Raw genomic sequence first — 288,358 nt, forward strand, 5'->3', positions numbered from 1 at the left:
AACTTTTTTCGCTCCTACGAACGAAAATAGGTGATTCCTATAGGTTTTGAGCTCCTGAGTTCGAATAACTAACCCGTTTTTCTCCAGAATGGACCAGTTTTCAGGGAGAAAGGGGGTTTCAATATCCGCCCAATATTCTCCACCCATAATAATTTGCATAATAATTTGCCCCTGAGACCAGTTGCTTTTTTGGCGGCCATTTTGTGATGGTGTACTGATCTTTGGCTCGACTTTCCCAATGACACGAGTAGCAGAAGTGCTTTGTGTAACCTCCTTGTAAACAGGTGAGGATGGCAATAACCTTAAGGTCAGAGCATACAGAGCAGTGGAACTGTTCGTACTTTATATCTGCAATAGGTTTCGCATGTTCTCGTATGTTTCTTTCATATGCACAGCATGAGCAATAGGGATGGCTGGCTCATAGACATTGTGTAGTAACACTGCCTTGAGACTTATCCTAGAGGAATCTACGAATAGCCTCCAATGTTCAGTGTTACAGTTCAACTTCAGTTAACCCATAAGGGATGGAATGTCACTGCAATACACCAAATTACCATCCTTTGTAATATTAAGAGCTAGGGTCACCTCTCTTTTCCTATACACCGATATATTCACATCTTGGTTTAGTAGATTCCATTATTAAAAGTCGTGATACAAGCAACAAGGCATTAGACTTGGAAAGGTTGAAGAATCTGATCAAATCATTCAGCTATTCCTGACTTATCACATGTGGTTAATTAGTGTCAGGCAATGGAGCGTAATTGGGATCTGATTGTGTACTAGAAGATTGTGCAACATCCTCACAAGCAGCAGGTTCTTCATCGGATGAAACACTGCACAGGGTGTATGAGTCTGGTGGTACGAGTAGAGGCAGACAAACATCGTGTTTCACAGGTCCCTTCGCGGAATCCAAGTTAGGATACTGTATTTACCTTTCAACCATCCTGTGAGAGTACGCGGCATGTTCGTTTAACACAAACGTCAATATTTCACGCAGAAATATTTTCGACCCAGGGTATACACAGACACAACGTAACACCACATTCTAACACGAAGATCAACTCGAAACGGAAATATTTGTTTCACGCGACAACGTGGTATATGTCTTGGCGCCTTTTTTAACAATCTGTCTGTCCTCTAGACAAAAGGAAGCAGACGAATGATCGCATGTTGATTACGAAACCTTTCTCCGTCAATAACGCCTACGTTTTAGTGTATACATGTGGAACGACAATAAATCTTTGCAACCCAAGGGAAGGGGTACGTTTCCGGGGGGTCATGAGCAAGATAAAAAAATGTTCCTAGGATATAGCCTAGTAACAATTCTTGGATTAAGATAAAAATTCAGAATTATGCACTACAAACACGGAAAACACATATTAAATACCTAAAATAGGATTTTTCTGTCAATTATGGAAACAGCAGTCCGCCAAAAAAAAAAAAAAAAAAAAAAAAAAACATTACGTGCTGGAACGTTCTAGATGAGATATTCGTAATCAGCGTCTCGAAATCTATCCGGTACATCCTTTCAACCTCGTCGGAAGATTTTCATGCCGACCAGTGTACTTAGATAGGAACAAGATTTACAATTATGTTAATGCTAAGATCCATTTTCTACATATCATGAAGAGTAACTCATTATACATGTGTGAACACTGCACAAAGCATTGTGATGAAAGTAAAGCAATTTAATGTGTACACAGGTCAGTAATAGCAATGTAAGAACCACATGGGGGTTATATGTCAATAAGATTGTTCTGTTATACAATAACATTTTACATATAATAACACTGTGACAGGGATAGAACAAAGGATTAACATATGAACAACGTCACAGTAATATTTCCGTAAGTGTCGCGTGAAAAAAAAACACAGAGGTAGCATAGTGAATGTAACTCATTATATATGAAAATTAATAACTACAATATTTGTGGGCGGTCATTGGTTAGAAATAATTGATTTTCAGAGGTAATAAGATCAACTCAAAATCCTTATTAAACTATTTCATCCGCATTTCAAGATCCACCTTTATATGAAAACTTCTGTAATAGGACCGTTGAATGAAGATTTGAGAACTTTAACTTGCTGACATAAATCAAATATATATACACATTTACACGATATCATCACCGACATTATAGACATCTGAATTCATGTAACGGGGAAAGAAAAATACCACAGTAAAATAATAGTGCTTACAACTATTTAGTTTCCTGAACAATTGACTAGGGAAGAGTATCTATAATATATCCTCTAGACTTAATTCTCACAAGCCCTGTTCTCGCTGCTCGCCTTAAACTAATATCATGCATTATGTTTGACCCGGCTTCTGGACGACTATGTTGAAACGTAAAATCATGGATAACCGCTATACGGATGTAAAATCTGGCAAGCTACTCTTCGATTTCATTGTTCATAAAGGAACACCTTAATAAAACAAAAATTAGGGTTCCTGGGTAAAAATTGAGACAAATAGGGCAAATAAGCCAAGTCCAGTGCTGATATCAACTGTAACGTTTAGAAAGAATCAGGAAAGAGTTCCACAATTAATTTACTAATGACGGGAAACCTAAACCGCGATGCAAACTCTGGACCAGATCGTTTAAATCTGGTGACTATACTACATGTTGAATGAATTTTGCTCATCTTGGGGTAATGGTTTGGCCAGAACAGAGTGTCAAATATTAATCTATTTTTCATGTTTTGATAATTATATCTCTTGTATAAATTCGCCTCAAACTCTTTCTACGAGGCGAAATCAGTCACTAGTCTTCACGCAACAACACCTATCTTTAATCGTTGACTCTTTAACAGTTATGCTAATCTTCCTCTATGGGGCTACTTTCTTCGTTTACAATCCGGAAATGGAGCCGGCAACGGATGTTATATAGGCAAATACCTTTTGTGCCTGGAAAAACGTGTTTCTCCATATTTAGGATGCTCTTGATATTTCTCTCCATGCGATACGTACGAAACTGAAATGTAAATTCCAGTTAACTTCAGGACTGTGGTTATGAGTGTCTTTGAGCTTTGAACATGTCATGTAATTGGAATGCTGAACCTACTTTCTGGAGTGTACAATATATTTTTCTTCCTATGAAACTAATTCTTTTCTCTCGTTTTTTCTTTTTCTTTTTTATTTTTTTGCAAATTACAGTCTCTGCCGACAAACATATAATCTTACCAAACTTACTCAATTCGTCCTTCTCAGTTACATCTGTCTGTGTACCCTATGCAGGACAGTTGACTCCTCCACTAAATATTTTTTTTTCATGTCGGTAATAATTTTGCTGAACATCAGTTTTAATCAAAACCCTTTTCTTACGCACCATTCTTATACCATATACCGTTTGTGATTTGTGATTACTCATATTATTTGATATTTTCATGAAATAATCCAACTCTGCCAGTTATTTACACAAAATGGCGGTAATGGACTTTTGGTAGAAATAATTGCATTCAGCAGCTTTTCAATTTATGGATTTTTACTATATAGTTTGCCGATTACAAGTGACTGAAATTTGACGAGCAAAGAAATCTATTGACGTTAGTGGATAGTATAGATAAATATTATTTAATATTTATTATCATTACCATTTTCCAATATTTTCAAAATTTCTATTTCCCACTCTTTCTGTCTCTCTGTGCAGTTGAGCCTTAATACTTAAATGTGGCACTTAGGTGAACGGATCTTGTACTATTTTCGGTCTTTTGTATTTTAATACCATGTAGGAAGACTTCGGAACTTGCATGTTAGACATTGGGTTGTAATGTTTCTTAAGTAACTTCAATGAGTACCAGTTGATAAAATGAGAGCCATCTTTTATATAATATTACCATAAATTCCGGAAATTTTGTTCTTGTCATACAATTAGACTTGAGGACCCATTTTATCTTTACTTTCACTGGGACACTAATGGAACTTTCGGTAGCACACACATGCCTCACCAGTCCGACTTAGGTGAGAATCTCTTTATCTAATTAGAGGATTAGAGTGAAGCATCGGAAACTATTGTTTGGTTGCAAGACAGTGTGTCTTATAAAAATCGTTATAATCGTTTCTATTCACTATGTTAAATGCATCTTGGCCACCTCTACCCTTAATATCCACCAGTTTTAACACAATATACAGTTATATTAGTAAACGTGAATTTGGTTTTAGCAAAGAAGCCAGCATGTTTTGGAAGGAATTGGGATCAAATTTAATTAACGAATCAGGATATTCTAGAAGCGGCTATTTACTAACACAAAGGATAAACCTAGCCATGTAAAGAAACAACGCAATAGAATATTAAACTCCTTCCCATCTTCACCCAAGCTGGATGGAAGTTTTTTCTAAAATAAATATAAGTAAAGACTTTTCGAAAACAACAAAATACTGATCTTTACAGAGCATATTTTGATAATACTGAATATTCTATGACCAACCTTTGTGGATTGATCGCAAATAGGACGACTTGTTCTGATTTTGGATTGCTAAGAGACGACTTATTTTTCTCTCTCTTTTGTTACGCTCCTCTAAACTCTGATTTCGTATCAACCAGCGCCCGAAAAGGGTCATCATAAACCATGCAAGTAGTCCCCGTCTCCCCCGACCGATGAAAAGATATCGGGGAAGAGAAGAGTGCCTAGTGAATAAAACAAATAATCTAAGTAATGTTACAACACATTGTCAAGCTACGAGCGATCACAGCTAAGAATTAAACGTAAGACTAAAATTGAGAGTACCATTTATTGTGACTAAACAAACAATATACAATAAACAAACTACAAGCAGATTATAGATTTAACAACCGGAGCGCTCAAACATTAAACAACTTTACTTTTAATCTTTTACTTTCTTAAACCTTTAATTAGGTGGCCTTCTCGATTTATAGAAATTATTATTTCTCAATCTTACTTACAGTTTTCGCTAGCGGCAGTTAATGATTAATTATATATTTCGCGAAACAACACGGTACTGCACAAGGCCGTTGAGGATTAAGTTAGCCGCAGTTTCCTCTTCTTGTCTCTTCTCTTCTCAAAAACCTAGTTTTCATATCCAATCCAGTAGTTAGTTTGCCATCCGAAAGCTATGCTGCTCACAACAGAGTTAACGTTTTCTTCTGCATTAAAGCGTTGCTCAAGCTGAAATTCACTAACAACTGAGTAGTCTTAAAATTGACTCCCTAGCGTTTCTTTCTTTGTTCGGCCGTCACAACACGTTCAATCACAAACGAGTAAATTCAACAGCAAGGCCCATTTTGTAATTGTAAAACCGTTTAGGAAATACACTCCGAAAACTTTTGTCGACAGGCTGGGTGCGAGCCCTTGTAGAAGAGCCAATGCCTTTTAGGTGTAAACGCACGTAAATGTACGAAACACACTGTCACTTGGCCGAGTCACTTCCCTCGACTGACTTGATTTTTTCTTCAGCCTCTTGAGATTCTGCTCGAAAGGAAAAACTCCGGTTTTGACTTGCAACGGAGTGACTGATGTAATAACTAAATTTATTGATGAGACTTGCTGGAATGCTCTGCAAAGCGATTCTTCTTTCTTTTTTTGCCATATAAGGATTGCTGAGTGATTTAATCGAAGTCAGTTATACACACACATCCAAACATATATTTATATGCTTGCGAAGAGAAAGTTTTTGGAAAATTTCCATACGAGATCTGTTCATTAATTTGGAAGTTTACACTGCATTGACTGCCTTTCTTCTTTTGATTAACACAATTCATGAGCCCCCAAAAATCCGTAATGATCCAGTGTGTTATACAAGTTAAATTACAATAATTAGTGATTTATATTTCAAAATAAAAATGAAAGAATTGTTAAGAATTAATAACTAATACTGTTATCAAATTTCGTATGTTAAATAAAAGATATCAATATTTAAATAATAATAATAATAATAATAATAATAATAATAATAATAATAATAATAATAATAATAATAATAATAATAATAATAAAAGTGTTTTTGATGTTTTCATAACTTTTCTTTTCTCACTCATGACCTCAAAACTAGTGATTCAATTGTTTCTAGACTTTTAGTCCAGATGGAAGTTAGCTGAATTGGCATTATCGAACTAACATATTGATAGATTGGTCTGGCTTTAGAAACATTAGGATTGTAGATATTTTCCTTAATTATGGAATATTTACTGTTCAGAAGGCAAATGAATAAATGGGAACTAATAAGCAATGGGTAACGTTTTCCGTCCATATTTGATTCGCCAAGGTAAGATGCATCTGTGTCTCACAGTGTTTCGGTTTTTGAACTTCCAATTCTGGTGATAAAATTTGTAAATTGGTGATACGTATTCAGTTGAAGGTGAGATGAGTGATAATATTTCTTACCTCTCATGAACAACATTTATGGATGCCTGCTGGTGTTAGAGGAATGAAAGACTTCTGTAAGTATTAGAGAAAAGTGTCAGATTCATCTTTATCACTATGTAGGAATTTACAGCTATGAATTAACGGATATGGATTATGTTCCCTTTTACCTGTTACTCCAAAACATATTGTCTTAAATAGTGTTTGCAGGTATGTACACAGTGACATTATTCACAGTGACTCGGATATAATTATTACAGCTTATTGAAATTGTCTATGAAGTCCAAGAGATGGTAGAATGTTCTAGTAGACTGAATAAGCGAAATGCAATATGTGGGAGTTGGTGATTTTGAGAGTTAGAATTGACTTAATAATATGTTTGCCAGAGGGTAGAATAATAGAAGTCGTGAGAAGAAGATGTAATGAAATAAGAAATCTTCTGTAGTGAAGATTATAAGTCGTTAATTTGTTGCGTAGTATGTTTGTGAAATTGCGTTTCTTCAAATGATGGAATGGACTATGAGGGCTGTGGAACTAAATGTGTTAAAGAAGGCATAATTACCGGCTGATCACTACCCACAGGATGAAGAATGTTCCCTGTAGATAGGTCATTGGGTTTATTAGAATCAACTACTATATCTGTAGTTGTGTTTGACATATTTCAAGTATTTTGGGTAGTTGTAGATAAGTCACTGTAATGCAACTTATGAGTTATAATAAAGCCACGTAATTGGTAGTTTTGATGAATTGAACGGCTATAAATATTTATTTCAACAATGATAAAATCATTCGACAACATTTTAAAATATATTGAAAAAGGAACAAAATAGCTTTATGTATGTCGAATATAGATGGTTCCTAGAGACATAGAGAGGTTGAAAAGGAGAGTGTGATGTAAGGTTTTGCATATATTTTAGTCCCGGATGGGGAAGAAATATGGATAGATATGTGAAAAAATAATGGCCAATCTTTAATTCCTCATCAAGCTGCTAAGGCACTGTTATGACTTAATATATTATAGTTAGAAACTGTCCTGAAGCGTATAACCGTGAAATGATTTCAACAAGTAGAAACTTTACGTATGGTTTCCATGTAGATAAGTTGTATGTACGAATTGTGATCCTCTGGTAAGAAACATACATTAAAGCACAATACATTATTATAATACGCATAGTGATATTCAATTATGTTTAATTTTTAAAGTTAGCGATGAAAATAGAAAGTAAAAGTACACTTTATTTCTAGATTAAGTTGTCAAAAAATTAACGTTGACGGATTGTTTGCAACCAGTTGAATCTGTTGAAAGATTTGTAGCAGAAATGAATATAATTACGTATAACCCGGGCCGCATCAAATTGTTATACCTACCTGGAGCTGCTTCATATTCATCCCACCCGTGAGTAATGACTTAAAATCGTAGGCCTTCAACCAACTAGTGACATGATTAAGGAACATATTAATAACACTCTGTTTTATACAGTTTCCACACAACTTGTGTAATAAATTATTTCTACGTAGCTAAATATACCGCAGAAAGTTTTAATCATAGATGGAAATAAAAACTAATACATTTTGTCAAAATCAGTTACTTTGAAACTGCTTATATTTTGAAGTGAAATGCGCATTCTTCAAATAGCAGCTTTTCTGTACATATATGATAGACAGGATTTTAAATTTGCTCTCTTACCTTACCAAATGTTTTAGCAAAATAAGTTTCGTTGGAAGCTAATGACGAATACAGGGTTTAATATTAATTGGTATATCAATTTCTTGTGTTTGGCAAGCTAGTTGAGGTGCTACTAACAACATATGATGCGTATAGAAAGGCCATCAAGGCAGTGCCCACTTATTCCTTCAATTACCTAGATATATGCCATACATACCATTCAATGCTATTATTAACCTATTATACCTATTATATACCTGCAATATACCTTTTATTTACATACCATTCAATGCTGTCTCTATTTAAACTGAGAACAATGGTCACTTTGTTATAGCAGAACCTTGGTGTTGAATTAAAAGTATGAAGTGATAGTCATGCTGGCTGTCTCAAAACTGATTTTTGTTAACACCATTTGTGATATCTATAACTACTGACACACACACGGGAGAGACACATCAATTTTATGTGCACGTACAAGGCAATTCATATTATATATCATCTTAGCTATATCTGATTAAATCTTTCAAATCTCTAAATCAAGGTTTAACATAGAAACACGTACACATACGTATATTAGGATATAAAACAAAGCATTGATTACTACTTACTACCAAAACTAGCATATTTAATTACTCTACTGAAAGCTTTGTTTCCACAGTGAAGAAACGAGCACTCAGCGTAGATCTAGCGACTATCGCGAATGACTTTGTCAAACCTTTTCTCAATTTGCCTTCCGTTAAAAACAGGTTTAAAATTCAAACACGCTGTTATTGCTTGCAATCCATATGCATACTTCCATCATGTATCATATTATCTGTGTACTCCGAAGTGCGCTACATGCATAAAAAACTACAATAGAGGGTACTTATAAGTGATTTGCATATGAAATTACTCCACAAGTTTCCGCATAAAGTAACAGGACTTCCGGAATATACTCATACTTAAGAATTGCACCTGTATAAATTCTTCTAAACCAAGAGCAAAGAAGCAACAAATAAATTTTTAGATCGATTATAAGCACATGCTTTGTTCTTAAGGGGATTTATGCAAATAAGATCATATCATCTGTGTCACATGGTTTCAAATGCAATTATTTTCGACTCTTTCTTAAAACAATGTGAGGGATATCAATTTCCTTATCAATATTTTAACCGCATTTAAGAGAACGAATGACACGAATTAAATTATTGACCAGTACCCTTCTGCAGAATCTCAATAAGTACAAGAAATTTTATTTCAAAAAGAAAAGTATTTAATATTCTAAATTAACATCTTCAAAATCAAACTAACAAGTAAAACTTCCCAAGTGTGACACTATGATCTTGATAAAATTTAGCAGGTGGATACTACACATAAAATAAACGAACACTTGTTTTTTTTTTTTTATTGTCTGCGGAAAAATGGTTTTAGGCAGCGAAAGCTCCCACCCAAAAGTTTGAAAATTGACGCCCAAAGGGCAATAACAAGTGAACCGAACTAAATGAAATTGTGCACAATATTGTGGACATAAAATGAAAGAATACGCGTTTCGTATTTTTCTGGAAAAAACGGTGGGTAGTGCAGAGACACATCCAAACCTTTGATTACAAAATATCAAAAGTTCTAGTAAAAGTACGTCAGATGTGTGTAAAGGACATGAGGAATTACAACGAAACTTTGTGTGTGGACAATACGCAAAAAATAAAGGAACATGGGTTTTACATTTTCTGCGGAAATATCGTTTTATGGGGGAAAAGTCCCCACCCGAAATTTTGAAAGTTGACGTCCGAAGCGCGAGAAGAAATGGACTGAAGAGAATGAAATTGCACACAGATATTGTAGACATGAAATGAGGGAATACGGATTTCGTATTTTCATGGAAAAAACGGTTGGGTGGGACACGGACCCTCCCAAACCTTTGATCATGAAATATCAAAAGTGCTAACAGTATGCCAGAAGTATATAAAGGATATGAAGAAGTGAAAGAAAACTTTGTGTAGAGATAACAAGAAAAAATAAACGAATACCGGTTGTTTTATTTTCGGCGTATAAACGGTTCCAGGGGGCAAAAGCACCTGTCTAAAATTTTGGAATTTGACACTTGAGAGGGAAAGAGTGGACCGAAGTGAAGGAAATTGAGCACAGATGTCGTGGACGTAAAATGAGGGAATACAGGTTTCGTATTTTCGTGAAAAGAAAAATAAACTTGAATGGACCAAGGCGTTGAGTGGCGGAAGGAGTTAACCGAAGCAAATGAAATTGTATGTAGATATTGGATATTTAAAATACGGCCTTTCGTGTTTCACAAGTATCTCCAACTATTTTTTTTTCAAATTTGGCAGGTCAACAACAGCACAAACAGTATTTTACAGTATTTCAGGAGGGACCTTTAATACTTACAATGCTTTCCGCATGTGTCGATTTATTTCCTGTTTGCTGTTGATGTGCGAAATTTGAAGCAAAACGGATAGGGACACTTGAGAAACATGAAAAGACCTTTAGTTTACATAGGGTCTATACAATATTTACTACACAATTTCATTTGCTTCGGTTCAGTCCTTCTTGTGCTATTACGGTAATATTTACTTTTTCTTTCAGATGGGGCCTAGGCCCCAACACCGTTTTTCCACACAAATTAAAACATGTTTCATTTATAGTTTTGCAAACTGTCCCTATACGAAGTTTCATTGTAATTCTCCATATTCTTTAGAAACTTCTGACATATGCTTATTTGCACTTTTGATATTTCGTAATCAACGGTTTAGAAGGTCTGTGCCTCACTCAACCGCTTTTTTTTTTCAGGAAAATACGAAAATCAATTATCTCATTTTACGTCTACAATATCTGTGCATAATTTCATTCTATTTCGTGCATCTTTCCTGCCTTTAGGGACTCAAATTTCAAAATTTTGGGTGGATGCTTTTTCCCCCTAAAAGCGTTTTTCCGAAGATATAAGAGAAAAGTATTCGTTTATTTTCTGCGTATTTTCCCTACACAATGTGTCGTTCTAGTTCTTCATATCCTTTAGGTACTTCTGACATAATGTTATTAGCACATTTGATATTTCATGATCAAAGGTTTGGAGGGATCCGTGCCCCACCCAACCGTTTTTTCCAGGAAAATACGAAACCCGTATTATCTCATTTTATGTCTACAATATGTGTGTACAATTTCGATGACTTCGGTTCACTTGTTTTTGCCTTTCTTGCGTCAACTTTCTAAATTTTGGGCGGGACTTTTGCCCCCTAAAACCGTTTTTCCGCATAAAATGAAAAAACACGTATTCGGTTATTTCATGTTTAGTATCAACCTGCCAAATTTTATCAAATTCGGAGTGTTACACTTCGGAAGTGTTACTTGTAAGTACACATTAAAGTTCTACATTGCAAGACTTCCAAGTGAAAGGAAACTCGTATCAAAGACGCCCTTCGTTTTATTTCATCTTTAGTAATTTATTTATTTATTTTGTTTAGAAACCAGTGTGAAATAATTTGGAGTTTCAAATTCGAGATAAGAAGACTGTCCCGTTCTTCAGAACATATGTGAAAGAGAGAATGCATGCACCACTTAACAATCTCGCGGAATATATCAGCATGCAATATGAAACCGTGGTTCACATTTATAGCATCTATCCAAGATGATAACTTTGAAATTGAATTCATTTATTTTAATTTGTAAGACAAAAAATCAAAATTAGAAGAAAGTTAACTTCAAACAGTGTTATACATTATTTAAGTGAATTATTTAATATATTTTAAGAGAGAAAGCCTAAATTATTTTGAAGTAAATTAATGGCATATAATGCAAGGAACTATTCTATAATACTTAATGTACTTGAAACAGAGAGTTGTACAGCTTTATGTATTACATTTTCTTTTAACACAGCATTCATATATTCTTGAGTAACTGTATTTAAGTAAATATTATTCTACTGATATGATTCCATGCAAAATGTTTGTAATAACACGGAAAGAAAAGAATGATTGAAGACAGAATGAAGGTATGAACATCTTTTATTTTTGTAAACAATGTTAAACTTTACATTCTTTGAAGACGGTATTATAAAATGAGATTTCTGACAATCATTTTCATCTTAAAGGTAAAATTACATATTTATTTTATTATTATACTATTGCGCTCCAACTAAGCGTAATTTAAAGTTTTAACCTTAAGAACATAGTGTTGTATTATTTAGTGTGCACTAGTAGAAAATGCAGTGTTAGGTGTTATACCTTGAATTTTATTTAATATTTATAAGAATAAGTGTTAATGCTTAGATCATAGCATTGATAATGATAAAAAGGATGGAGAAATTATAGAACATTAGGTCATAGTAAATTCACTTTTTATGAAAAACTTTCATTTATAAAACAATGCTATTTCCGCAAATCATTGATTCCAAGCGCCGAATGTACCGGATAATACTAAAGTTATTCCTTAAACTAACGTGAGAAAGCTGGACATACTAACCGCCTGTAATTTTTACGCGTCTTACTAGTTATTTTATATACATTTAATAAATTATTGGTTTCTAAACGGGGAAGAGTGTCTCTCCTCCTAGATTCATCCTCATCCAAAAAACTGTTGTGTTCCGTGTTCCAACTTCTGTTTCAATAAATTGATAGTTTCAAAGAAAAAGACAACGATGGTATTATCTTAGTACCTAGTCTTTAAAATATTTCTTGCTACACCTTCTCGTGTCTTTCAGTAAATGTTATAATAAATCATTCTTTAATAATAGTTTTCGGTAAGTAATTGTTAGATACGTCTAATACATCGATCTTTCCTTTCGTTAGGTATTTCGTGGGTCATACAATTAAAATTGACAACTATCCTTAAGCAAGTTAAACAAAAAAATCCAAATATATGTACGCACAATAATTAATATATCATGATATGTTTTTCTAATATCTTTCCTATTAACTGTTACACTCCAGTAAAATATAAAAGCGTACATCTAATCGTTATATCTATAATTGGTGCATTTGTTTTAAAAACTGAATACGCACTCACTGTATTTAACTAAAATTACATAGATGATGAAGTAGAGTATTGAAGTAGTAGATGATGTTGAAACAAAATATGCAATGCTTTTGTTCACCAAATATATAGTCAAATTTAAGAAAGACAAAACACAGAAACAAAAAATATTTACGTACATCTCTTTTTTATGTGTACAGTCGGTTTCTAATGACTGAGAAAACACATTGCGATGTCTAACATGTATAAAGATTTCTTATGTATATTCCTTTTATTGTAGACTCAGGAAGAAGGAAATAAATGAGTTACTGTAATATGTGATTTACCTAATTTCTATTAATTACATACGCGAATGACAGACGCCTTAGTGACAAAAGCTTGGATTTCATTTTATTTTTCTATCAGGTTTTCATAGAATGTTTATAACCATTAATTTCAAAACATTTTTGTTTCATCCACAACGCAAATATAGTTACTGTTCAGTTTATTTGAATTATTTCTAAAGAATGATATGTTCTATATACCGACGATGACACTGACATAAATGAACAAGATCAAAATATTTGAAAATAAATACGCCATGTATGCCATTAGTACCCTAATTTAATATTACCACTATTTAACTGAATTCTGAATTTTAATTAATTTCCCGTAACGATACTGATACGTGGTTAGTTAGGAGAACTAAGTTTTTATGTGCAAATTTCAATTTCAGTGAAACATTTATTACGTTCTAATCAGTATTTTGATAATAATCTTCTAGGTACCGGCATATTGTGGAAATCAACCCTTTCCCTACCAAAATTCATTTTCCTCATTTCCAAATGTTAGTGAACATAATAGGACCGATATAGTGGGTAAGTATAATCCAGAAATAAATACTAACCAATTAGATTGACGATATTGAAGTAAAATAATTCTAAGGACTGCATTATAAATTGTAGAGAAGACCTACAACACAAAATAGTTTATTAACTATACAAGAACTTAAGAGAGAACTGTGCTTTTGAAGTTAAAAGCAATGTTAACTATTTATCAAATTCAGAAATATTTCATTGATTTATTTAATAAAATTAATATATATATATATATATATATATATATATATATATATATATATATATATATATATATGTGTGTGTGTGTGTGTGTGTTATTTACGGGAAAACACATATCCAAGTTCCATATGTTTATATTTCATGTTTCCATGTGTTTGAAAACATATTTCTCTCATCTTAATTTTTCCAAATTAAATTTGTGCAAATACTTGTAATTTATTGTGTTTAAAGATTCATGTACTAAGTCTTGTATCCTTATCCTCTCCAGTTCATAGGTGCACATATGTTCACCCCCTGGATTTTATTTTTCTGCTTCTATTCTTAATCTTACATCGTAATAGAAACTGCTTTGTAACGTTTGAGTTGCTCCATCTGTGTTTATTACTAATGTTGTTCATTAGATGCCATCAGCAATCATCATATTTCAAACAATAGTTACAAACAAATGTGGATCTCTTAGTGCCAGGTCTCTAGAAGTTATATTTTACTCTTGAATTTCATCGTATGTTAATAGTAAAACTTTCCATCCACATCACATTTTTAAGTTCATTGTTCAGTGTCTCAATATATTACTTAGTTTTATGAAAAGAGTATAATAGTACTACAAGACTGTAATTTCGAGAAACATGTTCTCAAACAATGTATAATTACACACATTATTTGGACAGTTTACAAGATGACTAGAACAGAAGTCATGATGCCAAATTTCCTATTTCCAAAGTATGTATAGTTTATCTTCTTACATAGGTATTCAATTGAATGGATCAGTTATTATTCACTTGAAGGAACGTGGTCAGTTTCCTATAGTGTCACAAAACGAAATTGTTCATTAAAGTTTCAATTAAATGATACAAATATTTAGAATCAGCAAGAAATTCTATATGAACAACTTCTTAACTCCTAGAGGTAGAATTCAAAATTATACGAAAATGATGATAGTATGAGTGATCTCATTCGTAATTTGCAAGTAGGTATATTACATGAATATACAGTCTACATATTGCTTATTAATTGTACCTTTTACTTTCAGCAAACACATGTACATAATGCTCGAGTAATTACATTTTTGTATGTAAGTGATAGCCAGTCTTTGGCAGAAGAAACTTTTAAAAAATAATAATCCCCTCGATCACATACTGTTAAGTTAATGAGGCACCTATAATAGATATATAATGATTTACCCATTCGTACACCAGCTGAAATAGTATAATTAATACTCGAGGATGCAATTATAATATCATTGCTTCTATTGTAAGTTAGTCTTATGCGTGTATTCTATGCTTTAAAATGAAATAGAAACTGTAGCTGTAGTGCTGTTCATTATATATAGTAAGAAAACGTGTTCAATATAAGTTTGTTTATGTAATTATTTTCCTTGGTGAAAACTGAATTCGGATTTCATTTAACGAGGGCAAGATCTGAAAAAGGACTTTACCAATACATGCGCTTTTTGTTCTTGCTTTCCCTCGTAAGTCACAATCCGTTGATTACAAAGGAAATAAAATGCATTACTATTAATTTCAAGGGTGGCAATTTATCGCTTAAACTGTTAATTTCTTATTAAGATGTTCAATAATGAATACAACATCCTTTAAGAAACTTATAATTTAGAGCTCAAAGGTAATAGTAAAAGTTATTTTAACTCCTATTTTAAACTAAAGCTGTGGACGGAAATATGCACCACTTTGTTTGCTGATCTCCTGCTAGCTATGCGACAACTTCACCATCTTGCCGCTATTGAACTTCTATTCATTTTTTAAAAATTACATGTATCTAGAAGCCTGCTTTAAATCTTACTGAATACCATCTAGAGTGTTCCGCAAAATGCACAAACAAACATTTAATGAATAAGGGTTATACGATGGATGCATTATTGCTGACCCGGCGAAAGTCTCTAATTTATGGCAGGTATTTAGGATTCATGCGGTGTAATGTTGTGAGAGTGGTTATCAGCGTGATCAACACAATTTCCGTTCATAATTTCCGACCGTTTGTTTAATTACTAGTTGTACTGACGCTAGTTGTAAAGAAAAAACAGTTATCAATCTATGTCTTCTTGGTGGCAGCAGGTCAAGATGCACGGTGCTCTTTGAATTCCACGAAAAGAACAGCATTAGTTTCCTGGGCTTTTATTAGTGCTTAAACACAAACTGCAGACGGTCTTCTCGCATATAATATGTTTAATATGTTACTAATAATATGATACTAATTATGTTACTGAATGTAGCAACAATAAACTGTCACGTTAAGTAGTCAGAATTTTAATAAAATGACAAGTGTCATATATTTGTGGTATTTATTAAAACCGTCACCATAAATGTAAACGATATAGGTACAAACAATATTTACAAAATCATGATGTGAAATATAAGTAGTACACTGGTAGGGGTCTATCAAGGAGAAATCCCTGATACTCTCGTGTGTTTATAATGTCTTGTAGTCCTCCCTTCACGACATTTATGTCATGCAAAAGTTCATCAGCGCAAAGCTCATACTCACAAACACAGGCCTTCCATCACCGCTGTCAGTCCTGGGTGGTTCCTCTGGACGCAGAATAAATGTACCATACCACACTGTTAGCAGGTGTAGGTCGAATGATAATAATTTTTAAAAATGCCTGGTTTTATAGTATCACTAAAAACTGTTTTAGTTTTAACAAGGCACTGTTTATTCTGGAAAATATGTTTTTTTCAATTTAAAATAGACACCTTGAAGATTTTAACTAATATGTTTTGGACACCATCACCTTGAATAAGCTTGATATTATCACTTTGAAGGTTTTTATGTTTTGATGCCACTGAAAAATCCGTTTGCGTAGGACGTGTTGTTTTTCGTGGTTGTATCGTATTGTTAATCTTGATAGAATTTTCACAAGGAGAAATCACGATGTATATTAGTGTTTAATAATTTTAAACTTTTCATCGTTTGATGATTTTGGGAATATAATAATCCCCCTTTTAATAAAGTACAATGGTCAACTGTTCATGAGAACCAGTGACATGGAATCCCTTAAAATTTTTCATCGTTTGACTTTTATAACCATGAGGCTGGTGCACAAAAGAAAGAAACAAAAACACTAGAGGAAGGAGGCACTAGTGAACACACACACGAGAAAAAAAAATCACTAAAACTGCTGGATCCGTGTAGATGTCGAGCGTGATCCCAATAGTGTATCCGGGAAGGCTGGAACTCGGGAAATCCTGATCGTGGTGGTGCAGCACGTCGAGAGTCAAGGGCTATCTCCTGGAAGTCTGCTATCTGGAAGGCTTGATCCTTGAGCCAGAATGGACAGCATCTTGTGGTCTGGAAGTCGAGAGGTCCATCATCCAGAAAAGGAAACTGCGACTTGGTAGGCATCATCCATGGAAACGGGTAGCAAGATGATGGGTAGCCCAGGTGCGTTTGTGAAAACAGGCCGGATGCGGAAAAGAAATTACATGACAGGAGGCACTGAATTACTTGTTAAAGACCATTGTGAAAACCTATTTTTTTTTAAAGGACTAAAAGAAAGAAAAGAGGGAGAAGAGATAATTGCAAAAGTAACGTACAAGGAACAAAGGGATAACGTAAAAATATGTATAATGGCGAACTGTAATGAAGAAGGCACCTGATCAATCTTTAGGGAGATACGGAGATTCCGGGGTGTGTGACGTTATTGGTATGAAAAAGAGGAAGATAGATTGGGTTCGGAGCAGCGGGAGGTGTGTAAGATACGGTGTAAGTGTGGCTGGTAGGCGTTGGGTGGGTAAAGGAGCGACGAAATTCATGAGTTAAAAAAAACTTGATGTAAAAGAAGCCACCAATGATAAAGAAGAGAAAGATGAGGGGGATTGCAATGTATAAAGATATGGGAATAAAGTCGCCAGCTGCAACACCGGGTATAACCAGAAAGAAGAGGATGCTAAAAGAAAAGAGAGAAAAAAAATTGTAAGAGACGAGCCCCTTATTTTATTTTTATTTATTTATTTATTTATTGTTTTTTTTTTTATGATCATGTTTACTATTACTGTGTGTGCTGTGTACGGAAGTATGGTCGTGGATAGCGAAAGATTCCGTTATAGTAGAAGAAGTATAGAAATGAAGAGTGAATTTGCCATTAAGTAGGACAGAAGGAAAATATATATATATATATATTAGGGAGACGTAGTTTATTCCTGGCCAAGGTACCGTAAGTTGACCTGGAAGACAAATGATTCGGGAGAAACTGCATGAGGTTGCCAGTCGTGAGCAAAAGGAGCTTGTATACGGGTGTTAAGAAAAAAAAATGGAGACGCGAGTAGCAATGGCAATTAATGTGTGCCGTCCGCGAATGTGTGGTGGTGGGTTTGTGTTTTATTAACATCATAATGAGAGGATTTGTCAAGATATCTAGAACGAGGAATGCAAATGGCGGAGGACAGGGTACGAGGTAAGTACCAAAAAGTTGTTTGATTTAGTTTTCAGATTGTCTTTTTTTTCTTTCTTTTTTTTTTTTTTTTTTTTTAGGAAGAGATGCGGAAGGAGAGTTAACGTGAGTTAAGGGGAATTAGTTCGGGTGGCTGAGTTGTGGTAGGTGTTAAAGGTAACTGGTGTGTACGACGATGTAAAATATAGATGAAGAGGGTATTCATCATAGAGAGGGAAAACAGGATGAGAGAGAAGGAGATAGAGATGGTGGGATAGTCGTCCGTGGGAAGCCAGGAAAGCCAAGTTGGCGGTTTATAGGAAGAATTAGTAGCTGTGATTGGTGTTATGCGGTGGCTAAAATTAAGGGGAAGATTTTGAAGGGAGTTATAAGGGAGAATCCTATCAGCGGGTAAGAGGAGTAAATCGGAATCAATGATATGGATATGATGAAGGACTAAATGGACAGGAATGATTGTGGTCGGAAGACAGAAATGAGAGCGGGGTATGAGTTCGATAATTCCTGAATGGAGGCTTGTGTCACAGGGTAAAGTAACACGGAGATTTAAAGAATTATTAATGTATAATGGCGTGGCAGTGCCATTAAGGAAAAGATAATGAAGGTTGTTGGGTGGTCGGGTTAAAATAAATTGATGATCGTCTACTTGGGTGATGGTAAACTGTTGTGTGAGGGTGCAGCTGTAAGAACAGGCGTTTTTTAGTAAGCCCGATATATGTTGATATTTCAAAGTGTGTAAACAAGAAGCTATTGTATGATTATAAATAGTAGGGATTTTGCACAAGAAATGTTTAGATGAGAAGGAACAAGATGTAAGATCAGCCGGAGAAAAAGGGATAGCTTGCTTATCCATGAAGACAACAAAATTGGAAGGAAGCTGTAAATAGCAATTTTGTTGAGCTGACGCAACCGGATAGGGAACTAATTTAAATAAACGTGGTAGCGTATGGAGGGGAATAGCAGGGAGTTTTACGTGTAAAATGATATGATCGGGAAAGAAATAGCAAGTGGTAAGGGGTAGGGTGTAAATGATCGGTGCTGTCAAAACGGGATTGACGCGTAAATTTTTTGAAACCAATTTGAGATTAAAATCATGTAAGTCAAAATGTAACTGATGAACTGGTATGATTTGAGGAGATAACCGGTTTTCTTTACATTGGTCAAAAATGTCGTTAAAATTAATTAAGTAAAGTAACTGACGAAGCATAAGGAGGATCGCGTTGTCAAATTTTAAATACATTTTAGAGAAAGTAACAAAAGAGGAGTGATCCGTGCGCATGGCTTCAAGTAGGCGTGTCTCATCGGCAATGAGAGCAGAAACCGTTGTTTGCACATCTTTGAAGGAAGAAGAAGTTTGTTCAGCAAGTGTTGCAACCTGATGAGAAATATCAGAAAATTTAGAACTGAGAACAGATTCATGGTTTTCAAGCTCTTCTACGTGTGTCTTTAGTTGTTCGGAATTAATTTTAGTTGAATGTATTTGGTCTTCAGTAGCAACTCCTGTGAGAAAGTTTAATGCTGATCCGATGAAGTTAAAAAGACCTCTTTGGGGTCTCGGAGTCCTTGAAGAAGGGGTTTCGTTAGAAAGAAATTTAACCAAGTATGTAGAAGTTTGAATGTCATTAGACAGAGAATTTATTGAGGATAGAAAATCTTGAAAATGGGTACACAACCGGGAAGTATTAGTTTTGCATTCTATGGTTGAATTGATGGACTGAAAGGTAGGTGTTGAAATGTTATAGATTAAAGGAAAGGTTTGGGAATAGGGGATCGCTTGGGGAAGGGGAATATAGTCAATGCCATTAACAAACTGTACGCCTTGTGGCATGAACGTGCCTGAAGCTGATACGAATAGGATGGAGAGAATAAACCTGAAAGAAGAGAGAGAAAAAAAGTCACATAATTGTGATATATTGACTGTAATGTATGGGTGTGGGATGAGAGAAAGCATTTCGTCCTAGCGACCTTAGTGATATCAAGTGGGGTCGGACCAGCCGTTCCCGAAAAAGGACGCAAGAAGGAAATGAGATGGAAAGTCTTTCCTTACGCGTCTAGGAAAGAAAAATGACGTGAATAATGAATGATGCCGGTATATTGCTTATGGGGAGAAGGAAAAGCGTAGAGTTTGTTATGAGCGTAACTAGGAGTCGTTGCACGGGAGAAATAGTACATGTACAGCGGGTTGCCTAAAAACAGGAGACGAAGCATATGCAATAATAATGAACTACCGGAAGAAAAAAAATGCCGCACGGGAGAAATATTGCCTGTAATGTGTGTTGCCTACCTGTATCTGTAATTATGGCATAACGAGAGACAAAGTCGGAAGTTTTGCCAGTGTGGTACTACAGAAAGGGATCATGTTTCACTAGGAACGTTAAATTAGATAATCAAAACATAACGTGAAATGTAATTGGTAGTTGGGTTTTGAAGTAATGTGTGGTCGGATCCTATTTAGAGGTACTGAGGAAGCGCTTGTACTTATACTCAAATTCGGGGTCTGGGTTTGTAGGTGGGATGTATAGTTTCAAACGGGTCTTAGCAATGACCGTTGGCTTCCCATCAATATCTAGAAGATACTCATCAGCCGAGACATTCGAAATCACTTTGTAGGGTCCCTTATAAAGACGGGATAATGGCTTACAAGTGTTAGGTTTTGTTGAGGTATCTAAGACCATAACTAAACTGTCAGGGAAGAACTGTGTTGGATTATTGGCCTTCTCAATGCGCTTCTTCAGATCAGTGAAAACTTGGTGTTTTCGAAATTCAACGAGGTCCCTCATTTCTTTGAGTGCAAGTAGGCGATCATTAGTATTCAAAGTTTCTTGTTGAACATGTAGCAAATTGTCTAATGGTAAGGTGGGATGAACGCCATAGAGGAGAAAATGAGGAGAGAGACCAATGGAAGTTAAGGGTGATTTATTCAGAGCCGCAGTGGCATGCGCAAGGAAGCGAGGCCAAAATTTCTGGTTGTCTTGGCACAGAAATTTGAGACTCGTTTGCAAGGAGCCTAATCTTTGTTCGACTGTGCCTAGAGAACGATGTTGATAGGGTAGGCCGTACTTAACTGTTATGTTAAGAGATTTGAGGAAGTTTAACGATACGGTAGACCGGTGTGAACTCTGAAGATCTAAGTAGATAGTGCGAGGAGTATTATATGGAAGAATGATATGGTTTGTGATGAAATTGATGAAGTTGTCGCTGTTTGGAGTTGTTATGGGATGAGTAATGGTGAATCCAGTACAGTGGTCCATAGCTGCATAAAAGTATTGGAAACCTTCGGGATCGCTAGGTATTAGCTTGCCTGCTAGGTCCAAAGAAAAGGTTTCAAATAGGCCTGACTGAGGAAAACGCTGAATTGTGGGGTTATTAGGCATGTAATTGCGTTTAAAGATGGCGCAGCCTTTACATGATTTAAGTTTCTGAGCTAGCCAGGATTTTAGGCGCGGAAAGAAATACTTGTATCGCAACATCCAATACATCTTGGTAAAACCTATGTGAGTCATTGAGTCATGATACTCATCGAATAAAGCTGGTTTAAGACTATCGGGTACGCAGAGCAGTAATCGAGAGTTAGGTACTCGGTACAGTTTTTTGTAAAGTATGCCTTTCTGAATAACGTATTGTTTGTTGAGACGTTGGAATGAAGGATCTGTCTCGTCTCGTTTGTTAAGAGTCTCGATAATTTTGGAGAAGAATTTATCTTCACCCTGTAGGCGAGATAGATCCAAGTTGTTATCGATAGTTAGAAGTACAGAATCAGGCACAACTTCATTGTCCATGTCTATCGTGTCTTGCGTAAGAGGAGCAGGATGCCTACTAAGATAATCAGCTATGGGGTTCTGATGGCTTTTTGCATGTTTGATTGTAAAGTCAAAAGTATTAATGTAGTTTAACCATCTCAAAATTTTTGGGGATGGAACAATTGTTTTCCGAACGGCAAGAAGGGAAATATTGTCAGTAACTAGGGTGAAATGGTGGCCTAACAAATATTTTTCTAATTTCCGAAGAGAAAAGTACACTGCATATAATTCTTGATGGAAGATGGGAAGGGGGGAAACGGTTTTGGGATGTCTGGAAGAGACATAGCAAACAGGTTGCACAACGTTAGTAGTGAGATCTTTCTGTAATAACACCGCCCCGACGCCTACTGATGCGGCGTCTGTCATGAGAATGTGGTGTGTATTGCAGGTGGAATATAGAGCAAGTACGGGGGGTGAGGTTAGAAGTTTCTGCATTGTTTCAAATGCTTGAACGCGCTCAGGAGTCCAGATGAGCTTTTTAGGATTGTTTGACAGAGCCTGATAAAGGGGTGCAAGAATGATGGAAAAATTTTTGAAAAAACGTCGGAAAAAATTTGCACTGGCTAACCAGCTTTTGAGGCTTTTGAGAGTGGCCGGTCTGGGTGCCTGAGCTAAAGCCGAAATCTTATCAGGGTCAGGTTGTAGAGTGTGATTGTCAATAATATGGCCTAAACATTTAATTCTTTTTGATCCGAGAACTGATTTTTTAATGTTAAAGAGCAGAGAATGTTTGGCGGCTTGCTGAAAGAAGGCACGAAGTACAATCATCATCTGATCGAATGAATCTGCGTGGACATACATGTCGTCAACGAATGATGTAATATTGTTGGGGAAGATGTCCCTATAAATGGTTTGAAGAGCTTGTTGAAGTAAAATGGAGGCATTTTTGAAACCCTGAGGAACAGATGTCAACTGAAGGTGATTGAAAGGGAGAGAAAGACCCTTAATGGAGAACGCAGTGGCCGGTCTGTCCTTGGGATCTAAGTCTAATTGATAGAAACTGGAGTGTAAATCAAAGGAGTTGAACCAAACTGAGTCAGAAAGAGACTCGAGAACGTCCTGTATATCTTCTAAAGGAGAAGCTATTGTTCTGGAACGGGAGTTAAGGCCCCTGAGATCAAAAACGGCCCTTAGCTCAGTTATGGAATTTGGTTTTAAAACAAATAATATGTTATTTCTATACTGAGAATCTGATTGTTCAAACACTCCTTGATTAATGAGGCGCAGGACGAGCTCTCTTGCTCGCGGTCTAAGTCTGTGTGGAATGACGAATTGGGGGGACTGAAAGGGAACGTCTGATTCTAAGTCTAACGTGGCCGAAAAGGTGGGTATTTTTGTAAAATCATTGTCGTGCCATTGAAAAAGAAAAGCATATTCAGAAAGTAGCGCCTTCATTTGAGCAGTTTGATGTTCGTTCATGTCAGGGGAAAAGTGAAATTTGTTAATGTCAATGAGATGACCGATTTCTTTAAGGCGTTGTGCTTTGTGTCGTGAAGCGTCCTCGTCCGTGGGAAAATGAACCTGTCTGATGGTGTAAGCGTTAGTGTTTTGTTCCGGTGGTGAAAATATAGAACCAATAACAATGGGAGTATTGGCCTTTATAATCTGGGGACGAGACGAGACGTTTGCAAGTGGCAAAACAAGGTTATCTATGGAAACAACAGCATGCGTCATATAACAGTTACTTAAGTTTCGTAAGATAGGAGTATGTAGCCGGAAGGATGTATTTGGAAAGTGACCGTTAACCTTGAGAGGAACTGCTTTAGCTGAACGGGGTGGTATGACAAGTCTCCTACGTGCTTGAAAAACAATGTGAGGAGTGGGATGTTTTTTGAAAAAGTGAAATGTGTTTGTATTAACGCTGTGTATTGCATTATCGGCTGGAGGCATGCGACCTAGATGACGTAATGATAGGATGCCTTTGTCAAAATCAAGGGTTGCTTGATGGTCTTGAAGAAATTTACTGGAAAGGATAGCAGGAAAGTTTTTGAAAGGAACCAAACGAAAAAGTACAGAGTATTGATGACCATTAAAATTTAAGTTGAGAATGGTAGCACGGGAGAGATGTACCGGAGATGATGAAAGACCATTTAGAACCGTGTGAAGCTTAAAAGTACGAACCGAAGGGTCGAGTTGGTCGGCTGGAAAGAGACTGACTTCAGCACCAGAGTCAAGGCAAAAGAAAACATCCTTGGTCATGCAACGGGCTTTTACGTAAGGTAATTTGCCTTTGAAGTGCAACGGTAATTGGAGGTAATCTGAGGAAGAGGGAGGGGAAGAAGGGGATGAGGGAGAATTAAGCGCGAGGAGACTGGTGCGCTCTCGCGCTAATTTTTGGCGTTTTTTGGTTTATTGGTACGAGAGTTTGTGGAGACAGGGGAAGGGGAGGGGAGTGAGGGTAGGTGGGTAGGGGTAGGATATTGAAAAAAGGGATGATAGAATGGATATGGGGGAATGGGTATGGTTGGCTGTTGTGTAGTATAGACGTTTTGGGGTTGGGAAGAATGCTTATTAAAACGCTTATTGTTCTTTTACGAGAGTCGTTATTGTGATCATTTCGTGGAGTGTTACGAGTTGGGGGAGACTGAGGGACAGTTTGACAATGAGAGGAGGCGGTACATTGACAACAATGATATGGGTGTGTGGAGCAATGAGTACACGAGTTAGAAGAAGAAGAGGTCGGATTGGTGGAATGAGAATGTTGGAGACAGGAGGACGGCGGATGGGGTGAGAGGGACCGTGGAAAGGGAAGGGATTTATGGTTAGGAGAGAGGGTGTTGTGATTGTGAGGACTAGGAGAACGAGAACGGGTAGGAGCGAAATGAACAGAGGTAGGTTGAGAATTTGAAAGGGTGTTGAGATGAAGCTGTAACTGTGAAACTTGATGAGTTAGTTCTTGAATGGCGCTAGAAGTTGGGACATCTAAAGTTTGGCGTGAAAAGGAAGAGTCCGTTTCTCGCTTTTGGGCCATGAGCTGAGTGCGTTCTAAGGTTGTAACCTCATCAATAAATGTGGGATAGTCAGATATGGTGCGAGTGCCAAACCAACGTATGTTCTCGGGTGTCATACTCGACACGCATTCTAAAAGAAACTCCTGAAAATCTAATTGCGTGTATGCCTGATCTGCCAGAAATTTCTTTGCGAAAACGTAATGAGAAAGTGGTTCATTAGGGAGTTGAACTCGAGCCCTATACTGATGAATGCGAGATCGTGGAACCTGTTCGTCGCCAAATTGTTTTAGGAATTTTTGTTGGACGGTTGACCAGGGAAGGGTAGAGAGATTTTGGGTGGAGAACCAATGTTGAGCGGGTCCAGAAAGGGACTTTTCGAAAATCTTTATGCATTTTGAGTCATCCCAGTTATTGACCAGTGCGATCTTCAAAAAATTTTGTAAAAATAAATCCGCGCGTTGTTCCTTGGACGCACTGTATATATCGGGAATGATGGAAGAGATACCTGCCATATTGTTTGAATTTTGAGCTTGAGGTGTGTTTAAGGGAATGAAAGAAGCCTGACTGCGAGTCGTGGGCATGACAAGAGAATGTGAGAAATGAAATGACCACAATGGAGTTAACAAAGCAAAAAAGTGCCTTATATGTGTGAAAAGAGGAACACAGACACTAAGAACCACACGAGAGAGATTCCTCTGGGGGAGCCATAATATGTTTAATATGTTACTAATAATATGATACTAATTATGTTACTGAATGTAGCAACAATAAACTGTCACGTTAAGTAGTCAGAATTTTAATAAAATGACAAGTGTCATATATTTGTGGTATTTATTAAAACCGTCACCATAAATGTAAACGATATAGGTACAAACAATATTTACAAAATCATGATGTGAAATATAAGTAGTACACTGGTAGGGGTCTATCAAGGAGAAATCCCTGATACTCTCGTGTGTTTATAATGTCTTGTAGTCCTCCCTTCACGACATTTATGTCATGCAAAAGTTCATCAGCGCAAAGCTCATACTCACAAACACAGGCCTTCCATCACCGCTGTCAGTCCTGGGTGGTTCCTCTGGACGCAGAATAAATGTACCATACCACACTGTTAGCAGGTGTAGGTCGAATGATAATAATTTTTAAAAATGCCTGGTTTTATAGTATCACTAAAAACTGTTTTAGTTTTAACAAGGCACTGTTTATTCTGGAAAATATGTTTTTTTCAATTTAAAATAGACACCTTGAAGATTTTAACTAATATGTTTTGGACACCATCACCTTGAATAAGCTTGATATTATCACTTTGAAGGTTTTTATGTTTTGATGCCACTGAAAAATCCGTTTGCGTAGGACGTGTTGTTTTTCGTGGTTGTATCGTATTGTTAATCTTGATAGAATTTTCACAAGGAGAAATCACGATGTATATTAGTGTTTAATAATTTTAAACTTTTCATCGTTTGATGATTTTGGGAATATAATACATAGACGACTATTTTCTTCGCACATTGTTTTCGTAAGTTTCATCAATCGCAATTCAATAGAATTGGGTCAGTTGCGATAGGGTTTAGTAAAGTTTCGAAGATTGATATTTGACGAAATAAAAGCTTTCAGGTTAAATAAATTGGCACAAGGACGTCCAGCTTCTTTTTGATTTAAGATCTCATCTAATGGGTCATCAAAGTATGGTGATGCATTTCTAGGATTTATTCGATGTCACGACTGATTGCATGCTGATCTGCATTTATTTTTCCAGAACAACATTCAAATTTTCTGTGATTTGTCCCTTTTTACGGAGAAAAATCGTAATATTTTTATAACAAGGTGACTGAATTCTCTTTGGTAATATATTTGTAATAATATACCTTGTGTAAGAAGAACAAATGTTTTTCATAGGTTTTCGAAACATTTAGGTCTTTATAGAAAAAGGTATATAATCGCGCAGTTTTGCTGAATGTTCAGCAATCTGATTATACGAATTGTAACACTTCTTTACATCTTCTAGTTTGAACAGTCAGTTATCAAGCGTTTTGAAGCTTTTACTAGTATGACATAGTGGGGCGCGATGGCTCGGTGGTAGAGCGTTCACCTCCGGTTCTTGGGGTCCCAGCTCGAGTCATGCGGAATTTCCGGTGGACACACACTATGCTCGTGGGTTTTCTTGGGGTTCTCACGTTTTCTCCCACTTTCTTCATTCCACCACTTCATCCATTTCTCATCACCGTCTCCTTTAGCCTAACCGGCATAACTATGGGACGTAAAACTTTAAGATTTCATTTCAGTTTGACTTACTCTAAAATTTGAGAACAAACACAATATATTGAGCAAATAGCAAAATACATTTTAGTCACCTGATAGTAACACAACAGCAATCAGCCTTGCCACTTTACACGTAAAAAAATAAAAGCAGAATGTGTATGTGTGATGAATGTACTGCTGCGCGAAAGATTCTTTAATTAACTATCACATGCAGGGAATATTCAGAAAGCAGGTTTAGTCATGTTAATAAAAGGTGATTTTTTAAATTCAAGGTTGATACTCTTTTCCGTAGAGCAACAGACTTCGTTTTGTTATTTGTGGCTATACGGAGCCATTTTGACATTTACAGCAATATGGCTATCATACGATATTCCATGTAACGCGTACTAAAACTAGTGAAGAAAATTGTCCCTGTAGACTGCCGTATTTTGAATTTACTCGTGATGGGCAAGCTTAGAAGCTTCCATGTCTTCACTGAACATTGCACAACAATACTGAACTGATTGACGAGATATGACGTTGTCTTTATTGGGGCTCTGTAAGCGTTGGTGAGTAGCTGAGTACGACACCTATCGACCCATTCATAATACAAGACAGCATGTACTTCTATTTGGAATTGTGATTTACTACACGTTTTTCTGGTACCTGGTTTGCCCTCAACTAAATTTGGAACTTATGTCAAGATTTTCTACATTTTCTGCGTTTTTCACATTAGTCGTGTATCTCTCTCCCTCTGTCGCGACTTCAGGAAAAATTTTATTTTTTTGTGGTAATGTGTTTAAGGTTTTATCTTGCAATGTCGTTTACCTGAAATAATGAATATGAATGTTATTGAAATGCCCCTTCAAAATTCACATGAATGTACTTTGGGGTATTTGAATATGAACTTTTAACATTTATAATTGAAATTTTAAATTAAATTTTGCACGTACAGTAATACATGGAACGCTAAATATATAAATCTTTCCAATCTAAAATAATGATTCTCTCAGCTCCACGTAATCCCCAATGAGATTGAACCATTTTTCTTAAGGTTGCACCTATTTCCTCTAAACCTTTATAATTCAGAGCTATGACTATTTAGCACTCTTTTCACATTCTGTTTTATAACATTCTCCTTGCAGTGTAGACTTTAACACTGGATAAAGATGGAAATCATTCGGAACTAAACCCAAGGGGTATAGAAAGTGGTAAATCCCTTAAGCCGCAATTCTTCAATTTTGTGTAATGTTTGCGCTGCTTAGTACTGGTGAGATTATCGTCAAGAAGAGAAACAGCAGTAAACAGGAAACCAGGTCACTGATGTCGAATTACACTTTGCAGTTTATACAAAGTTTTACAATACTGGTCAGCATTATTCCTAATTCAGCGATCTCGTAAGACGAATGCTGATAGCATTAGAGAAAATGGCAAGAAGCACCTTTCCATTTTATCAATCCATTTTGAACTTCTTCCACATAAGAGATTGTTTATGATTTCATGCCATAGTAATTCACTTGTATTCTGGAGTGTAATAACGGCGAAAGACCTTATCCTCTGCCACAATGCACATAAGGAATGCATTGCGTTATTGCTGGTATCTCGTTACGTCTTCAAGGCTGCAATTCGTTATCATCTTCCGACTATATCGCTACTCAGTTGACGAAGGTCTTGGGCTCATTTTACGATATTAAATTTTATACTGAATAATGTGACAATCTCTTCCAACAGAAAAGTTCAACTTTTGTGCATCTTTGTGTACCTTTACTCTATCGTATTCTTGACCAAAGTCATCTACTTTGGCAATGTTCTCAGTAGTGTCATTCGAAAATCCTCTGGTTCAAACTTGGTCAAAAAAGTATACCCTGCCTTCATGCAAACACTTGCGTCAAAGGATTGCCATTTACACAGTCACTATGGAATCACCTTAAACAGAAAGAAGTTCCTTAATGTTAGGAAGTAAGCCATTTGACTTTTCATATAAAATGACAGCACACACTTCTTCTTTACACAAGCTTACCAACGTGTGCATGCTCCTTCAAAGCGTCTGAAATTATGACGGTAGACTGCACTTTCCAAACAAGCATTTTCTTTCCGCACTTGTGCGCAGGCCCCTTCATGGGTGATAACGAATCGATTATTGTTTCTTGCAGACGAATGGTGGCGCTTGTCAACCTCATGTTTCTTTCTAATTGCATTCCTTTGTAGAAACTTTACAACAGATTGAAACTTATTTTGAACGTCCCTTGTATAACTACGATTGAGTCGTTCAGTTCTAAAATGGCTCTTTTTAATTTATATCAAATACAAAAAAAGCAAAAAAAAAAAAAAAAAACAAAACTGTAGGATCGATTCATTTGCAAAACTTGAAATATTTGGGGATGTTCAAATTTTCCACGTAAACACACTGAAGTTATTCCCAGTTATACAAAACATACAGATCTTATTTTTTTGCAATTTTTCTGCGATTTACTGTAAATGGACAAGAGTCATTTTGAAACTGGGCGACTAATTGTTTATATACATCGTAACAGTAAGGTAATATTTTTATATTTGATTACACGTATACACAGGCACACAAACAAAAAAATATTGTAAAAATTGTAAATATGGTAAAACATTGTTGCGAGTTAAGGTTGGAAAGTTACATATTGATTCTTATAGTCTCCAAATAACCAGTATAGTATTTCAGTAATCGTAAATCGTTAATATTTTGTTATAATACTATCATGTTTGACTATTGAACTATATGTTTTAAAAAGCAGTAACCGCCCCTTAATGTATCATACTTTCCCATAGGAGAAGATAAAGACCTTTTGGGTAAGTACCAGATGTTTCCTTCTATTGAAAGTGAATTCCCAGCACGAGAACGGATTGTTTCACTGCTTCCCATATATTCAAATGGTAAAAATATTCTTTTATTTTTATTATAATGAATATAAATATAGAAGATTTATTTATAACGAAGAATTTTCATATTACCGTGGTCAACATCCCTATCATATTCACATTAATGCTAGATGAATATGGCTCCATATATGTATTAAGATCGGCTGAAATCTATCGTATACGCCTCGTATGATTGGGAATATAATTCAAATCATTTATTGTATATTTTCAATTTGTGAGCATAGATAGGTAATCTATTTACTTTGACTTGTGTTTCTGTGTATACATTATTAGGTATTCCACAGATTTATGGAACTGAATAATTTCATTTCTCTCTCTATCTGAATAGAACGTGAAATATGTTATTATATTAGGTGCTAATACAAAGGTCACGTAAGGGAATATCTTTCATCAATTTCGTAACTTGTTTCATGTTCTCTCAGACGTGAGCATATGACGAGTCGTGTAAATATAGAATATTAAATATAATACCTCAAGTTCAATCAATACCTGCTACAAAATGCTTGTGCTTATTTATGTTCAAACATGGAACAAAGAATAAAGTGTCATTAGCATTTTAAGTCCAAAGGAAACTTGAGGTGTCCAAGTCATATCATTGTAGCATTATGTCGATTTTGGTCCACTAAGCGCAGTAACAACATCACACATGGTTTAAAAACAATGAATTGGTCGCTTAATTAGGTAGTGGTGAAACAAACCTGACTGATGCCAATTTGAAAAATATATTAAATTTTAGCATGCCGTCATAATATAGATTCCGTGATTTGATGCTGAGTTCATATTTAATGGCATACATTTGCGTACTGTTTAAATAAACGGTGGAAGTAAGATCAAGCTTACCAGTGTCCAACTATTGCGTATGTTTATCCTTAAATTGAACTGTGTCCGTAAGAGGAATTTTTAAATTTATGTTTATAAATAATAGCCCTCGTGAAAGTAATTACAACGCTAGTTCTACTTGTTTTACTATTGGATAAAAAAGCTTACTTTGCTTATTATATATTATGCTTTAGCAACAGCAATTGATTATAGTATTACAAAGGTAAATGAAGGATATTTACGATAGTTTTCATCTGTATCAACTCTGGTGACCTTATTGTAATATATACATGTATAACTTTCAGTGTCTAATTATGTCAGGGAAGGAGAAGATAATACACACGAAAACGGTACGTACATTTACATAACATGAATGAAACTTGAATGAGAGAATTTATGTGTGAATTTAGCTTAATGTACATGAATATAGCAAGTTATCACCAAAACTTGTTATATTTTAGCAAATAGTTATTTCTATTGGAAGAAAAATCGGAAAAATGTCATCTAGTATGGCAATTCAGAACTACGAATTAGTTGTGAAAAGAAATGTTTGATTATTTGTGTACTAGATTCTGATGTCATCTTAAAGTAGGTCGTTCTAAGTAACATTCTTTTGAGAGATAACCATGACCCAAAAAATGCAATTAAATTTGCTTTTAAAAAGCTGTGCAGTATGTTTATTCACATGCAAAATTGTGATGTGCAAATGAAATAAATTATTTATATCCGAATTTCAATGCATGTTTGCGGAAAGATTTATAGAACAGTAATATTCTTTCCACTGTCTCTTTGTCGACAAACATAACTGCAGAAACTGAACAAGATAATAAGTCATAGTTTCTTAATACGATTCGGTGTTAAAATATTACATTTCGTCTCCGTACTTGAATCTGATTTTAAAAAGTAGTGTAACTATATCATTTCTGGCATCAATATTAATTACAAGAAACCAAAAATATTGGTTGAAACATAGTTAGAAATTGTAATTTGACAGGAAGTGTAGAGACTCAGAAAACTCAAGAATATATACTTTCTGCTCTTTTTAGTACTCTGAGATCATAAGTGGTTGATGTTCACAACATTTTGTTTGAATAGCGACCCTCATCGGGCAAAGTGTCAAAAAGGAAAGTAATAGAAAGTTTATAGAAAAAAGTTCAATTTAGAATCTGTTGTAATCGGCTTTGCCTGAAATGTGATTTCTCTTTCTCAACTTTGATCGCTACAGAGAAATAATGGTAGTATTAGGACGAAAATGGTGTTATGACACTGATTCAAGAACTCTAGAACGGATGAATTTCCTGTTCTTATACATCTGCTAGAATCGACAATTGTAAAATGTACTACATATATCAGTTCTAATACAGCCATTAGAGTAAAGAAACGGTTAAAAATAATAGAAGGTCTTTCGGTTGACATGGAGTTTGTTTTGCGAGATACAAATCTCTTGCTTTCTAATTTTAATGTTGATTTCTCGTATTTGTTTAATCCATATTCAAATTTAATTAACTTTGGATTCAGTTAGCCTCTAATCGTTAACCTTCTATCTCTTTTAAGGAAGACCTAAGAAAAGCATTTCATTTACTGGTTCAGATTTGAGAAAGATCAGTAAGTATTTTGTAATTTATGTTAAATGAATCACACATATTCTATTTTAAGTCAAAACTTTTTAAATACAATAATGCTAGAAGTTGCAATACTACAAATTCAAAGTCGTCCATAAAATTTAAATAATTTTGAGAAATTACGAAAGATACTTGCATGTTCGAAGCACAATGCGGTATGTATAAATTTAATGAAGCCTTTAGCCCCTATAAACTTCAATACTTTTCAGTTGTAATTAGAAACAACGATCAACCGAGGAATGGGTGAAAATATATACTTCTGAAAAAAGACAAGGTGAGCTTTTCTTAATATGCAATATTAAGGTTTATTGTTGGTATCATTCTATAATAGAATGCAATTTTTCCTCTTTGCTCAAACCAGCTAAGACACATGCCTCATTAATATAGTAATTATTAATGCCACGAGTTTAATATTGCCAATGTTATAGATTCTGCTTTCTTGGAATATACATGAAGAATGTAATCATTGTTTCGTTACTAATTATGAAGTATATGAAACCCGAAACTTCAATGCTGTATTCACAAAACTTATTCGTAGACTTCTGTTCTTATCTATTTGAATTAAATTTTAGTTTCCGCATATTATATTTAATAATATAACACTGCGAAGTGTGTTACCTAACCGAGCGCAAATACTAAAACACTAATCCCAATAAGAGGCACCTCAGCAAAAATACGTACTTTTCAATAGATCCTATACTGAATAGTTTAGCATTTGTTTAAAGAATTAGAATGTTCAAATGATCATGAAGAACGTTTGTTTTTTTTATTGTAAATCAACGACAGAACAATACAAGTTGGATCTGAGAAACGTTTCACAACATCAAATTTTATTAAATTCAGAAAGTTTGTGAAAAGGAAACAGCTTTATGTCTAGCAAGAAAACTTTAATATCCATTATCGAAGTTAAGAGAAAGTCAAACATCATTTACAGCTAACAATTAGCAGACCATTTCTTAGATTAACTTTAAGCATAAGTTCTGACATTTTTCTAAAAAAAAATCAATAAATGACATCTCCTGAGTTCATTCCCGAATTACAAAGTAAATAGATTTCTCGTATACCAACAAAAACTACATGCATATTTCTTATGCCAAATTAATAAGCTCGTCACGTTTTATAATAATTACTTTGTTAAATGTTTAAGAGAAAGTTCTTTGAAATGAAATTCTCTAGCTGGACGCTTTTTACCACAGCTTTTTAAATATCATTGTATCTTTTTAAGATATATATAGTTTTCCAAGTGTCTTGTCATGAAGAAACCTCTACTGTACCCAGTTGATTTTTTTCGGTTAGCTATTAAAACTCTCCACTAAAGACGGGGTTTGTTCTTTCCAAAAAGTTTAACAATGTACAGGAATATTAAGTCTTATACAAGAACTACGTCAGTATATATGTATATATATAAACCGGAAGTTAATGTAGTTGTTGAATCTTTAGTTTCATTATTAATTGTCGTAATTACAAAATTGTAACAAATGTGTGCTTCCTCAACATTGGTGCAGTATAACAACAATATATGTTATCTCAAACTTTGTTTCTAGTAATACTAATATTAAAAGTTAAGTACTTTTTCCACTTCCAATATCAACTCATGTAGCACCAATATAAGAACAAGAGAAGACACATGATAATTTGATATTCAAAATTCCCAAAAAGACGTTTGATGTATCGACTATGCGCTGTATTAATAAACTTTACTCTTATCTACACTTCTTTTAATTCTCAGTTTACTTTACAAACAAGAATTTGATATACAAAAGTGTGTAATACTGTAATGTGCAATAATTGAGATATTTCCTATCAATGTATCAATAATCAAGTGTTCGTATTAATTTTTAGGATGTGTACGAAACATATGTGAATGTTTAATGTTTCAAGATAATTTCAACTTTTATAATAATACACTTACTTTTCAGATCCAAACGAAGTTTACAAAATTGCTGTTAAAGATGGTATATTTTTGAATTATACTTTTAAAATTAGAAGTTTTCGTTAAATAAAGACTTAAAGAAATCAAATAGAAATATCAATATTAATATTACACTTATGCTGTTCCTTAATAAATAAAAATGAAAAAAATAAGTCAGGATTAACAAGTATGTTTGACGTAAATGCTCGGAACAAAAGATAATTCTAAAGGGATTTTAGAAATTTTTGATTGGAACTTCTGTGATTTCTGTTATGTTTTACTAATTTGTCTACTAGGTTATCTACGTCTCTCATAGTCTTGGCACTCAAAGGAACTCTAAACTAAAAATCAGCCATATAGCAAGGGTTATTATAGGTTTAAATTTGTATGTATTTTCAAGAAAAATGAAGAGTTCATTAAAATAAATATCCGTGGAAAGTTTGTAGATCGTTAGAAGGCCGTTTCTGTATTCATGAGCACAAACTGTGATTAGAGAATTCTGATTTCAACACAATCTTTTCCATTCCTTCAAATCATAAAAATTGTTATAATAATGTATTCTTATATATTTTAATTATTTTATTCCTCTTCGCTAATACTTGCTTAAATATTTTCTTTACATGTTCTACTCAAGTTAACGGAGGCAATTTGCCACTAAAAATAATTAAGCATAGTTGAAATTATGATTCTCTGTGGCACTTTTGTCACATAATTAGAGGCTAATGTGAAGTTTTCATATTGGACAACATTCATTATTTCCACGATAGACAAGAAATGATATATTTTGCATAATGCCATACAATATTACAAAATAAATATTCTATCACTTTTAGGGAGACAACGAGCTTATAATGCTTTTAAGCCATCCAGTAAGTATATGGTTAACTTATTTCTTATATTTTCCTCTTACCTGTTATTGTGGTATATGACAATTTAAGTATGTAATATGAACTTTACAATTTCATAATTTCGGGCAATGTGCGCATAATATAAAGCATGACCCTGTTAATTAAGTAACATTGCGGTGGGGAGGGGAAACAAAAGATCATTCTGTCACGTTTTCCATGTGTAATGATAACCTTTTCTCCATGTACAAAAAAGGATTGGTAAGATACATTTTTCATATTAATAGTTGCTTTAGGGCGAGTAATTTTATGAGAAAAGTGCAAAAGCAAATTGTTTCAATATATGAAGATAATGCTTTAGTATTATAAAAATTCCACTATAACACTAAAATAACATGAAATAAATTGTATATGTGGTATTGATATAGCAGCATAGTACAAAACATCACCAATAAAATATTGCTTGGTCGGCTTGTGACTTTAATGATAGTGAACAAACCCATTTGGAGCCAGCGTCCTATTTTTAGAACACTTGATATTTTATTTTTTATAACAAAGACGAGGAAAGTTTTCGAGTTCTGCTAATTACAGGGAGCAATTGGAGACCTGCCCTAATTTACTGTAATTTTTTTATATATTTTTCCTTCCCCTCTGTAAAAGATGGACTCTTAAATTTACCTGTGTGAGTTACTTTATTTGGGTATGGTTCTGGGAACGTTATTTCTTTGTTTTTAATGCAAACAATGCATTTGGTTATATGTGTCAGGTAGCAATAGGTATGCGGCAATCAGACTGTAGGAAAGTTATTTTAGTTCTGTTATAACTTTCAGTGCTAGAGATGTTGACACATTAGTGTCATATAAATAGGACGCTGGTCCAAATCAATATATTACCAATAAAAGCGAATATATAGATAGAGCAACGCCCTTTATTTTTTCGCGTTCTTACGCTTATCATTCATTGTTCAACACCTGAAAACTTCAATTTTTTTGCTTTTCTCAATTGAATGCAATCTGTATCTAAGCTTTAGTATAGCTACAGTAGAGAAATAAGCGGTAGGAAAAGAAAATTGCTCTATAATAATGTTCAAATTTGAAGAAAAATGGACGCATCATACACAAAGCTTCCCCAATTTCGTGTACAAACTGACAGAAACTTGACCGAACTGAAAGAGAAATGTTGTAAACAAATCACAGAGATATTCTATTGTATTTTCAACAGACACACATTGCAATACAGCTATAATGAGGGAGACAGTTCTTTATAGTGTGGAGATAAAGAACGATCATCATTTTCTGTTGTGCGGTTATAAAACTTGTTATAAAAAATTGATCTCTGTTAGGGAAACGATATGAAGATAAAAGGAGAGTGCTCGTGGCAATATACATAACGATAGAGAAAATTTTTCTTTAGATTGCAGAGTGGTTCTCAATATACCACACATCGTAGATGATCCGAAAAATCTTGTGCTATATTTTGAGTATTTCTTCGCAAGTAGAGATCTGCTAATTCAACTTCGTGAGTTGGGATTCAGAGCAACCGTTACTCTGCAAACCGTTACTTGTGTGTCTCAGTATCCACTGACTGATTCAAAAGAGTTGAGTAAATATGCACGGAGTTCACATGAATACAGATTCGACTAGGAGGTAAGTTCATAATGCCAAGTGGCATGTTGTAATTGGCACAAATTTTGAAAATACATCGTGTTTCGCGAACGAAGAGATGGAACCGACTACATCATGAACATATTAGAATTGAGCTTCCTTACATTATAACAACCAGATGAGAGGTATCGACCACCTCAATTTGCTACATATTGATATAACAGACAATGCGTGAAATTTACACGAATTATTAACATGAAGATTAACTCGTGATTTTCGTGTGTGAAGAAACCAACTCTGTCCAATATGCATCTTGTGAAATTGAGGAACAACATTTCTGTCAAATTATATCAAACTTGGTGATCACTTGTTCAAATGTATTCAATGATGTACGCCGCGCTGGAAGGGGTTACTTCATTATCGAAAAGAAGACGTAAATATACCATGATAATGAATGCACTACAAAACCATGATCATACTTTGAAAATTGTAATGTCACATTATGTTTAAAAGCGTTTCGTGGAATACCACGAAGGTAAAGAAAAATAAACTTCAATCAAAGTCGAACACGTGTAACAAACTAGCACAGGTAGATCGAAATTACAAAATAGCAATTACCTGTGCTTTAAACGTAATTGTTGGATGTTCTAAATACTGGTACTTGTATGTTCTGTTTTGTTGTGTGCCATATATCGTATTTTGTATAATTTTCGTAAATAAACGTTAATTGAAAACACACACACACACACACACACACACACACACACATATATATATATATATATATATATATATATATATATATATATATATATATATATATATATATATATATATATATATATATATATATAATCAGGAAGACTTCGTGCTTCGATAGACCGGCCGTGATCACTCAATGCCTTGAAGCACTTAGTGGTAACAATTTGAATTGCTTCATTAAAACAATAGAATGCAATTAGTTAAAAATATGTCGTCTCTAGTATATCAGAAAGGGCCAGCGTCCTATTTATAGGACAGGGGTAAGTCACATCTGATGCGCAGGAAAAATTAACATGTTATATTTTCGTGATACTTACGCAATAATAAACTAAATTAACTTCATAAAATGAAATAAATCAGAAAAATAATAATTTGGTCCCAAATGGGTAATGACGATGAATATTTTTTTTTTACAATATCAAAATGAAACCCATGAGAGTTATGTTAGAAATCGAACCTAATAATCGGTATATACTTCTCAATGCGTTTTTAATTGGAATCTTATTAATTTTATTACCTTTGCTAGCAAATTGTCACTCATTTCTAATCTTTAACAGAATTCGGAAAGGATTTGCTGATTGAACACGTGAATCAAGGAAACATAAACTGAACATAATTCTTTAGTAAATAAAGTTATATAAAATTAGGTACTTTTCCTAGCCAAGAAGTTATGTTTCATACAAAACCAAAGTTTCATGAAGATTGAGAGAAATCTAGCAGAGTGACGGAAGGCACAAAGTTATGCCAGAAAACTTACGTCTTAATTATCACGATACTATTCATTCGGTACTAGCATTGAAGGCAGAATGGAGACGGTGAACTTTATGTGTATTAACACATTATTGGAGTCAAAGTATCGTACGCGTGCTTAGGTGTATCGAAACATATAATAACATTTTTATATTGCAATGCTTCTGTATATAACCCCGACGCGTTACTGGGGTTCATATCAAACGTTGCTGTCGTTGTTTACTATTTTGACTCTTCACTTAGGTAACTTATGCCTCCACATCGAATGAAACATCATCTAATTTGAGTCATCTTTAGATACAAAATGATATGAACCAGAATCGAACCTGGGGAAACGTGATGTTAATAGAATGGCTTGCTTTGTTCTAATATACCAATACAGTTGTATATTCTACAATAGGATTACTTTGGAAACGGTCGTATATTAGGTGTTTGAAGTAAGTAATAGAGAGGTCTTCGTTCACTTTCAGCAACTTATGTATCATACTTCCTACATACGGCTATATTGAGTTGTGTAATTATTTTATGACCGTATACAACAGTATACAGCATTTACAGTGTAACCTCAAAATAACGGATACCAATGAGACATGAAATTTTGTCTGTTATTGAGAGGCGTCCGTTACAGAAAGGTCACAGGAATTTAATTTCTCAGAACCGTAAATGTACGCAGTAATATAAGTAAATACATTAATAATGGGCGTAAATACGTAAAATTCAGTATGAAAATACACTATTTGGTATGTATTTGAATTACTGAAAGAGATGAAGGAGAAACTAATTTCTATTAAATAATACTATTGTTGGGGGATGTGTTAATATATTCGTATACTGCAGACGATAATGCGTATATGATAATTTTCTTAAGTACATTTCATCACCCTGCAAAAAATACATTAATTCACATACTGCATATCAACTGATTAAGAATAATGTGACAAAGATGTTTGGATATTTTCCTACATTGGACGGTAAATTGGGAGAAAAAGCTTTTAAAATTTATTTCAAATTCTTAAACCCTTCTGAAAAGATGCGTTAGGATCCAAGTAACCTGCTAAACACTTTTGTTTAGCTATTAATGCATGCTTTGCTTTCTACAAGGATAATAAAACTCATTAGCAAATATTTTTTGAGAATTCTCAGTACAGTTGCGAAAACAAACATGACTGTATGTAACTGTGTGTGTATGTTGGTATACTGGCGCGGTATCTTCGTTGCGGAATGTATGAAAAGGCAAGTTATTGTGAGTGAATATGTTTATTGACCCAGCCCCAACAACAAAAATATCCTCTTAGAGAAAGTGAAAATGGACCCGAGAAACTAAAACCCAGACTTGCTCCAGTATTATAAGTAAAATTAAAAATATTGCTTTTCAAAAAAAAAAAAAAAAAAAAAAAAAAAAAAAAAAAAAAGAGAGAGAGAGAAAACATTGCTTATTTTACAATAACAAACAATGTTTTGTTATCTATTCAATTGTCGGGACAGATGCAAGGCCCAGAGAAAAAAGGACTAAATTTGTTAGAGACAGCAAGACCTTGTGCGCAGAATTCTTGGCTACATGACTAAACCTGTATGAGTGTTATTGCTTATTGAAGGTTTCCTGGGATTCCCACCAGAAAGCAGTTTATTGCGGGCATAAGAAATGTAGAATTTCAAGTTTAGCTTGAAGCTGTTCTGTTTGGTGGTTCACCAGGTCTACACTCATTATAGATACTCTCACGAGGAAAACATTTGTCTGTCTATTGTAATATATCGCAAGAACCGAGAATAATTTGTGTCAGTTTTGAAGTGTATATTGAAACGGTTGTGTCGGGAAGGATTGTAAGCGTCCATATCTAAGAGTGTCCGTAAAAGGGAGGGCTTTTAAAGTAAGGGAACATATATTTTCAAGCGGGCAAACATATGTCTGTATTATAGAGGTGTCCCTTATTAAGTCATGCCTGTTAAGGGATATTTCGCTAAATCAGGAGAAAAGTTATACTTTATTTGGATATAATAAAGTCAGTTATATTAAGCAAAAAGTTTCCCATATCAATATGTTATATTATCAAGTGTTTGGACCAATATTTAATGCAAAATTTGTTATTTGTAGCACATATTGTAATTGTTCTACACAGCAGTTATATATTCTGTTTGAATGTGGTAGAATTACCTTCCTATTGATATGCTGCATGTGATAGTCGTTTCTTCGGATGGGGAAATATTTTAGAGAAACACGCTATAAGTTACCTTCTATCAAACTTACTGTAAATAAATGAACTGTTATGGCCTATTAGCCTTAATATATGTACAACTAATGCAATGGATAGATAATATTTAGGTATAAAACCAAATCCTATTCCTAATCCTTATACGTAGCTTTATACCTCATGTCCACAAAATTCGTAGTCATGCACAATTATTTTGAACCTCCGCTAATGTCTCTGTACCTTCCTTTACTATTAACTTAGAACATAATACTTTGTAATCACACCGCTACATTAAAGTAATATTTAAAACTGAAATATGTAACATTTTTACATATTAATTAGACAAACCTTGTAAGACTTTCTGTCCAAACAATACACTAATGTTGTAACAAAAAATTGTCATAATAAAGTACTTCAAGAAAGCGTTCTTACAATATCTAACGCTAATCTGTATTTTTCTTTAATCTAGCTTATTCCTCTTTTGTTCTATCGCAAATTTGCTTCTCATTCCAAATTCTCCGTCACTTTATCTTCGGTCTTTAGATATAATTCTTTTATTGCAACTTTCTGAAATCTATAGTATTTGTACTTTTTCTCCTGTGTCTGGAACTTCCCCAGCAGCAGTCTCGGTTCTATATTATTCCATATATTCTCGCAGCAAATTTTAAAACTTGTTACGTTATACAACAGTTTTTTAATGTTCCGTTCAGTATTTCAAAATCAGCTAATTTAACAGAAGATTGATTATAAATTGAATCAGTATGTTAACTCTACGTGATCCTAAGTGATTCACTTTTAAAATTATAATTACAAATTGGTGAGTAACAAGAAAGTTGCATATCTTGGAATTTCTCCATCAGATTAAGGTCTTACATTAGCTTAACATGCATTGTCATTTTAGTCGTTCCGAATTCAGATTCTTTCTGCAGGATATAAAAATTAAGTTTAAAACACACAAGGCAAAGAAGCATACTAGTATGTTATAACGTATACTTCACATTGTTAATATTGCTAATGTCTATTTTAACATCTGAAACAGGATCAAAGAGGAAAACTTTATTTGCTGCTTTTGACTTAAGAGGAACAAGTAAGTACATTATATTAATTTCAAGGTATCAATCTTATTTCTTCTTTATGTAATATAATACAATTCTTTTCGGTGTTTATTTGTATTTTTCTTCTAGTCATTCGGTATCTTAGTCCTTGGTCGTCTTCTAAATAAAAGATCTGGAGATGTGAATTTCTGACAGCCTTTTAAATAGAGAAAACTATAATCCATTGTGTTCAGTGTTGAGGATTGAAAATAAGATTTTTCCTTTTACTACACTTTATACGCATGTTTCAATCAGGACAAAATGAGTGGAAAAAATCAATTATGAGATATAAGAGGATACAAGACACTGATGGTAATAAAATGATCACTCCTTTGTGGAGAAGAAATGAAATGACATATTTCAGTTTCACTTCTCGAGATTGTGCCTGCTAGGCTAAGGGAGACGATGATTAAGCCAAGTGAATGATGAGGAACAATCGGTGAAATGAGAGTGGGACATTCCGTGGAGTACTCCGAAAAAAACATGGACGTGATCTTGTCCGCCACAAGAGTACTTGGCCAAGGGTCGAACCAGGGACCCTACACACAAGTGTTAAGCCACCATGTTCCCCAGTCTCTTTTGTTCAAATAATGATGTGTAGAGTGGAGACGTTTTATGTTCATTTTCTTTCATGTTAGTACTTTATGGGAAGCACAGATTTGTAAACATTGTATTGGTAACTTGCTTAAGTTTCAATCTTGTTGTCTGCTAGCAATCTTTACTGTAGTGTGCTAGTAATTTTTATATAAAAAATGCAAATATTGGTTGTCAAGATCCAGAATATAAAACATATTCTACAACAGAATTTGTTCTGCTTCTTTGTTTCTTCCTAATAAGTAATAGTAACAGAAACATAACAAAAACTAGAACTTAATGCAATATATTTATAAAATGGATTGCTTAATACTTGATTTCATTTCTTTATATTTGAGTTACTATTAGTATAATATTGTGAAATAATATTACTAGACCTCAGTAAAATCAGAAATACATACGTTTTCTCAGATTTTGTATCATACGTTTTAAAATATAAGACATCACTTGTGTATAGTTCAAATATATTATTTGAAATAAATTACGTTTAATAGTAGATTTTATTCTTAGTTTCTAAATGAATCGTGATCTGAAAGTTAAACTCACAGTTGCTTTAACTAGTATATTTATAATTTTGAGAAAACATTTAAATGTGCACTTTGGTCTTGTATTTTGAAAAGCGAAATGAGTACATTCACACAAATATACATACATACATACATACATACATACATACATACATACATACATACATACATACATATAATGTTTGTTTGTTTGTGTGTGTGTGTGTGTGTGTGTGTGTGTGTGTTGTGTGATCCTGAGTGCGGGATTTTTGTTTCTGATATATCGTGGACACATTTCATGTCTTTATCTTTCCATTTCTTATTTTTCTATGTAAAATTCCTATGTAGTTAAATGTTAACTAGTTTATCAATTTTTAATTAATTGTAATCTGGCAATAGAGTTGAGATGGATTCTGAAATAATACTGATGAATAAATAAAAAGATTATATTTGCGTAAATATGGATCAGATAATGTTTTGAGATGCAGCAGAACCACTCTTTCTTGATTTTCTAGTCCGTTAGTCTTTATGTTGCAAAATTTAATAAATGTTACAAAATAAACACACACTTACAGGTGTTAAGACTAACTCATATTGTATATTTTCTCAACTTTTATTCTCTCTTCAGATGCTACGTATTCAGCTGTTCAATTAACTTTTTACAATCAGAGAGAATTAGCGACCATTCGTTTCTGATTGCGTTGAATAGCTGACACCATCTTGCTATTTTAGAGAAAGTAAGATGAAATAAACCATAAAATATAATAAGAGGTTTTGATGCTTTAATAATGTGCAATATGATATTGTAGCAATTATAAGTTACGTTATTGCTAATTATGGTATTTGAGTACTCAAACTGTTTTTCTTTCTCATCTAGTATACGATTGTTAAATGTTTTGAAAGCAACATTTTATTTCTTAGTATAATTTCAATTCAACATGATGATAGTTTCTCTATAAATTGTGGAAAAATCATCATATTAACATTAAACATATATGATACTGAGTTGACTGCAATTGGCATGTTCCGTTCATCATTTTGTGATGCGTTGTGGTTCTATCAAAAGAAAATAATTAATATTTTACTTAGATATCTATGCTTTTCTTGTAACACATTTCGTTTCAAATATCGACCTTCAATACTCTTTTACCCATTGGCTCAGTTATCCTAGTAATAGATGCCAAGTTACAAATTTAAAATACATTAAAATCATTGTCATATTATCTTGAGATATACTGCTCTCAGTACCCGAAGATTATGTCATGTATGATATTGTAGGTAACTTTTGTGCATCAAAGTCAATGCAGATTCGGAAAGGAAGGCTATAGTGACTTGCGTTCATTCAAAGTGTGATCATTTTTTCAAATGTCTACTGCAACGTACTTAGCGACATGGGTTTATTGTCCATGGAATTGTCACAACTGTCCAAACACCTGGCAAAACGGGTAGATTAGAATTTCAGCATATGCTTCTGGATTTCGTATGAACTTCAAAAAATATTAGAATGTGGCTTTTCAATGAACGGGAACAAAGTGATTTATAAATATTTGCTGACCCCTTCTTGTGAGTTGATAAAACGTCCTTACAGTAAATTCCAAGTATTAATAAAGAACAATAGCACAAAGAAGCGCAAAAGTAATAAACAAATTTTAGGTTAGTAACTTAAACACGATAATAATATTTGTCTGCGTAAACACGTGGTACCTTTGCTTTCTTTATATGCTTGCATAAAATGAGAAAGTTATGCAATATTATGTTCCAGAGTGTAATCATCTAAAATATGTGTAAATATATAACGTTAATTATTAATGTTAATTATTCACATGTACGTTAAATAAGTGTAAAACATTAATGAATAACTTAAACATAACTTGCATAGTAAATAGAAAAGTTTGTATTTTAGGAAATAATGTAGTTCAGTATTGCTATCTGTAGTAAGTATTAATTTTATATTATTTATTGCATACAAATAGTTGTAACAATAAACACTAGTTACTTTTCAGATCCTGTGATGCTCAAAAGAATCGCCCGCAGAGACGGTATAGTTTTATTCTACAACTTATATAATATACTTAGAGAGTTTCGAGATAGTGTTTCTCATTTATTGCGAATAACTCTAAAATTGTAATTTTCAACAGAATAACTTGTGAAAGAACGTTAAAGAAACAATACTTGAAAACGTTTGGAAAACAGTCAATAGGGTGTTACTAAATAAAAATTAACGAGTAGCCTAAATGAATATTAAACAATAGGTAAGTTAACTTGCAACATATTATTTTGTTATGTATATCCCTTTTAATTATTTTATTAAAAAGGGAGTGTTTTCAGGGAAAGTAACATAGATTTTTACTTTTTCGGAGGGAAGTCTTTAGAGTTTACTTGCTGAAGTACCATCTTTGTTTTCGTCTTGAAAATTCAACACTTAAGAAAGTATAAGATAGAGCCATTAAAATGAGTGTGTAATGATAAAACCAGGACACACTATCTTGATTCTTTTTCAGACATATTATATTCTTCATTACAAGAATAAGTTAGGCAGACGAACATACAACACACATATATATACGTCATTAATTGCGTTGCGTTAATTTTAAAACTGCAGAGACGAAAATGGTTGCTCCTTGAATAAACAAATAATTACAAAATGAATAAATATACGTTTAGTTTTTGATATGAAATGAGAAAATTACATTTGCTATCCAGTAAACACATGTTTGTGGGTTTTATTACGTTTTGGAGATGTTACATCGCCAATGTCACATTTTCGAAACATTAGAACAAGAAATACAACAGATTGCAGAAAAGATAAGAGAAGGACAGGAGAGTAACAGAGTGATAAACGCAGAGGAGGTAAAACGTGCCCTAGAACGAGGAGGAAACAGAAGAGAGAGAACTGTATTGTTCAGAGTTGATGTAAAGGCAGTGTTTCGGAACATCAAGAGGGAGTACGTGCTAAAAACAATAGAAGAAGAAATGGAAAATAAGATTATAAGAAAATGGAAAAAGGAGAATGTATTGAAGGCCCTAAAGCTTATATGGGAGTGTATTTTATGCATGATTGGTGAAAAATTAGTGAGAATAAACAAGGGGCTAAGCATAGGTTCGACCCCGAGTCCGGTATAGCAAGGGTTGTAATGAACAGTTGTGAAGAGAAAGTAAAAGGAAACGGGTGACAAAAATGTTATAATGCTTTGTAGATACGTAGATGATTGTCGTGGAATATGGAAATCAACTAAGAGACAGTTGGAGAATTTTTTAAAAAATAATTGAGGACGAAGGAAAAGGCATTGGGCTAGAAATGGAGATAGAAGAAGGGGAAAAACCAACTTCATGGACATGACGATAGAGAAAATAGGAGGAAAATCCGAAACGAGATGGTACAGAATAGAATGCGATGCCGGGATATATTGCCACAAGATGAGCGACGTAGACAGGGGAAATAAAAAAAGATTTTATACAGAACACAAAACAGAAAGTAGAAATGATAGATAGCAACGAAGAAAGGAGGAAAGAAGACATGGAAATACTGTGCCAGGTATTAAAGGAAAACGGATACAGAAGAAGATTTAGAAGAAAGAAACACCGAAAGAAAAGAGGATGAAACAGAGAAAGAAGGAAAAGAATGGTTTGGTATTGAAAGTTTAGGAGAGAAAACCGAGATCCTGAAGAATCCGTTAAGAAAGAAAGGGATTAAAACTTACAGGAAAGGAGGGAAGAGTTTAATAGATTTAGTGAGAGAGAAAAGAAAGATGAAAGAAAAGGAGATAAGATCAGAAGAGGAAGGAATAGTGTACAAGAGTAATTGTAAAGAGTGCAATATGAAGTACATACTGGAAACAGGAAATAAATTAGAACAAAGGATATAACAACATAAGGACGATGCCAGACTAAAAAGAGAGAACCACGCAATATATGAAATGAAATGAAATCTGAGTTGATGTCCCACGTTTATGCCGCTTAGGCTAAAGGAGACAGTGATGATGTGTAATTAATGAAATCGTGGAATGAAGAAAGTGGGAGGAAACGGGAGAACCCGAGAAAACCCACTCACACGGTGTTTGTCCACCACAAAGTTCACTTGGTGGGAGCTGGGATCGAACCCGGGACCCCAAGCACCACATGTGAACGCTCTACCACTGACCCAGCGCGGCCCCAACAACGCAATATATAAACACATTAAAGAGAGATGAGATAGATTAGGAGGGAATAAAAGGATTAGAAACGGAGGAAAGGAGTGTGATAAGAAATCGGAAAGAAGCCTAATGGATTAAGAAATATGGGAAGGAGAAGTTGATGGATTGGTCTAGTGGACTTGCCACATATGAGTTATGGGAAAAGATGACAGACAAAATAGAAAGAAAGAATTAAAAGGATGAACACAGCAGGAGCAGGAATACTAAAAGGAGCAGGTATACTATGGATAACAGCAGATGGGCATAGTGAATAGAAAGTGTAAGTGACAAACAAGTAATTAAGAGTTTCATAATAGGTTCGCAAAAAGAGCCCATTAAACGTTTACGTTTTGTAAAGAGAAAGGGGACGTGCCTTGCATTCAGATTGTATTTAAGCTGTCAAAATCGGATATTTCTCTTATAATATGTCTGAAGAAGGCTATGTTACATAGCCGAAACTGTAACACAAATATATAATTTTAAAATATATATATATATACTGCTTTTGTCAGTTGGAGTTTTATTAGTAATCTTGAATATTCCAAAGCTGTAATGAATAATTTACAAGCAGGTTTTATTTAAGTTAGTTTTGGTTAGGTTAGGTCATATTCCTATTAAATTTTATAGATATTCTCTGAGAACAAAATCCATGTAAGTGGAAACTACAAAATCTTTTTTTAAACGTTACTTCAAACAGTGATCATTTATTCTACAGCTTTTGACACTGCCCATAAATCTGAGTGGAACGTTTTTTACAGGTAAATTCGTTACACAACTGCATTGATAGTATTCTTGTGTCTGTTTATACACATGTGGCACCTACCTCTTTTCATCTGCGTATGAGGGCTATTCGTCGTTGGATGAGCACACTCCTCGTGTGTCTCTACATCGAGCGACCATACGATTTCTTGGGCTGCACATGATCATGACATATTTTTTCTTTGTTTGATATAGTCTTCAATTAGAGCGTTTCCAAGATTATCCAGAAAAAATCCGGCTCTGTACTTTCCAATAAGAGCGTTTCCAAGATTCTTCAGAAAAATCCGCCTCTTCCTCGGATTTTGTACGCGCCAGTTTGGAAACACCTTAGTAAAGGGGATGTAAGCATTTTAAGCAGAAATGTGCAAAATGTTGCAGAATACAACCTTAGGCCACCTGTTTATCTTTCGTTTCGTGGAGTAAGTGCACACCATTTTATCTAGTGTATTCACTGTCAGTTTTGTTGCATTATAGTCAATAATAATTTGTGGTTTCTTCTTCTCAGATTCACCAATATTACTGTCATTGTGCAATCTGCTCAGCAGAACTACACATTTGTTCTTTTCTTCGGAATATATGATGCTATGGTTGTATATTTGGTGAAAGTAAACTTTGAATCATACTGAGCCCAATATTTGATATCTAGAACCGTTTGCGGAATGGACGGCTTATTTTCTCTCATTGTTTCAATCAGGATGATATTTTTATTTAGAAGCAACTCTGCTAGTTCAGAGGATGTAAAAAAAAGTTGACGCATGTGATGTTGTGACCTTTTAGAACAACAGATATATCTAACACCATTTGCACGTTTTGATTACGTTCAGGGCCACTTCTAAATTTACCTATGTAAGGTTCAATGTTATACAAATAACCTTATCTTAACCACTATTAGAAACTATTAGTTGCTGAACCACTATTAGAAACGCACCTGGATTGTATATTTTGGGTAGATTTTCAACCCCCTGTCCCACAATTCACGGATTGCCGCGAATTTATCTCTTTTACGTCTTTGGGGTCGTGCCAGGTTCGAAGCATCCTTCATATTTTGAACTTTTCAGTGGGATAATGCTGCAAAAAATAGGATAAGCTGTTGTATCGTTCCAAAAAACTTTCTGTTGACTCGTTGTGAGATTTATAAACACCTGATAAAAACAACAAACTTATACATTCTTCTAAATCCACGCTATTTGAAACTTTCCACACACTCACATATACATGTTTACCTTGTTTGTGTGTATTTATAATCAAAATGTTACTTACACATGGCGGAAAAGGAAGAGAAAAGATGAACAGTCATCATAAATAGGTGAAACTGAATATTTTGTGTCACCTGGGATTCGAAGGACAATGTTTTCTCTTGTATTACTTCCTTCGGATTACAGTGGGGTTGCACACCACCGAATGGATTTGTGTTTGGAAACTTCAACGTTGGTTTGTACATTTCCTGTAAGACTATTGCACATTTCCTGCACTGATAATTGATCCTCTGTTTCAGATGTCACTTTTCCATCGCCTGGTAAAGCAAGATTTTTGTACTTTCTTCTGCTGTTATAGCACTCATTTTGAACACCAATATAAACTGTAACTACTGCACAACGAAGAGACATCCAATGCTACGAATAGAAACTAATCCAGAAAGAAAACATTGTTGCCAGTGTACGAGATATCTCAAAAATTAACCATTTTGACAGTACAGTATATTGGAAGAAACTAAATAATTTCAGAGAGTGTAATAATAATAATAATAATAATAATAATAATAATAATAATAATAATAATAATAATAATAATAATAATAATAATAATAATAATAACCGAAATTTTTACAAAACACATATTCGGTAAAATAACTAAAAGTGACGAAGTATGATGATCCCAGCTAACGTAGTGTCCAAGATAAGTTGAAAAATCGTTTTGGGTCAAAATGGACTCGATGGACGTAAGAAGGATAAACAGTGGTGATACGGAATTTCGTTCCATTTTGTCAAAGAGGTATGGGGTTTCGTGGTGACTACATTGAAAAATAGTCCAGACATGTACTTGCATATCAATAATAATAAATGTCTCTTTCTATCATATTGTTCCTTTTATAAAAAAGATATCGGATTTCTTTTTACATGTCTTTGGTAATTGTATAATCATAGTTTGACAAGAAGGAACGTGAACATTCTCATGTTGTGAAACTATGGAGGATTTCAATACTATGGGTATTAAATATTCAAACTAAATGCTTAAGATTTACAGTTTTGATTTTTGAGTAGAGAAATTAAATGAATTTTCAATTCTATATGTTGTTAGAGAGAATATATACTAGAAGCAAATTGTCCCTGTATCTTACAACCTTTTACTCTACATATATTTTAAAACTAGAATTTGTAGTAAATTTTCACAACTACATCTTCTAATGTAAACATGGGGCCGCCGTGGATCAGTGGTAGTGCGTTCATCTCTGGTGCTAGGGGTCCCGGGTTCCATCCCAACCCCCGCCAAGTGAACTTTGTGGTTGAGAAACACCGTGTGCATGGATTTTCTCGGGGCTTTCCTGTTTTCTCCCACTTTCATCATTCCACCATTCCATTAATTACTCATCATCACCGTCTCCTTTAGTCTAAGCGGCATAAGCGTGGGACGTAAAACTCAAAGATTTCATTTCATTTTTCTGATGTAAACATAAATTTCGAAGATCTGTTCAACGTTTAATCTACATGAAGAAATCTTTTATCTATATATATCTCACAATCTTTTCTTTGACGCTTAGAGTTGAAACTAAAGTATCAAAAATGTTTGGTTAGAACAGAAATATATAAGCAGAGACGAAATAATTTGTAAAACTACTCAATTCATGACAACAACATCATCTTTAGCATATTGTACTATATTTGATTTATGGCGATCAAAAATATGAATCTAATCTTGGTAGTTTTACGTAACATAATTTATGTTTGCCATTGCTAACCTGAAACATCTAATATTATGCTAAGGTTACTTGCCGTAGGGTTGAAAGAGAGTTGTATATAGACCGAAATTATGAAAAAGCATATGTTGTAGAAATGAAAAGGTAAGTAGGAAACAACAACAACAAGAATCCGACTGACGAAGATCACGGACTTGATCTACATAAAGTCTGACATCGCCAAGAATTTTTTTAAAATAAGGTGAGCATTCTGCTTTTGACACTTAATATTTGTGAACATTATCTAATAGTTGTATACATGAAAAAAATGTGACTAGAAAAGTGGGCATGTTCTGTCGTATGTGAGTTGTACGTGAGTTGTTAATGCTAAGAAAATTGTCAGTTGCACCTTTGTTTTATTTAGATGGGTCTATCAGCTAATATAGTACGTCTGTTTTCAGCGAAACAACGTGCACATTTAAGATTTAAACCATACAGTAAGTTAAATATTAGTTAATACACATTTTTCTCACTAATATATGATATCTGTTTATAAAGTAAAGATAATTTATTAAATAGCAATATTATTCTGTTCTCGATTACTTTTATGCAGCAACCTTTACATGTTAAAGCATTACCATTCGTTGTTTATCTTATAGAAAATCGGAAGATGTAAGTGCAAAGCAAACCGACAGGTTTCAATATCGTCATAAAAGCATTCGCTGACATTTTTATAAGAACTTGTATGAGAAAAGGTGAACTTCAATAATTTATGTATTGTAATTACAAATATGAAGAGATATATTATCGAACATGTCAATGTTCGTTTTATTTAACTTACACTATAATAAGTCACACTACATTTAGTATGTTAATGTTGGTTAAAAAATTCACAGAAACAACAGGTCTTCACAAATTCAGAAGCAATAGATATATACAAATATCGTTTAATACACAATTAATAGAAATGATGATAATGCTATTTAATATTATACAATATGGGACATGGAAAGCAGCGGCTAACTGATATTTCCTCTTTCCTATCTATGTTCTGGAAATAGACTCTTTTTCCAAATTCACCATTAATATCCTGATATCATTACTTTTTTCTCGTTTCCTTCATAACGGAATGACGATAATTTGCAGTTTTGATGACAGCATTCCTCGCTAGTTTCAACTACAAAGTTTGAAAGAAAATCCAATTGATTAGGCAGTAAATGAAATGTGATGCTTCTTCTTCTTCATATTATTATTATTATTATTATTATTATTATTATTATTATTATTATTATTATTATTATTATTATTATTATTAGTATTATTATTATTCCTTACAGTTTACGTACAACAACAATTACTCATCTAGCATCGTTATCTGGTGGTCCACAATAGCATCATCTTACATGTAAGCCTCATACGAATACTTACGTCTGAAAGACATTTACATAAAGCAACTTTTGTCTTTATTATTGCCCTCTCAAATTTCTTCATAAAGCTAAACTTAATACTCTGCATGGACTGAAAGAGTACTATGTCATTACTTTCCAAATTTTTCTTATCCAGAATTTAATGAAGCTCGGTTCTGTGATACATCTTCATTTGTTTCTTTGAAATATACTGGCAGTTTCCACTTCAGTTAATAGATGTATTACTTTAGCGATAAGAACGTGACAGGACTGTAATGATAAGATAGTTATAATGAGGATCAGGCTATTGTCGTCTAAAACTTTAGACCTGTGAATGCCAGTGCAGTTGTTTACAAAATTTGAAACGAGATTATTAACACTTAAAACTTCAACAGTGAAAGATACAACACTTCAATTCAAACATAGTTATCACAAATAATATAGTACTATTTCAACCTTGTAATGATGGTAAACTACTCTAGTGGTGTAGTTTAAAGTATTTATTTGTGTAACTAAAATGTAAAGAACAGATAAGTGGTTTTCTGTACCATAATAATATCATTGAGGGCTTTAAGTGCAAATGAAAATTTAAAACATGCATAAGAAAGCGAAAAATGTTACTTTTAGATCCTAGAATAAAAGAATAGACTCACAAACTGCTGCGTAAGAGACGCCTTTATAGGTCAGAAATATGGACATTACGTAAAAGTGATGTAGAAAATTAGTAACGACTTTTGAAATATTGGTGCCAGCGAGAATGATAATGGTTACTTTGCTCAGACGAAAACGAATAAGAAGATGGTAAAAATAGTGTTGGGTAATATATTTTTATTAGTAAGTGAAATTAGTAGATGAAGAAACTGAAACATGAAGGATGTGTTAGAATTTGCGCAGAAGGGAAGGTAATTGATTATATATGTATGTATGTATGTATGTGTATGTCTGTGTATGTGTTATAAAAAGAAATTATTACTTCTAGTGGAAGATGTTAGATGAAGACCAAGGTGTTTGAAAGCTTCTTTGTTTCTTTCTCCGACCTGGCAATAATGACAAAATATTTCTAATGGTAATAAATGCGCAAGGAAAGTTAATGTGCATTGAGATAATGAACATACGAGCACCTATATTTGGAATCAAGTAGAGGGAAATCAGTTATATTTTATTTTTAAGACGTCATCAATAATCGAACAGGAAGCAATTTGTTTCCTTCTGGATTGCGTAATCAAAATATGGTAAAAAGAAATATAAGGTAGGGAAGCAACGATAAAATCTTTAATGATTAATGATATAACGATTAAATCTCAATTTTAAATGGGGCTATTGTAAACTGAGAACAAAGAGACTAAGAGAGAAGTCAGGAGTACGAAAGCTCATAAATTTTGCCGTAACATAACCGAGATATGTAACTATAAATATAGTACTAGCATTATGTTTTAATATAAAATGCTGAGTCAAGGTTCTTTAAAAAAAACTATATAATCTACGTTCAAAACGATGAATACGAAGATTATTACATTATGCGACTCATTGCAATGGTATTCTTAACGAATGTTGCATTTAATATTAATATGCACGGCTGTATCACCAATGGAGTCTATAATCACTCAATTAATGTGGGCAATGTTTTATACCAAATTTCTATTCACATTAAATTATGAATTTAACACAATCGTAGAATGAAGAAAGAATAGCATGTTAGATGAAAGTTAAAACAACTATCTCTTTACATTTGTTTAAGATTAACATTACTGATTGTGGTCCTGAAAACTAATCCCATCAGCTTAATTCTTGACGTTGTTGGCCAGACTGTTTTCCGTCTTCCAATTCGTTATTCGTCGCTTTGAAAAAAACTGAACTCGTCAGAGTTAGTTATCAAGTGATAACTAGGATAGGTAGTAGAAATTGGTTAAAAGTTGGCGTTAGTCAGACCTAAATTTGAAGTCAACTTTAGATGCTTCTAACTCCTGATAATTGTAGCGGTATGCAATTTTCAAGATCACTTTTATCTTTGATTGCTGACTCTAAGGCCTAATATACTCATATGAAACAAAAAATAATAATTTTTACAAGTTTTGAGAAAACTGTAAAGTTTTTAGACTATAATGATAATAATAATTTCATGAATTTAATAAAATGTGAGAAGTATCTGTGATACGTTGCTTTTATTCTTAATAGTTTCCAAAATGGTTTTCGTTCGAAGAAAAATGTTAGACGACGCCAAGAGAACAAGAGATAAAATGATAAACAAGAAAAGAGGTGGGTATGCTCTATGAATGTTGGAAATATTATTCAGTATCTTTCCATTATCGTTTTAGCTTTCTTACTTAGCGACAAATTACATAACACTAAATAGTAAATCATATCTACAGCGCTATAAGCAACTTAAATGTCAGGAAATTAATGTGCATGCTCTAGTAACTGATTCTTTGCCTCATCCAGACATCTGCTTAATGAAGTCAGGGTTTCGTATTTTTATATTAATTTTTCTTTCATCATATTTTGTTATTTTGTCATCTTTGTACTCATTTGTCTTCTGAATTTCAAATATATGATCTAGTTATTTAAGCATATACATTGTAGAATCTGTTTAAACCATAGTTGGAGATTTATAAATTTTCACGTTTTAGTCAATGGATCTAATTGGTAGTTGGAGGATGAAAAGGATCAAAACTAAGTCTCAAATGGTCACCATATCCTTATTTACTTACCTACCTTATTACCAAGATAATTACTTCTCAATTACTACTCTAGATGTAACTATAGCTAACATGGTAATCTGCTACTCTCTATTTTTATCATTCTTATTCACAAACTGATTCCTCCAGTTTGTTTAACAACTATTTCTTTCAAGTTCATCCACAATTAAACTGTAAGTAAATCTTCGTTTGCAAGAATTTGACATATACATGAACTAGGCATGCTCAAAGATATTATTATGAAATGTTTTAAACGATCGTACTAAGAAGCGTGAAAAAGGTAGCTTTCCTTTTGCAGTCTACAACCTGCCAACAACTATTAGTTACTCCTTTAAATCTTACAGGGGTCTAACCATTATTGCATATTATAAGTTTGTAAAAAATTTCAGTCGCGAGATTTTTGCGAAATTATTAATGGGAGTTTTTTGGTAAGGTTCCTTTTATCTGAAATGAAAGTGGGATTTCGACCACTTTGAAGGCTTTGGTGTAGGTTCATTGGAATAGTTATGCAAAATGAGAATTAGGATTGTTGTCCATTTTGCAATTAGATGATTTATCCTTAACGCAGTCCTTTGGTACTTTGGTAATTTCACGGTGTAACTGAACTGCCACAAGCAGGTACTATGTTGGATATTCCACACTTTAACAACTGACTTTCACCTTATCTACATTGAACTCTCGGTTTGCAGGCAATTGAACAAGAACCTCCACTAAGAGCAAGACAACTTTCTTGGTTGGCTTTATAGCTAATATTTATTTCTTTGTTATTTCATGGATGAAAGTTGCAGCATGCTCTAATTACAAAATTACTTTTAATTTGCAGATTTGCTCGCAAAGAGGTATAAGATGAGACACTATTCAAGATTTCGTCGACCCAAATTGTACGAATCTCAACGTGTAATTCCCGAAGAAGGTAAAACAAGTTGAATGTGAAGTATTCGAAAACTTTTAAGTCAATGATTAATAAGTCCTAATATTAAGTCAGCTAAAATGTACTAAGCTCATGGTGGTTAAAATTGAGAAATAGTTATTTTATTTGAAAATAACATTATAAAACTATGCATAAACCACTTTCTTCGATTATCTTCTGTAAATTTAGAAGCAACGACATAAACCTGCCGATATTCAACTTTTGTGGTTTACGGCCAAAATATGTGATATATAGCTTACATATTTTTTAAAAAAGTTTCTGTTATAGGCTTATTTTTGTTAAAATAGAACCTTCCATCATTCATGAAAATTGTTCATAGACTGAAACAATAGATGGCCTAACGGAGTCAGGTTTGGAATGTGTGATGGATACATCAATTATTCCAGCCAAGGATACATCAAATATTTAATCTCGTACGCTTTATTAAAATATACGTGGGGAGAGTTGCCAGAAAGGGTGTGGTATACAACACCCTTTCGATGCTATTTGTCAACAGTACATACAGAGTCTATATATCTATCTGGTGGCAGCACTTAGTGATAGAAGGTGCTCTTCGATTCCTACTAAGCTCATGGCAAAGGAGTTCTGGGTAGTAACGTGGGCTTGGAAACTAACTTTGAAGCTTCTCCACGTACGCCGTTTTTGTAAGTTATCTACTTTTATCACTCCAGGAATGACTCGAGTTTCATATTTTTCAGTAAAGATTCGCAGATAGAAATTCTGTCCAGTTAGTTGTTTGTATTACATTGTGAAGTATTGAAATTAGGAGCTTCTACTGCTAGCCTGATTTCTCGGAGAATTTAATATCGTTTTGTTTCGGACATGGAAGATGCCATGACTTCTTGCATGCAGATCTTGCTATACTATAGCCTGAATGTTATCAGTTAGTTTCTGATTGCTGTCCTGTTGCGAGTAACGTTTTAAGCATCGACATTTCCTGAACGAATTTGACTGAACCACGTTTTAATGCAATTTTATAAATATTTTATCCATACGCAACACCAAGTTTTCAGTGTCTTGTGCAGCATGAAATCATTCATCGAAATAAAATTGTATAATGTAGTGTACTTTTCGGATATTTCACTCATTTTTACGGCGCAATACCTTATGTCCGCGAACAATCTGATTACTTCCTAATTACAGTCATACTAAGTAATAACCAGAAGTTTTGTAGGTTTACCAACCATTCTAACGAAGATTAAATATTTAATCCAGTTCTTTCCATCTTTGATTTTATTTCCCGTTATACGTGAATCGGAAGGCAATTCAACATAACAGGGGGGCGCGGTGGCTCAGTGGTAGAGCGTTCACCTCCGGTGCTTGGGGTCCCTGGTTCGATCCCAGCTGGCGCCGTGTGGACTTTGTGGTGGACAAACACCGTGCTCGTGGGTTTTTCGGGGTTCTCCCGTTTCCTCCCACTTTCTTCATTCCACCATTTCACTCATCTCTCATCATCACCGGCTCCTTTAGCCTAACCGGCATACCCGTGGGACGTAAAACTTAAAGATTTCATTTCATTTCAATTCAACATAACACTGATTGGTGACGAGAGTTATGTGATGTATATGAACTCTGAGACAATACTTAGTAAAATGGGCTATGTCTTTTCTTCAAAGAAGCAGAGCAAACCCCGCAAAATTTATTCAGAAAAGACAATTACGGCCATCTTGTTATGAGATGTTATGGTAATTGTGCAAAAATCAATCGTGAAGTCCGCTGCATTTTTTCAAGAAATTAGGAAGAACCATCCAAAGCAGTCGTCCTGGCCTCATGATATAGATTTTTATATTCTTCTATACCAACGTCAAATCTCGCCATGTTCGGTGAACGGATGTTTAGCTCTAATTGTAATGGACAGATCATCCACCATGCAGCGTGGAACTGACTCATTCTGATCTTAATATTTTCACTTACATAAACGTGTTGTATGAGACATTGTACTTTGATCAGAAGAGATTCTTCTAACCAGGAGTGACTGGTTGTTTTTATTCCCAAGGCGGCCGACTTTATGTAAAAGGATATTTAAGTTGGTGAAGCGGAATGGTAGGTGTATTAATTCACATGGCCACTTTGTTGGAAAATCGAAAACTATACGCATTATATATATATATATATATATATATATATATATATATATATATATATCACTAAACGTTGCTTTCTTTCCCAATTACTCTCGTATTTCTACTTGTTCTTTATTACAATGTTATTAATATCTACGTAATTGTTTTAGGTATTCTGTACGTAAGACAAACTCCAAATCATTACACGTCACTGCGTGAAGATAAGTTAATAAATATGCCTCCTCAGGAAATAAAGAAAGGTGAGTGTCTAAAATTACTTTTTTTCATTTATTTATTAACTGGAATTCCCATTTTTCACACACTGAAAAAACAATTATTGAAAATATTTGGAAAGTATTTTTAAAGTGATACCCACTTGAAATATAGATTATTATGGAACATTATAAAACCCCGACTTGAGGACGTGCGAGACTTATAAAGGTGACCAAGAAACTTCTGTTCAATTCAATTCTGTTGTCAATGCATCTGTTCAATTCAATTCAGTTGAGTGCGAATGGAGATAAGGCGAAGATCAGTAGTTGGTGTGGGTATATAAAATATACTTTCTGAATGTGGCTGTTCAGTTACACCGTGAACCTGTGAAATTACAGAGTGAACATGAGACCTCCACATATCGTCATAAGAGCATGTATGCTGTACCAGTTTAAACTGGGATCAAACTCCGCTGCAACGGGGCGGAAGATATGTCAGGCCTTTGGTGAGGTTGTGACTACAAGGACAGTGCACCGTTGATATATAGAGAAATTTAATTCAAAATGTTCAGCCGTTGTCTTTACAATGTGTTAGTCAATGTCGATTTCTTTATTGTGTAATTTATTTCTTATCAATTTAATGAAAAAATAAAGTTGGAAATAAACCTGATTTCTAAATTGCTAATGGTCGATTGGGAACTGTTTGTGGTAGTGTGCTAAACACCTATTATACGGATTCAAAAAGCAGGATGATTAAAGCGCAGCGTTATAGCCAACCAATTTCCACGAGCACCATATCATTGGATGAACTATACCAGGCCTGCCCATGAATTGGCTCCCGGAGCCGAAGCGTGAGCGACAACGAGCGGAGATAAGAACAGGTGAGCACAGGTGTTGGTAGCTCCGCCCCTTCCACTTCATCCGATAAGTGTTGCCAACCACACATGATGGTAAAAAACCTACGGCCAAGCCTGGTCACAAATTCGCACGATGTTGAAGCATTGAGCAGACGCAAGCGTGAAATGTGCAGGTGTGCTCTCCCCCTCCCCATTTCGAAAGCAGTGACGCGAAAACACTCCAGGAAATAAAATTGGTACGTTTTTTGATCGAGGAAGACGCATGATAGAGGTTACAGTTAAATGAAAAAGAAAGAAAGAAAGAAATAAACTAATATTAAACGTGTCAGCTTACAGACGTAAAAACGACTGCAAAAATCGGAAACGAATTGTTTCAGGCCTTTTTTTTAGCTTGCTTACACAATTCGTGACATTGTATTACATTAGCATTCGGTCTGTAACTTGTCACTCGCTTCACGTTTGCTAAGTTGTGAATGCCTTTCGTTGCTAGATTGATAGCAGAACGACGGGAGGTTGAAAATAATAATAATAATAATAATAATAATAATAATAATAATAATAATAATAATAATAATAATAATAATAATAATAATAATAATAATAATAATAATAATAATAATAATAATGCGTATTATTATTATTATTATTATTATTATTATTATTATTATTATTAGTAGTAGTAGTAGTAGTAGTAGTAGTAGTAGTAGTAGTAGTAGTAGTAGTAGTATTCGGACCAAAGACGGATGAAAATGGGGATTGGAGGAAATTCATAACGAGGAATTGCATAGTTTATACCGCTCACTTAACATTGTTAGGGTCATTAAGTGTAGAAGGCTCAGGTGGCCATTCCGTGTAGCCAGAATGGAAAAAATTAGAAACGCTTTCATAATTTTAACTGAAAACCCAATTGGAAGAAGACCACTAGGAAGACCTAGACGTAGATGGGAAGACAATATTAAGATGGATCTTGCAGAAATAAGAGTACAGAGTAGAAACTGGATCCAGTTGGCTAAGGACAGAAGTTAGTGGAAATATGTTGTAAACGCCGCATTGAACCTTCGGGTTCCATAGGCCATAGAGTTAGTTAGATATTATTATCTAAAAGAAATGTTCAAATGTTGTTAAGAGACAATTACACAGAAGAACTGAGTTCCGACCAAACACTAATTTACCGGAAGGAAATTCCAGTGCAGTCCAGCCCACTTTAAGCGTTATCCGTGCAATCCACGTTTCATGTTCAAGACATTGGGAATAATTGTTCGTATCATTCAGTTGGAACGTTCCCTTCCAAGTTTACGCTGTTACAGTAGGCCTACAACATCGTGACTTTCAAAACCAGTCAGTAACTATCGAAGAAAGACAAGTGTGTAGCTTCAGTAGTTGATATGATTTAACATTCTTTTTCACTTTTAACAAGCTACCGGCAAGCAACCAGCCAGGGACAATATATTTTTCCTTATTAAAAAGACACTCCTTGTTAAAAAAAAAAAAAAAAAAACTAATGGTACCCACTAATGGTCACTCTTAAAAATGGAAAATCTCTTTGGCTCTCTTAATATTCTCTTTTAATTCTTTGCGATCAAAGTAACATTAAAAGTGGAAAAAATGAAATGAAATATTTGGGTTTTACGTCCCACGATTATACCGGTTAGGCTAAAGGAGACGGTGATGATGAGTAATGAATGAAATGATAGAATGAAGAAAGTGGGAGGATATGGGAGAACCCCGAGAAAACCCACGCACACGGTGTTTGTCCACCGCAAAGTTCACTTGGCGGGGGCTGGGATCGAACCCGGGACCCCAAGCACCAGATGTGAACGTTCTACCACTGAGCCACCGCGGCCCCACTTTAAAAGTGGAGTAAGAAATACTATTCTTCCTATTGATAGTGTAATAGTGGCTTCTAATCTCCACAACCAACCCCTTGCTAAGCCTATTCGTACACACATACATGCATAAGCTAATTTTCTGGAGATAATACTTAGATAATTACAAACAAGTGCTACAGTATTTTTTTTTCGTATCAACAGATTATCTCTTTTCCTATAAAGCGAAACAACAAACCCACACTCGGATTAAGAACTTGATAATATATATTGAAAACTGGTTTTCCATTGGGCAAACTGGCAAATTTTTATAAATGTAAGCGATGGTTTGGTTCCACCACATCCTTCTTTTACAAAAGGAAAGAAAAAAGAAGAAAAGGAACGTACATAGTTTATCATTTGATTGCTGTTACCAGTTTGTGTTGTCTATAGTTAACGGTTACCACATTGTAAAAAACACTATACACTAAATGGCAATCAGTTACCATACATACTTTTTTTTTTTATTTGGTAAGCTAGTGATTACCGCCAAGGTTGACAACACTTCCGCTCCTCTAAGGACAAAACCCGAAGATTCACGAAGCACGAACAACGGTATTTGCTCATAGAATGCTCGTGAGCGTTCACGAGGAGAGTTTCCACTATCTGCTCGCCGTGGCCAGGGCTGAACTATACAATGACTTTCAACACAGACGAAATACCGTCTGGCTGACAAGCGAGCCTTGGGATTATTCAAAGGCGTCTATATTTGTGAGCAACACGTTACTGGTAATGTGTATGTATACAAAATAGAGGAAAGTTATGATTTCTAGTGACGTAGGCAAACGTAAGATTCATAAATAGTCCTACAACTTAGCACAAGAGAGATAAAAGTAATATAGTGAAAAATTCATGATAAAGAAAATGTACTCAATTAACACCGCAATCGTTAACCGCTATTTTTCAAAAATAGAAAGGACTAAGAAACCTCTTTGAAAAGTTTAATATAGTACTTCACATGTTATTGCTGTAAATTAGAATCTGTGAAAAGGAAATTTGTTTTTCGATATTGAAAATTTATTTTAACGTAATATGGATATGCAGCATATTTAATGTTTGTACAGCTATAGAAAATAACGTCTGCTGTTTCAAAAAGCTAGCGCTGCGTTAAAAGTGTTCATGTAATCCAGACTTAGAGCAAATTCTATATTAAGCGAATATCAGCAAATCGGCAGTATAGAAAGAACTGAACACACCACCATTGTATAAACTGAAGATCTTGTCGACTTACTAAAGAACTGTTTTCTCTCGGTTGTGGCGCAAATGAAAGGGAGTAACAAGTATTTCCGGTATGTTGTGAAGTACGAGGTCCAAGGTGACAACGGCTCCCACAGCTTTCAGAACGGGAAAGAACAGCTTTCAGAACGAAAATGGTAATCATAACTCCTTCCTAGCAGTAAAGCGAATTGTAGCTTATATTCTTCGTGCAACGCTACTGCAAATGGCAAAGAATTATAGCATCATCTCTCGTAGTGTATGTCGACAATTGTAGTCGGAGCCGAGTTACATCACATGCACATACTAAATTCGATTTTACATGTGGAACCGCCAGGCCCGTATCGAGAGGGGGTCTAGGGGGGGCGCCCCCTTAAATTTTCGCTAGCCCCCCTAAACTTTTCAAGGCAGGCTTGCAATTGAACTATAATACGGTGATGAACTATACTATGGTTGGATCGGGCCCCCCTAACTCCAGCCGGGCCACCCGCACATTTTTGGGCTGACTACAGGCCTGGGAACCGCTAATAAGAAAAACAATAATAATTTAGCACTGGATCAAGTACAACATTAATCCCTAATGCCTGGAAAAGTGTTGCATGAACGGGTGTTTCGCATTTCACATATTTAAAAGCATGAGCCACATTTATGAGTAGCGGAAGAGAAAATAAGATTATCAATTTCAGTGTATTCGCTCAACCGTGGAACATGATACGGTTTCGGTGATACTGTGGGAAGTAATTCGTAAATTGTTAGCGTGTCCTGTGCTGACATTTGCAGGTCGCGTAACTACCTCCGATCATGTGCCCATATCAGTGGACAATGTGCACAGTATAGTACAAATTTTTCCAGCCTGTTACGACATATTGCAGAATGATCATATGAATATTAACAAGGATAGAGCTTTGGGGGTTTGTATCTGGGGTTATTGGTATAAAGTTCAATAAACCTAATTGTTATTTAACAGCTATGATCAGTTTATGAGACACAAATCTGGTGGAGATTTGTCCTTCCGTGAAGCATTGCAACACGGAATAGTATACTATTTGACCTGATAACATTCATAATGTTTATATCTCAATCCAGTATCATATCAGAGCTGTTCTGGGAGCAAACAATAGTGCAAGACTGTATGTATCGTTTAAGTTGAACCTTTCTTGCGTTTCTATAAAACTTATTGAATGTTTAAATACCCTTTATTATAAAGTTTACGGGTATGACCTAGGACCATCCACCGATGTGGAAACGATAATAAATCCGGAAATGGCTAATATACCTCGCATTACTTTAAATGAAGAAGAAGGAATATGGTATCTTGTATATTTGAGACATTGAATCCCTATCAACAAAATATTTCTCTCTCTTGTACTTTCCATCTATGAAATTACCATATTGAAAGTCAAAGCAGGATATTAACATCTTCCAATTTCAAGGCAAACTATGGGCGGAAGAGTACCCTTACGGACTGCTATCCCTCCCTTTCTTCCGCATACAACTCACCTAACACATACGTACATCCATTCACATACACACACACACACACACACACACACATATATATATATATATATATATATATATATATATATATATATAGATAGATAGATAGATAGATAGATAATATAGTCTCATTGGAACAGTGGTATTTCCTGTCTATCGGGTAAACTGGGAAAGAAGATTCAACATTCTTATTCACGCATTTCATTGCAAAGATTCATACCAAGTAATCTTCCTATGTTATACGTAGTTAACTCTCTGAAATTAACAAGAAGCATACTGTTCTATGATTTACTTCCAAATCATTCTCCTAATTACTCAATTTCACCAAAGTGGTGCTAATTCTTTGTAGGCGCTCACATATTCCAACAGTAAACAGTAGGAGTAGTTCTTCGAGTTTAAACAAGGAACACACATAAAATTACTATACGGCATTATTACAGGTTGCTATTTGTACTTACAAGGAACACTTTCCAAGCGTAATACTCTGATTTTGTTTAAGTTTTTTGGTAGATACTACAAAGGTAATAAATGAATACATGTTTTTTTTTTTTTTTTTTTACTTTCTGCGGAGAAACTGTTTTATACGGCAAATTTTCCCACCCAACATTTTAAAACCTGACAGCCGTAAGTTTTAAAACAAGTGAGCCTAGGTGAATGTAATTGTGCACAAACACTGTAGACGTAAAATGAGGGAATACGTGTTTCGTATTTTATTGAAAAAAAATGAGTGGGGCACCGACTCCTTCAAACCTTTGATCACGAAATATCAAAAATGCTAATAACAGTAAATCAGAAGTACCTAAAAGACATGAAGAATTGTAAAAGGAACTTTGTGTAGGGACAATACGCAAAAAAGCGATCACGTGTTTTTTAGTTTGTGCTAAAAAACTGGGTGGAGGCCAAGGCCTCCTCCGAAAAAAATAAATATTAGGGACGCCTAGGAACGAATGGACTGAAGAGAATGAACTTGTGCATATGTATTGTATACGTAAAATAAAGCAATTTTACAAAACTGTTTTTCTACCAAATTAAAACCACGTGTTCGCTTATTTCTTTTCGTATTGTTCCTACACAAAGTTTCGTTGCAATTCTCCATATCCTTTAGGATATCAGGTTATCATTTCTACCAAATACAACATCTTCCGGTTTCTTGCCAAGTGGAAGGTTTCCTGGTGATTTTGCAAGGCAGTCTTGGTTTTAGATAGCTTAATAGATGTCTCTGATTATATCTCTCTTTCGTTTAGATTCCAAGCGATTTCTCACTGATGGCACAATGTGTGGTTCTACTTGAAGAATACGGTATTTTCATTGACTACGAATTATGATTTTCATTTCTATGTTGTATTTGACTGTCGTCATCAGTTGGACATTGGATTCTCATAGTAGTCATTTAAATATAATAGAAACTCAGAGTTAATTGTGACAAAAATCATAATTGTGGATGGTACATAAAATGACCAGGTACCATAGCAGTTACAACATCGCTACGAGAAATATACTTATGTATTATTTTATGTCTTTAGATTTTTAGTCAGTAAACGTTGCACATGAATTCCTTAACCTATTAATACCATTACACTCACCAACAATGATATTTTCATTATGACGAGTCATGACAGTTTCCGTCATATTATAATCCACCATATTTATCTTGATATTGTTGATGTTAGCACTACGATTCTTTTATAGCAGAAACTGTTGCAAACGATAAGTTGAATTTACGTACTTCTGTACATAATAATGCGTGCAGGTATTGCACTTATATGTTATTACATGTAATATAGTGCCTTCAGCACAATTAATTACATAAAGCTTTACGGAACAAATTTGGAATAGGATGATGTTTACAAAATTTCAGAAATGAACAACAGATGGTAACTATCAACTGTGGACAAGCAAGCTATTGAAACTGGCAATGTACGAATCAGTTCACCGAATCATTAAAAAAACCTGTTTGTGTATAATATGAGAAACAGTTAACAGAAAATTTCTGCAGCTTATCGTACATATTCATAACATGTTACAAAAATGATTTAGTGATTTAAACAAGCAGAGAATGTAGAAAAGTGTTCTATGAGTTAGAGGTAAATTCAAAAATATGTATATTCAAGTGATTCTGTTATTAAGTTTGGTTTTTGGAATACAAGCCCTTATTTTAGGTATGTAAAAGTTAAGCAATTTTCCATATAATTTAATTTTCTTTTGATTATGATAATTATAGAAGGAAATGGTGTGTTGTTCTGTTTTCTTGTGAATAGATTTTCCTATGCGAACAAATATTAAATTGTAAAATTCTTTAGATAAGTGACAGAAACACAAAATTAGAAGACTCAAAAAAATACCTAAACTTGGTATCGCTTTGAAAAAACTGGCTTGTCAAATAAAGCTCTTTGGAATTAGCACTATATTTCAATATTTATATTTCTTTATTCAAAAAAATACATCATTCATAGAATCGACTCAATTGTTGTGTTCGCTATCATTTTGGCAGCATGACTTTACATATATACGGCTTCGAATATAGTTCATTCCGAAATATTGGTGACTTTTGTGACTAAGAGATGTAAGGTGCATTGTAGTTTAGTATTTACCTCTGTCAGGATGATTATTATTGTAATGGGAATATAATTAGATGTAGAAACCTAAAACAATATGTAGAAACAATCTGTGAGAATTGTCTGAAGCATATCAGATTGGTCAATTAGATGGAACTTGTCGAATGATATATAATTTATATTTTCTATAATATTACAGGCAGATAGAAGTAAAATTTAAAAACTAATATTAATCATGGAATTCATAATTTAGTGTGTTATGCTGACTGCATTATCATGAAAAGCATAATTTATATATATACTAAGTACTTTAGTATCACCACATATCAATAATTTCAGTGATTGTGGTAGATCATGAATTTTTAGGTTTACAAAAATGTTTACTTTTCGATTCTCTGAATTACTACGGATTGGAACTTACACGTATCCATACCCTATTTTTCTGTTTAATAAGATACATCGTTTATTATGTTGTTCATTTTATCTATTTTTATTTCATTGTACTTTTTTTTTGAAAAAATGATCATTCGTAACGGTCCTGAATACCAACGGACGAATTTGTCAAAAGCTCTTCGATACAATTTACATAAAATAATTAATGAAAAACTATGTCTTATACAAAAATATATAATTATATATGTTGTTGAACACAGTATGGTGATATTTGGGAACCCTTAAATCTAACTAATATTTCTAAAGTAGTAGCATTTTACATATTTCTTTTCAGAAAATACTTCAAAAGAAGTATTTAATGACGCAATGTTTACAGGTTGGTACAACTATCTGTTCAAGTGATTTCATACGTATTTTTTTCAATTCTTTATGATAAATGAACACTTTGGAAAATGAAACTTCAATAACCACATACAAATATTTCAAGTTTAGCAAAATATAATATTAATTTGATCTAATGGTTACTAAATTAAATTGATCTTCATTACACAATTCTACAACCAAAATAATGGCTGACAGATATTTGTTGTTCCATACAAATTTATTTGTTTATTTATGTACAAAGATAATTGCAGATACAGATGAACACCAAATTGCACTGGAATATTTAACAAGTTTAAGAGGTGATAACGTAAGATAATAATAATAATAATAATAATAATAATAATAATAATAATAATAATAATAATAATAATAATAATAATAATAAATAACAATATCAATTAATAACAAGAAAGGTTGGTAATAGGTGACTTGAATTTATCCATTAAAATGACGTCATAGTGCAGAGCTGTATGCACTTTCAGAATTAAATAAATTTCCGGGTGTGTGTGATATTTCATTATATAACTTAGGAAGCCTGTAGAACAGAAGTGTTGAGCTATTGACAGTCTAGGTTGTTTTAAATTAAAAAGATGTGTACCACGAGTTTATCTGAATGGAATTCGGAAATACAATGGGCAAAGATAGGCAGGGGGACGGCAAGACATAATATGTCCCCCTACCTTTTCAGATACAATTTTACCCCTGGATAGATTTTGAAATTGAAGATCGATGAATATATTATTATTATTATTATTATTATTATTATTATTATTATTATTTGATGGCTAAATTTTAAAGTATTCAAAACTAAAATACACATAAGCAATACATGTATTATTCAGCTTTGAGATGACTGTTCCGTCTAATCTTTAGTTGTAATGTTGTCTAGTATATTAGGAGTTGAATATCAAAGTGGTGTAACTCATGCTTTTTTTAAATGAGATTAAGTCATTTCCGTGAACTTGAAATTATAACCTGTTGGACAGCAAAGTTTCGTAACTCAGAGTTGAAAATAAGCCAAAAGATGGTAGCACAAGGAACGTCGTAAATTCGAAACCACGATGATCCTGCACGGTAAAGTGGCGTAAGTCAGAGAATGTTTGACCAGAACCACTGTACAAACGTTCTCGAGTAATCAGTAAACTAAAGAAAAAAGATGTAATTGACTTATTGCTATTTTAGCACGTATGCATCGTCACTACTTGTCTTTAGAGGACAGTGACCAGCATGGAGATGGTGATGATGAATAGTAATTATGATGCATAATGACAGTAATTATGATGCATTATGTTCTAGTAGTCCTTTCTTATTCATGTTTCTGTTTACCTTGACATTGTCACTTTGTTTTCTGTTACTTATTTTTAAGTTTAATGAACAAAATTATGTTCAAACCCGCTAATATTGTTCATCATTAACTAAATTGCCATGGGATCGAACCAGGAACCCCAATCATGAGTGTAGCGGTCTATTACTTAACAACTGTGCCCGTTCTTCAACTACTTGATACATATATATTATTCTTGTTGGTTTCTTTCAGTAGATTCGATTCTGTTCATAATCGATTCTTTTCAGATCCTAAAAAACCTCAAGGAAAGAAATCATTCAATGTCACAAGAAAGGGAGCTGATGAACCATATCAACATGATTCTCCCCAAAAACGTAAGTCTAATGTAACTTATCATGTAATTTGTTTTAAATATTTAGCACATCTACTGGATTATAGTGATGAAAAGTGCGTTTCGTGCACAAGAAGATCAAAAACTGTTATTGTTATTTTTGACTACTCTTTTGTCCTCTCATCAAAACTGAAAAGAGAACATTTATTAAAATTGGCAAGATTTTACACCTAATAGTTTCGGAGATCTAGCAAACAGGAAAAAATAAAATAGTATTAAAATCTCATTATATTCGTTATGGGATATTTCGAAATATTTTTTTCTTATTTTTAGAATAAACATTTCCAAAAAATCATTGTTCTGAAACTAATATATCTAAAGATCACATAATGAATCAGTTAGTGAGTTTACTTGTTGACCGCCATAATCCTTGGTCCTGGTCGAAAACTTGCTGACACTTAAGGTTTAAGAGTTAAATATGTTTGATCAGAATATTGTCAACAATCATCCTGAAATTGAACTGAGTAGATTACTGTATTTTAGGACATAATTTGTTGTAATTGAAAGTATAAATAGAAGGAATGTCTAGTTAAATCAGTTTTTAACGTCCCTTAGTTATGTCACTCAGTTTCATACCTTGATTTATTTATTTTTCCCTCTCTCAATCAGAAAATTTTGCTGACCATGATCCATAAATATTTGTCTTGCAAATTAGAAAAAATATTTGACTTAGCTTCAGTTTAACAGTAAACTGAAAAAAATATTATTTTCGGGATACTTCTTAATGACTAGCAGTATTTTTAAATCTGAATAGCTTTATTTCAAGTACCAGCAAACTATAGACTGTGAACAAAAATGTTATATGAAGTACGAATTATTTAGTGCGTTATATGTCAAAATTAAAACTCCAATTTTGTGTGTAGGGTTATTATTATTCTTTTGAAAACTGCTTTCAGTACAGACCTTAGGATGTCTTATTTATTCATCAAATATTCCTATAAGATTAGCTATGTAAACGTTGAGTTGTATACTTTATATAAATACAATCACCAGTAAAAACTCTGTAAAACACTGACTAAACACAAAAGTCCTATTTTGTTGAATGAAGGGAATATTTTTGTGTCTCTTATGAGATTTTCTTTTTATTAGCACAAAGAAAATGAAATTAAATATTTGTAGCAACAAAAAAGTGACCAACAAAATAAACATATAGGGAAATGAGTATCAATTAATCCGGATCAAGGTCACAATTTTTAAAGTATTGACTTTTTATATCGTCCCTAGGCTAGATATGGGTAAAGGATTATCGCTGCTGTGTATAAAATCAAACGTTCATATGAAGGCGTTGTTCTATATTAGCATATTTTCATAAGTTGCTTGCTCTTATTTATTTATTTGCAATAATAATTGATTGAAAAGATTCCAATAAATTAAGTAACATATTAAAAGAAGATGGAAGTAATGACAATAAGATATGTTACACAGAATTCACAGTAAATACTCGTAGTAACGAAATGTGTTAGCAGTTCCAACATTCGACTTCTGAAGTCGTAGATATCAACACTTGTTCGTAAAATGTGAAAGTTCACAAAAAAATGCTCATTAGTATGTAGTATTCTGGAAACAGCTTTATAATTTAGAAGATGTTTTATGCATTGAATTTAATTTCTTACGCTTCTAAGATTTAACTAATTTCTTTTCAATGAGTTGTACAAATTTCTTTTCGAAGATGTGACGTACATGTACTTCCATAATACAACAGCAATAATTCTAGTCTTGATTGAAAACAATTTCATAATTTCAAACAGTTTTGTACACTCTAATGCTGTTTCTCACTTGGTTGATATATTTAGTTGTAAACGTCCACCCTGTTCGCAGTTATGATCGCAATGTTTACTAAATACTATACATGTTATGAGACACATATGAATGCCATACATGTAAGTGAGGGACAAGTGTGAATCAAATTATTAGAATAGTTTGAAACAATATTTATGTATTTATTACATAACAATGAAAGCAAGTTAACATTAAAAATGTAGCCAATCGTGTTGAACCGCCTGTAGTTAAATCCGTGACAGTTTCTCGATTCTACGTCAGTACCACATAATGGTTATTAAAACAAAATGGCAGTTACTGCTTTTACCAGTTCATACTGGTTGGTAAGTAATCACGATTTATAAAAGCGCATTATGGACAAAAATGTAATACTCCTTAACTGAAAAGGCACGGACTACATATTTGCTACGGACTATATCTATTTGACCCCATAAAGATCCTGATTTCTTGTTGTGGTTTACAATCTGAGTGTGGTTGTGAGTTATCATGTTGCAGGAGAGTTTGGTTTAGATTCATCAATGCAGTCTATTATCTTCGTAATGTAACATTCATGAACTCGATTTGTGGAGAATAAAAAATGCATTGATATATGACCGTTAGAATTGAACACAGAGTGAACATTGTTTTATAATTTGCCATATACCAAGGAAGTCTCTATGCTTGAAACGCTTCATTTTGAAGACTGGTTCTTTTAATTGGTCGTTGTTTCAACATTCTTTTGCAAACTCGTACTATCGAACAAATGGAGCTTTTCGTTACATTTGCCGATCTCTTACAGGAAACGCATTTTGCAAGGAATTGACAGCCATTATCAGAGGAACAAGTTTATTCTTGTTTGTGCTTGAACTGAGATCAACTCTTGTAGCACAGTGAACTGGTTCCTGACGAATTCACGAGTTCATGAAAGTAACACATTGTAATGGACTAGAAACTGTTGACTTGGTTTGACATTTGTCATATACTGATGGCTGGTATCTTTCAATGCAGCAGTATATAACCTCAGAATATGTTGCTGTCATTTGAATGGACTTTGGTTAATTTTGTTTTATTTTTAAATTTTACACACACATTTCTCGAAACATGTAGTTACTCTACTGTGACTCTCTACACCGACCTCTTTCGCATAACGTAGGTAGTTCAAAACCACATAGTAAATGTTCACGTATCAAACGTATTGAGTACTCATCCTCATTTTGAATAAAACATTGAATTATCCATATGTGACACTATATCTTGGGGCAATTTGACATTGAATAACGGCCGTTTCGGCTTATAAACGCTCCTGCTATTTGGGTTGTGAAAATATTTAATGACATTTTTCTTCTCCTTATACTTATCTAAGAAAGTTTTAGATAGAAGTAAGTCTTATCGTGATTATAATAGTCTACACCAAAGTATTTTTAATATGTCCTGGTTTTTCCATATCACTTGCGTTATTACTGTCCTACTCGTATGTTTGCAACATCGTAAAGTTCTTAGTTTGCAGAACTAAGTAAAGAATGATATATTCTAAATTTTTTTCTAACACAGATGATTGAAGTGTAGAATGTACTGACCTAATACCATTAAATTACAATTTAAGTTGGATTGGAAAACTGTTAATCGTGTGATCTTAAGGAATAGATCAGATAATATCTCCTGTCACTGTTTACAATTAGGAAAATATAGTGTGTGTCGAGATGTAATGTCCACGTTGTATGTCATTGTAAGGGATACCAAAGTAGAATCACTATATTGAAATAATTTATTTCTGCAGCAAAACCAAAGATATATGCCATATATAAGGGTAGAAGAAGCAAAGGTAAGCTTATAGAATTAATAATATCTATCCACCTTAGGATAAACTAATATTCAGTATGATATTCTATTTTCTTTCTGTTAGTTAAATTTTCTTCGGACATCTTGTTCAGATTTATGTGTGATGCTCATGACAGTTCTCAATAAAGAGTTCCATTATAGGTAGATACATTTATTTTAATTACTTCACTTAGAGGTGATTGTTTATCAATTAACAGTCATAATACAAATGATTTATTTTAATTGTTTTATTTAAAGAAACAAATTATGTACTTTTCAAATTTTCTTTTCTTTCGTTACATTTATCGATTCCTTTTGCAAAGGTGTACCATGGATATTCAGTTATCTGTAATTAACCATAGAATATTGCCCGCATCTGAAAATATTTTCTAACTATCAAATGATGGGATTATCAATAATGTATTATAGATTGCCAGAATTTCCGTAGATACCATAATAATGTTCTATATAAAATATGAAATGTATATATATTCTAACTATCGAATGATGGGATTATCAACAATATATTACAGATTTCTAGCATTCTCATAAATACCATGATAATCCTTCATTTAAAATATGAAATTATATTTTCTAACTATCGAATACCTGATTATCAACAATGTATTACAGATATCCAGCGTTCTCATAGATACTATAATAATGCTTCATTTAAAATATGAAATGCATATTTTCTAACTATAGAATGATGGGATTATCAAAAATGTATTACAGATTGCTAGCATTCCCATAGATACCATGATAATCGTATGGGGTATTCTCTCATCTTTCGAAAGATAGTATTAATTTCTTCACTCATGGAAATCTTGATGCGCATCGTGATTTTAAGGCGCACTATGAGTTTCCAAAACTTGGTTCTAAATATTTTGTTATATATGTATTACAGTATTTTTCTGTAATTTAAAATTATAGCATATGTATATATATATATATGTTTAGATAGTGAGAGTAAATACGAAGTGTCCAAGTAATTGTGGATCAGCTGTAGCGGAACGAATTTCAGTGACTGGAAGTATTATATTTTAATCATTTCCTTTCAAGGTAATGAAGGAAATTTACACGCACATGAGGATCTTATGTGCTTCAGAATATTGTATTAAGAAAGTCTTCTCGTTGTAAGTTGTAAATAGTTTTAATGGATTTTAATATTGTAAGAAATATAACTTATCAAATGTACATACTAATCTATTTAAAATTAATTTTATTAGATCAGTTACCTCCTGACGCGAAATTAATTGGACCTGGCGAATATGCAAAGGTCAACACTGGTAAGTAGGTTCAACATCATAACAAAAATAATTTAGGAACGTTCCTAATCTAAACAATTTACAGTTTCAATCAGAGTGTTAACATCTTTACAATAAGATCCCGTTGTTTCTATTTCATGACAAGTTAAGAATGTTTAGATCAAAATCAGTATATGCATTTCCAAATTTGTTAAGAAAAGTTTTAGTAATTTAGATTCAACGGGTTAACTGGTCTGTATTAAACATATTTATAAGACAATAGTAATAAATTTTTCATCCAATATTGATGTAGTTTTTAAATTGATGCATAATGGTAATTTATTTATAATAACTTTTGACATTTTTATAGTATATTCTAAAATGAAAAAAAATTGAAGAAAGAATTAAGTTGTATAATTTTATACATCAGACAAAATTTTTAAACGCTAGACTTTAGATTTCACTTCAATCATGTTTTCATTTGTGGTAATGATGTTGAGTACATTGCAACGTAATACAAAAAGAAGCTAATATTATGACCTTGTAATCACATTTACAGAAAACGATATTATTTATATAATTAACGTGTTGTTCAGAACTAATGTTGTACTTATTGAATGTATATAATCACTTAAAACAAATGATTATATACAAACTTATTTGTTACTACGTAGTCCGTAAATGTTTCAACAATTGGGAACATACAACTATAGATTTCAATCCAAAAATATCTTAATGTCAAAGACTACATGGGTACGTCGCTGTTACCACATTCTTGTCGTTATGAATTATTTTCTCAGCATTTATACTATCTATTTTTTATACACATAGTAGTATGAGGATACAAGTGCTGATGGTACGTACAAGATACAAGATGATACAAGAGGTTAATGCTTTATTTTATTATTTTTCTTACATTTATATTCTTTTCCCATTCTTACCTGTAAATCTATGTTTCTACAACATTTTCGATTACTTCCTATATAATAAATTTAATGATTTCTGGTGGTATTGACAGCATTACAAATTGTCTTACTAATTTTACTTTAAATATGATTGTTGTTAATGTTCTAATTCCAACTTTATTGAGAATCTCTTATTCAAGAATAATTTTATTAGTTCCTTAATTGTATGATGAAAAATAGTAAATTAAATAAAAAGGATCAATTAAACTTGGTAAATTAAATGACGTTCTTATATATCTGCATTGCAGGTGAGAAGAAAAGTTATGGAGTAGTTCGTGATAAGACTGGAAAAACAATAAGTGAAGGTAAATACTGTACAAAAATGGACATAGTAAAGTCTATTTTCAACAAGCTTTTTTCAAAATAGCAACACATACCACACTAAAAATTAGTGGATTGCGGAATTACAGCTTGAGTTTGATATAGTTGCATGGAGTACAGATCCATGAACAAGATTAAATTTCGAAAGAAACGTAATAGAGTTTAGATAAGTAAACGTAAAGAGGCATGACGGAAGTTACTTATGTAATCTTACATCCTTTGGTAAACAATGTATAATATAAAATATAATTATTAAATTAATAATACGTTAAAAAATTCAACTTAGTATTATTGAAAACAGAGAACACAAATCTGGATTCATTTATATAAAATTAATTAGATTAATTGATATTGTCCATTCCAAATTTTACTATCAATATTTAGTTAATCAATTTAAACGTGTTAATTTAAACGTGTTTGATACAAATTCAATTAGCGAAAGAAATAAAAGTGAAAAAGTAAATATGATGCTAACGTTAATCTAATTTAGAAAGGTTTGGCAATTACATTTTATTAATTTACACTATCTCAATGCAAAATTATCATGATACGAATTTATCATAATCAAAATAATATATTTCGTTTTGACAACTGCTCTACCAGTTAATTCGATTTGTGAATATTAGTTATAGTACATAAACGTAATTAATCTCAAAGATGGTATTCCATCATTTCATTTCAAAGGAGGTAGCATGACAAAAAGTGATGATATTTTATATCTTTCAATTTAAAAGAAATGATAGAAAAAGTCAATAAAATACTTTAGTGATGAACGGATTAAAAAAATGATACTAAATATTTTATTTAAAATTATTTTCATATAAATTTAATACATGAATTATTAAAATGAATAACGTTTAGCACGATATATTTTTATTAGGAAATATTGCTGATGGATTAAAAAATTTAAAATTCAGCAGCAAGTTTAAGGGTGAGTAGATGTAATGAAACTGTATATATACAACATTAATATTTAGAAAATTTATTATTTAAATTTATAATCAAAATATAATTTCTAGTAATTAATTATTTAGTCATACGTATATGAACAATTCACATTTTGAATCTTTCTTTGATGATGACTATTTGAGGTCAGAGAAAGTTAGAAGAAAGATTTAGAAAATCGTCATGTTATAATATTTACCTTGTAACATAATTTTCTGTTTAGCTTTGATTTTTGATATTTATGTATGCATGGTAAATATTCCCTGAAGAATATTCTCTTGTAAATATTCTTTTAGTTTATATTAATACACAACATGTTTCGTGAAATCATCAAGAAAATCATGCATCTGATTTTAAGAAAAGATACAATAATTAAGTTTAAATACTGATATTTATTAATATTATTTTCAGAATTTGCGTAATTGAACAAATATTTAACAATTATACAATTGAATGTATTCCATTTTAAACTGATGCACCGTGTTTTCAAATCAATAAGCTATATGTTGATATCTGGTAGTTATTATCCTTGATTTTTACCTTAGTTAACATCAGTTATTTCTTGGATGGACTAATTTGATTTTTTCAAGAAGTACTTGATTTTGACTTATGTTCAATTACAAGACTTAAATCTTAATTACACTGAATATTATTAGACAGATAAAGGTACAAAATCTTGTCATTGTTATAAATGTAATAATACATAAGGATACATTTATTATCAGGCATTATAAGGAAAGCACACAATTCGAGTTCGAAAGAACACAGATGTTTGGATTTCAGAAGCTAAAGTGAACACAAAGTCATGAAGTTGGAAGATTATGTAAACTGTTTAAGCGAAACAGTTATGCCAATTATAGATGCATAATTTAAAATTCGCGTTGTACAAGAATGAATTATATTTTAAGTTATGAATTGTTAGGATTATAGAACTTAGTCGTAGCGAATAGTAATATCCCTAGATTACAAAAGTGGTTTTTACCGAACGTTATTGCAAAGGCTTAGTCTTACGGACTACTTTGCGTGAAAAAGAAGAAAAGGCATATTCACATTGAAAACTTATACTTCCAGAAGTAAGTACATTCAATAAAGGTCTGGGTAAACATGCATTTCGTATAAGGTATGACAGATTTCTAAACACAGTAGAATATCGACATATTCAGTCCTATCATCTTTTAACATATGTAGAAATAGCTGCAGCATTTAGCACTAGATGTCCCAAGATACATCTAAAGACCTGACATTCACAGAATATACTGACTTGATGCTGTCCATACATGGCCTTTGAGCAGCAAGCGTACTGTGCGTCTGAGTCTTGGAGGGCATAAGAGACAAATCTTCCTTCTTGACGTTGGGGTGATCCTCGAATTGGATTTCCTAAAGAACTATATTCTTCCTCTCCTGAATCTCTAAACTCACTCCAAATTTCAGACTAGTCACATTTTCTTCAGTAGAATTGAAATCTGGGTCAGCATCAGTATCGTCTAAGTCTTCATGAATTTCCATTTTTTCAAGACCCAGGAGAAGTTTCACTTGCTTTATCTTCAAAATCAAGATTCCTCCAAATACTTCAAAAATTTGATCTTTCTCAAGGTCAATTTTGTTTCCCAACAGTTGAAAAAGAAACATCACATACTAAAACACAAAGGTTGTGTATGTATATATAAAGCTTACATTCTAAAGAATATTAGTTGATGATAAGTTAATCAACAATACAAATTTTACCTACGTAAATACAAAGGCGTAGTCTGTCAGACGACGCAAAATAAAATTAAGCAAAACGGAAACAGACCTGCTCAACAATCGGTTTCCTTCGGTGTCTAGTCACATAGCGAAGGTACATGGAATATGAAAAGTTGCGAGTGAGGGTTAAGGGGGTGAGGTGAGAATTCGGCACTAGCCGCGTAGTCTGCCAGACGACGCCTTTGTAATCTAGGGTTAATAAAAGTGAGAATACAAGTTTTAATTTTACCATTTTCCAAGTTGTTGCTATCTTGTATTTTATTTTCATTTCATTTTCAAAATTTTATTTAATGATATTCCGAGATAAATATTAATTTAATAAATACGCGTTTTACACTTCTTCGTTATAGTTGTAGCACTACCTTGCACATAATACAATGTACTGGACACAATTCGTGTGTGCTTATTACTAACTTGAAGTACCTTGGTTTTCAAGAATTTTGTTAGTAACGTCTAGACTATTATCATTTAATAAATATGATCATTGTAGGGCAGATTGTTCGCTTAGATAATGTCTACATGTTTTTAATTTTCCATTGATATTTGCATTTTGTTATAAGCGAAAGTTTAACATTATCTATCTTTGAAAATGATGAGTATTTTATTATAATGTCTTTATAGCATTAGTACCTACTAAGATCACCAGTATTAACATAATGACATTTATTATCATTTTAGGCGAAGTGAAAGGTGATGATACAGGAACTACGGGCATTCTGGGTACCCACTCCAGAGGTAAGTGCATATTGTATTGTTTAAATTGTAAAATGAATAGCGTTATTCGCTAATTATCACACCAAGTAATACATTTTTGCTGTTCTTAATATAAATTAGCCCCACATGATGAATGTACTTATATTTATTCTTTTTTCTTTCTTTTACTGAGTACTCTAAATTTCGTAGTGACATGTTTTCATTAAATATTTTCGTTACATAATAATAATTATTAAATTGAATTACATGAAATTCTACTAACCTGTCTTAAATCTGCATACAATGTAACAATAAATATTATGTACTGTGTAATTCTTGAGTCCTGTAACAGAGCCCTCTTCAGGCACGTACACTTTTGGCGAAAGTTCGAAATAATATTTTTTATCAACCTATATTCTTTATATTTCTCTGCTCCGTCTACTCGCCTTTACTTATTGCAAATGTATTCTTCTGCAGGTACACCTTGTCTCAAAAAGGTTGAGCGCATTCTTTATTGCTGTTTCGAGGCAAAAATTTTCTAAGTCCAACTTCGGGTATCTTCGGGAAAAAGTAAACCAGGTTCGAACCTCGAAGCCAACCTTTGCAATCGGGAAAAATCTTGCAGATGTGTTTTTCTTCTTTTAAATATAATAAGACTTGTTACCAATTATATATAAAAAAGCAACATTGATTGAAATTCTTAATGATACAATATTTCGAAACTGTATTAATGCCAGCACATGCTTGTTTGTCATTTTGCTCTCCATACTTAATGGAATATTTAGATACGTAAACGAATCTTTCCATATGTAAAAGAATGGTGAAAGTTAAGACATAGAACATTATTCTCTCCTGAGTACTAAAATAAAAGTCAAAGTAGAACAAAAACAGCGTTTGCAGTGGATATGAATGTAATTATTATCTTAAATACTGTTATATATCGCTAGAAGTATTATTCGTGGAGCGCTTGTGTTAGCTCAGTCAGTTCGCATCAAGCCGCCGTCGAGTCAACACGGGTGCTCTGGTGCTTCCACAGTGTACTATAGCCTATAGTATCGTAGACCATATATACGTTAAGTGTATTTCATAGCTCTGATTACTATATCAAAGCAAAACTACTGAAGTAGGAGTTATACTCCGTACTCTCAATTATTGCCGTTTCGGCGTAGTGTCGGTGTATCAGTGCAAACGTGAATATGGAATATAAAAAAGATCTTCAATTTAAACTAGAATTTGACAAGAAGTTCCGTGCAGTTCGACCAGTTCCCTTGGAAATCTACCATTGGATGAACTCCACTTTCCCAGGTATTTTTGATCACATCAGTGCCATGCAGTTAAATAGTGAAAATTTTTGTATTTTTCTAAAATTCAAAACGCAACAGGAATACGATGACTTTGCAGCTCATGCCCCTAGTGAGGTACCATTCACTCATTCAAATAAGGAAGTGAGTTTTGTTCGAATTATTTCCGCAGCAGATCCGACTACCCTCCTTCGGGTGTTTGAGTATCCTATCGAGGCACCGAACAACTTATTGAGTGAGGCTCTTAGTGCATATGGTTCAGTGATTAAAATAGAAGATCAGGAATGGGCCCCTCCTTATCCCCCTGGTATTAAAACTGGAACTCGCCATGTACATATTAAACTGACATCTCATGTGCCATCCCGACTTCTAGTCCATGGTTATAAAGTAGGAGTATCATACAGTGGACAACCGATTACATGTTTCCGATGCCAAAGCTCTATGCATACCGTAGCGAACTGTGTACTGAAACGGGGGGCTCAACCCCGAGGGGCAACGAGTGTAATCCCGACCACTTCTCCGTCAATTCCTCGCATGACAGAACTCGGAAAAGTGACTCCTAAGACATCCTACAAATTAGCCCCACCTGTCATTTCTACGAAATCTGGTAACCAAGAAGATGATCTTCAGCATCGACCCTCGGTTCCGGACCCAAAGGAGTTCCCTGCACTTACAATAACGTCTCTTGAGAAAGCAAAGGACGATACCCAACTTCCCAGTAAACGAGTGCCTTTATCGCCTACATCGGAGGCCTCCGGCATACGAGTAGAGCAGCATATCACCTCACACAACATGGAGGTTGAACCACATCCCTCACCAGTTGAGGATAGTGAGATCCCGAAAGAGACACAGGAAGAGCATCTTGAACCCTTTGAAAACGAGTTTCTCCAGCATGAGACACAAGGAATTAAATTTAGCGATGTTATTTCTAAACAAAAAAGACGCAAATTATCCCGGAAGGAAGAACTGAATTCTCACTTGGAAGGCAGCCAAGTCTCTCTGTCTTGCGATCGAGACCCACGGACTCGCCCACAGCAGGTGTTTGAAACAGATACATAAGGTATTGGTCTTCAAGGTCAATGGATACCAATTCACCCCAAGTAGTGTGGTGTGTGCCTCCGTTGGTTTGTTTTTTTTCTCTACGTCACGTGTGTACAACACAAGTGCCCTCCGATTCTAATAGTGCAAGAGTGCAGAGTGGAACAGCGGTATTTATCACGTATACAAACAGGAAATCCTTGAGTGTTAGTTGTGTTTAAATCTACCATTGCCGTATGGTTATAATTTCACCTGCAGCACTTATATTCATAAACATCTATCATGGATTTTGTAAGTTATTTTTTGCTTCACTTTAAGACTCATATTAACTTTGAGTAGCATAAACTTACGTAGATATCGACATTGCACAAAAGTGTTATACTACAAAATTTTCCTCTATATGACTGTGATAAACTCTTTATCCTTTCTCACGATAAATTTAAATCGCGCAAGTAGTGACGATAAAAAAGCATATTTAAACCAATTTCTCGTATGTCATAAACCGGATGTAGTTTGTGTGCAAGAACTTATACATGATTCATTTCACAATATGATGGACTATGATGTGTTTGCTAATTTAGGACCCACCACTGGAGTAGGGATGTTTATCAGAAAAGGATTGGGGCATACCAATCTTACTCTCTCCCCTGACGGACGTATTATTCATTGTGTCATACAGGGGCACCTGGTCGTCGGACTATATGCTCCTTCTGGCTATACAGCTAAGAAGGAACGGGCTGAATTTTATGGCCAAAGTTTGCCACAATTCCTGCCTCCTAATATTTCTCGTATGGTAATCATGGCTGATTGGAATACCACTGAAACCAGTGCAGATTCAATTCCGCCCACCCCCCTTGTCCCGCATTTTTGGAATTTTTGCGGGCTTATCACTTACGGGATGTAGTCATTGTTTCCAATTCACCGAGGACCTATACCCATTGTACTTCACATTCGAAAAGTAGGATTGACAAAATATACGTCACTCCTGACTTATTTCACACTATTATTGACGTACAGACTATTATACCATCTTTCAGCGATCATGCAGCGATCAAGCTCCACATAAAAACAGATCAACCCTTGCCAGCCCTTAGCAGGCGAGGATACTGGAAGTTAAATACATCCTTACTTCACCACGACGGTTATCGGGAGGAACTGGAACAACAATATTCCTATTGGGAAAGGATGCAACAATATTTTCCAGATCTCGCCTCTTGGTGGACGACATTTCTTAAACCTAAGATCGCTCGGTTCTTCCAAGGTAAAGGACACGAAACACGACACGATCGGCAGTTGATGTTTGAATTCCTCTATGAAGCATTGAGTCAGGCATGGTGTGCGGCCCCCTCACTACAGAATAAACGCACAGTGCAACAGCTCAAACTACGACTCCAAAATCTCCAGGCTCCCACACTCATGCCTTCTTTTATTAATGAGACCACATATTATAGGCTTGCCCAGGAAACTGTCACTATTTACGACGTTGCACGTCTATTGCACCGGCGGAAACAGGCTACAATAGTAGCTTTCCGACTCCCGAATGGTGATATGACTAGTGATTCGATTCAGATCCTAAATGTTTTCCGTGAGCATTACCATAAATTAGTACAACCCCGACCTTCTGACACCAATGTTACAACTCAGTTTTTGTCGATTATTCCCAAACTGATTACGGAGGAAGAGGGTCGTGATCTCATGCGCCCCATAACTTCTCAGGAAATATGGATGGCCCTCCAGGCAACAAAAGGAAAGGGCGCGCCAGGATATGAAGGTCTGCCGTACGCGTTCTATAAACAATACTGGACTTTTCTTTCCGATACCCTAGTCAAGTTATTTAATACACATTTACAGGGAGGCCCCATCCGCGGTAACGTCGGAATCACAATCTTTATCCCGAAATCCGCCACTTCCCAGACTGTACAGGAGTACCGACCCATCACTTTACTGCCTACCGATTTGAAACTTTTTACCAAAATTCTGACGGCACGTTTAAAACCCATATTGCAAAAGTATATTAGTCCATATCAGGCAGCCACCCACCCCAAATATAACATCTATTATGTGTTACGTTCGTTACGGGATTTTATAGCGTACGTGCAAACTCGGCGCATTAAAGCGGGGGTCCTTGGCATAGATTTTTCTTCCGCATATGACTGCGTTGATCACGGGTTTCTTCTTCAAACTTTAGACGCTTGGGGATTTCCTCCTGCATTTCAACAAGTCATAAGACAACTATACCAATCGGCCCAATGTCGAGTACAGATCAACGGTCATCTTTCTGACATATTTGCTCTGCAACGCGGATTACGGCAAGGTGATAGCATCTCGACGAGCCTCTTTGTGATAGTTCTAGATACCTATCTCCGGGCTCTGGCTAACATTACCTCTCCCGGTATACCGGAATACCATCAATTACACGTCTTCGGATTTGCGGATGACGTAACCTTAATAGGAACTACGCCCAAAGATATGCTCACCGCCATCCGCATAACTGACGAATTCACCCAGTGCTCCGGCTTGGCATACAATAAACACAAGACCAAACTCCTGTCATTTCACGGATTCTCCCTACCCTCTTTACCTGATTCACGCTCTCACATTCCCACGGTTGATGTTTTAACAGTACTCGGCATAACTTTTCATAGCGATGTACGCAAACAAATGGATGCTGTCTGGCGTCCTATAGTTCTTCAGATTAAGCAGCTGCTATACTTACAACGGTTCCGAGGTCTGCATATCATACATAAGGTCCAATATCTTAACCAGTATGTTGCTGCTAAACTTTGGTACTACGCGCGTATCTTTCCCCTCCCTTCTGTTTACGCTCGCCAAATTGAATCTGTATTTATGTGGTTTCTTTGGCGGGGCTACTACTTCCGCCTCCGCCACAACACTATTTATCTTCCTCGCAGCGAAGGGGGCCTTGGACTCGTAAACATTCGTCTTAAAAGTCAAGTTCTATACATGCTAGATGCGTATCAAGACGTTGAGCCCCACATGGACTATACACGGGTGTGGATCGAATGTTTCTGGCCCGAATACTCCCAACCAAGGAATCCGCCTTTCTGCAGATTTGGCAAATTATGTCCTACCTATGTCACCAATCTTGTTCAAGCATGGACATATTCTGGTGCGCTTGCTTCCCCTACTACATATACTCACCAAACCTTATACCAGCAATTGTGGAGAGCGTCACTTGTAGATGTGAGAGTCCGGGTACAGGATATGTTTCCCAATAAACAATGGCGCCATATTTGGCAAAATCTAAGAACCAATGTCCTCCCTTTGCACACACAAGCGGTATGGACGACCATAGTTCATCAACTGCCTGCCACACAAGAACGACTTCTGCGCATTGGACGTACCACAACCTTCACCTGCAAATATTGTGGCCACTCCGACACACTATCTCATCGCTACATGTCATGTTCAGGTGCCGATATTATTTGGAACCTCCTCCTTCGTATGTTGAGCTTGATCTGCCGTACACCTGTTTCTTTATTTACAGTCGATCTCCTATTCTTTCCTGCATTTCAGTATTACCCAAAAACCAAACATAATACGGTCCTCTGGTTAGTTGGTACCACATTGTTATATGTTCATCATTCCATGCCGTGGAATGATGAATGCTTATATTTCGATTTTCTACAACGGGAACGCCGCAAATATTTTTCAGTCGATCTTGAAAGACAATCTTTCAGTGGTTTTTTGCAAGCAGCTCTGTCCCACCTGTCGGGAAAGACCGGGAGGCCATGAATTGTGCTTGTGAACATTTTCCTTGTTATGCATAACCATTATCATCGTACAGCGGAGTAAGTTTGCTCAGAATCACATCTTGGACTCTCTTCCCAGTGGTCGGTCCTAGATTACGCCTATATTGTCTCCATGTAATTTTGCTATGTAATATTAGTGACAGAGTACAATAAATATTCAGTGGTACGCCGTTGGATTTCTAATCGTAAGGTCGAGGGTTCGATTCCTATCTGAGTCAATGTTTTTCATGAAATTCTATTTTCCTTAATGCATGAAAAATTATATAAAATAATTACATTAAAATACGTCAGTTGTATATATATAACATACAATCATTGCAAAACATAGTGATTATTATGTTTAAAATATAACAGGTGTTCACAGTACGTTGGTATTCTATAATATATGTGAATGTTAAATAGAAATTAAGAAAATATCATCGCAATGAATAAATTATGTAGTGTATTTATTTGGAGCTATTTGTCATCGGAAGTTACTTCTGAATTTTCTCATTACAGCAAGTGATTTACGCTTTCTGAAAGGTAAAGAGACTATTCGGGTATAAACAGAAATTATTATACAAACTCCAATCTTCGTTACGGACACAAAACTCCCGATCCCCAAAACTATGTAAACAGGAAATTTACGAACACGAAGTCATGTCTAAGAGACGTATTTATACTCGAGAAAGAAGGCAGAATAGGATTTCTTTCCAAAGGATTTGAGTTCAATAATCTGCAAGGCTTTTGTATATGGATGTGGTCCCTTTCTCTCCGCCAATATATATAAAGTAAAAGCGATCGATATTAGTGTCGAATCCATAGTTCTCGTTGTTGCAGAAATTAATAATTACAACTCCGAAAGCGTTAAAGTCCAAATTTAACTCTCATCGTAAAGCTCCTTTGTGGTTTAGCGTATAGCGTATACGCTTTCGGTGTGGGAGACCCAGATTCGGCCCCCAGCGAGAGCTCATGTAGTTTGCGTTAATTAGTAGGTCTACGTGTCATATAGCCTCACTGCTGACGGGACGTTAAACTCAAAATCAATTCAATTGATTCAAAACCCATTATTATGGCGGGCGATAAAGGATGAAAAATAAAATGTCTCAAGTGACTGAGATTAGTCTCAAATCCATAGTTTGAGTTCGTGACACTTTACAAACGCAATGCCATTTAATGCCACGTTTTGGTATGAGCGACTATGCCTCCTGGATTTTGAATTTACAGGAGCAACATCAAAAGCATTGCTCACACAGCTCTAAATGTTTTGATGTATGTATACGTGTATATTCCAGCGAAACTCCGGAATGTCTGGAGCAACTTTTACCTAATATGGGAGACATATTACTTTCAATCTATGGAAAAAATATTGTGGAATTCAGATACCTCAAGGGATTGAAGTTGGGAAGAGTGGAATGTAAAAATAGTGTAAAATGACTGATTGTAGAGTGTTATCCATTGTTTTCTCGGTCGTTGAGATGAGTAGTGAGTAGAGATGCAAAAAAGCCGGCTTTTTTGAATCGATGGTTTTGGGAAAAAACGAGAATTTTGGAAATTTTGGCTTTTTTCATTTTCATGATTTTTCTATCCAAATAGCTTTCTTATAATATATTCTATAGTTAGATAAGAATTCCATGACCTAAATGCCATATTTAGCTCTGTAATTTACCATCAAGATGGATGGAGCACATGTTTTACGAATTAAAGCTAACATGAAGAATGTAGTATATGAGGACAATTTTACAGGCTATTTAACTTTATTTTAACTTTTGAGTTATAGACATTTTTTTTTCTTCTCTACATCATTTTAGTTTGTCATCCATGTTTCATTTCTAAGAGCTTAGTACTCTAGCTTCTAGCACAAAAGTTAAACATACGTTTTTCTATATATATCTGTCAAAGCATACGTTTTTCAATATATCCGTCAAACCGTAGTTCCACATTTCTGTTATATTGTATATGTGCAATGATTTAGCAATAATTTTCCGGATACAACCTTGAATACCAATTTATACAAATAATCAGTAGCGGATTTAAAAAAGTACTTTGGCAGGGGTTTCTCTGATTGTTTCGTTTTCTAAAAAGTCCTAATTTTATTTGGGAGGTGCTTGAAGTTTATGAGCACAGGAATAACTAATATTTCGTTTCGTTTATATGTTTAGCAATAATCTTCCGGATACAACCTAGAGAATCAATGGCGAATTTAGAAAAGTATTTTGGGAGGGGTTTTCTTACTACTAATGTTTAGTTTTTCTAAACATTCGTAATTTTTATTTGACGGGAGCTTAAAGTTTATGAGTAAAGGCATAACTAATAGATATTTCGTTCGTTTTAGACATTCCGCAACTTTGGGGAACAGGCTTCAATCTGAAAGACCGACCCCCTAACCTTCGCAAAACCGTCACTACTGGTAATTAGTAATAATAACGATTTAAAAACAATAAGAAACGAAGTCGGCCAACTTCTACACTCCTAGTCGGCCAGTACACGCACTATTTCTACATTCACAGATGGAATGAAGGAAAGCTTTGTCAGAATGGTCGAATGCTGGGTTGAATCTCGGACTTCCCGATAGAAGCGCAAAAGCCAACCACTCAGTCATGTTTGTTGTGCAGTTGTATTTAGCTTAACTTAAATGTATTCCGTAGTCCTTTTTTTGGGGGGGGATTTCCGTAATGATACGTTGAATCCCTCTTGTTAAAAATTCAGAAAACTTGAGGACTGGTTAAACCGTGACTTTGGTCTAGGGCGCCCATGTTTCCAAGGGGGGGCAAGTATAAGCGACGTTTCAAAAACAGTTTCAAATTTTGCTCTAACTAATGTAAAAATTCTATTGGATTTTCGATATTCTGAAGTACATTTTCCTCTAGGGGGCGAGCGCCACCCTTGCCCCCCTGATGGGCGTCCTTGATGGTGGTTATAAAAAACTTAACTGTAGAATTTTAAGAATGTTCACATGTGCAACCTGTAATTGTATCATATAAATCTAAGTATTTCTCATGTTTTATTTTAATTTTATTTTGTTTCAAAAAGAGGGTATGGAACATTTTAAAGTAAAAATACTACATACAATTTTGTTAGTTATTTGTATATTTTTTTAAAAGAAGTTTTTACTTTTAGTGTTGGCTCGTTTACACCAGCTTTTTTTTAATAACAGGTTTAAACCAAAAAAAAAAAAAAAATAATAAATAAATAAATAAATAAATAAAAAGAACAAAAATGCGAATCGTGTGAACTTCATGGTGACGTTTCCACATGTCAAACCATTTGCATTAGTCTTATTTCCTTTTCACCTGTTAATCAAAGTGTCCCATGATCAATTCTCGGTTGAACCACAACCCTTCTTTTATGTGTAAACCAAGTAGCGGTTCGGATGTCACTATAAGTGAAAGTCTCCTTGATAACCTAGGTATTACGTAAGGATGTTAAGCCTAAACATACGAAACGAAACCAAATTATATATTTCTGCATGCCTGTTGTTTTATAAAGAAGCCAAGGTTGCTTAAGTATATTGATTGAAATTGGTAAAATTTATCGATTGCCTACGTAGCTTCCAACATTAGCTTGGATTGGACTTTCAATGATATTTACATACTAAATTTGTAATTTAATACGTCAATTTAGCGTACTGATTATAATACGTTGACGTTTAAATTTTACATGGAAAGCAATAACAGGATTTTCCCGTTATTGTTTTACATTTAAAATAATGACGGGATTTTACCGATGGCTAGGGCGGGAGTTTCTCAATTTAAGAAATTTACTGACCGGACTTCTTGCTTATGGGACCTCTTCCAGCGTAACCCTGTTGTTGCATAATAACATCAAGGCGAAACAAACTTTTTCTGTGAATATGTAATATAAATACATAAAGCAGAATATCTAAATCAAAGAACCTGGTTTAAACCCCAAAAAAGCCTGGTTTAAACTTCCCCCAAAAAACAGGTTTTTGGCATTTTTAGAAACAACCATGGTTCTTGCCAACTCTGCTTACTTTTGTATATAGGAGGTTAATTTTTTATATTATTATATACATTGGTTAATCCTTTGGAATTCATAATGTAAAAATGTTGGAGTAAAATTGTTTAAAATATATTTTCGAAATTCATGGTTTATTTTCGAGGTTGTATATTATTATCGGCATCAACAACTAATTAAATGACTTTTTGTGTTATGGAGAAGCGAAACAAAGTCTGCTTTATCAATTTAAAGCAGAATTTTGAAAAAAGCCCAAAATTTCCCAAGCAAAAAAGCGAAGCAGAAAAAACCGTTTTTTTTAAAAAAAAGCCGTTTTTTCCCCAGCCCTTGCATCTCTAGTAGTGAGGCACTCAATGGCGTTATATGCAAATTCATCCCCATCTTTACAGGATGAGGGGCTTGGAGATATTATTAATAGAATGTAAAAACTTACTTAAATATTTGTTGAAGTAATAGTTTTCTGGGGTTGCGAAAGCGTTTCTAATAACTTTGGAATGTAGTTTGTAACCACTTCAAGATGGGCTCTTTAATCATATCAATTTCTCACCTTAAGAAGAAATTACCATCTCAACTAGTATATGTATCAAGCTAGCCTTCGCAATCGAGAAAAAATTGTGTAGATGTATGTTTCGTCTTTTAAACGATATACTAAATGTAAAATCAGAGATTGAGTTGGTCGGTGGGTCAAATGGGTCAATATTTATGAGTGGGTCAGTGGATCGTAGGTCAGCAAGGCGTGATCCACTGCGAAACACCATCACTGTGACTCACACTGACCCATTGACCCACCAACCCATTCTGCTCAGTGCCTTCTAGATAGCATTTTCTGAACACTGGCTACTTTGTCTACGTTTTACTTTCAAGACCTCCATTTTTCTTCTTTTTTTCATTTGGTTGTAATGAAGAAAGAAGTGGAGGCTCTTTTGGATTTTGATATTTCCAGTTATAACAATGGCAATAGGACTTATTGCTTGGCTTTTGAGATGCAGGCTATGAGTTTTTAGAGGAGCTAACTACCGGAAAAAAATTGGTTTATTACAAATATAACCTCTTAAGTCAGTAGAGAGAATGGCGTGGATAATGGATCAAACTTAATGACAATGTATTTTAGTGGGTCGGAGTTGGTCACAATGGTTCAGAGTTGTTTATAGTTGGTGGTGGGTGAATGGGTCACGTTGGGTGTTGAGTCATTGTGGGTCACGATGTGTAGTGGGTCAGTATTTTGTGGATCAAGGTTTCATTGACCCACACCATCTCTTGTCAACATTGCACTAAAGAGGAGAGTTTCCGAAGGTGCGCGTCGGCGATTTTCTCAAATTTTGCACATAGATAGTACCCCACCAGAAAGCAATAAATCTCGAAACGGTTCACAGCACCATCTCACAGAACTCGAGATAGAGGGATTTGTTTGATTGGCTAAATTAAGACCTCAATAATTTATCCTTCTACAAGCGAGATTTTCTTCATCGTTTCCGTGGCGAAGTCAGAAGATATGCGGCAAGTAAACTTAAGGTTGAAGGTTCGCGCTCACCTTGGGATACTTGCTTTTTTCCCCTAGTGTTTTTTACACCCACCTGAATATAAACAAATCAAGCATATGGGCGATTTAACATATTTTGGGGGAGAAATTTTGTGGTTCGTTGGCGTTTCGTTGAGTCTCTGCCGCTGGTGGTATAATTTTCAAAACCGAAGTGGGGACACCACGGATCGTAGCTGCGGGATCAGCAACTTTTGGCGAAATGTCGCCAGTTGCGCATCGGTGGTCCACTGACTCTTACGACATGGGGGCTTGTATCTGAAAACCTTGAGAATAAAGAAGCATGGTATCTATGAAGCCCGTTGACACTAATAAAAGTCTGAAACGATGAAACAGATGTCAACACCGGAAAACATGTATTTTATAATTTCAATGGTACCCCGTGTCGAAGAAAAAGATTTGCCCCAAGGTTCTCCGGTGGATCTCAGGAGGGGTGCAACTCAAAATTTGAAAATTGTAAGGGGAATCAAGTAGTATGTCATTTAAAAGTATTACTAAAATTTGAAAAAAAAATGGTAAGAGTCCCGAGTCTTTATGCTAACTTGTGCAAAATAGCGAGCGTTCAAGATAGTAATAAATTCTTCATTGAAAACCCCTAGACCACCTCTACAAATGTGAAACTGTGAAACTACTCAGAAGAGCTATACACTTGTCTTACCATTGCAAAAGTATAATGCACCAAGGTAAAACAAGAAGCGACCCATTATGGGTTTATTACATCACTAATATTAAATTCTACGTTCCACAATTGTGTCTTTAAGCTAAAGGACAGGGTGATTGCGAATTATGAAATTAATGGTAGAATACAGAATTGACCCACAACCAACTATGAACCACTCTGATCCATTGTGACCAACTCCGACCCACCAACGTAATCAACTCTGACCCATGATCCACGTCCTTCTCTCCATTGACTGAAGAGGTTACACTTGAAATAAAACAAGACTGTGAAATTTTCACTTATCGGAGTTTGAATTCCTACCGTCAATCGCTCAAGGACGGCTCTGTTACAATACCGGTGGATCTGACCTTTACGATATACAATGGTAAAGTGTTTCTCATCTTCCAAATTAAGATGAATTTAAATTTATCATATATAATTATTTCTTTCTTGGCTTACATATACATTTCAGTAGTAAACAGGATGAAATTTGAAAGTATCAAATCAAGATAAAGTAGACCAACGTAAGAAGAAAAGAAAGAAAAACTAGTTTTCCATATAATTAAGCATGCCGTACTAATTTAAAATGCTCATGAAATTAAGCTTGGATTACAAATGTTATGTCTATTTTTCTCCAACTTTATGGTTTGATTGTCTTATGCTCTGAACGATCCATATATTAAACACCAGCTTCAGCAATTATTATATTAGAAAGCAGTGGGTATAAAATGCAAAGGACTGTAGTTTTCATTCCTCAATTAGTTTCTCAACTAATATCAATCGTTTTCGATAATTTTTACAAATCAACCCACTACCAATTTCCAATATATAGAACCCCCCCCCCGCTCATAAAACACATTTATAAAAATGCCAGGACACGTTCTGTTTATTTTTAGTAAAGAGTTATATACTGAATTTAAGCTCTCAAAGTTGAACGGCTTGTAAGATACTCAGTTTTTCGCAAAAATTCGGACACCTACTCCCCACTAAGGATGTGTTATAATGAAAGTGGTATACGTATGATAACTTCCCAGTTATATACCAAATGTCATTTCATTTGACTTTGCAATTTGACCGTGATAATCACGCAGACATAGTTACTTTCAGTTTTTTATACTAGGTATAATAATTCATATATTACAGGTGATTCAAAATTTTTTTCCAGCAGTTAGCTCCTCTAAAATCTCACAAGCTGTATCTCAAAATTGAACTCCTATTGCTATGCCACTCTTACAATTGCAAATATCAAAATCCAAAAATGCCTGAGCTTTTTTCATTAGAAATGGAGATTCAGAAGAAAAATGAAGATATTGAAATTAAAACGTAGACAAGCTCATCAGTGTTCAGAAGATGCTGTCTACAATGCGCAGAACAGAATGGGATGGTGGGTAGTTGGGGGTCGTTTCGTCCAAAAGATTTTCGTCCAGAGATATTTAGCCCAAACACATTTGGTCCAAAGGGCAATTTCTCCAAAGAACATTTTGTCCAAAAGACAATTGGTCCAAAGGACATTTCGTCCAAAAGACATTTGGTCCAAAGTACATTTCGTCCAAAAGCCAATTGGTCCAAAGAACAATTCGTCCAAAGGATTTTCGTCCAGAGACATTTAGTCCAAACACATTTGTTCCAGGGACATTTCGTCCAAAGGACATTTCGTCCAAAACACAATTGGTGCAAAAGTCAATTGGTCCAAAGGGCATTTCGTCCAAAACACAATTGGTCCAAAAGATATTTGGTCCAAAGGGCATTTCGTTCAAAAGACAATTGGTCCAAGGGACATTTCGTCCAGGGATGTTTAGTTCAAAACACATTTCGTCCAAAGAACATTTGGTCCGGTAACGCTTGGGGGTCAAGGGTTTGCTTCTATTAGAAGAGTAAAAGTGATGTATATAACATTATGACTCACAAGTAATACCTCCCAAGTGTAACACTCCGATTTTGAAAAAATAGGCAGGTAGATACTACACAGAAAATAAACGAATACGTGTTTTTCTGCGGAAAAGTGGTTTTAGGGGGCAAAAGCCCCTACTCAAAATTTTGAAAGTTGACGCCCGAAAGGCAAGAAGAGGTGGACCGAAGTGAACGAAATTGTGCACAGATATTGCAGACGTAAAATGAGAGAATACGTGTTTCGTATTTTCCTGGAAAAAATGGTTACGTGGGGCACAGACCCCCCCAAACCTTTGATCACGAAATATCAAAAGTACTAATAACAGTACGTACGATGTGTGTAAAGAACATGAAGAATTGCAACGAAACTTTGAGTAGGGACAATACGCAAAAAATAAATAAATACGTTTTTTTATTTTCTGCGAAAGAACGGTTTTAGGGGGCAAAAGCCCCCATCCAAAAGCCCCCATCCAAAAGTTTGAAACTTGAGTCCCGAAAGGTCACAAGAAATGAACCAAAGTTAATGAAATTGTGCAGAGATATTGTAGACATAAAATGAGGGATTACTGGTTTCGTATTTTCCTAAAAAAAAAAAAGGGTTTGGGTGGGACACAGACCCCTACAAAACTTTGATCGTGAAACATCAAAAGTGCGAATAACAGTATGTCAGAAGTTCTTAAAGGACATGAAGAATTGGAACGACATATTGTGTAGGGACAATACGCAAAAAATAAACGAATGCGAGTTTATTTTCTGAGGAAAAACGGTTTTAAGAGACAAAATCCCCCACCAAAAATTTTGAAATTTGAGGCCTAAAAGGCAAGAAGAAGTGTACAGAATTGAATGAAACTGTGTACAGATATTGTAGACGTAAATTGAGGTAATTGGGTTTCGTATTTTCCTTAAAACAAAAAACGGTTGCGTATATCACGGACCTTTTAAACTGTTGATTACGAAATGTCAAAAGTACAAATAATTATACGTCAGAGGTTCTTAAAGAGTATGGAGAATTGCAAGGAAACCTCGTATAGGGACAATTCGCAAAACAATAAACGAAACGTGTTTTAATTTGTGCGGAAAACAGTGTTGGGGCCTAGGCCTTCTCCGAAAAAAAAATAAATATTACCGTAATAGCGCAAGAAGTAGTGGACCAAAGCAAATGAAATTGTGGGTAGACATTTTAGAGATCCTATGTAAAATAAGGTCTTTCGTGTTTTTGAAGTATCCCTATCCGTTTTGCTTCAAATTTGGCACATCAACAGCAAACAGGAAATTAATCGACACATGTTTTTGTTTATGCGGAAAAACATTGTAAGGGTTAAAGGTGCCTCCTGAAATGCTATAAAATACACTATACTGTTTGTGCTTGTTGTTGATCTGCCAAATTTGAAGAAATCAGATGAAGACACTTGTGAAACACGAAAGGCCTTATTTTACGTATCCAATATCTACTACAATTTCATTCACTTTGGTCCACTTCTTCTTGGCTTTCGGGCTTCAACTTTCAAGACTTTGGGTGGGAGTTTTTGCACCCTATAACCCTTTTTTTTCAGAAAATAAAAAACCCGTGTCCATTTATTTTTTGCATATTGTCCATACACAAAGTTTCGTTGCAATTCTTCATGTAAATTTAGGCACTTCTGACATACTGTTACTAGCACTTTTGATATTTCATGAGCAAAGGTTTGGAAGGGTCCGCGCCCCACCCAACCATTCTTTCTAGAAAAACACGAAACCCGTATTCCCTCATTTTTCGTCTACAATATTTGTGCACGATTTCATTCATTTCGGTCCACTTCTTCTTGCCTTTCGGGCGACAACTTTCAAAATTTTGGGTGGGGCTTTTGCCCCCTAAAACCGTTTTTCCGCAAAAATAAAAAAACACGTATTTACTTATTTTATGTGTAGTATCTGCCTGCCAATTTTTTATCAAAATTGGAGTGTTACACTTGGGAAGTGTTACTTGTGTAGCTTCTTATTCTAAAGGAAATTTTGAAATAGAGATTTATTCCGCAATTTTCTTTTCGATAAAACAAATATATGTTGAGATATTCAGAAAACACGTAAACGCCTGAAAACTAAATGGCCACCTCTCTTTGCTTTCATTAATAATTTTACAAAAATACAGTTTTAGCTTCGCAGAAATACAGTTGTAGCTTCGTTGGTTAAGGAATTCACCTCCCAAAATGATAAACAACCCTGTGAAGAGCATACTCCCTCTTCATTTGCGGACAACATTGCCTCCGCATGGTCATGTGAATCTTGTATTTGGTTTGAGACTTTGCAATGGATATCTTAAATGTACTGTGCTGTACCGAGAAAATTAATATGAAAGCAAAAGTATATACTATATTTGCATAAGGAGTAACACTGAAATAAAAATACAAGACAAGTTAACAATTCTGGTTTGTCATACAACTCTCTAATTATGTAAAAACGTCTGCCGAAGTTACACACTATCAATAGTCTACAAATAGAAACCAGACTTGTGGTTAACCTGAAAAGATACGTATATTCTACACGAAATGTTCCAACTTTCATCTTATATTTGTCAATCACTTTTGACAATGTTGCAGCCAAGAATGTGACTGTTTAAGAGTATTATCTTTGGACACTAAGAATATATTTCACACATGTGTATTTTTCTATTCTCAGTATTTCTTCAAAGATACTTGACACATAATTTTTCACTTTTCTAACACAAGGGTTTGAATACCTAATATTTAACTTACTCAAATTTAAACTCCATTAATTTTAATTACCGGTACTTATTTTAGAACTATTTCATTCACAACATGAAAATTTTAGATGTCATGTTAGCAGTTATTACAGCAACATACTTCACACTACAACCTTTCCCTCACCCCTTTTGTTCGGCCATGTTGTTTTCAGGCGTTTACGTTTTTCTGAATATATCAGCATTATTTGTTCTATCAAAATGAAAATTGCGGAATAAATCTCTATTTCAAATTTCCTTTAGGAATAAGAATCTACTGAGTCATAATGTTATATGCATCACTTTTACTCTTCTAATAGAAACAAACCCTTGACCCCCAAGCGTTACCGGACCTAATGTTCTTTGGACGAAATGTGCTTTAAACTAAACATCCATGGACGAAATGTCTTTTGGACCAATTCTCCTTTGGACGAATTGTCCTTTGGACCAAATGTCTTTGGATTAAATGTCTCTGGACGAAATTATCTTTGGACGAAATATCTTTGGACTAAAAGGGTGGCCACCGGGTGGGCCGGTGTGAGTCACGGTGAGTGGTGTTTCGCAGTAGGTCACGTCCTTTTGACCCACGATCCACTGATCCACTCACAAATCTTGACCCATTTCACCCACTTACCAACCGACTCACTGACCCACTCCATCTTTGATTTTAACATGTCTTGTTTCATTTAAAAGACAAAACATGCATCCACATAATTTTTTCATCGATTGCGAAGGTTGGCTTAATATCATAATTGTAATGGTAATTTCTTCTTAAGGTGAGAAATTGATATGATTAAAAAGCCCATCTTGACGTGGGTACAAATTACCTTCCAAAGTTATTAAAAACGCTTTCTCACCCCGAAAACTATGAATTCGACAAATATTTAAGTAATTTTTGAGATTTTATTTTTAGCTCTCCCAGGCCATCATCCTGTGAAGATGGGGATGAATTTGGATGTAACCTCCATTGGGAGCATCACTATCCATCTCAACGACCGAGAAAATTATGGATAAAACACTAAGATCAGTCGTTTTACATTATTTTTACATGTCACACCTCCCAACTTCCATAACTTCATACTACTACAATATTTTCTTCTTAGATTGAAAATAATATGTCCCCCAAGTTTGGTAAAGGTTGTCCCAGACATTCGAGAACTACGCTCTCCTTATTAGATGTGCTGGGGGATCTTACTCTTACTGGAAGTTAAACTTAAACTTAAAGGTCATCAGAACTGCTCCCAACGAACTTGGCGACCACGAAAGATATGGGTTGTATACTAACATTGGTTATTTTAAATTATTTCTACATGTCACAAATTTCACAAACTCCTTCATTGTGTTAATGAGGGCTTAACTTACATGGCATCTGAAGTTCCAATCTTTACCTAAGAGACCCCCAAAATTATAGATTCGACACTAATGTAGGTCTTTTTTTATAATTTTGATGTCAGTCTGTTTCATTCCTCCTAGGACAGCAAACGGATACTGCTACTGCTAGGACTAAATTTGGTCTTAAATGGCATTAAAATTTCTACCAATTAATTAAGCGAACAGTGCTGCATTTAGAAGCTCGGCGTCCCTACGCACTTTTGCTCTCGGCGCCCCCAATAACTACACATTTCTCCGTCCCTTGATCCCTAACTTACAAATAAAATTTAATTCGAATATGCTTAATTAGTGAATTTATTGCAGTTAAATACCACTCACTAGATGCTACAGCTACAATTACGTAACAAAAAATAAATGGGAAACATGTTCTGAATTATTTTCAGATTTCTTACGCTATCATTAAATATATTAGAATAGTAAAAGAGGACTGCTCATGAAATAGTATATTTGCTCTCGATTTGTTTAACTTTTCATACGAAAAAAATTAAAATTTTAAACTTTGTGCTCTTCAAATATGTTGCCCTCTAGGCACGGGCCTAGTTGGACTAATAGGAAATGCGGCACTGAAAACTTACGCTTCGACTCTAATATTGGTTGATTTCGATATGTTTTTGTCGCTAGGTAACCACCCTGGGTGCTAATAGGAGCTTAATTGGAATTGAATTGAAAGTAGAACTGTTTACCTAAGCAACCACGAAGCTATGGATTCGATACTAATATCGATCCTTTTCTAGCATTTTAGATATATATCTGGACAGTACTCTTTTCCAGATTGTGAGAAATATGGTTGAAATTGCTCTAGACATATCAGAATTATGTCGAAACACACACATACATCCACTTTCATATATATAAATACAGAGTGAGCGAGCGAGAAAGTGAGAAAGAGCGACCAAAGGCATCACCAGTTCCACATTGCATCAGGTATTGAATTGAAAATCTATGTAAAGACCTTCTGCTGTGGCATGCTTCATTAGGACAATTCCAGTCTGCTCACGTGACCTTTGGGGTTCATGAATTTCTTGCGAGCGTTCCGACTTTGGATTCTCTGTTTATATCCTCTTTTTATGCCTCAGATAATTTTTCAAGAATATCAATGACATGCTGTAATACGAAAGTTCATAAGTAACCCCTATATGCCAAATAGCTGCAAATAAATACACTACATAATTTATTTATGATATTATTTTCTTAATTTGTATTTAACATTCACATATATCATAGAATACCAACGTACTGTGAACACCTGTTATATTTTAAACATAATAATCACTATGTTTTGCAATGATTATATGTTATATATATACAACTGACGTATTTTAATGTAATTATTTTATATAATTTTTCATGCATTAAGGAAAATAGAATTTCATAAAAAACATTGACTCAGATAGGAACCGAACCTTCGACCTTACGATTAGAAATCCGACGGCGTACCACTGAGCTAACACAAGCGCTCCACGAATAATACTTCTAGCGATATATAACAGTATTTAAGATAATAATTACATTCATATCCACTGCAAACGCTGTTTTTGTTCTACTTTGACTTTTATTTTAGTACTCAGGAGAGAATAATGTTCTATGTCTTAACTTTCACCATTCTTTTACATATGGAAAGATTCGTTTACGTATCTAAATATTCCATTAAGTATGGAGAGCAAAATGACAAACAAGCATGTGCTGGCATTAATACAGTTTCGAAATATTGTATCATTAAGTATTTCAATCAATGTTGCTTTTTTATATATAATTGGTAACAAGTCTTATTATATTTAAAAGAAGAAAAACACATCTGCAAGATTTTTCCCGATTGCAAAGGTTGGCTTCGAGGTTCGAACCTGGTTTACTTTTTCCCGAAGATACCCGAAGTTGGACTTAGAAAATTTTTGCCTCGAAACAGCAATAAAGAATGCGCTCAACCTTTTTGAGACAAGGTGTACCTTTCACTGTCATAAGGTGGATGAGTTCATTTCGTTTGTATTATATCTTATTATTCTAAAAATTTGTTTTTTTAATTATATTTCTTTTTCTCTCTCTGACCTTTTTAGTGCTATAATTCATATGCTTCTTGAAGTCAATTCTCAATTCTACTTTATGTTAGTTTCTTGACTTCTTTAGTTTTTCTTTATTCTGTTTGTTTACTCAATTACTCCTCTACTTTGTTGTTTTAATACATCTTTTTTTTATTTGTTACGTGTTTCGATATTTGGGCAAGGAAGTTAGTGATGACGGAGATCTTACTTCATTACTTATTTTATAGTTATTCTTTTTTAGCAATCATCCGTCTCATTTAGACTGCTCACATTCATTATCCATAAAATTTCAAATTGCACTTCAATTTATTACGTGTACTGTATTATTGTGCTATATATGTACATATATTTCTCAACTTAACTCACTTAAGATATCTGGGGTGGCGACGGTCAGGCTATGATCCAAGATTTTGCTTTAGTGACAGTGTAATGTGGAAAATTTTATACCACATGACTAAGAGCAGGACGATAGCGTGCAGTGAACTGAACAGATAGAGATAATGTAAAGTGAAGGACTTCTTTGATTTCTGAATAGCGAAAATAAAACTATTGAGTGTGTTGCGTGTGTTCCAATGAACAGTATTCAAGTAATGATAGTCTTCAAACAACGTGACAAAAACCACACCGGGAAGGAGAAACAATGGGCGGATAAGTCTCAGGTCCCCCTTCATTAATGAGAGTTGCCACTCAGAACTGTCTTGTAACTGTTGCTTAATTGACGGAGTATAATCTCCCATTGTCTATGTTAATGATCAGAATGCAGTTTGAGTTATATGGCAAGGCAGAAGGGAACGAGTTGTATACGTGAACACACTTATAAAAAACCATAACCCTTTAGATCGATTCTAATGTTGGCACGAGTTTCTTCATGCATCATTTCTATGTCATCGATTATCTCATTGTTAACCATGACGTTTGTATATATGCGGGAATGGTCCTAAAAGTATAATCAATAGTGTATCTGCTCAGCAGTGACAGCCGAAAGCTCAGTAATACTGCCGGCAGAAATGTCATATATTTATATACATTATGAGATGAATTTCACTTATGTGTCTGCAAGTGATTATGTCGTAATTTCAAGAAATCGTGCCCATCGTATGGTATAAACATTGTTTCCGGGTAATCAAAAATATTGTGGAATACTAAAGTGCTCACTTATACACACATTTAAACGTTGCGACATAGTAGCAGGAGAATCCAAGTAAAATTGAACACTTCTTATTGTCCGTCCAATCTGTAAATTCTAACAAGGTAAAATAAACGGAAATAGGACATCTTTTATGCAGAATAATATAATAGTATATTTCCTATAAGTGTTGACTACTATAACGTTATTCCACAAACCATTATAAAAGCTTTAATGATAACATTTCAACCAATAACTTATTAATATGATATTCTACACTGTTTTGAAGTATATCCATTTACTTTATATGTATATTTGAATGCTGTTCTCTCTTTCGAATATCTATCATGTTCATGTTACATCATTCCTAGTCCGTCATTTATTCGTTTCTAATAAGTGTACTATATACTATCCCCTGAATAGAATGATCAATGAATAATGTAATTAGATTTTAATAGCTATTTCACAATTGAGGGGGTTAGTCCAACAGTGGTCTAACCCCAAAAGATACAAAAATGAGATTATGATGCCATCTGTTGTCATTTGAGGTGAACTATCAGTCCACCAGGAAGATTAGACCAATTTCACCTCGTAACGTTGTTTAATAAAATACAAACTTCTTCCCTAAAACGAAATCCCGCCTTGTTTGAGTGTAAAACTGGTAAAACCAAAGTACCAAAAAAAGACAAAGGAACACCACAAGCAGACGGTTGTGGGAAGCATACAAATAGATCTAACAAAACAAGTAAACATCAAGCAAATCTTGTAATCTAACACATAAATATTTATCCTATACGTAACTCTCATTATTGTCGAGCGTGTGCAGTCCAAAAAATATTTATAGGAAAATTTAAACATCAGGAAGATGTATAAAGTTTATATAACGTGGATGAAAGAAAATCATTAGTCAGATGTAGTTAGTGAATACATTTACCGAGAAACATTCAGAACCATTGGCTCGTTTACGATTTTGTTTCTGGGGAGGGGGCATTGCTAACTTTATTCGTGGAAATATGAAAATTCTACAAGATGTGTCAATTACTTTCAGAGAGTAAATAAAATTTCAGAGAGTAGTATTAAGCCCTGACCTCATGACTGCACTTTAGGTAATGTGAAAATGTATGTATGGACAGAAAATATTACTGGAGTTGGTGTTGAGAAAATTATTTCATGTTTGCTCAAATATTGTGCTCATTAGTGTGTTTTTGTTTGCAAACAATCCACAAAAAGTTGATTAAACATATTGAACACAAGTACCTTGTACCTGGACACAGTTATTTACCATGTGATAGGCACTTTGCACTCATAGAGAAAACAAAGCATTTGCAAAATATGTGTATACGTCTGCAGACTTTGTAACACTTGTAAAAGATACAAAGACAGGTACAAGAAAGTTCGTTGTAACTGAAACGCAACAAGATAATTTGGTCAGTACTCAAACTTTAAGCCAAAAAATAACTAATCACAAAGTCACCACAGACGACCAATCTGTTGCTTTCAGTCGCATATCAGTTTTACATGTATCATGCGAACAATCGTGGGAGTCTGCCATTAAATATTGCTACTACGACATTGAACAGCCTCATTTTGTCTGTCCATTTAAAGGAAACAAGAGAATACCGAAACATTCATTTGAGCTGCATATCATTATTCTTAAGCTGAAATATAACAAACAACGTCCTTTAAATCCAAAGAAAATTAGGAATTTATTAGAGTTACTTTAATATGTTCCTCCTATATATGATTCCTGTTATAATGATTTAGTTGCCATAACCGAAAAGAGTGAGAGAGAACAAGATGTGAATGACAAGTTTCTTGACATTGTAGAATATGCCTAATAGTTATGTATCGGTAGTTGTAGACTGGATAAAAAAGAAAGGTGCAAAATAAGAAGATAATAAAAGGTAGAAAAAGGAAAACAATAAAAGTAAAGAAGCACAAAAATATAATAATATTTTGATAGCAACCTGTTGGTATATACTCCATGTTTAAAGTGTACCAGCGGTCTATCCCGCTGCAATATTTTACCTCTAATTTTTTTTACATTCTACATGCCAGCGTCACAGTGACTTATCCAACATTAGGGGGTTTTGAGCTATGTCACATATGTCCCCATATGTCACATGGCACATTCAACCACTTGTTCTTGCTTTAGGAATATTGTACAAGAAACCACATGTGCTTAACTTTAGCTTGATTTTTCTCCGTTTTTAAAAGATGTGGGTTAGATTACTGTTGCGCTGACCCCCTCAATTGTAATGAAAGTTTCTGTGAAGTTTATAGCATAAAATTCGAAAAAGGCGAAATAATATTATAGTGTTTCCTTGTGAAGTTAGTTCAGATATTTAATTAATAATTTTTAATATGGCAGTATTTTTATTTGGAACATTTATTGGACTTTCCTTGTTTTGTTTTAAAAATCCTAAACTTTCAAATTTTTAAATTAGAATTTGAAGTATACAAGTCCACCGATAAGTATATAAAAAATGTATTTCATTATGTTTTAGCCGTTGGACAAGACTTCACAATCACGGAGTTGAGTGGTAAATATTGATGTGTACATTTGTTGACTTAATATTAAAATCAGTTTATTATCAAATGTAAAAGAAAATATGCTTTTCAACCATGGTGTGCAGTTTTATCAGTAAATGCCTTATACGAATAAGTGTATGGAAATTTATGTTTAAGTTGTAAGAATATAATTTCACATTGTCACATTTTACATATGTAAGAATTAATAACTGATCAGCAGTTTTATGTATTTTACTGTGTCAGATATATACAAACAGTTCAGTGTACAGTTAAACAAGGGATGGAAGTAGTTCTACCAAAACTGATGATTACCTAAAGTACTTGTATTGGTTTCTTTATGAAATTTATTTTCTGAAGTTAGCTCTAGAAATACTTATTGTAGAGACAATGTAAGCTTGTTACGTCGAGTCCACAATATTATATACATCTTATGCAAGATGATGTAGAAATGCATTTACGTGTAGAGGTACCAAGTTGGAGATAAAGTAAATGAGAATCATTTCGAAATCACCAAGAGTACGCCAGAATTATCGCAGTTATAAATAACAATACGTAGCAGAGAAATAAATTAACATTTAACAATATTTACAGCAGATATGCTGACAAAAGATCAAATTTCTCATATGAGCAAATAAGCAGTAGATTATCAACTGAAAACGAGTAAGATAAAATTCCGAAATAAATCTCAGACCATTGCAATTAATAACAAAGAATTAAAAAATACTCTACTCGAGTACATAATTTGGTTGAAATTCATGAAAGTAGAAATTGTTTGGTAACTTAAAGATAGAAGTCGTCCTCCAAGTTTCGATAAGCACAAAACTCAAACATTCGATAGGCTTGCTAACATTTTAAGTATATCGAATAAAATGCAATAGCTTGATGGAAATATAAGTGATGGATTTAGCTAAAATCTTTCGTGAAAAGTATGCTTAGCATGCAGATATTTAATTGAAAAGGATTTCGAAAATATATTATTTTGGGATCATCAATATAAAGTTGTTTATTAATATTAGCTATTCCGTTTAATATTTTGAACGCAAGATATCATTCTTGCAAGAAATTAGATTTCCTTCCTCGTAATCGATAACGTTATTCATTCTAAAAATCACAAAATAACTCATTGTCTATAATTTGACAATTTTGCTGTGGTACAGAGTGTATTATCGATCGTAATACTTTTAACAAAGATAAATCTGGGTAGCAATATACAGTTCTTACATTAAGCAACATATTTAGACTTATCGATAATCTTGATGTTTAGAACGAGAAATCTATCAAGCTTGGAGCAATTATGTAAATTTCTTAACATTTTGCAATCTCAGCCTGTTTGGTTACCATATAATTAAGTTTGAATACAATTTACTTTTCTGTATATATTCACGTGCATAATAATTTCGCCTCTAACTTATGTCGACTTAAATGCACGTTTTATAGTTTTGATTTTGACATTATTTTCAGATGTGGAAAAACTTAAAGGCGATGATGCTCCAGACTATGTTGTTGTGGATTACGGAGGTACGTCCAGTTTGATATGGGAATATAATTAAAAGTGTATAATATTCTTCAAAATATATATCTGAATATAAGAACGAGTCTCATAATCATATATAATAGGTTTGAAACAATATACTTAGACCAAATACAGGATAGGCATTACTTGATGTAGGTGCATAATGTTTTGTAACCGCCTGAGTTCGTGTCGCTGTTCGGGCGGCTTTTTATTTGTAACCGGCTGGAGTTCGGTCGCTGTTCGGGGTTCCATTTATTTGTAACCGTCCTAGAGTTCGGGTCGCTGTTCGGGCGAACATTTATTTGTAATTGCCTGGTGTTCGGGTCGCTGTTCGGGCGAACATTTATTTGTAATCGCCCGGTGTTCGGGGCGCTGTTCGGGCGAACATTTATTTTGTAACCAACTGGGTGTCAAGTCGCTGTTCGGGCGGCCATTTATTTGTAACCACTCCGTATTCTGTTCGCTGTCCGTGGCTCGTGGTACTACCAATAAGTATACTCCTGATACTTTAACTTACCTGGACAGGACGATGAAGAACCTTTCCAAGAAAGGTTACAAACTGTTTCCAAATCGCTCGTCAGTCTCAATCATGAGATGAGTATTAGGCGCCGAGAGGTTCGGGTGTCTCGTCTCGAAAACCTCACGGACGATCAGACGGTAATCCAGACCATAACGCACACAAACATCACTCATACCAACAACGAAAACACACTGGATTAAATAACACTAGATTTATTTATTAGAACACTATTTAGAAAAAGCGAAGAGGAATGGACACAACACTGAACACTAGATAAATATAATAATTTTCGTCGCTGAAATCACGCTTTAACTTTTCAGTGCGCGATAGCCCTTTAAATATATAAAATTATGATTCGGATTTCACTGTAAATGCTTCTCTCACACCATTGACACACTTGGGGGATTAGCACTTTGGAAAAGTTGTCTGGATCGTCCCACGATGAATCCAGTTGTTACGCTGAACAGTCCTGCAGCTTAAAGGTAAATCTTCAGTAAATAAACGAAAAGAAGGTCTCCACAGTTGAATACTGATATTGGAGGGCGCGTATATAACTTTTTAAACGCACAAGGTCTGCGGATCTGGGAATTCACTAGTTGGGGCTAGCCGTAAGAAATCGTCCTTCACCGGCTAAATAGCTTGTGCCCCTTCACAAAACTTAACCAACGCAAAGTGCGTGGTGGCTGCGTACAACACCGGAGTCGAACTCCTCGAGCATCCAAGCTCAAGCTACGGGTTGCAATGGTCAACGGAAAAGTGTTGGCAGTTCATTTCAAAAATCACTCAGTTAACTCACCTGTATGCACATACAAACAGAATATAGAAAACAATTTATGTTAAATTTTAGTCAACTGTCTATAATGCACTAGACACGGTGATAACACTGGCGTGAGAAAGTACAGATAACGGACTGCAAAAACTGTGAGGCTGGTGCCACTTTGGCTACTGGGACATCTGGTCAGCCCTATTTCTCTAATCTATTGTAATGTTTCCATAGGTGATTAAAGAAAGCACTTAATTCAGTTCCCAATAACTGCAGAATACATACTGTGTATATAATGAGTCAGGAAGAAACACTGAAATGGTTAGTCACTAACTGAAATGTTCTCAGAAAAAGCAATGTTTTAAATATATATATGAGAAAACGATGAAAGACTTCTTTGTCCAATTGTGTGGGAAAGAAGCAATTCCCACCAAAGAAAGAACTTATGTGCGTTGCAGAATAAAGTATAAATCGAAAATAATAATCACTGTCTCCACGAAATATACAGGGTGTCCACAAAAATCCTTCTATAACCTGGTAGCGGTTATATATGGCGCCTGAAAGTGGAACGACCTGTCAAGTGCACACGTAGACAGGTTGAGAACCCTTGGCCGTATGACGAAGTATGAATAAAATTAGGTTTTTCACCAAAATTTTAAAATCAGTTAGTTGGCAACACTGTCATGTGGTGTGAGACTTACGTGTATAAACGATGAATGGTTTTTCACCTGAAAAAGGGCTATTTAAAATAGTTAAAGCATTTCTTCACTCACTACAACATGATGAGTTTCCTGCGTGAGCAATGTCCAGTTCAAGTGTTCCATGAAGTAATAAGATCCTCTTGAACAATTGATGCAGTTGGGTTTCCTTATCTTACGTTTCTTCACATGTTGAAACCATGCTGTCTTCCTGTGTGAGTATCCTCCATGGTTCTCCAACGATAACTTGATGAGGGGAGAAGGGGAGATTTTTTTAACACTGGTGTGAGAAACGTGGTATGGTTTAAGCACCTGTATGATAACTTTTTTTTTAAAGTTCGCAGAAAGCGTTTGTAGGGCTATTAAAATTCTTACTTTTTTTTAAACACACACATACTTCTCGTAAAATGTTTAAGTGTTCCGTTTCGATCACTTTATTTGATATAATATGAAGTAAATACGTTATAGGGCTATTTAAATGCTTTTTTTTAAACACATAAATACTTTTTGTAAAATGTTTAAGTGTTCCGTTACGATGACTTTATTTTGTGTAATATGAAGTAAATATGCACACTCAATAACTATTCAAGAAAACATCGACTTAAAGAATTATCAGATATCTCAATAAAATTAGTAAATATACTGATATCTGTATTTAAAATATTAGAATATGAATGAATATGTAAATAGCAAACATGTTAAACGTATTAAAATACTAAAATTATTATCAAAGTTTCGATGTTACTACAATATATTTGAAAAATATGAAAATCATAGAAAAAATAAAATGAATGGAAATGTAAACACATGATAAACTGACAATATGTAAACAAAATAAGATTTTCGCCTGTATGTCCCTTTTTTTGTAAACTGTGCCTCGTGTTGTTTGGCAGAAGAGAACGAAAAATCGTTTTTCAAAAATAAAAAAAATAAACTTAAGTGTCAAAGATGACGTTCATAGTGATTCCAAGAAATAAGCATGATTCTGCATATCAAAGAAGAGATTGTGATTTCGTTGACATGTATGAAGAAAATTTGGCACGCCATAAGATCAAATGCCATCTGCTCGTCGTGAAAATCGAGACTTTAATTCAATAATGCTCAATACAACAAATGGTTTTATTCTGAAACAAAGTTATTATTAGCGTAGGGCTAGAATAATGGTTGTTGTTCACTTCTAAAAACTTAAACATTGTATTGTTTCCAGAACATATGGGTATTATCTGCAAAAGAACTTATTAATAAAGCGTTGAAAACTATACAGTGTTGATCCAAGTTTTTCAAGGTCTGAATCAAGCAAGTTGACTCGCTCGTCCAAACATTCCTGAAAACAAACGGTCATTACGTCATAAATTGACCAAAACTATAGGTGGGAAAATGTGTAATACTACACGTACTTACACACAAAATATGCCATCGACACCTGCGAGGCGAAACTAGAAACGAGAAAAGGCCTGCAACCATAGGCACTTACAAAATGTTTCTGCACAAAACTGAAATATAAACATTAATATTCAGTAAACTACGCGTATGTTCCCTGGAACATAACATACGTCTTGCACCTAGAAAAGATGTGTAAACACACAAAATACAAATGCTCTAGTAGCACCGTAAAATGTCTCTACAAGACAAAATACATGAGACCTATTAAAAGAAAAACATGAGATACAAACAAGAATATAGTCAACGACATTACAACTCTCTGGTCGGTCTGAAACATCAAGATAAAATTCCCTACAAAACAGCTGTAACAAGCTTCCTTAGGCATATTCACTACAAATATTCAAAATGGTCTTATTAACGCATTAAGATTCAGTCATCGAGCATACGAAATAATCGACAAAGTAATTTTCATAAAACATTATGGCTTCATGCTGTTGGAAAGAAAATAAGTTTATTTTTCGGGATCTATATCAATATTTCTGAGACGGCTGAAACCTCATAAATAATGGGCCATGTCGATTTTTGAAGAAAATCATCCGTCATTAGCAGTATGGCTGAAACCTAAAGATTTGTATTCCAAAACCTTTGGCCATGTTGATTTCTAAAATCCTCCATACTGTTTGTTATGGCTGAAACCTAAAGGTTCGTTATCCAAAACCTTTGGCCATGTTGATTTTTTTAAAAAATCCTCCATAACAATAACAATTTTACTACTAAATTCCAAATAGTTTTGGGACATACTGTGACTACAATATAACTTTCTGATTTTTTTAATAACACCTTAATATACAAATACACATAATAAAATTACGGTTCATAAACATTAAAATATTCACTGAAAAGTTACTAGACATCAAAATATACTCAAAAAATCTAACCTAAGAATACACATAATTATGGATTACTGCAGGTAGAAAATCTAAGATTAACACTAAAAAAGAAATTTAACATTGATAATTGCAAAGTTTCATGTTCTACGCATGAGAATACGTACTAAGTTTTAATCACAAATATACAAGTACATATAATGAATAACTAAAAAATTTCTCTTCCTGGGCATCTCGATGCATTATTTAAAAAAAATCTAAAAGAAAATCAAACATTAATTGTGAGTTATACGTATGATAACATGTTTAAAAATTTGGAAAGTGGGAAGGGATTCTAAAAAGATTTTTTTAAAATGAAAAACAATAGAAATATGTTATAAGGTCAAAATATCTTCCCACTAGCTGGGGTTACGGAAATCGCGCCAAGATTTCAAATTGCTTTTAAGATGCAATTCCCCTACGTATGTGATACGTTAATTATTTACTAAAAAATCTAAATTCAAACATCTGAAATGAAAACAAGAAAAATTAATGACATTAAACTAATAGTAAGTCAGTGATAATTTGCAACAAAAATGCACAGCTGACTGAGGTATGAAGTGCTACACGGAGCAAAGACAAAAAGAGGAAAAGAATTAATCAGCTGTGTATCACCCGTTATTCGTAACCATAAACACAGGTGGTCAAAAATTCAGCGACTATCTTATCAAAATAAAGAAAGAATAACGTGTTATCTGCTCTTTGCTGAACACTTAAAAGCTAGAAGCAAAAGGAGTTTAAAAACAATGCGTAGTTCTCTTTTCATTTTTTCCCTGCATCGCCAAAACTAAAAGCAAAAAGGAAGAAAATGAATACATGTTTATCGCTTAGAAATGCGTCGCTCGCCGAGGAGAAAAATTTGTATCAACACACAAAGTCTTGGTTACTTTTTTTTTCCTATGATTACTATTTCTATTTTGATAATTACGGTTTGTTCGTCTATTCCTACAGCGGTTAACTCTATGTACAAATCTATGCTTAATGTCACACAAATTGCGGTTCCTGTCTAGTTTGTGATAACTCAGGTTACGTGGCCGTGATTTACGACTTCTTTTGTATCTGTTATTCTTTCGTATGCGCTCTCGGTTCTGATTCCCTTTAAATTTCGTATTGTTTACGCTCCGGTCTGCGTTCTTTGCCTATTGCTATAACTATAACCTCGTTTGTGCTTCTCTATTCTGTGGTTAGTGACAGCTGTTGTGCGCTTACGACCTCTGTCGTCTACAATCATATGTTCGTGAATTTCACTACTTCTACTACAAGCGGCGTCACTAGATCCTGAATAGATAAAATCGTTGCCAGATTTGTTACGAGGTTGATTTAGACTACCTGTCTCTGAATGGAGTTCAGATTCCTGCGTTTCCTTTTCATTAGGAGTGTTAGTCTCTAGCTCAGGTTCCAATTCCAATGTTTTGTTTACACTAGGAATATCAGTTACTAACTGAGGTTCAAATTCCGTTGTTTCGTATTCAGTAGGAACATCTGACTGTAACTGTGGTTCACATTCCGGTATTTTGTTTTCAACATTTTCCGTTTGCTGACTATTTTCACGAAACACGTCCCGTAAAGCGTCTATATTTTGACGTAATTCAACAAAATTTTCTTTATTCTCATCTACTTTTCCTTCTAATCTAGCTAGGTTCTCTCTATTTTCCTTTTTTAATCTGTCAATATTCTCTTTAAAAAGTAAACTTATCTTAGTAAACAAATCTGCTTCGTTGTATGCCATCTTGAACAAAATAACCTAGACTATCACAAAAACATGATTAAAATCACCTGAAAGAGTTTTTCTTTTTTAATTCCTGATACTGAGCTGAAAGAGAAATGATATATTAAAATATTGATCTTACAAGTATTCGAGCACCAACGGTCTCGATTCGGGTCGGTAGTTCGGGCGTCATTTATTTGTAACCGCCTGAGTTCGTGTCGCTGTTCGGGCGGCTTTTTATTTGTAACCGGCTGGAGTTCGGTCGCTGTTCGGGCTTCCATTTATTTGTAACCGTCCTAGAGTTCGGGTCGCTGTTCGGGCGAATATTTATTTGTAATCGCCTGGTGTTCGGGGCGCTGTTCGGGCGAACATTTATTTTGTAACCAACTGGGTGTCAAGTCGCTGTTCGGGCGGCCATTTATTTGTAACCACTCCGTATTCTGTTCGCTGTCCGTGGCTCGTGGTACTACCAATAAGTATACTCCTGATACTTTAACTTACCTGGACAGGACGATGAAGAACCTCTCCAAGAAAGGTTACAAACTGTTTCCAAATCGCTCGTCAGTCTCAATCATGAGATGAGTATTAGGCGCCGAGAAGTTCGGGTGTCTCGTCTCGAAAACCTCCCGGACGATCAGACGGTAATCCAGACCATAACGCACACAAACAGCACTCATACAAACAACGAAAACACACTGGATTAAATAACACTAGATTTATTTATTAGAACACTATTTAAAAAAAGCGAAGAGGAATGGACACAACACTGAACACTAGATAAATATAATAATTTTCGTCGCTGAAATCACGCTTTAACTTTTCAGTGCGCGATAGCCCTTTAAATATATAAAATTATGATTCGGATTTCACTGTAAATGCTTCTCTCACACCATTGACACACTTGGGGGATTAGCACTGGGGAAAAGTTGTCTGGATCGTCCCACGATGAATCCAGTTGTTACGCTGAACAGTCCTGCAGTGTAAAGGTAAATCTTCAGTAAATAAACGAAAAGAAGGTCTCCACAATTGAATACTGATATTGGAGGGCGCGTATATAACTTTTTAAACGCACAAGGTCTGCGGACCTGGGATTTCACTAGTTGGGGCTAGCCGTAAGAAATCGTCCTTCACCGGCTAAATAGCTTGTGCCCCTTCACAAAACTTAACCAACGCAAAGTGCGTGGTGGCTGCGTAGAACACCGGAGTCGAACTCTTCGAGCATCCAAGCTCAAACTACGGGTTGCAATGGTCAACGGAAAAGTGTTGGCAGTTCATTTCAAAAATCACTCAGTTAACTCACCTGTATGCACATACAAACAGAATATAGAAAACAATTTATGTTAAATTTTAGTCAACTGCCTATAATGCACTAGACACGGCGATAACACTGGCGTGAGAAAGTACAGATAACGGACTGCAAAAACTGTGAGGTTGGTGCCACTTTGGCTACTGGGACATCTGGTCAGCCCTATTTCTCTAATCTATTGTAATGTTTCCATAGGTGATTAAAGAAAGCACTTAATTCAGTTCCCAATAACTGCAGAATATATACTGTGTATATAATGAGTCAGGAAGAAACACTGAAATGGTTAGTCACTTACTGAAATGTTCTCAGCAAAAGCAATGTTTTAAATATATATATGAGAAAACGATGAAAGACTTCTTTGTCCAATTGTGTGGGAAAGAAGCAATTCCCACCAAAGAAAGAACTTATGTGCGTTGCAGAATAAAGTATAAATCGAAAATAATAATCACTGTTTCCACGAAATGTACAGGGTGTCCACAAAAAATCCTTCTATAACCTGGTAGCGGTTATAGTTTCACTGCCTAGCATATATAATTATTATGGTTTGTTCCCATCCCGTGAACAAACATTCCACTCACACAAGTGTCCCATTGTCATAATTTCAATTTTAAAGCATTTGCATTTTTATACCTTCAAAATTACAATATACGTTTTAAATTCAGTAATAATTATACACATATACTGTTATTGTTTTCTTTGTAAAACACGACCTTAGCATATATTACCTGATAACACTTTTTGTATTTGACTATTTAGATTCTTGTCCTGAGGGCCAGAAGTACTTGCCCTGTGGAACTGGTTGCGAGCCGAGTTATTGTGACCAAGCATCTTCAAGCAATAAGAAATGTGTGAATGTTTGTATCCCTGGATGTTTCTGTGAGATGGAGAATACTGTCTTTCTAAGTGTCAATAATCTTACATGTATACCTATTCCGGACTGTCCAAGAAGTAAGTTTTAATATCAGGCACTAATCTTAGGAAAACACAATTTAACACTTTAATGTATATTAGTAGTGAATGAAGTATTAACATTGGGATTGACCCACGAAAGAGTGAGAAAATTATCAGATAATTTATTTGTTAACCTACACATATTTGGCCAAAAACATCAATACAATTACTATGTTATTATTTTCCGTATTGTTAACAGGCGTTCCTGCTTCTGAGGAGCACATTCTGGTTAATTAGTGTTAGTTTCGCGCAAATTGAAATTTATGCACCCATTTATATTATAATAATACATTTTTTCATTACTTAAAACTCTGAATTCAATGTTTAACCAGGGTTGTTTGCAATATGCTAGTATATAAGAGTGGATATCGTGTTATAAACGGAGGGTTGATCCAATTTGATTATCAGTAGTTAATTACCTGTTGTTATGAATGAGATCTTACCGATGTTTATTTTTCGAATTGAATATAACTTTGTACCATCTGCTTCTATGTTTTTAACATTTCTTGGCCTATTTTAATGAAATCGTCAATTACTACTTGGCTCACACCACAACAATTCTTTGCATATCGGGCAATTTGCAAGTAAAGGAATTCGGTTAAAGCCTTAATTAACATAGCAATTATTCATTCAGCTTTATTCTATTCATTTTTTCTCCTTTTTTAATTACTCTTCTGGATTGTTTCATTTTCGGACAAAAAATATCTAAATTGAAAAACTTAAAAAACATTGCGGATCTAATGTTAGGCTATAGAACTCTCATAAACTGTCATATGAACTCCATATCAATAGTTGAATTAAACTCAAAATCAACAAATCTGTCCATTGTTATTTACATTTCTTCCGATCTGATTTAATAAGAACTACTCACGAAACTATTAGTCATGCAGATCTTGAGCCAATAAATTATATACTGCACGTAAAGTCAATTTGCACATTAATGAGTAATCATACTAAATTAAACGAATTTATAAAATTTGTTATAAGTACTGTATCTACAAAATAGTTTTAAAATGATTGTAACTCGTAGTTCAATTTTCTTACATTGTCAGAACTTTATAAAGTCTGTATTGATACGTAGTTAAAGTAAATTCAGAAAACAGATTGTAATTAATACAAACTGAAATTAGAAATCGTATATTTAACGAGTGATAAATGACAATCACTGGCGTGTAGGCTTCTTGACAGTATGGAAAAATTTTTCATTACATTGCATACTCTTACAGGGTACAAGATACACTAAACGAGTGGAGTATTAATTAAAATTTCATGCACAAACAACTCCTTACAAAAGTTTTGAATGAAAATATAAATACCTGCGTTGCAAACCTAAGAATATAAAAGAAAACATATACTTTACTCGCAAACAAAGTAGCTGTTTAGGAATTGTATGTTTGCTTTATGCAATTGAGGAAGGAACTTCTCATCATTATAACAGTGTGAAAAACGTTTATAACTTTCATAATTGGTTTAGTGACTCTGTGGTCGAGAACATACTTTCAAGGTTGAAAATAATATAATATTTTTTTCCATTATGAGACATACTAAATCACTAGGTTATATGAATATTTGTACCTAATATCAGCTTGTTTCGTGTATTATTTTGTTGCTTTCGTAATTCTGATGTAACACTAAGTCTGTACTTTAGGGAACACATTACCAACATGGGGAGATATTTTGCGAGGATCTACACTGACTTTGTATGACATTTAATTTAATTCATTTTGAGTTCCTAACAATGTGGATAATATATTTGGTGGTGGTCGGTAACGTAAGGCTACACCCTCAACGAAGATAATAGGGATTCCTTAAGTAGTTGACACTTTATGTGCACAGGGTTAGGTCCGTACTCGACGTATCATTGTCCAATCACCTGAAGTTATCGTTCTGTTATACCTGTTCTGGAGAGGACTGCAATGGACCTACAATTTTCTGGACCTTGCTATGGTAAACTTTGTTTTATGTATGTAAAAACACACTACTTGACTTGCAAAGATGAAATGAAAAGATGTCTCGGTTGAACGTCCCATGATTACGTCTGTTAGGGTAAGTGATGCAGATGATAAAAGCACCCGAATGACGATTAAATAATGGTGGAATGAAAACTTTGAAGGAAAGTGGGGAACCATGTGGAAACACAGAGACACAATCTTGTCCACGACAAAATCGTCATCTTGCTTGTATTAGGATATAAAATTCTCAAGGAGAATGGTGAGAAAACATACAGGGGTTGGACAAAAATCAAAGACATTTACAAAGGTGGGAAAATCATACCTAGTATGGTGTGGGGCCTCCTTTTGCGTCCAAAACAGCATGCATCCATCGTGGTATGGACGTATACACCTCAAGAATCGTGGTGTGTGAAATTTTGTACCATTGCTCCTCCAAAACATGCTCCAGGTCCTCAAGGCATGATGGTGGAGGGTAATGAGACCGAACACACCTTTCTAACTCCGACCACAATGACTCAATGGTGTTCAGATCTGGTTATTGTGAGACCCAGAAGAGGTGTCATGCTCCTGGTCATGCTACTCAAATCATGATTTCACTGTTTTTGCAGTGTGACAGGGTGCCAAATCACCTTGGTATATACCATCACCATCAGGGAATAATATTTGTGCCATGAGTAGAACCTGGTCCCCCAAAATAGCCTCATACGCCTTATCATTCATCATTCCATGCAGGGCTATGATGAAACCTGCAGACAACCACGATGTCACTGCCCATACTGTAACAGAACCACCCCCATGCTTTACAGTTGGGAGCAGACAGTCTGTATCATAGGCCTGCGACGATGTCCTCCATACGTAAACACGACTGGTTGTTGGAAACAAGGTGAAGTTCGATTCATCGGACCACATTACGCGTTTCCACTGCTCATGAATCTACGCCTTGTGGTCCTTGCACCACTGGATAACCTTCTTCGCATTTACTGCTGTCACCAGGTGTTTGGGGATAGCGGTAATGCCATGAATTCTCATTTTATGAAGTTCCCCGTCGCACTGATTTCAACGAAACCGGGTTCTGTAGGCCTGAATTGAGTTCAGACATAATCCTCATTGCAGCGGTCTTCTTTTTAGTTGCTTCAACCCTTTTACTGCCCTCCGGTCCCTATATGACAAGATTGTCTTTCGACCACTATTGTGCTTTGCAGACGTCGTTTGCCCATGACTTGTGTGTCCTCGTGACATTGGACAGTGCCTTTCGATATCCCCACAATATTTGCCACTGTTGCCACTGAAGCTCCAACCAGACGGGGACCAACGATCATGCCTCTTTGGAAGTCTGTCAGGTTGCTCATTTTACCGCACCACGTTTACACCACGACACTCACAAATGAACTGGTTACTGCTGACGGAAGAGGGACATCCACACGACATATTGAAGAAAGAAAAAAAACTATCGGCAACCGCAACAGGTGTTGTACAATTGAGGGCCAAACTTACGTGTCTTGTATTAAGTGTTTTAGATTTTTTGTCTAGTCCTGTATTTCTTCGCAGTGGAAATACATACAAAGAGGGAATTAGTAAGACTAGAATATAAGATTACAAGTTTATTTTAAGGACAGTACGTATGTTGGTTATGAGATCGTAGGTAACATTACATGGCATATATCTAAGCTAAAATTCATCCCAACGTACCACCTATCTACTATGCTCTGCTGCGCTAGGAATAACCGCCTCTAATGTGCAGTTAATTACTATACGTTTTTTCAATGAAATTGTGTACTAAAATTTATCTACACTGCTAAGATACACTGAAATTTCAGAATTCAATATTCACATATATTATCATGGTAGTAAGTTGGATTACTAACTATTTACATCACAACTAGGACTTCTAACGTCTTTGATATAAATTTCAAGCACAAACTTTAAACCTTATAGCATTCACTTCTTCCTTCGGAATAATTTTGTTGTGTGTTGTTTCATTATGAGATAGATGCGGTATAGATTTGTAAAGTTGTTTATGTTAACTATATCCATAAAAATGATATTCCTTTGCAGACAACGAATGTTGTGCAGCATCATCTACTACATATATTGTGTACCTTAGGATGAACATCAACATCTTGACTGCTATTAATGTAAACCTCAAATTCACTGCATACATGATATGAGATGTTGCCGCTGTGGCTCAGTGGTAAAGCGTTCACCTCTGGTGCGTGGATTCCCTGGTTAGTTCCAAGTTAAATGTTTGATAGACGAACACTATTTCTTTGGGTATTCTTGAGTTCTCCATTTTCTTTTATTTCTTAGTATCAACATTACCATCAGATTCTCCATTAGGAAAATTGCATACTTTTACATTAAACACAAAATAAAAAATAAATAATATAACTCCTTATAACTTTTACTATATTTTCATCTATTTTCTGTTATACTGATTGTTATAATCTATATCAAATATGAAATCCATTTTATGCAATGGATTTATTTAAATTTAATGTGATTTTTTCAGAACAAGGCAATAGTGGTAAGGGCAAGAATAAAGGAATTGATGACGAGGACGAAGAGGTACCTGATGTAGGATTTGCATCTGCTCAAAATTTGGGAGCAGCACGTATGTTAATTTATATCTTCCTTTTTAAATACATATATTATACTTCTTTACTGTCAATAGCTTGGTAATTCTCTTAGTGCCACCGCCTGGTGTTACAAACGTTGTAATAACACGGTAAAAATTACCACCATACAAGAGTATCTACAATATCCTTGTCTTTTTAGCATAATAGAAAAAGAGAAAGTTTTGCTAGAAGAAAGGAATAAACTTCTTCAGTATACAACTCAGATATACGAAGAGGAAATAAGTAAATATATTATAATTTGCGAGGGAAGTTGGTAGCTCTTCTTACTTCCGCAAGGATCTAAGATTTAAGTGGTGATGTTGAAGGATATTCTAGAATGGTGACAATATTCAGAAGAGGCAAGTTTCTTTTTTGGTAAATTTTATGAAATCAGACTCATTAATCATAAAGAGTAAGGATTCAGACCCATATTTACTAACGACTATGTGGCCAAACCTTCATGAGTACTTTTGTTTTCATAGAATATTATTCGACCACATGTAAAGTTGCTTCAATCTAAGAACTAATCATCAATCTCCCTGTAACAAAACAGAACTTTTGGGCATTCTGGCTTCCTGGTTCTCTTCTTTTTACCTCTCTGATTGGAACTTAAATCAAAGGAGGTATAAATGAGATAAGGTTAAAAAATCTAAAATTAAATTGAAAAGTTTTATACTTTTGTTTTGTGAAAGATGCACAGTATATGCATCGAATATATAAAATTTATTTCAAAAGTTTTGATTTCACATAAATGAAGTAAAATATATAATAGGTTTATGTTTTATCTAATTTAAATACTTGTCATCTGGCGTAACGTGAATTTGAACATAAAACTTAGAAAAGATGAAAGTTTTATGTGAATATCTTTCAGATGTGCTCTTTTCAAAGATCGTTGGAACTGTTCGTATTATTGAGTGTTTTAAAATGGACTCATCGACTTTAAAGAACATTTATGTTAATCAAAATAAAACGAAAACGATTTAGGTTAATAAAATATTTTACTGAAATATTTTAGCATGCCACGGCCAACCTTAAATTTCGTCATGTAGTAATATCGTGGATAAAGTTTGAACAATAGATATTATTTACGAATCCACGAAGTAGTTAAGTCGATTTTTCTCAGATAACAGTTAATGCCAGTCTACAAAGTCCCATCTATTAGTGTTGACTTCAGGAGATTGTTCGGAATGGATTGTCACGTTGTTTGCAATTTCCTATCAGAGCATTCACGGTCTAGCTTATTTTGGGTTTCTACTATTCTTCCAGTACTACTTGTATCTCGTCAGACTATTACTGTCATCCCTTAATATCCGTACAACTTATGCTTCAAGGAGAATCTAATATTTAAGAATTTCTGCAGTTTCTGTTCTTCTTTTAGTAAATGCGTTCTGCTTAATCCTTTTCATATACATAAATTGAACAGACATTAAGATATAGAATTAACAATTGCCCTCACTTTCCTTAATTGCTATCCGAAAAGAATATAAGCAACCGCTTGGTAGATTTGTAAATTAATTCTGAAAGTGAATCCTTATATATGATTTTGGCACTAGGTGAAATTTTAGGTTGGATGTAGGATCTGGGGAAGGTTCAAAGTATAATAAAGTATCGATCTTTTAAGTTTTATTTAGAACTATAAAGTACTTGTAAACTTAAATGATACATATGAAGTTAGAAACAATACTCTTGTTTAAATTTAGTAAGTTCCAATCAATGTTGGTTTAGAGTAAGCTTCGTACTATGTGAGAAGTAATAGAACTCTAGTATGCAATGAATTAAGCAAACGTTTATAGTCTAAAATATGCAGCATCTCTGCTTTCAAAAGAGGACAATTTGTTGGACTCGGATATGGTATACAAGTGTGAAGAACGTGGTAACCTTGTTAGATTTATAAGGAGGTATAGGTTCTAAGTTAATTGATACAACTACATCTACAAGGAAGGCCAGTGGTGAGTAAAAGTTTCTCATTAGCTGAACTTGCGGACGATTAAAGTGTATTGTCACTCAGTACTGTGAAGCAGCTGCGATGCAACTGACAGAGGAAATCAAGTAATGCATCGGAGAACTTTTCTCGGGAATCCTAGCCCAGAGCGACATAAGTTTCAATGTTCAACATGCATGGATCAAACTTCTTGTAAAAGTCATAATGTTTTAGAACGAAACTAATCGTGCCGCAAATATACAATATGTATAACTTGTGGGTGCTTTCATCGTTCGTTGTTTCTTTTATTTCAAACCAATGCTCTTGTTTGTGCGTTGTGAACGCGCAAAGAATCACGTGATGCTAAATGTATTCTCACATAATGTGAAATATGACGGCGTCTTTGCTTATCTGTGGCCTACGATTTCTCAGTTTCTAGTTATTCCAGTGCTAAAACTCACTGGTCTAATTTATACCTGTTATTGTGTTGTAATTTTAGGTAACCATGTGGATCTTGATTACAGACAATCATGCTATATTCTAAGCTAATGCCACCATCATCACAAGTAGAACAGTTATATTGCGGTTAGAGGAAAAGCATGATGAAATTGGTCGCCTCTTTTGATATTTAATACCCTCGGACCTATACATGATTTGATATCTAATTACCACAATGGAGACACATGTTTGCCAAAGAATTCTGCATGAATTCTGCCTTACGGAACTAAGTTATGTACTGCAGAATTATGTAATGTTTCAGTTGCTACTTTTCATGTTGCATCACAGCTGTTCGAAGAGCGAAAGAGAATGTGGTACCACATTGATCTCGAAAATACACTCCTAGACGCTAATATTAAATTCATAACTAATGGTAGTTCGGTATGTGCCATGTATAAAACACGCAATGCAGACAAGCTAACCTTAACTCTCACTGTTTGGAGGAAACTCTTTTTTCATTAGAGGGCCGTAGTGTTGAAATAACTTTTGATATTTTAGCAATAAAAAAAACTATGTCAACAATGTTAAATATATAGGGATAATGAGCCGTATAATGACAAGATTTTACAGTTTTTCTGTTTGTTAAATGACATCTCAAATTGTACGACATGAACATATTTTTCATTAATTTCTAAGGGAGAAAGACTACACAATTTGGACAAACTAACATCTCAAAATTATTGCATTCGCATCTTGTTTTGATGAAGAATGAGAACAATATTCCAACAAATACTTCAATACGTTTTAAAGTAAGTTGAATAATAGGAATCGTTTGAAGAGTAAGCCGGAAACGAGACCGTTAATTTGTAACGCTTTCTAAAGAACGAACAGTGTTATAATGACAACATATGTGACAACGGGTATGGAATATATTATTCCGTCCTTTAATCGTTTGCGGAAATTAGGCAAAAGTACAATCCTCAAAAATCTTGTATTGTGCACTGCGAAAGTGCTGATCATGTTCTCTAAATTAATCTTGAAAAATAGTAACTGCACAGCGAACAAATACACTGTCTAAAATGTATCCTAAATGTAAGCTCCATCTAGTAAAGTGTGTTAATTAATTTAATATTGCATTTCTCTACTATCAGCTGATGAAGAAGATGAAAAAGCAACTGAATCAACGATTGATTGTAAGTTAACCTATTATATTTTATTTACCTTTAAATATCATGCACATTATAATAATTATTTATAGTGTTTATGACTGTATTACGTCGCCAATACTATTAACAGCATTACTGAGATTGTATACCTAGTCCTGTTAGACCTGGATCCCATTCCCAACATTAGTTCTTATTGTTTCGTACCCACATCCATCTCAGGGTTCACGTCTCGTGTAACCTCGGTACTCAACGGGATACGAAACTCTAATTCAATCAATCAATGAATTCAATAAAAATATAGGTATTTTTAAACTTTTTATTTCTTGATTCAAATTTGATGTAATTTCATTAGATCTATCACCGTTCGTCTAAATGCTAATTATCAACTAGTGGAAACTAACAGCGTAATGTTATTAAATAAATTACTGCCAAATATGTAGACCCTATTGGCCGATTTATTATTCTAGGAGGAATTGTTTTGATTTTATCAAATTGTATACTTGGTTAATTTATATACCGAACTGCAATTACCAACATTCGCATTCCGAATACTATTCGTGAAAGTTGATTGAGTTGAGGCAACCGGTTTCCTTTCCTCTCTGTCGCCACGTTATACTGCAGAAAACTGTCTTTTTCTCATATTAACTAACCGTTTCGTGATCAATTGCAACACTTGTCTGCCATGAAATCTGAGGAAGTTGAATAAGGGAAAGAAGAATTAATTTAGAATCTAGATAATTTAGCGGATGAAACTCCCAAACAACTAGGAAAATGACCAGATAATGCAACTAATTTGACCCGATCCTACGAGCTCGATTCGTGTCTTTTCAGTCATAATTGTACTCGGAACTTTTAGGCTATAATATTTCATTTTTTAAGCAGCATGTCAAATTCTTCTATCCCGAATGGATACCGAAACTTTGTCCCAATCGAGTTCACTGTATACTTGACTTCTTGTTTTCTACAATATTGCTTAACATTTGATCACGTGTGACTTAGAAACTCAATGTCTTTATATTATAGTAGGTATATGAAATCTTATAACAACCCATTTTTTCTCAATATTTTCCCCCAATCATATTACCTCTGTGTATTTTTATGTTTCCGCATATGAGATGAAATCAATGGAACTTCGTGGAAAAAGAGGTTTGTTATGATAAGTAGCATAAATAAGAATGGGAAGGTAATTATCGAGAGGTGAAGTTTTAGAAAGATGGAAGGAACATGTTGAGGAATTTAATTACAGTGGGAATAAACCGTATAGCTTAGATGTTGAGGTATAAAATGAAGTAGATGAGGATTTAGTATTCTTCGGTATGAGTTTAAAAATGCTACATATATCCAAGATTAGGAATGGAAAGGCAACCAGCATCGATAATATACCATTCGAATATAAGAATACAGGATAGAAGGGTAGCCAAGAGCTGTACCGACTGTAGAATGAAATATATGGAACAGGGGAGTGACCAAAAGACTTCCTGAAGACTATCATGATATCAAAGGCTAAGAAATCGAACGCAAAGAGACTTGAGGATTTTATAACTATTCCTCATATCTCATGCAGCAATAAATTGCTTTGATTTCGAAACTGATGATTGTATGGAAGAACAAATAAGAGTTGAGGGGGCAGTTCTGGCTTGCTATAGATAAGTGCACAAGATGTAATTGAGTGATCGGTAATTGAAGTGATCGGAGAAAAATATATGAAAAGGGAAAAAGATGTATGTGGTGTTTACTGATCTAGAAAAGGTTTTCGATCAATTGGATTAGAAATTGTAGTTGAAAGTTCTAAAGAAAGTTGGACTAGAATGGAATGATCGAAAACTCATGAGAAAATTATATCTGGTATGAACCAAGAAGTAAGTGTTAGAACAGGAGAGGAAGTGACAGATAAATTGCAATTGGAAGGGGCTTCGTCATTGATGTTGTTTTTACCTACATTATTTAACATCTATCTAAAAGAGACAGTGGAAGAGAGCCTGCCAAATGAAGACGGCATTTCAGTAGACGGTAGAATGATTAGGCTTACTCTGTTTGCAGATGATATGGCGCTTGTTCCAGAACCTGAAATGAAATCAACAAGAATGTTAGAAAGCTTGAGGATGAGCTGTGAAGAATATTGGACGAAAATAAATGTTAGAAAGACAAAAGCAATGGAGACTGGAATGAAGAGGTTGGTGTCAAATATAGAATGAGTAGGGTAGAGAATGAAACAGGTTACTAGTTTTTGAAACCTGGGAGTATTATTAATGATGACATGAATTGTGAACGCGAAATAAAAGGAAGAATAGAAATGGGGAAAGAAGCCTTTAGGAAGAAGAAATTTCTATTTTGTGGGACCCTAAATAACGAGTTGAGAAAATGACCCATATAATGCTTGGTGTGGAATATTGTACTACATAGAGCAAAATATGGATAATACGCAAAAAATGATGAAAAACGACTGGCAGCTTTCGAAATGTTAGTGTGGAGAACTAACTGGGTCGAGCGGGAAACAAATGAAAGAGCCTTAAAAATGGTGGGGAAAGAACAAGTTTGAACATTATTAAAAAGAGGAAGAGAAACTCATTGAGACATTAGATAAGAAGGAATTGTATCAAGAGGGACGTGCTGGAGAGTATGGTGGCATGAAAGAGGGGGAGAGAGCGAAGGAGACTACCATTAATGGATGATTATCAATACTGAAAAATCATAAGTGAAGACGAAGAGGTTAGCGGAAAACCCGTGGATCTTGAATGTTTCTCAGCTGCAGCAAGTGGCCCTCCAATAATGGCAGAATAACTATAATTATGATGAAGAATATATGACACACAATGTTATCCTCATAATTCAAGTACTGAAAACCTGCACATCATTGTATCTTACATGTTTATACAACAAATAACGCTGTACCAATTTCCCAAGTTTTATGTTGATTGGATGAGATTGTGTACTATGTTTCGTTTTCAAATCTATGGCTCAAAATTACAAAGGGATTTGTGGAACCAAGATCCGTAAAGTATAAGTTAATATCTGATATTCTTTTGTAGCAGTTCAGTGTTTACTAACATGCAGAGCTTGCTCCGAATCGTGAGTTGTCAGCTGAACTTTTATGAGATAAAATGAAGTTGATATTTAGGGAAAACATCAAACTATAAACGAAAAATACACATTAAATACATGTTAGCAACGTAGTTAGTAAGAGGAGCAAAGACGGACAAACACGTCACACAGTTATGCAAGTTAAGTTGTAATACAACTTTATTTAAAATGTAACTATTGAATCTATTAGCTTAAGAAATGGAAGAAATATGACACAACTGTATTCGTATATTTATTATAAGAAGGCTTTTACTTATATAACTTAGTCTGCGTAATTCAGTGAATACTAGAACAAAAATTGCAACCAGCTATGATAAAAGAAGCATGACTAAAGTAAAACTTTTGGACTTATCTGTGCTTATATAATATTGTATCAATATACTTAAATAATGTATTTAGTTCCAAAAATGTATAAAGTATGAATGGTTTTTGATTAACAATAAGCAAACGACAAGCTCATTAGTTCCTGTTATTTTCTTCAGACATAAATAATATTAAAAATATTATCTTAAGTCAGCCATTGCCATACCGTTCAAGAACTATTACTATTCTTCATTGATCTGTTACCTATTAATTTAGTGCATTTTATGTAAGAGTTTTTTTAGTGAAAGAAATAAAAAGCAATCTTTAAAATAGCATTCAGGAAAATTGATCAATTGCATTCACTTTATAATAATAAAGTATTTTGTCGTTGTTTTGATTGTTTCTGTTTTATTTAGTTTTCTCTCTTCAACTGCACTATTCCTACGATTGTAACAACTCAGTGATATTAGGACGCAATTTACAACGTAAATTCTGTTTGTTCTTTTACAAAAACTGGGATAGTGTTTAGTTCTAACTAAAATATTTCATTTCTAATTTGCTTACTTTGACACATTTGCAACCAAAAACAAATTCCGCTGGAATATTATAAAAAAATAAAAGTAACTTATTTATCTTTAAAAATAACCTTTCATCATCAAATTATAATTCTTTCTTTCTTTTTTTTTGCACGTCAAGACATAGACGTAACGTCAGAAAAAAGAAGTCCAAGTAAGTTTATAATCTCTTTATTTAAGTTTTTGCATTTAAGATATTTTCAGACATTTCACTACTTTATTTTAAAAAAAACGTTGGAGCTGTGTCCAACCGATTTTTGACATTCAGCTATTAGGATTTCGTATTTGCTAAATATTAAATATCAATATAGAACTCAGGCTTTTGTAATTTTATTTACTAATAAAACTGTTCTATACAAGTTTGAAAATATTTCCTTGAATCTTAATTTAAATAATATTTTCCAATCATTCTATTAATAATAATTCATAAGAAAAGTAGAAAACTATTAGAGGTAAAGATAAAGCCCTGATATTGTTCTTCAGAACTGTAATTAGTGTTCCCGCATAGAAATGTAAAGCTCTTGTATGCTAGGAAATAGTATTGAATTTCCAATTTTGCATGAAAGCATTCATTTATTAATATTCGTAACCATTGTCATCTGTGAAAAGTAGAAACATTGTTATATTATTAGAGTATGGAATTAGGAAGAATGCTTTTCTACGGCTTTTAACGAAGCACAAAACGTTTCACTTCACCTGGATCTTTGGTGTAGAGTGTTATTTTCGCCTAAGCAGATGTTGTTCCTTTATCGACAGTGTTTCTACACAAGAACAGTGCAAAATTGTTTACAAAAGGAAATTTTATACAGGAATTCAAAAAATTTCCATCCGTTACTTTCCTCTTGTATGCAGTACTGGGACAGTCTGTATAACATCTGCAAGCTTGTTTCATTAGCTTTCAAGTGAGGTTTAATATGTAACATAATCTGGAAGTGTGCTAGAATGTTTTAACGAAAAATCGACAAGTCTAAGAGGAAAAGGTCACCCTCACTGGTATCTCCGGAACGAGGGGGAATAGGTCCTATGTTCACTTAAGCACTTATGCTTAGAATGATCTCTCCTATCACCTCCCATTTTTTTTAATTTTTTCACAGGACAACCTGTATATATATATATCTATTCAATTCGAATTCAGCACTATTAAAACACTACATACTGTAACAAAGTATTCGTTACAGTATAAAGACCTGATATATAATATCTAATTATATAAATCTAAGTAATCAATGAGAATTATATTGAAAATTGCAGTGCTCTAATACATTTCCTACTTTATTAAGAGCAATGTAATTGCTCACAGAAAATCACAATTCACTCGTCTTACTAATTGCCCATTTCTAGAGAATGACCTAAATACATTTACATACACTGTTAAAAATCTTGGAATCATCTGACGAAAGTTTATTACTGCAACATAGAGTATTAACCCTTATTACCCCGAATTATGTTTTTAATTTTTTTTTCGTGAATTGTGTTTATGTTCTTTCCTAACAACATACAAAGATAAGAATAACGCTTTTCGTTTATTACCTTGTTCATTTACTAGTTAAGTAATTAGATTTTACTAGTAAATGAACAAGGCAAATGAGCAGACATTTAGCGTTGGTTTTCTGAACGGTGTTTTCCGTTACCATATGGCATCACGGGGATAAAACGGGTTAATATGTTAATTGACAACATTTCACCTTCCGAACAGCTATGGTGTAACGTAAGTCGGGTCGAGCAGAACTTTAATAGTGTCAAGCGAAATATTACACAATTATGTCTGCAGTGTTTGACTCACCTCTGTGAGAAGTTAGACTGAAATCTTCCCCGCATTCATGTTTTCAAAACTGACCACATATATCCAGTCACGTTTAGGTCAGTTTATCGGTAGAACCTAGTAAGTAATCACCTTCATTTCTGTGTCTCTCAACCCATGCCACGAAAGTTCCAACTGTATGGATGGTCATCTTTCATTCTAGAATATTGTACCCTCTGATACAACATCTGGCCCATATGACGCAAACCATCCTATAAAATTATGGACAATGAAGTGACATGAAAGCGTCAAGTAAAGGATCCATTGAATCTCAGGTAATGAGGTCCATAGCATGACAATGCAGCGTTGAAGTCCAGAGACTCTCAAAGTCTTTTCCAGTTTACGGACAACAGAAACAAATTTGTTGCTTCAAATAAAGTCAATGGTAATTTATATGAGTTTGTAATACATTTCTACAGTAGTTAATAGATGTCGTGCTAAAGTGGATTTGTATGTGCAATCTGATCCAAACAACATATATAGCTTCCATTTATTATATAACACAACTTATTGAACTCCTGCGTTGTTTAGGAACTCTAACAAATTGTGCATTAATTGCTTTTAAATAAGAGTATTAATATTTTATATAAAATTATAACACAAGATTAGAAAATAGAAAACACAAGGCTATAAAAATTATTTCTCGTTTCGTCTCATTCTGTGGTCAACACTACATGAACATTCCTTGAACTACTGTTGTTTACTGTAGATAACGTAGATACTGTTGTTACCTGGGTTACATATCCAGCTGATACTACATACATTGGAAGTGTACAATAATACGTTTAGCTGAAATATTTGTCGTATTTCTCCAGCAGACAGTATCTATGTTTTGCGAACTCACATATGAAAAGCTGGGGGTTCCTTAAGAGATGTTTTTATATTATAATGAATAAACCATCGGATTGTTTCACGAAAAATATTCATGTTATACTAGTTAGGAACTAAGTGATACTTTCGGAGAAGTAGGTACTGTGTAAGGAGAGTTAGAGCGGAGATGTGCAGTGAGTTGCACATATGGTTATAATATAAACAAATGTACTTTCCGAATTCCAAAAGGACATACTATTGGTGGTTTGCTAATTGATTAGGTTTCCCACAATAAACTAGTTTTAATTTCATCCTATACAAGTCGTGTCTGTATCTAGTACAATGTCGTGATTTTAAACTATCATGTATATCATATGGTACAAGTTATTTTAATTCACTGGCAGAATATTCCAGGAAAATATTGAACCCTTTTACACAGCAGAGTTGTTGTAGCATGCTTTTGAAAATATCGCGCTGATGTTATCTACCTCCTCGGCTCAGCCTAATGCCAAACATAATTGAGCACATATGGTCTGTTGGTTTTGAAGACACGAATCTCCTATAGATTTCAACATTCGTCTTTTGTCATGGAATTAAGGTATATACTGCACGTACGGAATTAAGGAATAAGGGATTTTCTGAGGGAGAATGTTGGTACAACGCCATAATTATTTCTGCACTAGTTTCTGTTGTTTTCCATTGAATTAATAATTTCAATGTGCTACGAATATCCCCGTAATTTAATAGCAAGCAATTATTATTTTAACTGAGACAATTTGTATCTATACGAAGATAATTAAAGATATATGTACTTTAGAACAGGTGAAATTTTAATTATATTCCTATTTTTTATTATGTGACGATGATAAAGGCTAAGGAAATTTAGATATTTAGAGAATGAAGTAAATTTATTGTTTACCTGTAGATATATGAATCATTTTGATTTTACTCAAATAGAAAAGAAGATCGCATCACCTACCCGCAGCAAGATGGGCCAGAAGTACCAGACTAAAGGTATGTTTGAGAATGAAATATATTTACGTTTTTACTGTTTCATTAGTAAATGTAATTTATATTTACACCTTATGTGTGGATGGTTATAAAAGTTCATTCTTATCTGTTTTTGGAATAATAACTAACTAAACATTTTTCTGTAGTTCAAGGTTATGAGGGAAGGGGATGTAACTACAGATTCCTATAGGACCTTTTGCAATGAGGCTAAAAACCGATATAAAAGCTCACTTGAGATTTAATGTTTTGATATATGTCTCCAAGAATTTATTCTTTTTAAATACCAGTTATCAGCCGTGATCTTTGTCATTGTTTTAAAAATAATTGAGTTCAGAACAGAAAAGCAACGATACCACTCATTAAATTTAATTATGAATATATATAGTGTCTGTAACCGTATTACTCAAATCTGTACGGATAGTAAAATAATTGAATAAATTAATTTGAGATAAAAAAAACCTAGGGTTTAATAGGTCAAGAGTTCCTCGTCGTCTTGGAGTAATACGAGAACAGCATGTAAAATTGGTACCCTCGTTAATCCCGGGATAACTGCTACATGACACCAATACAATATAGTAGTATTAATAATTTAATAATATTGTTATAAATCCAGTTGTATCGTTACCCACATAAGTAGTTGCACTAGCTAATGCTATACTTGAATAAGATAAAATCCATTACTTTAGCTGTTATTACATACATTTGGACATGTGCAACCCATCTTATACATATCAAATCTAGCAACTGAAGACAGTGATTCTTTGCAGCAGTTCAACCGGGTTTGTTGTGAACTTGACGCACGAATACACTTCCTCACTTTAATAATTATATCCATTGGTTGTAGTAGCTTATCCTCTAAGTGCCATATTTGATTGACTTGGTAACTCGTGCGATTAATGTGTTCCGTACGTACTGCTTAAAGAAACATTGACAATACAAGAGTAAGAAAATTGTTTGTATAATCTGAAAATATAAAAGTTTAAAAAACTCCAGGAAATATGTTTTTAATATTTATTTTATTCATAGAGCTATTCTAAATACCATGGTTTTACCCTGGTTAAAACCATTTAACCATGGTTTTACCCTGTACGCAGTACAACATTCTGTTTATTAGAGAGAATAACTATTGGAATTGCAATTGAAGTGTTTGAAAATTTTTGAAACTCCTAGAATTCGATCAAGTGTCCTCTTCAAAAATCCAATTCAGAAACCATGTGCACACTCTGGTCAGTTCTTTGGGTTATAGAACCAGATATTAGTTAATAAAACCATTTTTATTTAAGTCTCGACAAGCCACCAAATTCAGGTGAAGATACAATCTTTATGCTAGTTAATTATTTTTTGAGTGTAATATTGCTTAGAATATTCTTAAAGCAACGATATTCTTGCCCTATTATGATATTTTAAACCATCAACCAAACCATCATTTCTAAGATTCAATCAGTTTTACATCAGTTATTGTCAAATAAAGAAAGTAACTTGTGTGGAAATATGTTTATGCATTGAAATATATATAAATGCATATATATAAATGAAATATATATATCAACAATTATTCGCCGTAAATGCTGTTCTACCTGACTATAAATGAAACGTTGTGTATAAGAAAAACTGCACACAAAGCATATTGTAATTAGTGTAATGAATATTCATAAAGTTTGGGTGCATTTTCTGTTAAGCATGTGTTAGTGTCTTTAAATTCTGGAAGAAGGTCATTTGCTCCTAGTAATCAAACTTGAATTCTTATAACATTCCTTTGTACACCCAGCCAAAAAAGTATACCCCCCTTAGTGCTCTAATTCCATTACTTGGGTCCAGGTCATTTGCAGTTGTGAGAACGCTTAGACAGATGCAACCCAGCTTACACGTAACTGTTCTCGGCACTGACAGCAGGAAGTAAAATTCTGAGTGTATGACGCACGAAATATTTCTCCATTCTGAGATCAATCTCTCTGGTTCAGAGCGTGTTGTCCAATGAACGTCATATGTTAATCTCAATATTGCTGTATATGTAATATATTTTATCATTATATACTGTATATTCATACAAATAAAAACACTGATCAAACATGAATCAGAAAATGCTTGAAAATAGCTGAAAATATCAAATCTAGAACAACTGCTGGAAATAATTTTGTAAATGATTGCCTCCATTGAGATACCTTCTAAAATTATCTTAATTCCAGCACCTTTTTCTTTCTGGAGAAGAGAAGATCTTGCTTGCCACACTGAGTATGCACCTAAATTAAAATTGAAACAGAAACACTTGAAGAAGTTTCAGCCTGACCGGGATTCGAACCCGGGTCCACCAAATAGAAGTTCATTTTGCGCCATTTAAACTTCCACCAAACTAATGCCTAGTTAAAGTCGTTTCATGGAAAAATATAACAAGAGACTCAAATATAAAAAAACAAACAAATAGAAACAAAATATAAATAAAAATTTAAATAAGAAAATATAAGAAACTTGTGAGAGTGTCTTAATGATTTGCTCAAGATTTCCAACTCAAAAACAAGTTATTTGGACGTTGCTCAATGAGGAAAATATCATGAAATGTTCTTGAAGTTGAGCCTACGTCATCGGCAGAGCCTTAACTTGTGTGCGGGGGCAACTGCTTCCCGCAATTCTAGGGGGCTCATTTTGATTTATACAATACGAACATAAAATTAGAAATAAAGCATCAAATAGGGTAGCTACATTACATAAACAAAACAGCAGACAAAAGGTAAATACAACAAAAATGAGTCGTGGACACATTTGAGGAATATTTATAACTATGGCTTTTAAATCTATCAATATTGTCACCTTAATAATATTGTCATGTATGGAATGAACCCAGGGCGTAACTAACGGAACCGCAGACCTTGCCGTGCGTAAGGGACCACATTCTCCGCGGACCCATAAAGATTAAAAGATACTTGGAGAAAGGGGTCCCAATAATTAGAAAATCAACTTTTTCCAGGGGGCATAAATAAACTTATTAATGCTTGCCCCCCAGAAGTAAATCTTAGTTACGGCGCTGGTCATCGGTTGCAGGAATGATCCCGATTTACATTACATTTCGTCTTTACCCTAACTTTTAACTTCCAAAGAAGAAAAGACGACGGAAATTATGTAAACGTTCATGGTATTGTATCAACAGGTGTAGAAATAGACAGTTCTTTGTTTATGTTCCATAACTATAAGTTTATTTTCTTATATTCATATTTGAAGCTTGTCGAAAATTGAACTGGTGGAACTAGCCGAGTGATCCCAGGCGTTCAGCTTGTGAACATGAGGCGCAATGCACTAGGGGTCCGAACTTCTCTGAAGAGCAAGGATGGAATTTTGATTGTCCTCTGTATCTCTATGTTCTTGTTTCTGTAGTGTTTGGAATACGTCGAAAGGTCATGACGTCCCAGTGGCGAACAATACTCAGGTTGGGGCGATTTGTTTAAAAGAATGTGAAAGCAGGAAACTCCCATTGCAGCTACTTGGGTTCAGACCCCTTTGTGGTAGTTAATATTTTTTCTGAATGGGAAGATAATGTTTATGTAATTGGTATTCTAATTATGTTATTGCATTATTATTATTATTATTATTATTATTATTATTATTATTATTATTATTATTATTATTATTATTATTATTATTATTATTATTATTATTATTACCACAATATAAAGAAAATGTAACATAGTCAAAGGTATTCATAGGAACAGAATATATATATATTTATATTACTACGTTTATGAATTTACAGAGAGAAATATCATTTTATGACAACAAGAAATGGATTAGGGATTTAGGATTTAGATTTCTGGGCTTTCGGCATCTAAGGCCATTTAGCCCGTCACGATTTGAGGGATGACGTCCCTCGGCGAGCACACAATCCGGGGAAAGGGAAGGAAAAAAGGATTGGGGAGGGAAGGAGGCGGCCTGGGACCTATAAGTTAGGTATCACCCCGGCATTTGCCTGGTGTGAATGAGGAAAACCCAGGAAAACCTCATTCAGGGTGGCTGGCCTGAAAAAGCGTGTTACACTTTTTCGACCGAGTGACCCCACCGGGAATCGAACCCGGGACCGCTCGCACCGAACAAGAAATGGAATATAAAGATTTGTTAGCTGAAAACAGTAATGCATTCAGTTTAGTCCTTCTTGTAACTAGAAAGGTGAGGTGACATCTTAAATAGGATCATTCTCGTGACTAGCGATCCCTATTGTAAGTTCGATCACTATTAGCAGTTAGTGCACACCTAGGAACAATTCCTAGGAACAATTCCTTGGAACTCATTTTTGGCCCATACTACAACAGTAAGGGCGTGTTTAGCCCTTATGTGTACACTAATTTTTGTCCATACACGTTACTTGCCAGACAGTTACGAAGGTTGATAGGGATGACGTAATTTTGTGTTGTTGGCACTTCACCTGTAAAGGAAGTTGTCTCAACTCTTAGACCCAGATAAACTGAATATTTTTCATGTTAGTATACATCAGAAGTATCAGTGTTGTATATTATAAAAATTTCCTGAATTGCAACAGTCTGAATCGAACTTTCGTCCCCAACATTATGAAACTAGCGCTTAAGCCACTACTCTAAGACATCACTGTTCAGGGTGAAAGAAAAATGGAGCTGCAGCGAATTCAGTAATTACACACTTTTACGATTCCAGTGTAATAATGCTGAAACTTTCTGATTTCAAGTACGATAAAATAGTAAAGTATTATGCAGAAGGAATAGTCCAGAGTAGTCAACTTTAAATTGACAACTCATATATCCGGAGGAGCTGCCGTATGCTCTCGCTTCGAGCCCTGATTTTTCACGCCACGGCATTGGACAGATGTTTATATTGATTTGAATCTGGTATTTCAGGGCACTGGATTATTTTTAAAATTAATTACTTTAACGAGCCTTCTTCGGAACCTTGTTTCATATTTTGACGCGTTTTTTTCACTTTTCGTTTTTTCACTAACTCTTTAAGAACAGGGACAAAAACATAGAAACATGGAGGACAGTAGAAATCACAAACACAATTCGCGCGTTTTTTCCTTGCCTGAAGTAAAACAATAAAATATTGTGAACATTCAATTTTTGATCTTCCATTTCCTATGTTGTGTCAAATCAGTTGAGGTGGGCCAAATTGATCGAGTTTTCTGATTGGGTCTGTGGGTCAACCTCATATGACCCACTGCGACTCATCATCAGCCTTGACCCACTGGGACCCGCCACCCGCCGTGACCCACCGCTCCCTATGACGCACTCTGCCCCACCGACCCTCTCTGCTCACTGCATCGTAGACAGCATCCTGTCACGCGACAGAACGACAATGAACCACAAAATTACTCCCACAAAATATGTTAAATTGCTTATATGTGTGACTTGTTTACATTAAAGTGAGACTAAGAAACACTAGCAAAAGTGCCAAATAAGTACCCCGGAGGGAGCTCGAAGAACTAACCTTAACTTTACTGAGCGTGTGATCTTCCGACTTCGCCACGGACTCGATGAAGGAGACGTCGGTTGTATAGGGATAAATCGTTGAGATATTTTTGTTTGGTCAATCAGAGCGATCTTTTAACCGTATATATGAGACGATAACTGTTTGGGTTAAGATAGAAGACATTCGCCATGTAATTTTATAACAAATCAACGCGTGTCTATTTACTTTATTTTATAGTTCTCCCATACTAACTTTCTAATAATCGACAACAGTTTTCATCTAAATTCATACAATTATCGCACTCAAGGTTTTTCGCTTCATGATGTTGAGACAGAGGTTATTATTGACCCCCGGAACTCACTTTAAAAACAATTCGACAGGAAAAAATAATATGTAATAATAATCACATCCATATGACTGGCGATAGTTAGTGTAGTTCCCTTCGAAATTCTCCGCAACGAATAGAATGAACGCGGACCAAAACGAAGTCCTCGCTGCTACGCGGTTTTAACTTCAACACCCCGACGCGAGATATCTGTTCCGACTCGACGAAACTCTGCCGGCAGTGGGACACTAGCGGCAATCGTTCGACTCGTCTCTATATTGACGATCGACGTTTACCCGCAAGTGGCCCATTACGTGTTGGCGACGTTTACGGTATTGGATACGTCCATGTTTCATCTAGCCTCGGTGGTGAAAAGGATGTTAAACTCAAAATCTACTCAACTCAACAAAAAATACAGTGCTTCGCATCATATATTCATACATGCTTACCATGCTCTTTATAATAATTGCTTAAGCTTGTTTATTATATGAAGCGCTTAGAGCACAGTACAATAATCCATAAAGTTGTGAGAAAAATAGACATAAAATGTGTAATTTAAGCTGCTGTATGTTGGTCTACGTACCTTGATTTGGGACTTTCAAATTTCATCCGTTTTCCCACTGAAAATTATAGATAATTGAGCAAGGAAATAATTAGGCAATGGTAATTTAATTTTAATTCATCATAATTTTGCCCATGATAAACACTTTACCATTTTTATATCATAAAGGTCAGATCCATCATTATTGTAACAGAGCGGTGCTTGAGGGATTGACCGTAGAAGTTCAAACTCCGGTTAGTTAGAGTTTGACAACCTGGTTTTATTACAAGTATAAACTCTTTAGTCGGTAGAAAAGAGAACGTGGATTATGTGTCAGAGTTGATAACGATGTGTTTTTGTGGATTAGTGGTTGATGGTGGGTGGTTGCCGGAGCGTGTCATGGTGGGTAGTGGGTCAGAGTGGACCAAGGTGTGTTGTATATCATGGATCAAAGTGGGTCACGATGGGTGGTGGGTCAAGGTTTCTTTGACCCATGGTATCTCTGATCAAATCTGTAAAACCAAATCAAACAAATAGCAATATTACTGCACAAAACTCTCAACATCTTACCTATTCATGACAAACTACTGCATGATCCGAATAACTCTAGTATATCCACAAACCATCATTTGTCATATTTTACCGAAATACATCATGAATTTTCTGACAACTTGATACTTTAAATGTTGTTAATGCGCAAAGTTCACTGATTTCATCACATATTCACTTATTATCTTATCGGCATCACAACCTTTAGGGTACTTCCCGTAGATATACAAAAGGTGAATTGTAGTATCCAGGCTTGGTGTAGCGTGCAAGTAAACCAATGAAAACCAACATGATAATATTTCTCTCCTTCAAACCCCTAAAGTAGAGTGTGTTGATTATTCAACGAAAAGACTTGAAATCCAATCCGAAATGTCACAAAATATAAATAAATATAAAATATGTAGCCAAATCTCGACTTTGCAATAATAATAATAATAATAATAATAATAATAATAATAATAATAATAATAATAATATTAATAATAATAATAATAATAATAAAAGGAATAACAGAATTACGAAATCAATTTCGTAAACAATACCTTCCAATTAAGATAAAATGATTGCCACGACACAGGGCCGTAACTTGTGGGGGCAGAAGAACCACTGCCTCCCCAAGGAAGCTCAACGCCGTTTGAGGGGTTATCATTTTAAGACAAAATTGTCTTACTCCATATATGATATGAAAATAAAATTATAGGTGAAGCATCAAACAGATTCACTGCATTACATACACAGAGCAGGACACTAAAGGTAAATAAAACAATAATGAGTTGTGGGCCCATTTCAGTAAAAAAAATGTCTACTATTAGGGGCACTGGAAATAATATATATTCGTATATTATTGTCAGATTTGTCAATATTGTCTCCTTAATTAATTTTCGTGCGTGTCCACAGATGTAACTAACGACCCCGCAGACTTTTTGAGCGGGTGATTTCAAGAATTTCAGAGATCTTCTGATCTTATTGGCCGATAGAGATAGGACATCAGGAGCCATGACCTACATATAGCGGCAATTGAGACCAACTGCTGTAGGCCTAGTGTTGTAAAAAAACGTTTTTTTTCTGTGAAGTTTTTTCAATAAAAAACATCGTTCTTTTTCAGTTTTTTTTTCAAAAGTATGTTTTTTTTTCTGGCAACTATTATTTATTGATTTATGTTGCAGATTATTGAAATAATCAACAGAACTTGAGTCGAAGCCCTCGTAACTTACAAATCGTTTGTTTCTTTGTACCTATACGAGCAAAATTGTGTGATTATTCCTTTCGGCAACAGGTCATTTTTGGCGTTTTCCTACATTACCAGTTAGTGACTTATTGCTCAAAAATTATTCATTCGATTGATATGGTTAAGGCCTTGTTTTTCAGAAAATGGATGTGGCTATTTTTTGGTGTACGTTGTATTGCAGTGTTGCGAACGGGTGGGAAATTACTGAGGGAAATGTAGGGGTGAATATTTACAAAAAAATCCCTAACCGAAATTCAAAAATTTTTTGTATCTAGCACCACTGCTGCTATATGGGTTCAAGTCACCTAAACAAATCTTTGGTGTGTTGACAAGGTAAAGTGAAATCCTGAAGTCGCTGGCTTCCATTCAAAGAGGGAAAAATCTGTCATACACATGAAATTTTGACACTTTTTACGCCTCAGAAGCGAAAATCAAATATGCCGGGGTACAGCTTCTCTAATTATTCTATTGAAACTTTTTATGGTGCGTTCTATAGGGCAAAAAGGAAGCTTTAAGGTAGTGGTATGTTTGTTTCAATGTAGCCAGAAAGAGGGTAATAATAGAGGGGAAAAGGGAAATTTTCCGAATTTTTCACCTAATAGAGAAATTAATTGTTTTGGCTAGAAACGCTGCCATCAGACAGACAAAATCTATCTGAAAATAAACCGGAAGGCTTCAAGAATATATCCTACAAGTATCATGGCGATATATAACAAAGTAAGCATGAAATTGTTAAAAAATCTCTTTCTACCTCAGAAATTCACCATTTTCTTACCATTTCCAGAACATGGTTTATTATAAACCTCAACTTTACTTCCCCTAATTATTCTAGTAAAACTTTTTATGGTGCGCTGTGTAAGCTAAGGATGAGGCTGTTACACACTGGTACATTTGTTCGAATGTAGCCAACAAGAAGGAAATAATAGAAATAAAAAAGGGAATTTTTTCCAAAATTTTCCCCTAAAATCTGGAATTAAAATTTTTTGTAGCTAGCAACACTACTATCAGACACACACAAACTATCTTCAAAATAAGCTTTGGTATCCCTCTAATGTATCCTAGAAATATTGTGACGATATCTAATAAAGTAAGCATGTCAATTAAAAGTATATCATTCTACATTTAAAAAAATCACAGTTATCTTTCCAATAAGAGAACAAGGTCCACTGTAAACCTCAACTGTACTTCCCCTAATTATCCTATTGAAACTTTGTATAGTGCGTTGTGTAGAGCAAAAACGATACTTCCAGATACTGGTACGTTTGTTCCGATATAGCCAACAAGAGGGAAATAATAGAGACAAAACATATATTTTTCCAAAATTTCCTGTAGCTGGCAACACTACTACCAAACAGACGCAAACTATCGTAAATTAAACATTCTTACACCACTAATATATCCTACAAGTATTATGGTGATATATAAGGAACAAAGCTTCTAATTACCAAAAATATTAAATATATTACGGTAAACAGAAAAGTAAGGGAAAACTAGAAAAATCAAGGGTTAGAACCTAAATACGAATTTTACGTGCCCCCTAATTACCCCATTGTAACGAACTGTACTTTCGTTTGTTAAGTAAGGACAAATGTTCGATTGGCGTAAGTTGACTTCCACTCGGACGTATAGGTACGGATTTATAAACAAAAATTTCTAATTTTTTGCCCAAATATAGGAGAATTTTAATTTCCCTAAATGGCAACACTGCGCGCAGGCCCGCCCAATTGATGTTAACAGTTAGGTATCCACCCGAGGTATCTACCTGGCAAGTCTTAAGGATGTCTTTGTACAACGAAGGAAGCTACAGGGAAAAAAGTAAAGGAAATTCGAAATTAGAAAATTCTCGAATTTTTGACTGGGGTGAAATTTGAGAAGGAAATTCAACACCAGAAGAAAAAGAAATTAACATGATAAACAATAGTCCAACCACATTTTGCAAGAATAATATCCCGATATCTTAATTAGTGTCCACACTTGAGCGGATTAAACAAGTGACACACCTGTGTGTGCCACTTTGGCCACTTGGGCCATCGAGTATACATTTGATTACACTTTTTTGACTACTAACTCGTGTTGTTGTTGTAGTTATAGTCTCGACTAATAATAATAACGTTGTAAACAATAACTTTATAAGGAAAATTTTCTCTTCTTTTTACATCTTAGTTCCAACACTGGTGGTGAGAAATGTAGGGTGTTTCAAAATAAATTTTGGGGTTTTAAGTCTTCGTAGTACGTATTAACTTTTACGTAAAATTATAAGCAATGCATCAAGTAAAAGAGCACCTCAAACAGTCTTTGCTACAAGTGGTCAATGTGAGATTCATTCGTCACACGGCACACATCTAGTCGATAGGCGAGAAAGGTCCATAAACTTTCCGCCATATGGCACAAAACACATTCAATTTAGGGGAGTTTCGTTTCAATTGTACCATCTCCTGAGGATTTGCTGACGGTCAGATGCAAACATTATGAGTGTTCACATTAGCTCTTAGGTGAAAAGTCGATTTATCACTGAAGACGACACGATCCAGAAAATCTTCATTGTTATCCAGGAATATTTCACTTGCGAAATTGGCACGTAAACCGTAGTCTTTAGACCTGTAGGCTTTAGGCCTGTAGCAACTGCAAACAATAAAGACGTAGTTGCAGGCGTCTCTTTAATATTCTTCACACAGACGGTTGCACTGTACAGGTTCTGTCTTTATTAAAACATAAAAAGCTTTCTGCTTCCTAGTCTCCATCTTTGCTACTTGCTCTTTCTAACGGCAGACAGAAGAAACAATGCATTTACATGCGTGCGTACAAAACTGTTTCAGTTGCTCTTTCATTTGATATAATATTTATAATTATAAGTTAATTGTAATAGATACTACAAAGTTTCAAAACCCTAATATTAATTTTGAAACACCCTGCATTACTTCAAATTGAGTCATCCTATATTCAGATCCTAGTCAATTTGTCGCCTCACGCAATGGCATAATTTGCCGCCTCCCCCTTTCTCCAGAAAGAACAAATCTTAAAAGTCATGATTTTAAGTATGCTACTCTAGCATGAACAACAAGGTGAGGGTAAGTGCAGTTGCACTCAGAAAGGCTTAAATGCTTACTAAAAATGCAATTCCGTTGTGTCTGTTCTTTTCTTTAAATGTTAATCTATTATGATAGTGAAAGATAAAGCAAACATACCTGCAGAGGAAAGATAGTAATCTTTTTTATAGAATTCACTATCGAGCTTCAATCTCAGTTTGCAATTCCAGTGCACGCAACTAGCTCTTTTATCTTTATTTCTTGATTTTTCTTCTACATCTTCTAACATTTTTTTTTAAAAAAAAAAAAACTAGTTTCTATCTTCAATGATAAGAAACTTGCTTCTGACAAAAACAAGACTACTTTCATATCAAAACTGTGATAACTTACTAAATGGAACAGATATTCACTACTATTGGAGAATTGAATTCTTGCATTTGACAACAATCAAGCAATATGTGCTCGAATTTATTCGACCATTTGCTTTAGCATTGTCCATGTGGCCTTAAACTAATGCAACCTAAACATAATTTATGAATGTTGTATTCAAATAGAAGGTCAACTTAGTAAATGTAACTACCATCATCATGAAGTCTGTTTTCAAAAAGAAATATTTCATTTAAATAATATACTTATGACAGATTTTGCCGGACCATCCAAGCTTGCCGTTCCACGCAAATGCACGTGTTGCATATATACAGTGGCTTATTTAGGGGGGCTTCCGGGCTTAAGCCCCCCCGAAATCTTACTTACTATAGTAAAGTATATGAAATATCTTGCAGAATTTTCACATTTTCAGGCAAATGCCCCCGAAGTTAGCAAAGCCTCTGCCGAAACAAAATCATAAATACGCCACTGCATATGTGGTAGAGCCGGCACTGCATATCATATATATCTAGTAGACAAATTATTTATATATGACATTTAGAAAAATACTATTAGGCAAATTAGTATTAGTTTTTACCTTTAGACAAGTTATTGGAATTTTATACTGTTCGTGACATTATTTTCGTACTTATTAAAGGCCTGCATTCACGAAAAAACAAAATTCCATTTCTACTTTTATTTCTTAGTTGATATTGATGAAAACTGCTGAAACCAGAATTGTTAATACGTATTGTATTCATGTAAATTGTAAAATATTTGTAGCGTATCAGTATCTAGCGTTTAATTTATGTTGCATTTTACGGTGATTACACCTACATAAAAATATTTCATACTTAAATAGACGTAAGATACATTACAAATGACTATTTGAAAAAAAAACGAAATTTAGAAAAAAAACGAGAGGCAATGTTTTTTTTCTAAAAAAAACATACATTTCTGAAAAAATACGAACTTTTTTTTATTTACAACACTATGTAGGCCCTGGTAGCCGAGTGTACTATGGCAACGTTGTAGTAATGAAAATAGTTTTTGGCCTGGGTTCAAACCTTGCCCAAGGATTTCTTATATTTTCACAACCGATTTTTCATTAAAATAAGCTTACAGTTTTACTATACGGATACAGTAAGTAATAAAAGTAATAATAATAATAATAATAATAATAATAATAATAATAATAATAATAATAATAATAATAATAATAATAATAATAATAATAATAGAAGGAACAGGTTAAAAGCCCCGCAGGGGTTGGTTATGCTCTGTTCTCTTGCTCAAGAATTTCTGTACATTTTACGTGACCAACTTCAAACAGCTGGCTAGGGTAGCGTGCGAATACTGATAGTCTTGGGATTGGCGTAAATGCTGCCGGCTCTTTTTCTTTGGAAATTAAAAGTTACGATGAGGAAGAATAGTAGTAATGTAAATCGGGTGCAGTTAAAAACGATGAAGTAGTCTCAACTTAAAGAATGTTTATTGACATTTTCCTTATTGACGAAGGGCTATATAACTTGCTTTTGGGTTAAACAAGGAAATCTCGAGTAAGTCATTGTTCGACTCATAAGGAACGTCTTCGCATACGAACATTAGTAGTTAGTATAGTCTTACATGCAACGACTTTTACTAGCTAAAAGTTTAGATAAAACTTTAAGTGACGCGGTAGGTAATTGGTTAGCGTGTTAAACTTCTGTTCGGCGGGCCTGGGATCGAATCCCGGCCAGTGTGAAACTTTTTCAAATATTTCAATTTCAATACATACTCAGTGCGACAAGAAAGATCTCTCCCCCAGAAAGAAAAAGATGTTGGAATGAGGAGATTTCAATGAAGGTCTCTCAATGTAGGCAATCCTTTACAAACTTATTTCCAGCAATTGTTCTAGATTTGATATTTTCAGCTACTTTCAAGCATTTTTGGATACATGTGTTTTCAGTATTTTATTTCTCTAAACATACAGAATATACAGAAATAATACACTACATACACATCAATATTGAGATTAATATATGGTGTTCTTTCAAAACACGATCCGAACCATAGATATTCATCTTAGAATGGAGGACTGTTTTGTTAGTCACCTACTTTTACAATTTTACCTGGATAAAAACGTTGCTCAGTGCTACCAACTGCTGTCGGTGTGGAGAAAAGTTACGTGTAAGTAGGGTTGCATCTGTCTAGGCGTTCTCACATCTGGAAATGTCCTGGACCCCAAGTAATGAAATTAGAGTACTTAGGGGGAGATAATTTTGTGGTTGAGTGTACTGTGCGGTACGCCCACGACCCACTGAAAGCTTCATTCAGGCCCGCAACTCATTATTTAAAACGAATTTTTTTTACATAATATCTTTAACTGAGTTGAAAGTTATACTTGGATAACTGATGTCCACCTTGAAAATATTCTTTCCATTTGAACATCTAGTGTAGAAAGTGCACCCGAATATTGGTAAATTGGACAAATCTTCCGCTAAAATTGTTAAATTGGACTAATCTTCCACTAGAATGGTTAAATTGGACAAATCTTCCACTGAAATGGTTAAATTGGACAAATCTTCCACTAAAATGGTTAAATTGGACAAATATTCCGCTAAAATGGTTAATAATTAGTTTTGGCTACTTTTCTTTAGTAAATAGGTAGTTTTTGTTGCCGATAACAGTTTTTGTATTCCTGTGATATTAGTGTACGACAAGCAATTTTATTAATTAAATATGACTGTTCAATTCTTGTAAAAATGTTGTACACTCATGTCCAAAATGATTATCTCATATTTATAACTCTTATCTTGTATGAATATAATTTGATAATGATTTTCCAGGGTACTTATAATACTGATACTATGTGCATAATCCCGAAATGTATATTTGTGGTAAATTTCATAGGATGAGGATTATAAATACGAAAATTATAATGAGTAAAATAAAATGTTGCTAAATGGATAGGAGAATTTTATTTTCGTTTTATTGTTTTAATTTACTGCTCTTTTGACATGAAATTTTCCACATACATGTCCTTGCCGATTACACACATACTAATATTATAAGAAGAACCCGGCGAATTCGTTATCAAATTATACTCCTACTACAACGTATTTATAGACATGCGACAATAATTTTGGACATGAGTGTACATATTCTCGTACGACCACCGACGGAAGTAGGTAATGTGTGGAGGCGCACTCACTGATTCAAGTTGCAAGTGTCCGGTATAACCCATAATCAGCAGTTACTTTGTTTTTAATCAAATTTAAACAATATTATAAAGATCCAAAGTGCAATAACTAATAACAGGATACTAGGTATATTTGCTGTTTATTTACTATCCTCTCAAGAGCAATAGGCCAGTGCTTTGATGATAGATAGCATATATATTATTATAGTTTGTTTTTACGTCTTCAGTTTTAAGAACACTTTTAAACTAGACTCGCCGCTTGAAGAGAGAATAATTTTAATTTACCAACTATTATCAGTCAGAAGAAAAAATCCACAACTTCCTCTTAAAAAGTGGAACTTGATATACATATCCATATTGGCAAAATTGACTTACGCAGAAAGGAATGAAAGAATGTTTATATTATTCTTATTATAATGTATTTGAATAATTTATTTTACAAGCGAGAAAGGTACTTAACTCAATTTAAATAAATATTGTTATCTAGTATTGCATCTTAATCGACGTGTGAGAACCAGAGGAACGTAAAGCAAACAATCGGATTTTCGTTTTTCTTTATACATCTATATAATTTTGAAATACCTACCTAGTGACAAATCGACGTAACTCTGTCTCTTCTCCTTGGCACTAAAAGGAAGTAACGTATGTCCCATTTACAAACTGGTCTTAGAGCCAGAGCAATGTTACATCCAATACGTTCTTCAGTCCCAAAAGAGATCATTCAATTTTTAGGAGCAAAGAGACGTATTGGCTCATACGTCTAACTGTCTTGGAAATTCTGATGAATTTACAAAAATACGTTTTAGTGAGAACGTTGCTTTTAGCTGGCGTAAATAATTTTTATTCTAAAAGCACAATTATGTTTCGTTATTTAAAAAAACTAAATAAAATATTAAATAATGATCACATAAGCAAGAAAAATTGTCGATTTGCAAGAGTTTTCAGTCTGCTCTAGTTTTTACTTCATTGTAAATTGTGCAAATTACATTTTTGTCAAGTACTAGTCCGCTGACACTTTTATTATTTACCTCCTAGTTTGGAACTTTATGATCCTTAAGTATGCTTGTAGTATTGAAGAACGGTTTGATCATGTCCTAATATCCATGGGAATAGTAAATAAATGTATGGTGTAAATAGATTTATTGTGATACTCGGTGATTTGCTACAGACTGCTACAGAATTTTTGCACCAAAGGTTCAAGACACAATTCACACAGAACAAGAATTTTCTAACTGAAATGCATTTTCATTCAAATGCAAATTCCGCCGCCCAATGTATACTGCAATAAGTTTAGCGGCCCAGACCGGTAACTGCATATTTCTGGACCATTATATATCCCGAATTCAATCATAAACTACCATCATTCTCAGACACAAAATTGCTTTTAGTTTCTTTAGTGTAACTGGACATGAATGTGGACATATGCAAAACGAATTATATCAAGCACTCAAGTACTACTTCTCTGAAACATGTTATCTACCCAGCCGCCACCTTGGATCCGCCATATTACACTCAATTCTCGGTTTCTCAAATGGAAATAAGTGCAAGTGATACATAAAATTCATGTACAATTTTCTTGGAAATTTACTGGTACCGTAGTTTGTACCGTTTGGAAGGTATTGCATGTTAAATGTTTATAGACAGTTCGCAGATAAACATTCCAGAGTAATATCTGCTACGCTAACGTTTCTAATGTCGACATATCGAAACAATTTCTAATTGGAAAAATACTGTAGGTATAAACACACTCATTACAATATTGGTGTCATATTCTTATTACTTTTCTGTGTGTTATTGTTACTACTTCCATGTTATACTATAATAAAGAGGTATTGTATTACATAAAAAATGATAAATGTAAATCCGTATACTACCAGATTTGGGTCAAGACCTACCATTTCCGTATGGACGTTTGTGTCTCTGTGTATGTACCTTCAAAGAATCTTTCGTCAATGATAAATTACGTAAAACATTACGTATGTGCATACTGCCCTGCACAACTTACTGTTTGATTCAATATTCGTGATGTGAGTGAAATTTAACGTGAAATACCTTCCAAACGGTATAAGCTCGGTAAATATCGATACACCAATGAATTTTCAACATTTTCATGAATTTGGTGTATCACTTTCTTATTTCCGTTTGAAAAACCGAAAATTGAATCTAATATGGCGGATCCAAGGTGCTGGCTTGGTAGATTGTTCCAGTTTGTTCATATTCACGTTCACTTATGTCTAAAAGCTAAACATAACTTTGTGTTCGCCCATTATAGTATTGTATGTTGGAATTCCGTATATACAAAGGATCATAAGTATGAAAATTACCGGTATGGATCGCTAAAATTAGTACAATACACATTGGGCTACGGGGAACTTTGCATTTAAGTCAATTTTACACGAATCCCAAGGGGGACACTTCGCGAATGTATCTTGTAAGGCTAAGTGTTACTTCAGTTAACTTTTATGAGGAAGGCACTTGGTAAAGTTTAGAATGCAACAAATACAATTTTCCATCACATGTAAAACGTACCATCTTACCATGTGTTGTTTTATTTGAAAATAAACTAATGTAGAATTTCTGTTAGCAATACAGTCGGTATGTTTGTCTATAGTTGGCCTAATATTCCATATTCTATTATTTTATATCAATATAATCCATTGAAAATATTACAGGAAATGACAATTTATTGTCCAGGATAATGGGTAATTTTCGTGAGTATAACAAAACCCATATGTTCTTATAATTTGTGTGTTCTTCAAATTATTATAGTCTAAAGCGTTCTCGGTACGAAACACTTAATGTTAGTAGAAATATTCATATGTATGATTATACGAATTATGTGGTAGCAAGAAACGTACTTCGTCGTATTTATTTTTTTTCAGAACTTTATTTTGTTTTCATGTCTTCTAAATAAGTTATGAAAATTGTTTGCTTTGATCCCAAGATGATAGTTTAATTGTACTCATACTGGTTGATAATTTCCCTCTTTTCCGGTTCAAAATACCAGTCAATGATGACTACCGAAATGTTTAACCCTTCAGAAGTCGAGTCCTCGTTTCGTAACTGATAGGTCGCGCACGTCTTTTCGACCGTGCTGCTAAAACTAAACTTAAAGGAAAACAATATATTGAAAATATTATTTATATTACTTTGACATTAATTTTAATGTATTTGAAGTTTGTTTGATGATTTATTTTCCTTTCATACAAGAAAAAAAACAGTAATTACAGTTTTCAATAATACGTGAAGAGTACCACCGGTATTTTCTGTCATTTGTGGTATGGAGTACAGAAATGAAATTCAGTACTTATGAACCGTTTCTAAGCCAGTACTGTATTAATTCTCGTTAGCATGTTGGACACTTGAGTGACCAATATTGTCATTAATAATGAGAATATATTTCAAAATACACGCACTTAAAATTGATTAGCTTATTTGAAAAGAAAGACAATAATATAATGATTCCTTATTACTATTTCCTCAAGAAACAAACAGCAACTAAAGGGAAATGATACGTCGCGGTGAGTCAGTAGTAGAGTATTTACTTCTGGCAAAAGGGCTTTGTGGTTTGGAAACCTGTGTGCTCCAGTTCTCTCGAGTTTTTCTTGTTTCTTCCCAATTTCTTGATTGCACCATTATTATTCATCTCATTATCACTACCTTCTTAAGTCTCGATGCATAATTGTAACATATTAAACTCAGAAAATTAATAAATAAATAATATAAAGTAATAGTAACAGTCTACTTAACATCTTGAATTTGGTTTTATTTCACTAATGGTCAGTTTCAACTTAGGAATCAAGATTTTTAGACCGTTTACTCGTTGACAGTAATGATTTCAGATGTTGGCATGGCGGATTAAAGTCTCCAGGAGCAGTGAAAGTTACCCGGAATATGTTTACTATTAGTTTGAAAGTAGATTTCCAGAACTTGTGTGGTGCTACTTTCATCCGTAGTTTATTCTAAGTCACTACCTGAGCAAATATTTTGAAATTACAATTGCACGTGAAGGTCGATATTATAAAATCTACTTGTAGAATCATAGATACACACATATATCATCATAATTAACAATTACAAAAAAAGCCGTATGGTGCGTATCTGGCCTACACTTTGTAACAACCATCTCTTTATTGTTCTGTGAAAGGAAAAAATAATATCAGTGACTATGCTGCGTGATAACCTTTCACGTTCATGTAAATAGCAAATGACATTCTTAAATTGGTAAAGCAATAAACTCGGAACACAATATTGTGAGAGCATTCAGGTGAATGAATTTTCAAGGGGACAAGAAGTTGCTTTGCTATAGACCGGCAATATAAATTAAACAATAGATCTAAATAAAAGGTAAGGTAGGAAATCTGAGGAGAGTCACCCAACAACGAGACTTGGATGCAGTCAGGATCAGCAAAACAAAAGGAGTTTCGAACAAGGTGATTTTGGTCAGATGATTATGGAATTATCGACCTGGGTACGGGAAACATCATCATTAGATTTGCATTGATAATCGATAAAAGGATACATGTCCAACGACAGTCATAGCAGTCAAATCTGGGATGTGACTATTATCCAGGTATATATGCCAATCACAGCTCATGATGAAGAAGTAGAACATGTTTATGAAGGTATTGAAATGTCCTGGAAGACATACAAGAAAGAGAAAATCTTACTCTGGTAAGGATTTGGAATGTGATGGTAGGAGAAGGCTCAGAAGGGACAACAATGTATAACTCAGAAAGAACAATGAAAGAGGAGAACGACATTGCTTTAACATCAAGAACATGCTAGTAGTAGTATGTATCTTGCTCATAAGCTCAGGATTAATACGCAATAAGGCCGAGGGGTACAAAATGAATTCCATATCCGTTTAAACAGAGTTCAAAAATTAAAGTAAGAAATACAGAAATTGCCAAATGGCAATTGCGGGCAGTGGTTTCAATTTAGTCAATCCAAAGTCTGAGTTGAACTTCTAGAAGTTAGAGGAAATAAAAATAGCAGATTATATATATATATATATATATATATATATATATATATATATATATATATATATATATATATATATATATATATATATATATATATACAGAGAGAGAGAGGGAGGCAATCATTATCATCATTATTGATATTCTGCCATTATTGGAATGCCACTCGCCGCAACTAAGAAGCTTCCATGCTCAATGGTCTTCCGTTAACTTCTTTGTCTTCGGTTACGAATTTTCTGTTTTGATATTGGCTATTAAGAGTAGGCTCCTTCTTCCTTTCCCTCTCTTTCCTGCCTCCATTCCCTCTAGCACCTCCCCCATGACACAGTTATTTTTCGTCCAATGTCGTATCCAGAATTTCTCCCTCTTCTTAATAATATCTAAAATTATGATTTTCTCTAATTCCTTTTCTATTACCTTTTCATTCGTTTTCAGCTTGACCCAGCTAATGTTCTCCGTTCTTCTCCACAGCCACGTTTCATCACTTATGGGAAATATTCATGTTTCTGACCCTTACAGTACAATACTCCACACGAAACATTTTATGAGTTTTTTTTCTCAATTCGTTATTCACGGTTCCACAAAATAGTATTTTGTTCTTCCTAAAGTCTTCTTTCGCCTATCCTTGCTTTTATTTTTCTTTCACATTTCATATCACTACTACTCAGGTATCGAAAATTAGTCTCCTGTTCTGATTTCTCCTCTTCTACTTCCGTATTTGAAACAGACCCTTTCTAATCACGACCGTCTTTGTCTTGCTAACATTTATTTTCATCGCATATTCTTCAAGGCTCTTTCTCAAGTTTTGTAACATTCTATTCATTTTCTCTAGAGATTCTGCAACAACCGCCGTATCATCTGTAATTCGTATACACCTCATCATTCTACCCTGTACTGAAATGCTGTCCTCTCTTTGTAGGCTATTTTTCATGAACTCTTCTAGATAGATGTTAAATAATGTACGCGAGGGAATGCATCCTTGTCGAATTCCTCATCCAATTACACTTTTTTGTCATTTCATTCCCTATTCTAACACTTATTTGTGTGTTCGTATATATAAGTTTCTTACGAGTCATCCAACCCAACTTTCTTTAGAACTTCCAATAACAATTCCCAACTCATGCGGTGAAAAGCCTTTCCTAGATCAATTAATACTACACCCGCATCAGGAAGTCGCGGTTGCATAGAGTGATTGCCACCGTTGACGGTGGCGTGCCGACAGAGGCTGCCGGCACCCGTCCGCGACGGCACGACGATCTACTTGTTCAAAGTTACCAACCTTTTGCCGAGGCGGCAAACGGTCCAACATAGTAAAATAAAATGCCCTTTGCCGATTCTTTGTCAACTGTTGCCGACCGTCAGAGTCGGAAAAACAGTCGTAAAGGCTTCTCTCCGACCCTCTGCAGACTCTTATGCCGGCCTCTTTTATACGGCGGTGCCGGCGCATTTACTGCACCTTTACGGCTGTTTGCCGACTGCTCGGCAAGACAACTTTTCGACGGCGGCGACGGCGCATATAATGCTTATTTCCGGCTGCTTGCTGACTGCTCGGTAAGAAAACGACTCGTCGCGTTGCTGAAAGACGCCGGCGTCTGTCGCTGGCAATCCGACCGCGGCATCCGGTTGGTATGGGCAAATTGTCCAACTGTAGTAGAATCCTAATGGGGATACATCTCTTTCCCTTTTTCTATAAACATTTCACCAATCACCCTTAATAATCAAGTTGCATCTCTTATACCCTTACCTCTCCTGAATCCAAAATGTTTCTTCTCAACTTTTTCATGTGTTCTTCCATATAACCGTATGTTCAGAATTTGAAGCAAATTTTTTGCTGCATTCGTTATGAGACTCATAATTCAATAATTCTCACATCTCTTTGGGATTGATTTCTTAGCCACCGGTAACATGATCGTCTTCAGAAATTCTTTTGGCCACTCTCGGGTTTCATGGATGTCATTGGGGACTCTGAACAATCCTTTCGTGCTCTTTTCTTCCATACTCTTAATGCATTCAATTCATTTATTATCCATCGCGGTGTCCTTTCCATTCCTAATCTGAGTAATAGTTTTTTTTCAAACTCATCCTAAAGAATACTAAATCCTTTGTCAACCTCGCCTACTTCATTTTCTACTTTGACATTTAGGCCACATGGTTTATCACTACTGTCAAATACGGTTCTCAACATACACTTTCTATCTTCGTACGACTATCGCTCGACTTCGAACGTCTATCGCTCATTACCTTCCCATTCTTATTTTCTACCGCCATCGTAACACCTTTTGTTTCCTGCGCAGTTACATAAATTTAACCTACTTGCTCATTTCGTCACATTTCGCAGCTCTTTCCAATTCTTGCACACAAACAAGATAATGAAAAAAATAAATCCAAGTACTTAAGCAAGCAAGACAATGTAAGATTTTATAAGCTCTAACAAAGGAAAATTAACAAGGATTAGTCAAGCATAATACCTTGACTACTTACTATCCCAAATCAAGTTTTAAGTCACGAATGAAAGATACCAAGGAAAGAATTGAAAATGAATGCAATTCTGGACATAGTAGAAAAGAGAAGGTACTTGAAGAGTATACATAATAACGAGGCAAAGGCGCAATATAAAAGAATAAAAAAACAGATCATTAGTTACTGCAAATTTGCAAAAAAAAAAAAAAAAAAAAAAGCAGATAAAACAACAATGTGAATAAGTAGAAAATTAAAAGAATATAGAAATAGTAGTTATGTTTTTTTAAAAGTAAATATGAACTTCAAACCAAACAGACCAAAGAAATGATGTAACCACAACCCATGACTAAAACTGGAGATAAATTAAAAACTGGAGGAATAAATGTTTAGAAAGGCTCTGTGGATGCGTCAAGAAATTAGAAGAATTACAAACATGGAGGAAGTAGAAGAAGATTCAGGTGAACGCTACATACTCAGATCTAAATGCGACAAAGGATCACAAGATTTAAGACACGGAAATCCTCCCGGTGTAAAAGAGAAAATAGCTGAAATCTTTCAAAGTGTCGAAGAGAAAGTTTACAATATATTATCGAACTTAATTAACAAGATTTATGAAAAAGAACTGGCACCTAGAGACATATATCAGCAAGTTAGTGGCAATACTACAAACAGCAGGTGCAGAGGAAAGCAAGAATCGCAGAATGATAAGCTTGTTGGAATCAGTGGTAGAAGAATCACAAGCTTATAAGCAGTTTTAATTCATAGAGAAAAACGAAGGGTGAAAGCAATACTTCTATTAAGACAATTGCTAGAATAAAATTTCCGGTGGGAAGAGCATCATATATAGTATTTATGGACCTTGAAAAAAGCTGAGTTGAGTTGATATGATTTAGAGTTGAATGTCTCTTTCAGCAGCGAGTCTATATAAGACGGAACTACTGATTAATGTGGAATTCGAACAATACGAGTTCCCATCGCGAATCAAACCCAAGTCGTACGCTAACCCCTTAGTCACGAAGGAGCTCGGACATTGAAAATTCGTTCGATAATGCATAATGGAAGAACATATTGAAAACTCAGGATGAGGCAGATATAAACTACAAGGAGCAGAGAATAGTATGTAGCCTATACAAAAAATAGAAGTCGACAATTGAGATAGAATGTGAAAGAGGAAAAGCAATAATTCAGAAGGGATTAGGTGATGATCTTTATTGTCATAATTTGTTTTATTCTCTACACTGAGTAAGCAATAAGAGAAATTAAGGACATTCACATCATAGGGATAACTGTTCATAGACAGAATATACACGAGCTTAGACTTCCGGACGATATTCTAATGTTGGATGAGAATGAGAGGAAATTCGTAAGAAGCCTAATTCATATACAACAGGAACTTCGCAATAAATCCAATAGCAATTGGATATTTTCAAGAGCAATGCTAATGTTATGGAAACTCTCACTAGAAAACAATAAACAACCTTACGACTGTTGATGGTGCTTACGTTCATTATTTACATAAACATGTTAACATTACTTTATAATAATATCATCTTTACCAGTCACTTTCATTAAATCCCGGCTCTTATGTAAACCACACAAACAGACGCCACAAGAGGAATTAAGAAACTTGCGTATCGATAAAGGCAATGGCAACAGGCAAGTAAATATGCGGATTGAAATGTCTATAGTTTCTGAGATTCATGATTACTCTTTTATTGGTAATATTTCTTTAGTGCATTCTCCAGTCTTTTTTGTCCAATATTTTACCTACTATTCCTCTCTCCCAGTTTTGTAATAGTAATGTTCCTTCCAACGTCATAACATGGCTGGTTAAAATCTACGTTTTTATACTAAATTGTAATATTGAATTGATCTCAACTATATTCAGACTAATTGTATTAGACTTACAATTAATACTTATAATTATACATTACTCTTATTACAGGTGACAATGTAGGAAGGATAACAGGAATGAAGATACGTTAATAAAAGTGTGCGTAATTTGTCGTGAAAATAACAGATTGAAATATATTCGGTTGTAAATAGATGAGCTTGTATAGTGTCATAATAAAATACATTTAAAGACATGTGTCATGCATGAAGGCAAACTAAATGTGCATTCTTATGGTCTGGTTATGTTTCGGACGGCAATTTTGTATTACTCAGAATCAAATTAGAGGCACTGTCGTACAAAGCCTGATTATCATTTCCGTTAAAAGCATACTTATTCAATATATGTAATATATCAGAACGTAATTAAGATGTAATTATTTATAAAATCTGGAACATCATCTACATATTCTGTTGCCAAAAAGGCAGTTGTGATTCCTGTGATAAATTAGCTTTACAGTGGCTTCATTGTCTGTAAAATATTGGTGGTTCTTCCATTTAAAAATGTAGCCAGCGGTCATTTAGGAAATATAATCTTTAGAAGCATGTACTATTTCGTTAAAGAAAATTCGCATTCATCAATGTCTGCTACAAGTATGACTTGACTTTGAACTATTGATCGTGTCTTTTTTGATCACAGAGATAAGTTGCTTCACATATTTTTATTGAATCATTTTCTTGAGATTATCGCCAAACGAGCACTAAAAATAATAAGGACACAAACCAAGCATTTAAAATAGTTTTACATTTCAAAAATATGTGTTGATGAAAGTTTAATGAAGTTTGCACTACGAAATAAATATACTGGTGTGGAGAAATTGTGTTTGTTTAGGTCCATGGATTTTCTTATTGCCAAAATTAACTTGTGATGGTACGATAAAACTGTCTGAAATATAAAAATTGTAATTGATTTTTACTTGCGAAGTACTTGGCACCAACAAACATAGTCATTTATCGTTTTTCGCTGATAACATGAATGCATGCACCATAAACAAACCTAACAATATCTTTCTCGACATCCTTATCACAGGTAATGTAATTAGATATTATATTGATTATGGTAAACAGAGAAATACAAAATGTTTGCAGCTATGTTCTGGAAATATCAATAACAAAAACAATGAATTAAATACAAATTAAGATGTATCTTTAAAATGTTAATTTAATAGAAACATTGGTTTGTTATACGACTACATATCATTTGTTAAGATTGAGTAGTTGTTTCCAGATCTAGGAAGGAAACATCGTTATTCAAGACGAAATGTTCTTAAAACACCAATCATTAGCATCTAAATTATTTTCCCTCAAATGTAATGACCGTTGCTGGGTTAAACAAGAACAATTTTTGGTGAATATTAATAATACCAAAGGTTAACTAAGACTGTAATCAAGTTAAGGAAATATAATTGGTGATATAGTAAAAGCATGTGTTACTTAATTATTGTGATATATACACAACACCAGAAAATAAAATTCTCCAATTTGTTTACTAAATAATTTCATAATTTCCATTATTCTCTTGGACACAAAATACCATTTATAGTTGATTCTTACCCTTTTAAATTTGCAGAATGAAATATATATATATCTACGGAAGTAATTGCTCGAGAATATATTTCTCTTTCATATTCTAGTTTAATTCCTTCATGATTCTATTATTGTTGTAAGAATGAGAGACACACAGCAGTGTACTTAGTTCTAGTGTTTATTATTTATTAATGTTTGTATACACCGAATAATTTATTATTTTTTTGGTAAGTGACTTGCAATTCGAAAATTCCCTCCTTGTTCAACTGCTTACTATTACATACATATTTAACACACGAGGTGTCAGATTTCACTTTCAGTGGAGAATCCTTAAGATTTGAATGCATTACGAGGACTTGGATTTCAGGTGAAAGCCCAATGTCTCATATGGGATTGATTTAAAAACAAAACGATAAACTCCAACCAAACAAATAATTCTTATGGGAAATAAATGCATTGCAAATTATTTAAATTAACGTAGATTGTAATATTTTGGAGTGTATTTGCGTGATGTGTTAATGTGCACTAATCTCCAAATCCCTGAAAGCTTTCTTATATGAATAGGGTTATGCATAATAATCTCATTGAATAAAAATATCAGTACTTCACGTTTATTAACACGAACATTCAAGAAATTAGCAACAAATGGAAGAGAAGCTCAAAAAACGTTAGGAGATGTCATTACATAGTTATATAATTTACTACAAAAATTCTTCCAGTGAGGTAAGTATTGTAAGTGAAACTCTGATGGCAAAGCAAGAGTATACTTCTGCAATCAAAATTTAACTGGCTGAACATCGGTGAGAAAGAAGATAACTAGGTAGTTTACAGTACCTTGTTAGGGTGAGTTCAACAAGAGGAAGATTTACTTTCATGGTTTATGTATTTCCACGAAGAAATAAATCAATGTTATCTACATAGGTCATTATGGATAAATTATCAAGTATTTAGGAAAAAATTCCCACATTTCCGGTTGCACTATCTGCTTTTCGAGTTCAGTTTCAATTCCATATTAACTTCATGTTCCTGTTAATAGTACGAATTTGTTAAGTTTGTAATCGGTAAGATTATTATTAATAAATCTTGTTCTTTATATCTCTTTATATGTATGGTAATATATATTAACCTCTCTGAAATCAATATGTACTATAATTTACAATTTCAATATCAAATACAAGTAAAATGTTTACCTATAGTAAATGCTGCGAAACTATGATATTACATCTCTCAAAATCACATAAATCACCTGTGTTGACATCCAACAAGAAACTTGTTCAGCATATTAATTCGTAGTGTATTTCTCCGTAACGTTGGAATAACATCCATTTACTTTAGCAAATTTGGCGCAAATTATTCATTACATGAAAAGCATGTGAATATTTACTTCATTGTGTTTTCACTTAACATTTGTATTTCCTAAATCCATAATATATTAATTGCATTTATATTCTCTTCTGTGCACCTATAAAATACGAACTACAACATTTTGTTAGGTTGAAACCTTTTCAAATGTTCAATAAATTAAAATATTTTACTAAATATTTGAGGAGAATTTTCTAAATCGTCTACCAACTTACAATTTTTTCATGTTTGCCAAGAACATAATTTTTTAATTATATATAGAACAAAAATATTTATATGACTTATAATATGTAGTGCTTTTATAAACTCTGGAATGTACACATAGTTCTTTATTTTATTCGAATATTATTTGTGCATAACATTTCAATAATTTATCAAAGCGTGGGAACAATATATTTCAATGTATATCACCCCGTAAAGTTAATGCCAATAGGAATAACTACAAACATATTTTATATCAAGGGTATGCAAGTAATCTGTAGAAAATGCTTAAATATATGTTTATAGAAAATATGTTCAATTGTTAAAATATTAAGTGGGAGATAATTAAAAATAGAATTTGAAAGTTAACGATAATTATAGGTCTTTATATGCAGTAATCCACAGTGAATGATGTCTTTTTAACCGAATTACTAAGGTTCGTATTTTGATTCAAACCTCGCGTTATTAGTACCTTAAAAGTTACTGTCTTCGTCAATTTTATAGTACAAAAAAGTGAAGAATTTTCGTTCAGGCATGTAATTATATGAACTCAATGATATTCACCAAATAATGTTCTATCTTTGGAAAGATGTATTTCATTTTACGATAACAATATTGTAGACTATTTATAGGTAGTGTATTATATATAGGAAGTGTTAGATTATTTATAGGAAGTGTTTATTATAGAAAAAAAACTGAAAAAAGTAATGAGTAACTTCATTGAATTTACAAAATATATTTGCAACAATAACTATCAAAATAAACAGATTTAACATGTAGGATCGTTTCAAAGGTAGAATAAACGGCTGGACATTTTTATTTATTGATTTTCTTTTCATTTATGACATATAGCTAAATTTAATAGCAATTTGAAAATATTGAAAACTAGGCCAACAAATATTTCGGATACATTTGCACTTTCATGTTTAATTTTTGAACAATTTTATATTTTTATTTTATTACTTAAATCTAATAGCTGTACGTATTTGCATTGTTCTTAATCTTCCCGATTTTAGGCTTGCTCATAATCATATTATGCATAGAGTTATGTCTAACTAAACAATAACTGATGATGAACTAGTAGTTCGTTTTGCATATAGAATTCATACAGTGAGTAGGTCTTTTAACTTATATGTCACAGTCCCTTCCCAGCACAAATACAAATTATTCTAATATAACACTTACTATACACTATGTTATGACCATGTTCAAGTAAAGCTGTTGAAAAGTTTGTAAAACTGAAAATAGTCTATGCCTTAGTGTATAATATTTAGAGTAATCCAAATATTGATCTATACAATAAATTTCTCATACCACTGATATTGTTATTCATCAACCGCTAGCATATGTAATTTTTGGAATATGACTTGTTCTTAATTGTGTAATGTCTTTTAAAAAATTTCACAGTTTTATACTGAAATATTTCAGAATAACACTGGAACGCCTGGAACAATTTCAACCAAACTTTGTACGCTGATGAGCTAAGATATGAAAATTAAATCTAGGTAGATAAGATACTTCTTGTACCAAACTGGGTTTGGGGTAAAAAGTGGTGACATGTAAAACTAATCGAAAATCACTGATATACTATAGAATCCAAAGTTTTCTTAGATGAATAGGGACAACTCATGCCGTGTAGGTCCATGGTCGAGCTTCAACGTAAAAAATATCATGCATTTAGCAAAGGACGGATTATTCAGACAAACACATGACCGAATACTCAAACACTTCATATTACGTCAGAAACAGAATGTGCAACAAGTACTCCTAACGGATTATTATGACGAACACATGGAAGAGGTTAGTATGTTTTTGTTTTCATTGTGTTTGTTTATATCGTGTTTACCATACTTATTTCTAGTTTAAATATATTAAAAGATGTTCTTTATATTTCTTCTCTATAAAAGCTTTCGGCGCCTAGACTATTCTCTGTCACAACAAGAGCAAGAAAATGTTTAACATAAACTATACATAATGAAAAGTTGAATAATGATGACACGTGAAAGTATCCGATAAAAACAAACATCAACAAATTTATATAATTCTAAAATATTTTATAAGTAACTATTACTGCTTACTACACAAAGGCGAATTGGAAAAGAGGATTTTTTATTAACTATGGAGCGTCTGGAATGGAAAAAGAAATTTTTGAGTTTAACGTCCCACGCTTACGCCGATTAGGATAAAGGAGACGATGATGATAGATGAATGAAATGGTGGAACGAAGAAAGTGGGAGGGAACGGGAACCCAGAGAAAACCCACGCATAAGGTGTTTGTCCACCACAATGTTCACTTGCCGGGACCATGTGGTGGCAGACAGAATCTCCACAAAGCCCTGTAGCAGGATATTCAGAGTGGCGTTAGAGTCCCAATGCTCCGTGGTAAGCAGATGGTTGGTTAGGTGACCGCAGACTTCGTAGCAGGCTAAGCGGTTGATGTTAGAATACGAGACAGACCCCGTAGCAGGCTAAGCTGCTTGAAAGGATAGCCAAGTATCCTGTAGCAGATTGTAGAATCCTGCGCTAAAGTGCCTCATAATGTTCCTCATAACAAACAGTAGGAAGGACACCAGAGAACTGGTGCAGGTCCGCTGTCGGCCATCAAAATTATAGAGGTCCCTAGTTGGAGGTGGCGCTTCTGCTTCGTTGTAGTCGTCTGCTTCGAGGAAGGAGCTAGAAGTCCGTCGTCTGCAGGTCGTAGTGGATCCACATGGTGTGTAGTATCCTCTCGCAAAACCATGTAGCGATGTTTATGAACATAGGCGTGAAGAATTGCTAGTATACAACTCCACGTGGGTCATAACAATATATATATATACAGGTGTTTCAAACACCGTTTGAGAGCTTATTCCTGACATCAAGATAAGATAAAAGGTACACACCAATCTGAGTGCACAAATTTTTTCTTTCGGATTTATAAGCTGCCGAAAAAAATCAACTTTACAAGTCGGTAGCTTCAAAACTATTTAACCTTCCGTAGTCGGGACAAGAGTTTACTTAGGAACCAGTGTGATCCCCATGCAAATATCAAAGTTTCACAATCTTGCGGTACTTCCGCAACAATTTTTATAGAGATTGTAAGAGAGCACTTGAAATTGGTAGGTGCCATTATTTTGGAGATATGGACCATTAAAGATCATGCTTTCATGTTTTCAGCAGGCTATAACTCCATAAGGAAGCAGTTTGTGCATCTAGGTTGATCTATGCTTTCTGTCTTATCTTGGTGTCAGTAATCACCTCTCAAACGTATATATTTATGTAGGTTGTTAATGAACCATACCAACAAACTGAAGCAGGTGATTCCTTACATCAAAATAAGGAAAAAAGTTTATATGGACCTGTGGTCTAAAGTACATAGTTTCTGAGCTGGGTCTGTCCAAAACCGTGAGGAAATGAACTTTGTGGGCGAATATGTCCAAAACTAATAGCAATTGAACTGAGGCGGCACGTTATTGTTTTAGACTTGCAATCTGCTCTATGCAAAAATGCATGAATGTAAATCTTTCAATGGTTGTGCAAGGGAGACCCCCCACGGGAAGAGAGGAATCCCAAATATCCCGTTAGAACAGATGGATCCGATTGATAACAGATAGAATATCGTACCACCCAGTAACAGAAAGTCGTTGAAAGACCATCAATATTTTGAACAAAATGAGGACGGCGAAGAATTTTTGATCTGTTTTACGTGGAAGCATAACTACAGTTGAAGCTGAATTTATCAGATAAAAGGAAATTAAGCAAAATAACATCTCCACGTTCATGACCCACAGCACAATCTATATGCTTGAAGAGACACACATTAATAATACATAATGCTTTTGGAAGAATTGATCCAATGAGAGTTTGCGAGAAAATAGAAAAAAATAAAGAAATAAAACGAAAATAAGAACAATATATACAATAGTCTTCATACGACAAACTCATTTGGTCGTAGATCTAATGTAGAACCCCTTGCCATATGACGCGCACTAACACTGAGTTACCATATATCACTTTTTTCCTTCCCACATAGCGAAGAAAAGCTGATGACACATAAAAGCAACAATGCTAGTTCTGTAACAAAAAGAGAAAAAGTCGTCTTAAGGGGGTAGATAAGTGGAGAAAAGTTAGTAACTTATCCTTTCACATGCGTTTGCAACAAAATAATATTCCACAGTGTCGCCTCCTAGGCTAAAGGAGGTGGATAATTAAAGAAATCTAAAAAGAGTTGATTGAGTGAAAATATGCCAGACAATGGCAGAAACACGAGGAAATCCATAGACATTTCTGGAATGACCCTGCTTATTACGATGACCAACATGGAGAGTTTGTTGGCCATGAGAGTCATGTGTAGGTAAAACAGGAATTATAACACGTGGTTTTGGCAGGCAGTAACAATGGTGAGTGTCGATGACGGATCAGGTGCGCAGAGTCATTTCTGAGGACAATCCACATTGAAAGTAATCCTCCTTCCTTCATCCCATTTCCTCTTTGGTGTATGAACGTACGATATTATCTCAGGGGCAACGAAAACAAATTGCATAATAATTGAAAATCCTTTTCTCTTTTAATATATATTTTCGGTCTATCAGCCAGGTTAAGATATTGACAAGCGACGTTTGCGTAACATTACAACCCCTGAAGGTAAATGCGATGTCAGCACTCGAATTATTATGTATATCTCCTTAAGTAAACAGATCATGACTGTGTGTCATGAACCTGCACATGTAATGATTGTGATAAATTTATTTTCAGCCACTAAATTCAGTCCGAACTGTAGTTATGCAACCATGTAGAAAAGCAACAATCCTTCGCCATATTGATTTTGTTTAAAATATTGATGGTCTTTCAACGACTTTCTTTTACTTGGTGGTAAATTGTTCTATTTGTCATGAATCGGGCCTATCTGTTCTAACGAATATGCAGTACTTCCCCACTTCCTATAGGGATCTCTTTTCTGCTGCAACTGAACGATTTAGAATCATGCATATTTGGATAGAGCATATTATAAGCCTAAGACAATAACATGCTCCTTCACCTCAATAGATAATACGTTTGGAGATATTCGCCCACAAAGTTTCTTTTCCCACGACCTCGGACTGTCCTAACTCAGAAACTATGCATTTGTGACCAGAGGTCCATATATGTAGGTATGTATATATGTAAAGTGAAATATTTGACGATTAAGTTAAATTCAAATAATAATGATAATCAACATGGACGGCAGTGCATGGCAGCCAAGTTCCACGAATAAAATGAAAACTGGCCTGCACTGCCGTAAGCATATTATACACGAACAAGAGTTTTGGGTAAAATCGCCGATTTCGAGGGTTTGAAAACGATTCTATTAAGGGTAGAAACATGAAATTTAGAATGTAAGGAGATATCCCACAGATGTACTCATATGACAAATCTCATATTTCTACCTTCAACCGTATCTTAGTACTGGACCCCCAAAATAAGCAGTTTTCAGGCTCACTGACTCACTGACTCACTCATCATTAGGTCCTTCTCAATGAGATAGAGACGTGAATTTTTGCATAAAGGTACCCTATAACGACTTGAGTATGGAAAAAAAGTCTGAAATCTGAGGAATGTGCTATGGGAATTTTTTATGAACAAAAAACTGTCCTTAGCCAGGATAAAAATCGTTCCACTCACTCACTAATCAAATTGACTAGGTACTTCCCAATGAGACAGAGAAGTGAAAATTTTCATAAAATTACCCTATAACGATCTGAGTATGGAAAAACTCCGAAATCTGAGGAATGTACTATGCGATTTTTTTTATGGGCAAAGTGTCCTTAGCCAAGCAAGAAATCGATTCACTCACTCACTCAACAAATTGACTAGGTACTTCGCAATGAGATAAAAACGTGAAACTTTTCATAAAATTACCCTATAACGACCTGAGTATGGAGAAAGTCCGAAATCTGAGGAATTTGCTATGGGAAATTTTTTATGGGCAAAAAAGTGTCCTTAGCCACAAAAAATCCTTTCAGTCTCTCACTCATCTAATTGATTAGGTACTTCTCAAGGAGACAGAGACGTGAAACTCTGCACAAAATACCTTATAATGACTTGAGTATGGAAAAATTCCGAAATTTGAGAAATGTTCTATGGGAAAGTTTTTATTGGCAAAAAACTGTCCTTAGCCAAGCAAGAAATCATTTCACTCACTCACTCATCAAAATGACTAGGTACTTCCCAATGGGATAGAGACGTGAATTTTTGCATAAAGGTACCCTATTACGACTTGAGTATAGAAAAGTCCGAAATATGAGGAATGTACCGTGGGAATTTTTATGGGCAAAAAATGTCCTTAGCTAGGAAAAAAAAATTCTTTCACTCATCAAATTGATTAGGTACTTCCCAATGAGACAGAAACGTGAAACTCTGAACAATGGTACCTTATAATGATTTGAGTATGAAAAAAGTCCGAAATTTAAGGACAATGTACAATGGGAAAGTTTTTATATGCAAAAAACTGTCCTTAGCCAAAGACGAAGTCGTTTCACTCACTCACTCATCAAATTAATTAGGTACTTTGCAATGAGGTAGAAACGTGAATTTTTGCATAAAGGTACCCTATAATGACTTGAGTATGGAGAAAGTCCTAAATCTAAGGAATGTGCTATGGGATTTTTATGGGTAAAAAACTGTCCTTAGCTAACTAAGATATCGTTTTTACTCACTCACTCATCAAGTTAATTAGGCACTTCCCAATGGGATAAGGACGTGAAACTCTGCATAAGGGTACCTTATAATGGCTTAAGTGTGAAAAAATTCAGAAATGTGAGGAATGTGCTATGGGAAATTTTTCATGGATATAAACTGTTGCTAGCAAAGTAGAAATCGGTTTATTCATTCACTCATCAATTGATTTGCTAGTTTCCAATGAGATAGAGACGTGAAACTCTGCATAAAGACTCCTTATAATGACTTGAGTGTGAAAAAAGTCTTAAATATGAGGAATGTGCAAAGGGAAATTTTTATGGGTGGAAAACTATTTTTATCCAAGCAGATATCGGTTCATTCATTCACTCGTCACATTGATTAAATACTTGTTTATGAAATATTGACGTAAAAGTCTGTATATTGGTACCTTATAATGAGTATGGAAAAGGTCTGAAGTTTAAGTAATATACTAAAGGAAATTTTTTGGGTGAAAACTGTCCTTTGCCAGGCAGAAATTGGTTCACTCACTGACTGACTCACTCATAGCATTAATTAGGTACTTCCCAATGAGATTGAAGGATGAATCTGTGCATAAAGGTAGCTTATAATGATTTGAGTAGGAAAATGTTCGAAATTTAAGGAAGTGCTATGAAAAAAATTTATGAGTGAAAACTGTCCTTAGTCAAGCAGAAATCGTTTCACTCACTCGCTCATCACATTGATTTTGTACTCCCAATGAGATAAGTCGTGAAACTCTGCATAAAGGTATCTTATAAAGACCTTAGTATGGAAAATGTTCGAACTCTGACGAATGTGTTATGGGAAATTTTTATAGACGAAAAATTGTCCGTAGCCATTAAGTACTTCCCAATGAGATGAAGATGTGAATGTCTACACGAAGCTAACTTATAATGGCTTGAATATGAAAAATATCCGAAATTTAAGGAATGTACTATGGGGATTTTTATGGGCGAAAAACTATCCATAGCCATTAGGTACTTCCTAATGAGATAAAGATGCGAAACTCCATAAAGGTACCCTATAACGGCTTGAAAATGAAATTTGAGGAATATGCTATGGAAAATTTTTCATTAGCAAAAAAAAACTGCCGTTACAATCAAAAATCGGGAACGATTCCGTTATTGAACACATCATGTGCATAGTGATAATGTTGTCAATCGTCCGAGTTATCGAGTTGGTGCTCTCCTCGCTGGTCTGTTGGCTACCACGTGCGCCTTTGATGTATGTGGTTCTGGGTTCGATTCCCGGTGGAAGAGCCTTTGGAATCTTAACTCTTCTCGATGTTTCTGTGTTCATGTCCCTGTCGTTCTAGGTTAATAGAAAAACGAGATAAGGTCACTGAGAAAAATCCGTTATCTGGACAGCGGTATAGTGTACAAGTATACGGGATCCTTATGTTTACTACAAAAATCAATACTTAACATACGTTGTTCATATGCTACATACGTACTGCCCTCTTTCCCGCTTAGATGTTACACAATGTCGTTGCAGGATATCTGACGTCTAACAGTCTTCAGTACATTATGTACGTCAGCTATAAGTTACATACGGCCATCTGTATGTGAGATCTTGACCGCCTACATATTGTCTTTTCGTTCGTGCGGAAAGTACTTTTATTCGGAACACCTATACGGAAAGTATGTTTAAAATATAGACCTACTTTTTCAGTTATACGTTTAGTGTACGTTAAGTCCAAAACTACAGGATTTACGAATGTAACCAACGCCACATACACTTCTTCTCAGTGTGCGAGTAAAATAAGTGAAAGCTAGTAATAAGTAGTTAAGAAAGTTAATGAGGCACGTTCTCTGAATCAGTTAACTTTTAAAAACGTGGGCTAAGACACGTACATACTGCCGTAAAGTTCGTGGTTGGAGACCCTGTCTTTTTTCGGTGAATATTTTTCCTTTATTGCAGTCATTGGTATTAAATAGAAAATGGAATTAATTTGGTAAGTAAGATAATGTAGAGGTGAGAATATTTAAACTAAATGAAGTTTTCGAAGAAACGAGAAATTTAATTGTTCGAATTTATGTGAGACTAGTAACAAAATGTAACAGAATTCGAAAATATATTGGTACTACGAGTTATATTATACTTACCACAGTCGTTTTAACCACATGTGAAAATGTTTTTGGCGCTTCGAGTCTGTGAATAGTGTGAGAATTTCCTACGTATCAGCCTTTCCATCAACAGTGAATTTCATGCCTTTTTCTTCATATTTCCCGAAATACCCTCCTGGGGGTTTGCCCCCACACCCTCGCCTTTGCTCGGCCTACTTCCTCACACCTCTTAAGCTTACAATTCCCGATTTTTAAGTTTTTTACCTATTTCAACTATCTAAAAGATAAGATTTTGTATTCCAGAAAAACGCCTATTTAAATAACATGGGTATTTCTTCATCTCCCTTTAGACTCCTTAAAAATTAAAAATATTCAATTTTTATAAATTTTCCTGTAGGTTAGTTCCGAAAGGCTACAATCGTGCCAAATTTTATCATTCTAATCCTGCCGGAAGTGCCTAAACATTTTGGGGTGTAGAAGACGTCCAATATAAATAACATGGAAATTTTTTTTCTGTCCCCCATAAAACCACTATAAATTTGGAAATTTTCATTTTAACCGACTTACTTAGGTAACATTAACGAAAACGTTGAAGCATAACGAATTTCACGTTTGTATTCCAATTTCAGGTACCTAAAATATGAGATTGTAAGTCCAAAAAAGGCCTATTTAAATAGCATGGGGAATCTCTTCACCTCTCCTTTAGACTCCCTAAAATTTAAACATATTCACTTTTGGCAATTTTTCTGTCAGTTAGTTTCTAAAAACTACAATCAGTCAAATGTAATCATGGTAGCCCTACAGGAAGTGCCCTATAATTTTGGGGTGTGAAAGGTGTCCCATATAAATACGTACCATGGGAAAGATTTTTCAGTTCCCCATAAGACCACTCTAAAGTTGGAATGGTTTACTTCTTACTGATTTAATCAGGTAATACTAATGAAAACGTCAAGCATACCGAATTTCATTTTTTTATTCCAATTCCAAGCTCCTAAAACATGAGATTACATGTCAAAATAAGAAGACCCATTTAAATAACATGGGAAAATTCTTCATCCCCCTTCATCATTTCAACTTTCCACCTCAACTGAAAGCACCCCTTTAATTTATGTCAGTTCATGTAGTTTTATATACAGTTAGGATATGTTGGTGTCAAATATTATTAAGTTTACAAGCTGTTTGAAAGGTCTATATCATTGCAAGGAAAACTCGAGGCAGTATGAAACTGCGCAACATGCGCGTCATGTAATGAACACCATAATTTCCCATTGTGAAAAGGTAGAGAACAACTAGGTATATTGAAACACCAGCTATGTCTAGTGATGTAGCAGCGAGGATTCAGCATCAAGGGTTTATGGCCCTGTTGATACCCTTCGTATTTCGGTAATGAAAAATGAGATGTTAGCGATCGTGATAATGTAGTTCGGGTAAATGAATTAGAATCTCGTTTGGACATAACTCTCTGACAGATATTTAATAGAATAAATACTTCCCGCTGTTCTAGTGGCTAATGTGTGCGCCTTTCTTGTACAGGGTCTTAGTTCGATTCTCGGTGGGAGAGCCCTTGGGAACTAATGCTGCATGTGATACAGTACATTGCTCCTTTAAAAATGTACAATTTTAAATTTAAATCCAGCAATATGCCACAATTGAGAATCCCAATATACGATATTGACATGGTGAACTACAAAAAAAAAAGTGAAATATGAACAAAAACACCAGAGGTGCAAAACCTGCAGCCAAGTTCGTCAGCCTCAAAAAGTTTTGAGATGAGGATAGATGAGCTAAGTTCCTTGGCCACTGCATCTGAAAGGAACACTAGAACTTGGCACGAGGTGTCAAGGAAAATGATGTTAAGGAACCTTAGAGATAGTGGTAGTGGGCGTCGTGGGTTTGGAACCACCACCAACCTTAAGAATATCAACTTTGCTAAGGCGCTAAGGCAGATATACAGTATACCGCAGTAAGATTGGTGGTTCGAAACCCAGACAAGGAAAACTTATATTCCTCCACGAAGCGTCAAAGTAAATGAAGTTAACGAGCCTAAGGGATGGTATTTGTGAGCGTAATGGATTTGGGGGGTCCCCACTAGCCTTAGGGCTGAAATGTCCCGGCCATGAAACTAGGAACAGACAACTTAATGTATTCGAATATGTTAGACACCTCGCGCCAAGTTCCAGTGTTCCTTTCAGATGCAGTGGCTAAGGAACTTGGCTCATCCATCCTCATCTCAACACTTTTTGAGGCTGACGAACCTGGCTGCAGTTTTTGCACCTCTGGTGTTTTTGTTCATATTAATATAATACAATAGTAAATTATGAAGTCACCAGAAATATTAAGTGGTAACTTTCTAATAAATAAATAACATATTTTATAGTCTCCCTGGAAACCAAAATGTCAATGTTCTGTTGTTTGTACGTCCTTGCAATACAAATTAATTTGATTAATAAACTCATTATAGTCTAAAGAATATCGTACGCAATATATTTCATTGTACGCAATAGGTAAATAATAATTTATCGTAACATAGAGTCCTTCTTCATAGGAATAAATATCAATTAAATATTCGGTAACTTAATGTTAAGTTCTTTATTTTTTAAGAGTTTGTTGCAATTAATTTTGACCTAGCAACACTGCATGTAGTTCGCAATGCGTGGGAAAAAGGAAATCTAAATGCTCAATCATATAACAGAAACGACACGCTGAGTTAGAAACAAACAATAATAATTCTTGTTTGTTGACTCCAAAACTGTGTTATTTGCTTTAAAAAAATGTATACAATATATTCCTGGCGTGAGATTACACCATGCATTCTGCTTCTTTGTGCGGTAACTTATTCTGGAATATGAAGAAAATTATTTTCTTAAGTGCACTTTACGGGGTATTTGAAGTTAGATGGTTAAGTACGCCGCTTGTATTGGTAAGTGAACGATATTAATTATCACAACTTTGCTTGACGTTCTACGTTCGTATCACGTCAAATGTAATTAAATATTAACATAACTGTGATAACGTCTCCTTTTGTGCAATCATATTTTCAAGTAGATTGACGGACCATGTGAAGTTCTTGATATAGTGTAAGGGATAGGTCATGTAGATTAGTTTAACAATCGTTAAATTCAACTCATCAGGAAGCGAGACTCCACTGAAGAACTATGAAGAAATTCAATTGTGATCTGCTTACAGTTTCCCTCGATAAGAATGATATATGTAAAGTATAAAATAGGAGTAAAAAGTATAAAAGTAACAAGTGATAAGCCCTTATGTGTGGTAAGAATGTTGTTTGAGTTGATCTTAAAACTTTGAGCTTGTTGAGAACAACACTGTACCCATGGGATTCAAAGCGTTTTAACCCCTGATCCATTGCAATGAAATACCAATTTCTTAATTATATTTCACTTTTAATAAAGATTTGTCATTTGCTTATGCTCAAATAGAATCAGATTAAACATTTCGTTTATGATATATATATATATATATATATATATATATATATATATATATATATATATATATATATATATATATTAGAGGAAAGAGATCCACTTGCTACACTTTCATTCAAACATAAAACTATTTGATGATACGAGAAATCAATATAATGCTATAAATCGGGACAACTTATTCTCATGATTTTAAAGAAATTGCATTTGTCATACAAAAATGGATTGTTTATTAACTTGGAATGCCACTTGTGTATTTTGAAAAATGGAAAAATCAAGGCAAAACTGTACAGTGGAGCCAAGGTTCTGTTGTATTAAGGGTTCAGATCATGCGCCGATTTTAAGAGGAACGTTGGAGATGATTGTATTTAATGAAATAATGGAAGAAAAATATATGAGAAAATAGGACAACTTCAAGAAAAATGCACACATTTTATTGTTTATGAAAAAGTCCACTTGGAATGTTATAGGATCGAATTATGGCTTCTACGGGAAATCGGAACTCATAAGAGGAAGTGTGTTCTACGAGTGAGACTCTGTGGTGTACAAAGTAAATCTCCTCTGACTGTACTGTATATCGACTGTGTTGGTAAATAAAAAAAATTGAGCCATGTTCTAATATCAACCAATTATTTCACCATTGCTAAACCTTGTATATTTACCGAATATTTTTACTTAGATCGAAAGTGGCAAAAATTTAGTACTACCGATTCTAACATTGATGAACATCAACAGAAAAAAGGTAGATATATATAAAAGAAATGGTCCTTCGTAATCAATTTAGAGTTAGAAAGAATATTTCATTTCGATCTCTAATCGTGTATATGTATATTAATTTCCATAGTATCAAAACTGTGAAATGATACTCACTTTTTAAAATTATTATCTCAAAGTGGAACTTGAACGATTGTGTTGTAAGTTCTTCCATCTGTCTATTCGCCTCAGCAGAATTGTTCTTGAAGAGATGTGGCTCGAATTATGTTAGTGTAATAGATAATTATGTATATTATCTCCAAGTGGTGGTCGATGTTGATCAACGTTTAAATCTGAAATAGTGCTAAACTTGTACCACCTTCGGTCTTAATAAAAATGTATGATACAGTAGAGGATGACATTTTTTTATAAGGCGCTTGTTCTCATTCCCGATATTTCACATCATGATTCGATTACAAAACACTCTTGTTTTCTCTGACTTTTCTGTTGCATGGCTATTAACTTTGACACCATATGCATCATTAAACACGTAGAATGTGGGAAACGATTGATTGTTACCACTTGTAGTTTCAATACCGATTAATAAGAAATACAAAAACTACTCTCTGTACGTTGAATGAATTCCAAAAGCAGTTTCTCACTATGTTATTCCATTTTCCTTTATGCAGGTCATCATTAAAAACATAAAAGTATTATTTCTAGTACTTCTTTAAACATGACAAAAGATTTTTGAAGGAGATTGAGACGATTCTTAGGACACATAATCTATTGCAAAACCGTCTTATAGCAACATTTTCTTAGATCCTTTGTCTGACGATCAACGTTGAAACTGAAATACTCTAAGTTCTTGATAGTTCCTAACGTTTCGTCTCTATGAAAAGCAATGTTAATTGGAAGAATTACTTAAATTCTTCCACTTCTAGTCTAGAAGATTACAACTGGAAACAATATGCTTCCTTGGCATACTAAATCGATTCCAAAACTCTGTTGTTAGACATTCCCACGTTTACTCTTTACCAATCAGTGTTATTACGGAAAATAGTATATTTCTTCAATTTTCTGTGTGAATAGTGTGTTAACAAAGGAGATGTAATTTATTCTAAAGAAGCTGAATCGATTTCGGAAAATTACTTCTCCGAATACCTACTGGCTTGTTATATTCGTTCAATATTGGAACCAGAATTACTAGAAAATTTTTACCGCTTATGGTTGTTTAAGCAGAGGATTGTGAGTCGATATACTTTGTACAATCCGCGGCAAAAAACCTGCAACATGAGCATATAAGTTTATTGTGAAATGACGAAGTCTTTTGCTCCAAAATAAGTGTGCACGGGAGGAGGCTAAGGTTTATCCTGGCGTGATTCTTTCCACTTAGACGTTATGTTCATTCCCTGTGCTGTTAGGCGTAGTTTCACAATAAACTTACATCCTCATGTTGCAGGTTTTTTGCAGCGGATTGTACAAACGTTTAATCCATTTCAATAACCACTTGTCGCTATGTATTATAATTGTAGTTATATTGCAAATATTGTTGAAACTTTAAATTCTAGCAAGTTTTTAGAACCTCCACTTTGAGGATAGTAATATGGGTTGAGATATTGTATTTCTTTGAGGGCTTAGCTAATCCCAAAACATCATTATCGCTATTACCGTCTTTATTGCATAGCAATGAACTTTAAAACTGAAAATACTTTCAAATATTTAGCACTATTTTTTTTTTGGTAGAGTAATAAAATCAGATATGTAATCCTGTATTTGAGACATAAAATCTATTCTAAAACCTCTTGCTCCTATCTGTTAAGGGTCATTTTGAAGGTTATCAACGCAATCTGGAATTTTACATCTATCACTTCATATTTGAGTAACGAGTTAACTAAGATGAGACGTATTCTCTGGACACTCAATCAATACTTAAAACCACTTCTCAATAACTAATACTCTGTGTTCTCTACGAACGCGAATAACGTAAACGCGAGTACAAGAAAAATTTCATCACTTTTGGTTTTCGTAAAGTAATTTCTCTCGCGATGATATTATTTTAAGGCTGAGTCGACTCCAGGATACCGCTTTAAGCTTTATGTTACTGTTCTTCTTTTTGGAGGTGTTCGCGAAACTGAAAAAAAGTTCATTTCTACAATTGCCATTAGCAGTAGCAGGTGAACAGTGGTTGCGGAGACTTTTCCTTGAATGCTGAATCGATTGCGAGAAAACATTTGCTGAACGCTTACCGTTTTTGCTATACGGAAATTAAGAATGTAACTATATATGCTAGTACGTTTCTCACATTTCTGTTTCAATATGTGTTGTGAGCACAGATCATATTTTTGTCTGAAACGAAAAATTGATTTATAAGACATTTTGTCTCTATGTGTTGTCATTTTTATACAATCACGATCAATTGTGCAATTGGGAACGGGCCATCTGTAATAGTTTTAATCTGTAAAGATAATTAATGGGAGGAGATTGCATCTATTCGCGGAATCAATCGCAAAAAAAATCTTGTATCTCTTACCGTTTTTGCTGTTCCGTGAGTCGACAGATATAGACACGGACAGTGATATGCAAACTTACGACTCGAGGCGGATATTAGTCCCTTATTTATTGTTCTTGGTGAATTTAGTTTCCAAATAATTGATTTACTTCCTTACATTGGTACACGACCCAGCTCAAGTTTCATTCTATTCTCTGTTCCACATAAGCGGATAGGAAAAAGAAGAAGTTTTTCCCCCCATCACGCTCAAGGACAGGTGAATGTTGGTGTTTCGTCTTCCACCATCAGCCCCCGCACACGGAGGTATAGAGTGTATCTAAATATGTCTAGGCCTAAATAATAAATTGCGACTTTCATAATAACACTGCGTATTTTAAAACACTTAATTACATTTACCTGCATTAGTGAGTAAGTAGCACATGTGTCATTTTAATGGAAATTTCATTGAACAGTTGTATTGTTTATTTTTCTCCTTTTTTGGCAGTCAGGGTGGGACATAATGTTGGAATGGCAAGGGATGTCAGGGTTGGTAATTGAATTGGTATTTACTGCTTTGATACATTAATTTCATAATATAAAATTGGAAACCAAGTACAATATGTATGGGTAAATTATTAGTGCGTTAAGATAATAACAATAGAACCTCAAATAATAATAATAATAATAATAATAATAATAATAATAATAATAATAATAATAATAATAATAATAATAATAATAATAATAATAATAATAATAATAAAAAAACACTTCTTGTTTCCTCTCATATACATGTGTTCTTACATTAAAAAGAACCAGAAGAAAAATAACCATATGCATAAACACTGATAATAGTCAATAAATGCGTCTCGCCCCGGGCGCCTCAACTCAGGCAAATGCCCTGGTTTCTATTGATTATATTTCAATGAAATCATTTTCCTACGTTTTATCTCTTCGTACGTGCACCTGATGTGAGGGTGGCAAAGTATCTTTTTTCGTTTGTTGTTTATTAATACGCGGCGATAAATTTACGGTAAAGCATCATACATACAAGATTCATCAACATTGAAATCTTCTGAGTTTATTAAAGGGAAAAATTTGTTATGGTGGACTTAGAAAAACAATCCCAGATTGATTGAAGCCTAACACGAAGTAGTAACTACAGATGCTACGTAATTTGAACAGGCCTGTCTGAGTCTGCCATTTGCAAGCAAAATTATAATTATTGGAGCTTAACCATCGTAGTGAATTTGACGCCCCTAAAATCCCCTAAAATTTGGCGCCTTGTGCGGTTGCAATCCTCACCCGGCCCTTTCGTTGGCCTTGCGTTTAGCCAATTGATAATAGAGGAAATTGACTTTTGAATTGTTACTTGACTATATTAATAAAAACGGAGTTGTCAATAGTGCAGACGACCGTTGTGGGGAATTGAGCGTAACAGAAGTTTGGAAATGAAATGAAATATTTTAGTTCTACGTATCGCAGTTATGCCGGGTAGGCTAAAGGAGACTGTGATGACGAGAATGAATGAAACAGTGCAAAGAAAAATGTAGGAGGAAACAGGAGAACTCCGAGAAAATCTGTAAAAGCAGTGCTTGTCCACCACTGAGCCTAATAAGCACGAGCTGGGATCGAACCAGGGCGTTATGCCCCAGAGGTGAATGCTCTACCACGGAGCAACCACGGCCCCAACAAAAGTTTTTAGTTCTCATAGAACTCTTGTCTGGAGGTCAATGCAATTAATGGGTGCTGACTTGCATTGACTTCAAATCCTCTATAAAATCAACATATATAAATACACACGAAAGGACAAATAATACTGAGTAAAATGTATTAGTATTAGTTGCTGCTCTCCACAGGTTCAGTATTCATACTTTGGCCACTCTCGCCAGAGTCGTCACTGTTGTCTCCAAGTTAATAACGATTTTTCTGTAACTTCGTCAGTTATCCTGTCGAGTTTTCAGTATTTCGTTTCTTCCATCTCCACTACATTTTGCACACAATCTTTCCACCTTTCACTTGTTACCATTTCTAACTCTTCCTCCAAAAGAGTATGCACTTCACTAAGTGTAAAACGTTTATTGTTTCGTGCCACATGTCCCTTTACTTGACTCCAAATCAGTTCAATTGGATTAAATGTACAGTAGTAGGGGGTATTCTTAAAAGTTCCCTACCTGAAGAGGCCGCCATTTTGTCCACTTTATACTTGTAGCATTCGCTTTTGGCTGCAGGAGGTATAAGACTAATTAACTCAGTTTTAACGAACGTATCGTCATAAGAAATGCTTTTATTTTGAAGCCATTCTTTTATTTTATTTTTTGGCCAAGACATGGTGGGAACTCGATCTACCTTTACAGTGTGATAAGATGCCTTATCCATGACTATCACGCAGTTAGGTTCTAGATGTGGAAGTATGTTTTGAAACCAAGGTAACATTTTACGTTTACTGGTTGGGTTCTTAAGTCCAGTGGAGAGTCCAGAAAGAAAGGCTTGTTTACTAGAATTCAGTTTCATCTACCATTACTCTTGACACGGTATGAGAAACATTTACCCGTGTCTCATCAAGATAGTAGATTTTCCTAGCCGCTGCTCTGTAATTCTTAATTAAACGGAGATATTTTCTCCTCCATAATACTATGGCGTCCCTATCAACTACAACAGACCTTTTATTGCGCTATCCATCAGGGGCGGATCCAGGGGGGTGATCGGGGCGATCGCCCCCCAGAAGAGGAAATTCTTTTATTTTATATATAAATAAACCCCCCATAAAAAGTTTGGAGCTCTTAAAAGTAGCAGTATTATTACCGACCCCCCCAGAAGTCCGTCCTGGATCCGCCCCTGCTATACACACGTGAATTTCATTATTTTCAACAGTCTACGGAGAGTCGAGTGGGAAAAGCAGGGCACTTAATCATCGGTATTTATAGCTATCAGAATTTTATTTAACGTTGACAATCCATTACGGGAAAAGACCTGGTGTACCTTTGATCGAATTGCCGATTTCGTGAAGTCGTCATAGTTTTCCGAGAGGGGAAATACTTGTACGCGTATTTTTGGGACTTAATTTATTTCCATTAAATTTAGCCTCCCGCCTACTTCTATAAACAGTTGCCTTTCCTACACTTATCTGTTTCCCAGTCATGTCGACGAATTTTTCAACAGTTAAATTAGGGTGTTGCTCTCTTAAAGCATGGAATATATTCAAAATGCAACGCTTCTCACTACTTCATAACGCTTTCCCGGGCTCATGTTTTATAACAGAAATAGTGTAAGCATCATGAATTGTCCCTTCACAAAGCACTAAATACGCAATTATTTACAATCTAATATGGACTAAAATTTGTTGAGATAATATAAAGTTTACAAAATATAATGGATACAAAATACAATTTAATATGCACTAATTTCACCGACACTATATATAATATAGTTACTACACACGCTAAATTCATACCATATTTGCACAGGTCGATAGTCTGCGCACTCGATACTCAGACAGCCAGATTATCTTCCTTGAAATTGTAAATAAAGATAGAATGTCGACAGGATTGGTTTGCTTTCTCTCCCGATTCTTAAATGAAACAATGATGGAAATTAACTATAAAACAAATTAGTTCTTATTTCTAGAAATGCAATTGAATAAATAGGAAAATGAAATGAAATGAAATGAAATCTTTGGGCCTTATGCAGAGTCGTTTCGACGTATGGTTAGCGTGATACTAAAGGGCTGACTACTGCAGGAAACACATGTTAATCGAACTCTTTAGCATAGTACTAATAACGCTCCAGAACGACTCTGCATAAGGACTTTTAAGTTTAACGTCCCACGATTATGCCGGTTACGCTAAAGGAGACGGTGATAATGAGAAATGAGTGAAATGAAGGAAGTGAGAGGAAACGGGAGAACACCGAAAAAACCCACGAGCACGGTGTTTGTCCACCACAAATTCCACACGGCGCTAGCTGGGTCGAGCCATGGACCCCAAGCCCCGGAGGTGAACGCTCTACCACTGAGCCATCGCGCCTCTCAATAAATAGGACTAAAGCCAAAATTTAAATACATAAATAGTAAAAAATTATTTTCTTAAAGACAAAAATTAAAAACAGTAATTGTTGTTATTCGGGGTTGACAGCTAAAAACAGCAACGCGTTCTCACCCTCAGATGCGAGCGAATTTACGTACGGATTTAGTGTGTACACGGTTCTGTTTATTAGAAAAGCTTCCCTCCCTGTGAAGGTCAACGGCTTGCTTTCCCCTCCGTACTGAAGAGTGGTGGGAGGAAGGGGAGTTTCCTATCAGGTTGCCTGGAATAGATAATTATAATAGATAGTTTTCAAAAATTATCATACACCAGTATGAACACGTACACCAGAAAAAAATGGAGATATTTGTACACGCCGAAGTCGAATGATAAAGCTTGTTTCCTTTTGGCTCAGTTGAAGACTACAATTCAAAAAAGTCAGGTAGAAACAGTGAAGAGAGTTATGCTATACATCCATATATGAGATATGGATTGTCAATGCTAAAGTCACTGTGCCTCCGTTTACGGACTCCGTCTAGATAATCAGCAATCTGTTTATTTCAATAAATAAATAAACGTGAACATTCGCGTATGTGTATTGCATATGAAATATAGATAATCACAGGTACACTTACCGTTACTCGTTGCGATTTTAACAAATTGTCTTCATGGATGAACATCATTGAAATTAGTGCTCTAGTTATTTGATGCGAAACAGAATTTAAGATAACGGCTTAGATGATAAGGGCTAACAGGACCAACTCAATTATTACAGTTATCCATTTATTTGTTAACATATTGATTGCACTAACCAACTTCGCTGAAATAACTGCTGAAGCTATCTATTGCAGAAAAACAGAGTAAACAATTCAATAATAATCATGAGATAACGGCTATAAATAATAACTGCGAATGTCGCCTTTTCCTATCAACATATTGACTACTTAATTCCATTAATTAACTGAACCAAGATAATTGTTGCACTATGTATTTAGAAAAAAAAAACATAATTTAAAAGTTCGCTCACATGATAGGATTTAGGTCATAGATAAGAACTGATAACGTTGCAGTTAGTCACGAATTTGCTAACAAATGTACTTATTAATGAACTAACCGGAATAAGTTGCTTAATATATCTCTTGCAGCAAGCGTAATTCGAAAAAAAACATGTCTCCGATATATTATATAGATAACCACTGATAATATTTCTGATACTTATTCCGAAGTTACCAAATTTACTACATTAGTTAACTAGTCGATATAAGCTCTCTAGCTATCTCTTCAGGAAAAAGAGTACGAAACTCGTTAACATGTATGGAATACAAAGCACTTTATCGTCTAATACTATGACCATGGTATGACAGATTTCGAATGAATACAAAGTGACAAGCAATTGAAAATAAATTTTCTTTAAAATCTTTATTTAAAAAGGACTTACATAGATACATATTAAATTCCACAATCGTTTCTGAATAAACGTAATGACTGTAATGCTGTTTACAGCAATTTGATATCTCAAACAGTTCTCAATATGTGGTAGAAACTGTTAAAGTTTGCAACCCGTTAAATGTCATTCTCATGATTTATTGTAACTCCTATGAAAAAATTGTGTTGTAATATTATACAAGAAAGTAAATCAAGCAATGTTTTTTTTTTTAATACAAAAATACACCATTTTAAACAACATATCAAATTTTAAACAAAAAATCAAATTCCATGTATGACAAATGTTATAACCGATAACATTGGTTCTCTCTTTCTCAACACAACTGGTTCAGCCATTGCGACTTCTCTATCTATCTTATTCAATAGATGCTTCAAGAAAAGGTATTATCCCTCGAGTTGGAAACTAGCTCACGTGACCCCAATATATAAATCATGACTTAAAACTCATGTATTCTCCTATAAGGCAATATCTCTTCTTTCTCTAATATTAGTTATCTACGAAATAATAAACAAAAACAGGCTACTTAAATTCACCTCACCTGACGTCCACAGTTCTCAGCACGGCTTTCTATCGAAAAGCTCAAGACTCAGAAACTTAAGTACTCTTCTTTCGTGTGCAATCAAATGTCTGAATGAAAATACTCAATTAGATGTTATTTACTTTGATCTCTCGAAGCCCTTTGATTCTGTCAGTCACATTCATCTTCTTCATAAGCTTTCCAATATATTTAATGTACATGGTAAATTTATCTCTTTATCACCAGTTAGCTGAAGCAATGTAAACAGAAAAAAAATGAAATGAAATCTTTAAGTTTTACGTCCCATGGTTATGTCGGTTATGCAAAAGGAGACGGTGATGATGAGAGATGAGTGAAATGGTGGAATGAAGAAAGTGGGAGGAAACGCGAGAACCACGAGAAAACCCACGAGCACGGTGTTTGTCCACCACAAGGTTCACTTGGCGGAGGCTGGAATCGAACCCGGGACCCCAAGCACCAGAGGTGAACGCTCTACCACTGAGCCACCGCGCCCCCACTGTAAACAGAAAGTTATTCATTCAGGGGCGACTTTTGACCCCCAACTCGTGATCTCAAGGGTGCCTCTGGGGAGTGTACTTGGGCCCTACTATTTGTTCTGTATATACATGATCTCTACTCACACTTAGCATCTCATTCTAGTGGCGTTCTGCTTTTTGCTTACAATTGTAAGTTATACAGAGAAATATCATGTTTGCATGGCACAATTGACCTACAAGAAGAAATAAATTACCTTATAGGCTGGTGTGAAATGCGGCACTTTAAACTCAACAGTAAGAAATATAACAGTATTGCAATTACTTTTAAAACGTCACCTGTTCCCACTACATAACATATCAATGATTCCCCTATCACACATTCTGCTACTCATAATGATCGTGCTGTAATCTTTGATTGAGAACTCAAATTCTCTGATCACATCTCCTCAATACTTAAGAATTCAGTTTGTATGTTGGGACTTCTTTATCGATTTACTGAACTACTCACTGTTACATAATTAGAAACTTTATATAAAACTTTAATAGAGCCCAAGATCGAATACTGTTCTCCCAAGTTTACCATGACAGCACCTACACATCTCTCCAGACTTGATTCTATTCTCAATTTCTTTGTTGCTTATCTCTGACCTGAAATTTCTTCATAAAATAGTTACTGGAATTTTAAGATCGGAAACATTACATCAGGAACTATCCTTACGTGCCCCTTCCCGCATAACCCAGAATACCCACCTTTTCCATCTTGCCGGCACTAGGTTGGCAATTATACAGAGATCTCTTTCTTACAGAATACCACACTGTTGTAATCAAGTAACTACTGTTGTGGTTACATGTTTCGAGCTACCTGGTGTTTGAAAGAGCAATTAAACCCGTTTTTCCGCAATAATATTACTTTTACATTCCTTTTTGACACTGTCTTATGTTGTTGTATTGTTTTCTATTTTGTTAACATTTCCTTATGTAAAATGACAAAGTTGTGTTGTATCAGGAATTTGTTCAATAATAAATAAATAAATAAAAAATGTTCTTATCGCGAATAAGCTTTAATGTAAAAGTATCATGTTTTATTTTGAGACCAACTAATAAAAGTGATAACATATATTAACATTTTATAAATCTTGACCATTAATTCAGTCATTTATAATGCCCTTATAATGAGAATGTAATTTGCAAATGTTGCGACAAACATCATATATGTTCCGTAAGACAGAAACATTATTTGATGTGGATACCCACAGTTATATGTGACACAAAAGTAGCGAGGCGCTTACTCATTACCAGTCACCTGCCAAGATATCGATGACTAAGTTTTATCTTTCTTCAAGCAGGTTTTACACGGAGGTGACTATCGGAATAATGGAAGTGTCGCAAATGGCTTTGACTATGTAAGGAGAGTGGGGTATGATAGGCTTTTTCACGCATTCTTGAACAGGACTATTAATCACAGACAACCTAACATACGGTTTGTTTATTATCACGTTCACTGATTATCTTTCAAAGGGTTTTATCCAACACGAAAGATCAGCACATGTTTTGCCCGATGTATATTGTCACCGTACACAGCCTGAATTCTCCGTAAATGTCCGCTAGATGAATATATTATGGGTGAAGAAAATATATCAGTTTCCACTATTCTTTTCCTGTCACTCTTGTTAACTGCACTTCCGTTTTTCAATTTCACAAAGCCATGATATAACTATGAGGGGGATTAACCAAAAGGTTTTAACCATGTAGCACAACGGATATGTGATCCTGCAACACATCGCTATTTCACATTTATATAGATATATGCAGGATATATACACAAGAAGGAACTCCTTCTTAAAACATTTGACGCAATATTTTGGACTGTACCTTTCGCAATTTATAGTACTAAAATAAGATGTATATAATACCACACTGCATTTAACAGATAATTTAGTAATGCTTGTCAAATGAGTTGTCTCCAAAATGAAATAATGTTAACTTAAGTGTCTTTTTTTTTTTTTTTTTTTTTTTTTGCGAAAGATATCTGACGATACTTTCAGAAAAATCTAAAGGGTGAAAATATAGTTAAGAAAAGGATCTCTTTAAAATAATAGCAATGACTGGATTGGGTTAAACTTCTGGACTGTGAAAGACAAAGTGTAGTCTTGTTTTCGTACAGATGAATCTTCAAATACGTCAACTCCTTAATTTCGTAAATTACTTAAAATGTGCATAAGTGATGAAAAAGAAATGAGCGTACCATGATTATGCAATCCCGCTGAGGGAGAAGATGACACAAGCAAGTGAATAAGGAGATAATTAATGAAATGGAAGAGTGGGAGAACACTGAAGTACGCCGAGAAAACCGAGGGTGTGATGCTGTCCACCACATACTCATTGACATAGGATCGAACCAGTAATCTCGTGTGCGCTCTACCAGAGGTATGCGCTCTACCAGTTAGTCGCCGTGATTTCAATAATATAAGATAAAAAATCAAATGTTAAAGCAAAATTACCAATTACAGAAATCGACAAACGATAAAGTGTTTTATAGGATTGACTACTTAAACCTTCCGTCGTAATGTTACTAAACTTTTTATATTAAGGTGGAACAATAATTAACAAACAAACATTACATAAAAGTTATTCATGATCATTTTATGTAATAACAATGTTACGCACAACAGATTACTTATACTCAGAATATACGATAATCAGCCTCAAAAATATCTTAATAGCAATGTTCTATAAACGAATAGACAATAAAAAGTTTTAAAAAGTTTCATTCAGTTCCTTTCTACAATACTGATACAATTTAAATATGATTACAACATGTATAAGTATTTGTCTTTGGGAATGCTAGAAAGCACAAACACTGAAACAAAAATAGTTGTGTATAAATATTATAAAGTTGTGTTTTAATTTCGAAATTAATGCTTAAAATAAAAACATGTCGTGATTTATAGAGTTAGTATTAAGATGTTTGTTTACCAATAGTCTTATACATTATCAATATTAGAACTGTGTCATAAATGTAATATTATAAATATTATAAAACAAAACTATGTATATGCACAAAGAAAATAATGAAAATTGTTATATAAGTTATATAATAACTCACCTCATTTCCACATTTCAATCCGATGAAAAATGTTTCGTTTTTATTTTATACCTTGAAGCTTCATTAATTTTTCTTCAACATTTTATATACAAATAGTGATTTGATTTTTTAAAACAAAATTAAATATAAAAATCACTATATGCTATTAAGTTAGAAATCACATGGAAATTTTTTCTCTCAATTTATTGACCGTTTGGTAAGTGTCTTTGCATATGTTTATTTACTTACAAGTATTATAACCTAGTTAAATACAACGTGTGAATTTCTACAGTTTATATATATATATATATATATATATATATATATATATATATATATATATATATATATATATATATATATATATATATGTGTGTGTGTGTGTGTGTGTGTGTGTGTGAATATTTTTATTATTATAGTTATTTTGGAAATCATAAAAGATTTCTATTTAAAACGTTTCACTGTGATAAACGTGCCCAAACAGCTGCAAAATATTATTTCCATGAAACAAAAAAATAAATCATTTTAAATAAGTTATGTACGAGTAATAAATCATTACTTGCTAATCATGAAGACAAGAAAAGTTTTCTTACTCATATTTTCTTGTGTTTATCGTTTGATGTTTATTGACGAAGAAACAGCATCAGCACAAAGCAAATTGTTAATAGGTAAAAGTAATATTTAAAATTTTAAATTTTGATTTACTATTCATTTTTTCTTTTTTCAAGTATACATGTAATTTGGAACTCTATAGCTAACCGTGTTTCTTACATTTAATGTTACACAGGAGTCTAAATTGAATTATATCAAAACATCGAGCATTTTCATGGTACAAAATGTTACTATATAATATTGACATATTGTTACCAAATATTCTATTCCATGTTGGAAGCATTAGTGCAACAATTACAGACTTTTTTATTGTACTTATGTCAGAAGAAGATTATAGCAGTGAAACGTGTACCATGGTCCTTGTAGCGTTCTGTTCACATTTTCAGCCATAAATTGAATTAACGTTGTCAAATTATTTTTCCTGTTTTGTGTAGTTTGCCGAAGTTAAGCGTAATTTTTCACCAACATAACTACATGAAAAGTAGATTTCCAGTTTTGGGACCAATACGAAACACCATAATGTATTCAAACTTTTAGTGGTCTTCTACTGAGAATTGAGCCCGGGATCACGTACAGGAGATTTACATCAGACTAGTGAATGAGACCTACAATTGTATTAATTTCTTTCGATATCAAGTAGAAAATAGCACAGCACTTCAGGGCCTACCATACTCCAGAGTTTATTGTAGTATCAAAAGATTAGTGATAATCTAAAGGGTTAACAAACATGTAAAACGAATAAATATGCTATATTTAGTCGCTTTTATACGCGTTGAAGCACTAACCTTACTACTAAATTAAACGCGAACATACCCAATTGGTGTACTACAACAAGTATATGTTTATATTAGCTTTCTGTGTCTTGCAAATCTGCAGTACTTTGGAACGAATTGTGGAAGATATATATGAAATAGAAACTAAAAATGATTTTGAAGAAAAGAAATAAAGTAAGAATTTTTAAAAAAATGTGTTACATTACAGAAACCAAATAGCATACAGGTGTAAAGGACCATACCATGATTTGTCTGTAGACGTGCATTAGTTACGTCAATTTCAGCATTAATTTCAGTAATTTGTTTTGATGTTTTTCATGCATTTTATTCAGAAATATCTATCAAAAAATCAAAACAAAATACTTCAAACCATTCCTGACGCTGTTTTAAATCGCGTTTCACCGTATTCACCGAAGGTTATTTATATTTCATTATCACCTGACATTGCAAAAGCAATATATTTAACTAGTTAGAGATTATCTCATTTCAAATATTGGACTTCCAAATTCAATACGACGTAGAAATGTTGTAATCATATGAAGGAAGGAGGTCAGCACTAGGTAGTTATGGCGACATCATGCGAAGAACTAAAGGTCCTCTACTCGTAGAATGGTCAGAAACCTGCGAACAATCGAAAGTTACTACTGCGTGGGTAGGTCAGAAGCATGCGAACGAAGGAAGTTACTACCACGTAGGAAGTTCAGAATCGTGCGATCAACCCGAAGTTACTATAGCGTGGGTAGGCATGGGAACAAACGAAAGTTATAGCTATAAGGTAAGTCACAAACATACAAACAAAATATGATTTATATCATCTGGATAGGTCACACACATGTGAACAGCGGAAAGTTACTACTACATAGGTAGGAATAGAGTACTGACTGCTACGTAGGTGGATGAGAATAATGTGAAGAAAGGCTTTTATTAGCATGTAGGCAGGGCAACAGAATGCGAAAATGATGAATTTACTATCACATAGTAGGTCAAAAGCATGTGGAAACTTATAAGTCACCGTCGCGTAGACAAGACGAATTAGTTACTACTACCTAGGTCATCATAAGCACATGAAGAAGATAAGACCACTATCATAGAATTATTTAAACTTGTATTGTGGATAAATAAGATATCCATGTATCTATGTTTGCATTTTCTACATAATATTTGTATTACTTTATTGTTCATAAAAATCTGCGTGTGATCATTATAAAATTTAACTGCTACGTGCAACTATATTAAATGCATGTACATAAGATAAGAAAATGTCATAACTTTAATTCACACACAACAGTTTTATCATGTATTCCCTTCTAAGCAACTATTACCATAAACAAAATCTGATACCTTTCTTACGACGTAAGTCAGTCAACTCTTAGTTTTACCACAATATTATGAAACATATACACTTCTATGGCTTATACAGGCAGTAACGAAAGTTATGTAGTAGATTGAGAAAAGTGAAATTTATCCCATTAATATGGCTTTGGATCACCAACCTTCCTTAGGAAACATCTGAACTGGAATGGAATCAGAGAGATCATGAATAGTAGTAGGTGCAATATGCAGAATTTCTATACAGTGCATCACTCAGTTTGTTGTGACAGGATAGAAATGGAAATATGGTCGAACTTGAGTTTACTACACTGAATACATACCTTCATTTATGATCAGTTTAGGGAATTGGGTTGACCAGGGAGTTGTTGAACTCCATATTGAAACTTCTCAAACCAAGCTGAAAGAATTTCTGTTGTACAAATTGGAGAATCATTAACATGAATTATAATGTTATTGCCCTGAAACGATATCTAAACCTTAGCGTGCATAAGGTCTCCTGGGACTGCGTCACAACCAATGGATACGACGCAATTATTAAACATAAGCATATAACTCACTAAAATGCAGGATTCTGTGGCCTACGTCATAGAGAGTGAGAAATGATTCACAGTTCGCCGAATACATTTGCAGTTCACACACTGGTTTGCTTCGGTTGGCGCTGACAAATTGATCTACAATGATCCCTTATCAGGTGTTTCGGCCATACAATCTGAATCTTCGTGTCACAGTTCCGTATAACTATCACTGAAGTATTCCATCCAACTACTTATTCTCGTAGCCAGTGTGGTTTTGCTATGGGTTCCTGAAGCACCATCTTGTGTGTATACTGTGCACGCGACACCCAATTACACGTAGCTGGTCACTTTCTTCACGCTCGTGGCATCAAACAAAGCGTCAGCTACCACATTTTTCATATTTGGAAATGAAAGAATTTGATCATTTACATTTTCCACCCTGGTTTTAATGCTTTGTAGTTGTGCACCATTATTATCTAATAATTGAAACAAATCATTCCACGGAATGTTTTCACTTTTATAAATTTGAACAGAATGTAACTCCTGGACTTCGGATAACCTGCCTTTTTTTAAAAAAGGATTTGGGTCAATATCAGTGTCATCAGCAACATTTTCCAGTTTCCTTTTGCAACTTTTAATTCTAACCTCAGAAGGATAACTATGAAGAACGCATGCTAACGGGGCCACCTTGAACTCATCAACAAATTTGATCTTTTTCGGAATTTTGTTTTCCTTTTCGGTCTGACACACGTTACATGACATAGTATGTACACTAACATCCTTACCACACTCTTTGAGGATAGATTTAATACCACCAGGAGTAGTTTTAGGAGAATTTTTAACGTCATCTAAAAATAATTGTTTCTCCTCACCATTGAGCATACTATCATGGTAACTAAAGGAACCAGTATCATTTGAACACTTTTTTCTTTAATTGTTCAACTATTGTTTCAATGATTTTATTTTTGACAATAACATCGTCGCACTGATGTTTCAACTTTCCGGCTACATAGCTAGAATCTATATTTTTGCCACGAGCACACTTCTCTTTCAATTTCTCGTACTGAGCGGTTTTTCTTATACGACGTACACGGATATTCTCCTCCTTTTCAATATTTTCCCTATATTCACAATTGAAATTGAGCACAGATTCACAAATTGCCTCTTTAGCCACTCTACTAAAACTATTAGTTTCTACGTTAAAACCTAAAACATTTTGGAACTTTTCTAAGCAAACGGAACAACACTATATTAGTATTTATTTATGACGTTAGCGTAGTCTAACTCTATATGTGCTCTAACATTCATTAAATTTAGCGCTAGTATTTTGTAGGTGGATTTTTGAGTTACACAAAATTCTAAAATTAATACAGGAATATAGAAATGTAAATAGCACTACATGTAAAAGAATGCAAGGAAATATTTCTTTTACACAAAATTAATTACTAAATTCACATTTTACATTTTCAATAGTTATTTCGCATTCTTGTATGTGTAAACTGAAAACTACCTGCATTAACTCAACAGTGTTTGAGGTTTCTTGAAGTAATTTTTCTGACTTATTACGAACTTTTATTACTTCGTTTTTTACAATGTTTAGCTGATTTGACAGCTACAGAAGATTCCTTTCAACCTTTTCGTGCATTTCATGGAATTCGACGGATAAAACATTGATTGCATCAAGCAATGTTTCCATTTCACGAGTAATTAACATAATAAAATATTACACTACAAAACACAATATATATTAATAAAATGGCATTGAATACGAAGTAGTGCAGATCAAAAATTCGCTTTCTCCCTACTAAATCACCTGTTGTTGTTTGGGCTGCCAGATATAATTGTAATGGGAGTTCGGAACTTGATTTCCTATTGGATTTCCTAATTACTGTAAGGGAAATACTATATATAACGGTACTCTTTGGTTCGAAGACCATCTGTCCCTGTTTGGGATAGGACAGATGTAATGGTAGAAGGGATTTACGAAAAAACAGTAATTCGATTCCACATAGCCTGGTTCATAAAGCCGTATATTACGCTATCGGGATCCGAACCTTGGACGTCACTGATAGACTAAACCACTTTACGACATTATTGAGATCAAAAATCTAGTGGGACCATTTACTAAAAATCAGTGAACTTAAATACTGGAAAAATAACAGAAATCCATTCTCACGGTCTTAGGATTCGAGCGTTATAAAAAAACAGAGGCATATGTCGTGTGCCCACCGTCACTATCGTGTCAGGCTTTGGATAAATTCATTGACACTTGTAATAGAAAGTACGAAGTGGGATCCATACACATGATTTACGCCAGATGAGTAGCGGAAGACGAAAACAAATATTTACTCTACACTACTTCTAACATACTATACCTTGATCAAATCCTGATTCAAGTTACATACGTATCCGGGATGATATCTTTCATTAACTAAGAAGGAAGCACAAGATTATCAATCACACATTATTATTATTGAATATTAATCTAAGCTTTGAGAAATAAAAATTGATTTGTAGATAACATTTATATTTGGTTTTGATTTTCACTAAACAAAACATATGAATATGAAACAATACAATAACACTTTTAAACTATCATCAACGTTTCACTTATATGGAGAGTTGCCCAATAAACTTTTAAGTACGAACCGATACAATACCGATTGAATACACGAATTTCACGGCCATGTGAATGTGGTTAGTTCCACGAAGATTATGAAGATCACTTCAACACTCCATTTCCATCGTTATATAGAAATGATGTTGTTTAACATCTTCAGTATCTGGATCGTAGTAGCACTCGTATATTAGTACCTTCTTTTCATTTAAATTCCAAATAGATTAATTAACGATGTACGTGGAAAGCACATTGTTTACGCAGTACGACCACAGAATGTAAAAGGCATATTAACTTTCATTGCACTTATAAAAAATGTTTAATAAAATTTGACGGCGCAAAATTTTATAAAAATAACTTTCATGAATGTTTCTTCATTTCTAAAATTTAAATATTTCGTCTTTGAGAGTACAATTTCAATACGTATTACTCTTACGAAGTCCTGAAGATACTCTGACGCGCCTTTTTGTGGGCGTTACTTCGTTGGCTATTGAGCAGCGCAAGAATACACTACCAAAGTAAAATATAGTGCCCATGAAACATTTAGTTTTTACTTCACTGTTTTACTAATGATGTATAACGAATAATGTATCGTTTAATTGAAATTATATTGAAAATACTGATACCCCCAATAAATCAGAAAATTAATGATTATGGGTAAAAATTACATTCATGTAGAATCTGTTGTCATTGCTCGAGTCCATTCTGCGTAGGTGTCAATGAAGAGAGTACCACAATTCCTCACCTTGTTTTGTCTGACGGAAGAAGCAAAGTTGTTTGGAAAAATGAGGCACTTTTTGGGTAAAAATTCCTGTGCTTCGATCTTCTGCGAATATTGGCTACCTGGGTATTATTTCCAAGAACTGGCGTTGGGATATACGAGGGTTGATTTAAAACTTTACACAGGTCCAGCACTGTATTAGAAAGCAATGATGCAATGCTTAACAAATAATTATATTTTCGTTTATCCTCAATGTAAATTACAGATTTCCCGAAATGTAAAGTCTCTCTGCCCTTACAATGTTTTTAAGGCTTATATTTCACCGATAATTGAATATTGTTCACCTGTATGGAATATGGCAGTATCCACTAACCTATCACGTATTGACTCGGTCTTAAACGTCTTTATAGCTATAGATAGATTTAGGATTCTCGAGTTACGTGATTACACATACAAGAAATAATGTCTTTAATGAACTTATGTATTCCAGACGAACGACGCGAGTTGGAGATCTGCTTTGAATATAAGATTATCAATGATAAAATTGATTAGGTATTTTTACTATCACAGATTAATTTTCGAATTCTTCCCCGGTGAACTCGTTCTCTTAATTTGCTAACTTACGGAATACCTAGGTTATAAATGGTAATACACTTGCTTTTTTATAGACTAGCGGATGATTTCAATACATTGCTAACAGGATGTAATACTTTTATTTCTGAACAAAACTTTAGAACTTAGCTAAAGAGAACATTAAAAATTTAGAGGTGAACCTTTCTTTTTTATTTTCTTATTTTTTATTGTCTGTTTTTATTTTATTTTTATTAGTTATTGTTATGTTTTTCAGTTTCGGTCGATGGTTTAATGTTGTATGAAACTGTGAATAAATAAATAAATAAATAGATATCTATAAGAGCAATGGCACTTGTGAAAAATTGTTTCTAACATAATCGTGTTGAAACGGATTCCTTTTGTTTATGAAATACATTTTCAATAAAATTCAGAGAAAACATGATGATATTTTTGAAAATGGTATATAATTATGTGTGTAAAACCAGAACACGGAAACGTTATTGTACTTCTTATAATTGTACCTCTTTGGTAGTGACATACCAAAGAGGTAGTGGTAAGATAACAAGACAAAATATGAAATTGTTTGTTACGAAGCATGGAGCCATTAGCACATGAAGATGTTTCAACTTTGAACCAACTATTTGTAACCTATTAAACACATTTGAATACTACTTTTAAACAACAGGCTGTTTTTTTTAAAAAAAATAAATGCTGATAGTATCAGTTTGGATCCAAACTCGTTGGTAAGACGAGATACATGTTAGCATTAGTAGCTAATATCCATAGCATTATCTTGCTCAATAGTAGGTAGTGATTACATACGTTGTAGGAGTGCTCGTTGTTTCTCTCTCACATACTCTCTCTCGTTCTAAACTCAATCCCAAATTATAAGAGTAAGAATCTGTTCTCAGACAAAAGAAATATTATGTTTTTTAAAATTTCTAGTGAAATATTTCACTTTATAAGGGCTTAAAAACTTTCAAGTATAAGTTATATTAACAAAGAAAGGGACAGCTTCACTCCCATATTACTGACCCATTTCAAGTTTCATTCAGCAAAAACAGTTGAGAATAATTTTTGCATAACTCTATCAGTTTGGACTGATACTTTTGGAAAGCTGATCACTGTACAAATTGAGTGAGGTGGGCGAGGGAAGTGTCTCTTTATGTTTCCCATATTTAGATCCAAAGAGTATGGCTTGTAGCTTAAGAAAATAAGAGTATGATAGCTTAAGAGAAGAAAAAGGTCACCAATTGCAAATTGAAACACTTCATGCATAGACAAAGATAGAGCTCATTTTTTTACATCAAAGAAGATTGAAGAAATGCTCACTCTCTTCTGTTGTTTGATTTTCTATAAAATTACTTATTTCTTCAATACAACAGGTTCTAGGCCCAGTTACAGTATTTGCTATTTAGAAATACATTTACTCACAGTTATATATATATGCAGGTATATACGCCAAGTGCTCAGTGCTGGGGAAATTCGCTAGAATTAGCCTTCAATATGTGCCACGGTCTTGGACAAGTCCCATTTGATGAATATTCCGGGAGAGAGCGCTGGCATTGCCATGCCGTGCAGTGTTGTTCACTTCTAAATGGTTCTTTTAAAGGTTCTTTCTTATTTCAATAGAGATAAGAATCTGTTATTAATGCCGTGCTAACTCAGAATATTGCCGATTATTTACAGCAATGTACGCCTTCTTTCCAGTCCGTTAGGAACAGTTTGTTTTGTAAGTATAATTTTAGTCTTTGTGATTCCGTGGCTACTAAATCAATACCAAGCATGGCACAGAGAAACACGCCAGGGCTTTTGCAGGGCTGACTGCCGAAGAGAAAGATGAAATGAAATTTTAAAGTTTTACGTCCCACAGTTATGCCGGTTAGGCTAATGGAAACGGTAATGATGAGAAATGAATGAAATGGCGGAATGAAGAATGTGGGAGGAAACGGGAGAACCCCGAGTAAACCAACGAGCATGGTGTTTGTCCAACACAAAGTCCACAAGGCGCAAGCTGGGATCGAACCGGAGGTGAACGCTATACCACTGATCCCCGCGCCCCCCAGAAGAAAAAGATGTTTTCATTTGTCTCGCATGAGGCCTTATATAAAGTGTGTTAATAAACTAGAGCGAAAAACTGAAACAGGTGATTCCTCACATGAAAATAAGTAACAAAGTTAATATGGACCCGTCGTCAAAAGTGCATAGTTTGAGAGCTAGAACTGTTGAAAACCGTGGGAAAATGAATTTTCGGGCCGAATATCTCCAAAACGATTAGTTATTGAGCTCAGAGGGCATGCTATTGTCTTAGACTTGTAATATGCTTTATTAAACAATGCATGAATCTGAATCGCAAGTGACTCCCGCATAGGAAATAGGGGGTAATATTTCGTTAGAATAGATGGGTCTGATTCATGACAGATAGAACAACGTACCGACAAATAACTTAGAGTATGTGAAATACCATCAATATTTTGAACAAAATCAAGATGGAGAAGGATTTTTGGTTTGTTGTGTGTAGTTGCATAACTACAGTTGGGGCTGAATTTCGTGGATAAAGGGAAATGAAGCAAAATCATTACATGTGCAGATTAATGACCCACAGTCATGCTCTGTGTGGTTAAGGAGACAGATATTAATAAAACGTGATGATTTTGGAAGAATTAATAGGATGAGGATTTGCGAGAAAATTTGAGTATCTCCTGAAAAAACGAAAATAAGAACAATAGATACAATGTTTTTCATTACAAACTCACTTGGTCGTTGTGCCGACGTCTTATATTAAATTAGACGCCGTGGTGCAGGGTATAAAACCCACACAAATTATTAAAAAAACGTCATTATAATGGAATTTGGGTGACGATAGTGATTACAAAATTTTAATGTAACTTTGCACAAATACCACTAAATCCATTACTACACTAATACGTAGAATGATTATATTCAAAAATCACACTAGAATATAGATAATTGTAGTAACTCATACACCAAATTCTGATTATATAATCCATCGATCAATTATGGCAAATCTGTTAAATGTTCCCTTGAATCACTCGTAGTAACATCTTTTGCCACACAATAAAAGTTCATTCAGACAATACCTTTTGAAATATTAAATAAAAAGCTTCACAATCACTGATATAATTATTTAGTCAGTCAAAAATAGGCAGTGAAATTGCAAACTTCATTCCTAGATATTTTAACACCAAAATGGCTCATAAGAGTATTCATATTAGGCTCCTATTCAACTCCAATAGATTATGCTAGTCACTTTCAAGAAAATAGTATAAATACTTATCCAGGTTATGTCGGAATATCACAATTCACTAAATTATAAAACGCGGATGACAAAGTTCTGAACTTCCTATGAAATTGCACCATTTCCGACGATTAACAGGAGCATGTGCTCTCCGTCGTTAATTCAATTTTCCAATGACCACAAGGTGGTCAGTTAACTACCTCCAGAATAATAGTAGTTCCTATTTTTGCCACCCATTAGAAGTGGCGCTAGTTTTAAATGATCTTTTTTATATAATTTTACAACATGCTACATCGTAGATCTAAAGTTGAACCCCTTCTCATATGGGCGCACACGGAGTTATCGTGTACCCCTTTTCCCTCCCACGTAGTGAACAACGTGTGGACGTTTACAACGTTTACAAAAAAGATAGTTTACAACGCTGATGGCACCTGAAAACATTAATACTGTTTATGTTACAAAAGGAGGGAACAGTTTTGTTAAGATGGTAGATATCCCGAGAAGATTTAGTAATTTATCCTTTCAAATTTGCTTAAAACAAATTAACTTTCCACAGCGTTGCTTCTTAGGCAAAAGGAGGTAGGTAATTAAATAAATCTAAAAATAGTTGATCGAATGAAAATATACTACAGAATTTGTGAAATGCGAGCAAACCCATGGACACCTCTGAAAGACCCTGCTCATTGCGATGATCAACATGGAAAGTCTCTTCGCCATGTGAGTCACATGTTTTTAGTAATAAGAAATTGACACATGGTATTGGCAAGCAGTAACAATGGTGAGAGTATCATTGATGCCTGGGAACAATTAAAATGAAAGTAATCCTCTCCCCTTCACCTTCTCCTTCCCTCTTTGATATAAGAAAATAAGAGATTATCTCAGGGAAAGCAAAAACGAATTTCAGGTTAATTTAAAATTTTTTACAGTTAGTCTTCACCAGGTCTTCACCAGTAAGTATCAGCCAGGTGAAGACATTGACAATCGACGTTCGACGTAACATTAAAATCCCTGAAGATGAATGTGATGCTGGCACTCGAAACTTGAATTTTCAATGTACGCATTATCGTCACTTAGAACTTTCCTACAGATATTTATATCCTGCTCCACTTATTCTTTCACGCCATCATCTTTCAAATTGCATATTTCAAGTGACAAGTGTCACCCGAATATCTGGCACTCACTCCGCACTATGACCTCTGTGTTATTGTGGACAGTTTTCGTGACTGACTTCCGATTTCACACTCATTTCATGTACACTTATATCGCTTGTAGAATCTTGAATTGAATTCTTGTTGTAGTAATTTAATTTAATAATACGTCTTCATTTTCTGTTTCCGAAATTTATCTCACTATCTCAAATTCTTGGCTTCATATTTTTATGTTGTACCAGGATTTCATCCTTAGAAAGGAAATATATGTTTTAAACAACGGTCAACAAGAATACTATATTCTCTATGAACATAAGGCAATAACTATGTAGTGGGTTTTGCTTGGACACAAGTTTAGGGATGTAAAGCTTTATTAGATATACCTTCAGCGTTGTCAACTCTTGTGCTAATAAAGTCAACTACATTAGTGATCTTCAGTCTAGTGTAAATAATAATTGTACGTTGTTTCTTTATCTGTAAACTTTATACATATAATCAAATATGATACAATAACTGCCTCTGTAAGGGATTTAGAATTTAGATTTCTGGGCTTTCGGCATCTAAGGCCATTTAGCTCTTCACGATTTGAAGGATGACGTCTCTCGGCGCCAACACAATCCGGAGAAAGGGAAGAGAGGAAGCGGCCTGAGACCTATAAGTTAGGAACCATCCCGGCATTTTCCTGGTGTGAATGAGGAAAACCCAGGGAAATCTCATTCAGGGTGGCTGGCCTGAAAAAGCGTATTACACTTTTTTAACCAATTGACCCAACCGGGAAGTAATTGTCCCTGTGATTGTCTCTGGATATATTATTATTATTATTATTATTATTATTATTATTATTATTATTATTATTATTATTATTATTATTATTATTATTATTATTATTATTATGAAGGTAGGTAAAGTTACTACATTACAAGAAAAATGCGAATATGTAATAATATTTGAAGTAAAGATTATCTTTGACGACGCTAAATGAAAACTTGTGTGGTGCACAAATTGTCCACAGTTGAGCTTCCGAGGGAACTGTTGTTTTCTCTAGAAAATCTTAGGAATGAGTGATAATTTTCTGCCAGAATATTGTTAAACTTAAATAATAAAAAAGTCACGAAAGAATCCAACTTGAGTTTAGCACTAATGGTGTAGAAAACAACAAGATTCAAGAGGGTAGATTGTCTATGCTTGTACGTTCTACTGTTAATGATTTTTTGGTTTAATTTCAAGTACTGATTACTTCGGGTGTATCAAAGAAAATACTGTATATGTAAAATTCTAAAAAAGATGGAGCTTTTATGTTTTTGCATAGTGAGTCAGGAAAGTTACTTAACAAATCGGATGAGATAAAACAATTTTCTCCTGGTCTCTCTCTTTATTACTGAAGGTTTTAACTCCAAACAGAGAGGATTGTGCTTTCAAGAAAGTACATTGAATATTACGATCAAATACATTCCATTCAATCAAATATATTACAGTCATATATTACATTCTATTTATTTCTAAAAATCCTGGAAGAACTGGTAATGAAGGGGGAAAATTCATTCTTTTACTTTTGACAGATTTCACGAAAAGTGTCATTAACATTATCTAAGGAATATAAACTTTTCTACGCACTGCATCTTTACAAACTTATTTCGTACACATATATTTCGATGTGTACCATGGAGAGGTTTGAATTTATTTTATCCTCAAACATTGTAATTCCAAACATTGTAAATTACAGCGATATTTCGAGAAACTAAAAACCAAATTTTTCACTTTGACGTCCTACGATAATGCACTTGAAACTAAGGGATATGGTTAATTAAAGTAAATAAAAGAATTTGTGGAGTTAAATTTGGAAGAAAACGGGAGTACCCATAGAAAACCAACGGTCATGATGTTGTTCAATACAATTTTATATAGGCGGAGATCACACCAGGGATCATACACACCAGAGTTAAGCACTCTACCACTGAGACATCTTTCCCCTGGGCTATTTCGGAATGTTGCAGAAAGTTGTGTCGTTAAGATTGAGTAAGCATTCCAAGACTTATTATTCAAGAAACTGACGGGAACACGAACAAACAGATGTACGGAGCCACAGACACCGATTGAGTGCTACCTACGTTAGCATCAATGATGCATTAGATTACATTTTACTAACCCTGTCGGCCCTGACGGTAACATATGTGTACATAATATTTTAAGATTAATATAGTTACACCGGAGGATTCATAATCGCTGACACCAGAGAAATAGCGGAAAGTGATTTAGTCAAGTTCAAAGAATACTGACATGAAAACCCAGTCAATTTGAATGCTCCAGATTAATTATATTAATCTTAAAATGTGTGTAGACATATGTTACCGTCAGGGCGGAAAGAGCTAAGTATGGCATATTATACATACAGAGAGCTTATCGGAAATGATCGAATGAGCCTTTCAGAAGAGAAGTTAAATCATTGTTATTAAAACCAATTATCGTTATAAGACTATAGTTTTAGTACGTCTATTTATGTGTACAACGTACGTCCGTTACTTGACACGACATATTAGGAATTATGTTACTTGTCTTTCTTGCAATAGATAGGGAATATGAACAATTATCTCGGCGGACATCGTTAATGGATTAAACCCGTTAATACCGACATGTGTCGGTAACGGTGAGTATCCATATCGCATTTTATCATTAAATCGAAGTCGAATATTTGTAAAGTATTAAAAATTTCACATTTTACCGTTAGCTGCCAACTAACATCGACTGTTACACTTAACAGCTATGGAAAAAGTAATATAAATTGCGTGGTGTTATCATTTCTTACTCTCTTTGGAAGACTTTATTATTATTATTATTATTATTATTATTATTATTATTATTATTATTATTATTATTATTATTATTATTATTATTATTATTATTACAGGACCTGCGGAATATGATTGGCTGACCAAACATGGGAAGACAAAATTAAAGAAATAATGAAGTCGATCTTATCACTTGTTTACATTTTGCAAGTGGTCACACTTCAGGTATTGTAATTAAAGGAGTAATTTTGTCAGTACTTTTTAATTAAGGAATATATACATATACATATATATATTCGGGTTGGTCGAAAAAAATCATTTTATGTTTTCGAAATGCTCTAGTGCAAGAAAGTTGCCTGTTGTGCTAAGAAAATTGACATAGAAAATTAAGTCTCTCAATCGTTTTCGTTTATCGTTCCTTCCGGGTTCGTATCCTCGGTCATAAACTATATTTTCCGTCTTGATGGAAAACTGCGTGCTCGTAGATTAACCAAGGTAAGGTGATGGAAGGAATGCGGACGGGGAAGCAATCTGTTGTTTTTATTAATTGAGAAATTACAAATGTAAGAAGGAAATAACAGACAGCAATAAGACTTCCTAGTAGGAAAGGCAAATGAACTTAGAAAAAAAGTCGAAAAGTAATTTAACACTAAATGAATGATTATCCTTTTCACTGTACTGATTTTTAAAATAAAATGTCCCATAGTTCAAAATAAAATATTTTGTCACGTGTCTGAATACACATATCTTCACAATATTGTGCCACCAAAGATAAACTTTCGGACTTCCAATCACTTTGAAATTACTACTTGAAATTCTTTTGCGTTTTACCCTCCTCCAATTCTGCGCAACCTAAGTCAAGAAGATATACAAATCATTCATTAGGTCTGACACTACAAAGGTTTCTTTGTCGAACCTGTGGAGAGGTGTCAATTATGCGACAGAACCTCCAATAAAGTCTGTAAACATTAAGCTAGAGGTGGCTATAATCTAGCAACGCTTAATTGTAAATCAGTCATGCCTCATTTCTTTAAAAAAAAATAAATAAAATCAGACTTTAAATGTCTGTAGATATAAAATAAGAAAGAGTAAACACATAGTTAGTCAAGAATTCTACTTAATGATAAATATGTTTACATGGTATATTGTTAAAGGTAAATAGCATACCCAACAATTGGATGATTGATTGAGTAGAATGTGAGTGGAAATCGACGTGCAAAAACGTTCAAGGTATATTCTGGGTTCTTTTGGTTTAGAAAAACAAGCGAAGAATTGCACAGTGAGAATTCCCGAAAATTGTAAAATTTCAGCTTTTCTCAGATTCTGCGCGAACGGGAAATGTAACATTATTCATCAGCTTTTACCTATTTGAGTTCTTTACACCTTAGAAAAGCTTGAAAAGATAAAGCGTCTTTATGTTAAAAGTTTAAGGTAATTTAAAAAAAAAACGTTTCTTTTTTTCAATTTTCAAAAGTGCGATGTGCGAACGGAAGATGTTAACAGATTTTAATTTCCTTTATGTGTTTTTTCTTCTTAGAACTATAGGCAACTTTTTTGGACTTGAGCATTTCGAAAAAGGAGAAACACTTTTTTCTAGAAAATCATATATATATATATATATATATATATATAAATATATATATATATATATATATATATAAATATATATATATATATATATATATATATAATGGAATCATAATATTTAATACCAAAAATCGGGTAATATGTTTCACTGAAAATTCGTATTGCTTAAAATATAAGGCAACTTTAAGTTTAGGCCAAACTCCTATAAAATTTCTTACTAGTTACAGGGCTCAAAACGGGTTAGTTTGTAGTAACACAATTCGTTTTTCAATCCGTAGTAACTACAAAATTACATTTTTAATCTGTTTGTTTTTTAGTTATGGTAAGCGATCATGTTTCCAATCCAGGTGCTTGAAATTTAGCTTAATCATTCTAAATGTATGTTTAAAAAAAGTGTCAGCTTCAACAAACTATTTTATTCATTCTACTTTGATTAAAATGTATATCCCAACTGCCATAATTTATGCGAGAAGTTGAGTATCTTTTCTGACTGTACACACACACACACACACACACACATATATATATATATATATATATATATATATATATATATATATATATATATATATGTATCAGCCAACTTGCCGATCTGGAATATTACCGAAATCATAAAAAATATGACAAATCGATTTAAGCAAGATTGTACCCATGTCAAGGGCTAATAAAATTCTCTGAACAACAAGTGTCCCTAAGGGCCCTATCATTGGGATCCAGTGACAACTTGAAAATTTCAAACAAAATCCCCTTATTTTTATTACAGATTCTGACTTTGGGACCCAAAACAACTTTTACTTGAAGCACTCTTTTGTTATTGTACACGTATTAGATGGCACTGTAAGAGCAAAAACATCACTATCATCGATCCGACGTCCCCTGACTTTTTGACCTGAAATATTTACGAGATGACATAAATGTGACAAATCTAGTTACGCAACAATGTGCCCACGTCAGGAGCAAAAAAGTCTGTGAACAAGTATCCTCAGGAGTCACATCATAAGGGCCTCAGGGGTCAACTTAAAATATTCAAATGGAAAGCCTATATTTTTATTGCAGATTCTGATTTTGCGATTTAAAATAACAACTTTTACTTTAAGCGCTTTTTCGGTATTCTATTACATGGCTCTGTAATCGCAAAAAGAATTGAATATCATCGTACACATGTACGTCACCTGAGGCTGATAATATCTCAAGAAATACCTCCTAATTTTAATACTTCTCCAATAATTTTAAGAGATCTATTTAATTAACATAAAACTAAGTTGCCTTCATCTCCTCAAAATTTTAACTATATCCCATCTACCTTCATCCTTGCACAGCCAAGCTCAAAATCATGATATAAACGATGAAGTGGAAGACCTAAGTGACTTCATTAGAAATCGTGTTAAATTTGTTCTTATTGTCTTATTTTCTCTACACAAACTCCTGTTACAGGGTCTATATGCAAATTTCGACTTGATAACGGACTGTTAAAATATGCAGGCAACTCCAAACATTGTTTTTATAACAAGAGTTTAGTAACACATTTTTTTTTTTTTTTTTTGTTTTCTTGTCTATATTCTGTGTCTCACTACATATCTTCTTCGCAATTTATCCATTTTTCATTCAGATTTTATGCAATGGGTACACTTCATAATTGTTAACGTCTTTCTGCGCCTACTACATGTCCATCGCTTACAGGTTTCGTATTTATACTTTGACTCAGTATGCTGCTTTCTGTCGCACATGAAATACCCTCCTCGTTTTACTTCCTTCTGTATTTTTGTTTCAATTTCAAAATCAGGCAGATAGTTTAGGCGTGTTCTAATAAAATGCATTATCAAAGCCTCAGAATAGGGATTCTTTTTTTTTCTCTTGGTAACTCTAATCTGTATGTATACAGGGTGTCCCAAAAGTCCTCTTATGTAGGGTAACTCTGTTATTATCAAAGATACAACAAAATGTAAAAGGGGAAACCGTCTTCAAATATGATGCTTTCACTAAAGTGAAGGAATTTTTAAAATCGGATGAGTATTTTGGGCTGTACACTCTTTATGCGACCAATGTTAAATGAACATGCAACGTTGCCATTTAGCTGGGCCTGCAACATCCATGACTGAAGTTACTGTCATTTACGCTAACATGTTGATGGCCAGCCCCCATTTCAAATAGTAATTTCATTGATTCATGTCGTGAGTCCAGTAAATGGCAACGTTGCAATTTCGTTTAATATTGGGCACATAGAGAGTGTACAGCCCGAACGGCTCGTCCAGTTTAAAAAAATCCTTTACTTTAGGTCTAAAACATTATATTTGGAGATGTTTTTCCTCTTCATTTTGTTGCAGTTCTGGTAATAAATGATTTGCATTAATCGATCTATCTTCCTATCTGTTTATACGTTGTTCTGCCCATCCATATATATAGGTTGGAGTGTAGTGAAGCCGGGAGAGCGTCCGAATGGTAATCCAGAGACTCGGGTTCGTTTTCCGGAGGGTGAATAGAAGGAACTTTTCACCTTAACCTTCAGGCATGAGTACCGAGAGCAACCCTGAGGCCAAACCGGCACACAAAAAGCGCTGGGAATAGCGGTTTGCTGACGACGTGCAACCCATAAAAAGCAGCGTGACAGGCCTTAACATTTTAGGGATGTTGTGCCATGTGATTTGTCGTACAGGTATAATCAGTTACCACTATTTAGTTATTTTTGTGTGAGACTGAAGACAAGAAGGAAAGTCTCAGTAATTATGGCCGGTCCCAGAATTCGAACCTCGAACTGCCCGATTATACAGCAAGCGCGTTCATTCACTTCCTACTGATTATATAGAAATGTTATTTTTTTTCTTAAAACTTATTGTGATATTTACATGGTTTAAAAAGTAAACTTGTAATAAAAGAATATAAAATCTTACCTTAATAAATTTGGAGTAACTTTCAAGCGGTAAACAACATGTGGAAGAGCTAATTCCTTGCAAAGTTCCTTTATGAAAATCTCCCGACGGGAACTTTGAAACTGACTCCAATCAGGGTAGTTCGTAATGTAAATAATTGCTTTCATCAGCAAGTTAGTAAGTCTTCATAAAGATCATTAATATTCATGGGGAACCTTCGGTCCTTCACTGTAACCAAAAGTGAATACAAAATTTTAGGTGTCGTGAAGGTCTACAGTGGGGGACCTTAGGTGCCCCAATGTTTATAAAAAAAAACAAGAGTTTTGTGGTAATGACAATCACATGAACATATGCATACTTCGACAATATTAACATAGGTAAAGAAACAATGTTCTAAGAAACTAAAACACAAAATGATTTCTAAAAATAATAATCTGGGGGACCTTAGATACCCCACTTGGCCGTGCGAGTTTTAAGACTGATTCGGATTCTGTCACCGAAAATACGCAACTTTTACTTTAAGTATTTGTTTCATTATCCAAGTAGATCACATATAAATCGCAATAATAATAATTTAATATCATTGTACGTCGCCTGAGATTGATAAATGAAAAGCTGGTTCAAGAACTAGACATGAAGTGTGATGTTGGTGCTAAAGCTTGGAAACAAATAAAGTTATGAACATGTTTGAAGCAATATTCTTCAAGGACTGAGATTTTTCTGTGAGATTGTGGACACTATGGAAGTTGATAAACTCCAGCTCTCCGTTGAGACATGAAGTTTCAATTAATAATTGGACATAGTGTCAAAGAAAATTAAGTTGTTCATTTTGGTCATGTGTATGTAGACATTGTAATGGCGATTTGATTTGAATATAGACCAATTGATATTACCTGAAAGGTAAAAGTAAAAGTGAACACGTAAAGTTAATTGGTTTATATATTAAAGTTTAAAAGGAAATTATCATTTTCTTGTTATGATTATGTAGAAGTGTATAATTACGATTTCAAGTAAAATGCATGTAATTCCATCTGAGAAATGAAAGTAAATGTTAACATGTAAAATTGATCGGTAGATCAATTAGTCATTAGAAAAGAAAGCAAATTGTGCTCTTATAAAATTTATGGAACAAATAATATTTGATCAGAAGACACCTATGTGTCCCCCTATGACATTCTCTGTAAATACTTATCGTTGATTGTAAATTACGGTTCAGTAACAAAGAAGCTTTTAGATATTGGTAGCAGTAATCATTGTTACAAAAAACCTCTGAACAATCAAGATGTGTTTCAACTGTATTTCAACTGGCTAGTATTAGAGCTCTCAAAGTAAAATTCTGACGATCTCGATGAAACATGGATGGAGCAGTCGCGAAAGGTCATGTGCTGAAGTAAGGACACATAACGAAAAAATTTCGAGTTCCACACAATCCCATTTTGAGATTTACTGTATAGTTCGTCATAAGAGGCGTTGAGAAACGGTAACTATAAATGAGTGTAACATTTCTGGTCGACCGAAATCGGCGACAAACAGCTTGATGTTGCAGTCATTTGTTGAAAATATTCACCTAATTATTCATAAAGCTGCTGAAGAACATGAGATTAGTCACATGTCTGCAAAAAGAACGTTGAAGAGAATAAAGTTCCACTCATACAAAATTAATCTCATATATAAGCTGAATAAAGATATCTTTGATCGCCGTGCACAAATTGCTGAAGATATGATGAAACAAATCAATGATGATTCTACGTTTCTTATCACCAATGTGTTCTCTGATAGACACGTTCCACCTAATCGATTACATTAACGGACATAATTGCAGGTTTTTATTTGATAGTAATCTCATTGGTCCTTCCAAATACACTCTACATCCTGGAAATTTGAATATCTGAGCGCCAGTGGTAAATAATACAATGACTGGCACTTTTTTTATTAATGACAATTTGATTTCTGAACTGTGTGAGAAGATGCTTCGAAACCAAGTAGTTCCAGCAATGAGAGATACTGTAGTAGACAATTTTGCCCACAGGTGGTTCTAGCAAGATGCTGCAGGACCGCACTAGAGTGTAAATATGCAGCAATTTCTTAACACATAGTTTCCTAAACAACGGATTGGCAGAAGGGGCGAGGTTGAATGGCTCGTTCGTTCTCTGTTCTCCTGATATTTCTGCCCTTTGTTTCCCACTTTTTATCGTCACTAGACTACTTTTTCTGGGTTCATCTAAAATTCCAAGTATCCAAGCAATGCCAACCACCTTGGATGATCTTCGTCAAAGGGTTATTGATGAAGTTGCACTTACTGAACTGGACGTCATCAAGAACGCAGTATTTGTCTTTTACCATCGAATTGCTCACTGTCAGACCAGGAGAGGTAAGAAGTTTGAGCACATGCTATGAAACATCAATTCACTTTGTTCATCTGCCAATCAATTTTAGACAAGCAAGTCGTGAGAAGCGAGGGGACCCACAATAATAAAGTTCTTCGGAAAAAAAAACGGAAAGAGAGTACGGGGTTGGTAAAGTTGATGTGTAGTTACGCATTCAGCAGCTACGGTAACATTAAATCAAGATAGAAGGCAGGACAAAATTCTTTATTCTCGAATTTCATGTGAAACGAAATGTACTTAGTGTTCAACGAAATTAGAATTGTTAAATCCACGTATATCAGTCACAGTTCCCCAACAACTTAACTGAACTTTGAGAAGCAGGTGGATCTACTGACTCTCGGATGTAGAAAAGAGTGTGCCTAGAATTAGACTGTGAGCATTTTTGTCAAGGAACATAACACACGTGTGTTTACAAAAAAAAAAAAAAAAAAACGAAAGAAGAGTTTTCTCTCATTTAACATAAGCTCCATGTCATTGTGACTAAATAAACATAAGTTATTAACGTGTGAAATCGAGATCATTTACAATATCCCTGTATATCAGTTAAGTTTCTTTGTGTTATATCCACTTTTTGCAAATTCGTTCTCCTGTGAAATCTAATTCGCTATTTGTGCTTTTTCATACTAGTGTAAAATAATGATTTAATTCAATTTTTCCGTATACATAAGATTTAACGAACATATTAGTCACCTTGTCCTTTAAAATTTAGGTTAAGATGTGTCTTGTTGTAAAGCACAAACACTTTCCTATCCATATCGTAATGGTTTACCACGGTTGCATTGAAATGTAAATGAAAGCATTTTTTTTAAGCTGTCTTTTTAAAATATTGGTAATGTATTTTGTGCTTTTTAATTGCATATGCTTTTCTCGAAATATTTAGATTATTACCATCCCAGATAAAGTGCCTGATATTTCTTTTTTTTTCTGATTACAGCGCCATCTAATAGATAACGAAAAGTACTTCAAATAAAACTTCCGTATTTTTTATTGCAAAATAAGAATCTGCAATAAAAACAAAGGATTTCCAATTGAAATTTTTAAGTTGGCTCCCGGGACCCTATGATGAAACCCCTGGGAACACTTGTTGGTCACATAATTTTATTATAGAGACCAGACATCGGTACATTGTTGCGTAACTAGATTTGTCACACTTTTTGTCATTTCGGAAATATTTCGGGTCGAAAAGTTAGAGAAGGTCGAAACAATGATATTCATTTTTTGAGATTACTGCCCCATCTAGTAGAATAACGAAAAGGTGCTTCAAGTAAAAGTTGTTTATTTTCAGTCACAGAATCAGAGTCTGGAATAAATGTAGGGGGTTTCCGTTTTAAATTTTTAATTTAGTCCCTGGGGCCCTATTATGGACCGCTATTGGCACTTGTTGTTCACATAATTTATAGGCCCCCGATATGGGTACATTCTTGCGTAATTAGATTTGTCACGTTGTTTGTCACTTCGGAAATATTTCAGGTAGCAAAGTTAGGTGAGATACCCTGTATATATATATGTAGGGTGTATCTTACCACCCGTTTCAGGCTATTTTCTCAGTTCGTAATGCACAAGGACATTTCAAACAAAAAAAAATGAATTACCAAATCGTATATGGCAAATCAAATGGTGATGCTTCCATATCCAGTGTAGTTGCGGGTATACTACTACGAGAGGTCAACTCCAAAATTTAAAATGTAAAATGGTATCAATTTCCATTTCTTTGGAAACACTTTTGAAAAAGAAACAACTTTTACAGGAAACACTTTTCGTTAAATGGCACGCTTTACTATCGACGTGTGTTTTTTGTTCTTAAATTGTAGCTACAGAACAACAGTTCTGTAGTTGGCAATGACTCAAAAACAACACCAGATAAAACATGTTCTCTCAAATACTACTGTTGAAAACTCTTTACAGTATTCAGTATCAAATGTTACGACATATCTTGTGCACGTATCAACAAACGAGAACAATATTGCAGAACATTATATAATTTAAATTCCGGGATCAGAACCAATTTAAAATAGAAAAACAAAATAAAACACTCTTTGGTTTTAAGTGAAACTACGTATGAAATAAGTTGAATGCAAAATACCAGCAATAAAACATCCAAAGAGAACCAAAATTTCAAACGCATTGCATTTGGGAAATCACTGCACAACTAGTTGTTCAAAAAGAGTATAAATAAATAATCTGAAAATAATAAATAAAATAAATAACGTCAACTGCAAGTTCTGAACATTCTTATCAATATACCGCACTTTGACCTGAAGAAAACTCTCAATAAATGTTCACAGGATCCTCCAGCACCTGCGATACACATGCAAATGCGTACCGAGATATTTTTGAGTGGTCTTATCACTTCATTAGCACTTAGTCTATGGCACACATTACGGATTCTCTCTAACATGTCGTCCTTTTAGTACGACGCCTTTGGTAAACCAGGTTCTTGACACTTCTGCAAAATAAAAAATCAAGCAGATTCAAGTCTGAAGAACGAGGAGGCCAAGATATCGGTCTCCTCTTCCGATTCGTCTGTTTGCAAGTAAACGAGCAACAGTTCGTGTAGGAACTCTGCCGGAAAAATGAGCAGGGCAACCGTCTTGTTGTAGCCACATTATTTAGCGAGTTATTATTGGGAAGTCTTAAAATAGCTCACAAAGGAAATCTCACAAATAGTTGCGTACCCTACCCCTGTTAATGTACTTTTGAAAAATATGAAGCAATATCATTTGTCCTCCAACTATACCACACATGAAATTTAGACTCCAGATATGTAGATTGTCAACTTCACATGCCCAGTGAGGATTCTCGTTGGACCAGTAGTGAGGGTTGTGTATGTTAATATCTCTATTCCTCTTGAAGGTCGCTTCATCCGTCCATAGAATATTCTTGTGGAAACATGGGCTCACCCCGGACAAAAACACAGGCGGTTATGGAAATCTTGTTCTCGAAGTTCCTCATGCAGACGAAGATGGTAAAAATGGAGCGTATTATTGTGCAAAATCTTGCAGACCATCATGTGGCAAACAGCAACACCCTGGCTAATCATTTTGTCGAGATTTGCTGATCTATATGGACTGTGACATGAATGCCGGGAGATAGTTTTTCCTGAAACGGCACCTGATCTGCTGATATTTATTGTGGTGAAAAGCGAAGTTCCCAGTCTTCTGCACACGAAGTGCCAAGAGCCGAAATATTTTTCTCGACTGCCGAGCACGATCGGGAAACTGTTCACCATACAGCCGCGCTCCTTGCTATGATTCGGCCGACATTCACCCAACACCATTAACATATCAAAAGCTTCGATATTCGAAAATATTGTATTGGTTCCCTCAAGCACATGCAATAATGGGCGATAAGCCTTAAATCAACAAACATTCAACTGTTTATCTCTTAACTACAATAAAAAAGTTTCAACTGTTTTATATCGGAACTTTTTCGTTTTCTTTTTTTTTTTTCATTTCGTCATGTGGCACCCACTAATATGTCTTTTTCACCACTAATAATCATCATACTAAAATTCCCCTTTCTCTCACTCTCTCTTTTTTCCAGCTCCTTTCTTTCTTGATCTACTTCTTCACCTGGGTCTCGTTCTTTTTCTTCTTGAGCCCCTTCCTCACTTGTGTATCAACCGTTTGTTTTAATTTTTCAGACTTCCTCCCATCATTCTTCCTCTTAGTGTCTTCTTCATCCAATTCAACCTCTACTTTTTCTTTTTTTTTCTTATTTGACTAATTCTTCCATCTCTTCGCTTTCTCTTTTATCTTTAAACATTTTTATTGTTCTACTATCTGCTTTTCTGTACTGTTTTCCGTCTATGTTTATTTCTTTTGTTACTTTATTTTCTACGCTCACCTGTTTACCATATTTGCTTTGGACTTTTTCTATTATTCCTATTCTGTCTTTTTCTTTTATTGTTGTTCACCTCTATTTATCTCCGGACTCATATTAAGATGTTTCGTTTCTTCTATCGAGTTGTCGGTGTGGCGTCTACAGACCTGGTTAGTCAGGTATCGATTTTCAAGATTCTCGTGTTTTACCTCTGATTCTTTTTTCTGACTGAATTCGATTAATTACCAGTGGACATACATTTGTCTCTGTATTAGCTATCTGAATGGAGTTTGACATAAAATCGTAACTGAATTAAAAGTTTTATTCACCTTCTACATTCTTAGTTGCTTCTATGACATCTAATACTTATTGTAATTCAGTAAGCATGAAGGTCTTGTCTTCCATCTGAATATCTTCATCAGATAATTCATTGAGTCTTCTTTTGTACTTATTTGTGTGCTTCTTTTGGACAATACTGTGCAAAAGGATTATATTAGTTGCAATTCCTACATTGCGTACCACAAGCTGCACATTGATATCTAAAATGTTGTTTTCCGCATGTTACAGAACCATATTGAAACGTCCATTTTTTATCTAAGACACTGTTTTTCAATGCAACATTTGAATATTTGAATAGAATGTTTTTGTTTGTTTTGGTACAATTTCTGTATCTTTTGTTGACATATTGTAGCATTGACTTTTAGCGAGAAAAAATGCTTGTCTATACAATTTAACAATGTACATCGCATACATATAGCAAATGAGGTAGAATTGATGGAAAAGTAAGTAACAATATTTTATAAATTGGATTCATGAGTGGAACAAGTGACTGGTGCACCTCTGACCACATTATTGACCTTTATTCGGGCCTAATTATCTGTTCCATACTGGCGGACGCGGACAAAAGTTTTGAAAACATGGTTAGGCCAGCATCAGGAATCAGAAACCTCGTAGTGACGTAACGGGGATATACGGGGGCATTGCCTCTCCTAATTTCAGGTGGGGACTTTAACGGCGCCCAACATTTTATTTTGCACAAATTAGTACCTAAGTGAAGAGTCCAAAGTTACTTCCGAAACCAAATCTAGTACGTTAACCATGCGAATATTGGTTCACATACTAAGGGAAAAAGGAACAGCCCCAGACATTTTAACACATTAAGCTTCCCGTTGGTAATAAGGTGTAAAATTATTCTAAAATAAGCCTGAAATATTTATTTGCAATGTGAACTTTATTAAAAAACCGAGGATATCGACATACATTCAAAAATAATGAAATAAACAAGTGACAGTACAAATCACTACATTTCATATATTTAAAATATTGGCGGATACAACCGAACACGTAAGATATGGTAACTGCAGCTAAGTGTTGAGTGCTGGGACCTCTTCAAAGAAATCCGCTAAAATGTGCCTCCAATATGTGCCAGGGTCTTGTATAAGTCCGATTTGACGAATACTCCGGGAGACAGCCCACCAAGACGCGACGTGCATTGTTGATTGTTTCGGAAAAGTACGTTATTATTTCACTAGAGGTAAGAATCCGTTATTAGTACCGTGCTAACACAGAACATTGGCGATTGTTTACAGCAATGTATGCTATATTTCGTGTCCGTCTAGCAGCACTTTATTTTGTAAGTGTAATTTGAGTATTTGTGATTAAATGGCTCCTAAATCAATACCAAGCGAGGTGCAGCGAAATACGCCAGGGCTTATTCAGGACTGACTGCAGAAGACAAAGATGTTTTCATTTGTCCTTCGTGTTCCATGTAATATCGGTGAAGTTCTTTTCTTTTTTTAAGTCATAGTACAGTAACATTGTTTGTTTTTCTTCTTATGGACTAACTTTTCAGTTTGGAACTTCATTTCTACTTTGGAGATAATAGGTTTTTACATTATATGCTTTTGTCTTCATCTTGGACTTCGGTTAGGGTTGCCATTCGTTTGAGAATTGAGATCTGGATTCCGGCGTCCCAAAAATATTTCTCGGGACGATTAAATATCCCGGTTTTCAGCGAAGAAGAAAAGGAAATATTATTCTTTGCTTACAAGGAAATATAAATAAAACAAACTCCGCCAGAATATATTTCCAGAGCTCCTCCGTGGCTAAGCGGTTAGCGTACGCGCCTTTGGCGTGGGAGACCCGGGTTCGATTCCCGGCGGGAGCTCATGTGGTTCGGATTCCACGTTAATCAGTAGGTCCACGTCTCATATAGCCTCGCTGCTGAAAGGGACGCTAAACTAAAATCAACTCAATATATTTCCAATGAATTAACCGTCCTATATGTATATATAAAAAATTATACAACGTGTAGAAGAAAATATCATACCTTGAATGAGCTGTAACAGACACTGAAAACCACGAAACATAACAGCTTCTAAGGGAAAAAATTGCTTACCACGAACAGGGAATAAATTATCTTCTTACATTTGCTAGGGAGAGGCTTTATTGACCTAGGGAGAAGATCTATTGAATGACTAACAATGTCATAACGTAGTACTTGAACAACTCTATCTAATGGAGTCTCCTTTAGTCTAACCGACATAATCGTGGGACGTTAAACTTAAAGATTTCATTTCATTTTATTTCTATCTAATGGAAGAAAGTGAATTTTTTATATAACCCTTCTTTTCATTTTAAGCATGCCAAAGATTTTCGTAACTTAGTAACGTCCCGGATTTGCATTTTTGAAACATGACAACACTAACTTTGGTTATTCTATTTTTTGCTTCAGCCATCTTATGTAGTAATATATGAGTTCGCATAATACAGATGATGTAAGCACTTGCAAGATTTATTACGGGTTTCTAGTAGTATTCTAAACTTTGCGTAATTAAATGCACTTGTTAGTAAATACGCCACTTTGTAACACTTTTTCTTTTACCTTAGGTACAAAATAGAAGTGAGTCGCATCATTGCCACATTTTCGTCCACACCTAGAAAAGACTACTGTGCAACGCACATATCTTGTTCTTCGTGTTTCATGAAAATTAAGGTCATAAGAAATCAAACACCCTTAACATGGCGTATTTCTCTGCACCTACCTTAGTTAAAAAAACATTATATTCTGCATTTAGAAGAAACAATAATAACACCTACCCACGAAGCTGACATTGATCATATGTGTAATGGATATCTATTGATTCGATAGGGGTGAAATTTCATGAGCCTAGCCATCGCAAGATTCATACTACACCCAGCCTTCATTGAACGTTTCACCACAAATTATGCATTCAGTGCAGCTTTTCTGTTCGTCTGGTCGTATTTTCTTTTTGTTGTCAGTGTGGTGATTCATTAGCTTCTTGCGACCTTCGTTTGTTAGTTCGTGTGCTGAATTCACTTTTCTTTCAATTTGCGTCTTATATGATGAAGACACTAGTATCGCAGACGCTTCAGTTCTTCTGGTTCGTGATCCTAAAAGCCTGTTACGATTTTTGGTAGCGATGATAACTGTTCATTAATGGAGAGCGTTTTATTCCTTGATGGACGAGGAGATTCTGATTCCTCGGTCATGTGTGGTGGATCCGCTGCAGACGACAAACAGGAGGTAGCTCCCATTTCCTCAACCGCTGCCGAAGTTGAAGGTTTTGGTAAGCCTAGTATCACACTTTGTAACACGAATCCCGTCTGTGGACAGACAGTCGGTGTCTGTGTATATCTAAAGGTTCAGTGAATATATTCCGGTGTACACAAGTCGATTGAGAGCAATGTCCATGCGACACATCTTTCGCTATGCTTCTGAAACAAGTTGCGTTAAATCGTATTCTCTTATCTTTACTCCAGCATTCTTGCGCATCCAGAGTGAATAAACTTAATTGTATACGCCTTTGAATAGTTTCTTAAAACACCTGTCAATGGGTTGAGTCTTATGAGTGGTATGTGGAGGAGCACTGAAGAAGTGAGTACTGTGATTTCTCGCATATTGAATCACTTTCAATTTTTTCTATGGGTGCCATGTTCATAAACAAGTAGCAGAAGTAAGTTCTGAGGGAAGTGAAGACAGAATTTCACAAGTGTTGCAACCAAGTTAAAATCGTATCACACGTTATCCGACCAGTACTTTCTGCTACAGCAATGCTCTCGGATGGAGCATCAAGTATCTGTTCCTCACTCACTATCTGATGCGGAAATATGGAGAGGGGTGGTACAAAGTGACCATTAGCAGTCATGTAAAACATCAACTTTATATTTCTACCTCTTTTGCCCGACGTCAACTTGTCCACGACTCGTTTCCATTTTTCATGTATCACTTTGGCATGATACGACGATACACCAGTCTCATCCACGTTCAATGTTTGTGATGGTGGAAAAGAATATTTCTCCATCAGTGTGCACTAATTCGAAAAGAACTTTGCAACTTGTTCCTTATTAGAAGTTGTTGTTCTTAATATACTTGTAGATACAGGAGTTCCAAGAAACAAATCTGGATGTCACTTCATAAACTTGTAGTAAACATCTTTCACAAAACTATGTTTATCTTTGTTCAAACTGTGATTCATTTTCAGTTCTTCGCTAAGTCAAACTAGCTTCAGATATTATTTTCGTGATAATGGCATTAAGGGATCAGCTAAGTGCTTCACATGGCATTTCAGCTCTTTATTATACATATCGAGGAAAGTATTTTCGAATCTCCTAGCTCAAGTGCAAAATGTAATTTAATTCCTTGCTTTCCTGTGACAGTCTGTCTTTCACCAAATCTTTTGTTTGAAATGTCTACACACTACTAGCCGAGAAAAGTGTCTGGAACGGGTGGTCTGAAAGTAACAATTCTATAACAAATAACAGACGTAGATGCCAAACCGTAGAATTTAACGAAAATTGTTTCCTGTAGAAGTTGTGTCTTTTTCAATAGTGCTTCCAAGGAAATCGAAATTGATACCATTTCCTATTTCAAATTTTGTAGTTGACCCCCGTAGTAATATTCCAGCTACGTCACTGGATATTGAAGTATCACCATTCGATCCTTCACATACGGCTTGGTAATTCAATTTTGTGTTTGAAATGTCTACGTGCACTACGAGCTGAGAAAAATGTCTGGGACGAGTGGTCTAATACACCCTATCTATTTCTCTCTCTCTCTCTCTCTCTCTCTCTGTATATATATATATATATATATATATATATATATATATATATATATATATATATATATATATATATATATACTGGGTGTCAAAAAATTCCACCGACAAACGTCGGGAGGTAAATCCTCTCATACGAAGAAACAAAAAAGCTCAGTAAACATGGATCAAAAAACGCGTTGTTTCGGTGATATAAGGCGCCGAAACCGTGGGAAATGAAACTTCAAATGCGTATATTTCAGAAACTAGAGGGTGCGGATGAAAATCACCAGCGGAGTCATAACCTGCTCTAGTTAAACATGCATGTTTTATAATCTTGCAATGTCTGCGGAAGGGATTCCCCAAAGAAGCATAGGGGTTCCCGGATAATCTGCCGAGTTAAAATGGCTAGAAAGGGATACTCATCTCTTAACAGTACTTCCTTGTACCAAGACGATAACTCAAACGGATACAAAATGGTGGACACTTGTATACCTGTTGTGTGTGGTTGCATAACCGCCACATACTTATGGATGCATATGATTTCAAATTACAAATCTCTTATACATTTAATCAGATAATTCATGTAATGTACTTAATATTGGGTCTCGTTCATTAGTGACATTCACTTTGTTCACTAGACATAACGATATTTCTAGTCATTGCTAAACATTACTCATATCTGGAAATGTGCTGATTATATTCGCTATCATGCTATTTGGGGTTTTCCTTTGCATTAAGTGTTTTCACAATTTCAATCACTTTGCTTCGTGTGTTTTTCTGTAGCAACACCGCACATGCCTTCGACTGCATATTCACAGTACTTCATGTTTCGAACTTCATTATTGGGAACCATCCGTATGTGGTGGTTATGCAACCACACACAGCAGGTACACAAGTGTCCACCATTTTGTATCCGTTTGAGTTATCGTCTTGGTACAAGGAAGTACGGTTACCAGGTGAGGAAGTCGTCCATTCATACCCCTTTCGAGCCATCTTCACTCTGCAGATTATCCGGGAATCCCTATGCCTATTATCCTTTGGGGAATTTCTTCCGCATTCATTGGAAGATTAAGAAACATGGATGTTTTACAAGAGTAGGTATGACTTCGAGGGTGAGTTTTCAAACCGCACCGTCTACATTGAATAGTTTTTGAAATATACGCATTTGATGATTCATTTCCCATGGTTTCGGCGCCTTATATCTCCAAACAACGCGTTTCCAGACCCATGTTTACTAAGTGTTTTTGTTTCTTCGTATGAGAGGATTTACCTCCCGACGTTTGTCGGTGGAAGTTTTTGACACCCGATATATACATGGTGGCCCATTTTAATTTTTCCAAGAAAATATGTCGAAAACCGTTGAACATAAATGAACTGAACAAAAATTGAAATAGGAAATCCCATGAGGCAAATATAATGGTGATGTCGCAGTACACCCCAGGGGCAGTCTTCAAGAGGGTTCGGGGCCCAACTTTAAAATTTTAAATAGAAACATGGGGAGAGCTAAACCTCGTTCGATATATTTTTAAAAACTAAAGAGCGGCGTCGGAAAAGATTTATCATATAGGGAACCGTTTTCAAAATGGCCGCTAAGAGATGCTCTCTATATCAGATAAACGTCCAATAGCACTATTATGGAAACGGTTGAACATAAATGAATCAAACAAAAGTCCAAACAGAAAGCCAGGGGGACACATCAAATGGTATTGTCTCGGTGCCCCCAAAGTCGCCGTTCATGAGCAACGTTCCCAACATTAAAATTTTAAGTGGAAACATGAGCCGAGTGATACCTCGTTCGATAGATCTTCAATCACTAAACCGAGTTGTGACAAAAGATTTTCATGTCGGTTGCCGTATTCAAAATGGCCCCCAAGACATGGTGTGTGTATCAGATAAAACATTCAGTACCACTAATATGAAAAAATGGAGATAGATGAACAGGACAAAACTTGTATAGGAAATCGCAGAGGGTATTTATCACTCCACGTCTCAAGAATAATCCAACGGAGAAAAAAGGTTATTAAAGTATAAGTGACACAATGCAGAAGAGGAAATCTAATTCTTAGAAAGTTATCTTCCGATCTCGTCCGAAAGTGAGTACAGCGTAAATGAATTTTAAAATCTCAAATGAGAACCCAACTTTTACTTGCAGTAGGTATGATTTGTCTGAAAAACTTGGGTGTACAAGGGGCTGGTACTGTAATGAACCAATATTGTGCAGACGACTTTCGAAAAAAAAAAAAAAAACGTTTGTATACATTGTTCTAAAATTGCATTACTCGACAAATTGGTTTCGCATTTCAGTTGATTGAGTTTTGCAAAAATCATTGCCTGCAATCAAAATGGAAGGAACCAATTAACAAGAATTTTACCTACTTTGTTCCATTACAGACACCTATCTCTTATAAAAACACATTCAGATAATTTCGTAGTGAAGATACAATTTGCAAAAGCTAAGGTTCTCGTTTGCAATTTCACCGTTCTTTCAAGTTCCGCTTCACCCACATAACGTTGGACGAATGATTTTCTAGGAATTAGATTTCCTCCTTTGCATTATGTTTCTTTTACTCTAATAATCTTCTCCTCTGTTGTAACATTTTCGAGACGTGGAATTATAAATATCCTCTGTGATTTCCTATAGGAGTTTTATTCTGTTTTCCGTTATTATCTTCAACCGTTTTCATATTAGTGGTACTGTACGTTTTATGTTATACAGACTACATCTCTTCGCGGCCATTTTGAAAACGGTGACCCATATGAACAATATTTTGCCACAGCGCTATTTAGTGTATAAGGATCTATTAAACGAGATACTGTATTACGTGACCCATATTTTTGTTTAAAATTTCTAATTTGTGGCTGGTACCCCATGAAAGGCGGCCCTAGGGGCACCGCGACAACATTATTCGATTTGCACCATGGCTTTCCTGTTTGAGTTTTTGTTTGGCTCATTTATGTTCAACCGTTTTCATATTAGTGCTACTGGACGTTTATTTGATACAGGTAACAAAGCTTGGCGGCCATTTTGAATACGGTGACCGATATGAAAAATCTTTTGCCACATCGCATTTTAGTTTTTAAAGATCTATCGAACGAGGTGTCATTCGCCCCATGTTTCTATTTACAATTTTAAAGTTGGGCCCCGGGTCCCCTCAAATTACAATTCGATTTGCCCCATGTTAATCCCTATTTGAGTTTTTGTTCAGTTCATTTTCCAGATATTTCAGTGACAAGTTAAAATTGACAACCCTATATATATAGTGACTCAAAATTATGTGAACGATAAGGCAACGTTCTATAAGTGATAATACTCTATCAACAATGAACTCTCTATGGAAATACTTCAATATTATCCTCTAGTTTTGTTTGAAACGAGCGTAGTAGTTTAAAATTTATTCGCTAGGTGACAGAGTGATTAGTTCCATGGTGGCTGCCTGTGGTGCAGAGAGAGCATTATGACTTTTACAATTTCACGTTTGTTGGTCTGTTGTTAGTGCTCAACGCGAGTTCCACTCAAAATTTCATAAATATCCACCATCAATGAACTCCATACGTAAGTGGTATGACAAATTCAACAGAACGGGATGCATTTGTAAAGAAAAATCGCCCAGTAGGCCGTCCACTTCTGAGGCAGATGTTGAAAGGATCCGAACCAGTTTTCAACGCAGTCCAGAAAAGTCAACAAGGAGAGTTAGCAAAGAACTTCAAATGCCTCAAAAAACTGTTTGGCGTGTAGTGCGTAAACATCTAAAGACGTATCGGTATCGAGTTCTTTTCACTTATCACATGTGTCGCAAGACTTTTTGTGAGTCATTTCAAGAGTTGTGCAGTGTTTATCATGATTGTTTGGGCAAAGTCAGTTTCAGTGATGAGGCTACGTTCCATGTGACAGGAAGAGTGAATAAACAAAATATTCGCATTTGGGGAACTGAGAAGCCTCACCGAATCTGTGAGATTGTGCGTGATTCACCGAAGACGAATGTGTTTTGTTCAATTTTATGTTCAAACGTTTATGCTCCGTACTTCTTTGACGAAGGAACTTTGACTGGACAAACAGTTCTACAAATGCTTACTACTTGGCTTATGCCACAGCTCGAACATGACAGTGCAAACTTCATCTATCAATTGGATGGAGCTCCATGACACTTTCATCACAATGTCAGAAATTTCCTCAACAACATACTGCCGCATTGCTGGATTGTGCGGTCAGATAAAAATGATCATCATCTTCTACGTTGGCCACCAAGTTCACCGGACTTAACCCCATGCGATTTTTTTCTGTGTGGACATCTAAAAGACATTGTCTACAAACTCCCTCCACCACATGTGAATGAACTGAAAGAGCGCATCACTGCTGCAGTGCAAACTGCTGGTGCAAACATGCTGAAACGGGTCTGGGCGAATTGTAATACCGAATAGATGTATCCAGGAGGAGGTAACGAAGGAGGCCCACATAGAACACTTGTGATATACTATTTTCATTTCTTATCACAAAAACTAGGAGAGTTTTAGAATTTAACCGTAAGATTTGAAGCTATTTGGATGATTAATAAGAAAGTTATAAGGAGTTGTAATCGTCCACATCATTTTGAATTACGCTATATATATATGAGGATGAACCTTATATAATTAATTTCGTGTTACGACATTTGCACCCGCTAAATGTATTTTGTGACCGTAAACACGCATTATTGAAAAAGGAGCAGCTCGTTACGAGAACGTTAACTGTGCCATCTTGACGGCAGTCAAGAAATGATGTTTCCGCATTATAATATAATTTAGAATGCCCCCCTATGTTAACGGAGTAACCAAAAGAGGCACAAAAACGAAACTTTGCACGGACCATCTAGAAATATGAAAAAAAAAGTTACCCGTGTATTGACCATTATCACCTGATGAACAGTGTTGCCAACCCAATAGAAAGATTTGTTCTTTTAAATCGAATGACCTACATTGGATACCATCATTGAAAGCAAAAATGAAAATAAATACAAAATAGATGGGAAACGCAGATAAGTGTTGCAATTTTTTTAGAAATACCGTGAAATACGTCTTAAATGCAAACGCCGTTGGTGTACACGGGGTATAAGATACTAACGTTTTGTACACCTTAAATTAAATACTGACAAATATTAGTATAAACTCAATGTTTTGGAATTTGAAAAAAATGAAGACGTATAATTTGTATGTTCTTTAGCGTGAAGATCGGTCCCAACAAGCATGGGGATGATAAGGTCTGACATTACAGATTGTTTTTTGATTACTTTCAGTCCAGTACCAGTCCTTCGTAGTATATAATAATTGTAAGACAAGTGCAGATATCCAAAACAGGAGCGACATTTAGGGGGGCAGGGAGGGGCATTTGCACCCCCCTGAGGTTGAGATTTATATAGATTTTATCAATCGAATAGTAGTAAGTCAGTGAAAAACACGAAATTTTACTAATATCAAGGGGTCTTGCCCCCCCCCCAACCAAATCTGAAATGACGCTAAAATAACTTAAAAGTTTCAATTGAATTCCTTGAAAGCGAAGAGAAAAGTATATTATCGTGAATTTGCCTATAAAAACAGAAAAGAATAAACCAGTGAATTTAATGGTTTTTCTCGGATGAGTGGTTGAATATAATGAAGAGTGGTGTGTAATCAATAACATGAATATATCATGAGAACATCTTCTTCTTAAGGGCGAAAAGAAAACAGAATTATATAGTAACATTCATAACCTCTTGTACAGGCGAATAATGTTCTCGTGAAAATAATAAAAATAAAATGAAATGAAATCTTTCAGTTTTACGTCCCACGATTATGCCGGTTAGGCTAAAGGAGACGGTGATGATGAGAGATGAGTGAAATGGTGGAATGAAGAAAGTGGGAGGAAACGGGAGAACCCCGAGAAAACCCACGAGCACGGTGTTGTCCACCACAAAGTCCACACGGCGCGAGCTGGGATCGAACCAGGGACCCCAAGCACCGGAGGTGAACGCTCTACAACGGAGCCACCGCGCCCCCCGTGAAAATAATAAAGCTAATATAAAAAAAGAAATAAAGATCGCAGTAAAGAAATAAAGCTAATATATATTAAGTAGTGTTAGCATTTATCAAATCATTATTGAAAAAATATGATGCTAAAATATTCTCCGTTCCGTTCATTTTTCTAGATACAAATAATAAAAAATTTAAATAGAAATTTCTGAGTGTACATGCTATATATATATATATATAAGTAGTAATGGCGTCACCCTATCGAACTTTTGATTATCCTCAATGAGGGGCCCGAAGGCCAGGGGTCAATGACCTAGGGGTACATAGGACCACCCCCTCTAAATTTTGGCAGGGGTACCTTGGCCCACCCCCTAAATTTTGGCAGGGGTACGTAGGACCACCCCCCTTAAATTTCGGAAATTGCCAAATCTAAAAATTTGGTATGGTAGCCTAGGACCATATTATATACCTCTATCAGTATTGGGTGTCTATGTCGTTCCCTTTCATGGGTAAAAAATTGCCAAAAAGTCAAATTTCGGGGGTTTTTGACCTAATTTATCCCCTTGGATGAGGTATTATTACCCTATATGGTTATATGGGCGTATACAGGGGTCCATTCCCTTTCATAAGACATGGGTATATTAATGCACCCCTTGAAAAATTTGGGAGGGTACCTTGGCCCACCCCTTAAATTTTGGAAATTGACCAATTTAAACATTGGGTATTATAGTACAGGACCCTAATATGTATTATGATAAATTTGGGTGGTCCACCTCGTTCCCTTTCATGGGTAAAAAATTGCCAAAAAGTCAAATTTCGGGGGTTTTTGACCTAATTTATCCCCTTGGATGAGGTGTTATTACCCTATATGGTTATATGGGCGTATACAGGGGTTCATTACCTATCATAAGACATGGGTATATTAATGCACCCCTTGAAAAATTTGGGAGGGGTACCTTGGCCCACCCCTTAAATTTTGGAAATTGCCCAATTTAAACATTGGGTATTATAGTATAGGACCCTAATATGTATTATGATAAATTTGGGTGGTCCACCTCATTTCCTTCTAGGGGTACAAAATTGGCAAAAATATAAACGTAAGCAATACGTTGTACCACGTGTTTGGTTTTTGGCTCAATTTATCCCCTTTGATGAGGTGTTATTACCTTATATAGTTATATGGTCATGTATAGGGGTCCATTCCCTTTCATAAGATATGGGTATATTTGTGCACCCCTTGAAAAATTTGGGAGGGGCACCTTGGCCCACCCCTTAAGTTTTGGAAATTGACCAATTTAAACATTTGGTATTATAGTACTGCACCCTAACATGTATTATGATAAATTTGGGTGGTCCACCTTGTTCCCTTCTAGGGGTACAAATTTGCCAAAATATAAACGTAAGCAATACGTTGTACCATGTGTTTGGTATTTTGGCCGAATTTATTTCCTTGGATGAAGTCCTATTACCTTATATGGTTATGTATAGGGGTCTATTCCCTATCATAAGACATAGGTACATTTGTGCACCCCCGGGAGGGGTACCTTGGCCCACCCCTTAAATTTTGGAAATTGATCATTTTATATATTTGGTATTATAGTACTGGACTCTAACATGTATTATGATAAATTTGGGTGGTCCACCTCGTTTCCTTCTAGGGGTACAAAATTGCCAAAATATAAACGTAAGCAATACGTTATACCGTGTGTTTGGTTTTTGGTCGATTTTATCCCCTTTGATGAGGAGTTATTATCCTATTTAGTTATATGGTCATGTATAGGGGTCCATTACCTTTCATAAGATATGGGTATATTTGTGCACTCCTTTAAAAATTTTGGAGGGGTACTTTGGCCCACCCCTTAAATTTTGGAAATTGCCCAATTTAAACATTTGGTATTATAGTACAAGACCCTAATATGTATTATGATAAATTTGGGTGGTCCACCTCGTTCCCTTTTAGGGGTACAAAATTGACAAAATATAAACGTAAGCATTACGTTGTACCACGTGTTTGGTTTTTGACCTAATTTATTCCTTTGGATGAGGTCCTATTACTTTATATGGTAATGTATAGGTGTTCATTCCCTATCATAAGACATAGGTACATTGATGCACCCCGGGAGGGATTCGGTATCATAGTACATGACTCAACATGTATCATGATAAATTTGGGTGGTCCACATCGTTCTCTTTTAGGGGTACAAAATTGCTAAAATATAAACATAAGCAATATGTTGTACCATGTGTTTGGTTTTTGGCCCAATTTCTCCCCTTTGATGAGGTTCTATTACCTTATATGGTTATATGGTCATGTATATGGGTTCATTTCCTATCATAAGACATGGGTACATTGACGCACCCTTTAAAAATTTGGGAGGGGTATTTTGGCTCATCCACTCGGTTTTAGAAATTGTTTAATATAAGCATTTGGTATCATAGTACAGGTCTCCAATATGTACCACTATAAATTTGGATGGTCCACATCGTTCCCTTTTCATGGGTAAAGAACTACCAAAAATCAAATTTCGGAAGTTATTGACCCCTATTTAGCACGTTATATGGTTTATTACCTTTATATATTTATGTTCCCTTTTAAATTTGGGAATTATCAAATAACAAAATTCGGTAAACGTTTTCTAGGACTCATTGGTATTCCTCTTATGACCAAATATTCAAAATTTAAATGTTATTGACCGGCTTTATTATTGAATAAGTACAGGATTTATTACTTTTTCATAAGACACAGGTGTATTTGTGTACCAATCTTAAATTTTGGGAGGGGTACATTTCTTATTGTCATATCAATAATTGGTAATTGTTCTTAAATTGGATAGTATCTCATTCATTGGGTAAATCATTATGATCACGTGATCGGTTATTGACCTATGATGGGATTAGGAGTCCAGAACATTGGTACATTGAAACTTTGTAGGATAATTTGAGAATGCGTCATTGGTTTTGATTATTCCCGCCAAATATAAACGTAAGCAAGACGTTGTACCACGTGATTGTCCTTGATGAGGTAGTGTACAGGGATTCATTTCCTTTGTTGTGGTACTTCTTAAGTTTGAGTACACACACACTTCTAGAAAACAGTTGGTTCTACTCAGGTAAACAATTGACGGACATTATTGAGCTTATTGAACATATAATGATATGATTAATTCTAAGACTTAGGTATATCAAGAGAAGTATTCTTTAAATTTGGGAATGGTGATAAACAGAATTTTAACATAAGGCGCGAAATTTGAAACAATACATTGAACTTTAGTCACAGCTCATAGTCTAAGATCATTGGTGGTGATTGATTTGACCTTGAGCTTTAGAAATCTGATAGCTAACCTTATTGAATCTTATGACTCATAGACGAAAGGCAATACATGCTACAACAGTTTAAAATTTAATCATAAGGTGATGTAATCTGACACTAGCAAAGTTATTGTTAATGCAATTTGATTGGATGATCACTATCTTTCCTGCAATCTGATTGGTTGATCACTATCTTTCGTGCAATCTGATTGGTTGATGATTTTCAAATCTTTGCTGTATTCAGTTTTAAGTTTTGTTTAACATTTAAAAATCTTGGTTTCGTTCAACATTTTGCACTCACTGATAAATATGATCAAAACCGTTTATTTGTTAATCGAATAGTTAAAAACCGGATAAAGTTTGACGGTTAACCGTGAAACGTAAAATTTTTAGTTTGATATTTCTTTGTTTGAAACTTTTTGTTTGAAAATTCTTGCTTTCAAATTTTTGTTTGAATTTTTTGTTTCAACATTTTGTTTGACATTTTTTTTGACAACTTTTGTTTCAAAAATTTTTTGTTTAAAAATTTTTCGTTTGAATTTTTTTAAAATTTTTTCGTTTCAAAATTTTGTTTAAAATTTTTGTTTGAAATTTTTCGTTTCCAAATTTTTTGTTTGAAATTTTTTGTTTGAAAATTTTTGTTCTAAAATTTTGTTTAAAATTTTTTGTTTGAAATTTTTCGTTTCCAAATTTTTTGTTTGAAATTTTGTTTCAAAATTTTGTTTGAAATTTTTTTCGCTTCAAAATTTTGTTTGATTTTTTTCGTTTGAAATTTTTTGTTTGAATTTTTTTTCGTTTCAAAATTTTGTTTCAAAGATTTTTGTTCTAATTTTTTGTTTCAAAGTTTGGTTTGACATTTTTAAAAGTTTGTGCACTCATTAGTAAAGAACCGGAACTGTTTAGAGCAAAAATCTTTGACAACATTGTGGTGCAATAGTACACGTCAGAACATGATAATGCAACGTCATCAGTTTTGCATCATCGTTCGAGTTAGTATTCATAATAACATCATCATGGCTACTTGTCTGCAGTTTTTAAACACGCGTGATGTGATGAAATCATTTACCAAGATTACTGATTTACAACAGAATGTACTTTATAGAATCTTAGCTAGCCAAATGATCCCTACAAAGTTTGGATTAAGAATCGTAGTGAAGCTTGAAAATGATAAGAATATAATTTTACCAGCAAGATATTTACCCATGGAAGCATCAAAACAAGAAGAACTGCTGCCTTTCTTAAATACTGGATCTGTATCTTTATGTTACAAAAGATTCTTGGGTCGAAGTCATCAATTTGAATTTAGTACACAGCCGGTTTCGTCAGCAATTGTAATTCAAACGTCAGCACATTAGACGTAGCTGTATGAATTTGGTTGGTCAGCATGACGGCTGCAACTGTGATGAAATCATGAATTCAAATGTCAGCATATTCCTTTCCAATGACGTCAGCCGTAGTTCTATAAATCAACCAATACACTGTCATACCACGAAATCATTTGAGCAAGTGCGTTTCAGGAGGAAAGATGTGTACTTCTAATGATAAAGAGTTCATCTTCGCAAGCTATTATCCAATAAATATATTTCAAACAAAACATGTGATGATTGGTATCAGTGCTAGAACATTTGAACCAGTAATTCGATTGGGAAAAGCAGAACAATTTGGTGTACAACTGACCTGTGAAGAATGGCACGAATCGACCAAATGAACGATTATTTTCATGATGAGCTAAATGTGACCATAGTCAAATCATTAGGCTCAAATCATGAAGTGGTGCTGCGTACAGTCCTCGAAGAGAAGATGGTGCTGTTACGTAAAAAGAGTACATTCCATGTCCCTCGCAACATGGTGTATCTAACACAAACGGAATGGAACAAATTCATCAGCGTATTTCAGTGTTCGAAACATGCAGTGGAAGTGTGCAACAAAACTAGTATATTCCTGAAAAAGTACTATTTTGAAAAATGTGTTATGCATATTGTACAACATGTATCTAGATATTGTGATGGTTGTCAACATCGTTCGTGGGTGCATACCTGTATTGATAAACAGTTTATTTTTGATCAAATGGACATTGAGTTTCCACCAATTGATATCGCAATAGACCTTAAAAGACTTCAATTGGAATTAAAATTATACGCTAAAGACAAACTAGTGCAAGAAGTTCAAAATATATTGTATCGACAATATCCAGAACCACTATCTGGTATGGATGTATGTGGAGTGTAATAAAATGATCCATTTCAATGAATTGTGTTTTTTCATTTCAAGTACAACCCCATATTCTGATGTGTACTATTGCACCACAATGTTGCCAGAGGTTTTTGTTCTAAACAGTTCCGGTTCTTTACTAATAAGTGCACAAACTTTTAAAAATGTCAAACCAAACTTTGAAACAAAAAATTAGAACAAAAATCTTTGAAACAAAATTTTGAAGCAAAAAAAATTTCAAACAAAAAATTTGGAAACGAAAAATTTCAAAAAAATTTTAAACAAAATTTTCGAACAAAAATTTTCAAACAAAAAATTTCAAACGAAAAAATTTTCAAACAAAAATTTCAAACGAAAAAATCTCAAACAAAATTTTGAAACAAAATTTCAAACAAAAAATTTGGAAACGAAAAATTTCAAACAAAAAATTTTAAACAAAATTTTCGAACAAAAATTTTCAAACAAAAAATTTGGAAACGAAAAATTTCAAACAAAAATTTTAAACAAAATTTTGAAACGAAAAAATTTTAAAAAAATTTCAAACGAAAAATTTTTAAACAAAAAATTTTTGAAACAAAAGTTGTCAAAAAAAATGTCAAACAAAATGTTGAAACAAAAAATTCAAACAAAAATTTGAAAGCAAGAATTTTCAAACAAAAAGTTTCAAACAAAGAAATATCAAACTAAAAATTTTACGTTTCACGGTTAACCGTCAAACTTTATCCGGTTTTTAACTATTCGATTAACAAATAAACGGTTTTGATCATATTTATCAGTGAGTGCAAAATGTTGAACGAAACCAAGATTTTTAAATGTTAAACAAAACTTAAAACTGAATACAGCAAAGATTTGAAAATCATCAACCAATCAGATTGCACGAAAGATAGTGATCAACCAATCAGATTGCAGGAAAGATAGTGATCATCCAATCAAATTGCATTAACAATAACTTTGCTAGTGTCAGATTACATCACCTTATGATTAAATTTTAAACTGTTGTAGCATGTATTGCCTTTCGTCTATGAGTCATAAGATTCAATAAGGTTAGCTATCAGATTTCTAAAGCTCAAGGTCAAATCAATCACCACCAATGATCTTAGACTATGAGCTGTGACTAAAGTTCAATGTATTGTTTCAAATTTCGCGCCTTATGTTAAAATTCTGTTTATCACCATTCCCAAATTTAAAGAATACTTCTCTTGATATACCTAAGTCTTAGAATTAATCATATCATTATATGTTCAATAAGCTCAATAATGTCCGTCAATTGTTTACCTGAGTAGAACCAACTGTTTTCTAGAAGTGTGTGTGTACTCAAACTTAAGAAGTACCACAACAAAGGAAATGAATCCCTGTACACTACCTCATCAAGGACAATCACGTGGTACAACGTCTTGCTTACGTTTATATTTGGCGGGAATAATCAAAACCAATGACGCATTCTCAAATTATCCTACAAAGTTTCAATGTACCAATGTTCTGGACTCCTAATCCCATCATAGGTCAATAACCGATCACGTGATCATAATGATTTACCCAATGAATGAGATACTATCCAATTTAAGAACAATTACCAATTATTGATATGACAATAAGAAATGTACCCCTCCCAAAATTTAAGATTGGTACACAAATACACCTGTGTCTTATGAAAAAGTAATAAATCCTGTACTTATTCAATAATAAAGCCGGTCAATAACATTTAAATTTTGAATATTTGGTCATAAGAGGAATACCAATGAGTCCTAGAAAACGTTTACCGAATTTTGTTATTTGATAATTCCCAAATTTAAAAGGGAACATAAATATATAAAGGTAATAAACCATATAACGTGCTAAATAGGGGTCAATAACTTCCGAAATTTGATTTTTGGTAGTTCTTTACCCATGAAAAGGGAACGATGTGGACCATCCAAATTTATAGTGGTACATATTGGAGACCTGTACTATGATACCAAATGCTTATATTAAACAATTTCTAAAACCGAGTGGATGAGCCAAAATACCCCTCCCAAATTTTTAAAGGGTGCGTCAATGTACCCATGTCTTATGATAGGAAATGAACCCATATACATGACCATATAACCATATAAGGTAATAGAACCTCATCAAAGGGGAGAAATTGGGCCAAAAACCAAACACATGGTACAACATATTGCTTATGTTTATATTTTAGCAATTTTGTACCCCTAAAAGAGAACGATGTGGACCACCCAAATTTATCATGATACATGTTGAGTCATGTACTATGATACCGAATCCCTCCCGGGGTGCATCAATGTACCTATGTCTTATGATAGGGAATGAACACCTATACATTACCATATAAAGTAATAGGACCTCATCCAAAGGAATAAATTAGGTCAAAAACCAAACACGTGGTACAACGTAATGCTTACGTTTATATTTTGTCAATTTTGTACCCCTAAAAGGGAACGAGGTGGACCACCCAAATTTATCATAATACATATTAGGGTCTTGTACTATAATACCAAATGTTTAAATTGGGCAATTTCCAAAATTTAAGGGGTGGGCCAAAGTACCCCTCCAAAATTTTTAAAGGAGTGCACAAATATACCCATATCTTATGAAAGGTAATGGACCCCTATACATGACCATATAACTAAATAGGATAATAACACCTCATCAAAGGGGATAAAATCGACCAAAAACCAAACACACGGTATAACGTATTGCTTACGTTTATATTTTGGCAATTTTGTACCCCTAGAAGGAAACGAGGTGGACCACCCAAATTTATCATAATACATGTTAGAGTCCAGTACTATAATACCAAATATATAAAATGATCAATTTCCAAAATTTAAGGGGTGGGCCAAGGTACCCCTCCCGGGGGTGCACAAATGTACCTATGTCTTATGATAGGGAATAGACCCCTATACATAACCATATAAGGTAATAGGACTTCATCCAAGGAAATAAATTCGGCCAAAATACCAAACACATGGTACAACGTATTGCTTACGTTTATATTTTGGCAAATTTGTACCCCTAGAAGGGAACAAGGTGGACCACCCAAATTTATCATAATACATGTTAGGGTGCAGTACTATAATACCAAATGTTTAAATTGGTCAATTTCCAAAACTTAAGGGGTGGGCCAAGGTGCCCCTCCCAAATTTTTCAAGGGGTGCACAAATATACCCATATCTTATGAAAGGGAATGGACCCCTATACATGACCATATAACTATATAAGGTAATAACACCTCATCAAAGGGGATAAATTGAGCCAAAAACCAAACACGTGGTACAACGTATTGCTTACGTTTATATTTTTGCCAATTTTGTACCCCTAGAAGGAAATGAGGTGGACCACCCAAATTTATCATAATACATATTAGGGTCCTATACTATAATACCCAATGTTTAAATTGGGCAATTTCCAAAATTTAAGGGGTGGGCCAAGGTACCCCTCCCAAATTTTTCAAGGGGTGCATTAATATACCCATGTCTTATGATAGGTAATGAACCCCTGTATACGCCCATATAACCATATAGGGTAATAACACCTCATCCAAGGGGATAAATTAGGTCAAAAACCCCCGAAATTTGACTTTTTGGCAATTTTTTACCCATGAAAGGGAACGAGGTGGACCACCCAAATTTATCATAATACATATTAGGGTCCTGTACTATAATACCCAATGTTTAAATTGGTCAATTTCCAAAATTTAAGGGGTGGGCCAAGGTACCCTCCCAAATTTTTCAAGGGGTGCATTAATATACCCATGTCTTATGAAAGGGAATGGACCCCTGTATACGCCCATATAACCATATAGGGTAATAATACCTCATCCAAGGGGATAAATTAGGTCAAAAACCCCCGAAATTTGACTTTTTGGCAATTTTTTACCCATGAAAGGGAACGACATAGACACCTAATACTGATAGAGGTACATAATATGGTCCTAGGCTACCACACCAAATTTTTAGATTTGGCAATTTCCGAAATTTAAGGGGGGTGGTCCTACGTACCCCTGCCAAAATTTAGGGGGTGGGCCAAGGTACCCCTGCCAAAATTTAGAGGGGGTGGTCCTATGTACCCCTAGGTCATTGACCCCTGGCCTTGGGGCCCCTCATTGAGGATAATCAAAAGTTCGATAGGGTGACGCCATTACTACTATATATATATATATATATATATATATATATATATATATATATATATATATATATATATATATATATATATATATATCAAAATAATCGTATTGGTATTAGCCTTTGTAAGAACAAACACTTATAAATAATACGTAAGCGAAAAATATTTAAGATAAAATAAAATAAAACGAATTAAATATATAATCGTGAACAGATACAAAAGCGAAAAAAAACCTAAGTAAGATAAATTTTAAAGTTAGTTTCCTAAGGAAAGAAATTGATTTTCTCACAAATCGAGAAAAAGTAAGAATTATAACATTAAAGATACAGTTTGTGAATAGTGGTTTACGAAATGTCAACTTGGCTATTATAGATATAAATTAAAAGAGAAAAATATTTTATGTAGGTAATAAATTAAGTTTGAGAAAAACAAACTTGAATTTTCTAGATTTAGAGCATACAGAAAATTTCGGAAGGTTCTGCCGAAAATGGCATGATGAAAGCTGTATATAATGCCACGTCAATCCGATCACTTTGAATGAGCACGACAAAACTGTTTCTCACATAAATGTTAATTTCATATCTAAAAATTCTTCAATGCTCTATTCTTTATTTGTGTTCTGTTCTGACATCGAAAAAGGATACAAAATCTTCTACCAATCTTTGTAGTTTTGGAATTCATCGAAATGAAGTATTCACATGTCTTCTTTGCTCTGTGATATCAGAACAAGATACAAATATCACCATACATCCTTCGAAATGGATCCATTATTTACTTTTGTCCTCAGGTCTATTCAGATGAATTCATTCTTCGATTCAGAATAATAAAAGTGACAGTAACTATCAAAATAAACATATAACATAAACAAAGTTTATAAATACATAACTTTATTTTTTTATTCTTCACATTTCTTGTTAAAAGTATCAAAGTTAGAAAAATCTTTACCGCCTCTAATGTATGATAGTAAATAACAAAATTGACCATAAATAACCCATGGTAAATATTTTTCCAATTATCTTCTTAAGAAATCACTCTTCATAATAAAAATAAGTGCTAGCGATAAATTTTGTAAGTTAATAAATTGTTAGATCTCGTTTTCGGAATAGAGTATAACAAAAGGTAACGTTGTATCGCAAAAGTACTAACATAAAAGAAATGAGACATGAAAAGGATGGTGTAAAACATAAATGAATTTTACCAGTATTTTAAACTTCTTCTAAGAGGTCACAATACGTCGTGTATGATGTTATATGTACAATACTTTTCTCGGAGTGCAACAAAACTTTAAGTAAGTAAAAATAGTGTGCACACAGAAACTTAGATGTCAAAATCTATCCTTCGTTCATTTATGCTGAGTATTGACTTTGGTAAAATAACTTGTTTTCCAACCACTTGATAATGTAACATTTAATTAATTTCCTGTTATATAAATTTATGTAATATTTGTATACGAATGAGCATACTGACATTTTCTACATTGATGGGAAACTAGATTGAAAGTAAACTCTGTTGGGTTTCCCAGTTCTTTTCTCCTAAAGATGGGGGGCTCGGTGGCTCAGTGGTAGAGCGTTCACCTCCGGTGCTTGGGGCCCTGGTTCGATCCCAGCTCGCGCCGCGTAGACCTTGTGGTGGACAAACACCGTGTAACTGGGTTTTCTCGGGTTCTCCCGTTTCCTTCCACTTTTTTCATTCCACCATTTCATTCTTTTCTTATAATCACCGTCTCCTTTAGCCTAACCGACATACCTGTGGGACGTAAAACTCAAAGATTGCATTTCTCTTAACGATGAAAAACACTGTGTATTTATGGTCAACGAAATTTTGCTCCATAGAAAACTAGTACGACACAAGAGTAATGCTGGTTGCGTACATTTTGGGATATAAAGGTTCATCTTGCTATCATGTCAAGGGATCATAATATTTTCATTAATTAAAAAATGTTGTTCATTTTAATTTCTAATTGTAATAATATCAAAGATTATTTATTTTGGTTTTGGTATGTGTAATGGCAGAAAACGTAGTCTGCAAATGTAAATGTTGTAAATTGTCTAAAATGATATTATGTAAATATAAGCATTTTGTAAATTTCTGTTAATACAAAGACATTGCAACAAACAGCGTTGTGTAAGTTAGGTGAATTACAAATGTAATATAAGGCTCTATTTAAAGAAAAATTGGTTAACTAAAATTTCTTCAAAAAACTCTTGTACGTATATGATTTTGACCCACATTTCAAAAGTCACTTGCTGTAATGCAAGTTCCATTGTGACATAGATACTCTCGTCTATTTGTCCATTAGGCAAAAGTAAAATTAGTCAACTTGGAAAATGAGTGAGGTTCAAGTGATCAACAAAGTAACATTTACAAATAATATTTAATATTACAAGTTTCAATACATCAAAGTTACTCCTTAAAAATTAGGCGTAAATAAAAAAAAAAAAACAATAAACCGGTAATAATAGTGAATACTCCAAAGATTGCTGCATTTTGCGCAGTCAAACTTCTGAAAGTTAGTGGTTATCTTCATCGTATTACAGATATGACCCAATTCACCTTTTTCTCTTTTACATAAAAAAATATCATACACTTTAAGTTACATATCTTAACATTTCGTTACACAAACTCACACTTTACACATCAAATATTATACTAAATTTGTGTCAATGTTATTATAAAAGTGTCTCCTATTTACACTTATAGTTTTGTTTTGTCAACTCAAATCAGTACCGGTAGTAAAGAACCGAAAAAATACCTCATTAGCACATGATAAGTGCATTCATTAAACATTAACAAAATAGGTAATTTAAAATATACCTTAAGCTAATGAAAACAATTGTGTTTACTCCAACTGGTCTATTAAATATAATACTACATTACAAACGCCATTTTAAAAATGTGCCAATCCAAGTTGTGGTATGTACAGTATACTTAACCGTTACTGTCACTGTTACGAATTTCGAATAACAGGATCAATTTTAAATGTCTCTTCGAGACCATTACTTTTCTTTTTTAAAAAGTATAAAATGCGAAATATTTATTCATCAGTAGATTATAAAATATGAACGCAGACTCCATGTATTTGCCCGTAGCATCAGAGGTGGGTTGTGGTTTCCTACTCAGTGCTACTCGGAGACGAAAGAAACCTCTTGCCCAGTGTAACGCGAAATTAGGTAATATCATTTGCCCATTGCACCGCGAAGGTAGGTAATACCTTTTTACCAGAGCAGCGCTGAGATAGGGTAGGAGCCTTTATACCGAACAGCGTAAAGGAAAGGATATTGAGTCTCTCCTTCCAAGAGCAACGCAAAGATGAATGTAGGAATGATCAGCTGGAACTGGTGCTTTTTGGTCTCGACGTGGTCTTATATAGCCTATTTTGGAGGTGGAACCTGTGAAGGAGTTGTAAGAATAATTTATGGCTCTCTGTTTTTCTTCTATTTCTTCATATCCTGCTTCTTTCGGCTGCTTAACGATCTTCGTAAAGAACTGCATGTTGATGTTTACAAATATTAGTTGGGACTGTAATATATTATCTCAATATTGTAGCTGGAACCACTACGACAGTACTATTTTAACGGCGAGAAGTAAGTAGTTTGCAGCACATCATATTTGTCTCTTACAATTATCGGTGATTCTATTCTTTTCACCATTCTTTTTGAGCCCGAAAGTTGGCTGCGTTAATGGAGATTTCGAAATTCCAATCTTATTTTGGACGTTGAAGATAAACGACCGTACTCAGATTGTATTAGTAAAAAAAAAAGTACTTCTGACGATTATCATGTTCTACAGTTACCTGACAGCATTATAGTTTCAGTTTACCCTGATAATCATTTTAATGTTCAAATAAGCTTCAGATGGTTTGACATTTAATCTAGTATTCACGTTTGTTCATTATATTTAGTTGTGAATTACATATGCCCCCTGACTTTAGATATGTTCATCTTGTTCCACAATCTTACTAGGAACACACAGTTTACCCTATTATAAAATTGAAAATTGTTTCATACGTGCCGTGGGTATCTCCTCAATTTTACAAATAAATTACTATTAAACCGCCTTATGTATTATCCTTTCTCGCTGAAGGATCATATTATTAAAACATTATTTAGTTTTATTTCGTACTTATATGCTCGATGTCTCAGACATCTTTAAAAATATGTTTCTAGATTACGTCATAGAAATAATACTTACGCTGAAACATATAATATATGTATTACCATTTATCTCGTTTCCCGTTTTCACATTGCATGGTTCTTGGAGATATTATGAGTTTCTTTTTCTTATTTTCTCTAAAAATTATTCAAAAATAAGTATTTTTCTGTTCTGGATATTCAAGTTATTTATCCTTCTGCTTTACGACTACGTGGCGAGTCGGAAGAAGTCGAAGTTTCTCTGATTGTGTTGAATCGGTGCTATGCCTGTAGACGAGTACTTTACATTTTTTGAATAATCTCATTTTCAATTGTACATTTTTGATATCCCATATGCAATATTTGTTTTTTCAAATTTAGAATTCTCCTTGAATACCCCAAAATTGTTATTATGGTTTAACTAGTTTATAATCCGAAGACCTGAGGCTCCCGTATTTTAATGTTTTGGTTTCATATAGTTGTTGAAAATAATTTAAAAAGTAATACGGTCGAACAATACTAAATTGCAAGAGTTCTATCCTCTGTATCTAGATAAGGATTTGCTAATTTCTTCAAAAGGAAAAGAGCCGTATGTTCAATTTCTTCTAAGCATATATTGAAAGCTAAATTTATTAGTTTTGTTTTACGAAGTGCAACTGCAGTGTCAGACTACTGATGATGGTGTCTTAGGAGTAACTCCGTACTATGTAAGGAGAACTAGAATGACAGTGTGATGTGAACTGTTAAGATAGCGATAGTGTACAAATGGGCGACCTGTCTGATTCAAATGAGTTGTTCTCCCTTCAATATGTTATGGGATAAACAAATTGCCATTGTGATGGTTGTGTCGTATTGTAGAGTGTACAAGGATATGACGACACGCAAAGTTATACCAAATCACATCGACGAAGAGAAACAAATATGACAAGTTTGTAATGGTAACACGCAGAAGGAAATCTTCAGTGACAGGTCGAGCCCACCATTAACGAGTACCATTACTCAGAAGCTTTGTACGAACAAATACAACAAGCAGAGGAACTCAAGCAGAAAATCCCACATCACACCCACTGAGATTACAATTACAGTCCGTCAGGAGTTATATGACATGGATATACGAGGCTGGGTTTATACAACAAGCAATAAGCGACGAAAACCATTTATAAGCGATTAAATCTATTATCACGAAACTCAGGTGTCACGAATAGGCAGCGAGTGATTGAAAATGTGTGATATGATATGATGAGTTACCCTGTATTATATTTCAAACTATGGACAGTGTTCATGTGTGGCTGACTCCCAAAGAATCATATGAACTACAGTTAATCCGCCCAACAGTTAGACATAATAGCAGTTCACTGATACATTGGACCCCAATACCCTGGTTTTGGTTTTCTTAGTGTTCACGCTCACTGGTTGCAACGCTCTGAGTGATTGTCTTGTCATGTTATGGAGCCACGTTTATCCTATGATCTAGACGCTATAACCGCCACCAGGTAATAAAAGTATTTTTGTGGACACTCTGTATATTTCGTAAAGACAGTGATTATTGTTTTCGATTTATACTTTATTCTGCGACGCAAATAAGTTCTTTATTCGGTGCGAATTGCTTCCTTCCCAGACAAATGGACCAAGAAGTGTTTCGTTGTTTTTTCATACATACATCCGGAACGTTAGTTTGTCTTGAGAACATTTCAGTAAGCGACGAAGCTCCCCAGTGTTTCCCTCTGACTTATTAATATGTACAGTATATATTCTACAGTTATTTGAAACTGAATTAAGTGCTTTCTATAATCCCTTATGGAAATATTGCAGTAGATTAAACCAGATCAGAGTAGAACCCATGTTCAACAGCCAGAACGACGCCAGCCACTTCGTTTTACCAGTTCGTTATCTGTACGTTCACATGCTCGATTTATCGCAATGTCTTGATCGTCGTGGCCAGTGGAATAATATTAACATCAATTCTTTTCCGTATTCTACAGGCATGTACATATAGGTGATTTAACCTGAGTGCTCTTGAGGATGAACTGCCAACATTGATTAGTTCACCAACGCAGTTCGTATCTCAAATATCTAAGTTCGGAGATTGTGACTCCACGTTTCTAGGCAGCAATCACGCACGTCGCATCGAGCATCAAGTATAACGTTGTGTTAAGGGGCACAAGCTATTACCAGGTGGAGAACGTTTTCTTACGGCTAGTCCCAGAAAGTAAATCCCAGGTTCACATACCTTGTGCGTCAAAGTTATAAACGCGCCCTGTAACATTATCATTCCACTTTGGGGATTACCTATTTTTACTGAGGATAAACGTCGACATTTGAGAATTATTTGGAGCAGCAACTATATTACTTCGTGGGATTATTCCGACAAGTTTTCCCCAGTGCTAATTCCCCAAGTGCATTAATGGTGTGAGAAAAGCATTTATAGTGAAATTATTATCATAATCTTCCATTCTAATATATAAAGTGACTAAGGGCTATAATGCAGTGAGAAAGTGAAGTATGATTCTATTAATGGAAATAATTATACATGTGCAGTGTTAAGGGTTGTGATTGTTTCTCTTGTTTATTTTTTCTTTTTAATAGTATTCTAATAAATAACTATAGTGTCATTTAACTAAGCGTGATTTCGTTGTGTGCGTGTGTGATGTTTGTGTGCGTTATGGTCTCATCGTCCTTGAGGTTCTCGAGACGAGACATCCGAACCAATCGGTGCCTAATACTCATCTCACTATTGAGACCAAGGAGCAACTCGAAAACGATTTTGTAATATTTTCTTGGAGAGGTCCTTCAACGTCTTACCGAGGTAAGTCCAAGTTTCCGATACATACTCATTGGCTAGGCCACGAACAGCGACCAGGCGATTACAAATAAATGGTACCCGGACCGAGATCCAACAATCGATTACAGAAAATGACACCCGAACTGCGACCCAACACTCTGAGCGATTACAACGCTGTTTCTGGAAAATGACGTCATAGGGCGGGATGATAGTGAACTTTTTATTCAGCTGGAACTACTGCGGCCTTTTATGAGTGACATTCAATGAAGCTAAATAATTTCCTCGGACCTCCACATAATAGAACGTCTGTGCCCAATTTGAAGCACGAGTGTTGTGCAGATTTCCGCCTACACCCTCTCTCAGGAAAATAAGTAATGCACTGGAAACGGTGAATGGTGAAATAATCATCTTGCTACCATTCATGACCACTAAGTCTCAATTCCACGTCACATTGAAGCTATTTTGAAATAGAGAGTTGTTTTAATTCGATATTAATTTGGTAAGTTACATTTTTACATGTATCTCTAGTAAATCGATAAGTATCTACCTATGAATATATATGGCTAGCAACTAAAGCGATTGATTTGGTTTCTTATGAAAATAATCTATGATGTTGATCTTAAAGAGCTTGCTTTAATGGAGTTAGTATCTCAAATTAAATTGTCAACTTCTATTCATCGCAGAATTGGTAGACATTTTCTGTTTATTACGTTTATCTTTCAGTGTCCTTCTTTTATTTTCCTTTTATTAGTTATGTTTGAAATGTGAAAGGATCTTCTAGAATTGTGTTTACTAATAATTAAGAGTTAAAGTTTATCCTTGGTCCTTGATGCTAATTGTTATTTCATTAAAACGAAATATTGAATAAGTATGTAGCATTCCTAAGCGATAAAACAGAAACTTAGCAGAATATATTTTTTTACATAGCATCATAAACTGTTTATAAAATATTAAACTACCCGCGAGGCGTTTGGCATATAAGATATAATAGTAATAATGATAATAATAATACATCATGTAGGAGAGTAGTAATGGGATCCTACGTTATAGGAGCTCCCACGTAGATGTGTTGATAGGATATTCTCTTTTAACGCGAGAGACCCGGGTTTGTTTCTCTGGGGGAGCTCATGTGGTTTGCAACTCACATCCAGTTTCAGGCAAACAATTCATATAGCCTCGCTACTGAAAGAAACGTAAAAGTCGAATCAAATTAAATCAAATTCTACGTGAATTGTAATATTGAATTCGTGTTACATTTTATAAGTATGTTTGAAATACACGTAACACAGCATGAATTTAGTGACAATTGTAATGTTATTGGAGTTCTGTATTATCCACACTATTTATTTATGCTTCATTTTAAATAATTACAAGTATTTCTTAGTAATCATTGAAAAACTAAATACGACCGCTATATGCTATTCTTTCTCTTTGGTGGTTTTATCTGAAATGAGTGCATAGCCTTACAAATCAGAATAATGGCACGCCTTGATGATTGATCCAATTAGAGTGAAAATGGGTACATTATTGAAGCCACTTCTAAATAAAGAGTTTGTGAATCTTTTACTCTTTACGTGCTTGGTAGGAAGCACTTTGCATTTTACCCTAAATTCTCTCGGAGGGACACACACTGCCTTAAATGATTGTTTAGCTATTGGTATTCTTCTTTTCATTGTATTCTAATAACAGTTGTGTATCCAATATTATTGTGAAAGTAAATCAATGCTACACTTTAGCCTAAGTGGCGTTTGTCTTAAAATAATAAAAGTAATATATGTTCAATGCAAACCCCCTTTTTGCATTCATTTTAGTTATACGTTTTACATTAAAGCGAACTTTGAAATGAATTTACCTACTTTATACTAAGAGGGCCTCAGGAAATAAAATATGAAAGTCATTTATTATTTAAGCACGAATCTATTAATCATTGATATGTTTTGATATTTCTAAGTATGTTATTTCAAGTTCATGGTTTGGACAAATTTCATATGTGTATCTAATACATGAAATAGAGTTCTCAACTTCATAAAAAGGTTAATCAAAGTTGTAAGATTTATTTGTTTTCGAATACACGAGTAATTTGAAAGAAAATTCATTTTAGCAAATCATAGACAATCACTACATATCAAATTTAATTTATTTTTAATTAACCTTTTCATTTTCTTCTTTGACTCTTAATCCTCTGTTTTTCTGTTCTGTTTGATTCGCTCCTTCAACCAAAATTTTGAATTCTAATTATTCTTTAGTATTTTATTTAGTTATAACTTTAATTACATAAAGTAAATTCACTTTGACATTGATAATCATTATGTGTACCCTGCCGAACTTGCTGGTTCCTCAACCTGAAGCTAAAGCTACAATGACCTATTGTACTCAGCTAACTTTTTAAACACCAACTATTCATGTTAATAATACATATGATGCTACCGCCTCTCCATCATAATATAACTAGTATCCACGTTTTAGGAGCAACCAATATTATTCTTTTCCTCTACAATTTCCCAACACATATCTGTCACTTAATTTCGATTGCGATAATTTTCTCTATCTCCTGTTTTACATACAAACGCATTTCGAAATCTTTCTTATTGCATAATATCAGGTGCGTTTACTTGTTTGGGAGTATGACGCCCAAAAGAGAAGAAGACATAATATTTACCAAAGAAGAGAGAATTAATCTAAAAATAAATACATGTTGAAACTTCATTAAACTCCTATGAAATTTGTTTTTGAAGCTCTCCAATTGAAAGGATACAAATAAATGACTTAGTACTCATAAAACATACACTTTTATTTAATCAATGCAGGGAGATTTTTACTTTAAAGTTTAAGCTATCTTTATATTTGTGTGTTTCCAAAATTTAAGAAAAAGATACTATTTCATTAACAAAATGAAAACGTATTTGTTAATTTAAATAATTTATACAGTCGCAAAGACAAATTCAGTTCATGAAGTAAGGAATGCAATATTTCTCTCTATTTACTGAAGTTCAGACAATATGAAATACTTGAGCCAGTTTCTGCAAATGCTCAAGTGTTCAAATACTTCAGCTACACGCTTCAGACAACGTTTAATAGTACATACTGAAGAATTAGTAGAATAGAAGAAACGAGCAAATAGCAGTAAACGTTCTCACATTTACTTCTTAAATTAAGTCTTGACATTCTGCTGTATATTATGAGAATGTTTATTTAATAAACATGAGCATATTGTAATAGATGTTCTCGAAGATGTTTGTGAAGACAAGAAAGCTTTCAGATACGAAAGTAGATTATGTGGACTATTTCATGCATTATGTGGACTATTAAGAAATGTGTTTTATAAAATATGAAGAAGAAACCGTTCAAAAAGAACTCACCTTAAAACTAACATTCCTTTGAAAATTTTTAAACTAATAATGATATATAGTGCTGGAGGTTTATCAGTGAATGATTTCTTTACGAAATATGAACAAAACTGCCTAAATCGCATTAGAGACTACCTTCTGTTAAGTACGTATCTCAAGCGTAATTACCCCTTGATACTTTTCCTCAGAACAGCGACTTATACAATGTTATAGGGCTGTAAATAAAACACTTATATAAATGAAATAAAGTCGTTAGAAACGATTTTAGACAAAACCAACAATAAAAGAGATCAACCTGCATGAAAATATCCAATTTTATTTTAGGGTAACAAAGATATTCAAAAAGCTCTAAGGTCTTTTAAACTTTCGCAAAACATTACGATTTAGATAGGCTGAATAGTATGGTGCTTCGGGAAATGTGCATGACCACAAACAGAGGGACGAATGGACTGACAGACATTCAGAAATCTCCCGTTAACTAGACTCCTTGAAACATACAAATTTGGTAACACAAAGAATTTACTGGCTAAAATTGCTCTAGGGGTAGTTGCCCATTCTATTACGTCTGTGACTCTACTGCAAGTTGATCTACCTCATGGTTTTAATGTTGGTGCATGCATTTTCGGGTTCGGGTTGGTGCAAAGAACCGGGTTCAGTTACCCGCATAAGCTTATGTTGTTTGAGTTCCACGTTAAGCTGTAGGTGCTTATCTCATATGCCCTCTCTGTTGAAGTTGGTCCTATACTCAAATTCATGAAATAAACAAGCAAATTGTAACTTCAAATGTTTTCATTTCTTAAAATAACTTACGGCTACACATGGTTAGATCATTTCAGTATAATATTTTTCTCAGTTTTTATTTCTAGATACCATACGATACTTAAACAATATTTAAAGCCTTCAATGTGTCTATGATTTAAATAATCATGTTAATTATATTTTTGATTATTAAACTCCAACAGTGGCATTCTTAGTCATATTTTAAAAGTACCATATTTTGATCACTCTTACTAAACTAAAAATACGAATATTTCAGGTGTCAACAGCTCCTGCAGAATATAGATTTATGACGAAAAATGGTTAGTATACACTTCTTTCTTATTTGTTCAAAAAGAATATTAGCGGTGGATTATGATCGTTGTATAAAGTTAAAAGCAGAAACTCTCACACGTAAATTTCTAGTACAAGAAATTATTTTATTCACTAATATGTAAGGTGAAGAAGGAAATCAAATATGCTACTTGTCCTAGATTCCTATAAACTTTAATGTGATCTATCTACCAATGAGGACGGAGTCTAGCTTGAACCACTAAAATGTAACTGATTCTTGATCTTTGATATTTTCAAGTAAGGCCGATGATACCATGTAGCAATATATTCTTGCCTTCGTATAAAAACATAAATACAATATCATCGTTATTATTGTTTTACGAAAGACATGTGCTCTTGGTTCAATTTTATTCTTAATACTTACCTATTGCTGTTGTATTCTCTTTGCATAACTAATGTTGCATTCTAGAAAATTTAGTCTTATTTTTACAAGTCCGAAAGAAGTTTGTACAAAATGTCAAACTTCGATCATTTAGGGTTTTCGATAGCTAGTAAACGTAGAGAGAAAGTTAGCCTTATTCAGAGGTCGCATTTAAAAAAAAACGTTTTTTACATAGTGTGTATTTCAAAGGGATTTGCTGCATGTGCAATTTTCTCGATGTTGATGTCTTTATTATGCAATATATACTAAATAGCAATATATTGTACTAAATTGGAACATGGAGTCAAGCTTCGAATTTTTCTCTGATTTCCATAACGTAATATACACAAACAAGAGTACAAAAATGTTTTAAAAACATTTTTTATGATAATAACAAATACACTCACTTCGGAAACAAAACTTTTGAACCTAAGTTTTATAATTTCTCGGAATATTAAGCAAAATGTTCGAAAGGATACAATATAACGCAATTGTCTGCATGAGCCATAGAACTATCAGAAGAATCAATTGTCCTAAGCAAAACGAGAACCCTACGCTTCTCTGCGAAGGGTCTGTCCTGGCAAGATAGTGAAATCGACCCTTGATCCAAATTGGGTCGCTATTGGGCAAAAAGGTCACCTTTGACCTGAATCTACCTCAAAAAATTTGACACCCTACCCCTCCCCTTGCCGAATTATTGAATACCCAAAATTGAATATTTTAAATCTTGGTGAAGGTGGTCCAAAAAAGTTTGAAAGTTCCACAGATTGTAGATATTATCTGGATGAAAACATGCAATTATTTTCAAAACTATCAATCCGTATTTACTTTATTTTTTGCGTGTCGAAAATTTCAAAAAAAAAATGTAGAAAAAATTAGGGGACACGTTCTTCATATTTTGGTTTAAATTTTGTTATACCCTTATGTACAACATATATTTCTTCGGGGCGTGAAAATGATGGGAACATTGTCAAAAAGAAATAAAACTGAAAACAAACGTGTTTTCGATCAGCTGTTCCACCACTTTAGGGCCCTCAAGGTGAGGCCCCCTTCCAACAATCCTTTGCCAAAGTTCACAATTTTCCTTTGCCTTGCGTTCCTTCCGTCTCTGTCATTTTTCGGCTGCTTCGATTGTGTCTATCTCGAACCAGAAACACCAAATACTGTATATATCTTCAACAGCGCTTCCACTTCAACCGACTCTTGCACAGCAAAGTTACACAAAGCTCTCAGTAGAGAGTACCACTATGTGCGGCCACCGAATCAAGCACTGACAGATAAGAGGAACCGACGCGAGGTAGGTGTAACTTTGCAAGAATCGGTTCAAGTCGAAACACTGTAATGGAGATATATTTGGTGATTCTATTCCGGAATGGACACAATCAAAGCAGCCAGAGGACGACACAAGAAGAAGGTACACAATAGAAAGGAAAATTGTGAACTTTGGCAAAGAATTGTCTGAAGAGGCCCTCACTCTGAGGGTCTTACAATGGTGGAAAAACTGTGCGAGAAACACGTTTGTTTTCAGTTTTATTTCTCTTTTACAATGTTGCCATCACTTTCAGGCCCCGAAAAATATTTTATGTTCCTAAGGGTATAACATATTTTTTAACCAAAAAATCAGGAACATGTCTCCCCAAATTTGTTTCTACATTTTGTTTAAATTTTCATTTTTAAATTTTGGAATTTTTGAACCAACCTACCACAATTTAAAAATATTCAAATTTGAACATGTCTCATATGATAATTCGGTAACAGAAGGGGTAAAACATTTTTCGAGGTAGTTTTCGATCAAGGGTAACCTTTTGGGTCAATAGCAACCCAATTTGGATCATGGGCAGACTTCACTATCTTACTCGGAAAGACACTTTTCGAACAACATATTTTACAGTCTCTTTCTATTATAATTTTTGTAATATGAGTTCACAAAATTGTTCTATTTTTCTATGTATTGTAAATGATAATTGTTATACAACGTTGCGTTATTTTATAAGAAATAGATATAGGAATCGTAAAATAACTTAAATTTCTTACCATTACGTAATAATTTTCTTGGGTCACTGTTTTGTGGTTCAGATGCATGTTAATAACCAATAAGAGCTAAAATAAATCTTGAGAATTACCTCTATTTCGTAATGCCTAGTGTTAAATCTTGTTTTGATATAAAAACTCATTAGTTAAGATTAAGTCCTTGTACAAGTATTAGGGTGTCTCTGGTATTCATCAGAAGCCCACAAACGTAATCCGGAAAAGTTCTTTGGAACACAGGTTTAAAGACGCTTTATTGATCTAGATGTCTTTCGAAACCAACCAGCAAACCCCTTCAAAATGAAACAAGAGTACATTTAAAAAAATCCAGAGATGACATAAGTTCTCGAAAGACGAGCACATTAATTACAAAGGCTGGAGAAATGACTGAAATACATTCCATATAGAAAAAACATATTGGGTTTCATCACACATATGTAACCAACAAATTTCGTTTCTTTATCATTAAAATGTTGTTCTGTTATTTAAATCACGGTATATGTACTTGCTTTTGGAGAAAAGATTCCTTGTTGCTAGTGTAAGTAAATAACATGATAACCATATTTATCTTCCCTTGGTATTCTATAAAATATAGTTTCTTGCAACGCACTTACAATTAAAATTTGGTGCTTCAGCGTAAAATTAATTGTTTGGGAAATACTAAACTAAGAGTAAACTAGTGCACTTTCATTTAACTTAAATAAAATGTTTTTCATTTTCGTCATTCTGAACAACGTGATAATGGTATATTATTAAAACTCTAATATTTAAGTAAAACTATTACATGTAGTGTTTACCTTATTGTTGAATATTCTTGTATATTCATTTATTAAAATCAGTTGTATCACCAGTGGATGTTCTAGATTTCCTGCAGCAGCAATACTTGAATTCGCATGTCTTTTCCTTCCATTCCAGATTGTTTCTTTACATTTTATATAACTTAAAGACATTAAAGAAAATTAAACAGTAAAGTAATACATTAAAATATTTAAGTGTTTCCAGTTTCTTTCTCTTCCTTTCGTATACACCTGAAATGTGTATAGATGTATATCTCTATAGTTTATGACATCGTGAAAGAGCCACACTTTAATTTTTGCAGTTTGTGGGAAAACATGGGAACAATAATTAGCTAATTCACAAACACGTTGAAAGTAGTATTTCCTGTTTTTGTTCTATTGCAACATCTACTTGATTGGTGGCATCCAAAAGAAATACCTTCTCGTCTAATATAGCGGAAATAAATATATTCACTAAGGTAGGAAAATATTGAGTTCTGAAGTAGAAAATGATTTGGAGAGATGTAAAAGGCAACTCAAAACCGAAAGTTAGTGTAATATTTGGTTCACCTTTAAGAATATTTGATTGAAAATATTAATAATTTCAGGACATATTCAAGTAAGTGGAATTCTGAACTGTTATAGTATTAATACTATTATAGTATTAATTAAACTGTTTCATAATTTCGAACTTAAATATACACTTTCATCAGATATATTGTGCTATACTTAGGGTGCCGTTATTGTGACGAAAATACAAAGCTTTTTGTTACTAGGAATTACACGCCATAACAATGGAACGTAAAACTAAAAAAAAAAAAAAAAAAACATTTGTTTGTAAAATATTACATGCTACTTCACCGTTCACGGATTGATTTATCCGCATATAAATTAACACGCTTAAATATAATATTAGATTACTAAAATATGACTAATGATAAAGTGCATTATTAATTTACTTACAGGCTCTCACTTGAGAACATATACGTACCCACAAAATGATGCTTTACGTAAGTACAATTAAACAAGATACATAATATTTCAAATTTTTAAAAATATGAATACATTTCACTGTTTCAAATCTAACTTGAAAGAAATAGTTTAAAATATATATTTTATTATATTACATACAGTGTATTATATTAACTAATATTATAGATTACATGCAGCATAAGCTATGTACTTTGTGACAGCAAAATATCTCCAAATGTTGTCTTCCCGTTAGCATCATGGTCTGTTCGACATATAACATTTATTGAAGGAAGTCGTAATATATGCAAAAACGGACACCATAAGAACAATCAGCTCAAAATTATCGCCCTTCCCACCTTTCATTCTTTCAAAATAATTTATTAATACGCAGGAGTTTTGGGTTTGAAAGAGAATAGTGCGTCCATACAGTTCAACTAAAGCTGTACCATTAAGAAAAGGTCCTCATGTTCAATTTAAATACGTAAAACATCAAAGTACTGTATTATCTCTCATTATAGTCTATCACCACCAAACATAACTTCAGTGACTCACGTCAATTGGTTTTGCTACTGAACATAATGAGATTTTCGTTTTCATGGTATTTCATATACTTCACAATTTAATGATGATTGACATATGTAGTAATTAAATATATAATAGGTTTTATTAGAGGAAACCTTTTTGTACATACCATAACTAGTAATTGAAAGATTTACCTACGAAACGATCAAACTAGTTTTGAAACAGTAAGAGCTTACTATCATAATCATGAGTCAAAATAGTCTGCAAGAAAAATTCAACGTAAAATTAATCATTAATCTGTAGCAGTACTAAACGTAATATTTCAAATGAATTGAAACTTGAAGAAGGTGAACAGTATATTGCCGGATGAACGGGAACTAGAACAAATATGTTGTAAGATATACGTTCTCTAGTTATAGTGAAACTCTTATGTAAAGTTTCTTTTTAAAAAGGACACTCACAGCGGAATGCAATCATCCTTACTTACCAAAGTTGTGAAAAAGAGACAGAAAGTTAGTACATTACGTTTGAGTACATGGAAAAGTTAACATACTTTTAACATTACAAGAATTATTTAAAAAATCTGGACATGGATTTTTTAAGCTCTAAAAGGCGCATCAGGTAGAGATCGTAAAGACAAAATATGTCCAAAATGTAAAAGTGTGGATTGTATTCCATTGTGCGCTTAAACCTGCAAAATATCTTTCTTGCTATTATTTCGGCTTTCTGAATCTTCATAAGTGACATGAAACAACATTAACGTATTTTACTTTTAATGCTTAATCTATGTCATAAATATGTTACAATGACAGTGATGTATGTTAAAGTGCTGTGTAAGTATAAAGAACCAAGTTATACCACAGATAAGTCAACAGAAAAAGGCAGCGTAAGATACCTTATGGTGTTATCACTTTATTCTTATAATTATAGAGCATTCCATTTCACACAAAATTTATTTTTTCATTTTTGTGAGTGTATTGGTTTTTAGGTGTATCCGTGATTGTTCTACTATGTTGTGTGTGATATTAAGGTCAAAAATTTTAGCCACCTCGTTAATAAGATATGAAGAAAATATGTACTTATCATATTAATGTGTACACCGGAAAATCCTGAAAATAGGAAAGTTTAAAGCTTAAGCAAAAACGGTTTAACTTCAAACACATAATTACTTTTCTGATTAAAGGTTTTATGAATATATTAATGAGGAACCGAACATTCTGATTTTCGTAATAAAGATAAAATTAATAACTCCTCAATATATAGATAGATAGATAGATAGATAGATAGATAGATAGATAGATAGATAGATAGATAGATAGATAGATAGATAGATAGATAGATAGATAGATAGATATAGATAGATATGTTAAATGTGCAATGAATATATTATATTGAGTATGAAACATTATGAATTTCCGGATACAGTGTACAAATGGGAGGCAGCTCTTCGGAACACCAAAAAGACTGGAAGAACTGGCCATGGTCCAATCTTCGAATCAAAAAATAGCTTCTAAATTACTGCCTAGTGATTGCTTATTAGTCCCTGATTACTGGAATAAGCTTTGGTCTAGTTGAAAAGCTAGGAGATAAAAAAAAGTCTAATAGGAATATTTGTCGTGTTAGGAGTAATAATCAGTGTCCTACTCCCAAAGTTAGTTTTAGTTTACGGGGAAGAACTTTTGGATTCAGAGAAAGTGATACATGACCTCTAGAATTTATCCCCTAAAATAGGGTGAGTATACTAATTCTAAATTAAGAAAATGAATTCATGTTGTTTCTCGTTGTTGGAAAGTAATACAGAGGGTGTTTGAAAGCAACAGCAACAACGCTTCGAGGTGATTCCTGGCACCAAGATAAGACCAAAGCGTATAAACAAACCTGGGTGCACAAATGCTTGCTTTCAAAGTTATAGGATACCGAAAGACGAAAAAGGGAACTTTAAAGGAAAATAGCTCCAAAACTATGGTACCTAGCGTAGTCCGGTTATGACTTCACTTTGCAGCTAGTATGTTACCTATCCAAATATGCATGTTTGAGAATCCTAACGTACTTCCGCAACAGTTTTTATAAAGGCAGTTGATTACTTGAAAACAACACGTCCGTAGGGAAACTACCTATTCATTCTATGCATTCAAGTTTCTGCATTGTTCTTTGCGTTCTTCGAGTTGAGCACGGTTTTTCTTTCTGCTAATGCAGCAGTGCAAATACCACTAATGAAGAGCACGTTTCTGAACTAGTGCAGTGACCTAGTGCTGACCATCATCTCAAAATTTCGAAGTAAGGTCAGCATTCATAGGACGACCGCTTGGAATGAACGCGAAATTAATTACCCATTGAAGTTCTACCAGGCACAGAGCATGACTTTACGCTTGGCCACAGTAAGTTGGCCTTTGTTCAATAACTTGTTTTTCACATTTGAAATTATAAAATATATCCATCTTTTGCTGCATGTGATAGTCTGTTTCAGGAAAGACACATCACGTAGATTTTCTTACATTTTTATGCATATATCAACTCTCGTTTGGGCCTGTCTTGGTGTCAATTGATGTGGCACAATTCAGAAGATAATGATTGTTTTCCAGAGTTCATAAAGGTAACACACTTTAATGTACTGCGACATAGGAAGATCGTTTGATAGTCATCGTGCGCTTTAGGACAGATTTTTCTCGTTACGCAACATACTACCTTAAAGTGTGTTACCTTTGTGTGTCTGAAGTTTATCTGACCTAAAGCATTGTAAAAGTGCGCAGCAAATTTCTGGATTCAGAGAGATTTTGTGCTGTGGTTCACTTTAACTTGGCTTTTTGCATGAAAAATATTTTGAGTTGTGGCCAGACGTTTTCCTAATCTAATATTCAAACAAGGCGATACACTATAATTAAGGAAATAGTGTATATATCGGAGAAAGTAATTGGGCTAACACAAATATAGTCAAGCCCATTTTTTTTGGAAAAGTTTTAAATATATATTTATCTCAACTGTTTCCTGGGAAGATAGTCTGAAATATCATCTAGTGTTAGCCAATTTAGTTTATTTACGTCCAACAAAGCTAACTTGTTGCACTTGTTTCCCTTTATTGGTCTTGTGATGTTAATTTTCTTCAAAAAACTAAAGGATCGCTTAGTTTTCACTGTTTCTAGCAATTATATATATATATATATATATATATATATATATATATATATATATATATATATATATATATATATATATCTTGGTAGAATTGTTAATGATTGACACACCAATGAATGTAGAATCATAATAATGTATAAACAGAATCATCATCTTGTTCTTAAGATTAGGCTTTGGGATTATAACTTTATTTATGTTAGTGAAAAGAACCTGATCATATGCACAATACTAATGAGGTAAAGGTATGGGAATAATTTTATTTCAAAAATGAATTAAATGACAAAATACTTCTGAGCATTTCCTGAACAGTGAATGTTACCTGATGATTTTGTAATTAAGTTCTTACATTTTGTACACCCTTAATGTAATATAATTTGTTTTAATATCTCATATGTATTAACTCATATATTTATTAGTTATTCAAGACGTGGTATGAGTAAAATGTTAAGCACCCTGTATACGATTTATGATATATATTTACAGCTTTGTTTACGAGAGGTTTGCGGCGGTTTCAAAATCAAGGTGAGTAAATATTTAGAATAATAAAGTTCGTTAAAGTTAGTCAAAGAAAATCAGGCATATAAAATCTTATAACGAAATCGTTTTTCCTCATATAATTCTCTAACAAAAAATATTATATTTGTTACTCTTTACAAATTTATAATTGTATACCAATTAGAAATCACTTGCCATTATGACAGCTCAGATGTATTTCCCTTTGATGTTTTAAAGCGCATTAACAATGATCAATGATTGAAGAAGGATAATTCATATTCAAGAAATGATCTCCGTCATAAGCTTTCAGTTATTAGATATATTCTTACCGACATAAGTTTAATACAATATTAAAATTTATCTTGAATAAGTAAAGGACTTACTAGCTAGTAACCATAGTAGGTTATGCTATGAATTCATATAGTTATAGTTGGGATGTTTAAATAGATACACTAGTATACTAGTATATGTGAATTTACAGCCTTACACATTCATCAAACAATTAAAATGACATTACCATATCGAGCTTTAAATTAGCAAACCACTACAATCAGTTCCATTTTACTAACATCACAGGCGAAATAAACATAAATATTATTGTTTGGGTAGAATACAATCTGGATAACATTGTTCCTTGAACAAACGAAACACTATTTAATTTACTATGTTGGTTAATTTAATATTGTGTGCACTAACATAAAATTGTGGGAAATACCACCACTAAGCACATCTTGCTTCCTGAACGAATGTATCTTTTCAGTGTTTCAGGTCTTTCATAACATTTGGAACTTTATTTCTCTTTCAAATTGTTTCACCACCGGTAATCAAATTGATTAAGATCATTACTGCATTAAGATCAACCGCCACTGGGGATGAAGATAAACACATCGCACACAAGCAAACATAGGATTGTTTTCGCTCTACCTGCAGCTGCGGAATCCATTTATCATATCAACTGATTCCCAGCAAATAGTGTACAGTTTAACGGTTTTACAGCAGTATTCAGTACATCTCGCTAATAATTGACAACATGACTTGCCTCGCAGAAATGTAATTATGTTGTTACGGTTTGATTTTTCCCAACTTCTATCATTACGAAATATGTCTATAGAGCACGTATATTAATATTCACTTTCCCTCGCTCTTCTAGCACTATGCGTAACCTTTACCTGCTAAGGTGCATAATGGCACTGGTGGCCTCATTTTTGTTTTGCGGAAGAAAAATTGTTAAATTCAATGTTTTCTTTTTAAACTTACTTGAATAATTTGTTCACGTTACGTAATAGTATACTTGAATTACAAATAACATATTTTTCTTTACTACTGCCGAATATCAGAATGCCGATACCGAATATCAGAATGTAAAAAGTGTTAGTGCTGGAGATACTATGGAGAAAGGGGATTGCTTACAATACAAAGTAGATAAGTTGAAGCAATCGTTAAAAATTGGCAACTGAAGGAACCAAATAGATAAAGTCCGTCGACATTTTATGAAATTGTCACATGGTTTGGAGATCTCACAAGGTTAAGTGACTGTTATCGGAAAATAAAGTGAATGTACTATACAATTATTTCATACAAATGTTGAAATAGAAATTATAATTTTATTCGTGTCGAAATGAATTCCGCAAAAACGAATCTCAGTTAACCACCCTCATATTCTCGCATAACAAGTTAAAAAGGAAAATTATTCCTAAAGCCTTTAATAAAGATATTGTATCACTGGACAATAAATTTTAACTTTTTAACGTTTTGGACATGAAAAGTACATTTTCTTACGTAAATGAGGATGCTGCATATAAAAATGATAATAAAGATGCTAAATTGGTTCGAGTTTAAGTGTAATCGAGAGAAATATGTGTTATGTAGTGTTGACACTTTTAGATTCTTGAATTTTCTATTTAGGATTTCACTTAAGTAGCTACTGCTTCAGTATTGTTCATCCGAGTATCGTGGTTCATGTGCCATTCGCTTTACAATAAACCAAGCTTGCAAATGTTACTATGCGCATGTGGACATGATGTGCAAATGTTTGGTAAAATTGGAAATTTTCCGCTCAAAATCTCTCTTTTTCAACTGGAGCGCACCCTGATGCGAGCACGACAACAGGTATGTTCTATATGTGATGCGTGTGCTATGTTTCATTGTAATATCTACAATAGTTATTTGAGAAAAATATTTCTTAGTCCTCATAATTTCATATAGGTAAAAGTGAGACATGACATACAAAAAGTCCAAATAGTACTATTCATCTCAATATTATGATTTATACTTCACTCTCTTCAGAATAGAACAGGTTTTTAATTGGTACTATAATAATGTGTATGTGTGTGTGTGATGTAAGGAAATAGGGAAATTTGGGGTAAAATTAGGAATTTTCCGTCCCAATACTCGCTTTATCAATTGTAGCATCCCCTGGCGTGGACTCGGCCACAGTTATCTAAATATAATACACCTATATAATGTACCTTAGAAACTTTTTTTCTTATATGCAATGCGTATGCCAAGCTTCATTGTAATATCTACAATAGTGTGCCTACTCATTTGGCGTGGGACACCCGGGTTCGATTCCCGGCGGGAGCTCATGTGATTCGGATTCTACATTAACCAGTGCATCCCGTCTCATATGGCCTCGCTGCTGAAAGGGACGTTAAAGAGCTCAATCAACTTAATCTACAATAGTTATGAGGAGAAAGTATTTCTCAGTCCTACTTGAAAACACCAAATTTCATATAGAGGGAAGGGAGATACAAAAGAAAAGTAAAATGATGTTTGTATATAAAGTGCGGAAAATGCATTTTGATATAACATTAGACCCTCTAGACATGAGACAAAAATAACTTGAAGCAAGTATATAGGTTCCAGGGTGTAACGATTATATGTGTGTGCGGTAAAACCGGTTCCAAAGCAACCGAAACCGGCACTGCACCTCCTGTGTGTTTGGTGGACTGCTTGCTACTTTGTGCATCGGGAACTGCTACCAGCTGGTCAGAGCATAAACGCAGCTACGTAATGTGAGCACATGAGCCGTGTTCAAGAAAAAAACTAAAAAACTCTGGAACTAGGACATCTGAGTCGCAAAAATGTCATTCTGTTACAAAACCACGCTAAGCCACACGTGGCTGAGATGATCCGGGACAGCATTCTACGCCTTGAGGGGTAACACTATTGTATCCATCATACTCTCCGAACATTGCACTTTTCGATTATCTCCTGTTTCATTCTTCGAACAATCACCTTAGAGGATGCCAGTTCAAATCCCTAGTAGATGTGTAAAATTCACTTGATACCTTCTTCGCTTCACGCCCCATAAAGTTCTACCGGGATGAAATCCAGTTTCTTCCAGAACTTTGGCAGAAGATCGTGGATGCTGATGGGGACCATTTGTAATATTCCAGGTGCGTCTTATGTCACATATCGATGTTAGAAAGTGAAGTGTGAAAAAGCGGCATAGCGTTCTTGTTTAGATTCATAAAATTGTATCGACATCTTCTGTCTAAATAAAATTATAAACTTAGTTTATACTTAGTTTTAGATATTCAAATGTGAAAATAAATACATCTAGTAAAACAATTGGTTTTAAGCCCAACGAAGAATGCTTCGTTCAATTATTTTTCTTTTAAAATCTTTCACATTGATTTTTGGAATTTCCGCAGTTTTCAAATAAGTTAAGGATATGTTCTTTAAAAAGTAAGGACATATTTAATGAGAACAACAGCGTTTTTAAAAATTTAGCTGAATTAGTTTATTACATTTTTATAGTAATACCCATAAGTCTAGTTTTTCTATTCCTATCAGTTGGTGTTGTAACCGTATATAATTTGAATTCGTGATAGTATATTTAAATTTTGAACCTTACGTTAATCTTTAAAGACAAAATTAATACGTAACATTCTTTTTGTGTCAGATAATTCAAAGGATACTTTTGGTAAGTGTTGAAGAAACATTTTATTCTTTCATAACATTATTATTATCAGCTACCGTATTTAGCATTGTACTTTTAATTAAATGTGAACTGTACTATTATAATTTACGATATAAATGTTTCTAAAAGTTCAATTTACACCTGTTTCTGGATTAAAACAGTTCGGATTTCAGTTAGTATAAAAGTCGCAATCTAATGTGTTATATAGTTATTTTGCTCCAACCCTATGCATAAACTGAAAACTGATCACTTCGTAAATAATAGTAATAATAGTTTTATTTATGACAGTATGGTAACAGATTATATAAATAACCAAATTCTGAACAGGTTTGCCTAGAATGCATCTTATTGTCTTGCAATTTTTGACAACAAATAGTTTTAAATACTGAATTCATTGAAGGAAGTTACACGGACGTATAAAACATTACTATCAAGAACAACAAGCTACCCGACGTAATGAAAAAGAAGTTTATATCTGTAACAGGATACTAAAGTCATGGGTTCTTTATAATAGCATGAATACAGATATGCTATTCATTTTTGACGCTGTACAGATTTCAAGTAAAATTTCATTTTCGATGTGTCTGTTGTAATTAAATATTTTAGTTATTATAAATGTAAGAGCTTAATTCATATAATGCTACCAAAAGGATGGGACCTGATTTTTCACTTGTCGTACCATATGTTTAGCAAAGATAACTAATCATACAAGAAATAGACAGATACGAAAGTAGACTATTTTTTGAAATATTTCATTTCTTTTTTAAAATTTATGGATGAATAGTTATATATTTGGTTTTAATTGAAAAATTTGTTAAGATTTTTATAAGCATTATGATGTTTATTGTCTACTCTATTTTATTATTTTATGTCCTTTACTTATTTGCTGCTCCGATTATTGTGATATGATTACTGCTTCAGTACTCAAATAACTTACTTTTCAGGCAGTAAATCGGAGTAATAAATCATTTGGGTCAGAAACTTTAATTATTGCAAGTATAGAACAATTGATTTCAATTGCTTCAGGAGATCTATAATATTAAGTAAATGAACATATTTCTTTATTTATTTATTGAAACAGAACACAATAGGTATTATACCCAATTACAGTGCTCATCTACCATGCAATAAGATATTTACAATTTCCCTTTTAAACCTTGTGAGGCAATCAGCATAAATATTTATATTATGTCATTTTTAAAAGTGTGTTGTAGGTTGCAATAATCCTCCATGTTGGCGACTTATTTAGGATATTCGTTCTTGCTTTTGCACAATATAAGACGTTATAGTTTTCTGGATGTGTATTTCTACCTGGAACGTTTATTTAAAAGTTCGAAATGTATTCGTTGCTGTCTAGTTTATTATTAAGTACCTTGTATAAAAATATCATGTCGCATAACGTTCTTCTTTGCTTGAATGTTAGAAATTCAAAATTCCTATTTAATGAATTAGAGTTTTCAGTTCTTGGGAAAATGTTTGTTTCCTTATATACAAGATAACTAAGAAATTTGGACTGGATTTTTTCTATTTTTAGTGAGTTAATTTTTGTATTTGGGTTCCATACAAGCGTCACGTATTAAAAAATCAATACGTAAAAGAAACGGATCATCAAGAACATCCCATGATTAGAGTGGATAAAAGGGGAAAGAAGAAAGAATGGGAATGAAAAAGTTTCAAGAAAACCCACACAGATGGTGCTTTCCAACCAGAATTCTAGCTTCAAACGTAATCAAAGGTCCAACAAGATACCTCACACATAAAAAAATATCTTAAACAAAATGCATTGTGATTTTCATTAAGATTGTCAAAATTTAACATTATTATGATACTTAAGTTGATAATAATAAAATAAAATATAGTTTGTGTGTAAATTGTCTTCTAATACTTTGTTGATTTAATGCTAAAAAGTTTTACTGAAAGAGTATGACTTCGACTCTTAATTACTTTAAAGTGAGCCCAATCATTACTTGTGACTGAGTATATTAAAGTGTTGCATAATTGCATTAATTAAAGAAATTATGTTATAACTAATTCATCTACAGTGTTCATCCTCACAGTAGTCGTTGTCTCTGGAACAAATTAAGTACAATCGCTCTAACATGTACTACGCCGATATCATGGAAAATCAGTATAAACATATACAATTTTAAATTACTTATAAAGTTTTCTGTTGAATTCTATTAAGTGTTAATGAATAAATTTGATTGTTTCAATGTACTAATTTCGTAAAATTAAGAATTTAATTTTCTATGTAAAGTTAGCTTCTACGCTTCACATAATATTTACAAATAAAATTTCTCTTTTATCAATTTAAAATGATGAAATATTGGAATGAAAATATAGCCTCTAAAGATCACATTTCATAATGGTAAACAGAACTGTCAATTCAATTAGTATCTGAATACATTATTTAAAGTTGTTTCTTATTTGTGTAGCCATGTAATTTTGTTTATTTACCATTACAGATGATGCTGCAGCAGGTAAACATATTCATTAATTCTCATTTCTAAAAGCCTTAATTGTAGTGATGTATATAATTTCTTACTTCGATATTTAAACTGAGTTAAAAAATGTTGACTAAAATATGTTATAATTTGACTCGAATTACAATGTTGTTATAAAAAGATTTCCAGTGTTTGAAACGTTAAACATGAGTGTATTTCACTTACATCATTAAGTTATTAAGTGTTACATTAAATTTAAAAAAAATCAAGAAATGTCTGTAAAATGATAATTATCTAAGGGTAAAGATTCAGGGTAAGTAATTGCCATCATATCTTTTGATAAGTTATAGAAGCTATTTATAAGTATTCAGCTTAATATCAGCTTAAAAGTAAAGTATCTAAAAATATAAAGCTTTATTAATTTTTCTTTCTTGAAAATGTATACATATTTGTAAACTTTAGTAAAATACTGCTTTACTAAATTCTAAACATTTGTGTGAATATTTAAATTGTTTCAAATTGCATTAATAATGTGTTCACTATCATATATATTCTAAATTGAAATACCAAAATAATATAAGGGTGTATATTTAGAAAACAACTAGAAAATATCTGTCATGCATCTAGAACACACTAACAAAAAGAAGTGAAATATGAAAATAAACGACACTTTTTTATTTGTGTATTCGTAACGCAAGCACAATTTTTTATGATACTTTTCCACATATTTGAAAAATCCATTTCTATAAATATTTTCTCGTATAATGTATGAAGAAAAGGTTTATTCCTGAAAGCTACTTCATATCAAAAATTCAGTATTTTTCAATCAAAAAAATTAAATATATTTAAGGTAAAATTTTCCTCATTGGACTTGTATCCGGAGAACTGCATATAATGTAGCCAAACCCAAACTATCACCTAACTCAGTATGATGCGCTTACTCCGTAAAAATACGAAATTCTTACACTTAGAATAACTTCAAACAAATGACATTCTTAAGGACTCATGACTGTGCTCTGTTAAGAAATAATTGATGGAATGGCATATGGGATTGAAAAGGGACTGTCCTTCATAAATCCGCGACATAATATTGAATAAAAGAAATCACGTACCTGTAAGAAATGCCTTCTTTTCTTTCTTGGTTATGATATTTCTAAATTCAATGATTCTAAACATGTTTTTGTTAGTAGTACAATTAACAATTTCTTATGATTTATTCCCTGACTTTCCAGAATCTTAAATGGATTTACTGTCCCATAAAAGAATACTTGCCTAAAGTTAAAATGAGGAAATTAAATATAAACGAAAGAGCATAATTCGATATGGTATTAATATTTTCACATAACAGTTAAAATATGACAAACTTAAATAAAGCATAATAATTTAAGTGTGATAATTTGTGTTGAAATTCTGTTCTGAAAATCGACTTTACTTGTTTTCTCCCTTTCTTGAGACTAATATTTGAAGTTACAAGTTTAAATGTTTATTGCGATCAATACTCGTGAGCCCTAAGGGGAAAAGTGTACTTATATTTATTGGTCTAGAGTAGTGAGATAGGGCAGTTACAATTTTTCTTCAACCTTTATTTTAACTAACGTGCTATCAAACTTGCCTGGAACGTGCCTCGAACTAATTAATATTTCCTCTAGTCATATAAGACAAAAATACGTGTGTCAGATCTTGTCCGAAAATTCTTGTAATTTTGCAGCTTCCTTATCTTTGGATGGATATTTCTTTAGATGGTTATTTCTTTAGATAAGTAAAGCTTGTATTAACACAATGCATGTATTAAAACCTCAATTGATTAGTCTCTTGAGTTAGTGCTTTTTACATTAAAATAAACACTTTCCAACTATTACATTCGCCATAATGTCATGTCTTTGAGATACTTTAGCGGACGAAATTTACGTCCAAGCGTATGTGACTTGTTATATGCCAATCTGATTTTCTCTTTCGTCTTCATACAAAATTACTGTACCATCGTTGAGCTAAGTATTACAATTTTAATGTTTTGGATTGAACTCTCTTTCGAGCGGCTTAGAAGTTGTTTCTAATTAATATATACGCTTATGACTAAGAGAAATTACACTATACATTTTCAAGAGCGGTAAAATCTTTTTCATTGATACAAGAAATATTATTGTATTTTACAACTTTTTTTAACCCCCTATATTCATAATAAAATTCCTCTGCTACGTGTAAATAGCCAGTTAATACTTATTACTGCATTCGTTTAGTTAAATATTTGTATCATGTAACTTTACATTTTTAATATTTTAGGATAAATTTTTGTGATATTGTTACCTTGTAGTTTGACCTAATAATTCGTTTCTGCTTGTAATATATTTTATGTATATTTCATAGTAAACTTACAATTTAATTTACAAGAACTACCATGATAGGTTTCATAGGAAATACAATTTCGGTGCATACATGATACGGAGCTAGTAATACATAATTCCCAAAGCATACAGCTCTTAAGTCGTAGAGAAAATCTTTATTTTACTACTTCATACATTTAGAGTACACACTCTTGCTACGGTGACTCTATTACAATAAAAATCTAATTCTCAGAGAATTCATCCTTTACAAATTTTGCTAATTATTATCAACGTCGATGCACTATATCCTAATTCTACACTGAATCTCACGTACTGTTAAATCTTCTTTATATTCTCAATCGTAATGAGCTATTAATTTTTAAAGTCATAGCTCTAAAGCATATTGAATAATATCACCATATTTGTTAAGTCGAAAATGTGTTAATTATTGTAAGTTTTAAAAATCTATATCAATTGCTTAGTCAAAATAATACAAATCGAATTGCATGTTATAAATTGTAAATTTTAAACTTTTAATTTGCTTTAATTTAGTAATGAAAACAAATATATTCTGCTTCATCTCTATGTTACAAAAATATAAATTGTATATGGTATAAAATGTTTTTAATAATAACAATTCTTTTAAATGTAAGTTTCAGAACTGCAGTTCTTACCGTACAAATTTGTAAGTTGCCAACCTAAAACAATGATTATCAAATCCATAAATACCTTATAATTTCCACATACTCAATCTAAGAACTTTGTTATGTGTGATGTGCGTCGGTTTCCATGTTTCCTGCCATATTACTGTCAACTTCCCAAAAATGTAACTATTTTCCTGCTCTTTGTCTTCATTTTTAATCTTAAACAGGTAATATAGTAAAAGTTTGAGAGATAGGTACAAAGAGCAGTATCAATGTTTTACTCGTATAGATCAGATAGGATCGCTAATGAATAATTTTGCACTAAATATTCTAGTTTAAATTTCTCGTTTACCTATTTGCTCGAATATAATTTGAAATCCACTCTAGTGCTTATCGATTGCTGGTGAATACCTGCACATGTAGCTACCTTTTTACAAGTTTATCGTTATACACGGGAATTGTGAAACATTTATTAAATCTAGGTATCTTACAAAAGTATTTTTTTTTTAAAGTGAAAGAGAGTATATTTATCATGAGATGCAGCAACAATCCATCTAGTGCATTACCTAATATGAAAAAAGCAATAGTTTTATCATATATGGGGGTTTGGCATTGAGTTGCCATTGGAAAGCAGCACAAAGTTTATAATATACGAAAATATCCGCATATTTTGACTCGAATCTAGTGCCCACTCAATAATAATGCAAATAGGTGCACATTATGTACGAATAAAGGTTATAAAGTATGCACATGAATGAAATGCAACTAACATTCGAGAGAACCTATTTGCTCCAGCATAATGACTTCAATCTTCACTATTATGATTATTTTTCTTCCGTATAACTAAAATGTATTTAAACGTTTTAAAAACTACGTATAAAAGTAAAATAATAATCATGATAATCTAAAGAAAGTAATTTTAGGATGAACAAATATATATGCTGTTTTCAGTATGTCTTCAGAGTTAAGGTGATTATAGCGCTCGTTTTAAATTATGTATATTAGAATTTTGTTTACTTGTAGTTTACTAACTTTGCAACAAAACTAAATTAAATATCAATCAAGAATAACATTTAACTCTTCGAATGCACTATTCTTCCGAACATTTGTTTTTTTAGTGATCTCAGTAAGTGATTTCCTCCTGTCATAATTACAGGCGGTATAAACACCACAAAATATAATTTTGAGAGGCAGAAAATCGGATAAATATATTTAAATTTATTTTGTTTATATTTTACATGTCAATGACAAGAAAAGATTTCTGTAGTCATTAAATATGATCTCTAAATGTAACGTGTTGAAGACTAATTAGTTAAGCTTGCTAGTATTTGGTATTGTAACCCTCCTAGTTGTTAAGTACGTTTAACATTATTAAGTACTTGAATTTGACATGATATTTATAAACTACATGAGAAGCTTCGAGTAGTGTGGGGGAGTCACCAAAGGCAGATTTCCTAAAAATCAACTCTGAGTGCCCAAAATAAAAGCCAATTCGAAATTATATCATCTAAGAATAAGAAGCACATCTGCTACAATCTATATATAAAAATTGGAAATGTGTCTGTCAGAGCTGTCACAGGGGAGAAAAATATATTCTTGAACTTTGCGCAAACAAATGTTCCATGTCTGATTAAAGATATGTCAAATAGAATACAGTACTCCAAGCTTCATATGTAATCTAAAATCCTGAATATCATATTTATATGTCATATCTACTCCAGATGTATAAGGTTTCATTTTAATCAATATTTTTTAGATGAATTGAAAGAATATCATAACCTAAGAAATGTATAGCTCAATTTCAAAAGAGCCTAAGTCAAAAAAGTTAGTTTTTCAGGACAAGATGTTTTGTGTGCGTTTCCATCATTCTATTTCCGTGAAAGAAAAGTAATCTACGTAAAAGAAAACTAAGTGCCTACGTTTCGTAAGATATCGCTGATATTTTTATCCATAGCAAGGGTTTTATAAGTGTTTGTAGGCATGAGTCAGAAAATAAGTTCAGAGAATGCTGTTGATTAAGGGCATTTTGGAGAATAATGCAGTTTTGTTTCGCCTACAACTAATTTGATTTATGTAGTTTTGGTATGAAAGCCTGTTCAATATACGAAGATACTGAAGTGGAACTTAATAGAACCTATATCTCAAACTTGACAAAAATTGACTTAGACTCTTTTCGAATCCACCTCTTAAAAATAGTTCACCTTCTAACCCCAAGGAAACTAATTTCAGCATACATTTTGACATGGGATTATGAATAGAGAGCGTCGAAATCATCGTTACCCACGAAAGTATGAACGGATTAACTTCTTTAACAACATTCAACGAAAGAAACTTATTAATATGTATATTGCAGAAACATGAAGTTCAAAAATGATCATTCCTTCAAGAGTTATCCTAGACTAAGTGAAGAACGTTCTAATTAACATTACAAGCATATAAGACCCTATAATCTGATTCCAACGATGTGTATGTTAACAAAAAATAAGAAACAAAATTATATATTATTTATTCTCGGAAAATAAACCGAAATGAAATTCTTTTTCTATCAACTAAATGATATCAGATACCATATCGCATTATAGTTTGATAATCTATTAGTGATCTTAAGTTATTCTCAAATTTTTAATCTATTTTGCTACAAACTGAGTACCTGAGCTACTGAGACGACAAATCAAACAGAGATAATTTGCAATGAATATGAGCGAAGGAATTATCCGGAATAGCAAGGAGACTTCAATTTAGTCGCATTTTATTTCGAACATACTTAAATACCTATTCTTCGCATGGATCAGATAAAACAATGTATGTAAACAAACTGCGCAACAAAGAAAACAAGTATCTATTATTTTCCACTACCCTTAAATATCCCGGTAAACGCACCCTGAGATCCATGGTTCAAAGTTGAAATGAATACGCCTCAGACTCCAACCCATGGGGCTGTAATTGGAAGTCAATACCAGTGGGGGCATCGCCATTGATCTCAGCGACCGCGAAAACTATAGATTTAACACTAATATGGGTAATTTGAGAGTTTTTTTTACATGCCTCGGTACCATCCGGCAGTTGACAGCCGGCCAGCATACAATGGTAGCTGAATTTGAAAGTCATCGAAAATAGAAGTGTCACCATTGATTTCTGCAACCACGAAAACTATGGATTTGACACTAATATTGCTCATTTTGGATTATCTTTACATGTCTCGGTATCCCCCCGGTGTCACCCGGTCCGCAGTAAAATGGGCTGAATTTGGATGTTAATACGATCCGAGTTTCACTATTGATGTCAGGGAACGCGAAAATTATGAATTTGACACAAATATAGTAGTAATTTTTTCGTACTTTTACTTGTCCCGGCAAACGCCTCCCCTGAGACTCCTGTTAGAATTAGAAAAAAAAACTTTGTCTTCGTCTGGGGCCTGGACCAAGGTAACTGTGACCAAAATTTGATAACTCTTGGTCCATTCGCCAAGTCCCGAGGCCTCACAGACACAAAAGCAACAATTGTACTAAGTCGTTCTGAAGTTACAAAAGGTATGCTTCATTTGAATATGATTATTAATTTTGCATACTTCCTCTGCAGATATAGTTATCTGTAGAAGCATAAGATTGTCCCCTATTTATTTGAACCAGAAAGATGCTCCACGAGAACAAATTACATTAACTTATGATATATGTTTCTAAAATTCAATATATATATATTAAATTGCTATTTTTCTTAACTATTCATCATTTACTCTGTCAAATATACAGAACCATTTTTGTTTAGAATAACAATTAAAATATGTTAAATCTATTGAAATAATCTTAAATTTGCTCTCTACTAAAACTATAGCTGGAACCCGTCTTATGAACTTCGACATGGGCCGAAATTGGGGAGGTACGTATGTATATCATACATATGTTTTGTAATATATAGTTGTGTAGATAGAGACGGTGTCACAGGATTTTTTTACCACTGGAAACCTTTACCCTCCTGGAAATCTTTACCCCAGTTGTTGGTTTCAATTGTGTTTTGTTAGCAGGCCCGTTACGTAATATTTCCCCAGTAAGTAGAACGATTAAAGTTTAAGAAATTGTTCAGTCTAGTGAGAACACTTGAGGCCATTAAGCACGAATTCTGGGTTCGATTCCCACCCACATCTGCACTTACTTACTTATGCGAACGTTGCTTTTTAGAACGTCATATATGTTGATGGCCAATAATCTTGGGTCTCTATTACACACGCAAGTTGATTATAGCCTTGCCCAAGAAACACACTATTGAATCTAAATGGGCACTTTAGTACCTATCCCATATATTACGAGTATATACGCTGCTAACAAAACAATTGCCAAAAGTCGTTTGTGTGTAACTCTGTAATTTTATATTTTTAGGATGATCTATTATGATTATTTTCCGAACAGTTTTTCAGATATTGACGTACTTCCGGTTTTCAGGCTAGAGTTGTGAAATACACTTCAAACTTTGTATATGCATATATCTTAACGGGAATCGATAAAGGGCATAAGAAGGAAAATTTTCGCTTTTATTTTTGCGATATTTTCCATGTTTCTTAGATATCAGCTAACTTTCGGTTTGAAGTACACAGTTTTGTCGCGAGACCAAATTTTACGCTGTCTCGTCTCGACACTATGTTGTGCAAGGGAGGCCCCGTGTCGAAAGCTACATATCTTTGTATTCAAACAGTTCTGTCTCGTCTCGAAGCTTCACACGAACATACTGCTTCGCCTCGAGATTATCTGAACAGTTGCCGTATAAAGATCTGCCCTCCCTCTACGTATAAATTAAGAAAAATATTCTGTTCTCGAAATACAAAGAAAAAACTACTTTCCTGATATAAAACAATCGTGATAAGAAAAATTAGAAAACAAAATAAGATTTTGCCAAGAATCGAACCCGAATCTTCTGGTTCGAAAGCAAGCATGTTAACACTTTCTTTTCTATTTTTTTTAAGATCAACCGATCATACCTCAGTTTCCTGAGAACCCGAGTTTCCTCGTATAGGTCTACAATTATTGTTTAACCTTTTCCAAACTCGACAGGGACACGAACACATACACATCCAGAATAGTTAAAATTCGAAAGACTCTCCCACCGAGAATCGAACCCGGGACTTCGTACACCAAAGATAGGTGTGTCTCAGCCAAGATGCTACGTTGAACAATGACTGTTCTATTACCCTTCAGTAGTACATAACAAGGCAGATCAAGCCAATTCAACTACAAGGCAATTTTTCGTTAAAGATGGTGACTTCGAATGATTTCTTTCCTTACTTAAACTACCATTCCTCCTTAATGATACACCTAAACTTGACTGTCCTACCGTAAGCTCAGATTAGAATTTTCACTTTACAAATTTTGATCCTTCATATTGAATCGAAGATGGCGACTTTTCCAACATTTCGGATTATTCCACCATATCTGTAAGTAGGCTAGAATTAGAGCAATCCTGTGCCTTTTAAAGAACAATCTTACAACCAAGATGGCTACTTTTTTCAACTTTCAGCACAGTGTCGTAAACTACGCATCAGAGTAAATATGGATACGAAATTTCTACTTTGTAGCAACATGTATTTCAAATTTCACACTTTTTTATTTGAACCGCCAAACGGAAATAAATTTTCATGCTCTCATTTTAGAATAAACTACGTTCCTTTCTTACCTAGCTGAGAAAATAAAACGTTTCTATGATACGTGCAACTATCACGAAAACAGGACTACCTCGGGAGAGTAATACTCTCGGAAGTAGGAACTAATTACGCGGTCCAGATTGGTTGGTGTTATCCGTTTCATGCCACGTAGCATACATATACCGGAAATCAAACGTATTTTCTGTTGGTCCTCCTGGTCGAGCATGTGGGCGCTACTGGCTAGTAACGAAAATCGCTTTTGGCGTGGGTTCAAACTCGGCCCAAGGATAGTTCTTAAATTTTATATTTTTTCATTAAAATAACATGAAAAATATTCAGAAAAAGTTATTTACTTACTTTAGTGTAGATATGTAGTAGTAGTAATACGAGGAGGAGGAGAAGAAGAAGTAGGAGTAATAATAGTAGTAGTAGAAGGAGGAGGAGGACGAGTAGGAACGGGTTAGAAGCCCCGCAGGGCTGCTTTTGTTCCACCTTGACCCCTATTATTATAAATTTTGTGACCAACTTAAGATAGGTGGTTAGGGTAGCGGGAAAAAAGACGTATTCTGGGAGTATTACTCTCTCGAGCAAGTCGTGTAAGAAGTTATTTGGAAGCGACGAAAAATTTCAACAGTTGATTTGAATGGAAAATGGCGCCTTTATCACAATATCGTAATTTTTTCGTTACTCACACGAGATGTTTAACATGTATGCAAAATTTGGTATTTGTATGTTTTGGTGAATTATCCGAACAGTTAAGGATAATTGCGTCTTTTAAAGTATGTAAATAATTTCTACTGAATATAAATTACGAACGTTTTTATTACATGTCATATACCTTTAATTGCACTTCATATTGGACAGCACAGAGATCCATTGGACATCCATGTAAAACCTTCCTGCTCTCCTGTATAAAGGCTAGAAAATAGAAACATTACCTATGTTGAATGAAAACGTTAGATTCCAGGTATCTGAAGCAACTGCATTATCATTTGCTGATGTAAGGATTTATTATGTGTTGCAATTATGTTATTGTGTAATTTAACTTGGTGTTGGAATAATCGTGAACCATAGGACTATTGCTTTTGTTAAAGAACAGAAGTTATATTAATTCAACATCCACTTTGAATGAAACATTGTAGTTTCATCCTTACAAATGTTATATTTGCATTTACATTTAACTTACTGTATTTAGATACGGTATTTAGTAGCCTGTTGTTTTGGTCAAAAGCATTTTTTTATATGAGTATTCAAACTTAGTACTGATAAAAAACAATTTATATATTAGTCTGGTAAAACAAAATTTAAGTTTGAATTAAATTATGATTGTGATACACAAAGTAATGATTTAATATCTTAGATTCCGTAGGTGTGCATTGTTGTTTCAAGAAATATAACTACGGAAAGGACTTGCTCCCAGGGAAACGTTAGAATCTTGCAATATGTGTAGTTTATAAAATGTTACGTATAATGTTGCAGCGGGAGCGGGATCAGGGGCTGGAGCTGGCCAAATGGCTGGAGCAGGAAGTTTTAAGGACTGTGAACCGAAGAAGAATGCAAATAGGCAAATCGACAAAAAGAAACTACCTGGATTCATGGAAGGAGCTGGTGAAGCAGGTATTTTTGTAATTACAATCTTTTAAGGGACCTCTTCCCAAAATATCTTCCGGTGCAAACCAATTTTATTGATCAGTATGTTATACAGACCAACCTATGCTTGTCCAAATTCTAATGAAAATTTATCATTTTAAAAAATATTTTACCATAAATCACAATACCAATATATATTGGTTTCTTTTAATAATTGATGAATATCAATAACATTTTATAATGATAAATGTATACAAGGTGCTGGAATTCGTTTTTTAAAACACTATTACCTACTATATATATATATATATATATATATATATATATATATATATATATATATATATATATATATATATATATGTGTGTGTGTATATATATATATATACACCTATAAGAGATTCAGAAATGTTGATAGGCAATCAACTTGATTTTATTTTTTAAGACTTCTTAAATTAATACTCAAACTAACGAGACCGGATGAGCTTACCCCTTGACGACAACAGTTTGAGAAAGGGTGTTGTGACTGTTTTATTTATAATAAAGGAGACTACAATTTCCAATTTCATTTATCTCTGTCAGTGGATAAAACATGTTTAAACTTGAGAATTATACTATGAAATCATAAGGTCTTGCCTACCCCAATAAAAGTTTAGTAGGTTGTGTTACTTTTATGTTACGTACATAAACCTAACCATTGTTTCCCAAAGATAAACAATCTAATGACAGAGAAAGTAAGCTGTATAGTTTTTGATATATTTCTTGAAGTACATATTTTTTGTTTTTTGTATACATAAGTAATATTGCTGGAGTGTTCCTTGATCTTTAAAGATTACTATATATGCTTGTGGTATAAGGGCTTCCGCTTTTGATGGCTTGTGGAAATTAAACGTTTTGCGGTGGTTCTTAATCAAACTTAATATATAGTCACGCCAAGGTATATCAAACTTATTCTCATAGAGCATTGCCGCTGTAAAGACAACTAAATCCACCTACCAACAAACAAACAAAAACTTTTTGGGTCATGTAAAATTTACACAAAAGGTGTTTTGAGGCTCACTTCTATGATGGTAAGAGTTCACTGTTGAATGGCCATCTAGGATTGTATGTGGACTATTCCCGACTTATGTCGATGTTTTATTGTGGTCAATGTATCTATAGACAATGTACTTCTCAATCAATCTCTCCAAATTGTTATCTAAGCAACTATTAAATATGTTCAGTATTAGCTGTTTCACGAAAATAGATACGGTGTTCGTTACCCCGCGCCTCCACTATGTAATATTTTGTGTAAGTAGGGACAATAATAAACCAGGAATCTATCCCTCTATCACTGTATTTGTAAAAATAAAAAAATAGTCTTTCTTTTTTTACAAAGCTAATATATCAGAATATCACTTATCAACCAATAGTGAAGGATAAAACATTTCATACGGGAACCCATTCGCTCATGGCAGCCACCGGGGTGTCTTGTAGCGAGTCTAGGTTATGATCCTAGGAAACATCCTCAGGTCATGGCAGCCTCGAGAGCTATGGTTTGTGTTTAGGAGTCCCCTTCGTTTCAAAGTAGCCTCCAGGGATGTTAGGATAAGTAGAGCTCGTTAGTCCAGAACTGTTGTGGGTTGGCGATCAGTGGTCAACTGATGCCTCGTGAGGTTCCCATCATGTTGATCTTCATGTTTTCCTGTTCAGTGGATCGTCTACTTGTTTATAAACGTTAGAACTTGCCGTCTATAAACATGTGCTCATGTTGTGATGTAGGAGCCTTACAATATTTAACCAAAGAGCATTTTGGTTCGTTATTTTGTATAAATAAAATTCGCCAATCCGTAAAATTTGATTCTATTTTTATTCTAAAGTTTCAAAAGAACCAAAAACCGAATATGTTTGCAATCCCCAGACGTTCTGTGAGACATATCTTTCTAATAATTATTTGAAAGTTACGTCAATAGAATCCTCTAGTCAAATGCACTGTTTTGCATTGACCGCTGATTCGTTCTTTCCTCAGATTTATGTAATACAGAATGTAGATCATAAATTCAACAACATTTCTCTTCAAAGCTTTGACAGCTGTAATCCTATTCGTCCTCTGTATTGCTCTATATCTACGTCCGAAAATATTGTGAGTGGAACTCAATCTTTTTCTTCTTTAGATATACCAAACTATTAAAAAGCATTCCGTATATCCTTCAGACTACCAGGCTTCAATAATTAATCAATTTCTATTACTTGTATAATTCTTACAAGGAAAGTTTTTAGCACACAGGCATTTTATTTCTCCCATAATCAGTTTAGTAATTGACGACTGTGACAATTCATATTTAAATTATGATGAACTCTGCTGATAGATTTATTAATAAATCGGTTAATGTTTGAAGATAAAGAGTTAAATCTTCATTAGCACTCAGAATAAATAGTAAGGATTTCCATTAAATATCTAATGTATGTGAAATTTTGAACTATACGCATCCTTAACATAGCTCATAATGGTCACAACAACCGGAAAATGATTATTGAGGCCTTAGATAGGGTTTCCTTCGAATCCACCTTTATAACTTTAATTAGGCATTTTTTTCTTAAATATTAGTTTTATTTAATGAACTAAGAATAATTGAAGTTGTTTGTGATGGTTAATTAATGAAATAATTGGATAATTACATTCCTAATTTACTAACTGATCCAAAGATGGAATTTTAATACCTAGTTTCCAAACGTTATGGGAGCATGAGAAAGTCGCACAAGATTAAAGACAGTGAAACAATACCAGCTTATAATACGAATGTCAGTTCGGTCCTGTATGATACCCTAAAAAATATATCAGTATTGAATGTGATCACCTGAACAGCGAAAAAAAAATGCACAGCATATGAGGCTAACTGACACGTCCTATTGTGATAATCTCACTCTTGTATTCCATATAACTTTGGTGACGAAATAGTCCTTAAATCCCATTCATTCTTACAAAAAATTCTCCTCTAAAATCACTTGGGGTACTGAGCGACGGATTTCTAGTTGGAATTGAAATTTGTAAAAGCGTCCTTGATACGTTTGTTCGGATTAAGAGTCAGAGTGTGGTAGCTATTCCACACGCATGATATCCTTCATTTCAAATACAGTTTAAAACCTGCGTCCTGTGTTGATAGTCAGTAGCGGCGTAAGGCAAACTGGTGCCCGGGGCCAGTGAAGTAGATCGGGACCCCTTTTGGAGCAATCCTGATTTATACGCTTCTATTTTGTCATTCATTTACATAAACATTCTTTCTGCTTACTCCTCGCCCTTTCCCGTTGATGTGTGTGTTTAAACATCTTAATTTGGGATATATTAAATAAATTTGGGTGACATTCAGAGTCCCCGTCTATTTTATTAATGCTCAGAACCGCCTTCAGGCTGGTATCTAAGACTAAAACCAGGCCAGAGCTATCGTTGCATATATTTTTTATTCGTTTTTAAAGAAGGGACACGATAGAAAAAGGGTTAGAGATACAAGTTTAACGGAAGCTACAAAGAATCCAAAATTTATTCTGCATCTAAGTTATCCTAGTTTAAACGCGTACCGACTGCAATTAGATAGAATAGTAGGAGTAATGCTTCTAATAATACATTTAGAGACAAATTTATGTGCAACATGTAACAATGAGCTAATATTGAAAAACATGCAAATAATAATATAACCGATGCGGTTTTTAAATATAAGCTCTAAGTTTTCTAGAATTTTCTTGTACGGTTCTCGCCTTTGGTGTTCCTCCTGTAAAATTTCTCATATGCTTAAGTTTATTCATGGTTTCTCACCTGCCTGAGCTTACGCTACATGGGTTTTATTTGATTAGATTTTTCTCCTGCAACTAGCCCCATTCACTGTAACATTCGGTTTCTCTCCAGTGAACACACACGATACTTAAACACTTTTTTTTTTTTTTACCGAAGTATCAGTAAGTAATCGCTGGAATAGATTTCTCTCCTGCCAGTCTTCTTCATTTATCTTTTACTAGGTTTCTCTTCAGTGATAATATACGATCTATTAGCCCCACTGCTTTTGCCGAAATATCAGTGAATAGTTAAGCACTAGTATGTTTCTCTCCTGCTTGTCTTTTTTACTATTGTTTCCAAATTTCACATTTGTATTATCATTACATCATTTTATGTTTAATAATTCACTCATAATTCTATTATGTCACTTATAACTCTTTCTATTACCATTTAGTAACATCCTTATAATTAGAATATATTATAACAAAAAAATCCTGAATATATTGAATAATTGGGAATACATCATAGATTAAATATGTGAACACAGAATTCTACTATGGGTTGTACCATCCTACTTTTCATTACCACCCATCACCAGTCAATTGACAGATCTTGACGGATTTTTATTATTCTTTGCGTACTTTTGTATTTTAATTGTCTTAAGTTGAAACATGAAACTACTTTCAATGATATTTCCACTACCATAATAGCCTGTGTTCCACCAGCATTCAGAATGTTACCTTTCTTGCTTTGGTTGCTGCGGAAATCTCAACTATATTTTCAAAATCCCAAGTAGGTGTTATTTCATTTTCAATGGAAGGAATGGCCAGATTCGTGAGTCTTTCTTGACCAATTGTGGAGTGCAAGTACGATTTTATCAGCTTAATTTGGTGAAAGACCGTTCCCGTGATGCGGCAGATACGGGCAATGTTATCAAAATCTATAGAGCGGTTGCCAAACTTTTATAAGCTTCTATACACATTGAAGATACACATTTCAGTATGCCTTGTGGGGAAAAGTCAAGTTGTTCTTTAGCTTTCTGAGCACACCTTAGAGAATGGATTATCCTTACAATACTGAAATAATTCTACGTCGTCCAGGTCATTCGGGTAGAACAAAGCAAGAGCAAAAAAGGGGAAACTAAAGCAAACACCAAAAATATAGGCGGGTTGCGTCCGCACCTTACAGCTCGCTGTTGTCAACTCTTCCTTGTCATGTGCCACCTCCTTCCCCTCCTGTTGCAGGAGTAAGCAGACGACAGCAGTTTACCTAGCCACAGTTCAAAGCCTCCGTTCTGCCGTAACCAATTTTCAACAAGGGCGCGAAACATGAAACCTTGATAGTGACTAAGCAAGGCAAATGTAAATGTGGCAAGTGCGTAGGTTGCTAGTTGGCTGTTGCTCTCTCCACCCACTTTTTCTTGCGCGCGCAATCCGCCTATATTTTTGGCGTTTGCTTTAACTAAGCAAAAGGGTTTCGCTCGCTAAAAATTCTACTTGGATAAAACAGACAAAAGGAAAACAAGTGAATCTGCGACTATGGCGTCTGCACCAAAGAACGTTTAGTTAGCAACAGAAAGTTAGTACCCTAATAAGGCATTATGCACGTTGATTCTTTCTTTGTGCCCTTCACTTGAACTGATAAATAAATAAATAAACAGTGATATTCTAGGAATCATGCTAGCAGACAGGGCCCCCATTACTTGAGTCACAAGACCTAGCACCTTTTTCCCTTTTCTTCCTTTTTAATCTACACTTTATTTTATTCATATTTTAATCCACATACACTTTTCCCTTTAAGTTTCTTTGGGGTCCCAAGAGAGTGAAGCGTTTTTATTATTTATTTTTCACTTACATTCAGCTGCTTCTTTTATTTGGGGGGGCGGAGGGCAAGAGAGTGAAACGCTTGTATTGTAACTTTTCCTCCTACATCCAGCCTTTTTCTTTAAAGGGTCTTTCCTAGTAAGATAGTGAAATCGGCCCTTGATCCAAATTGGGTCGCTATTGACCCAAAGACTTTCCCTTGATCTAAAACTACTTTAAAAAAATGACCCCCTCCTCTTACCGAATTATCGTATCATACACGCTCAAAATTGATTTTTTAAAAAAATTTTGGTGGGTGTGGTTGAAGAATTTTGAAAATTTCACAGATTGTAGATACTATCTAGATGTAAATGTGGATTTTTTTTCAAAACCATCTATGCGCATTTTCTTTATTTTTTGCATGTTGAAAATTTCAAAAAGTTGTAGAAAAAATTTTGTGGGGGACACATCGCTGATTTTTTGGGTTAAAAAATTGTTATACCCTTAGTTACAACATTTATTTTTTTGGTGCCTGGAAGTAATGGCAACATTGTCAAAAAGAAATAAAACTAAAAACAAATGTGTTTTTCTCACTGAGGGCCCTTTAAAACAATTCTTTGCCAGAGTTCACAATTTTCTTTTCTCTTGCGTCCCTTTCGATTCTGTCGTTCTTCGGCTGCTTTGATTGTGTCCGTTTCGAAATGAAAACACCAAATATATCTCCATAATAATGCTTGCACTGCTACCGACTCTTGCACAACGAAGTTACAAACACCTTGCGTCGGCTCCTCGTATCTATCAGTGCTTACTTCACAGGCCACCCACACAATGCGCTCTATATCGGTAACGCTCTCTACCGCGAGCTGTGTAACTGTTGTGCAAGAGTCGGTTGAAGTGGAAACACTGTTACGGATATATATTTGGTGTTTATATTCCGAAATGGACACAATCGAAGCAGAACGATAGAAGCAGAAGGGACGCAAGAGAAATGAAAAGTGTAAATTTTGGCAAAGGATTGTTTAAAGGAGCCCTCACCTTGAGGCCCCTAAAATGGTGAGAAAACTTTGCAAAAAACACGTTTGTTTTCAGTTTTAATTCTTTTTGACAATGCTGTCATCACTTTCAAGCCCCGAAAATATATATGTTGCACTAAGGGTTTAACAAAATTGTTAACCAAAAAATCATCGAAGTGTCCTCTCTAAGCTTTTTCTACAATTTTTTGAAATTTTCAACACGCAAAAAGATAAAGAAGATACGAATCGATGGTTTTAACAAAAATTGCACATTTACATCTAGATAGTATCTACAATCTATGAAACTTTCAAAATTTTTTGACCATCCACATCAAAATTTTAAAAAAAAATCCAATTTTGAGGATGTATGATACTATAATTCGGTAAGGAGAAGGTATAGGGGGTCAATTTTTTCTGGAGGTAGTTTAAAGTCAAGGGTAAACTTTTGGGCCAACAGCGACCCAATTTTGATCAAGGGGCGATTTAAAAAATGAAATGTTTGTATTACGTCGCACGGTTATACCGGTTAGGCTAAAGGAGACGGTGATGATGAGTAATGAATGAAATTGTGGAATGAAGAAAGTGGGATTAAACGGGAGAGCCCCGAGAAAACCCACGAGCATGGTGTTTGTTCACCACAAAGTCCACACGTCCACAAGCTGGGATCGAACCAGGGACCCCAAGCACCGGAGGCGAACGCTCTACCACTGAGTCACCGTGTCCCCAAGGCCGATTTCATATTTTACTAGGAAAGATTCTTTCTTTGAGCCCCCCCAAGAGCGAGGAACGTTTATTTTATTTATTTTTAACCTACATTCAATTTTTTCTTTAAATTTCTTTCCAGGTCCCCAAGAGAGTGAAGCCCTAAGCTATGGCTTGTTTTGCTTATACGTAATCCGGCACTGATTAGTTTAATTTGAAGATATTTCTGTTGTTTCATCTGTTATTCGGTGTAATATCGATCGACAATTAATTGCGTTTACTTTTAGGGAAATTGTGGATTATAAACCTTGACGGCCTTTGTATGGCTCATACTAACAAGGTTCTTTAGTAATTATTTTTACCTACCGTCCGGGGCTCCCCACAAAGTGGGACCTGGGGCAGAGGCACCGCTCGCCCCGCCCTTACGCCGACACTGTTAAAAGTCATATCGTTTAGTACACGATACTTAAATCCATACTTAAATCCATAATTGCTGCGAAATAAACCTCCAAGATTTCTAGTGCAAGCTCGTAGATTTCTAGTGCAATATATGCAGGTATGTTTATATCCGTAATATATGTATTTCTATCTCAGATCATAAACCCGGTGCTACCACTATAACTTTCTTCCATAGAATTGACTAGAAAGAGCACCGACGGATTATGTTGAAGAAAATGATATCGTGACTGCAGAGTGGCTACCACGCTAACCGATTTCACCTATTTGGACCCTCGTTGGACCTCCAATTGCCACCCGAGATCCCCTACTTGGATTCTACATGGCTTCCGATGGATATTTCTGCTGAAGTAATCGAGAAAATCTTACTATAGCAGGTGTTAACTGACCCCATACCCGGTGCAATCGGTACATCAGTACGGGCGTCAAACAGTTTTTGCACGTTTTATGGAGATTAGTGAAATTACAGTGTGAGTCTCTGAAGGTACGAACCTTAAAGAAAACATGTCATATGACCCTCAGTTTTATCCTTGGGATTTACCCCACAGGATAGATTCCATAGATCGGCATCGCTCTCCTATCTTAATTCATAGCTTTTATTAAACTCTATTAGACTTCATTAGACTCTATTTATAGCTTTATTAAAAGTTATCCGGTTTGGGGTCCATAATGACTTATGTTAGAGGGGCTGCGGTGGCTCAGTGGTAGAGCATTTACTTCTGCTACTTGGGGTCACGGGTTCAAACCTTGGTCTTGCCAATTGAACTTTGTTTTGGATAAACACGGTGTGCGTGGGTTTTCTCGGGGTTCTCCCGTTTCCACCCGCGGTTCCGTCTCGGGGTTTTCGGGTTTCTTCATACCACCATTTCATTCATTTCTTAATTTCACCGTCTCCTTTAACCTACCCGGCATAACTGTGGGACGTAAACTCAAAAGTTTCATTTGATTTTTTAATGGTTTATGTTCTGAAAGTTGTGAAGAAAGGGAGCGTCTCATATTTACGAAAGGATCAAAACCGTTTTTAAATAAGAGGGCTTTGAGGTCCCTTTTTCGAGTTGAGTTGATTTTGAGTTTAGCGCCCCGTTCAGCAACGAGGCTATATGAGACATGGCCTAACTTAACCAAGGGTGCGTACGCTAATCCCTTAGCTACGAAGGAGCTCCTAGCATTTGTGGAATTTAAATAATAAAACATAATACCGAATTGCTAGTATGAAATTTTACCTTAGACTGTCTGAACAACTATGTAAACCAGACAAAAAGCATAATCAAATACGCGTGTACTATACTTCTTGTAATAATCCTAATAAGACATAAATATAATCAACTTTATTTGCATAAGAAATATGGTACTATAATTTATAACATTTGTGTACTTTTCGAAAATTACTATTTCTATTTATCTCCATCATCTCCAATTATCCAAATTTGGCATAGCACTATTTCATTTACCTCTAAACCATCTATATATTCCCGTAGCACTATCTTTCCCCGAGAATTTCATATTTATATTTATATGTGTATATACAATCGTCTCAATGTTTACAAAAATTTTCTACTGGTTAGCCCTCAAATATAACTGCATTTAATAGTAATGTACAGTAAATGAAGTTGTATGAAGCAGTATTGCGTGGTTTATGTCTATGTACATATCTTGTAGTTTGAGCACTTAAATACACATTCTCATTTATCTGGATGGGCTAAAATTCTCAAATGAAAAACATTAATGTTATGATTTATGGCCCAAGATATAGGCAATTTAAAGCCACTTGTTCAGAATCATCCACAGGAGCCTCGGGCCAGGACTGATAACTTGGCCTGTCACAACTGTGAATCCCGGAATTTTATGTTCTTTTGCGGGGAAGAAAATAAAAATCACCAAGTATTTTTTTGTTAACAAACGAATAATATCAGCAATTAAATCGAATGAGTTTGTTACTGATAAACCTTCTTCTATTACTCTAAAGAGTTGGTGGTGTGATATTATTGCTTTAAATGTACATGCCTTAAAAGGAGATAAGGATGACGATATAAAAGCGTCATATTTGAACGGATATTTGACCAACTCATGAGATACCACATGAAAATTCTATTAGGGGATTTCAATGTGAAGGTAGGATGAGAGGATATTTTCAAACCGATTATAGGGAACAAAAGTCTGCATAAGGAAAGTGATGTCAACTGGGTTAGACTCGTGAACTTTGCTACATCCGCGAACCTCATCATGAAGAGTACAAAGTTTTCACATTGCGACTTTCATAAATATACTTGAACCTCACCAGACGGAAAAACATAATCAAATCGATCACGTTTTAGTAGCTAGAAAAAGACAATGTAGCATAGTTGATGTTCGGTCGTTTAGAGGAGCTGATTGTGACACTGATTACTATCTGGTAGCACGAATAATAAGAGAGAGATTATTGTTGATAAAGTAAATATTCAGTGTATGGAAACGGAAAGATTTAATTTAAATAAATTAGAAGAGAGCCAGGTAAGAGATTAATACTAAATTGAAGTTTCGAATATGTACTCTGGTTTAGAAGATTTGAAATGCAGTAGTGTTGAGGATTCTTAGATTGAAATTAGATATACATTTCTGCAAAAGAAAAATTAGAACACAGGGAAATACCTACGAACAAATTATGGTTAGATCAGAAATGCATTAAATTATCGGAGAATAGATAACAGAAAAATTACGTTAGCTGCGAATTCCGAATAAAATTACAAGATGCGAAACTGTTCTAATGACCGATACTGTGTTATTTCGGAAAGTCATATATTAGGTATTAGTGGTGTATTTTATTTTCGAACAAAGTAGAATCAGAGCAATATATTTGATGTTGTGAATTGCTAAGGAAATCATGGTGTAAGTAATATTTAATAAATAACTCTGCAATTACTGTTAAGCCATGTGTTCCACTTTATTGTATTATTTTCCTCATTCATTTTTCAAAACTCTCTTTTCTTTGATGAAGGTGTTTCAAAACATCTGAAATATAAGATAAATCTTTGGAAGTACGCATAGGGCCATGATTACCTACTTTAATTGCAGCACATACTCTTTATAGGATATCATTTGTAAAGAAAACGAGATTTTACTACATTCCGATAAGACTTTTCTATCTTTAACGATGCAAAATAATATATTTTGGTATTGTTTCAGGTGCAGGGGCGGGCCAGGGCAGTGGTTCCGGTGCAGGATCTGGAGCAGGGATGGGTGCAGGAACGAATGCAGGATGTGTTCAGAATCTCATGGGTAAGTACAATTATTAAGCGCATTTTCTTATAGGTGGGATGTTACAGTAAGGCCTGCCATACACTATAGGATATCACATACGATTTCTTCTAGAGTCGAAATCTCATCATGACTGACATCAGCCTGCATATCATTTCCTATGTTTTGAATGATCTTATGAGATTTGTCTTGTTTGGTCTGTTATACACTATAGGATAAATCCTAGGAAATCTCATACGAGTTTTCCTAGAGTCAAAACCTCAACATAAATGGCATCAGACTGCATGTCATTCCATATGTTCTAAACGATACTATGTGATTTATCTTGCTTGTCCTGCCATACAATATAGGACAGATCTTAGGAAATCTATGGGTCCAAATCTCACAACGTCATTTGATCACACAGGAAATCTCTTCACTTGTAAGGCAAGAAACGGTAGGATTTTCTACGAGATATGTCGTAGCATTTTTTCCTAATATAAATCCTAAGATAGTTCCTGCAATTTATTTTGTACTGTATAAGAGAACGACTGTCATTGCCAACTCACTCAGTTTTACGTAAGCCACCCGCTATGGTCCATTATAATTTGTTTCAATACGAAGTTAAAAATGTTTACAGTTATCGTACGAACTTATTTTTCAATTTTATAAATCCGTGATATATTTTGTAAAAAATCGATTCAGAGGTTTCTATGATTACGATTTGCTACTCATTTTTATTACTGTAAAATTTTTGAAAAAAATCAGTAGTGATATCTCCTAACAAAACAAATGATCTAACGCATAGGATGAAAATTTCTATATTTATTTCACTAATGGAATACTTAAAATAGCATTGTATAGTTCTTTGAATGGTGTTAGTTTTTGGTTCATATTTTCTACGTTGAAAAAGAGTATTGCTATAAAGAATGAGCTGAATCACATAATAAATTAGAAATAACAAATATTGCAAAAATTATTAAGAATTTGTAACTTGCATTATTTCATTTTTCAACAAGGAGTTGTACCGATGGTGGTACGTTTCTAGAAAGGGATTACACTATAAGATCTGTGTTTTATGCTGGAGTCCGGTCCCTGGGCGACGCTCTAGAACTTTATGTTCAAATATGCTAAGCGTAAACCGAAGTAACGCACTAGATGTAAAATTAAGAGAGATATAGACTGAAAACAATGTCACCATAACTCGCAGTGTGACCGTGCTTCCTACAGGCTCTAGAAAGAAATCGTGCCATTGCTAGCACCACATTACGATTGTTTGCCCTCTGTGTATTTTCGTGTTTTTTTCCTTACACATCATTTGATATTTAGAGATTTTAGAGATAATTGTCTTGTGTTCTTCGCGTAGTTGCTGGCATTTGTTAATAGACCAGAACGGCAAAAGTGTTAAATACAGGTCTGGAAATAACATACAATTAATTTCAAAAATATATAAAATTTTATGTCCCTGATATACCGTATCAATAAATGTTTACCTTCTTCGAACATTATAAGTCGAAAATGATCCCCTTAAAATCATAAATATTCTTTTGATTAGAGGGCAATTCACAAAATTCAGTATATCCGGTCCTACACCTTCAGAAGTTAATTGATCTCACCGAACATGCATAACATATAGTGAACAGTGGGGCCTTTCTGCCAATGGAAACCGTATCAAAATAATTATGGAATTTGGGGAACTAACTAAACTGAACTTCATATTTGAAAATAAGAAACAATCCAAAGCATACGTTTTGGATATTTGAAATCAATGTAAGTCAGCGACTCGTGCAGTACGTATTTTTCTAAGCATTCTTCAGTTATTTAATCGAAGTAAGAATATTTATTTTTGGTAGGTAAGCTGTCCATTACTTGAACCAAAATAGTACATATTTAAACAGTCTTTGCCAATTTACCTTGTGGTAGTAGTTTTCCGTTCTTCACATGTATCGAATCTACTTGGTTAAAAATAAGGTAATAATATCCTTTCTTAATGTGATTCCGTTAATCTACATGACAGTGATATTCCCTTTGTCATATGTTTACGACCTAAACACCCGGTAATGATATCATTTGTTAAAATGTTTCCTACCTACAGAGCGTGCTATATGAAGGTAATCTAACCTTCTTCACATGCTTCTGATCTACCTACATGTTAACACTTATCCGGGCAACCGGGGCCTCCCAGGCCCAGTAGCTTCATTTTTCTAAAATTTCTCAATAACAATACATATTTTGAAGACATAAAATACTGAATTCTTCTATCTTTCGTCGAAGTTAAAATCATGAACATATCGAGTTGGTAAAGCTAATGTTTTTTTTTAATTTGAAAATTTTTCCTGACGTAACCGGGCAACCGGTATAACTTTAGTGAAATTCCTGTCAAATATTAGATCAAATTGTCACATAATTATATATTAAACACGTGACTATTGTAACCTTTAGTCGGAACAGTATGCGGCAACAGAAATTGAATTTTGAGTGTTCTGCACTTAAAATATATACTGGGCCTGACAGGCCCCGGTTGCCCGTTTACGTTACAAAAATGTCTGGACCGGATTTGCTGTTCTGCTTGGCTTACAAAAGCGTGACACGAAGTTTCGCTACTTGACAAAAATATATACCGGTACATTCTAGACTAGTATAAACAGTAAGTGACAATAGGCATTGATTTTGTGTATTCTGCACTTAAAATATATACTGGGCCTCACAGGCCCCGGTTGCCCGTTTACGTTACAAAAATGTCTTGCCCGAATAACGGTCAATGATCTTTCCTTCTTCACATGCCTCCGATGTACTTGCGTTATAATGAACTCACCTTTTTCATATACTCCCGATTTATCTACATGGTAGTGGCGTTGACCTCACCACATATCTCCGGACATCCGTAAGTCATAATATTTTTGGAGTCTAATGTTAAAATGTCATTACTTTTAATTTATATATATATTTGAGTCAGAGCTCTTTTACATTAAATAGAATTGTTTCGTGTCTTTCAGTGAGTGGGGTTAAATTGTAAATTAAACCCCAATGTCATGGAGAAATTAGGAAACTTCCAATTGAAGTGAACATGAAATCATATCTAAGGAGAATTAAAAATATGTTACTTTATGAAGCTTCTCAATATTAAAGTGTACCACAGCCCATGGTTTGACCTAAGGATGATATAATTCAATCATATGCGGAACGCTTCTGAGACCATCAAAGCCACTAGGCTGTACCTAGTTTACTTCATGTTATGACATAGGCCCATGTGAATTACCTTACCCAATTTTATGTAAAATCGTAACACTTGATTATGTGGTCATCATATCCTTCCCATAAATCATAATTATAAAGAAACAGTAATAATAACCAGTACAAAAATAGAATAATCAAGTCGGTCACTCCCATATTTATAACTCAATTTTCTTAGGAATTGATAAAATATATTAAATAATGTCAGCCAACCAATCAGCACATATAAATCTGAAACTTGAGAGTTTCAAACAAAACGTTCCTATAATGAATCTTGTTTGTTCTTTTCATATTTGTTGGACGCTACATTAATCCGAGCTCAATAGTCTTAGAATATTATGTATGTTAACGCTGTAGTAGTTGTTAAAGTCTATATTTGTTCCAATACTTGTGATGTTTTGAGTTAGTACTACTTCAATTTCTCTTCAATGATTTCAACAAGCTTACAAGTCAATTTTAAACCAGTTATGATCTCAACTAGGTTATCAGTCAATTTCATTTACATTTCAAACTAAATAAGAATTTAATCATATTATTTTATTTCAAATCAAACTAGATGTTACCCATCTCCGTTGCCTAATAGAACAAGGAATTAAGAACTTAATACTGTATGTTTTATGATTATCAAATCAGTTTTCTTGCAGAAGTAATGGGAACTTGTATGTATAGTACGAAAGGTTTTAAAATTGGCCCCAACACTAAGCTTCGACTTATCCATTATACTAAAACTGGAGATTTTCTACTGGAACACTAAACTACTAATAAAGTGCAGAAGTTTAGGTCCGTGTTTAACTATTTTTTTTTTTTATAAAAAATGATACTAAATGGTAGTGTTTAAAAGGTGTAAAGTACTTCGACGTATGGATGTCTGAGTAGTTAGATTGGCTGCTAGGGTGATACCGGCTACATTAAGATGTAATCAGTTAGTTTCAGGAAAGGTATTACAGGTACATAAAACCGATCCCTAAATTGTTTGATTCAGGTTTCAAACGAAAGAAGTAAGTAATTACTTAAGTAATGTGTCCTTCGTAGCCTACTGATCAGTCTCTGTAATTAAACGTATACGTCACGGGAAAGGGAAATACTTTAGAAGTTCTTGCAGAGTTATATGGACCTACACGTCTGATTTCGCAGCAATCGCCAATGAAAAATGAAGAAGATATTTCAGAAATTATGCAGAAATGCGATATATTATGGGAAAATACAAGATGTTCTCGACATGTTTAAGGCAGACATTAATCCCTTTAGCATGCACTTAGTGGAGTATAGGCATCAAAGCATTCAAATTCAGTAATGGTTTCAACGATACCCATATTACGACTTATGGAAGCATTCATATGAGTGCAGAAAAATATTTACCAATATTTCTACCAGTATGGGATGTTGGATAAAATCTGACAACGTAAGTATTTAGGTTGCGTAGCTTAGGAAGAAGTAGGATCAATTGGATTTGGTACTTTATTTACTCAAGATTAATTATAACTTTTAAACTTTTAAAGATATTCGACAGCGTATGGTCAATACTGCATGAAACTTCACAACTAAAACTACTATTGTGTTAACAGAAAGTTATTTTCTGCTATTGAGCTAGTAGTGATATCTTAAACTAAAAACTGCCCGCACTTAAAGTGACACCTTGCAGAAGTGTACTCGCAGGAATTTGAACGTGTGCATGAAAATGTGGAATCATCTATTTGCTGCTTGTGATTCTCTAACAATTTTTTTCTAGACAACTTGAAGCTACAAGGTTTGAAGACAACAGTAAACAATAATATCGAACTTAGTTGAATAACAACATGTATATTTTATTACAAGAAAATTACACCACAAGATTATCATTTATTCCATCCTTTTAACAGTTATATGAAGGTGATAAACTTTCAAACTTTCCGCAAGAAAACCTAAGAAGTGGACTACTTATTTGGCTCATATTTTGCTACGTTTTACTAAAACGAGAACTATAAACTACAGGAACGTTGAAGTGAAGTTTTTTTTTCTGATAATGTGAACAACCTTTGATTTTTTAGGATCAAAGTGTTTCAATATATCACATTTCTTTTCCTGAAGTGAGAATCTAACATGTTTAGGAAACTAATAGTGTTATAGGATGTAATAGTTAACCGGGCTAAGAATAGCTTTAGTAAAACAAAGAACAAGCTTCTATACTTTTATATAAAACAATCACAGAACTGACTCATGCATTGCCTCATTCATGAACAGATTTACGAAACTATTACACCTACATCCTTGAAGTGATGCAAAAAAAAAAAAAATTCTTGCATCTTAGACTCTATACAGGACGCGATTTGTGTGAAATAGAAACCCGAAGGAGAGATATGTGGTTTTCAACTTCTCGTCGTTTGCAATCCTGAAATTATATGTGCTTGCTCCAATTGCATCTTAGGCTACAAATAAGACTCAGCTCTGAAAAATAATACTGATAGGGTGATCTCCAAAACTTTCAGGTTTATGATCATGACATTTTATGTAAATATTCTATTTGCATCCTAGGATCTTTATTGAATGAGTATTTGCAAATTGCGAGCCCAAGGACAGGCTAAAACCAAGAAATTAAAAATGTTTCCTGCGAATTAAGATGTTAGGCAAATAATAGTACATATTTCTTTAACTTAATAACAGATTTATTTAACTTATTATATATAATTTCAGTCTGTGCTATACTAATTACTCACATGATTTGAGAACGCTACTGTTTAGTATAATTAACAGGAACAGTAAACTTTGATAAAATCGTTGATGAAACTAAAATGTTAGACGACATATTAACAGCAATATAAATCATCTTGAATTGTTTATTTGAAGATTTTAAGTTTCTAAATGATAATAACAAAAAGCATTTCATTTTATACTATGCATATCGGGCTTTTACTATATATCCATCACTTTCATATCTTGCTTATCTACTGACATCTTAAGGGCCAAAAGTATTTTGAAGTTTTTTTTTTACTGAATTGCTTCATTTTACATTTTTAAAATTCAAATTCTTCCACCAAATTTATGAACTTAACTCAAACTTACAATACTCAAATTTGCGTTCCTATCCAATCACTGAATTTATTTAATTAAAAATTCACTGTGAAATTTCCATATCCAATAATGAGTAAAAGCCTATATATTATAGTTACTTCTGAAACCATAAGTTATGACTGTATTAGATTAGAGTTCCTGTTGGTCCCTGTTCGGAAATACATTTTATGACTATATTGAGTTCGTGTCCTGTGGATCCCTGTGTGGGCTTAGGCGTTTACGACAGTATGGGATTCAATACTCTATGTTCCGTTTTGGGAAGACACTTCATGACACATCTATGCATCCTGGGTTTGACTCTCAATGTCCTTTACATCTCCTTTAGGCTTTAATAGCGGTTCGGACATTCCACCAAGGCCGACAATATAACCACTGGACAGTACGGTTCAGAGTTCGGGTCAGAACATTATGGAAAATTGACATAAAGAGTGATTCTAAGCGTATTCCTTATGCCGATACAATTTAATAGTGCTAAAATTATTTCGTTGCATAGGCATTAAACTATTGATGCTGGAAAGAAAAAGTAGATTAGTTCTCTTAAACTCTAAAACATAAATTTAAATCATGGTGACTATTTTGGGAAAAGATATATACGACTTTTACGTTTTCGCATTAATTAATAACACTGAAACTACAAAAACACATATTAAACTACACAAAGTCCACTAACGGAACTTTGATTTAAATAACTGAATATGATAATGAAATTTTTACACCTAGCCCAATAATTCTTATTACGATCGCAGAAGGCGCGAGAGTCGTGAGATACCGGTTGAACTTCACTACATCGTACGTTTTCTTTGTATTTCACACTTTCACTTCATGCTCACTATGATGCGGAAGAAAGATGATTTCTGACAATTCCAGGGAGATGCACTTGGAGATGGAAGGTTGAATTTCTTGCTTTCCATTTTACCTTCTTTCGGGTGGTCTTGAAATTGGCAAGAAAGAAGGCTCCGTCTTGCACAACTTGTAGTTATTATTAGGTGCCGCGCATTATTTTAAAATACTTTATGATGATTTTATTTATGTATATTTACATGAACAACTTATGTATTTGTCTATCGTTGCACAGTTGGTACATTAGTGCTAGTTGGTCTAAATAATATTTCGTACACATTTATATGTTGTTGTCAGATTCGTTGCATCAGTCAGACTAACTAGGTTTTTCTACCCGGCTCTCCATGCTTCTACCCAACGGAGAGACTATAATGCAACATGTTAATGTCAGAGCTAAAAATAACTATGACAATCTATAGACAGGAAATTTCTGACAGGAAATTCGCTCTTTGCGTTACATTCTAGCACCTTATTTGCAGAAGCGAGAGGGTCCATCAAGACTTCTGTCGCAGATGCGGCGCACACACATATATATGCATATTCGTCTGTTTGAAGACATAAAAATTCTTAGAATCGCTATTGTACGAGGTTCACATAAAGAGTTAAAAAAAAATTCTTAAATGACATTCGATGAGTTGGACTATATGGTTATAAGGTAAACTATAGAGCTCTTGCTTTAACTCTTTGAGTGCTGAACTCTTGAAATACTTGGCGGTAACAAGGTATTAATTAGGATCTTCACGCTATCTATTGACGAAATTCCGAACTACGAAGCCCAAGGACTATTTCGAAACTACTAACTTCGGATAATAAGAGAATATCATTGAAATAGATTTTGAATCACATCACGTATAATTACGGAATCCTCAGTCTACAAAAGATCAGCTATTCCCTAAAAATACAGAGTTAGCAATCAAAGTGTTAAATGTGAGGTAAAATGATATATGGAAAATATTTTGGTGACCCTTAATCGATTTCAAAGTTTTACTTTTTGATATTTCGTACTGTGTTTATTCCTCATATGTTGACATAGAGAGAGAGAACCTTTCAAACTATAAGATCTGTCATAGTATAGTTTGAGTCTAGTAATTAAATTGAAACAATGATGATTTTAATTAGCAACTGAATCGTCATAATAAATTTTAAACTGCAACTGTCTGTACTCGAGTTGCTACCATTAGCATGCCATCAGAGCAAGCAATGAAACATTTAATATCGACTGATTAATATTAGAAAAAATAGCGATTGTCTCAGACTGACATGGTTCTTTATCATAAATAGACATTTATTTAGTTATAAATACTTATCTCTGAGGGTCGAAAAACACATTTGAATCATTCTTTTCATATATATTTTTAAAGAATACCCATTCTTTAAAAAATATATAACAGACGTTAAAACAAAGATTACTGTATCACCATTCTTATGTTTAAAAGGATAAATAATAAGAACTCAACGTGTGTGTATTTTACAGAACTACGTGTACATTTCAGTCTTTAATATACTGTTTACATTATCTAACTCCATTAGCATACCATGAAATTCAGTAAATACAACAGTAAGCTGTGACAAAAAATTTTGTTTTTAAAACTAAAGTTCTGTATAAGATTGTTTTATCTCTCTTTGTTATCTGTATTAAGCATTGTAGTTCTTGATTCATCTAATATTTTATTTCACTGACTCAAACCTCCGGTAGAGGAGAACGAAGCAATAACATTTAATAAAACATTCAATAATTAATAAATATATAATGAGTTGCATCTGTTAAAACTATAACTTCATTATGAAATTCCATTAGAAATACTCAGCATAAGCTTTTCAAATTCTATTTCCAGAAAACTCGATCCTTCAAACAAAGTTGGCAGAACTTATAATAATACTATCAATTTCACTAACATATTTAAACATATAGGGCAATTCTCATATTACCTGTTACTAAGAGTCATAATTACTTTATTTATATTATCCACAACGTACACGAATCTCAACCTGAAGAAATATATATTTCACACAACCATTCTTGTTCTTAATTTGTAAACTTAAAATTTGATCTCCTTTCGTGGAAGCTCATGTAGTCGGATAACAAGTATAAGGGTTCTGGGTTCGAAAACCGTATGTCCCTGTTTGGGCAAGGCAGATATGAGGGGAGTGCCGGTCCTAAGTTCGTTATTACCTGTTCCTAATACTAATATTGGGATTCGAACCTTGGATCTCTTTTGGAGTCTTCCTTTAACATCATTCATTTGTAAAAGACTAACAGATCCAATAAGGAACTGGCAAGTAAACAAATATTCTCACTCCTACGGTCCTAGGATTCGAGCGTAGCACTAACTAGAGGCATAGGCCGTTTACCCACCATCGCTGTTGCGTCAACTCCAAGTTACGCTGAACAATACCTGTAGAAAAGTGCAAGGTAGGTTAGCCATGCGTGATTTACGCCAGATGGATAGTGGGAGACGAAAGTAATATTTGCCCTTCACCGCTTATTGATACCTTACCTTTTGACAAACACTTTATCCGTGTATGCTTTATTTGGTACACATTTGAACCGCTAAAAGAAAACTTATTAAACACATATGGTTAGCACTTTCACTTTTATGAATAAAAATAAGAATTTTAAATTAGCACTATATTATAAATAACTTTCACTGTACGAATTACATATGATTCAACAATAATAACATTTGCAAATTATGGATAATATTTTACTTGACGATGTATTGGCCCTGATACGCGATTTCGCGACGATCTATAAACGCGCACAACGATATAGACGGACGTAACGACGAACATCCATACACGTTCAGAAGAAGGATTTCGTTTGCATTGCTACTTGAAGATAACAGCTCGATGGTTTCATTTCTGCACTGCACGACGAATCAAAGAGAAGTTTCTTCGTTGATTTTAACTGTGAAGATGTTCATTACCATAATACGATAAAAGACATGGTTAATTTCACAGTATCTCCACTGTTAAATATACAAATTTTGTGCAGCACTATTATAAAGTATTCAATTCAATTGATTGGTTTTCATTATTCACTAGTACGTGAAAAAACACTAATTTGTTTGTTTATATTCGAACGTTGTGTTCCACAAATTATTTTACATTTCTTCAGAAGTTAGACACTGAAACTTTACGTATGTCTATACTTTAAGTGAAGACAGAAACTTGGTACCTTATGCTTCACCTGGTGGCTAGGAAAACACACATTTCTCTTCACGCCTCACATCGTTGCCAGATTACAGCGCAAGAATACACTGACTAAATTACAATATAGTTCGTAGAAAACATTAAGCTTTGACTTTATTCTATTACTGATAATATATAATGAATAGTTTATAAGTTAATAAAAATCACATTAAAAACACTGATTGTTCGAATAAGTCGTATAATCGATGATTATTGATAGACTTCACATTGTCACGTAAAACTCTGTCATCGTCATGAGGACTTGTGCGTGGGTGTTTCTCTCGAGGGTAGCGAAACTCCTCAACCATATATGGGCTGACGGGAGAAGGCAAGACTGTCTGGAGAAGTGAGGTACCTTTTGGGTGACAAATTCCTAAGCATTGTTCTCTTCCAACTGTTCGCTGGCTGCTTTCATTTCTAAGAATTGAGGCTGGGGAAATACGAGGGTTGATTTAAAAATTCATGCCAATCCATACCGTTACACAAGTTATGCTGAAGATCCATATTTTGCTGCTGAAAAAGAACGTTCACTACAAATGAAATTAAATGAAGGCAAACATCGTTCGTTCCAACCTTAATTTACTCTCCTAAGTAGCATAGTATATACATGCATCATATTGCATATTACAAAAAGTAACTTTTAAAATCGGTGTTTTTAGATGTTTTTCCTGTTTCCTCTTCATGAATTTATCTTCATGATATCCTGTATGGAAGTTTCGTGTCTGAAAATATCTCCAAGCCCCTTGTAAATTTGCTTCCTAATTATGTTTATTAATCCTCTCTCTATCACTATTCGTTTTTCATATTTCCTCATTTGATGGTTACTGCTGTCAAACCCTCAGTAGTGATACTTCCTACGTTGATGTTTAGTTCATTAGTCTCAAGACAAAATAGTAAATCACTAAGAATAGTATTAATCCACATTATTATTTATTATAACTATGTAAATTTCATTTAAGTACTCCATTCACATGATTGGACAGACAGTCCGTTATATTTGGCGGAAAACCGCTATGCAAGTAAGTGATTGACTGACTTCACTACTACGGCGTCGCAAATTTCGTATAATTTCAGAAAACACCTGAAGTGTTAAGTAGGTCGGGTAGTGTGCTCTTGAACGGGGTGATGTGAAAGTGCAACATATTGACCACAAAATTGCCAATGATTTCACGAACTTAAATTGGAATATTATACACATCACTAAAATCAGCCAATATGCATTTAGACCGAGATGGTGATTGGGCACACTACTTAACGTTTTTCTGTAAATCTCTGTCATTGTAAAATAACATTGAAAAACACATGTCATCATCCAATAGCCATTTCTATTGTGTTTCTCAAAAAACTGTGAAAGCCAATTTTCCGAACAATCCGTTTTCAAACGAGTTAGGCAGGCGCCATTCTACTTTCATAGTAGGGTTCCGAGCAATCGGAATGATTAAACGTTTGTTCTAGCGAGTACCATACGAGTTGGTGCGAGCTGAGAAGATCATTGTTTTGAGTTGTGGAGTTGAGTAACTGTAGGGAATAAACAGCTAGATCTCCTGAGTGAAATTGTCACTTTTTATGGTCAATTAGAAAAGCCAAGTATAGTATTTGAATCATTATGAACATTCAGGAGCTCCGGCAGAAGCTCTTGTTCCTGGTATGGTAGTTATGGTGATCCATTATTTCTTTCTCTGTGTCATTATGCTATAGTACAGGCTAAATATATGTTAACATACATGTTTAATTAACTTAATATCTCAGGATATTCTTTCTTCTCTAATGTTTCCGATAGGATTAACAGCTTGTTATGACTTACAAATATATTTAAAATTGTATTGTTAATTTCAATTAAGATAATATTGGTAATTTCAATATTATCTTCTGTCAAATTAAATTATTAATTCTCCACCTCTATTCCGGATCAAAGTAAAAGATTAATTTTGCTTCTATACAGTTAAGAAAATACTAAACCTACATTTACATATCTTGCAAAAAAAAGTTGACTATTTAAGCCCCAAAGCTTTATCATTCGATATTTTTTATCCCAACTGTTCATATGTTCTACTTTGAAATTTAGCTGTTTAATGGTACGTAAATGTTTCGGGATTTCTTATGTTTACTTTTCATCAGAGATGAGTCTGAAAAAAAAAACTTAAAACGGAATGTAAGATAAATTCTAGAACATTTTGGTTACTGATTTATAACTCGATTAAATTTTTGAACATTACTCATATTATTCTATACTTGGAAAAATTAGTTGGTTATAATCAAGTATAATCATCAAAATAGTTTAGGTGGAGAAAATTAGTTCTTTGGGATTCCTTCCCTCGCGATTCTATACCTTTCATTTCAGGACAAAATTAAAAATTGTAAGTAGTATATTATTTAGAATTTATTTCAATAGTTTGCAGGCGGTAGCTACTAAAAACGGAGATTGTAAAGAGAGCTAGTTATACGTTGAAACCCTTTCAGTGTTGTATGGACCTATGCCAAAAAAAATAATAAGCTGGAAACAAGAGCTATTGAAACGAACAGAAAATACGTCACGCAATCGGTAGGTTTGTAAATGATGGAAGTGTAAGAAAAAGTGTCTCAAGAAATTTAAGAATGTCGAATTAACCACTCAATGGGCACCATGTACAGATCACTGACACTAACCGAAATATGTGAGGATTTACGAGCATCATTCAATTTCAGCGATGAAACATTTTGTCGATTTCTCCACTAAGTGTACAGGATAAATAAGACAAAAAATTGTCGTACGTAATTGCCTGCAACTGTGGAGAGGTACAAACAAAGCACTGATTTTAATTGTTTGTACAGAGAAAATAATATTTCTAGCGCTTGGAGATATTTCTTCACAATGCAATTATTGTTAGTTAGTTTCGCTTAAGAAGAACCCCCAAAATACTGATCGACAACTGTTGCAACAGAAGTATTAAATTAAGAGCTTGTAATATCGAGGGTCAGTAACTGTAGTCTTCTTGATAGTCGACCAATACATCTGCGCACTTGCAGTAATTGGAATATAAGTACTAATCATTATAACAGTGTAGCTCTGTTTGCAAATCATAAAAATAATCTTCTGGTTTAGTGCAACTCGAAAATGAAGCGATTGTATGCCCACTCTGACAATATTACACAACTTAGTTTGAACACGCAAACCTATCGCTTTCTTGCTGACAATTGTAACATCAGGTCAGACATTTATTCCATTTCTTACATAATCGTCTACGGATAGGATGGTTTAAAACCCTGATTGAGATTACGAAATTACAAGGATAATTATTTGATTCACTTTCCTTAGAGTTAACACTTTTGTCTGACCGAATGTTGTAGGCACATTCTTCTTAACATTTCTTGATATTTTTGAGCGTATTTTAATAATACAAACTACAAACTATTAATGTCTGTCTTCCACTGGTGTTCATCGTAACGTTTCTATAGGCACAAACTAAGCACACTCTTAACATTCTTAAGCTTCTGGTTTGAACTCATAAAAGTACCTTCAAGGAATGTAACTGCATGGGAATGAGCAGATAAAAGTAGTTTATCAAATTCTCTGCATATTTTACATTTCCTCCAATACATCCTATTTAAAATTATAACACTTTCTTTCTACAGTGAGAATCTGTTACAATTTTCCGGGTGTGTATTATTGGTATCAATTACATGCTCCGAAACTCTATATCTCAATTGAAACAAAACAAATTATCAACGATCGTCTTCTAGATCTTTTCCATCAAATACCGAAAATGTTACACCAAACAAGACATTAAAGCAAAGATCACGATAGAATTTTTATTATCCTTCATAAAAGTACATAATAAGCCCATGTCCATTAATTTAACTGAAATATATATACATTTGGATCTATGCTATACTAGTTATTTATTACATTGATGATGCTGTTGTAAGATGAAATGAAGAAGACAACTGTAAATTGTACCAAATAAGTAATTGTTAAAATTAAAGTCGTAATGGTATTTGTACATCCAGGTTACTAATTTGAATCATTGTAGCTTTTAATTTCTATATAATGCTTCTTAATGCATAGTTCATGAAAACGAAGTGCGTAGCTTTCATAGCAACATTGAACACTTAATTAGTAGATATTGAGTTATATTCGTTAACAACATGTTTACTTTAGTAAGAAACCATGAAAAGCTTTTCAAATTTTGTTTCTAGGAAATGCTGCAAACGACGTTGAGTCTGGTATGTATATAAGCTGTGACACTGTAAAAATATTAACATACTTAAACATAGTACAATTCTGGGGTATAGAAAAGCTAGGAGCAATTTTCTTCGGAACACACCTAACGTACTGTAAACCTTGGGAATGCTTTCCCCAACTAACTGCTCATTGAGAGTTTATTCGCTTTGAAACTTAAAGAGAATCTTGTATCATATTGTCTGTCTGCTTAATTACACATACACAAACACGCGTCTGCGCGTTCTATTCACCTCATGTTATATAGACAACCGTTTTACACACAATTATAAACGTAACGTGGTAACAATGTATCATCAGACTTAATACCTAAAGACTCACGCGTTGTAAATTACATTTAGACAACTGCATTTAAATTTTGTTCTGAACAGTATTACCTTTCACTAACAATGCTTTGCGATGGAAAATTTGCAGAAACTCTTTCGGTTTCTTGCTCTAAAATTTGACTTGAAAGATAGCTTCTAGGACAAAATCGTGTTGCAGTACACGTCATATCATCCTGCGCCTTCTTTTAAATCCTATGTATCTACATTCTTTCAATACATATATTATTATAGTACTTCTTTAATTGTTTTCATTACTGTCCAACTATTCACTGCAAAACAATAAATTACTGTATCTAAACCGGTTCAGCTTTAGTCATTACATTCTGTCCTAAAATACACATTTCGCACTCGTACGTTAATACACTCCACACGAAGCTTCTGAAGTTTGTAAATATAAAAATTCTTAGAATTACTGAAACTTGACAATGTTAATATCCATAACATAAGAACAACGTATCTCTTACCATAATACTAAAGCAAAATTCATAATGGTTTCTCCTAAAATGGCATACTTCGTCACTTACTGAATGTTACTACTCAAATAAAAAAAATCATGAAATGATACAGACCTAAAGCCAGTTCCATTTTTAGGCTTTATTAATCAAACCAGAAAGTATTACTTAAGATATTTTATTATTACTAAAAATGATAAATTACTGATTATTATTACTATAATTACTAAAAATGATAAATTATTTCTACATACATAGACATTTTAAATAATTAAAATATTTCTTCAAATATCGTAAAACTTTGCAAACAATAAACATAAACTTATGTGAATAAACAAACATAATTCAAGCATTAAACATAATCATTATTTCTACACATTAAGCTCTAACCAGCAAACTCAGAAAATGCTTATAAGTTAGTACAAAATTTACAAATCAACATGACATATTTATTAAAATCACAATACATCACACATAAATTATATGCAAGAAACTTTGTGCCACTATTAGTATTTAATAGTTAAAAACTAGATTTCAATACTCAACATCTCTATCACTTTGGAGATGTAGTACCTATTTATGGGTACTAAATATAGTTTTTATTATTAGACTAAATTAGAAACAATAATGCTTTCTACTTCGCTTTTTAGCTTTTTGAAGTTTAGAGACAACGTGCTACGTATGATATCACAGCTTTCTTTGTCAAGACATAGAAGTGGATAACATCATAAATTAAAATATTTTTGTTA

The 288,358-nt window shown here is 34.2% G+C and overlaps 2 protein-coding genes across 11 annotated transcripts in view; both read left to right on the plus strand.

Moving 5' to 3' along the window:
- Positions 1 to 11,971: 11,971 nt before the first annotated feature.
- LOC145683716 (uncharacterized) lies at positions 11,972 to 155,851 on the plus strand. 8 transcript variants are annotated; one of them, XM_081755171.1, is made up of 29 exons: positions 11,972 to 12,065; positions 13,710 to 13,803; positions 30,195 to 30,215; positions 31,430 to 31,474; positions 32,679 to 32,729; positions 34,666 to 34,701; positions 35,492 to 35,527; positions 41,848 to 41,895; positions 45,006 to 45,041; positions 51,288 to 51,323; positions 54,408 to 54,488; positions 55,752 to 55,841; positions 58,093 to 58,182; positions 66,854 to 66,895; positions 68,476 to 68,562; positions 72,115 to 72,159; positions 73,385 to 73,444; positions 74,616 to 74,672; positions 75,569 to 75,619; positions 78,055 to 78,111; positions 102,004 to 102,039; positions 103,490 to 103,546; positions 111,602 to 111,793; positions 116,258 to 116,359; positions 119,874 to 119,915; positions 123,969 to 124,001; positions 127,416 to 127,472; positions 144,779 to 144,817; positions 151,497 to 155,851. In XM_081755171.1, the coding sequence occupies exons 1-29, from the start codon at positions 12,033 to 12,035 to the stop codon at positions 151,535 to 151,537; spliced, it is 1,695 nt and encodes a 564-aa protein (XP_081611297.1). In that variant the 5' UTR covers positions 11,972 to 12,032; the 3' UTR covers positions 151,538 to 155,851. The 8 variants fall into 8 exon arrangements, with proteins under 8 accessions (XP_081611297.1, XP_081611298.1, XP_081611303.1 ...); XM_081755172.1 differs by having other exon boundaries at positions 144,779 to 144,808; XM_081755177.1 differs by lacking the exon at positions 144,779 to 144,817.
- A 24,213-nt stretch (positions 155,852 to 180,064) lies between these two features.
- Positions 180,065 to 288,358, plus strand: part of LOC145683717 (uncharacterized) — a 163,699-nt gene continuing 55,405 nt past the window's right edge. For 2 of the 3 annotated variants that reach the window (XM_081755182.1, XM_081755180.1), the window contains exons 1-11: positions 180,065 to 180,135; positions 193,923 to 194,028; positions 236,452 to 236,494; positions 240,656 to 240,700; positions 244,800 to 244,838; positions 248,719 to 248,739; positions 251,202 to 251,216; positions 257,977 to 258,021; positions 261,254 to 261,391; positions 272,248 to 272,340; positions 286,789 to 286,815. In XM_081755182.1, coding sequence (XP_081611308.1) covers positions 193,978 to 194,028; positions 236,452 to 236,494; positions 240,656 to 240,700; positions 244,800 to 244,838; positions 248,719 to 248,739; positions 251,202 to 251,216; positions 257,977 to 258,021; positions 261,254 to 261,391; positions 272,248 to 272,340; positions 286,789 to 286,815 — 517 coding nt within the window. In that variant the 5' untranslated portion in view covers positions 180,065 to 180,135; positions 193,923 to 193,977. The remainder of the gene's footprint in view (positions 180,136 to 193,922; positions 194,029 to 236,451; positions 236,495 to 240,655; positions 240,701 to 244,799; positions 244,839 to 248,718; positions 248,740 to 251,201; positions 251,217 to 257,976; positions 258,022 to 261,253; positions 261,392 to 272,247; positions 272,341 to 286,788; positions 286,816 to 288,358) is intronic. The other variant, XM_081755181.1, reaches the window with a different exon arrangement.

The sequence above is a fragment of the Thermobia domestica genome, chromosome 4 (genome assembly GCF_964235325.1).
Source record: "Thermobia domestica chromosome 4, izTheDome1.hap1.1, whole genome shotgun sequence".
NCBI classification, from domain to species: Eukaryota; Metazoa; Arthropoda; class Insecta; order Zygentoma; family Lepismatidae; genus Thermobia; species Thermobia domestica.

What these genes read in the sequence shown, in the direction of transcription:
- LOC145683716 (XM_081755171.1), top strand. Translation starts at nt 12,033, where the DNA reads ATGAGATTTCTGACAATCATTTTCATCTTAAAG. An exon ending in ATATGCAAAGGTCAACACTG is followed by an intron (nt 73,445 to 74,615) that starts GTAAGTAGGTTC and finishes TCTGCATTGCAG; the next exon opens with GTGAGAAGAAAAGTTATGGA. An exon ending in ATTCAGCAGCAAGTTTAAGG is followed by an intron (nt 75,620 to 78,054) that starts GTGAGTAGATGT and finishes TTATCATTTTAG; the next exon opens with GCGAAGTGAAAGGTGATGAT.